Raw genomic sequence first — 288,358 nt, 5'->3', positions numbered from 1 at the left:
CACACCTATGCCTGGGGAATCCTAACTGGTTAATCCACAAAGGCAGCTACCCAACATGTGGTCTCAGCATCTAAAAGTAAATCCAGAGTAGGCACAAGTCAAATTCCCAGATGGTTAGGACTATCTGCTCTCCGTGTGCCTTCTAGAATCCAGTAGCACCTTGTAAACTCTTTAGGCTTAGAGATGCTGCTTTGTTTTTATTGTTTGTTCAGTTTCCCCTGATCAGCCACTTGCAAGCATTGCCATTTCTAACCAGAAAAATCTGATGGTCCTGCCAAGTGCACTCCAACCCTCTGTTTGAGTCCTGAGCTAAGTAATGATGAACTATACTTATTTCCAGTAGTGAATATTTTCTAAACTCTTAGTCTTGAATCCCATTGAAACTTATAACCCTTTAATAGATACTAACTGAAAGTAATATTTTGTCATATGATATATTTTAATTCTAAAAGTTAAGAACTACAGATTAAATATGAAGAAAAATAAAAACCACTCAAATGTTATTACCTAAAGTTAAATTTTGTTAACATACTGTAATAGGTCCTTTGGGATTTGTGTTTTCATGTGTAGATGTCCGCTTTTGTTCATCATTTTAATATTCAATAGGTATTTACTGTGCTCAGGCCATGACCTAACAACCAGGTATAGGGGAAAAAAAGTCCCTCTTTTCATGGGGTATCCGTTATAAAAAATGGAATCATGCCACATCTATAATCTTGAAACCTGCTTTTTAACAGTTTAAATATATATTGCATGTATTTTTGTGTTAAATATAGATCTACACAGTCATTTAAAATGACTAATAGTCTAGCATTTGAATGCTCCATATTTTTTATCCAAGTCCATAATTATAAACAGATAGTTTCCATTGTTTTTTGCTATTACTATATAAACAACTTTTTGGAAGAACTTTGTACATTGGCACATTTATTCAATTACATCCATAAGATATACTTCATACTTCAGTGTTTTGAGATTTAGATCATAGACCTCTTTCCAAGTGAATACGTAGATCTACTTTATCATTATCTTTCTATTTTCTTATAGGATAGTCCAGTATTTAAAAGCCTTTCCCTACTGATTGTTATTATAAACAGTGAAGCAATAACTTTCTTGTACATGGACTCAGGGAAAATTATAGAACTATTCATTCCTTTATTTAACTAGATTTTAAAATTGAAATACATCCTGGTATAAAAATGGTAAGTAGAGGAGTGTATTAAATGAAAATTGTAAGCTCCATCCTATTCTTTTTCCCCAGTTCGATGCCTTAGAAGGAAACCACAAACATTTTCTTCTCTTATGAATGTCCTCCACATACCCAGCATGAGCTACATGATGTTTTCGATCACACAGCATCGCTCTCTTTGCAAACACATCCCGATTTTTTGGAGTACCCACTCTTTTCCAACTAAATCTACCCCAGCTGCTCTGGCTTCCTCGTTCCTTACACAGGTCAAAATGAATGAAAAATATTCCAGCTTCAGGGCCTTTGCACTTGCCACTGCCATAGCATGCCTGCAAAGCTTATCCCCAGATTCTCATAGCTCCCTGCTTAATCCTTTAGGTCCTTGTTCAACTTTTATCTTGTCAGTGAGGTATTCCCTCATTGCTCCATTGAAAATGGCAGCCCTCAGCCCCACACCCTGAGACCCCTTCTTGGTTCTAACTCTGCTCCAGGGCACTCTCCATCACCTGACCGTCTGTATAGCTTATCCATCCATTTGAATCTCCCACGAGGATGTGAGCTCCATGAGGGCAGGAATTTTCACCTGTTCTGTCCACTGTTCTATCCTCAGTGCTAAAACAGTTATTAATGTATAATAAATAGGTACTTAATATTTATTTCCTAAATGAGTGACTACCAGTGAAGAGTACACATTAGTTTGGGGCTAATTAGTCATTAGTTTCAATCTCAGCTTGTAAAGGTCACAATAGCTGTGTGATCTTGGACAAATTTCTTAGTTTGTGTAAGCTTTGGTTTCTCTATCTATAAAACAGAGCAAGTAAAATTAATTACTTTCTAGGGTGTTATGATGACTCAGAGAAGTTCTGTTATGATAAGTGTTTAGACCAGTACCTGACACATAGCAAACATCAATCGTTTCCTTTTCTTCTCCTTCTTCTTCCTCTTCTTCTCCTTTTCTTCCTCCTCTTCTTGTTACTATTATGAAGTAAAAAGCATAATCTTGTTATTTTCCTCCCCTATAGTTCCAACTTGTTGCTTAACACACAAAGCATCTGGAAGCTTTCATCTGCAAAAAGCTGACTCATGTTACCCTTCAGTGCATCCTCGCATTACAACACAGGTAACACTGCCAATTCAAAAAGGGCTCTGCTGCCTTCTCCACCAGAGTGATCTGGCACTAGGACACTTGTTTGAATGCAGGGACGTTGCAGCCTCCATCTACACTGTATGGGACAGCCATAGGGGTTGGTCCAAGTTTAGAGTCACTCATGTTCACAAAAAAGCTTGAAATAGCTTCAGCATTTCCTGAGTGTTTTGGGGCCATACTCGTGGTTCGTATACTCAAAATAGCTATCTCATTCTTAGTTCATAGCAGCCAAGGATAAATTAGTGGAGGGAAGAATCCCATTTGGTTCCTTGGGATTCAAGATAAGAGGAAATGACCCGTTCATGTTTCTCACAGACTAATTCCCTGGGACTTCTTTCTGGCCAAGACTCCAGCTCCAACTTTGTTTCATTACCACATTTTTCATTCACTCAACATTATTTAGAAAGGAACACTACAGGGAAGTCACCATAAAATGTGCCATGAAGATTCTTTCTGCCTAAAACAATTATGACAACTGATCATAAAAGTCACAGAAGCTATTTATTGAGAATTTATTTTGTGTCAGCCAGTCTACGCAGGAACTCAAATCCAAAATAATAATAATGCGAGGGGATGATGAAATCTACATTACACATAAGAAAACAGAGATTCAGAGAAGTTACCAACCTCTCCCGGTCACAGACTAGATAATGACTGAGCCAGGACACTAACCCACACTGCAAACTCTGAAGCCCATGATTTTTTTCAATAGTTTTTTTGTTTTTGGATATTGTCATCTAGAGAGGAAAGTGTAAAGATTGTGAATAATCCAACTCATGTGGAAATTATTCAATGGCATCCATGAAGCATTGATTGAGGATGTAGAGCCCTATTAGATTTGCAAAGGAGGTATAACAACTTGAATAAGGTAAAGTCTATCTATACCTTCCCTCAGGAATTGCACATGAATATAGTTAAAAAAATACTATAATTAAGTTAATAGCAGAGAACCTTATGTCTAATTAGAGAAGGTCAGAGAAGGTATCACAGATGATGACAGGTATCGAACTCTGCTAGTGGAGAAGGGTAGGAAGAACACAGCTAAGGGACAGAGGCCTGACAGTATTGAGTCTGAAAGGACTAGAGCTGAAGCAGTAGGTAGTCCGACTGGACGAATATAAAGAGGTTCCTTGACCATAGGAGGAGAGTCACATCATTGCCAGGAAAGGGATCAGCCGGGGACTGATAGAACAGGAAGGTTGACCTGAATGAGGTCACAGCAAAAATGTCACAGGTTGGAGGGCTTTGGGTGCAGAATGACTGAATCACCAGACGAAGGAGCTGGGTGACAGCCAACTGGAGGGATGTGGCAATAATGGGGAGGAGACTGTGGAACTAGCCATCCCGAAGGTTCCAGACAGAACTGTGGAATGGTGAGGAGCTCATCTGTACAAGCTCAAAACGTCCTCTACCAGTGAACAAACCTATGGTTTTAAAGAGTAAAACCTTCAATCGAGTGGTAGGACTACTTGAAATGGTTTCACTGAAGTGAGGGCCTGGTCTTTGGTAAAAGAATGGTGGGGAGCAACGTTGACTTGGTAGAATGACTAGTGGCAAATACATCCCTAAATGTTGGAGTGTTTGTGAAAAGTTTCAAGTCTCCCCAGTATATCATTTTACCCCAACAGATCGATGAAGGCTCTCTTGCAAAACGTGGCCAAATCACATGCATTTGCTCTGCTAACTAATGGTTCCTGAAACTGATTTTTTTTTAATCGAGATTTAACCGACATATAGCATAGTCTCAGTTTTAGGTGTATAACATAATGATTTGATTGCTCCGTATTCACAGTGTTTTACTGAAGTCAGGGAGACCTAAGAAAAGACTGTGGAGATTTAACTCAGATGTCTTTCTTTCTCTCTCTCTTTTTTTGGTCACAGTATTTATTGTTAGTTTAAACATAGAAATAGAAGAAAAAGCATATTTTATTCTGGTAGAAATCAAATGTAAAATGGCTGTTTAGGCAAGACTGTATTGTTTTAGTATTCTGAATTATTTACATGTAGTATGATTACATGTATTATTTGACGCTGGAAGTGTATGGCTGTGGCTATGACATAGGTAATTGTATAGTATTTTATTAGGGTGCATTTTGGATATTTTAAGCATGTTAGCTTTAAAATGTGCTTGCTCTTGTAACTATTTTATTTCTCACTTAAATTGAGCCAGGTTTTTGTTTTGTTTTTGGCATATTATTGACATACAATATTCTATTTCTTATAGTTTTGAATATCACATGGAAAACCTAAATCATGTGCTTTCATTTTAAAAATCCCACTGGGAAAGAAAGGTCACCCAAATGATGAGGGTCAGTGCTACTGAGATTTGCCCTGTTCTCTAGTGGAAGAGGCTGTGAGGAGGCAGATTCAAGTGGGGAGAGCTGCTTGCTGTTTCAAAGTTCCATGCATGCCTCAAAGCACTGTCCCAGAGTCTTATGAAACGCTCAGGGGGTTCAGCTCTTAATACTAGAATCTGGCCTTATCAAAATTAGAGTTCTTCATCTTGCCAGCAACTATGCTATTCCCTTCTGCCTCGTGCCTGCAGGGCAGAGGGACAGAGGAACTGGAGGCAGAGTCAATACTCCTCCCCTTCCACCTCCTCCTACGACGCAGTTACTACTGCTAATACCAGCACTACTACTCCTTGACTACTAGCTAAAATCTGTTGAGCATTTCCTGTTTGCTAGACCTCATTCTATGGACTTAAATATATTAACTCATTTAATCTTTATAACAGCCTATCAAGTAGCTATTATTATTTCCATTATACAAATGAAGAACCTGAAACACAGCAAAAATACATAACTGACCTAAGTTCACACTGCTGGCATCTGGTAGAGCTGAGTGGTCTAAAATTTAATTCATTTTGTCAGGCGAAACATTAACAGTATATTCTTTTAACGATATTCCCTGGGCATACTCCAAAATATAACTCCATAATAAAATGTCCTCTAAGAAAAATTGAGTGGATAACTGAGTCATTTGGCTAACTTTGACCCTGTAATATTTCCCGATCTCCCAAATTAGTACATCATTTAAAAAAAAAGTAAGGAAGTTTATCATCAGGAGAAAAGTGGAGTCATTGTTCTGCTTCCATGACAATTTAGGATTGGTCTTTTTTGTATAGGTGTTGAAAGGTAGGTTGATAGATAAGAATGAGTCCATGTTTTATATCTGGGGAATTTTTCTTGCTTTCTTATACTGGCATTAAATTTTACATTAAAGTGATTTCACTTCTTTGACCCTGACTCCACTATGTAAAGAGGAGACAAACACCAAAGTCCAGAAGGGCATATTATTCATTGCCTACCTATCGTGACTTCTGCTTGAGACAAATGATATTTTGGGGCTTGGAGAAAGACTTTGAGATAGAGCTACGGCAGTGGGCAGTTAACACGAAAACTGATTGTCTGAAAAGTTGTTCTAATGTGACTCAAGGAGATATCAAACTCTTTGTGCAGGTAAGACATGAAAATACGGTTATTTTCAGAGTCAGAAGGTTGCTACCTATGCAGAGAAACCATTAATGTGAAAATTCTATGAAATAACTTCCTTCATTGAGTACTTTGTCAGGCCTGTATATTGAGAATATCTGCTCCTAGACTATGGATTGATTTTAATTTTATTCATCATTAAGAGCTTTGTTGTTTTTATAAGTTCCAGTTTATAATTTTTTCTTTTATGGACTGTGCTTTTTGTGTTCTAAGACATCTTCAGCTAAACCAGACACAAAGCTTTCTAGAAGGTTTATAATTTCGTTTTTATATTTGTTTGTTTATAATACATTTCAAGTTAATTTTGGTGAATTATGTGAAGTAAGCATCGAGATTTATAGTTATTTTTCATATACATATTTTGTTTCTGAATCATGTTGAGAAGTCTCTCTCTCTCTCTCTCTCTCTCTCTCTCTCTCTCTCAATTGCCATGGTAACTTTGTTTAAAGTAAATTGACCAAGCTCCAGTTTGGGGTAAGGTGGAATGAGCACACACCATTCTTTCTCTCCCACTGAATGTAACTATAAAGTTTGGAAAGAACATATGGATCAGGTTTTGGAGAACTCTGAAAAGTAACCAGTAGCAGCAATATAGAGGAAGACACCAGAATTTGAAGTCCTGATCTGTCAGTGAATTAAGCATTTTCCCCCCTCTGGTAATTTCAGCCTGATCTTACTGCCACTGGAAACGGAAGTAAACACAGAGAGCTCTAGGAGAAATCTGCTAGTTCAGGATCAAGTTACAGGAAAGGGAACTCCTAATTCTCAGAGAGTGTGCGGAAATCCTCCCTTTTCTTCTTTTTCTTCACTGACTTGCACCCCAGTTCCCAAGTGATCCTGTGGTGGTGGCATAAATGGCAGCTGCAACCATGGGAGCACTGCACTCACCCTCTTTCCCGGAAGCTGTGGTTTCAAGGCTTGGACCCTTCTATTGTTTCTCCTTCTTACTCTGTCCTCCTACCACTTGGCCCCAGATATAGCACAATCAGGAACGTATCTGGTTTCTGGCTGGCCGACTGAAAAGGGGTGCCCCCAGGAACAAGAAAGTAATGGGGAGATCACAGAGGCGGAGCTGTGTAGGGAAGTGACCCTATAAACTTGCTTAAGATCTCCTGGGCTTACCCCTGACCTGCACATACCTGGGTCTAGTTTTCACACCAAAGACTTTGAGACCTAAACTAGTGGGTTGACCTGAATTTAGGTTCCAGAGTGACCTCTGAGAGATGGACGTGGGACAGATCCAAGTGATACTGCAGAGGCTGTGAGAACTGAATTGACAGTGGAACGGCATCCCACAGAATGTGAGCTGGAGTTGCAGTTTGAATCTAAACAGGTCTATTGTCTGCTAACGTGAAAGTATCGACTTTCTCCATACGATTTAAATAAGACTCAGAGTCTCATAACATAGCATTCAAAATGTACGGGATACAATCCAAAAGTACTCAGCATACGAAGAACCACAAAAATCTGGTGATGAATCCTCTCAGGTTTTGTCTGAAAAAGTTTTTGTTTTGCCTTATTAAAAGGATATTTTCAATGATGACATAATTCTAGTCTGGCATTTGAAAAATGTTGTTCTATAATCTTCTGGTTTGCATTGCTTATAGTAGGAAACCTGCTGGTATGCTTATATTTGTTGCTCTTTACATACTGTGTCTTAGTTTCTTCTGGTTACATTTTAGATCACTGGTTTTTAGTAATGTGATTATGATGTATATGTTTTGTGTGTATGTGAGAATATGTGTTTGTATGTGTTTATCCTGCTTATGACTCATTGAATTTCTTATAATGGTAGTTTCATCAGTTTTCATCAAATTTGAAAAATTTCGGTCATTATTCTGCCTTCGTTCTTACCCTTTCTCCCAGTACACATACTTGGTATCTGATTTCCGCCCCCTCTGTGTACTTCAGTTTGGACCAAATCTACTGCTCTATCTTTAAGTTTATTAATCTTCTGCTGATAATCCCATCTAGTGAAATATTCTTTCTTGATATTGTATTTTTCATTTGTAGAATTTCCATTTGGTTACTTTTAAAAATATTCCATTACTCTCCTTATTATGGCAATGCTTTTTTATATCTTTGAGCATATTTATAATAGCCCTTTAAATTCCTTGCCTGTTCATTCCATTATTTTAATGGAATTGTTATTTATGGGTCTGTTTCTTTTGACTTATTTTTCTCCTGGTAATGTGTTACATTTTCTTGATTCTTTGTGTGTCTGTTAACTTTTTAAAATTGATAATGGACATTGTGAATTGTTTCAGAGTACTTGGTTTTATTATATTCCTTTAAATTCCTGGGACTTTCCCTGACAGGCAGTTAAGTAAGTTACTTGAACATTAATTCTTTCAAGATTTGTTTTAAGCTACTTTTAGGCTTAAAGCAGCCTTTTTTCTAGGGCTAATTTTGCTGCAATTCTCAGGCACAGCCTTTTCAGGTTTTCTACTAAACTTCATGAAGACGCATTGAGGCCTCTTTACTCTAGCTGAGTAAACTCAAACAGTTCCTAGCCTGTGTGAGCTGTAGGAATTGTTCAACTTACAGGCCACAGTAATTATTTTTTCCCAGTATATCGGTTAGCTGTTGCTGCATGACATTGTCACAAACACAGTAGCTGAAAACACATTTATTATCTCAGTTTCTGTAGCTCAGGAGTCAGACCACAGCTTAGCTGGGTCCTCTGCAAGACTGCAGTCAAGGTGTCAGACAATTCTGTAGTCTTATCGGAGGCTCAACTAAGGAAAAATCTGCTTGCAAACTTACGTGGCTTTTAGGAACATTCAGTTCCTTCAGTCTGTCAGACCAAGGACCCCAGCTGCACTCTGGCTAGGCAGATCACAGCATGGCAGCTTCCTCCTTCAAAGCCACGAGGCAGAGAGAGACTAGCAAGGTCAGCACTACAGTCTTCCATAATCTAATCACATACGTGGAATCATGTACATCCTGTCACCTTTGATATATTCTATGTCACTAGAAATAAGTCACAGGTCTCACCCATACTCAAAGAGAGGAAGTCATACTAGGGCCATGGGGGCAACTTAGAGAGTCTGTCTGCCACACTCAGGAAATCGTTTTTGACCAGCCTCATAAAGTTTCACCCTTTTCATGTTGGAACGTCACTCAGCCAAAGACTCAGAGACCTCTCTGCATATTTCTGTAATTCTTTCTCTGTGTAGCTTCTTGTTCTTTGGAACTCTGCCATACATTGCTGCCACCTCAGCTTCACTGAACTCCAATCTCTGTCTCTTCAACTCAGCAAAATCACCATGCTGTCTTTGGGGGTCCCCCACCCTATACCACAGTCTAGAAATTATCTCCAAACAGCCTGGGCAGTGGTAGTACCCACCTTATTTGTTTTCCTTCTCTCTGTGATTACAGTTCTGCATTTCCTCATGTCCAATGGTTAGAAATAGTTGTGTCCTATATTTTGTCTACTTTTCTATTACTTACTGTGGGGGGATAATTTTGGATTGTGTGATGCCATCATCACAGGAAGTAGCATCCTATCTCAAGGGGTATTTTACCCCTGATAATCATCACCCCTGCCCCATCTAACATGTCATCCAAGAGTGTTTATATTCAATCTCATTTTTCAAACTCCCATATTATATGACATGTGCTTAGTTTTTGTTTTGATTTCTCCACATTTTATTGATGTCTTCATTCATTCATTCTTCATCTCAGAGTTTCAGAGATAATGTTCCTTCCTATGAAATATAGCTGTAATACGTTTCTCTCATGAAAGTATGCTCGTGATGACACTCTTTTTTGTGATTGTTTTATTTTGGTCTGAAAATATATTCATCTCATCTTCTTTCTTGAAAGATATTTTAGCAGAATATGCAATACTAGGTTAACAATTGCTTTCTTTCAGAATGTGGAAGACATTATCCTACTATTTTGTGGCTTCTTTTAGCTGCTTTCAATAACTTTTCTGTCAATCTAACTGCCTATTGTTTATAGGTAATTTATCTTTTCTCTCTAGCATCAGAGACCTTTTCTGATTTTATGAATTTCTCTTGCTCTCTGTTATTTTACTGTTTAATTTAACAATCTAGATGTGACTTTCATTTTTAATTTGCTTGGGCTTTGCTTTATGAATCTTCATATTTGTTTCTTTTACCAATTCTGGGAAATGCTGAGCCATTAATTCTTTAAATATGACCAATATGGTTGATCTAGTATTGCTATCCTTTGTATATTCTAACGCTTCTTTTATATTCTCTACTGTTTTGTCTTTTTTGGTGTATTTTGGATATATCTTTCATTTACTTATTTTCTCTTTGGCTCCATCTTATCTGATGTTTGAATTTTTAATTTCAATAATTATTTTTTTATTTTCTAAAAGCTCTATTTTATCTTCTTCATTTGGATGGTCGTTCTTATTAATATTCTATTCTTACATATCTCTAATTCCTTTTGTTTATTAAACATTTTAAACATATTTTATGTTCTGTGTCCAATTACTCAATATTTAAAGTCTTTAGGATTTTAATTCTGCTATTAGATTTTCCTGTGACTCTCATAGTGGCATTTTAATCTTGATTTTGACTTTAATTAGAATACCTCTGATGACTATAAATTATGAAGCTATTGGGGTAACTATATCAAATTAAAACATTTTGTTTCTGTTTCCAACTTATAAATATTTCCCTAAAATTATTTCATTTTATCTATTTTTCTACTTATTGAAGTGATTAATATATGAGGTATGACAATTAAGTTCACGAACTCATCCTAGAAAAAGTGCTACATACCTTATTGATGAATATCACTATGGTCACCTTCGAAGTACACCCCTTGGGAAGCTAGGCAGTGACACCAGCACCTAGTCCACCCTTCAAAGCAATTTTGGAACTCTTTTTCTGAAATGGCAATCACAGCTGTCATCGTATTACCCTTGATGTCCTGAATGTCATCAAAATATGTTCCTTTCAATATTTCCTTTATCTTCAGGGAAAGAAAGAAGTCATTGGGGGCCAGATCAGGTGAGTGTGGAGGGTGTTCCAATACAGTTATTTGTTTACTGGCTAAAAACTCCCTCACAGATAGTGCCATGTGAGCTGATACATTGTCATCATGAAAGAGCCATGAATTGTTGGTGAAAAATTCAGGTTGTCTAACTTTTTCACACAGCCTTTTTAGCACTTCCAAATAGTAAACTTTGTTAACTGTTTGGCCAGTTGGTAAAAATTCACAATGAAAAATCTCTCTAATATAAAAAAAAATTAGCAACATTGTTATAACAAATTCGTGAACTTAATTGTCAGAACTTGTATGCTTCCATTCATTTGTATCTTCTTCAATTTCTTTCTTTAGTGTCTTATAGTTTTCCAAATACAGTTATTTTAATTCCTTGGTTAAATTTATTCCTAGGTATTTTTTTATGCAATTGTAAATGGAATTGTTTTCTTAATTTCTCTTTCTGACAGTTCATTATTGGTGTACAAAAATGCAACCAATTTCTGAATATTAATTTTGTATCTTGCTACTTTGCTGAATTCATTTACAGTTCTAATCGTTTTTTGGTGGAATCTTTAGGGTTCCCTCTATACAGTATCATGTCGTCTGCAACTAATGACAGTTTTGTTTCTTCCTTTACAATTTGGATGCCTTTTATTTCTTTTTCTTGTCTTATTACTGTGGCTAGTATTTCCAATACTATGTAGTGAAAGTGGGATTCCTGTGGTTAAAGTGGGATTCCTGTGGTGAAAGTAGGCATCCTTGTCTAATTCTTGATATTAAAAAGAATGGTTTTAGCTTTCCACCATTGAGTATGATGTTGGCTGTGGGTTTGTCGCCTTTATTATGTTGAGGTATATCCCGTCTATTCCCACTTTGCTGAGTGTTTTTTTTATCATAAATCCATGCTGGATTTTGTCAAACACTTTTTCTGCATCGATTGATAAGATTATATGATTTTTATTTTTCATTTTATTTATGTGGTGTCACATAAATTGATTTATAGACATTGATTGTAACCTTACATTCCTGGAATAAAACCCATTTGATCACAGTATGTGATCTTTTCAATGTATTGCTGTATTCAATTTGCTAATGTTTTGTTGAGGATTTTTGCATCTATGCTCATCAGGGATATCAGCCTATAATTTTCTTTTTTTCTGATGTTATTGTCTGGTTTTGGAATCAGGGTAAAATGAGCTTGGGAGCTTTCCCTCCTCTTGGATTTTTTGTAAGAGTTTGAGAAGGATCAATCTTAATGCTTTGAATGTTTAGTAAATTTCACCTGTGAAGCCATCCAGTCCAGGACTTTTGTTTGTGAGGACTTTTTTGATTACTGATTTGATTTCATTAGTAGTAATTGGTCAGTTCAGATTTTGTTTCTTCTTGACTCTTTCTTGGAAGATTGTATGTTTCTAGGAATTTATCCATTTCTTCCAGATTGTCCAATTTGTTGGCATATAATTGTTTATATTATTTTCTTATAATCCTTTGTATTTCTATAGTGTCAGTTGTCACTTCTCTTTCATTTCTGATTTTATTTATTTGGGTACTCTCTCTTTTCTTCTTGATGAGTCTGGTTAAATGTTTATCAATTTTATTTATCTTTTCAAAGAACCAACTCTTGGTTTTATTGATCTTTTGTATTGCTCTTTTAGACTCTATTTTTTTATTTCTGCTCTGATCTTTATTATTTCCTTTCTTCTACTCCCTTTTGGTTTTGTTCACTGTTATTTTTCCAGTTCCTTTAAATGTAAGGTTAGATTTATTTGAGATTTTTCTTGTTTCTTGAGGTAGGTCTGGATTGCTAAGAATTCCCTCTTAGGACTACTTTTGCTGTGTCCCAGAGATTTGGGGTCATTGTGTTTTCATTTTCATTTGTCTCAAGGAAACTTTTGATTTCTTCCTTGATCTTATTGTTGACCCATTCATTAGTTAGTAGCATGTAATTTAGTTTCCATGTGTTTGTGTGTTTTTCAGTTCTTTTTCTTGTAATTTCTAGTTTTGTACCATTGTGGTCAGAGAAGATGCTTGATATGATTTCAATCTTCTTAAGTTTATTGAGACTTGTTTTGTGGTCTAGCACATGGTCTATCTTTGAAAATGTTTCTTGTGCACTTGAAAATAATGTATATTCTGCTGCTTTAAGGTGAAATGCTCTAAAAATATCAATTAAACCCAACTGGTCTAGTGTGTCATTTAAGGCTGCTGTTTCCTTGTTGATTTTTTGTCTGGAAGATCTATCCATTGGTGTCAAAGGGGTGTTAATGTCCCCTACTATGATTACATTACTGTCAGTCTTTCCCTTTATTGGTCAATATTTGCTTTATGTATTTAAGCTCCTATGTTGGGTGCATAAATGTTTACAAGGGTTATATCCTCTTGTTGGATCAATTCTTTTATCATTATGTAATATTCTCCTTTGTTCCTATTATAACTTTTGTTTTAAAGTCTGTTTTATCTGATATAAGTATTGTGAGCAACATAAGAAATGTCCAAACATGTAAAGACGTTTAATGAGTTTATTTAAGCCAAACTGACAACAGTTGCCGGAAAGCAAAATCTCAATGGATTGAGAAAATGCTCCAGAAAATGGCAGTTTTGTGACTTATTTTATACATTAGAATCAAAGGAAGAGGGTTACATGAAATCCATTGGTGGTAGATTAAGGGGTTGGGAAAAAGCAAAGCAGGGAAATCTCTGGGACTGGATAAAAAATAAATTGGAGATGGCGAACACAATGTGATATATAGATGACGTATTACAGAATTTTACACTTGAAACCCACCTAATTTTACTAACTATTGTCACCCCAATAAATTTTAATTAAAAAAAAGTAAACTGGAGAGATAGATACTTCTTTTACATTGGTGGGTACAAGATAGTTAATAGTTAGCATTTTACAGCACACTGAGATAGTAATCAGGGGAGAATGATGATGACGGATTCTGTGGTTTAGTGCTCTGGTATGGTGGGATGTGCCCTGAGGGTTCCAAGAAAAGGGAGTATTCTGACATTCCAAGCGTATGTTATCTTAGATTCAAAAAGACAATAAACAGGCTCACTTAAGGTACAGATTGACCTTTGTCAAGGAAGGTACAGGCCAAGGATGTGACCTGCTTTTAGTTAGGTATTTTTATGTTCAGAACATCCTTTGTGGTTAATTTTACTCTCTGAGTTTGTAGGGCCTGCCATGCTGGCCTCTCCTGAGCTTGTCAGGTTTAGTGTGTGGCCCCTTTTCCTCCACAATTGCTACCCAGTTTTTTGTTTTGTTTCGTTTTCATTCGTGTGAAATATGTTTTTCTATCTCTTTACTTTCAGTCTCTGTGTGTCTTTCAACCTGGTCTCTTTTAGACAGCATATGTATTAGTCTTGTTTACTAATCCATTTAGCTATCCTATGTCCTTTGATTGTAGCTTTTAATCCATTTACATTTAAAGTGGTGATTGATAGGTACATAGTTATTGCCATTTTATTATTTGTATTTATGTTCTTTTTTTCCCTCTTCTTAAAGAAGTCCCTCTAACATTTCTTGTAACACTGGTTTGGTGGTGATGAACTCTTTCAGCTTTTTCTTGTCTTGAAAGCACTTCATCTCCTCTTCAATTTTAAATAATAGTCTGGCTGGGTAGAGTAGTCTTGGTTGGAGCTTCTCACTTTTGATCACTTTGAATATTTCGTGCCTATCCCTCTTGCCTGCAAAGTTGAGGCAAGATTTCTCTGTTGAGCAAAGCTGACATACAAAAGGCCACTGAAACAAAACTGATTGAGGAAACAGAAAGTGTTTTAATGATTTGACTTATGCTATAATTTGAAATTATAAAATGAGATCAGGTAAAAGAGAAGTTACTCAAAATATCAAAAATAAAAAGATTAGCAGTATTAAATAATAGAGATGATGAATACAAAAGTGGACACTGCTGGAAATGTAAATTGGAAGGGTATTCAGAAAAATGCACTCAGAATTCAGAGAAAAGGGGAAATATGGAATCAAAATGGCAATTACACATGACAAAGAAGATACATTAAAGAAGAAAAAAACTCTATAATCATTTTGAAAAATGACCTCCTACAAAATACTATCTGCTAAAACTCAGCATCTATTTCTGAGAAAACATTTTATAAGCTAGAAAGAGGTAAAAGAAAAAAATCCCTTTGCTTGATAGCAGGTATCGTTCAGAAATAACCAGAGATAGCCCCATGTAAGTCAGAAAATAAATTAAGTTGCTTTAATTACCACTTAAACATTATTCGGAAGGCATTTGATGTAATAAGATAAACAAGGAGTAATAAATTCTAGAAAGGATGTCAAATATTATTGTTTCCCTAGAATATCTAAGAAAACAACTAAGAAACTATATCAACCAACAACTAAAACATTCAGTCATGTAGGATTCAACCTAAATAGTGCCATGTTGGGATCAAAATAAATATTCAAAGTATAATAAATTCTTTTCATGCCAAAAATGATTTTAAAATATAATGGCAGACATAAAAAAATGTTCATCTGTCTTTTTTAATACTGAATTTAGGTAAACCAGACTGATGAAGAAAAGGAAGAAGGCCTCCAGCAGGCAAGAGATTTCAACAAATTTCTGGAAGAAAACTTCTATATAGTAAATAGGAGAAGATATAGGTGATGCTGAGTTTGGTCGTGCGTTTTTACGTACACAACACCAAAAGCACAATCCATGAAAGAAAATATTTGATAAGCTGGACTTTCATTACGATTAAAAACTTCTGCCCTGACAAAGACAGTGTTAAGAGAATGAAGAGCAAGCTACAGCCTGGGAGAAAATATTTGCAAAACACATATTCAATAAAGGACTTGTATGCAAAACATACAAAGAACTCTTAAAACTCAACGTTAAAAAATAGGCAAAAGATCTAAACACACACCTCATCAAAAAAGATATACAGATGGCAAATAAGTTTAGGAAAAGATGTTCAACATTAAATGTCATTAGGGAATTGCAAATTAAAGCAATAATTAGATAAAACTACACTCCTATTAAGATGGTTAATATTCAAAACACTGACATCATCAAATTCTGTTGAGAAGGTAGAGCAACAGGAACTCTCATTCAGTGATGGTGGGAATGCAGAGTGATACAATCACTTTGGAAGACGGCCTGGCACTGTTTTATAAAGGGAAACATAGTCTTACCAAAATTTGTACTCTCTGGTATTTACCCAAGTGAGTTGAAAATGTATGTCTGCACAAAAACCTGCATACAAATGATTATATCAGCTTTTTCATGATTTCCAAATTGGTGAATGGATAAAGAAACTACTATAGCCACATATGGAATGTTATTCAGCAATAAAATTAAATGAGCTATCAAGGTATGAAAAGATATAGGGGAATCTTAAATGCATATTGCTAAGTGAAAGGAGCCAGTCTGAAAATATTATATCCATATGGTATGATTCCAACTGTATGACATTCTGGAAAAGACAAAACTGTAGAAACAATAAAGATCAGTGGTTGTGAGGGGTTCCAGGGAAAGGAAGGAGGGATTTTTAGGTGGAACACAGGGGATTTTTAGAGCAGTGAAACTATTCTGGATGCATTATATTATGCATTGTACAAAGCCATAGAACTGTGAAACACAGAGTGAATCTTAATGTATAAACTATGAACTCTAGTTAATAATAATGTATCAATATTGGTTCATCAGTTGTACCAAATGTACTGTGCTAATACAAGACAATAATAGAGGAAGCTGTTTTGGGGAGGAGAGGAAGAGGAGATACATGGGAATTCTCTGCATTTTCTGCTCCATTTTTCTGTAAACCTAAAAGTGCTTTTTAAAAAAAGTCTTAATATAAAAACAAAACAAAACAGTGAATTGGTATTATGAGATAAGTATGGTATTTTAGAAAAACTAGGATTCTAAAGAAAATAGAAAATTATTTTGAGTGAAAACCGGTTGCAATATTTTTTGCCAGGGTCAGGAGAAGCCTCGCATTTTATCTCCCGTAAAAAATCACTGTGCTCCAGATATAGTCCATGCTGACATTTTTTCTGACTCTTCTTTTCACACTATTAGGAAATAAAAGATTTCTGTGAACTTCAATTATAATCTGCTCCCAAACAGCAATCATCAGCATAAAAGGATTATGGAGGCTCATTTGTTGTTTGTTTGTTTGTTTGGTTGGTTTTTCGAGTGGACTTTCTTTTAAAACAGATTCATCCTTAGTGTAGTAGACCTTTCCAGGCATCCTAGTAGACCTTACCAGAAGCATCCGTGGATCTCTATTTGAACATTAACCTTTAGAGACTCCACCTGAATGAAGTCTTCCTCCAAACCACCATAGTCTCTAACTTAGAGTAATACAGAAGCTTCCTAACTTATTTCTGCCCTTTCCACACATTGTCTGTTCTTGGCAGAGCTACCAAAGAGATTCTATTAAAACATTAAGTCAGATTATGTCACAATTCTACCAGAAATCCTCAGGAGTCCATCCCACCCTGTTCCAGCCATCCTAACCTTGTCCCTGAAGCCTTTGCTAGAGTCCTCTTCTTCCAGACATTCTGCTGGCTTGCTCCCTCACTCCCTGCAAGGTTTTGCTTACAAGTCACCTTTTCATATTAACCACTATATTTTCAATGTTTCCCTTCTCTCCTTCTTTCTTTCTTTTTTTTTTTATCTGTAGGAATTATTTCCTAATATTTTAATTTGTTGTTTATTTATTGTGCTTATTGTCTGTCTTTTTTTCCTAAACTGCAAAGCCCCGAGGGAGGGAATTTTGTTTGCTTTGTTCAAGGCTGTGTTCCCAACATCTAAAATTTTCTTGAAACATAGTAGGTGCTCAATAAATATTTGTTGAATGAATAAAATGGGTAACAGTGCCCTCTAAGAGCAAACTTCTTCTTGAGGTTTCTGTAGCAAAAGCCATAATGAATCTGAGCCACTTTATAGAATGATTTACTTTTACATGATTTCCATAGATGTAGAACAATTATTTTATCCAATTTACTTACCTTTCTAGTGGAAATGGCTCTAACTGTGTCCTGCACAGCTGCAGAATGTAGAAAATGTTAGATGTGGCTTCTGATTCTCTTGAATAATTTTTGAAGACCCATAGGCTATATATCACAATCATGTAAATAACCATTTTTTCTCAAGAGGAAGTGTTAAATATAGCCCTTCTTCCATATTTTTATTTGTGGTTAACGTTTTCCAACTTTTCTATAATGTTACTCCCAGATTCAGGCACTCGTTGCATATTTCTCATTACTGGTTTTATGGTGCGATGTTTGCTGAAGTCAAAGAAGTCCACCTATTTATTATCTTTCTAAAATCAAAGAGTGGTTATTGAGCATTTGCAATGCTATTTAATGCATAATGATAGAGGATCATTAACCATTCTACTGTTTAAGACCGTAACTGCCTCCATCAGTTGAGTTCATACTGACATCTGGAGGCTGAATTTGGTACTGCATAAGGGTTGTTACACATTTCATCAAAGCAATTCCTGCCTTCAACCCCCTTTCAAATAAGTAAATCATCTGAAACATTAAAAATATCAAAAAGTAGTAAAAGTTTTGTTTTGAATGTTTTCTTATATCTGAATACAACTCTGTTGCTTGTGAAATTTGAGTACTACTCTGGAAAAAGAATAACAGTAACTGTGGCTAACATTTCTTTTTTTAAAAAAGATTTTTATTAAAATATAGCTAACATGCAATATTATATTAGTTCAGGTGTACACAATAGTTACTCAACATTTATACACCTAAAGAAGTGATCACCATGGTAAGTCCAGTAACCATCTGACACTGTATCATGCTATCACAATATTATTGACTATATTCCCTACACTGTACATTACATCCTCAGGAATTATTTGTTTTTATACCTGGAAATTTGGACCATTTCTTGAATGCCTGCCAGACATCAGGCAACACACAAGAGCTTTGCTTGTAGCAACTCATTTTAACCCTCAGACCACCCTATGAGATAGGGCCTGTTGTCCCCATTTTACAGTTGAGATGCAGGCTGAGTGGTTGGTAATTTTCAAGGTCACTTAACTAGTCATGGTGGAGCAGAACTTGAACCCAAACTGGTGTGCCTCCAGAACCCAGCTGGCACTGTTGCAGAGGTTCTGCAGCAAGGATTGTGTTGTGGGATAAAAAAAAAAAAAAAAATTCCTGTGAAGAAAAAAGTGCTCTGGGTCATTCCCACAAGGAGCCAAGTTATACGGTACATGACTTTCTAAGTCATAAACACGCAAAATATGTCATCAAAAAATATGTTTTAGGAGAAGAATTGGTGGGAGGAGGCAGGAGTATCTCAGAAGTAAGATCATAGTTTGTCAACTAAGTCCAAGATCTATGTGTGAAATTGTTTCTTGAGTCAAGTGAGTTGGGCCCATTCCTCTCCTAATGGGGAAATAAGATACCATTCGTTGGAGGCCCACATTAGTGAAGGGCCTCACATGTGGATCTCCGAATGGGATATACTGAACACATTAGAAGATGAAGACTTTCATTTACAACTTTACGCTTGTGTCCGATTAAATGAAATTCTAACACCATCATGTATTGTGAGTATATAACTTGCAATTGTTGCAGTTATCTTCTAAATAACATAATTATATTGCACTATATTTCTACATTAAAAGTATTAATTTAACAGTAAACATGCTATACTTCAAGAATTGTAGCTCTATTTTGTCATTAAACTTTTTTTTTTAACCTAAGAGCTTCCAAAGATGGAAGGGGCCCACATCTCCACTGCCCTTTTAAATGCCCTAGGTGCACAGTCCTGTAATTCCCCAATTACATTTGGAGCACTGAGCCAAGAAAGTGCTCATCTTTGCTTTAAGGACCCTCTTCTGAAACTCAGTCTTCCCTTCTAGTAGTTTCTCTGAGGCATTGGCAAGCTTTTGCTGATAAGACAAACAACTCAAAAGCTAAAGGCATGGTTGAAGATAGTGCCTAAGGAATTAGAAGAAGATACTTTGCTTTTGGAAACTGGCTGATTAAGTAATGAACTCTACCTGGAGCATCTTGGCCAGAGTGGTTCTTGTACTTGGCTAACGGGACTTCACTTGACTTCAGTGTCTCTCAATGGTTTAATATTTCTAATAAGGAAAGTATGCTTTTTTTAAAGAAAGACAAAAAGGATTTTTTTTTATTATATCAAGGTGGTAACAATTAATGAACATCTCAAAAGAGAGAAAGTCCATGTATTTTTCAATCATAATTTATTGTAGGACTGGCAAATGTCAGTAGGCATAATGTTTTCTCTCCTCCTGTCCCCAGCCATATGCCCAGAGGTCATAAACGAGGGGTACTCTTAAGCTTCATCCCTCCGCATTTCCCTCTGTTACAAATTCATCAGCTCAATGTGTTGAGGATAGCAGTCTAGCAAGGGCCACTATCTGTCTACCAGCTTGGGATAGAAAAGAAGATTGGTTAGGACTAAGATTGCTGCTTCCCATTATTGCACTATATATGGCTTTTGTGAACCAATGAAAGACACTCATTTTAAAACCCTTTATGTCCCCTATCTGGGCTAAATGTAACCTGCTCTTATCATTATTAGTAATGTGAGAATCAAAATGTAATAATGTGGGTAATTAGAATAGAAGATATCCAAGCTGGAAACCTCAGTTACCCTTGACTGCTTGCATTCTTTCATACATATCTACCTGACCTCTCCCACCAAAATATATATACACGTGTGTGTGTGTGTGTGTGTGTGTGTGTGTGAATCTATCCCTAGTCCTTATTCTTCATAAAAGTACTAAAATCATTCCAAGATCTTCATCTACGCTGTCACAGGCTTGTAATTGTCTTTCTGCCTCCAGCACACAACCCCTCAAATATGCCTTCCACACTATAGTTAGAGTGATCTGGGTAAGGGTGGTGTCCCTTATGTTAAATAGACTAGAGTTTGAACCACAGCCCTGTCATTTACTAGCTGGGTAACCTTGGGCAAGCTATTTAACCTCAATTTCCACATGAGTAAAATGAGGATAATAATTATAGTTAGCTCATAAAGTGTATGAGTACATTCCCATAGATGACTGTTAGAGGCTTCTCTACAACTTTGAGATTCAATTATTTCCATTAAGGGTTTATAGAAATGAATTGACCTTTCAATAGGTCATTTTCTAAGGAAACTGTGGTGGTTAACTGTATGTGTGAACTTGACTAGGATGCAGGGTACTCAGATATTTAGTTAAACATTATTCTAGGTGTATCTGGGAGGGTGTTTCTGAATGCGATTAATATTTGAATTGGTGGACTGAGTAAAGTAGATTGTCCTCACCAATGTCAGCCTCATTCAGTCAGTTGAGGGCCTGCATAGAACAAAAGGAAGGGTAAGAGAGAATTCACTTTCTCTGACTGTTTTTGATCCGGAACATGGGCTTTCCAGGGTCTCAGACCTTTGGGCTCAGACTGGAACTACACCACTGACTTTCTCAGGTCTTCAGCTTACAGACAGCAGATCATGAGACGTCTTGGCTTCCATAATCATGTGAGCCAATTCCTTATAATAAATCTCATTAGATATGCTCTTTGACTTAGGATGGGGTTATGTCCTGATAAAGTCAAAAATGCATTTAATACACCTAACCTACTGAACATCAGCTTAACCTAGCCAGGACCTACTGAACATATCACTTCTGCACCATAGTAAAATCGGAAAACTGGGAAATCATAAAGTCAAAAAACTGTTGAGTCAAACCATTGTTAAGTCAGGGACCATCTGTATAGGACCATCTGTTTCTCTGCAGAAACCTGACTAATATAGAAACCAACCTGGAAACTACATTAATTTGTATAAAATATTCTCAAATGTTTATAATTAATGAGCTTTTCCAAATGAATTGTTTCTAAGCATTATAATTTATTACATCTTATGTCAGAAGAAAGACATACAGAACATTAGTTTTTGCCTGTTTATCGAAAGAGGTGAAAAAGTTATGAAACCAATTGAAAGGGTCTGCTTTTGTATACCAATTAAGGAATCTGCCTGGATAGAATGGTGATACTCACTAAAAACTACCAAAAAATTTTGTTTGCAAAATTATTCAGTTTGGTAGTCATAATTTTTCAAAGTCACCACTCTGGAATTTTATAACTTAGGTGTCCTAAACTGTTTTATATATATATTGGAAATGGTCTTTGGTGTTAGACTACAAAAATAATAAAGAAAAATATTTGGATATATAGAAATTTCAAATCCCTTAAAATCTAACACCTTGGTCTGAGATACCCTTACTGAGATTTCCAATGCTGTTGAACAACTCTGGTGTACTCGATCTCTTAGCAATCCACCTCTATGCACAGTGTCTATATATTTTTTATTAATAAGCTTTATTTTCAAAATATATTGTTCCGTTTACCAGAAGCACTGTTCATTGAGAGCCCTGGCTTTAGATATTCTCTCAAGAATGTTATTATGTTCACTTGTAGATACAGGATTAAACATTGCATTTCTGGCTTTGATTTTGGAGAGTTCCCATCAAAATATTTTGTTCTGTCAACGTTACCTCTGTTCATGACCTCCTAGCACTTGATGGCATATACTGCTGGTTTGCATTTTCATTCCTTCATAGTCTCTGCTTGCCTGTAAATATTACTGAAAGTAAGCCTCTTGAAAATATTTTAGTATGCTTTTTAAAACTTTCTGAATATTGTACCATTTCAGTATGTTCTGGTTAACAGATATCTACACTGTTGGCTTTGATACTAGTTTATAATTGAGTTTTGTTTTTTTTTCAAACACTTCAAACTCCTTTTTAATAGACTTTATCATTATTTGAATTTCAATGAATTAAGACTTTTACATTTAAATTGCTGGTGGAAATCTGAATGATGACATAACGCTAGATTTATTTCAAATACAGATGAAACAAATGTTCTGATTAATGACTTCTCCAGTGGTTCAAAAAACACAATATGTTAAATATATATATATATATATATATTCATAATGGAATTAAAAGTTCTATATAATTGTGATTAATTATAGAAAAAAATCAAGAACTTTTCAGGAAGTGAGAAACTTTCTATGCCTGGTCAATTTGGTGGGATTAATGTACTACAGTACTAAACACATGTGAAATATTTCACCAAGAACTATAATTTATACAGATGTATATTCAGAGAGCTGGGTGGCTTGAGTAAAAGTATCATGCAGTAAAAATTATCTATTTGATAAGGAATTGAATGTTCATTGTATGGATATATCACATTTAGTTCATTCATTAGTTGATGAGCATTTGGATTGTTTCCACTTTGGGGTTATTATAAATAATATTGCTGGGAACATTCATTTACAAGTTTTTGTGTGGTCAAGTGGTTTTATTTGTCTTGGGTATTTACCTAGGAGTGGAACTGCTAGATCATATGTTAACTCTACGTTTAGCATTTTGAGTAACTGCCAAACTGTTACTGCTGCAACAGCATGGTGCAGCAGCTGCTGCACCAGTTTACTGTCCCACCAGCAAGGTAAGAGGGTTCCAATTTCTTCACATCCTTGCCAAGACTTATTATTAGTAATATTATTGCCATCCTAATGTGTGTAATGTAAGATCTCATTGTGTTTTGTATTTAATTTTTCTTAATCAATAATGATGTTGAGCATCTTTTCATATGTTTATTGGCCATTTATGTATCTTCTTTGAAGAAATGTCTATTCAAATCCTTTGCTCATTTAAAAATTAGGCTATTTGACTTTTTAATGTAGAGTTGTAAACCTTTTTTGTATAGTCTGGATACTTGACCAATATCAGATATTCTACTTAATAATAATATCTCCCATTCTGTGAGTTGTCTTTTCACTTTCCTGATAGTGTATTTTGACTCATAAAAGGTTTTAATTTTGACAAAATTCTATTTATCTATTTTTCTTTGGTTACTTGTGCTTTGGGTGTCATATCTAAGCAATATTGCCTAATTAGGTCACAAAGACTCACTTGAATGTTTTCTTCCAAGAATTTTTTAATTTTAGCTCTTACATTTATATCTTTGATCCATGTTGAGTTCATTTTTGTATGTGTTGTGAGGCAGGGATCCAAATTCATTCTTTTGCATGTAGATATCCAGTTAACCCAGCATGATTTGTTGAAAAGACTATTCTTTCTCTATTGAATGGTCTTGCCATCCTTGTCAAAAATCAGTTGAGCATCATAGAATGTACAACACAAAGAGTGAATCCTAATGTAAGCCACTAACTTTAGTTAATAATAAATATCAATACTGGTTCATCAATTGTAACAATTGTGGCACAACAATGCAAGATGTTAATAAAATAGGGGAAACTGTGAAGTGAGATAAGAGGTATCTGGAAACTCTCTGTACTTTGTACTGTCTACCCAATTTTTCTGTAAACCTAAAGTACTCCAAAAAACAGACTATTACATTTTTTAAATTAATTTTAAAAAAATCAGTTGACCATAGATGTATGGGTTTATTTCTATTCCATTAATCTATATGTCTAGCCTATCTATCCTTTGGAGTACCACACTATTTTGTTTTGTTTGCTGTAGGATTGTAATTTTTTAATCCAGGAAATGTGAGTCCTTATAAAAATGTATGAATGAATACACAATATAAAAAGATGTAAGTTGTGACATCAATAACAAAGCGTGTTGGAGGAAGCAAAAGTGTAGAATTTTTGTGTATGATTGAAGTTAAGATATTATCAGTTTAAAATAGACTATGTTGAGCGACTTGGGCAAATTTTCATAGATCTATGAAATACCATTTTCATGTAAAATGGTATTATTTACCTACTTCCAATGTTATTGTTAGGATTGGATAAAATGATGAATGCAAAGTATTTAGCATTTAAGTGCTCAATATATTTTAGTTCTTCAAAACATTTACAACATTGACTGGCACACAACAGGCATTCATTATTCTGCATCTAATGTTAGTCAATGTTTAATTATCAGTAAGATGGTGACTATATATTCATTTCATATTCCTCACAGTGCTTAGGCAGTCACTTACCCACAGTAGGTCCTCAATTAATTTGGCTAAGTACATGAATTGGAAAATATTTTTCTCTCCTTGGGATATGGGAGGATTTCTAAAACAAGATAGAAAAAGTGGTGATTATAAAAGAAGAGATGAACTACTTTATACTTAAGAGCTTGTGGTTATCAAAAGATATCACAAAAAGTAAAAAGATGAGCCACAAACTGGATATGATATCTACAATAAATATAACTGGAAATGGATTAGTATTCAGAATTTATTAAAAAGAAAATAATTCCTACAAATTAATAAATGGAAGACAAATAATCCAGTAGAAAAAAATGGGCAAAAATCATGAAGAGGCAATTCACAAAAGAAAAAACAAGAATGGACAGAAATACAAGGTACTCAGCCTCATAGTAATCAAGAAGAAGCAAAGCAAAACTATAATAAAATAACATTTGTACCCATTTATTATATGGGAAAACTTTTAAATCTGACAATATCAAGTTAAAGTGAAAATATGGAATAACTGAAACTCAAATGCACTTCTGGTGTGAGCAGAAATTGAGTAACTACTTTAAAAAGTAACTTGGTAGCTATGCACTAACAACATGGATGGATATAGCTGTTGCCTCTGAAAAGCCAAGAGATGGGATTCGGGAGGTACACACAGATGCTTCAAGTGCATTGTCATTAGTTGTATTTTACAAGTTGTATGGTGGGTCCATGGAAGGTTATTACTCTTTTTAACTTATGTGATTGCATAAATTATTTTGAATTACATCAAATATTACACAATGAAAGGTTTTGAAAATGAAAGTTTTGTTGAGGACAGTTGAGGTTTTGCATTTTAATGTTATTTATTATAATTCACAATAAAATATGAATTACAAAACTTCACTATAGATGTGACCCACATGGCAGGTTAATGGAGAAAACACATTATTCTCTTTTGCATAATCTTATCTCACTATTCAAAAAAGATATTTGAGATACTCTTTTTGATTGTTCATTCAGAGAACAAGGCCAGAGATATAAAGAAATTTTTATAGGCAATATTCTTTTTGTTTGACATAGCATACTGCAAGTGAGCTTTGTTTTAGTTTTTTCAAAAATTTTTGAGAACAAATTAAACAGAAGAGCAATCCAAGTAAGACCAAAGGTACACCAAAATATGATTAATGCTGGGTAAATTGGTAAGTAATTCTGGGAAGGATTTATACCTAAAAACAAAAAGTAAATCACAGTTATATAATGATGTATTATAGAATTGTACACTTGAAACCTATGTAATTTTACTAACCATTGTCACCCCAATAAATTTAATTGAAAAATAAAGTAAATCACATTTAAGTCATTGGATGATGACTTTTGCCTCTGATTTTCTCTTGTCCCTCATAAACTATACCACATTAGTATAAACCCATAAAAATATCTACATTTAGAGTCTAATCACTGATTATTAAAGACCAACTGGAAATTAAAAAGTGTTACTTCTGAAATTTATATCATATTCAATGAGAATATGGGATAATAGTTACAAAATTTAGTTTACATTAAACTTTTCTGTAACATATCTATTATATGAAGAGTGAAAAGCTCTATTTCTATGTATGATTTGAAAAATATCTATGCAAATATAGAGCTGACTGAACATTTCACAGAATAGATTGGTATCCAGATGTGTCATAAACCTTTGGAACATACCTATGTTAATGTGATCCTTTTTTTTTTTTTTTTGGCTTTCATTGCTGTTAGGGATTTAAAAACATAAACAAACATAAGATATAAAAGCTTTTAAAAAGAAACTCAAATTTTATTTTAAAAAATGATATGGCCATCCATGAATATATATTCCCACTCTGCCACTGGTTTGTTCTTTATGGCTAGAATTTTTTCCAACTTTTTTTGTAAAAAGCAATTTGAGATAATAAGAAACACAAAGAAAAAAATACCCGTAACCCCAACAACCATCTCACATTATTTTAAGACTCTATAAACATTGGCTTCATTCCTCCAATCTTTATGCTATTTTTGCTTCAAATATCATCAAAACTAATACTGCATATCAAAATCTAAATAATCACATGAACTTTGGTCACATTCTGGGATTTGCTAATAAAGAAAACAAGTCTTTTAATGAAAACTTGCCAAGGAGTGAAGGATAAACGAATAGCTATTCAGCAAAAGAACACATTTTAACTGCATTTAACATTATCGTAGAACAAGGGGAAGGAGAATAAAGTGTAAATCAGTGATATAAATTAGCACACTCAACTTTATGAAAGATAGCCTATTTTTCTTGACTGAGATAAATGTTGAAAAGGCTTCATTTGTTTTCCAGTTTAAAATGGGCATATTACTTGGAGTTCTTTATCCAGCGTCCTCCAAATTTCTAATAAAACATCTAAGGAGTCCCAGTTTCAGTTAAAAATTTAGGGAGATAGGAAAGATTTTCTATTCCATAGTACATACAAAAGTGAATATGGACAAAACAAAATCGTATTTTTCAATGATTCTAGCAAAAAGCAACGGGTGCAAGAAAGCTTGATGATCTAAATTCTAGAGGAAAATGAGTTATTCACAAATGATCAGATAGTCATGGTAACTTCCATACCTGACCTGAGTATGTATGAACATAGCAGACTGAGCTATGAGGGGTCCGAGATGGTGAAAAATTGTAGAGACAAACCAAATTAGCCTATCCTTAAATGACAGGTTGGGCTTACAGGATGAATTGGGATCCAGATGTACCAACCCCCAAAAAAGATCATGCAGCCAACTAGTGCTCCCCACTGCACCACACACATTTTACCAAAATATTGGCATTGGAGAAGGGCTAGCACAAGGCATTCTTCAGTGTGATTGCCCTACCCCCTACCCAATACTGTATGTGCCACATATATCATATTCTCTTTTCGGTATAATTTTTCTCAATAGAAAGACTCAGATTATTCCATTTCTGTGACCTAGTGATTAAAAACAAAAACCCAGAGTTCATACATGTCCTTTCTGGGAGCTCAATCAGAAATTGGTGAACATTAGAGCTGAGAGGGGTTTCATAAGTAGTCTCCTTGGGCTGTCAGTCATTTCTCACTTTCTGATTGCTAAATTTATACCTCTCCTTGAAGACTTGCCTTCAGCCATGCCTGAAGCATCTGGTAAGACTTTGTACATCCTCACAATCAAGAACATTTTCTTTTTTCCTGTTGCCATTTAACTCACTTATGGCTTATTGCAGCTTTAATTGTAATTACCTAGTTATATGTCTATATCGTCCTCACTCCAACTTGTGGACCTTATAGACAGGAGCCAAGTTTTAGGCATGGTTGATTCTGAAGCACGTATCAGTTAAGATTTTCATATGGTAAGAGAGGCTCAAGAAAAACTGATTGATAGATTGGTTGCGTGACTAGTTTTTTGACAAAAAAAAAAAAAAATCAACGAGTTCAAAGTTTCTCTCACTCCACCTATTTAATATTGGATCAAATGTAATCCTATTAGTCAAGTAGCTTGTCCAATTGACCCAGACAGATTGTGGTAGAAGAGACATATTCTGCTCCTTGGCTCTATGCTAATTGTGGTAGAATACAGATTCTTCTCTCTAGGTGAGGCATGTGCATGTATGCATAATGAGGTGTTATATCTATGTCCTTTGGGCTAATAAAAAAAAACATGTTAACAGAATGATGCCTGATATGGTTATGCTAATTTGAGGCAGAGTTGAGTTGAGAGCAATGGAAAAGTTTCCCAAAATATATAGGCTGGAGATATGCTTTGTTTCTTTAAGAAATGTATAAATACAAAAAGGTCATATAAAAGTAATCCTTTATACAAAAAACTGTTGGATATTTTACTGTTCAATTTTAGGTATGTACATTACTTAATGTCTGGGTGTCTTTGTTTCCTCCTTATGCCGTGTATTTATTCCAAGGCTAAAGTGGACTTATCTACTGGAAAAGACACTAAGCTCACGTTGCCTGGGATTCACCCTTTGTACCTACTGTTTTCATTCCACATGGACTTTGAATGCCTAGATGAGCAAGTGGTGATGTGCTTTGAGAAATTTCTCTGTTCCATTTTCCTATAATTAGTGTACTCTGTGGCCTAAACAAAGGAGAAAGGTGGATGGAAAGGAATTATTCTGGATTTTTTATGGATTGTCAGGTGATTGGAGTTTTCTAAATAATTTGGCCTCTACCCTAACAACTCTGGTAGATAAACTTTATATTTCTGGTTATACTTTTGCTTCACTGTTGATTCTGTAACTGTGAATGCTAATATAATTCTAAGATTCATATCAGTTGATTTATCTAGTACGTAGTCACCAAACCTAATGGTACTTAAGGCGATGAATGCAAAATAATAATCCTTTATTATAAGGCCAGTGCTCTGTATGCATGAAAATTAATGGTGGTAGCAGGATGAAAATGAGAAGTCCAATTACCAAGAAAAAGAGGAATATGTAAAGTTTAATTTGTCTCTAAAAAAGAAGAAAAATAAGAAAGAAAAGAAGGAAGGGGAGAAGGAAGGAATGAGAGGAGAGGAGAGGACGGGGAGGAGAGGAGAGGAGAGAAGAAGAGAAGAGGGGAGGGGAGAAGGAAATAAGAAAGATGTTAATAACTCAACAGCAGTCAGGGACATATTATCAGCTAAACCACCATTTACCCTTTATATGTCCCTCCCTGACCAAGAGCTTGCTTGGCGTATCCACTCTGACCGGCAGCCTTCCTTTGCATCTGACAGTATTTCCCAGCTCTGTCAAATGAATCATCTCCCCTTATGAATCTCTGTTGCTTACCCTTTATTTCAGTTTTCTCTCTTCATACATTTTGTTGCACTTTACATTTTTTTAATGTAAAACAACCTCTTCCTTCCTGCCCTCCCTAGGTCTCAGACTATAGTGTTCTTTTGCTTTGTGACCGGCTCACTCCCACCACCAGCTCTGGGTCCCACTGACTGTGCAAAATGGTAGGATAGACATCACTATCTGGAAGGTCAGGACATTGAGCTTTTGAGACAAATAAACTAATCATACTTTGTTAAGAGACATTCCAACACCTGAAATTATAAGAGAAAATAAATGTATTTTCCCATCTAAAAACTGAATATTTCAGTTAAAAGTCTGTGCTTCCCAGAAAATAAGGCCTAACTGGACAATCAGCTCAAATGCGTCTTTTGGAGCAAAAATTAATGTAAGACCCGGTCTTATTTTACTGTAACATAAGACCAGGTATAACATAACATAACATAACATAACATAACATAACATAACATAACATAACATAACATAACATAACATAACACCGGGTCTTATACAATATAATATAATATAAAACCCAGTCTTATTTTACTATAAGACCAGGTATAATACAATATAATACTGGGTTTTATATTAATTTTTGCTCCAAAGAAGCATTAGAGCTGATTTTCCAGCAAGGTCTTCTTTTTGGGGAAACATGGTATATTATATTATTAATAACCAATTAAATGCTTTTTATCATATAATTCAAATTCATTCAACAAGCGTTTATTGGGTTTTACCTATTAGTACCATTAGATATACTCAAGATATAGAGTAAAAATGAGACAATTTGTCCACACAGAGATTATAGTTTTGTGGGGGGAGTGGAGGAGAGACAAATAAGTAAATCAATATTTAAAATAAAATGTTTTAAACTTTTGCTTATAGAGTACCTCATATGGAACAGACACTATGCTAAGGGCTATACATATTTTTTTGATTTATTATGGTAAAGGGATAGCTCATAAATATTTCATAAACTTTAGTGCTTATAGAATATGCTTATTGCAATGATTACGTTGGATTGTGGGATTTGCAGTGCTTTCTAAATTTGATGGGGTATGGAGCTACTGTTATAAAATTCTTATGCCTTGTTTCTCTAGAAATTTGGAAACAGAGACTCATTATGAATTTTGGAGATGCGCCAAGCTATATAACATAACCATAGCAGAATAGGGCAGAATTAGAGGAAAGTGGAAGAAATAGATAGCTGACTTTTCATGTATATTTTGGGACTGTTAAGGAGTTTTGGGAACAAAAGATTGATATTAAGGATTTCATTTTCTGTGAGAAGTACTAAGCCTTTTGTCTAACTTGGTATGGTGGTGGCAACATCAGAGCATTATGTATCACTCATGTAGTTTTATTTGGGTCATGCTATTATCTGGTGCACTTGAGTGACCCTGTGTGATGAGTTTGGTTAGACATATCTATAAGCATGAAATAAGGTACAACCTTGATCTCTTGTAGGCTTTGAAAGGCAACATCCAAGAGATCTTGAGTTTCTGAAATGGCCAATAATTATAAATCTTTGATACCAGACATAATTAGAAGGGTTGATAATATGCCCCAGGAAGAAAAAAGGGAGGGGGGCAAAATCTTTTCAGATGCTATCTGATCTCCTCTCTTAAAGGGGAAAGAAACTTTTCTGTTTGAATTATTTCATGGAGTATTTTTGGTGCCTCAGGCATGGTCACAGTTCTTGCCCCTCTTTCCACCCCTCCCAGAATCCACCCCCAAGAAAGAATTGCTGGTAGCAATGGGTCAAGTACAAGAGTATTCACAGACTACCACTATGGGGTGTGAATCGTCAAATAATCTCCCAGGAGTTTCTTTCTCTAGACTCCACTTTCTTGAGACTGGAGAAGTAACACCAGCCTGCTTTTACTCTGCTCTTTCCTGAGAAGGCCTGGGGCAGCTGCCTTAGATAGCCTTTTAATCGAGAGTTCAGAGAGGGAGGGAAAGGAAATTCTGCCTCAGTCGTCTGTTTAAAATGGATGAGTTGGATAGTATAAGGAATTATTGCTAATTGAAGCCTGGTTCACAGAAATACCTGATACAAACCTTCCTGGCAGTAAGAACAAACATTTGCCTGTCCTTTTCCTCTCTCCATATCTCTTTCTGTGACTCTGGAATATCAGGAATAAATTATCCATCCATGTCATCTCTCTTTATCTCACTTTTCCCCAACTCAACACAAATTTGCCTAACAGTTTTCCAAACTGTCTCTTCTAATTATATGTTTATAATCTATGGCCTTAAATAATTTCTTACCCTTAGCAGTGTTGAGAAACCAATTGTGAGGTAAAAGAGCTCAGAACCTAGGATCAGAAGAATTGAATTCAAGTTGATAACTTCCTCTAGAAAATCTAGATGTTAGATTTTGCATACTTACCTCATAGGGTGGTTCAGAGAACCAAATAAAGTCATGGGTGTGAAACTGCATTTATACTATAATATTCTACAAGTATTATTTGAAATAATGTTTCTGTTTTCTCAAGAAGAAAAATAAAGCACTGTAGCTATTTTGATTTGAATACCCTTTTCTTGATCTAGAAGTTCCATAGGACAAGCATATCAAATATATACTTTAAATATCTATGCCTATATCTATATATATGTATATATCTATATAATACATATATACAGAGATTCTTTTTAGCATGTACTTCACAAGAATTTATTAAGTGTTGGGTGATTATTCTATGTAAGCGTATGTAAAAAAAAAATCATTTAGTAACATTACCTCTTTCGTTCCCATATTCTGAAGATATTTCCCAAGTACTGAAAATGGTCATGATATTGCATTACCAACAAATTTCAAGAATATGATAGTTAGAGGAATCCCTAATAAAGCATAGAAGACACAGAATATCTGACCTATAGGAGTCCTGGGAGTAATTGTCCCATAACTTGATAGATGATAAGAGACAAATTTAATATCTGCTTAATATTACACAGATTTTAAGAGGAAACATATTATGCAGTCATTTTATGTCCAAGAATTACTCCTAAGGAGAAAAATGAGAAGCGTGTAAGAATATCATTAAAGCAGTATTTGAGTGAGAAATTGGACCTAACATAAATATTTAACATTAAAAGGGATATGCTGAGTAAAATGGCCCGATAAAATACTTTGCAATCTTTAAGAATTACATTGTGGAAGTATATTCAGTGATACGGAAAATTAATCATATATTGCTGAGTAAAGAAAAAGACTTTTTTTTGTGGACTTTACTATAACCATTATAACACCTATTTATGGGGTAAAAAAAGAAAAATGAAGAAATTTGCTACTTTGTGTGCAATCAAGCTTGAATAAGCCAATCCTTATTACTAAATCTAATTTTAATATATACATGTCAGTATTTGCTCTCTTATGTACTTGTATAGCACAAAATTTAACAAAATCTCATTTCTCTAAGTTGTGGATTTGAGGTTGCTTTTGTGACACATGTTGCGCGCGCGCGCACACACACACACACACACACACATTTGACTACCTAACACAGTTTTACCCCTTCCATACTCATGGCTCTTAGGTTTAATTTTTATTTTCAATGATATACGAAGAATAATGCTATATCACAAAAAAGAGAGAGAGAGAAGAAGAAGAATTCTATTCCAAAGTTTGATAGTTTTTCATGGAGTTTACACAAACGTTCCCTTGGCAGCCTGTGGTAATATTTTAAACAGCCTGACAATATCAAAGTCATTACAACAAATTAGGAGCTCATGCCCATTTAAAGGCTTGCCTGAACTCATGTAAATTCATAGTTTGCCTTAACTCATTTGTTTAAAAGAGTTTGTTTTAAGAATAAAGGCAAAGTAGGCTTATTGACTATTTTCAGGACTGCAAAATAAAGACAGCCCCGGGCAGGTGGATGGCTCAGTTGTTTACAGCGCAAGCTCTGAACAACAAGTTTGTTGGTTCGATTCCCACATGGGCCAGTGAGCTGTGCCCTCCACAACTAGACTGAAGACAACAAGCTGCTGCTGAGCTTCAGGAGGGGTGGCTGGATGGCTCAGTTGGTTAGAGCACAAGCTCTCAACAACAAGGTTGCTGATTCACCCACTGCAACTGAAGATTGAAAAATGGTGACTGGACTTGGACTTGGAGCTGAGCTGCGCCCTCCACAACTAGATTGAAGGGCAACTACTTGGAGCTGATGGGCCCTGGAGAAACACACTGTCCCCCAATATTCCCTAATAAAATTTTTAAAAATGGTGTTTTTTTTAAATAAACAAAGACAGCCTCCATTCTTCAGGCAAGCTAGTACTTTGATTCTATCTCAACAAGTTAAAAATATCAGAACATCAAAATGATAGATGATGACCAAATGTTTTCAACTCCCTTAATTCCATGTTAAACAGAGCCCTTGAATGCTGCAAAACTGCCTGGAGCTAAGATTCTTTATCTGCTGTGGCCCAGAGCTGGAGTGGCTCACTGGGCGTGGGGATCAGATGCCAAAATGCATGCCCACCATTCAACGGGGCCTCTGTGAACACCGCCAGGCCATGACTCAAGGTATGAGGAACTTTCAGGTCCTGAATGTTATTTCCCACAGGGCAGAACCCATGGGTCATGTGATTTCCAGTCCCAACATTCTGACCTCGTATGGGCCCCCGGAATTCAAGATTCTCCCAATTCTTTTATTAAAATATAATCAGCCAGTGAGAATGGTTTCTAAACAAAGACAATCATTTTGCTGAGACGTTACAAGTATCACATTCTCCGTTGCTTCAAATATGCATCCTATTTTTAAGGGAAATAGATTTGAGCATGCCATAGAGAATAATAGTTGTCACATATTAACCTTCTCTGTTCCCACAAGAAGAAAAATTCTCTGGCATTCGAAAGTAGTATTTCCCAGGATTCTCCTGAGGGTCTTTGGCAACAACTATTTTAAGCTATGCTTATTCTTTTCGTAAACCCTAATGGCTCTTAGTTGATAATAGAATTATCTAAATTTTAGCAGAAACCTATGGTAACTTTTTGTCTGTAAATCACACAGTTATCTAGCTAAATTCTAGCTGAACTCCAGAGAAACATGTAGATATCATAGTCTTATCAGGAGTCCTAGAAAATCTGGCTGGTTCTGGCTTTGCTACTTAGCTTACCAATATGTTGGAAGACTAGATGGAAGTTCTATTGCCAAGACCACCCACTAAAGAGAAAAGGCACATGGACTTGTTATCAAAGAGACAAATGATCTAAAAATACAAAATAAAGGGGAAGCTGTGTGTATTGATGAAACATCATCTTAAAAGCATGTTCCAAATTTCCAGGTTAAAGGGGTGTAGCTCATGTAGACAAAGTTCCATGATATGATAAAAATTGTAAGGATTGACATCCTAAATAAAAAATAAAACTAAATTAACTAAACCTAAAGCACCTTGCTCATCTGTTGTGCTTAATGTTGATGCCACAAATAAAAAAGGGTTTTTAAAAATTCCAACTAATATAAATAGTTCCATTTTTTATGGGGACTATTTTATTTTTTACAGAAAAGGTCAGCATGTACAAGTTAAAACAAAACAAAAAAAAGTAAGCATTAATTTGATGAAATGTATGGTCTTTCCTTTAAAACAATGTAGAAAAAACCTCACCTTTGTGGAATTTAGATTCTAGTATGGGGAAAGAAGCATAAGCATTATATAGTATGTTAGGAAGTGATAAGAGATAAGCAGAGAAAAGTAAGGTGAAACAGGAGTGTTGGGGAGAGGGATAATCAGAGAAAGTCTCACTGAGAAGAAAAGATTTGAGGAAGGACATGAAGGCAGTGAAAAAGTTAGCCAAGAAAGCATTTGAGAAGAGAACATTCTAAGCAGAAAAAAACAACTAGGTCAAAAGTATATTGTCTTTGGATACCCCTGTTTGCAGAATGTGAAAGAATTCACAAGACTCAGAAAAGTAAAGGAAATGTTTTATTAAAAGTCAGGCAATGAGGGAGCCAGTGGCAGTGTCTAGAGAAGATGGCTGCCTCAAATTTCAGGTTAGTTTTTTCTTATTATAGGAAAGGATAGGTAAATTTTCTTACAATAGAAGATGTGGTGTCCAAACTCAGGACATTTGACGTATAGACTGAGGTCATTTGATTGGCATGTGCTGGTTGTATAACTGGTTTCTTTCTGTGCATGCTCTTAACCATAATGCATATAGAAAAACTCAAGGGATGGAGGGGCAAGTCATAATGTTCATTTTATTCTAATTGTATGATAATGAAGCTGGAGTTCAAGCTAATGGCGGGCTTCCACAGTCTACACAAATGCCAAAACCTGGACAATTCTGGTCAGGATCTTATCTCCTTTTTCTAAGGGTGTTTCAACAGAAAAATTTATCTCTATGGGCTGAGCCTGAGAGGTCCTTGGGGAGGGGACACAGGCCTGGGCAGTCTCTGGGGAGTGTATGCAGCCAATGCAAAGTACTGATGGAATCACCTTCTGCTAACGCCCCCCTCCCCCAAACTCACTTTTTGTGAACTCTTTTTCTGCCTCATCAAAAAGTAAGAGCCTTAATGCGAGAGACTGGAATATTCTAAGAAGATCAAGCAATATGAGTAGAACAAAGTTGAGAGAAGAGTAATGGAAGAAGAAGTAAGAGAGGATATAGAGGAAGCGCATGTAAAATCCAGCTTTCAATCTGAATGAAATGGGGAGAGTCACTGGAAGGTTTTGACCAGAGAAGATCACTTACACACTAAAAAAATACCAAAAGGATCACTTTGGCTATGTATTTAGAAGAGAACATAGAGAGCAAAATCAAAGCCAGAAGATGAGTTAGGAGAATATTGCAGCACTCCAGGAGCTCCGGAAGAGACCAGATGGTGGCTCAGTGAAACCAGGTGGCAGCAGTGATGGTGATGAGAAACAGTGAGATTCTGATGTTTTGAAGGCCCAGCCAGCAGGATTTCCTGAAATTAAAACTGAGTCTTAGAGAAAGAGCATAGTCAAGAGTTTGACCGGAACAATTAAAAGAATGGAGTTGCCATTAACTGAGGTGAGGAAGGCTGTGGTTGTTGGGGGTAGGTGGCAAATGTTCCTTTTCAAAGGAAAAGAGCAAGTAGTCATTTTTGGAAATGATGAGTCTCTTATTAGACATCCAAGTGGAGATGTCAGATAGTCAAGTGAATGTATAATCTGGAATTTGTGAGAAAGGCCTCAGCTGGTGTCGTGAGTGAGATGTGACTATCAAAGTAGCAGTCTCACACACGTTTGTGTCTTTCTACAATGTCAGACTTTATTAGAGTAAAGCCAGAATCTAGTCCTACTGACTTGGTTTACCATGGGCATTAACCAAGACTCTGGTCAGAGGTAGCCTCCAATAGTTGAGGTAGAGCAATTCACACAAGAGGGGCACACAGCTTTGCAACCAATAGGATTAAATCAAGATAGACAGAGTCTTACTAAAGAAGGATGAGAGAGAGAGTCCGGTGTTCAGCGAGAGTCCCTAGGTGCTGGGGTGTGTGGTGTCAGGCATCAGGCCGGGCTGGGGAGACAGTCAATAGGCGAGGCTTCAAGTGCTCTGTCTGGGACGAGTGCAGGTGCCGCTGTCAGCTCGTCAGGTAAGGCCTGAGCGATAAGCCATCAGAGAGGTCTGATTTTGTGCTCAAAATTGGGTGTGGTGCCCCCATCTGCAGTCCGATAAAGCCGTCCAGATGGTCACACTCCACCCCACATTGGGAATTCTCTGGTTAGGGCGGTCACTGTGTACACCTTTCACGCAATGCTCTGGCAGGACTGTCACTTTGTGACTGGCATAGCGATCAGAATTATTAGAGTCCATTTGGTGTTCATAATTAATGCTCTATACAGTTGGAGATAAAACTTGGGTATGTACATAGTATGTAAGACTATGAGAGAGATGAACCACAAAGGAAATTAGTATAAATAAAAAAGAGAAAAGGTCTGGGGACTGAGCCCGGGAGCCCTTTAACATTAAGAGATTATCGAGAAGAATAGAATCAGCAAAGGTAACAATGAAGGAGGAACAACAGGTAAAATAGGAGGAAAATCAGAATTAGAGTGTGGTGTCTTAGAAGCCATGTGAAGAAAGTATATCAACTATGGCAAATGCTGCTGATAAGTTCTGTAAGGTGAGAACATATTGTGAACAAATTTTAATTGTGGCCATGTTCTTGTGTGAATCTATAGGAAGAAAGTGTGTAGATTGCTGATTGAAATGGTGGACACTCTAATCATTTGTAAACAGTATTCAAAGAGTGGCATAAAGATGACATTAGGATCCATCGGTGTTGTTGAAAATGGCACTATTTCATCTTTTCTTATGACAGATATATGTCTGTCGCATGTCTTTTATGTCTAGATATACCACATCTTTTTCTTTATCCAATCACCTATTAAAGGACACTTCAGTTGTTTCCATGTCTTGGCCACCGCAAATAAAGCTGCAGTGAACATTGGAGCACCTATATCTTTCTGGATAAATGTTTCCAGATTTTTTGGGTAGATACCCAGGAGAGGGATTGCTGGGTCATATGGTGATTCTATTCTTAATTTTTTGAGGAACTGCCACACTGCCTTCCATAACGGCTGCACCAGTCTGCATTCCCATCAACAGTGTATGAGGGTTCCTTTTTCTCTACAAGCACTCCAATTCTTATTATTTGTCTTGTTCATGATAGCCACCCCAATAAATGTAATTTTAAAAAGATGGCATTAGGGCTACCTTTGATTTAAAGTAGAGGAATGGGCTCCTTTTTTTTTTTTTTTTTTTTTTTTGCCTGCTCACCTAAAAGTCCATTAAAATAACACTAAAAGTATACAAAACAAAATAATGGGACACAGTACTGAAAAGCAAGAATTGTAGATAAATCTGAATTGTGAAGAATTTCTAAAAGAGATTGAAGAAATGAAATTGATTGCTAATAAAAGAGACAAAAAGCCCAAAACTCAAAAGAAAAATATGGGCGATCTGCCATGGGGATGAATACTGCTTTTCACATGAAAATCCCAAAGGTACTCTAAGCTCACCATCATTCATAGACATGGGCCAGGTAGATACACATAAGAGTTATTAAAGGAGGAAAGGGAGGAAGCCAGGCAGGAGGGCAGGCAGGGAAGAAGTGAGGGAAGTTTTATTTCCACTGCTCTCTCTAAGACTCACATAACTCTGAGAGCAAAACCAGAAAAACAAAAACAAACAAAAACACACCATAAAATGATGATTGTAAAACTCTGAATATACTAAAAACCATTGAATTGTAAACTTTAATTTGTATAGTATGTCAGTAATATCTCAGTAAAACTGTTGTTTTTAAAAGTAAATAATGGTTTATGTAGCCATTACCACAATCAAAATACAGAGCTATTGTATCAAGAAAACACAAAGATCCCCTCATGCTATGCTGCAGAGTCATATCTACCACCACCATCACCCCCGTCCCTAACTTTTGTAACCACTAATCTGTTTTCCATCTCTGTAATATTGGGTTGATGCTTTTTTTAGAATTCCAGATATTTACTCAAATTCCCTATCCTTTCCTAGATTTTCTTAAACTAGTAATCATATTTATTTTAAAGTCTTTAGATAACTCCATACCAAATTATGGACAAGTCCCTTTCTAACATCTATGGTTTCACTTCATTGTTTCTACTTTTAATCATACTTCCTAATTCTAAATTGTATGCCGGCCATCGTGCATGAAAATTTATAGAGACTCTGGATAATGTTATTTTCCTTAGAAAGTTTTGAGTTTTATTTGGCAGGCAGATGGAATACCAGCAGATCACCTTGATCCTGTTCAGAGTTAATTGTATCCTTTGTTCAGGCTTGCTCTATTTTCAATTTTTCTTCTAGGCTGTGGTGTTTCTGGGGTTGCAATAGAAAGCCTACGGTGTTTACTAAATCCCTCTGACTTGGGGAGCCTTGAACTCCAGTCTCTGTCTCCTCAGCAGCAGATGGCTGCTCAAGTTTCTATGTAAATCTGTAGAATCACAGATGTTCTTTTCATTTGTTTTTCTGAAGTCTTATCCTGCACAGTTTGGGAGTCGGACAACAGCTTGAGAAAAATTCAAAGCAGATTTGGAATTTGAGAGCTTTCTCACTCTGATCATTCCTCCTCTCTGGGATCTTCTCCTCCAATTCCAATCACTGTTAAAGCCCTCAACTTCTGACTTCTTGTCACTTCAGCCCAGTCGGCTACTGCTTTCTGCTAGGGTTCATTGCTCTGCAATGAGCTGAGTTAACTGAAAAGTGCCCACAGAGGAAAAGATAAATAAATGTGGAAGTCAGCTCATGTGTTTTCTTTAAATGGCCATCCCCTTTTGGGTCCTGCCTGCTTTGCTTATATTCCTGTTTTCAGACAGTTCTTTTTTTATAATATTTGTTTTGCTTTATAATTGTTGTCAGCGGGAGAATTAGTCCAATACTAGTTGTTCTCTCCTGCCCCTCAGGATATCTTTTAGTGTTCCTATGCCCTTGCAATGTCTGCTCCATAATTTTTCCTCTTACCTGGATCTGTCTTACCCCTTTGCGTTCTCCAGTTGTCGTCTTTGTCTCCTATCACAATCGGGGCTTATTTTTATTTTTTTCACCTCTCTTCAGATGACAGAAAACTAGTGCTATTATGAATATAAATTTAGGTAAAACACATAGGAAGGCATTCTATATAATCTTTTAGCTATAGCTCTCTTTCACACAATCGGCAAATTTATAACTCTCAAGACAAAACTCCTTTATCTCTTATCTGCAAAAAGATTTCAAGTTTTTCTGGAGTTATGTTGTCATAGTTATTCCTTAAAGATGCTCTGGCAACCAAAAAAGATTTTTTCAACTCTTTCTGAACATCTGTCTCCAACACTTGAAATATCTTTGCCCCCATCAAGCAGTAGCCCACAAAACCAAACAACAGTATGCACCTAGAGAGGTGAGAAGAAACCAACTCTATTAAAAACTAAAGACCAAATGCAAAAAGAAAGAAAAGAAAACAAATAAAACAAGAAAAACTAGAGACCAATGGAATGAGAGGCACAGGAAGTCAGATTGCTTTACTATAAAATGTCTCCTTTCCAAAAACAAACAACTCTTCCCCATAAAAATAGCAAACTTATATTTAAACAAATATATGAAAGTAAACAATCCCAAAATATTCACAGAAAAATGAAATTTGAACTTCAATTGCATTCAGAAATGAAATATTATGGACTATGAACATTCAGGGGGAAAAAAAGATTCTGTTTCTGGTGAATGTTAGTCAATTCAAGAGTAAAAGAGGGGATTTTGTCAGATACCACTGTTTAATGACTCATATACTGGCATTTAGAAGCGGACAAGTCCAATACAGCTTATTCTTGGGGAGATGATTACTATAGATTGAAAAAAATATTTGTTATTAGTTCATTTGCCCAATCCAGATGAATTTGGATGGATTTTCTACCCCGAGGTCTCTTTTTCTAATCCTCATTTCCCATTCGTCTGTGTGCTGCTCAGCAGGAAGAAATAAAATCAACTAAGTAGAAAGATAACAATTATCTTAATGAGGCCTGACTCTAATATTAAGACCAGGCAGCCAAGTAACTGTCTTGATTCTCAGAAATTCTTTGGAGATATCCTTGAGTTCTACAAAGCTGTTCCGTCAGACTGATCTACCTTCCCACCGATCTCTTCCATCAGAAACCGAGTTAGATCTCAACAGTGCAAGCTCCCAGCACTTTGGGATCACTTTGTTTTTGTGTGATTTACAAACTGAAAATATATTCTTATGTTTTGGAAGTGTTGTAATCATGACAATTAGAAATACTTTCTTAGGTACATATTAAAGTCAATATATCAATTTGAATAAATACTTTAAAATACCAAATGCACCAAGATGGAGACAGATGATAGATAGATAGATAGATAGATAGATAGATAGATAGATAGATAGATAAATAGATAATTGATAGATACAGATATATCCTTCAAAGGACAGTAAATTTAATCTATATGTAGATAGTTCAACTTCTGTTAAAACAATAAAAGTGGTAGCTTTAATTTTCTTCTAGATTTGTGATATGATTATCTTGTTTGCTAGACTGTGTTTAAACTAAAGAATGCAGTTGACCCTTGAATAACTTGGATTTGAACTGTGCGGGTCCACTTATATGCAGATATTTTTCAGTAAATACCTGTAGTGTTTTTGATCTGCTGTTGGGAGCCCATGGATCCCGAGGGCTGACTGTACGCATTGATCTGTGCCATTTTAGGTAGAGGACTTGAGCTTCCATGGATTTTGGTGTCTGCAAGGGTCCTGAACCAATCCTCGGCATATACTGAGGGACAACTTAAGTTTTGGGGAAGTGAAAAGTTTTATGTGGATTTTTCAACAGTGGCAAGGGGTGGTGGTGGGGTGATGATGGTGGGGGTGGCGCCAACACCCCTAACCCCCACACTGTTCAAGGGTCAACTGTAATATTAGATTTTAGAAAGAAAGGGACCTGAGTTAAATAGGATTTATCAAATTCATTTTTACTTTTATTTTACTCTATGAATAAGGAATAAATAAAACATTCTAAGATTCACCATAAGGGTATAGAGAAGGAAAATGGATCCAGTAATTCGTCAAGAAATATTTATTACATTATTTGGAGAAAACAACCCCCAGGGAAGTCTTTACCCAAGTCTAGGCCAGAGATTATCAGGCTAAGCTTCCACTCAAATAGAACAACTTAAAGCAGACCTACTGTTAAACGAAAATTTTTCTTTATCTTCCTCTTTCATGGCTGCTTAGGCAATACTCCTCCAGCATCTGAGTGGTGACATAGAACCTGTCGAAATGATCTCATATCGACACCACAATTCTTTCTGGAACCTTGGGAGGAGTTAGTTCTCTAGACAATCTGCCTCCCCTTAGTTACAATGGATTAGTTTCCCATGGCTGCTGTAACAAATGATTATAACACAAATTTTTTATTTCAATTCTGGAGATCATAAATTCAATATGGGTCTCACTGAGCTAAAGTCAAGGTGTCGGCAGGCCTGCATTCCTCCTGGAGGCTCTAGGGGAGTATCTGTTTTATTGCCTTTTCCAATTTATAGAGACCATCTGCATTCCTTGGCTTGTGCCTCTTCCTCCATCTTCAGAGTCGGCAGCGTAGCATCTTCAAATCTCTCTCTGATGCTGACCCTCCTACCTCTCTCTTTCACTTAAAGGATCCTTGTGAATACGTTGTGCCCACCCTGATAATCCAGAGTAATCTCCCTGTTTCAAGGTCAGCTGATTGGCACCTTTAATTCTTCCTTTGCCAAATAAAATGACATATATATTGAACAAAATAATTCAACTGAAAATCTTGGCTCAAGTTAAGACTCAGTAAATATAACTATTTTTAGTACCATGTAAATGACTGGCATAGGGATCAACTTATGGTACATTTTAGGGTAGATGGACCTTAAATTCAAAGTATAACTATTGATGAGTGGTAACTATTATTAATCGTTGTAATTAATATGGCTGATATGGGTACTGCATTTTATTCATCTTGGTATTTCTCACAATAATTTTATAGTGATATATAGTGGCTATGCATTACTATAGATATAATATGAGTCAAATGAAGAATGTGGAAGAGGAGCAAGTGGATATCTTCCCCCAGGAGCTGGGGGAGAAGTTATCTTTTTAGGAGCATGCAGAATTCTGTAGTTAGGGCCGTCCCATTCAGCCTGGAAGGTTGCATGTGACCCGACTCCAGAACCCAGTATCTATCTGCTATATGGATTAGTCAGGATTCAGTTGGCAAAAAGTGATATAACCCCAACTCAAATTTTCTTAGATAGTAATAGGACATTTATCACCTCACATACCTGAAAAACCTAGGCATGGATGACCCCTGAAACATACGTTAACAGTGTTTGCCCAAACACCTACCTTTCTGTAGTAAAAGTCTGAGGGCTTTTATTGCTTTGGGAGCAGGCCCAGCCACCACATAGGACAAGCCAGAAGTGTCAAAGAGTTAATGTCCCTGAAGGTAGCCACCAATTATACATGGGGAGCTGGTAAATAACTCCTCCAATTTCCTCACCCCTCAGAGAGGATGACTCTGAGATATGTCCTATACTGTCCTCCAAATTCCTCAGTGGGTTTAAGCCCCAATTGCCTACTATATTAATATGCTTGGAAGTGCATCCTTTATATTCTTCCTTCACTTCTCAACCTCTTTTTCCCCACCCCCTTACCAGTATTTCCTGGGTAAACCTCCCAAATAAATTACTTGCACTCAATTTCATAGCATTGCCCCAATATTTGGACAGCAACTGTAACCCCAATATTTGGACAGCAACTGTAACCCCACCGGGCATAGCATCTAGCTGGGGTCATAACTACGTCTTCATAAGGCATTCTACCAGGTAGGGTCAGAGTGAAGAGGAATTAAAGCAGGGGGATGAGCTTCTTGCAGAGTCAGAGTTCCAGGGGAACAGGGAATTAGGGAATCCATGAGGGATGAAATTCACCCTATTGGTTTCTTAGTCTTTTAATCTTAGTTTTAGGGGAGGTAGTTAATCAATTTACTTATAGTGTCCCTCTTGAGACTAGTCTGTTAGGAATCCTGGAAGAGTCAAATGAAGAATATTGAAGAGGAGCAAGTGGATATCTTCCCCCAGGAGCTGGGGGAGAGGTTGTCTTTTTAGGAGCATGCAGAATTCTGTAGGTAGGGCCGTCCCATTCAGCCTGGAAGGTTGTGTGTGACCCGACTCCAGAACCCACCATCTACAGAGACTCTAGTGTGAATGGCAACCCGGAAGCGGTGCTGTGCCTCTTCTGCATCTGTATATAGAATCACTATCTGTAGCTGTCTCTCAAATCCTGATATAAGAGGTAAAGCTCAGGAAGTGGTGGTCTTGCACCAGGAACATTATTAACAATAATGACAAATGAAAACAGCCTAATCAGTAAAGCATTGGTTAGCAAATGGAATGTTCAGCAGACAGTTTAAAATATGGTAAATCTGTATGACATGGAAAGAGAAATGGATATGTAAAATAGAAAGGGAATGGTATAAAAATTGTGTTGATTCAAATTGATTGTGTCTAACAGAATGACAGCAAGACAGAATTCTCATTACTACATCGCTGATGCTAATCTCTAAGGTAACAGGTCCTTTAAAACCTTTAGTGTACATTTTTTAGTGAAGAGCTGCCAGTTACCGGTCATAACTCAGGCCCGGGAGCATGTTTTTATAACCAGATCGCATAAACACAGTCTTAGAAAATAAAAGATAATTATGGTTGTTAAGGTTAAATATAAGTGCAAAATGTGAAATGAGATATAGCCACTTCTGCTTGGTGAGGTCAAGGAATTTGTGCAAATGTGATCCTAATTCCTAGGATCACATTTGCACAATAACTGATGGAGAATTTCTGAATTCTCTAGAGTGGTGTACCAGTCTGCCAGCCCTGGCTCACCTCTCAAGTGGACCTAGTGACTAGAAATGATACCTTAGGTAAGGATTTGGTCTATACACAGTGGAATCTTTGACAAGTTCTCATTTTGACTGTCTTCTTTCTATGTTTGAGGTGGTTACACATACCCCCATGGCACCCCGCCACTGGGCAAGCAAGTCTCAAGTTTAGTTTGAATTATTTGTCTGTGTTTTCTACTCCTTTGTGAATGGCAGGTACCCATCCATACTTCAGCATATTGATGTGCCTGTAAAGTTATGGATACTCAAAAATAAAAATTGGTGATCCAGTGATCATTTTGATTGTTCATTTTTAAGGGCAAATTTGAGATTCAAGAGAGCAAGTTATTGAAACTCAATGGCTTTCTTATTTTTACTGTATGAGAAAACAACAAAACCCTTGAAGAGAATCTCAGCTGAAAGTTTGTAGAGATTCTGAGTTGAATCTAAAAGACGTCAGGCAAAAAAGTGAAACTGACCCAACCTAATGCCAAACAGCTGCTTTATATGTACAATTAGAAGAATGTCAATTTGTTGAAGATATGACAGAAAAGGTTGATTTTTTAATTTCAAAATTAAGGGCAAAAATGCCATATCTTCATTAGTTATACGTATGTTAACAATTTATATTTAACATGTTATGTTAATGTTTGTTAGCTTTTAAAAATAAGTTCTTGAGCTTCCTAAAAGAATTCTAAATGTGGAACTCTGGATTTCTACGTTTAACATAAACCATCTGGGTTTTTAACTGGTGTTTGAAGGTCTTTATGCTTTAAAAAAAATGTTTCTGTTTGGAATAGATACCTTCTAAGGAACCAATTAAAGTACTTGAGAATATAAAGCTTCCATTTATAAAAGGGGTAAAAACAAACATTTTTTCAAAATGATGTTTGAAAGAATGTATATAACTTTTATTGCATGAAAAATGTTATATATATATATATAAAACATTTCTCAGTTTTGACAGAAATTCTTAAATCAGTCCATTTAAGATGTTATTATAAATTTAAGATGTTATTATAAATTTAACTAATACTTTTGTTTCTCAACAAAAATTTATGCATAAAATAATTTAACTCCTATGCATTTCAGAACTGTGGTATGACAAAATATAGGGGTATAATCTACATATATAAATTCAAATGTAGGGTCAAAATAACAGTGTCTTGAATAAGTTAGAAGTTTGCTTCTCTCTTATTCACCAGACTGGAGGTAAATGGTGCAATTCTGATTTAAGGGATCTGCTCCATGAAGTCATTCAAGGACCCAGACTCCTTCCATATTGTTGTACCATCTCTAGGATGCTCCACTTATTCTCGTGGTCCACGATGGCTCACCACCTCATCCACAGTTGAAACAAGGTAGAAAAAAAGGGCAGAGTAGGGCACACCTCCTGCACTTTAAAGGTGCAAGCCTGGATTTATACACAGCACTACCACTTATATATCTATCATTGGGCAGAACTTAGCCTCATGGCTACATCTAGCTACAAGGGAGGCAGGGAGTTGGAGAAAATTCAAGATCTCTGTTGTAGAGGAAGAAGAGACTGGGTACTGAGGACAACAAACGAGCAGTCTCTTTCTCATACTGCCCCTTTAGCTAGCCAAATATCCAAGCGCACATGACTTACCTTCCCTTTTCCCACAGGAGCTATTCCCAAAGTCCCATCCAGTTAAATCACCAAGTTCAAAGTCCAAGATCTCTTGATGATGGGCACTTCTCTCTATTGTGCGGCTTCATTTGGTCTGATCACCTACAGTCTTAAGAGAAAATCCTTTCCCCACCAACAATAATAGATTTGAACAGAAAAGGGAAAAGAAAGAAAACACACCACATTCATTGTTTTCACAATAATCAGGTCCTTCTGGTCAGGGGTTGTGAAGACCCCCTGTCCTCTAGCTCTCTCAGAGGAAGTCCCTACTGTCCATGACTCCCAGCTTTAGGAGGTAATTCCTTGCCCATCGACCTCTGCAACCACACCTGAAAGGCATTGGAGAGTAAACAGTTCTTGAATACTGCACAGCTTGTTTATACAGCCTGCTTTGGAGCATATTTTCAAATCCAGAAGTTGCTTAGAGAGACAAATGTAATATGAAATCATAAGTTCATACTAATAATTCCAATTCCAATCAAACACTACAAGATTCTTCATCTCCTTCTCCTACTCAAAGTACCAGCTCTCAGTAAGAGCCTATTTCCCCAAAATATCAATATCTATATTTATTTATCCTCATTTGTTCAATTCTAAAATATGCACAAGTCATTTCAAATTACATCAATATCTATACTAACAAAAAATCTACTTTAAACAAAAAATCTAATTTGTTAAAATCTACTTTAACAAAAAATCTAATTTAATTTTTTTACCTTTTTAAAGATTTTTATCAACATATAGCTAGCATACAATATTGTATTAGTTTCAGGTGTACACCATAGTTATTCAACATGTATAGACCTAAAGAAATGATCACCGTAAGTCCCGCAACCATCTGACACCATACCACACTATCACAGTATTATTGACTATATTCCCTATGCTGTACTCCCCATAACTTAATGCATATGTTTTATACCTGGAAGTTTGGACCTCTTATTCCCCTTCACCTTTTCCTCCCTGTTTTTAATTTTTCAATTACAGATGACATTCAACATTATATTAACTCCAAATGTACAGCATAGTGGTTAGACATTTATATAATTTAAGAAAATGATCTCCCTGACTCATCCACTATTCACCTGGCACTATACATAGTTTTTACCATATTATTTACTATATTCCCTGTGCTTTACTTTACATCCCCATGACTATTCTATAACTACCAGTTTGTTCTTCTTAATCCCTTCGCCTTTTTCACCCTACCCCCAGCCCCCTCCTATCTATCACCCCAACAAATCTAATACCCACTTGCCACCATACATAGTTATTACAATATTATTGACAATATTCCTTAGCTGTACCCTACATTTCCATTATTACTATGTAACAACCAATTTGTACTTCTGAAGCCCTTCCTGTTTTTCATTCATCCCCAACGCCCTCCCATTTGGCAACCATCAATATGTTCTCTGTATCTATGAGTTTGTTTCTGTTTTGTTTGTTTCATTTGTTCTTTAGATTCCACATATAAGCAAAATCACATTGCATCTGTCTTTCTCTGTCTGACATACTCCACTCAGCACAATGCCCTCCATGTCCATCTGGCCACCGTAGATAGCAAGAACCCATTCCCTTCCATGGCTGAGAAATATCCCATTGTATATATGTACCATTTCCTCTTTATCCATTTCCCATCAACAGACACCCAGGCTGCCTCCACATCTTGGCCATTGTAAACAATGATACAGTGAACATATGGATGCACATGTCCCCTTGAAGTAGTGTTTTGGTTTTTTCAGATAAATACTCTGATATGGGATTACTGGGTCCTTCCCTGTCTTTTGTTATAGACTTTGTTTTAAAGTTTATTTTGTCTGATATAAGTATTGCCACGTCTTGGCCATTGTAAACAATGCTGCAATGAACATATGAATGCACATGTCTCCTCGAAGTAGTGTTTGTGTTTTTTCAGATAAATACCCTGACATGGGATTACTGGGTCCTTCCCTGTCTTTAGTTATAGCCTTTGTTTTAAAGTTTATTTTGTCTGATGTAAGTATTACTACCCCAGATATTTTTTTTTCGTTTCCTTTTTCATGAATTATCTTTTTCCATTCCTTTACATTATGTTTGTGTGTATCTTTCAATCTGAAGTGAGTGTCCTGTAGGCAGCATATATAAGGGTTTTGTTTTCTTATCCATTCAGCCTTCCTATATCTTTTTAGTAGAGCATTTAATCCATTTACATTGAAAGTAATTGCTGATAGATATGTAGCTATTGCCATTTATTATTCATATTTTTTATCTTTTTCTTTCCATCTTAGAGAAGTCCCTCTAACATTCCTTGTAATATTGGTTTGGTGGTGATAAACTCCTTTAGCTTTTTCTTGTCTGCAAAACTCTTTATCTGTCCTTTCAGTGTAAATGATAGCTTTGCTGGGTAGAATAATGTTTGTTGTAGATCCTTCCTTTTCATCACATTGAATATTTTGTGCCAATCCCTCTTGCCTGAAAAGTTTCTCTTGAGAAGTTAGCTGACAATCTTATGGAAGTTCCCTTAGAAGTTACTAGGTGCCTTTCTCTTGCTGCTTTTAGGATGCTCTCTTTGTCTTTAACTTTTGCCATTTTAATTATAATGTGTGTTATTGTGGGCCTGTTTGGGTTCATCTTGCTTGGAACTTTCTGTGCTTTCTGGACTTGTATGTCTATTTCCTTTGCCACGTTAGGAAAGTTTTCAGTCATTATTTCTTCAAATAGATTATCAATCCTTTGTTTTTTCTCTTCTCCTTCTGGTACCCCCATGATGCAAATGGTATTACACTTGATGTTGTCCCCAAGGCCTCTTAAACGATCCTTATTTTTGTAGATTCTTTTTTCTTTTTGCTGTTCCAATTGTGTGTTTTTTGCTACCTTGGCTTCCAAATCGCTGATTCAGTCCTCTGCTTCATCTAGTCTGCTGGTGATTCCTTCTAGTGCATTCTTCATTTCAATTATTGTATTTTTCACTTCTGACTGGTTCTTTTTTAGGGTTTCTATGTCCTTTTTTATGTTTGCTATCTCTTTGTTGAAGTTCTTACTAAGTCCCTTATAACCATTGTTTTGAATTCTGTATTTGGTAGGTTGCTTGCCTCCATTTTGTTTAGTTCTTTTTCTGGAGTTTTCCTCTGTTCTTTCCTTTGGTATGCATTTCTTTGTTTCCTCATTTTGGCTGCTTCCCTGTGTTTATTGCTATGTATTAGGCAGATCTGCTATGTATCCCTGTCGTAGCTGAGTGGCCTTATGTAGTAGGTGCCCTGTGGGGCCATGGCACAGTCTCTCTGGTCACCAATTTCAGGTGCTCCAAAAGTGTCCCTTGTGTCAGTTATGTGTGCCCTCCTGTTATAGTTGAGCCTTGATTGCTATTAGCACATCAGTTGGTGGGATTGACCCTCATGCTGATTGGCTGTGGAGCTTGGCCATGTCCACAGCTTATAGGCTACTATGTAAGGGGCTTACCACACTGAGTGGGATTCTGGTGCCTGTTGAGACCACCCTTGTGTGTCCCACTTATGGGACTAAATGGGTGGTGCCCTGCTGTGGTCTGAAGTCAATTTCCAAGGATGCTGGTTCTGGTGGCTCCTGCGAGGGCCTCTGGTATGGGCTCAGGTCACCCACTGCCTGTGACCAGCCAGGGACTACCTGGTAGGAGCTAAAAAGTGATCTGCAGTTTTTCACTGACTTTGCTAACCTTGGGGGCATGTGGGAGAGTCCATGATGCTAAGTGAGGATGGCTGCCACCAGTTCCAGGCCTGGGGTAGCGCTGCAGAAAGCCAGGACACCACAGGCCTGACACCACTTGCTGGCTCCCTTAAGGTCCAGGCCCTGATAAAGCCTCATGTGGTACATGAGTTGGATGAGGCACAGTCTCAGGGAGTCACTAGAGTGGGAAGAGTTGTGGCCAATAGGCTAATGGTTTGGTGCCAGTGCTGAGCCTGGAGTAACCCAGCAAAAGTCTCAGAGGACACCGAGCACAGCTGCTGCTGCCTGGGTCCTGCAGACTCTGATAGTTTTTCAAAAGAATGCAATGTAGATGGAGCTATCTGCTCTCAGATAAATTTCCTCTGGTGTTGGGCGAGTTAGGTGGGGCAGTGTCTCAGGGAGTCAACAGGGATGAGCAGTGGAGCTCACCAGGCCAGTCAGGTTCAGATTTGGCCTGTGGAGGAGGGCTCAACATAGGAAAGGTGGTACCCTCCTGCCAGCTGCATGGGAAAAGGACCCCACACAAGGAAAAATGGCGACTGTCCTCCAGCCCTTGCTCTGATGCCCCCTAAGTTACTGTCTCTCCACAAGATCACAAGGTGAGTGTCTGCAAACGAAAGAGTCTGTGCATGGGGTGTTTAAGAGGATGTCTGGGTTTCCTGAAGCCTTCCCTCCCACCTAAATGGTCAGAGTCCCCACTGTTTTTCACAGCCAGATGTTGTGGGGGCCTCTCTTCCAGCACCAGTACTCTGGGCTGGAGGCCAGTGTGTGTCTAGGGTCTCTTGCTCCTCTGGAGCAAACCTCTGTGGTTGAGATATCCCTCCTTGTTCTCAACAGCCACACAGAGGTTTGGGGTTTCTTCCTTATATCATTACTTATAAAACTTCTATTAAGCTAGACTTCAGATGGTTCTCTAGGTTGATTGTTTTATATTTAGTTGTAATTTTAATGTGTTCATAGAAGGAAGCAGGCACACTGTTTCTCTACTCGATCATCTTGGATCTAAGTAATTTAATTTTTTTACAGTCCTTGGAATTTATCCCACTAAGAGTATACATTTAGTTACTATATTCAAAGCTTACTTGAATTAATTATTTTTGTTCTCTATGGTTATGTTAGCATTTTGATATATATTGAGGTTCATTTGTTTCTATTTGAATTCAATTTCAAGGTGTTTTTTTTAATACTTTCTGGTTTATCAATTACTTTTGACCAACAGAAATATTAATAAAGAATGTTCCCAAAAAAGGAGATTATAAGGAAAACGTTGATTTCCTTAATGTTCAAGGTGCACTTCTACACCAAGAAAAATAGGCAAAAGACATGAACAGAAATTCACCAAAAATATGTATAATTTTTGAATATTTGAATAAATTAATAAGACCTACTTCATGGCACTTTTCTGAGAAGAAAATAAGATGTGTGATTATTATAGTAGCTGGCCACACGATAAGTCCAAAATAAATACTATTGATAATGATGATTGATCATTTTTATCAGGAGTAATCTAAAAATAAAACGATGATGTGCCATTTTTTACATTTCAAATTAGACTATGTAAAAAAAATTAATATAATGATAATACATAGTGTTGGGGACCATATTAAGAAGACACTATTCTCATATACTTTTGTTGAAATATAAATTATTATATCTTTGGAAGACAGTTTAACAATACATATCAAAAACGTTAAGGTTTTATAAACTCTTACTCAACAATTGCTTTTTAAGGTAATTATTATGTGTATAATCAAATAAATGTGACAAGATATATATACAAGGATGCTTGTAGACCAAGAAGCAAAAAAGAACAAGAATTAAACTAAATGTCTGTCTATTAAGAATTGGCTAACTAAATTATGATTCATCTAGCCTGTTTCATTTTCTTTAAACCCTTCCCTGAACAGTTCAATTGTTTTAAGATCTTTTTGCCACCATATGTATATTTTTTAAACATTCACCGTACATATAGTAGCTTTTCTTAAAAAATTTTTATTGGGGAACAGTGTGTTTTTCCAGGACCCATCAGCTCCATGTCAAGTCATTGTTTTCAATCTGGTTGTGGGGGAGAGGGGCGCAGCTCATTGGCCCATGTGGGAATCGAACCGCCAACCTTGGTATTATGAGCACTGTGCTCTAACTAGTGAGCAAACTGGCCGCCCCATATTTTTAAAAAAGAAAAATAATTCTAATTATTGGATATAAGAACAAAATGAAAGCTATTGTCAGTGACATCCTCTACTCCCCAAAACCTTCCCTCCCTTGTCCTAGTGAAAGACTTTCATGGGTCCAGATGTGTCTCTCTTCAGAAGGATGTGTTTTACTCCTCTTGGGTTATAGGTCATCCACATAAGTCTACAGGCTCTCCAACTTAGAATGATCGAGAAGGAAAAGTTTGGGCAGGGTTTCATCTAGGTAGGATAGAGGTAATACTGACTGCAACTGCCCCAGTGTATTCAGAGATCACAGCATTTATACTGTCTTTCTAGATTTCTGTCCACCAGAATAGATAGCTTTTTAATCTCAGATCAAAGCTCTTTCATCAGAAGGAGCAGGGGCAATCTCTCTCTTCAGTGTATATTTCACTTTAAGACTCAGGAAGAGAGTAGGTCAAACTAACATTGGCTCAACTGTTTTATCTGCCATAAGGAGACAAGTCTAATAAATCAGAATATACTTCTGCCTGGGTCCTGCTGACCTTCACAAAATTTTATTTTAATTCATGAGAATTTATTATCTTAACTCTGAATATGAGTATGCCTCTCATTGGTGTATTTTTACAAGAAGAGGGAAAACATCTGTAAAGTTTCCACTTACAGACTTAATCCTGTTCACCATCATAATCCCAACCCCCAGTTAGATCACCACAATCAGAATGTTAAAAACTGTCACTACATTATAAAATGGCATCCTACGCAGCCATTAAAAGAGATAATGTAGATCTATATTTCTTGATGTACAAATATACACCTGGTAAATTTTTAAGTTACGCAAGTTGCAAACAGCTATGTATGGTGTTATGCCATTTTATATCCTGGAGACTCTCAACAGATATGTAATAAAATATTAATATTTATCTAGAATATTCCTTGGCTAATTATTTTTATCACTATTCATATAATCTTGATATTTTTAATCTCATTACTTTAATTTTATAATTATTGAGGGGTTTTTCTAATCTTAATCATTCTTGACTTTTATTATACCATTTCATCTCATTTTACAGCACTTTATCTCAACATCTTGCTTGTATGTGTTCTTAGCTAATTTTATCCTTTTTTTTTTGTTTTTTAAATGGCAACTGTTAAGTCCCATTTTACCAGCTTGGAGTTACAAAATCAGTTTACATCTCCTTTTGAGGTTTCAACTAAATGGTCTGAGTCTATATCTTCCCTTTTCATGATTCCTCTCCTTGGCAGATAGATACTCCTTTGGGGATAACACTGAATGTCCCCGGGATGCATTTTTTTTAGCTAAAGCATCAGACCAGAGCTGGAAGTTACCCTGTCGGCAGGACAGGTTCCTGTCTTCACCCCACCAGACCCAGGCATCAGTCCTCTTTGACAACCATTTTGTGATGTCTCTTTTTATTCTTCTGATGATTATGTGCTAAGGGTTTAGTCTCCTTTCTTGTCATTGGGTCATGCTGAGAGCTAACCAGCTCGTCCAACAGTTTCACTTACTTCAAATATCAGTAAGAAGGGACTGAGATCTGGATCTCTCTTTTTCCTGATGCTGTGGGAATTCTCAGGCAAATTACCCATCTCCTCCCTAGCGATTCCAAGTTCCTTTTACCCACATATTTTCTCACACACACCAAAAAATCCTTGCTACATAATTAGCTTTTTTTCTGATTCTAAAAATAATGCATTCTCTTAACAATGTATGTAACAAAGGAAGTTTCAGGGGAATAAAAGATTTAAATTATTATTAATTCCAACTCATAGAGACAAATGCTGTTAATATTTAGATGAATTTCCTTGTTGTCTTTTGATGCTTATATCTACACATTTTTAAACATACAGGGATTAAATTCAATTTATTTAACATTTTTACTAAGTTAACTTTATAACAATATTTAATGTATCCTCACTTAACATTATATCACAATTTTCTAAAATCATTTGTCTTCAAAAGTATGATGTTGAAGGCCTACATAACATTCCAATATGGGAAAGTGCTGTAATTTATTTAATAAATTCCTTTTGCTGGATATTTAAGTAGTTTTCTATTTTTCTTCATTATAAATAAAGCTGAAACATTCTTGCACATAAATCATTTTTCTGATCTCTAAATATTTCTTAGGATGTGCTCCCATAAAAGAATTTACTAGGTAAATCTATTTGTAAAACATTTAACATTCTCCTTTTAGGAACAGATCAAAGGGGGATGTACCTTTTTCTCTGTCAATGAACAAAGATGTTACTTTAGTTTTGACTTTAAAGAAAATTGTAGCCTAGCATTTTGCCCTGGGATAATCCATTAGTAGCTAGAAATCCACTTTTATAATGTCTTTTTCAATTCCAAAGTTATTCCTTTTAATTCTGAGAACAAAGCATACAAATTGATATTTTCTTTCATTAAGACAAAACCCTTCCAAAAAAATAACAATCCTTGGTTGTAATCTACAAGTCAAATAAATTGGATTCTGGTATAAACCTAATGGTGGACTTAACCGAAAAGAATGCTTCAGGATACATATTATGGTTTAACTGATTTCAAGTGAAGTACTGCCCAGAAGCAGTCACCTCTTCAGAGATGACATTCCAGCAGGATCACCATTGCCATTTTCAGTTTAGATGTGATCTGGGAGTTAACAAAGACTTCAGTGTAAACTTTCATTACATGAAGAGGGAAGGTTTCTCCACCTATGAGCTGCTTTCCCAAACACCGTTGCTGCCTTTGTCACTCAGGGCCACCTACTTTTATGCCCCTTGGTTTTTGCACATTGCTAACTTTGGCTCATCTCCATGGGCCGTAAGAAGTTCTAACTCCCATTTTGAGAGTATGTTTTATAATGGTTTACTTTAGCTACATAGGTGTTTTTTTTTTAGCACAATGTTCTTTATGAGCTGTTTTCAAGTGCATTTTTAAGCAGTGAAAATCTTTCCCCCCTCCACAGGTAAATCTTTCAACTCCAATATACAAAAAAGATCAAAGCCGCTCTCATTGAAAGCAGGCAGGGTTTCTCCCCTAAAACTTTACTCATCCTGACTTCCAAGCCACGTGGCCCCCATATCATTTCAGAAAACCTGTCAGTTTAAAGCCAAAGGCAACAAACAAACAAACCACAGGCTTATACCAAATGAAAATTTGGTTCTCTGAAAAAGGAATTGAGAACAACCATCGAAGTACCAAAACACTGAAGCTCTCTCAGGCAATTTAACTTTTTTAAAAAAAGAAAAGGTCTTAAAACTTCAATTTATTCCATTTAGATACCTGAAACTACTAATGGAGCCAGCAGTATATTTATGTTGCATATTCTTTCATCCAGCTCAGCAAAGAGTTCATTTCATTGAGTATATTTATGAGGTAATTAGAGGATGTTCACATGTTCAGTGTTTGATAAGAGTTCCGTCTTGTCCCATTGGCATGAGTAAGTCAGTCTATAGTAGCTTTATTTGAAACACAGAGGAATACTAAAATTAACATCTTTGTTTTACACTTGTGGGAGTCCAGAGTTTAGACTGCAATAGGTTATCCTGAAAGGAAAACAATATTTGCCTAGCTCCCAGCGACGTATGGGGTCACCTACCTTGATCCATACTTCTTCTGGAAAGAAATGGTAATGCAGCAAATTCCTCTAGGAGTTCCTGTTCTTAATTTATCGTCATCATGCAGAGACTTGGAGGTATCTATTGTGAGACTTTATGGTCTTACTTTTATCAAAATTTATAACAAAACATAGTGCCTGTAATTATTAACATGGTAAGTGCAGGTTAAATTCAGTTATACTTTAGAACTTAGGACCAAACCACAAGATATGAGAACGCAGTGCAATATACAAACTAAATAGATTATCTCACACAAACTGTAACGCTCTGGAATTTTACCTTGGGTACTAGGATAGAAAGTGGCACTCTTTAGTTTACATGGTCTTTTTGGTTTTCTCAGAGGATTTTAAAGTCTTTGCCACCTAATTCTCATAAATCCTTGATGTGTATATAAGGACTAAGGAACACAGAAGCTACTGAGTCCATGCAATTCAAACCTATGTCCTCTTCAGACAACAAACCTGTAGTTGTCACAACTGAATTTGATTGTTTACCCAGTTGGTTGTTTTATTAGCAAAGTCCTTTGCTGTGGGAACATGCATTGGCAGCATATAGAAATCATTGGTTTATAATATGGTTTAGAGACAGTAAGTTCTGCCCCTAACCAGATTTTCTTGGAATTCACCTTATTTATGGGATACTAGCAATCCCAAGATGGTTGAAATCTAGTTTCCTAGTAACAAAAAATTGTCGCAATGTAAAATTTTCTCTTTACTCCTCTTTTTCCTCAAGCAAATTAAGTGTGTTTGTTTTGTATTTTACATCTCTAAATACTATTCACAAAACTTAATTTATCTCCGTACTCTGTGACTCATACTGTTTTTGGTTAATATCATCTGTTCTTGTTCTAATTTTTACTGTCTAGTTCAATTTTTAGAAATTAGTTCTCAGTCACTAGCCAAGTAAACTTAAATGATGGTTTTTGGCTGACACAGGAGCAGCATCTGTGGGAAATCTACAAAGATTATAAAATTATTGTGCCATCCAGCAGACATAGAAGAGTGGCAAGATCTCCCAAGAAAACCTAGCGTTACTATGCCAGGACAGGAATGGCACATTCCAAAATAGCTGGCATTTCCTGTGCTCTGCTGTATCCACATTATCACTCATCCTACTTAACGTACAACCCTGAACACTCCTCCCCCGTCTTTGTCCCTATCAAGGGACAACATTTCTAAGCATATCTATAACTTTAGAAACAAAACTATGAAAAGTGTACTTCTTTAAGTCAAATGATCACTTCACAGAAAACTGAAAAACAGCTGACAGGATAACACACTGAAAAAATGGGGGGTCCCAGGAATTCGCTAGTGTGGCTTAATCTCCATATAGCCAAAGGAAGCTGAAGGACCCCAAAACGTGTCCATAAAACATCACTTATTAAATCAAGCTGTAATAAAATTGACATAAGGCAATTGTCCTTGTCATTTTTCTAGGGTTTCAATCTGGTGTGTGATTGTGATTGAAGGATGTAGTTTGTCCTGGGTCAGCTTTCCAAACAGGATAAAATACCTTTTTTTTTTTTTTTTTTTTTTTTTTTTTTGTATGAACCCTCAAACAATTGACCATTTTTTTGGAATGGGAAGTCAATCCTAGCTTTATTGCCTTAGTAGGAAACTTTCTGTAATATAAAATGCAGGCACAAAGGAAAAGAGAGTCTTTTTATACATTAGCCCCCTCTCCCTTTTTATAAACAAAATACTACATGCCAACTTGCAAGTGAAGCTTTGAAAGCCCTAATTTTCCTCTTTGAAACCTCAGTTGCCAAGGGTGGCATTGGCAAAGATAGATCTTATTTCACATACATACCCAGCCAAGTTTTTTCTCAATTGCTAGTAACATCTGGTATCCCTCTAGGTTCTGTTTGTGATCCATAATTATTTCTTTACCATGTTAACGATTACAAATATCTCTTTTCTACTATCCTGCTTCATTTAGGCTTTTCTTTCTTTACCATTGACACACCATTGTAAGAATAATAAATAAGACAATTATTAATTCTATGGTTGATATCTCTGCCTCACAAAATGGTAATCATCAACAGGAAAAATGGTTCATAAGTAATGATCTAACCAAGTGATTCTAATACCAAATGTAAGATAATTGCTTTTCTTAGAAACCATCAATCTCTTGTTCTGTTTTCGCTATTCCATGTGGATCCAAGACCCTTTTCTCCAGGATCATATTTGGCTTTCAGTATTGTGGGGGAATAATTTTTGACAATTTCAGTAATTTGGAAAGAGACCACCCACTCTTAAGTTGCCTTATTTCCATGTTTTATCTTTCTGTTGGCAGGGAAGCAAATTTTCAAACCAACATCTAACTTAGGCCTGGGAAGATATTTAGCTATAAATGGATCTGCCAAGTCCTGACTCCTGATTATAAAAAAGTTCCTTTAACCAGCTGGACATGTTCAAGCTGGAGCAGGAAAAACACTCCTTATACATGAAGTTCCTCAGGAATCAGCAGTAGCCTTTTTACGAAGCTGTTTGAGGATTCTAAATTCAACTCTAAGGTCAAAGGAAATACACCAAAAGTCAATATTTACATGCAGTTATCTTTAGCAATAATAATAATAAAATACAAATTTTAGAGTAGAAAAAAATCTGAGCTCTCAGTATGCCTGAGACTGGGGTTTGTGGGGTCCTACCAGACATTTGTGGATTATCCTTCCTTTATTACCTAGTGAGCCCAGATATTCTGATGTATTTTGGGGAGTTTGTGATATACCACTTTTCCTCCAAGAGTGGTCTGAGAGCTGTGCCCATGCAGGTATTCTGTGACTCTCCCCTTCTCATAACCTATAATTAGATTGAGACAAGAGCCTGATGCACATTAAAGAGCAGGAGCTATAATCGTCTCTCCTCCCCACTAGAATGTGAGTGCTTTGAGGGCAGGGTCCTCCTTTGAACATAGTACCCTCTGCAGTGCCTAGAACAGGGCCTGGCACACACAGCAGGAGTTGTCATTTTTGGAATGAATGAATGAGAGAAGACTTTAAGACAATCCATCATCAAATGTTTCTCTGTGTAGGGCAACCTGTAAGTGTGGGAGGAATTCTGACGACGAACAGAATAAGTGGACCAGAGTACATGGGACAGACATAGCAGAGAACACTTGAACTTGACCATTAAGGCAGAGTAAGATTTCAGTAAGTGGAAGGCTCTCCATAGAATGAAAGTGAGGTAGGGGAAAAGAGTCAGGGTCAGGAGTAAAAGGGGCCTTGCAGGGAAAGCCTTTTCTCTACATTCTCCACAACTGCCCTGACAGTGGAGGGTGTTTAAATCTTGGGGCGCCATCTGGAGCCTGCCTCCCTCAGTGCACCACGCAACCATCCCCCTTTATGGCAACTTCCATGGACCACTTCTTGGAAGCCAGATACCAACCCCCTGCAACTCCATCTCACAGAGAGGAAACTGCAGGACCCCCCAGCCTTTTAGCCCTTCCAAACCCCCAGTAATCTCTCCTGTATGTCTCCCCCTTGCTCTCTCCAGATCCTTCTCCCTCTCTGGATACCCAGTAGCATCTGATCAATGGGCTTGAAGTTTGGCGAAATATAAGGAAATCTAGTGCTTGTGCTTTCCTCACTACAGCGATTCCTGGGGTGGACTTCCAGTAGGTCCAGGCAATCTTAGTGTATTGGAGAAAAGGGAAAATCCAGGGAGAAAACATTAAGAAATATATTCCAATAAATTAAGCTGCCACAATTTCTGCCAGGGGCTATAGCAAAGAGTTCTGCTTTCCTAATGCACTTTAGGTATAAATAAATAAATGTAAAATCTGTCCAAATAAAAAGAGTTGGAAATCAATCCCAAATGCTGGGTTCAAACCCGATCTGTGTCCTCTGGGGAACTTAGAATCTAACAGCAAAGGCTGCAGCACAGCCGGGACCTTTCTTGTCCATGACCTTGTTAATTAAATACTACAACAGTCCTGGTCTTGGAGTAGGACTCCATATGACTAAGATAATTAAATTGAGGGAAATACAAACTGAACTGAAGCAAAGAGATTTGATTTCCTGCATGAGTCATCCAAAAAGAGTGATGATTTGCCTATTTGAGAGATGAGATTAAATAACTCAGAAAATTAAGTGACACATCGAAATTCAACACCACTCATTTTCTCTCTGCAGCCTGCTGTTTAGTCTCCTGAGACTTCCCAATGTCCTAGAAATGAGAAATTGTAAATTTGTTGCAACAGTGTCAGGCTGAATAAAAGAAATTGTGTGTTTACTTTGTACGATAAAAGCACAATTAGCTGAAGTGGTTGAAGAATATAATAGAATATTGTGGTTATCTCAGCGATAGTTAGGTAAATTATATATATATATACATATATATATTATATTATATTATATAAGACCTGGTCTTATATTACGGTAAAATAAGACCGAGTCTTATATTAACGTTTGCTCCAAAAGACGCGTTAGAGCTGATTGTCCGGCTAGGTCTTATTTTCAGGAAAACACGATCATATAGATAGATAGATAGATAGATAGATAGATAGATAGATAGATAGATAATAACTTTATATAAGAGGCTGGATAATGCTTTATAAAATCATTAGACTCAGTGAGTTCATTTTCCTGCCTTTTTAAAATTTCTTTTTAATTATAAGGAGTATTATATAATATGTATATATAATATGTATATAATAATATATAAAGGAATTTAATATAATTCAATCCCTTTTTTAAAGTAACAATAATTCTAAAACTAGCACTTCCTCTGGGTTGTGCAGTAAGGGGACTAGTCTGGCCCTGCTGCTTCTGCTGTCTCCCAGCAGAGCCCAGAATGTTCTATGAAAAGGAGTGTTAATAAAGTAGGGGATTCATGCCACTCAACTCCAGCACAGAAATTATGTGGCAAAGTCATTATTAATTCACACCAAGCAGTTTTTACTTACCCTGGAAATATTTTTTTTAATGCCCAAATCCATGTGTTAGTGGTTCTTTTGGTTCTTGTTTTCAAAAACTACAGAAAAATTGTCTATTTAAGTGGGAACTCCAATTACCTGAACTCCAGTTAACTGGGGTTTTCCAGCTCTCCAGTCTTCTCTCTTCTCTCCAGGTGGCAGTATTTTGTAGAACAAGATAGAAGGGGCAGCTTCCCCAAACTGTGGTCAGAAAGGAGTACCAGGAGGAGGGCATGCATCAATTTTAGTAAAGAAGAATTATTCACACTCTGGTTCTGAAATCAAGTAACCAACATCTGTGGCATATTTGTCATTTGGTATTCTAGGGAGCTTCTATTCTATGGTAAGGCTTATATTGGGATAATTGTTATTTCTATTTAACTTGTTCTCATGATTGTTGGTCTGTGTGTATGTGTACGTATATGTGTGTGTCTGCACATGTGTGCATATCTGTGTGTGTGTGTGTGTGTGTGTGTGTGTGTGTGTGTGTCCAATCTGAGCCTCTGAATAATACCGAGGTCAGCATTAGAGTAGGCATGGTGGCTGCTGCTGGAAGACAGGAAAGAGTTGCCAACTGTACATCCCTGACATGAGTGGGCATGGTGTCTTCTGGGTGTTTGTAGGAAGATGACCTTCAGCGGTGGTGGAGAAAAGTAGAGGTGATCACTGATGTCCTCCAGTCTCCTCAAGCAGCACCATTTTCCCAACTTCTGGTTTCCCCATGGTGCTTCCTCCCTCAGGACTGTCATTCCTGAACCTTGTTTTCCGTTCCCCTCAGCCACTCCCACATCCCAGCCATTCAAAATGCACGTTGTCCTGCCGCTTTCTTAGAGGAGCCTGCCCTCAGCTAGTTATCCTGCGGAGTGGGTTTGCAAAAGCTACTGTGTTTCCCCGAAAATAAGACCTAGCCAGACAATCAGCTCCAATGAGTCTTTCGGAGCAAAAATTAACACAAGACCAGGTATTATATCATATTACATTATATTATATTACATTACATTATATTATATTATATTAGACCTGGTTTTATATTATAGTAAAATAAGACCAGGTCTTACATTAATTTTTGCTCCAAAAGACACATTAGAGCTGATTGTCCGGCTAGGTCTTATATTTGGGGAAATATGGTGTTAGGTTGGTGGAAAAGTAATTGACATTTTTGCAATGTTTTTAACCTTTTAAACTGCAATTACTTTTGCACCAACCTAATAATCGCACTAAGGTTTTAGAGATTGTCAACAACCGAGTATGTAACTTCTCCCAGGTAACATTAAACTCAGCAGTGTCTTAACCTCCCTTCTACTCCTCCTATACAAACATCTGATAGTGGACTTTTAGAAATCCCAATAGAGAAGAAGTTTGAAGGGGAAATGTAACTTTCCTGACATCCCTCCGCTGTCACCATGAAAGTGCCTTCCTACTTCTGTGAGCAAGGCAGGGGCCTGTGCAATATCCTTAATTGCTGTGCAATATCCGTAGTTGCTGTTGTTCGTGGACCATTTAACTAGTTACTTTCCAGGGTCCCCCTACTAACGTCTCAGAACCAGGAGGAGCAAAGATGTCAGATTAACAGAATACCGTGTAAGAGAGGTGGTAGCCAAAAAGCTGTGCCTTAACACTCACGTTGCGTTTTTCTCACTGGTTTTACCATACTTTTTGCAGTTGGTAGCAGCACCAAAGTGGGTCACCTTAACTGAGATCAACGCCTCAACTGACCTGGGTAGAGCTAAGGTGACAGAGGATCTGTTTATTTTAGTTTATTTAAAAATGACGCAAGCCCTATTTGCTGTCTCTGGTTATGTTGCTTAGAAACCTCATAATACTGACCTGAATCCAAGTTACAAATGGAACATTTGGAAAACTATGGAAAAATGTTCTTGGAACTGTGTCATCACTCAGGAAACTTTTTTCCATCTTAGCCCTGCCTATCTCTGTATATGTATAACTTCATAGATATAACTAAAAACTGTTTATTTTTGGTTGTTACTCCATATATCATTTTCTTGTTTTCCCCAAGTTCCTGCCTCATATGATAGAAGAGACATTTCCATGGTGGTGTTGGAAAGAAAACGTTTACCTTCCTTTCCTCTATTTATTCTCCCTAGGGAGAAAGAGTGACCGAAACTAGTGAGCAAAACTGCCTACTGTCAGCAAGGGTCTATGTGTCAGCAACCACTGCCCACATGCGGCCTTTCTCTTTCTCTCTGGCCTCCTCTCTCTAGAGAGATGACCTCCCTGCAGCTGTCTCTGCCCACGTCTCCTCCCCACCATAAGCCTGCTGGGGAAGGGCCTGTCCCTGCTGGTAAACACCAATGCGCGTCCCGCTGCTTTACCAGGACAAAGTTGGTAAATACAACACAAGGCACAAGAACTGAAAAAGGTCTCTTGGACCTTAGGCCCAGCTACATCCTCCAATCCAGCTTTACCAGTAATCAAGCTGTTACCTGGGTTTCTTCTTCCTACATGTATTTCTCAGTCACCCAGAACTTGAGAAAAGAGTGTGATTCAGTCAAGCCCCAACAGCTTGGTATATAGTGAAATCACAGAATAGTAGCATCTTTACATCTGGAAGGAATCTTAGAGATCATGCTAAATAATTCCCTCATGTTCTGTGAGCAAACTAAGACCTGGAGGCATTAAGCTACTTGCCTGATGTTACTCATATAGTTAGTGGCCAAAATGGGCGGAGAACTTGGCTCTGTGGGCTTCGGGTTCAGTGACCCTTCCATTACTGTTATGTTATTCAGGGCCAGCCTTGGTCATGAGCACTTGAAATCTTTGTATCTGTCTCCTGCCATCCTCTTAGAGGACTTCACCATCCAAAGATGCCCCCTTAGCAATCAAGTCTCTCAGTTCTGACTTTCCTCACCTCCAAGGAACCTTGGCTCCCACCTCACTAGAGACAATCACTATAAGAGTCATGCATGTTACTAGACTTATCATGGTGATCACTTCATAAGGTATATAAATGTTGAATCACTATGTTGTACACCTGAGACTAAAATAACATTGTCAACTATAATTTAAAATATTTTTAAAAAAAGAGTCCTGCACAGAATATTGTCAATAGCTGAGACCACCAAAATCACTCATTTAAATACTTCTATTTTCTTTCTATCCCCCTGCTCATCCTTCCTGTTTGCTACCTCAGTCACTACCACTAAGACTATTTTTCAGCCACACTGAGACCTCCATCAATTGACTATTTTCTCTTCATCCTCTAACGCCAAACTTGTGTTCACTTTCTCAATATCAAGCTTAGATACCAGAGACCTTCCTTACAATCACTTCTCTTATTTATTCCCCTTGTCCTACTGACCCTCCGTCCTTTCAATAGACCCTCACAAAACCATCTTGGATGAATCTAAGTATCCAACTTCCCCATTCCTGAACACAGGCAGATGAATATTGCTGACGAAAATCCACACAGCCAGGAAAATCTGTACCTCCATAAATTTGAGGTCTTCAACTTCTCCTGTGAGGGCAATGTTGTCTAACAATCCTACTATGTTTCTGTCACCATCTCATTCTCCTATCCTCTGCAATGGCAATTCCAAAACTTGTCCATGCTCTTCAAACCTCTGAATCCCTTTCTCCCTCATCATTCAACAGCAGATGCCTCCTTGTTTAGATAATATAAATCACCAGATGATCATGTCTGCATGATCAAATTCATTCTCTTTTCTTCCCATCATAGTGGGGAAAACATGTCTTCTACCCAAAGTCAATTCCTTCCCCCATGTTCAGGAGCCCATCTCTCTCACCTCCTAGAGACCCTATGTGGGCGTTTGTCTCCTGGTGTGCCATAGTACACATGGGGTTCCTGAACTCTTCATACGCCTGCCAGACAAACTTAGCTTTCCTATGCCTGCGGACGCTTACTGTCATGATGGAATCTGTAGACTGCTGGTCCAGCAATGTGGCATATTCTAGTATTTTAGAGTGTGTCATCCCATTCACATAAAGCCTCTCCCTCTGTAATAGATCATCTCAATAAGCACTTAAGTATGCCAGAGTCTATCATCTTCAAAACAAACAAACATAATAAAGGAGAAAAATCATATAATCATATCAATAGATACAGGAAAATCATTTGACAAGATATAACATCCATTTACGATTAAAATGCTTAATAAAATGGGTACAGAAGGAAAGTACCTCAACATAATAAAGTCCATGTGTGACAAACCTTCAACTAATATCACACTTAATGATGAAAAACTGAAAGCTTTTCTTCTAAGATCAGAAACAAAACACTCACCACTGTTATTCAACACAGTATTGGAAGTCCTAGCCGGAGGAATCAGGCAAAAGAAATAAATAAAAGGCATCCAAACCAGGAATGAAGAAGTCAAATTGTCACTTCTTGCAGAAGACATGATTCTTTATATAAAAAATCCTAAAAATCCCACCAAAAATATATTAGAAACAATAAACAAATACAGTAAAATTGTAGGATATGAAATCAATGTACAAAAATCCATTGCATTCCTCTATACTAACAATGAAATTTTAGGGAAAAAGATCCTTTTGCAATTGCAATAAAAAGAATAAAACACCTAGGAATAAACCTAACAAAGGACGTGAAGGGCCTATACACTTCAAACTACAAGACATTAGTTTAAAAAAATTGAAGGTGACACAAAGAAATGAAAAGACATTCCATGTTCACGGATTAGAAGAATCAACATAGTTAAAAATGGCCATATTACTGAAAGTCATATACAGATTTAATGCAAACCCCATCAAAATCCCAATGGCACTTTTTAAAGAAATAGAACAAAACCTCATCAGATTTGTATGGAATCACAAAAGACCCCAAGTAGCTCCCTCCCTTCCAGATGCCGTCACCATGGGCCAGGAAATAACCCCTTTGCTGCTTGAGTACTTGTGATCACAAAGATACCACCATGAGGACACACAGGGCGAGAGGAGAGCTAAGGTCATTCACACGTTGAGTAATCGTGCTGTCATTATAGAAATTTTTGCCTTACAGTGGGGAAGCTGGGAACATGTACCAGGCAACACATCAACAAAACTTAAACCAGAATCCCTCATCAGCTTGTGTTTTAATATACTGAATATATTAGATATTACATGAAAATAATATATACTTGGTATATTTATACCTGTACAATATTTGAATAAACAAGCATCCTTGTAAATTAAAAAAAAAAAAAAAAGGACCCTGAATAGCCAAAGCAATCTTGTGTGTGTGTGTGTGGGGGGTAACAGGAGGGGGAGGCTGGAGGTTTCACACTCCCTAACTTTAAATCATCCTACAAAGTGACAATAAAACAACATGTTATTGGCAGAAAAACAGACACACAGACCAATGGGATACAATTGAGAACCCAGAAATAAACCCACACATATATGAGCAGATAATTTTCAAAAAAAGAGCCAAAAACATACAACAGAGAAAAGAAAGCCTATTCAATAAATGGTGCTAGGAGAATTGGAAAGCCACATGCAAAAGAATAAAACTAGACTGCTGTTTGTCACCATACACCAAAATTAACTCAAAATGGATCAATGACCTAAGTATAAGACCTGAAACAATAAATTGCACAGAAAAACACATAGGTACTAAACTAATGGAACTTGGTCTTAGAGGGGATTTTATGATTAGACCTCAAATACAAGGGAAGTAAAAGCAAAAATAAATGAATGGGACTATATCAAACTAAAAAGCTTCTGCACAGCAAAAGAAACCATCAACAAAATAAAGAGGCTGCCAACTGAGAGGGAGAAGATATTTGCAAACAAAACCCTGATAAGGGACTAATATCCAAAAGATATAAAGAACTCAAACAACTCAACAACAACAACAAAATCCAATTAAAAAATGGGCAGAAGACCTGAATAGACATTTCTTCCAAGAAGACATACAAATGGCCAACAGACATATGAAAAGATGCTTAATTTCACTAGCTATTAGGGAAATGCAAATCAAAACCACAAGGAGATACCACCTCACATCGATTAGGATGGCTGTTATTAACAAGACAAGCAGTAACAAGTGTTGGACAAGCTGTGGAGAAAAAGGAACCCTCATACACTGTTGGTGGGAATGTAAGTTGGTACAGTCACTATGAAAAACAGTATAGCGGTTCCTCAAAAAATTAAGAATATAATTGTCATATGACCCAGCAATCCCTCTTCTGGGTATCTACCAAAAAAACCTGACAATATTTATTTGTAAATATATATGTATCCCAATGTTCATTGCAGCATTATTTATGGTGGCCAAGACATGGAAACAACCGAAGTATCCTTTGATAGATGATCGGATAAAGAAGATGTGTTACATATATACAATGGAGAACTACTCAGCCATGAGAAAAGATGAAATACTGCCATTTGTGACAACATGGATGGATCTTGAGATTATCATGCTAAGCGAAATAAGTCAGACAAAAAAAGTCAAGAATCATACGACTTCACTCATATGTAGGATATAAAACTAAAAGCAACAAATGAATGAGACAAACAAAGCAACAAAAACTCATAGACATAGACAATAGTTTAGTGGTTACTAGACAATAAGGGGAGGACGGGGGAGGTAGAAGTGGGCAAAGGAGATCAAATATATGGTAATGGAAGGAGATCTGTCTTAGGGTTGTGAACACACAATGCAATATACAGATGATGTAAAACCTATATAATTTTATTAACCAATGTCACTCCAATAAATTTAATTAAAAATGAACTAAAACAAACATATAAACCAGCAGACAGAAATGCTCCCTTCATTTCATATTATGCCTCTATTACCCTGTCTTCTCAAAAAAAATATGTATGCACTCCATTTCTTCACCTCCCTTCACCCCTTAACTGCCATCTTTTTGTCTCTCCATCTGCTCCTGTAATTGCCCCCTACTAAGTTCACCAGTTAATATTCCCTTTCTCTTGTCATCCTACTTGGTCTTTCAGCAGTATCCATCCCAGCAGACCATCCCTTCCATCCGGAGACACAGAGATGACATTGTCCTCTCGTCGTTTCCCCCTTATCCCTAAGCCATCTCTCAGTGTTTCACTGCTTGGACGTAAGATACTGTGACTGCCTTCTCAGGAGCTAGCCTCCTTTACTGTGATAGCTAACCCAGAATTGCCCAGGTATTTGAGCCTCAGGCTCACAGCCAATGAGCAATTGAGGACTTGACTTCACTCTCAACATTCGTGCAGGTTGTATGTGGTTCAAGTTAATTCCACTGAGGCTTACCAAATTTTGGTTCAGAAATGGCCATATGAGCCAATTCTAGTCAATGAAAGGAGCACTTTTAATAGGAACGTCAGAGGGAAAAGCCTCCTCCTTTTCTGAGAAAATAATAGACCCATTCTCCTTTCTCAGGAAAGGAAGCATTTAGCTCTGGAAATTGTAGACAGCGATCTTGCAACTACATAAAGGAGTCAGCCTTAAAAGGAAGCTAACACCACATAAGGCAGTGCTCACAAATGGGAAGAAATTGAGAAATTGATGGCATGATGAGACTGCTGAATCTAATGAATCCTGAAGCCCATATTTCCATGGGGCTTTCTCATCTCATAACCTTTTTACTGTTCGAGCCGGTCTGGGTTGATCTAATTATTTGGAACCAAACTCATTGTTTCTGACTCACTGACTGGCCTTTAATCCTTAAGTTTCCTCTAGAGTCTGGTCATTTTTCTCTTCCCAATTTTCACTCACCCCCATGGCCCCAGTAACCATTAATATGTTGACAATCAAAATTATATCTCTAGACCAGACCTCTTCTCTCAAGGCTAAATATGTATATTCAACTGCTGACTGAGTATCTCCCCTGGATGGCTCAGAAATCCCAAAATAAAGTTGTCTACTCCTCCCACCACTCTCCCAGGCACTCACATACAATCTGTTTCTCCTACAGGGTTCCCTGGCTTAATAAATGCATCAAGCATGAAACTTTGAATTATCTATAGTTCTTCCCTCTACCTCCTTCCTCATATTCAATCAATTATCACATCCTGCCAATTCTACCTCCTAGGTAGCTCTAATCCATCTATTTCCCTCCATATTTATGGCATCTCTTTAGTCCAAACCTCCAACATCTTTGCCTGAAATATGCAGTAGCTTCTCCTATTTGATCTCCGCACCTCTGCCCTCATTCCACCCTGATGTATTATCCACTTTGTAACCTGAAGAAACTTTGTAAAATGGAACTTGATCATGATATTCTCTACTTAAACACTTAGAGTCCAAAGTTCTCATAATATCATCTCATATTAATTCTGGCCTCAAAACAATAATAACAATAGCAACTGTAATAGCTTTTTATTTTCATTTACTTGGCTCATTTATAAAACTCTTTGTAATACTTCATTAACTCTTCCCAAGAAAACCATAAAGAAGCTACTATGTTGTCCTTCATTTACAAGAGAAGAAACTGGGGTTTAGAGAAGAGATTAAGTAGCTTTCCCAGGATTACCCAGCTGGAAAATAGGAGAGTTGGGATTTGGGCCCAGGTTTGCTCGGTTCTAGAGACTAAGTGACTACAAACCTCTGCATGATTTGGTTCCTCCTCACCATTCTAGCTTCATCTCAGGAAACTCTTCTCTAGGTTAATAATCCAGCCACACCAGTCTTCTTCCTTTTTCTCAAACATGTGGCCCTTCTTCACTAGTCCCCACAGTCTGGAATATTCTTTCTCTCCCTGCTTCTCTGAGACAGGTCAGGCATCAGGACGTGCGGATGCAGTGCCTCATAGATGACATCAAAGACCCAGGCTCTTCATGTTCTCTGCCACCCGCAGCCTCTGTTTCATCCTTCTGGGCCATGACATCCCAAAGGCAGTACTTGGGCATGCTGCAGAAGAGGCGAGCTTGGTTCATGTATTGGATTTCCTAGGTCTGATTTTTCTCACAACAATTTGGGCCATTTGTCCTTGAGAGAGTTTGGCACTTTGGGACCAGTGGTATAGTCTAAACTGCAAAAGTATATGTTTGACAGACCATACATTGGAATATTTTATTACCTTTATTTGAAATTTGAAATTATATTCTATAATCTACAGTATTTTGCAAAAAAAAAAAAAAAAAAAAAAAAAGATGTGTTAAGAAATAATGTATTTTTAAGTAGTAGTGGAAGAATTCAGTGTGCCAACCGAATCTGATCATTTAAAGACTGGTGTTGTTTTGGAGAAAACTTGAGAAATTCTTCAAGGTTGACATTTTGGTTGCTCCTCATCTACCTGGCAACAAAATTCAGGAAGTACAAGATGAATCACACAGTTGGCAATAACTATGAGATAAATCAAATCCTTGGTGATGAAATTTAGATGTACCATCCATGGAAAATCTGAGAAAAGCAAGGCCTTCCAGAAGGAAAACTCAGCTCTTCAAAGCTCTATGTTATCCCTGGTATGGTCTCAGTTTCAAGTCCCCACCATTTTCAATTTAAACTGAGCATTGTACAGTTGCTTTCAGAATTGTCAGCAAACAGAGTCAAAAGTTATTAGGTTTATAATCCAAGAGGAAAAATGGACAAAGTCTATTTTATACAGTTAATATTACCAGATATTTCATGCATTAAAATACCCAGATGGTAATCCAGCAGGACAGGTCTAGATTTCATGTGCATGGAAGCTATCCAACTCAAGCCTTGGAAAAAACTCAGATTTAGGCCCTAACAACCTGGGATTCAACCCCAGCTCTGGAAATTTTCTGCTTTCAATCATAGAAATAAAGATAATGCCTCTTGCATGGGATTGATTTGAGGGTAATTTGAGATAATGTGAACATTTGGTAAAGCGTGGTACACTGCAATGTGTCCTACTCCATCCCCACATACCTGTTTCTGGATCATACCCTTTCCTCCACCACTAGGATTTTATTGTATAAAGAATTCCCAACATGCATGGAAGACATATAACATGCATGGAAAAGACACATGGGGTGAAGATGGAGGCAGAAATTGGAGTGATGCCCCTCTGAGCCAAGGAATGCCAAGGATTGCTGGCAAACACCAGAAGGTGGGGGAGAGGCATGGAGCAGATTTTTTTCCTCAGAGCTTCTAGAAGAAATCAATCCTGTTGACACCTTGATTTCAGACTTCTGGCCTCCAAAACTGTGAGAGAATAAATTCCTGTTGTTTTAAGCCAGTAAATTTGAAACTAATATAAGAAACTGAAAAAACTAATATAGCCTTTCATCTGAAAGCTGATCATTCAAATTCCTTACCATTCAGCAACCCCATTTCTAGGAATATGCCCAAAGAAACTTTTACTCATGAACACCTTATTCATAAAATGATGCACTTTGTTCACAAAATGCTGCAACTTGTTCCACCATTGATTGGATAATGTGACGTAGCCACAAAATAAAATATTTATATAGCAATGAAAATGAATGATCTACAGGTATATGCAATAACATGGAAAATTTTTGGGAATCTAATGTTGAGCAAAAAAGTTTAAATCCCAGAAGACTACATAGAGTACAATTTTATTTTTATAGAATACAAACACTAGCAAAATTAAGCAAAATATAAGTATACATATCTGTGATAAAGCAGTTTCTTAAAAAACTAAATATGTGCTTACCATATGGTTCAGCAATTTCACTTTTAGGCAGTTATCTGAGAGAAATTACAACTTAGGTTTACACCAAATCTGTGTACATGAATGTTCACAGCAGTTTTATTTGTAATAGCCAAAACCCAGACACAAGACAAATGCTTCCAATAGGTGAAAAACAATCATGGTATACATCTATACCATGGAATACTACTCAGCAGTTTTAAAAAGTAAACTACTGATAAGCATAACAACTTGGATGGACCTCAAGAGAATTATGCTGTGTGAAAAAAGCCAATCTCTCAAGTTTGCATACTGTATGATTCCATTATTATAGCATTTTTGAAATGACAAAATAGTAGAGATGGAGAACAGATTAATGGTGGTCAATGGTTCGAAAGGAATGAGGGAGGGAAATGACTGTGGCTATGAAAGAAAGGCGTGAAGAATCCTTGTGATGGAGCTGTTGTGTGTGTTGACTGGGGCAGTGGCCACACAGATTAGGTGATAAAGTTTCATAGAACTAAACATACACACACGAATAAGTGCATGTCAAATAGTGAAATCTGAATAAAGTTGATGGATTGTATTAATGTCAAAAAAAATACGAATTTTCTCTCTCTCTCTCCTGTAACTTCAGACTCTCCACTGATTCGCTGATTCATCTGTTCATTCAACAAATATTTTCTGAGTATATTGTATACCAGCCACCATGCCATCAAAGTAATTCGTCAAAATTGTGAGATAAGCTACAATGGAAAAATGTCCAATGTTTTGAGAATGTAAAACAGGGAGATGTCACCTTGTCATTTAAGTTAGGGAAGGCATTCCCAAGACAGCATTGCTTAAGCTAAAACTTCATGGATGAGTAAGCAGAAGGTAGGTAAATACCTAGGATCTTAGCCAAGTGTTTCAGGTGGAGAGAATGTATGTGTTCCCTCAAGTGTTGCCTTGAGCTGGGAAGCAACATGGCTTTGAAGAACTTGAAAAGTTCAACAGGACTGGAGCAATGAGAGTGAAGGGGGAGCTGCAAGATGCACATGAGGAGGTAGTCAGGAGCCAGGTCACCCAAAGAGAGTCTTGTAAGCAAGTGCATGACTGCGGGAGGGGATGGCTGACGAGGAGTCAATAAGAAGGTCACTGGAGCTAGAGGTCAAGGAACCAAAATATGAAAGTTATATGGTCCATCCTCATGAACAAGGGTGATTCCAGGAGTCAGGTCAGAGAGGAGACGGGGCCAAAGTCTTCAGCTGATGATAACAAATTTCAGTGACGGCACCAAGGAGTGACTGGGCAAGTTTTATCTCCCACCCCATTGTCTCTATTAACTCCCCAAAGTTATCCAAAGATTAGTAGTAGTAATAGTAAAATTACTGATATGGGCGAGAGGTCAATTGCCGTGTTGTGGGGTGGGAAGTTAGATGTCTTTTTCTATTTAATTGAATGGACTTTTCAATTTTATTTTTTAATTATAGTTGACATACAATATTATATTAGTTTTAGGTGTACAGCATAGTGATTTGACATTTATATAACTTACGAAGTAATCACCATGAGAGGTCCAGCGCCATACATAGTTATATTATTATATTATTGACTGTATTCCCTATGCTGTACATTACATCCCTGTGACTAGTTTTATAACTGTCAGTTTGTACTTCTTAATCCCTTTTACCATTTCCAACCACCCCCTCCCATCTGGCAATGATCAGTTTGTTCTCTGTATCCAAGAGTTTGTTTCTGTTTTGTTTTGTTTGTGCATTTATTTTGTTTTTTAAAATTCTACATGTAAGTGAAATCATGCAGTATTTGTCTTTCTCTGTCTGACTTAATTTCACTTAGCATAATACCCTCTAGGTCCATCCATGCTGTCATAAATGGCAAGATTTCATTGTTTTTTGTGGCTGAGGAATATTCCATTACATATATGTACCACATCTCCCTTATGCATTCGTCTACCGATGGACACCTAGGTTGCTTCAATATCTTGGTTATTATAAATAACACTACAGTGGACATCGGTGTCTTAGCGGCTTGATCAGACTGATGCCTGGGACAGAGACTCAATCAACCCTTTTGGTAGGACTCTCCTGTCTTAGCTTCTCCCTCTCTGTTAGAATCTTCCACTTTGCAGATAAATTCAAATCTTCCTCATTGTAATATTCTCCCTTAACCTTGCGTGGACTCTGCCAACTGCTCACTCTTCACTGCTAAACTTACTGAAAGGCTAATGGCAGTGGGACAATGATGGTATCAGAGTTGTTTCTGGGGACGGGAAAAGGACCTTGGCTGCTGAGGTCACAGCTATCACTATCTTTCAATTTCCACTCTCACCAGGCTGTGGGAGTCTACGGAAATGAAGGAAGATTCTTTATCTTTTAGCCTGACTTATGAAGAGAGAAAAAAAAGCAGGGAAGGACAAAATGCCACTTCTTGTCATAAAAAGGCAGAGCAGAAACTTTATGAAGGTGTTAGGTTGCCAGCTTTTGAATCCATCCTTCCCTCCCTGACTTCATAACTGATGCCTGCCTCCCTCTCTTGCCCCATTGCCCACTCTGTTCTCCTACCTTTGCACATTGCTCTTCAACGATGTCAAGTGCATTGCTCTCTTAAACCTCCTTATGTTTATGTGTATCCTGTGTCTTCTGCTTTGCATGCCTTTCCCACCTGTCCCCCTTTAGCGTTAAACTCCCATGGAAGCAAGTCAACCTCTAAACTCTAAATGGACAGACCCTCTTTTGGAAAGAATGATGAAGGAAGTTGAAGAGGAAAAAATGATAATAAGTTGTTAGGATAAAGTAAAAGAACTTTGAAGACATAAATGCCAAGTGTGTGAGTGAGCATTTTGCCCAGAGGATGCTCCTAAAAGCAAGGGGGGAAATTATTATGTAAATACTAAGTACTATCACAAAGAATCTAGTAGATGAAATTACAGTGACTAAAATGGTGAGAAAAGCTAGCAAGTACTAAGTTCCTATGCTACATGTTCCAAATTACTTGTCAACAAGATCAGAGGTACCCATGATGCCCTTGAGGTCCAAAAGATGCTGCAGCTTCCTCACTGACACCAAGTCTTCAGTGCCTAATCCGTTAAACTCAACTCACCTGGAAGTAAGTAAATGAACTGGTCCTCAGCATAGTTTTGACAAAATCAAGAAGCAAATTGTCCTGGTGAATAATTTCTAATTGCACAATCACTCAGTAATTCTGACACCATCAGCATTTCAAAGAGACAAACAGCTTACTATGGCCTTTCAATTATTTCCTCCATGAGGTGGAATAAAGAAGGAGACCACACTCATTTTTTTTAAGGACATGCTGTTAACTGGGAAAACCAGACCATTTTAGATCATATTAAAAGAATGAACCGGAGGGTCTACCAGTGACATAGATGTCACCTTCTCTGTGAACCTTTGCATTCCTCTCTACTACATTGCTATCATTACTTTTGTGACCCTCTTCTACATCTCATAAATATTTATATCATTGTACATTTTTCACTCTACTGTAGTTTATTTGTTTGTATATCTGTCTCCCCGACTGACTGTAAGCTATTGAAGGACAGAGGCAATTTACACCATTTGTGCTCTCAGTGTCTGCTCAGGCTTGAACCTGTAGCTGCCTGATGAGTAATTATATTAAATTTAACTTTAAAATACTCTCTGTGTCCTCCCAAGGAATGTTACTGGCACAGGAATACTCTACGCTAAAGTAAAGAATATGCATGTACTTTATAGACTGAAACTCTGACACCCAAGTAGGAGCAATGTCCAACACAAAGCCAAGTTTCCTGACAGGACTTTAAATCATATGTTCTTTGGTTTTGAGAATCTATCCCGAACTCTTCTGCCTTTGTCTGCTAACTCTTGGTGGTGGTTTAATGTTAGCCATCTGTGTTCACTTCTAAGATTTTAAGTTTTTCTTTCACTGACCAAAAGGCATTGAATAGCTTATAAAGAAACAGGTTTTTGAATGGAATTATAGCTTATATTTATCTCCCAATTTTGCACCCCCACTACTATGTACCCCAAACACAATCTAGCCTCTCCCACACAGTACATCAGTTACCTATGGGTGAATTTCATCATCTTAGAACCAATGTAACCCAGAATTCCTCACTTATGCACCAGCTCAGCACATCCATCCATCCCAAGGCTTGTCGGCAGTGAAGTTTCTATTCTGCTTTCCTTCATACATGCTGCACAGCATTGGGCAATCCGTGAATTGGAATTTTCTATGAAAATACCACTAAAGAAGCACAGTCTATCAATCTTTACATAGAAAAGCTGGCGAAGAAAATGGCCTAAGGATGACTTTATTCAAGTCCCAATGGCCCAATAGAAAGCATTCCTTTTCCATGATAGAATGTCTAACTATCCTGATAAAATCATGTGCTCTTTGCATATTCTTCGTCTGAGGTATTTAGCCAAATATCGATGCCTGAAGAAAAGAGCAGAGAGCTAAAGGTCATGAGTTCAGCATTCTAGACTCAGCTTGGAACTACTTCTGTGATCTTAATCAAGTCACCCACTTCTTTCAGTATCATTGTTGATTTCACCAGACAAGCACTTGGGTATCAAGAATTGTGTAGGGTCTAAGATTTTATCCCACTAAAATCGAACAAGTTAGCTTGCCATGATTTTATGGATGCGGGCAAAAACAAAAAACAGGCAATTCCTGAGAGCCCAATTTATTATCATGACATAACAAGCAGCATGAGCATCAGCATATTTGTATCAGTTCTTCTTGTGTCCAAATTGCATGGATATGACACAGATGGGACCAAAAAGAAGCCTGTGCACAATTGGCTGCACTTGAGGACAGCAATCCTGAGTTTAGGATTGCTTTTATAATGGACAGTCAGCATACCTGCCTTTGCCCCTAAAGGAAACACTCTATTTTCTAAGGCTGTTTGCTACACAAATATCTTTGAAAAGATAGTACAGAACAAAACACAATCAATGACTTGCTCGTAAGACATGCAGAAATGTGAGAGACCCTTGCAGAATTGTCTCCCAGAATTTGGCAACCTTTATAAAAAGGAAGTATGTTCTACTTACCTATCACTTTACTGGGAAAACTATTTCTAGGAAATGTACTTAATTATGGTTTTTCTTTAGAATTGAGATTTAATGCAAGTGATAAGTTCCTTTTCCTATTATCTTCTCGTTTTATAGGAGGCTTATTCTCTCAAATATGAAGTGTTAATATGATACCTATTGAATGGGATTTCAGACTAAGTAGTTTATCTACCATTATCAGGCTCTAATATGGACCAGATACTGTCTCCTAGGTCTGTGTTTGAATTATTTTATCTTCAAAAAATACTGCAAGGTGATATTATTTTACAGATGTTGGAAACTAAAGCTAAATAAATAATCAGGATCTAGGTACTTCTACTTTCAAAAGCCATGCTTTCCCACTAACTGGTGCAGTTGGCTTAGTAGCCAACAAACACTAAATAGAAGCAGAGATGGCCTAATCCCTGAGGCGTAGTCATGGACAATTAAAGTTTATTAAATGCTGCCTGAACATCAGTCATCGTCACTGTCTAAGCCAGTGTATCAGTAGTTAGTGTGTCTGAGAAATATCTGGGGAAGAGATGAGGCTGCAGATTCTTGAACCTCAACCCAAGAGACTCAAAGTATTTTAATGCAGGTGTACCTTGAACCTCACATGAGGAACCCCAAGCTATAAAGAGAATGATGTAAGACAATGGTGCTGCGCTAGGACACATTACAGTTTTACAAATGTGAGAGTTCTAGTTAATTTGAAGAGCTAGGAAGAAGCTAATCAAGAGGGGAAATGAAATGTAAAAGAAAAAATTCTGAGAGCACACATTATTATCAACCAGATGCGTGATCTGGCTATGAAAAATATAGAAAAAGATTTTGTAAATACAGAAGTGATCAGATTGGTCATTTCATGACTTAAACTAAGGATTCTCAATCCTGGTCTATTCACAAGGAAGATTGATTTCTTACTTCCCAAAGGTTTTATGAGAAATAGGGAAGGCTGCCAAACAGAGAAATGCTGTAAGATTTGCAGCCTCTCTGAACTTCAACAAAATGAAAATAATAAAGTCCGCTTCTCAGGGTTTTTATAAAGATCAAAATGATTTTCCAAGTGCCTAGGACAGTGTCTAACAGTGCCGGTCCTCATTAAACAGTAACGCTACTGTGTGCTCTTCTTGCGTTTCCCACCAACATCAGAGAAGAGTGAGAAAGCTGCTGTTTTCCCTCCATCCTCAGTCAGGTTTCGCACAAGGCTGTTGGGGAAGGTTCTCGTGCTGCTGGCAAAGCCTGGTTTTAGATCTGAAGCATGAGTAGGGTCCAGAGGATGGAATGTTCTAAGGACATTTCTGCCAGAAGGTGGCACTTTGCTTATTGTGGATGCTATGTTATCATGTACTAAGGTGTCATATATATTTCAGGTTTGTCTCTAATAGATCTGAATACAAATCACTGATATTTTATTTAATGATTTCATATCTGATTTATAAATGTAGTAGATCTAATTCTAGAGAAATGAGAGGTATTTTATTTTAAATAAAGGACATAGGTAGGAAATAAGACAAGGTACAGGTTGCAATATATTTCAGGTTGATGTTTAAAGGTTATTTGTTGTTCCCATGTGAAAGCTGCAATACATAATCCATTTGCTTTTTTTCAAATCCTGTCTTCAGTGGAGTGAGCCAAACAGTTCCTTTCACGCCCTCTACTGGATATTTGAAGTTAAGCATCAATAACATGGCAAAGTAACCAAAATAATAATACACATTGATCTTCAAAATCTTTTATTATAGCTTTTTAAACTAAAATTCAGCTACGTTGGTTCACTGATGTCAGAATTCCTTTTTCTTTGCCTCAAATGCAGATTTCAGTATCAACTCTTCCTATTGGGTAGAAATTATTGATTGAGAGGGAGGAAGGAAGTGAATGTATGTGGCTTGTATCTGTCATATTTGAGGTATCGCTAAAGAGTGGGTATGCCACTGTGATATTTAAGAAACCTCTATTTTATTGCTGTTCTGGTTCAATAGTAATATCCGCTGCAGGTGAAACTTGTATCAGAGGAGTGGAGTGGTAGAACCAGTTCGTTACTGAAGAACTTCTTCTTAGCTGCTCCATCGCACACAGAGAATCCATCAGGAGAGCAAAACAGTTCTTTACTTGACCATCTGTTTGCCTATGGCTATCCCTACAGAATATCTTAGAGTGCCTGCAAGATGTTCCCCAACACCACCTCAGCTTGTCCACCTTCTCCCAGGGCTGATTTTTACTCAGCAGGGCCAGACCAGTTATTATATATTGAAATATCTCTGTGGCAGTTGGTACCTGGCCACTTCCTTGACTACCACATGCTACCCATTACATCTTGACTTCTGGGCCCTACCCTGGGACTCCTTGGACCTCCCCACAATCAAGTAATTAAAATGTGAAGGCCTGGTCTGCTTGCCCTAGGAAATTGCCTGAACCGGTCCACCCAAGCCCCTGACCCTTCAGGCCCCATGCAGGCCCACGTGGCTGTGGTCCTGTCTGAGTCAACCGTGACCTTCGCATGTCACTCTCATAGAGGTACTACATAGTTACAACTCAGCAGGGCCAAGCTAGAAAGCAGGGCTTCCAGCTCTCAGCCTGTGATTTTCTCTCTATGTCACAGCAATTGGTAAGATTTATGGAGCACTTACGTGCCAGGCATGATATGCATTATGACATTCACTCTTTACAACAGTCTGACTTTACAGACGAGTAAACCAGAAACATCTAATAACTTCCGCAAGATCCCACAGCTAGTACATGAGAGAGCTAGAATTTGAAGTAGATCTGACCAATAGCAAAGCCAGGTATCTGGTGAAATTCACTCAGTGCTGCAAACCCAAGGACTGTGCAGCAGGCTGTGCAGGTGTTTCAGCAGAGGAGTTTCCAGAAGTGGTTTACACAGAGGCAGATCACTAGGCTGAGCATAGAGCCACTCAGGGAGGAGACCAATCTGCTACCTTTGTTATCATGTAGTCTCAGTTACTCTCAGTCACCTTCTACTTCGAGGCAGGCAAGGGAAATAAACTGTGGGTTACTTGTGGAGCAACTCCCATAGAAACCGAACAGGAAGAGGCCTCAGACTTCTCCTTCAACCTGGTTTTTAACATTGAGTGTTAAAGGAACTTTAAAAGAAAGTACAATCATAACTCTCATACAAATATAAAACAAACATGTGTCACATCTTTCATTTAACTCGTTCATTAAATAAGGAAACTGGTAAATGAGGGCCTCAAATAACAGGAAATTCCATTAAAAAGATAAGAGGACAATTGTTTGGTGATGGAGAGAGTAAGGTTCCATTAACGACCAGTTCAAAGGAGAAGCCAAAAAGCAGAGGCATTTATAAATTGGGAACACTGAAATAATTTGCAAATGGAAACAAAACTGGTGCTGTTTTGGAGAATGGGGGAGAAAGTCAATTAACCCTTCACTGGATAGAATTTATTTGTATGTCTATTGAAATATTTGTATAATTCTTAGTTTTCTACGAGTTAACTTTGCACTGTCCAGAATTATAAAATAGCCTAGTCAACAACTAAGCTGCGTATTAATATAGGCAGACAACCCCCAGTGGCTACAGCATTCCCTTGAAAAGATATTAATTTTGTTTGTTTGTTCTGTCCAATGTCTTCAATGTTTCATTCCATGAATCAAGTAGAAGAAAAATGAATATGATTGATCTATGAGCACTTTCCTTCCCTTAATAGCAGTTGCCATTGGGTTTGAACCAGGGAATCAATAAGAATGATTAGGAAAATTAACTGTTTATTCCTCAGCACTAGTCCCAAAAGAGCATTTCAGAGATGAGTTATAAAAGCAAAAATACTTTCACAGTCATTCATTCATTCATTCATGCAACTAATTCTTACTGACACCCACCTACTAGATGCCTATCTTTAGGAAAACCTTGAGTCTACGTGGGTTTCTAGGGAAATACTCAAATAACTGTCACTGTAAACATTTAATCCCCAATAATATGAGCTACAAAGTTTGAAAACACAATGTGAAAATCCTGTTTACTTCTTAGGCCAGCTGTCCGACCAGCTTGCTCATCCATTGTTTTTCATGATTGATACATCTTGTCTGTGACATTTTCACCACAATCCCCTTCCACCCACCACCATCATCCCCAGCCCTAATGCCAGAACATTCTTGGTCATGTTAAAGGTGTTTTAGAATACCCCAACAAAGCAGTGGGTCTTAAAGCTGAGGGACGTCACAGTGGGCCTGGGGTAAGATCTCCTTTTATATTAAAATTATATAATTTTATATATCTCCGAAAAAAGCACAAGTCAAGGGCCTTATTTGTAGGCCTTTGGTCTTCAGCCTCTTATCTAAGATATTATTTAACTTTGATTTAAAATTTGCAAAACTTCAAAGCAAATTAGATCTGTACTGATGGAAACACGAACTATACATGGGCAGAAGTGCCGTGGGCGGGCTGAAAGAAAGATGACACGTATCTACCAGAAGGTGGCATTGTTGCTTCTCCAAACATCTCACGAATCCGAAAGGATCTTGAATCTAAAGCTAGATACTGAGAGGCTATTTCTTGACTCATTCTACACTTAATTCACACATACTATTCTTTACAGAAAAGAATGACTTATTTCTACCTCAAAATTCACCATAATAATAATATTCAAAATATACACAGAAGCAACATACAATAAGAATATTTTTTTTAAGTGCGATATGAGTCCATAGAAACATATTAAACCATCACTATGTTGAAGGATCCCTGTTGAAAGTTCTATGTGGAAGACATAGATAAGTAAAGGACTTCGACCCTTAAGGAATTTGGAATATACTTGGGAAGAAGAACTATATTCATAAAATCATCAGAATTTCTCTTTTAAAGAAATTAAAATGTTTCTGGCCCCAATCTAACTAGGTGCTCCTAGATCTTTCCTCCTCAGAGACACTAAACAGGTTGCTTCCTGTCTAACCATAGGATCTTTAGTCATCCTTAGTGTATACAGGCCATGTTTTCTTTACCACTTCCACTTATTTGACTTAAAATATCTCAGTCCTTTACATTTTGGGGGCTGGAGGCAAAGAAAATAAGTCTTGAAGTAACCCCTTCTCCTTGGAAATAAAGGGGACATTTTTCAACCCTTCTTCCCAGAGAGCCAAATAGCTCCCAACACTGACATCCTGGACAATGCCTGACTTGTCAAGGCCAACGCATCATTTCCCACAGAAACCTCGACAGTCTACCCACACTTAACAAAACTATAGTAGCCAATAATTTCAAAAGAAAAAAAAAGGCTCATATTGCTTATATCTCCAACTTTAAACCATTTTTTAACCCTTTAACATTTCAGGATATTTACGAACATTTTTACAACAAAGAATAGTAATTAACCAGAAGCCCCTCAGTTTGCCAAACAATAACAACAATAGTAATAGTAATTACTAGCCTGTTCTAGGTTTTTATCTCTCTTATGCTAAGACTCTCACTTGGTCTTAATGAAATGAAAGTCACTGTATGAACACTGCTTCTATGTTACTGGGCTCTGACTCAGAAAGCTCATTAATCTCCGTGAGTGTCTCTGGCACAAGTTTGCGTAACTGTAGAATTCACATAGCTGGGATAGAAGGAGTGGTTATTTGTGTTAGTTTATTTTACCTTATTTACAGACAAAAGAAATAATACAGTCAACCTTCCTATGGTCTCTGGACATGTACTGCTCTTTCTTCTCTCCACCACCTCTCAGGCTTGAGATTGTGTAGCTAGTGAAAGCTCATTGCTGAGAACACAATGGCTAATGCTGCACAGGGAGAAAAGCCAGGTCAGCAACTGAATCACTAATGCCATATGCACCTGTTCCATAAATGCCCACTTTTCATCTTTAGTGGGCTTCAAAGTTAAATAGCTAAGACAGACAACGCGAAGAAAAATTTGACCGCAGCGAACACAGAAACAGCGCTATGGCTAAAATTAAGCCTTCATCCTAATCATGCATTTTTAATGCAAACGTTTATGAAAATCGCCTCTTAATGTTTAGACAGTGTTTTTCTTCATTGGTTATTTATGATGCTTTGAGCTGGAAATATGAGCTAACTGGGAAAGCCAGAGAATGGGATTTACTTGACAGCCCACAACTCCGTCCTTTCGTAAATAAAAAGAAGAAAGCCCATCATCTCTTCAAGCTGCATTATGATAAATAAACTTAAAAAGAAAAAGCTACCAGGATTTATCACATCTTTTCTCCTCCCAGCCTGAAATTCCCTAATGACATAATGTCTGATTGGTTTGTTTTCACTACTAGGAATTCTCTGCCATGTTGTTTAGTTTACTTGTGCCATTTTATTATTTGGAATGTGAATATAGGCCAAAAAAACCATTCTCAATTAAATTGAAGAACTAATAATTAAAGGCCTTCAGCCAAGTGAAAATAGATTGGGGGAAGGGGAGGAAGTGCTGGAAATTAACATAAAATTAGGTTTGAGAGTAGAAAAAAGACAGGGCTTGAGACCCCAATGGTGAAATTGACCCCCTAGTCTGTTCAATCCTTTGGTTTCTGTCAACCCTTCCTGGAATGGTCTTTATTTTGGGTGGGAGATTCTCTAGGAGAGTATTAAAGGTCAGCAGTGGACGTTGCCTTGGGATTAAGCTTCTGCAAACAAATCTGCCCCTGAAAAATGAGTAACTGAGCCCATATGCTAAGGCTCAAGCCTGGACCATCGTTTATTTGCTTGTACATCTCTCAAATGCAGACATGCATCCTAAACAGTCATGTAAGCAATTCCGCCATCTTCAGAGAAGCTGCTGAAGCTGGTGCTTGGCTCTGTGTCCTGAAAGAATGCATTAATCCTCACTTCACACTCAGAATAATCCCTAGAAATATTGTAAACAGATTTAGAATGCCCAATGCCCAGAATAAATAAGAGATCTGAGACCCACCAGAGGGAACTTGTGAGGCAGCTTATTTCTGTTTCAGGAGCGGATCCCATGACTCACTCGTGACATTCCCATGTCTTAAGGAGCCTTTCCAAGTTCTGTTTTTACAAAGCGAAGAGTTGCACCCCATGGCAAATAAGATGCAGCAAGTAAGACACAGTAGCTGCCTTAAGTGGTCTCATCAGCCAGTTACCCTCCATGAATGATGGCTTCCCTCCAACCAGACTAAGTCCTGATTCCGAAGCTTCACAGCCAATTTGCTGGTAAAGTTGAACTTCACTCAGCCCAGACCTAACAGACTGTGGGCCATGCTGCTCTGCTCTCTACCTTAAGCTCATTCTTAAAATAGTATCTTCCTGCCTGGGCACCTTCTGAGGTGATGCATAGAGCTAGAATAAGAGGGGGCAAAGTAGTTCATAGAACCTGCATGAGCTGTCAAGCCCTCTGAAACAGCTCCAAATTTGAGGATTAGCTGGGCGGGACCAATAGGCAGGGTAATTGCCAAGACTGAACTATTTGGATCACTGCAGATCTTCTTGCTGTGTAGACAGAGGGTAAGGACTTTTTGATAACAGTCAAAGCCATTTCTAGAAGTATTGTATGGCTGCCCCCACAGACATGGTGCTAACCATCTGTGGGTCAACTTATGTGATCCCAGTGTTTTTTAAAATAAAATAAAGTCACAGTTATTTCTTATTCTGAGTTGTATTACATGAGTGTGTTCACTTTGTGAAAAATCATCAAGGAGTCCACTTAAAATTGTGTATATGTTACTTCTAAAAAAAAGTAAAAGGCAGAGGATTGTTCTAGATATGGGGTCAGCAAATTATGGTTACTGGGCCAAATCCTGCCACCAACATTTTTTTATGATCTGTGATCTATGAATGGTTTATATATTTTAAATGGTTGAAAAAAAAACAAAAACAAAAAAAGAAGAAAAGTAATATGTTGCACATGTGAAAATTACATGCATTTCAAATTTCAGTGTCTGTAAAGGTTTTATTGACACACCCACATCCATTCCTTTACATAGAATCTATGGCTGTTTTTATACTACAACAACACAGTTGAGTATTCGCAAAAGAGGCAGTATGACCTGCAAAGCCTTAAATATTTATATTTACAATTGACCCTTGAACAACACAGGTTGGAACTGCATGGGTTTACTTGGATGTGGATTTTTTTCAATAAATACTGTAAATGTATTTTCTCTTCCTTATGATTTTTATTTTTTAATTTTTTTCTTTAATTTATTTTTCAATTATAGTTGATATACAATATTATATTAGTTTCAGGTGTACAACATAGTGGTTAGACATGTATATACCTTATGAAGTTATCACCCCAATAGGTCTAGTACCCATCTGAAACCATGCATATTTATTACAATAACTTAATAACATTTTCTTCTCTCTAGCTTTATCGTAAGAATACATATAGTACATATAACACATATAACATACCAAATACGTTAATGGACTGTTTATATTATCAGTAAGGCTTGCAGTCAACAGTAAGCTATTAGTAGTTAAGTTTTGGGGGAATCAAAAGTTGTACGTGGATTTTCAACTGCGTGGGGGGTTGGTACCCCTAGTCCCTGCCTTGTTCGAAGGTCAATTGTATATTATTATTATATTATACTGTATTATTTATATTAGACATAAATATTGTATTTACATCTGGCCTTTTACGGAATCTGTTTGCTGACCCTTGTTCTAGACTTAAAGAGACAAAAGACAACCAAACACAATGCATGATACTTGATAGGACCTAGGTCAGCCAAAAATAATGCTATAAAGGACATCTTGGAAACAATTTGGGAAATGTGAGTATGTTCTGTGTAATCCGATATTTTTATAACCATATTAAATTTCTTAGTATGATAATAGTACCATGTTTAGGCGGCAGAATATTCTTGCTCTTGGGAGGTACATACTGTTGTAAGTTACTTGCAAATGACTGGGGGAGATATATACAAAAAGCATACAAATTTATCACAAATGTGATAGAATGTTAACAATTAGTGAATTTAGGTGAAGGGTGTTTATCCTACTATTCTTTCAATATTTCTGTAGATTTGAAAGTTTTCAAAATAAAATGTTGGGGAAAATAATAAATACAAACCTAAAAACAATAATAATTCTAAAAGAAGTCATCAAGCAGGATATAAATGATCGATCCGTAGCACGTGCTAAGGGTTAATCGGTTAATACAAGTGGTTTGAGGTTTGCACATAAACCTCTTTAGCAGTTATAGTTTGGGGGTTGTCATCTATCAGCCCACAGCTCTCATCCTTGTGGCTTTTCTGAATTTTTCTGAATTCTCCTTTCTGTTTTTTCTGAGCCAATTCCAGACTGCAAGGGGTTTACCAAAGATTTACTTGTTATTCGATCTCCACATTCGAAGCAAAAATGATAGTCACTGTTTATCCTGCCTTTGGAGAAACTAAAAAAAAATTCCGTCCCACATAAATGTACTTTTTAGTTTTTCCTAGTGGAACACAGAAATCTATCGTTAACTGTCACTTTGCCTTTTAAGAATCATTTAATTCCTTGAAGATGTATTATCTCTTTAATCAGAGCAGACGTCACGCACCAGTAATGATCAGTAATGTACCAGTGATTATACACCACTTTCAACCTCCATTTTATCTGTGTGTTTTTATGAGAGTTTCTTTTCTAAATCATGCTTTTGTCTGTGGGCAGTAATTTTGAGGTTTAGGAACCAGCTGAGGTATTGATTATTTGGAAAGGTTGCATGTAGATCTGCAAGGGCTTGAAAGTTCTGTGCAGAAGCACTTGCGGCAGGGGCCACAAAGTGTTTGTGGCTCTGGAATGTAGTAAATGGAACTGTCACTCTTCAGGACCAGTCCCTTGGCTCTCGTGTCAGGTTGACTCATTGTAACATGAAATCTATTTTATCACAATTCGTTTTGTCTCAGATTGTTAAGCAGACACTGTGCAGATTGTGGCATCTCAAGGAAACAAAAACAGCATTTGTTTTATTAATAGAGTCAATGGTCTTTTCAAAGCAAAAATGTAGATCAGAAACAAATGATTCTTTCCCCACTGGCTGAGACTGAAAACAACTCCCCAACTGTCACAGAAAAGAACTAGGCTTAATTCAGTGTAAAATGCATGAAACAGTTTCTAAAAATAAAATTGGAAGTACTTTCATTGCTACAAACCTTCATTCCAGGAAAGTGAGTTATATGAGCATCTTACGTTGTTTTATGGAACTTGGAGATTAAAATGATTTTTGGTAGACATTGTGTCAGCTTCCTATTTGAATCAGTCCAGAACAAAGCTGAGTAGAATTTTAGGGGGAAAAAAAAATGAATGACCATACTGGTAGTGAAATAACCAGGTATTGCCAATAACTTTTTAAGCATGGATTTATACACTTTACACTCCCTTCAAATTTTTTTATTGGTCGTGTCCACACAGACTGAAGGGTCTACACCAGTGGTCCCTCTCAACGCTGATTGCTGATGACTCCAATAGCATGGTCCACTCCCAAGTTTGGAGGAAGGGGATAGTAATTAGTTTAGTTATCCCGTATTTCTAACGCTCATTGAAGGCCAGCAACAGGTAGTGTTATCCCCACCTCCACGAAAATGAAGCTCTGTTGGAAATGAATGTTGGATGAGCCCAGAAAAAGGCTTTTGCAAAGCAAAGTGCAAAAGTTAAATAATCAGACATGTATCATGGGAAGAATATTTTTTCTCTATCCTTCTTGGGAATTCCTTTTTCTTCTCCAGTCCTTCTATCATTTCTACTGAATCTTAAGACTGAGGCGTATTGCCCCAGAGAACAGAGGACACCAAATATCCCAAGAAAAACAAAAGAATCAAGTAGCAGCCTCAGAAGCCAATATTGAATTCCAAAATAGGTTCTTAAATTTATGGCAGAGTCATGTTCAAAAGGAAGAAAACAAGGTTTCTTGAGCCCCAGAAGGGAAAGAACATAGTTTTTATATGATGGAACCCAATGTCTAATTGCAAAAGTAGTTTCCCTGAAACACAGAAAATAAGAACACCTGAGGGAGGGAGCTGGAGCGATGTGGGAGAGTGAAAAGATAGAACATGACGGGGGTCTTTGTAAAAAGGCCCCGGATCCAAATCCTTAGGAGGGAAGGGGTGATGAAAACCCCCCAGAAAGATGTGAGAAGACAAGGTAGGAAGGGGAAACTCATGCCCTGGGTCCAGTCTGGAATGCTGGGAGAAAATGCCCTTCCAGGGTACCCCACGCCCACAAGGGGAAGCCGCAGTACCATGGGAAGGACAGGGCAGGTGCAGGAGAGAAAGGCAGTGATACAGGCTCACATGAAACACGTGCCACCTTGAGTCTCCTGTACCTGCAGTACCTGAAGGAGGCCGCAGAGTGATCAGGCACTTGCGTGAGCACAGAGAGAACCAAAGTGCCAGACTGCAGAGGAGGGAGAGCGATTCCCACAGCAGAGGCTACGGGGCGGGCAGCCAGAGTTGGAGATGAGATAGAAAAATGTTGCTGAGTTTCAGAAGCTCAGCAGTCATCAGCCAGAGCTAAGTCAGGAGCCACATCAACAGGGGAGAAGGCTGAACCCAGCAGAGCAGTTGCCCTGAGGCGAGCCTGTTGTGAGCTCTGGCTTTGAGTTACATTAACAGTGGATGCCAGCAGAATAGGGATTGCAGCCCAAAGGTTTCTCTCTCAGTGCCAAGATTTTACACACATCCCCCAGAGCCTCTGACTGCTGCTGGGAAATGGGAAGGAGAAGGGAGAAGAGGTGAAACAGGAAATGACTCGTACCCCCAAGGAGACTGGACTTCAGCTGAATGCAGTGGTGCTTAAACAGGGGCAATTTTGCCCCTCTGGGGACATTTGAAAATGTCTGGAGACGTATTAGGTTGGTGCAAAAGTAATTGTGGTTTTTGCATTTTTTTAACCTTTTAAATCGCAACTACTTTTGCACCAACCTAATATTTTGGTTGGTACAAGATGGGAGAGGAGGTGGCTACTGGCATCTAGTAGGTAAAGGCCAGGGGTGCTGCTAAACATCCTGCAATGTGCAGGACAGCCCTCCCAACAAAGAATTCCCCAGGCCACAATGTGAATAGTATTGAGGGTGAGAAACCCTGATTCAAAGTGATTGAGTGACCATCATTGGCAGAAATGAAAGCATGAGAAATGTTCCCCCAAAAGTTACATTTTTGCACACATGATTTCCTATATCTGAACACATACACACATGTGAGTGTGCACACATACACATAATATAATACAAAGATGGATATTTGGAGGAAATAGTGAGTGGAACATAAAACGGTAGGGCATAGTCCTGAGAAACTTCAACATTTAAAGGTTAGGTAGGAAAAACCAGTACAGAAGACTTGGGGGAGAGACAGTGAGGTACAAAAGAAACCAAGAGGGTGTGTAGTATATCACAGAAACTAAGGGAAAAGAGTGGCTCGAGAAGGGCAGAGTGGCCAATTGTGTAAAGCACTGTCAGAAGTGTCAATTGAATTCAACCTCCTGCCAATTAAGGCAGGTGGGAAGGGATAAAATTCAGAGGACACGTGAAAAGATTACCTTTAGGTAGGAAAGGAGATTCCTCCTCTTTTGCAACAGGAGAGGGAAGAAAGAGAATAGGCACAGATACAAGTAGGTTTGTAAATGTCATGGGAAATAAATTGTGAGTTTCCCACATCAGGGGCAAAATCGTCTGTTGAAACTGAGGTGGGAAGAGAAGAGAAGCCAAAGAGTGTGGAAGCTTTGAATGGCTAATTCTGGAGAGTAGGTGGGTCAGCCAATTCAAGAAAGTTCATAGGAGACATGGCAATGCTGAGCGCCCAGTTGAGGTTGGTGATCATGAAATTGTCATGATAATGATCAGCGTGTTATGTGATATTTCCCCAGCACTTCTCAGCTGCCTGATGCAATCATGGAGAAGATGCACAGCTAGATTAGCCAGCATAGGATTTTGTAGGAGTGGTTCTTAACCAGGGTTTGTGTCAGAATCACATTGAAATTTTTTGGAAGCACTTTCACGCACGTGCATAGATTTATATCCCAGATTTCTGGCTCCATAAACCTGAGGGTTGGTCTGTACACCCTTCCTGTTTAGAGGAAGTTCCACAGTGATGAGCAGCCTCCAGTTAGGAAACACTTGTCCATTTGGGCGCAACCAAAGATAGACTGGCAAGGGAGTTAGCAAGGGAGAGATTAAAATGATGGGCAGTAAAATCTAAACTAGGTTAGAGAAAGTAAAGTCACAGGATCTCACAGGTAGGAATAATATGGAGATCAATAGATAGAAGGTCCCAATAAACTCAAGTGTCCTATGTAGAAAGGATGCTGAGGGCAGGTTTTGGATTAAGCAAATTTAGGGTACATTTTCATTCTTAGCATAAATTTTTATAGAGGAGAAAAATTACCCTGTCATCTCTTGAAGCTGTGTTATTTTGTAAATGGTGGCCTAGAAATGCTTGTCATTTCTTCAATACTAATTAAACACTGGAGTTTCCAAAGACCAATTATGTCAGATGAGGCTACCCATGGGGATTATAAATCCTTCACCCATTATTCACAGATGTCTTCCCACAGTGGATGAAGAACAAAGAGACAAACACACTTTAAGTACCGAAGGGGAACCCCATGATGAGAAGGGATGTCCCTACACTGACAACTATGCTGTTGGGACCCTTAATTCATGTCATCGTGAACCACTGTTTTTTGTCATCCAAGCTAAGATAGCAGCACTAAATAAGAGGTGGAAATTGTGGCTTTCTTATACAATTTAGACTTTTCCATTTTCCTGCACATTTACCTTTATAAGTCTCCTTAGAGTAAAAAAGAAGCAATTGCTGATAAGAGAACATCGTTATAGAATGGAGGCAAAAGGAAGACTTAGAATAATGAGGGCTTTAGGAAATGAGTTTAGGAGAGTTTTTAATCTCTGGTCAATAACATATTTAACAGATCATCTCTTTAAGACCAGTGAATCTTGAAAGTGGCCTTCTTCTCATTTTTAGAATATTGGCTACTATCATGGATATTGTCATCCGCCAGCAACCCTTCTGCCCAACTCTATCAACAAGGGAGATTACTCAGGAGATGCACTCGGTGTCTAACTCAGCTCCCATAGGAGGACACTGAGTTGTGCACTGGCCTGGGGGACTGAGCGGTCTGTGAAGAACAGAGAATACCCTCTGAAAACTGGCCGTCTGTTGTTCTGCCATAATTGAGTAACTCCCCAATTGTTTGTTTTTGGTTTTGGTTTTTCCAGGGTTAGGTCCAAACTCATTGGAGTGGCAGAGAAGCCTCTTCATGGTCCAGCCACTGGTTCCACCTCCTATCACTTTCCTCCTTCTTTCTCTGAAACCCGCACTCCAGCCACACCAAGTGATGGCATCTTTTGGTGATAATATGCTCTCATCTAGAAACACTCACCCAAACCTCTAAGTTGGGAGATGGAGACCCCAATTCTGTTCCCAGCTTTTTCATCATACAGGTGGTCTCAGTTTCTTCCTCTACCAAATAAGGGGGTAGAGACTTAGCAGTTGCAAAGTGTGGTCCCTGGTTCAAATCTGGCCCCATCCATACTTTGAGAGGCCCAGTGTTTGTGTGTATGTGTGCATTCCACTCTCCAGTCCAGCCCCGTCCCCACTACTCTCTCTCACCTACACCCGGCAGCATTCACATTTTCATTACTACCTGACCCTGGAAAGCACATGAATTGGCCATCAAGAGGCCCGATGATCTCTAAGGTTTCATCCAAGTCTAACAACATATGAAATAAATTAACTCCAAAACACAGGCTCAAGCAGATGGTAAATGTGCAGGAAATGCATAAAAGACCTCAGCCTCAGGTACCAGAGACCCTATCAAATAGTCCTGGACTGACACCAAGACCTTTACAAAACAATCAGATTCCCTTGACTGATCCCATATGGCTAACGAATTTGCTCTCTTTTACCATGTGGCTTAGCAGGTATTATCGCCGTCGCTCCCAGGATGGTCTGTTTTTCCACACAAAACCAAATTGATTTCTCCACAGCACACCTGTTCCTTTTGAAGCTGTAACCTGATGATCAATAATCTTTATTTTCCTTCCTGAATAATCATTTACATGAGAGAAAATGCAGATCCTAATTTTTCTCATTTTAGCACTAACTAGCATCTGCAGGTTTCGGTTGCAGTGGAGGAAATCTGGAGTCCATTTCTCTCTAGCACTTGCTTTTGACAGGATCATGAACCACTGGAATTCCAGTCTACTCTGGGGAAACTTGTTGTTCAGACTCTGTGATATATGCTCACCTACTCCCAACATCCATTTCCTTTGACGTAAAGAGCATAGCCTTTTCTTTGACCAAAGCCCATCTCATCTTAAACTAGTTTAGACTTTTTTTATACTAAATTCATGCTGTTCAGGTGCGATAAAAACAAATAAATCAACCAATTTGCCCCAAAGGGGAAAGGCTATGACAACTGCTAAAGGGCAAAGGGCTAGATCAGATGATCTCTGAAGATCCCTCCTAGCTCTGCCATTTTATAAAATCTAATTTAAGTTCATTGAAAGATAATCCCAGAACTACAGATGCCTCACAATAGTTTATGAATAAAAATGACTGAAAAAAATGTAATTGGCCTACATTAAGAAATCTCTCTCCAAAAATGAAAACAAGGAGTCACTGAGGAAGGACATGTGAAGCCACCAATTTCTGGACATAAAAGAAAAGGCCAAAGTAATGCAGGGCTGGAAGATGCAGGGTGACACCCAGAGATTTTAGAATTATGTTCAGGTGATGATCTACCGCTCTAGAGAGTCCAGGCCTGGGATACTCTGAATGATTTATGACTGCAGAGCTATGTACAAGAAATGTATTTAGAAGTGGAGGAAAGAAAGATGAGCTAGTGTCTCAATAAGTGCTTGTAACCCTCTGAGAAATAGCTAAGCACTTTTAAAGGTTATAACCAAATATATAAACATATGTAATCTTGATCAACCTTTTGGAAGTGAGTGTATATTTTGACTGAAAAAAACAGCATGGGTATTCATGCAACCAGAATCATCACAGTTTTCAATTAATTTCATTCATTTGGAAATTATCTTTTACTTCTGAAATTCATTTGCTTAGGCAGTGTGTCAACTGAAAACTCTATAAGTTGGCTATCTAGTATAAACAGAGAACTGTCTTCTCATAACTGTTCATCCACACAGCTGACTAAAAGGGTTGTCTCTCAACTACATAAAGAGAAAGGAAGGAAGGAAGGAAGGAAGGAAGGAAGGAAGGAAGGAAGGAAGGAAGGAAGGAAGGAAGGAAGGAAGGAAGGAAGGAAGGAGAGAAAGAAGAGAAAGAAAAGAAAAAAGAAAAAAAGCAACAAAAGAAGGTGGAAGGGAGGGAAGAAAAGTGGGAGAGAGGGAAGGAGAGAGAAAAGAGATGATGAGGAGGAGAATACAGGAATAGAGAGAGAAATTTTCTGAAAAGGTGTTTGAAGAATGGCCTTGGGAAGGTAAGCATCAAAATCCTAAAGGTAGGCTAGGACAAGATAAAAATGCAGCTCAGAGAGGGAAGTAGTTTGCCCAAGATGACACAGATAAGGGATAGAGCAGGACTTGAACTCAGAATCTGTATCCTTTCCCACAATCCCATGCAGCCTCACTGGAGAACGCTCATCTGTGGGTGTGCTTAAACACCTCTGCAAGGCTAGGTCTACAAAGTTTCCCCCTACCATTCTCTGTCCCTCAAAGATTGGCAGCATTTGGTAAATTGATAAATTGGATGCATTTGCAACCAAAGAGAATTAACATAGAACTTATTTCTAAATAACAAGTCTGAAAAAAAGTCTACAAAATTGGTAAACACATGGAAAACAATTTTTCTTCTCTGTATAAATAGACAGCATTAAGCATCTATATGGTGAATCCAAGGCAAATCAAATATATGTGGTGCCAATGAACCTTGTTAAAATGCCTTTCTCTGCTTCATCTGACCTTTCTTGCATAATCAGCTCCTTGGGAAATTAAGGTACAGACTGGTATGGCATATTGAGCCATACTTTGGCCTCCCCCTTAATTTTGCCCTAACATGAAAGGGGAGCTATCAATTTTACCAGCTCTGAAATTTCCCTACCGTTTAGTTGCAGTAAGTTATACATTACAGTGAAAGAGGAGCTTTTGATAATATCTTGGCTGATTTAATGGATGTTGCTTTACAAATAAAACATATAGAGGATTTGAATCTGTTTGGTTACAAAAGAAACTGTTTTAAGATAACATGAAGAATACGTATTTAAAACATTTCTGCTAAAATGTTTAGAAATATTTACCTTATGTTTGCCTTAAAATATGGGTGTGTTGTTCCTTTACATGTATACAAGGCAATAAAGAAACCCTTTAAGTTTTAAAAATTCATTTTGTTTCAAAATTAGCCAAAGAAACAATTCAGAATCTGGTTTATTAGCTAAATAACAGTTTTTAAGCATTAGATACATGTCCACTTAAAAATCAGGGAAAAAGCACAACAGTAGTGAAATCTCTTTGTATGAAACAAACTGTATTTCACAAAAACTCTACCTGTGAATAATATCATGGAAAATGTTATAAACAGTCATTAGGGTCACAAAGCAGAGGAGAAATAATAGTAAATTTATACATTTTATTGTTTTATCTTAGTCATATTGGGATTCATGAAATGTACTAAGTAAGACAGCTTAGCTCCCTAGGTCTGAGAATGTAATAATTATTATATTAATAGCTGCCATTTACAAAGCATTTACTATAAACAAACCACTATGCTAAGTACCTTACATGCATTACCCCATTTCATCCTCACAGTGACTTATGAAGTGGGTGATATTTTTGTCCCATTTTTATAGATGCCTGACTAAAGCTTAGAGACATTGCCCAAGGTCATTCAAATAATAAACAAAAAACTCTTGAGTCAAACTATGCCTGACTCCTGAATCTGGACTCTTAGTCATTACGCAATATTGTTAGCTTGCTATTAAAGAAATCCATTGTTCATTCATTTGAACACTTCTATTGATCCAAGAGCCAATAGAAGTTTTAAAGCATGATCATACTCGTTTTTTAGGAAGGTCAGTCTGGCAGTAGAGTCGGGGATGACCTATGTGGAGGAAGAGACTGGCAGCAGTGACACAGTTTAGGATGTTATTGCAGTAGTCAGAGCAAGACATGCAAAAGACTTCCCCTTAGGTAGTAACAGTGGAGATGGAGAAGAGGAACCAAACTCAATATACAGTTTTATAGTAGAATTTGTAACCGTAGATGAGAGGATAGTGAGGAGTGAGAGAAAAGGAATTATTGAGGATGACTCTATCTTCTAGCTTGGAGCTGAGTGATGACATTAATGGAAGAGGGAATACAGGAAGATAAAAAGGACAAGAACAAGTTGATGAGGACAGTGGGGATAATGAATTCACTTGGGGTGCCTTAGGTTATTCAATTAGATGTGCAGGGCTAATCCTACAAATTCATAGGTAGGAGTCATGACCATGTGGATAGTGGTTAAAGTCTAGGGATTGGGGGAAATAACTCAAAGAAAGTTAATAGAGTTAGAAGAGAAAAAGACCAATAGTTGGAACCTTGTGAAACACCAACATTTAAGGCTTGGGCAGCAAAGAAGGAACAAGCAGAAGATTCCCAGAAGCAGAGTGCTGAGTGGTAGGAGAACTGTATTCCAAAAGCAAAGTAAAGGGTTTCAAGAAGGAAATGATACAGGGAAACCAAGTAAAAGAGTTCCAAATATAGATCTTTGGATTTGGCCATTTAAAAGCTATTAGCACAGGGTAAATTGAGCAGTGAAAGTCAATACTATTTTAGAGTCATCAGAGCCTGTTTGGGATCAGAAATAAACTTCTTTCCTGTTAGGAGTCTACTGTGGCTTTTCAAAATGTACAGGACTGACATTTGGTCTTCCTACAGATTCTGAACTACATGTTTAACTGGATTCAAAACACTGACATTGCTTGACTTAATTTTCTATTTAAATCCAAAGTCAAAGTGAGAGGCCTTCAAAATAATAAATGCTTGACATCCCAAATTATTTTTAAGTAAGGAACAGAAGCAAAGGATAGAAGCCCAGAGACTGTGATTGATTAGTGCTCACATTTATTTCAAGACTCATATTATTCCGTACTAGACCTGAGGAGAAAGAATATGTATTTTTGTTTACCTAAATGTCTAAAAGGAAGCTACCACACATGAGGCAACAGCATCAATGATCCACTGGGCTGGCTAGTTTTGAAATCATGTAATTTTGTGATAAACTTTTAATTTGTGGATTCTCATCTCAAATTTTACACATTAAAGAAAACTTTATTTTTATATTGTACTATTTTAATGCAGCTTATTCAAATTCACATAAAATATACCCACCCTGTTTGTATTAAATAATGTTACTTTATATAATAAATACCTAACTAGGCTTTTCAAATGTTAACATTTAACAAATTTAACTGAGAATAGGTTTTGATTTTACCATATTACTTCATAAACAAGCCCATAAACAAGCACTATATAAATGTAAGATATATTAGTATTATCTTTAATCACATACCAATGTAATTTAACATCTTATTATTTGATATACTTCTTTAAGAAGCTAATGGAACTTATAAGGTGCTTGTGTCACTTTGAACTAATCTCCACTTTAAGTGGGCCATCTACCAGTACCTTGTGTTTTATGTGAAGGGCATAAATTATTCTGTTTTACAGTTGAGACACTAGGTCTCTGAGAAAGTGAAAAGAACAACTTGAGTTATGGGCAAGTCAGAGATTAAATCAGACAAAGACTGGAGAGATTTGTGCACTTCCAGGCTTCTTTTCTCCTTTGTTATACCACAAATAGCCTGCCTCTATACCCATAACCAGCTCTGTCAGTTTGATGGAATTCATTGTGTTGTTTGGATTTTTTTTTTTTAAGTTTGTTTTGTCATTTGCATTGGTAGTAATTGGAAAGATAATCTTACAATATCTAGAACTAGAAGCATCTGTTACCTCAAAATTATAAATGCCAATTATAAATACTATATAATAGGTCAATATTAACATGTTAAGAAAGTCAACATTGATGTTGACTGGGAAAGAATGGCTATAGGAAATATGTCCAGCCTGCAAGTATCCCATAGTCACAGAAAATAGGAGGGGCTGTTTGAAGTTAGAAAGTCATTTAGTTTGGAAGCTGCAGAGGAGAAGACTTCAAACTGCTGCAGTCTGAGCAAGACATGAAAAAGATCTCCCCTTAGGTACCGTGTTTTCCCCAAAATAAGACCTAGCTGGACAATCAGCTTTAATGCGTCTTTTGAAGCAAAAATTAATATAAGATCCAGTCTTATTTTCCTATAAGACCAGATCTTTATAATGTAATATAATATAATATAATACCAGATCTTACATTAATTTTTGCTCCAAAAAACGCATTAGAGCTGATTGTCCCACTAGGTCTTATTTTCTGAGAAACATGGTAACAAAAGTGAAGATGGAGAAGAAGAACCAAACTCAATATGTAGTTTTATAGTAGAATTAGTAACAGTGGATGAGAGGATAGTAAGGAGTGAGGGAAAAGGGGTTATTGAGGATGACTTTATCTTCTAGCTTGGAGCTGAGTGATGACACTGATGGAAGAGGGGAAAAAGGAAGATAAAAAGACCAAGAACAAGTTGAGTTGAAACAAAAGAAAGAAGAAAAACCCTTTTCATTATTCAAAGAATGAATCCTAACTGAGTAGAGGGCATATGACAGCCAAACGGGCTTGAACAATGGAACAAAAAGTATCGTGGAGGAATTTAAGTTTGGGACTCGGAAACTGGAGTCTCGAATTTTCTTTGACTTTAAGATTTTGCCAATGACTTGCAGCCTGCCTTTACCCTAATTATTTATGCCCCCTCTTTCCCTTCAATGTTTTAATCTCTTTGTCTATAGAAATCAGCAGGAGGTAGGGGAGATTATTTGTAGCATGCTTTCTATAACACATGCTGAGGTAACAAACTGTGATAATGAATTCTGTTTCGTCCTAGCTGGAGACAAGTAGATAAGCCACACCCAGAGTAACTTACAGCATGAGTCAATTTTTAAGACGCAATTGTCTTCTTTCCTAGTTTTACATTTCAGTGTGGAAAATATTGAAAAGTACAGAAAAATGAAAATAATTGAAATTTATCCATAAATGCAGAAATCATCTCTGTTGACATTTGCTGTATTTCCTTTCAGTTACGTGTGTCTGTGTGCTTTGACACACTATTAATATGCACACAATTAAAGAAAAAAATGTTTTTAAATAAATTATAGTCATACTATATGTAGCGCTTTGTAGCCTGCACTTTTCACTGAATAGATAATATCAATATTTTTTAAATAACTGTTGAGGATTTTTGGTGGCTCTGATATTATTCTATTGGATGCACTTACCATTATTTATTTAATCAATCCCATCTTGTTATATATTTAGGTTATTTTTAACTTTTGGCATTAAAAAGCATGCTGCATTGAATATCTTAAACATGAATCCTTGTAGCTAACTGATAATATGATTAAAATAAATTGTGGATATTAAAATCACTGAGTAAAAGGATATGAGAATTCTGGGCTCTTGATATATATAGATAGATAGATAGATAGATAGATAGATAGATAGATAGATAGATAGATATAGATATATAGATATATATATAGATAGATATATAGATATTTCCTAATGACCTTCTAGAAAGAGTATACCAAATTACACTTTGTTCAGTATTGTATGAGAGGTACATTTCCCTAAATTTTCTTTTTTCTTTCATCTTTAATATTTAATAGGTTTTAAAAAGAGTATTTCACTTGTTTTAATTTCTTTGATTATTAACAAGAAATCTTATTGAAGTAGGATAAGTATCTGTGCATTTTTAATTGCATCTCTTATTTTTCAACCTAGAAGACACAACAATCTACCATCTCATCAAAAGAATATCTAGAAGAGCAAACTTTCAGCTTATAGTTAAGAAGGAAGAAAAAAACTGAAAGCCCCAGAAAATACTCAGCTATCTGCCAATGATCTAGAAGAGGGATGGAAAATTTATGCAAACATATGGTGCCTTTGTTCTCTCTCTTCTCCCTCTCCATTAACTGGCAGACATCACTAATTGATCATGGCACTGTTTTCTCAATGAGCTTTGATGTACTCTCAGAATTCTTCTCAAACCAACTACTATCATTCTGAGCTATTACCCCTCTAAGCTGGTACTTGAAATGAAACCAATTTGCCTCCTTGGCCCAGAATATAGCCTACAATAAAGATAAAGGCCAGGAACCTACAATGTTACATGGCCGTTGGACACTTCCTCTGCTCTAGTCCTCTCCCAAATATATATCACGTAAATACAATGTTAGCTGCATACAAATTTCCTTATTGCACATACCCCATTAATACATACAATGCAGTTGTGAAAGTTCTTGCCTCCTTTCCGTATATTCTTTAGCTCCTAGAGCAGCCCTCCTTGAAGATAATAAATAGCTATTGGCTGTCTAATATAATGTAATTGTCAGGATTCTTCTTAGGTCTCTTTAAGCTCAATATAAATTCTTCCTCCAAAGTTGGCCTTCACTGTCCAACATTCAGTTATGTTTCTTCGCCCTTCCTATCCCCTCCTATTTCAATGTCCCTCTTTACTGCAGCTGTTAGCATTTCCTAAAGGGACACCATTTCATGAGATCCTAGATGGACATGTCCACTCAATAAGCACATAAGAGGGTGGCTGCTGTGTGGCATCTTTAGAGATCAATAAAATTGTTTCTATGGAGACCATCAATGTTAAAGAAATGGTGCCCTTTTATTTTGCTGCGAAAGAAGGAAGCAGCTGGTGACAAGTCGATAATGAGAGCTGCCCTTTCGATAAGCGACAGGAAGGACCAGGCCAGAGGAACTGACGACGAATGATTAGTCAGCTTTTCCCAGAATGGAGTTTAGCCTGGCTCCCAGTCTCTGTATCTCTCCTCTTCCAACAGCATGGGCCACTGACAACCAATCCTGACCTTAGGCAGGAAGGATTTTAAGATACTCTAGTTCCTTTTGAGATGCAGTGCATCTGGCTCTGACCTTGGGTACAAGAACTGATCGTGGAACTTCACACATAGCCAATTACTCATTCACTTATGCAACATTTTTGAGCACCTATTATGTGCCAGACACAGTAGTGAACAAGATAGGCAAGGTGCCGGCCAAAGGCACTACATGGAATAGTTGGGGGAGGCTTTCGATTCCCCAAAATCTCCATTAGCCCCCCCACCCCACATAAATTCCCAGCCCTTCTTATAACCAGATTGCTATTCAAATCCTTTCCTGTGGAAATGCTGAGGCCACCACTTGTCTGATCTGCCCTCATGGAACTTACATGTAGTCGGTTAAGCACCAACAAGTAAGCAGTCAGTGACAACCCGGGACTACAAGTGCTCTGATGGGGGCATTCACTGGGATTGTGGACACTCAAGAAGGGCCCTGAAGCCAAGTGTCATGGAAACATCTAAGATGAGACCTACGGCATTATATGACTTAGGTAGCAAACAAGGCAGGGGAAAGAGTCCTAAGCAGAGGATTTATTATCTACAAAGGTGAGAAGGAAAATCTAAAATTGTAAGTTTTGGAGCATAGAATGCGAGTGGATGAAGGGGAAGGGAAGTGGCAACTCACAAGATCTGAGGATGGGGAAATGGGAAAGGCCAGATGAACGAGACCTATAAGCCGTGGGGTTTGGACTCTATCCTAAAAGCAATAGGAAGCCAATGCATTGGAAGCAAGCAAATCAGCTGATCAGTTTGTGTTTAGAAGGGCCACAGGGTGGAGGATGAAGGGGTGAGAAGCAAACCTGGAGAGGAGGGCTTCATCCAGGCTACAGACGGTCACGTGGCTGGAGCCAGGCTGGTAGCGATAGAGATCAGAAGAAGCATGAGAGTTGTGTGGGTTTTCTAGGGCTGCAGGAACAAAGTACCAAAAATTGGGTGGCTTACAACAGAAATTTAGTGTTTCACAGTTCTGGGTGCTAGAAGTTTGAAAGTAAGGTGTTGGGAGGGCCATACTTCTTCTGATGCCTCTAGCAGAGAATCCTTCCTTGACTCTTCTAGCTTCTGGCATTTGCCAGCAATCCCTGGCTTGTCAATTCCCTGCTCCAGTCACATGGGCATCTTCTCCCTGTGTGTCTTCATATCATCTTCCCTCTGTGCCTGTCTGTCTCTGCATCCAAATTTCCCCTTTTTATAAGAACACCAGTTATATTGGATTAAAGCCCACCCTAATGACCTCATTTTCACTTGATTACCTCTGTAAAGACCCTATTTCAAGAAAAAAAAAAGCACCTCATTTTGAAGTACTGGGGATTAAGACTTCAGCATACCTTTTGGGGGGGATACAATTTGACCCATAACAGGTTATTTCAAGTCCAAGTCTCCAGCTGACACCCCGGGACAGATGGGTGCCTTATTGCCTGGGCCTGAGCCCTTGTCCTCCAGGATACAGCACTGCCTATTCTTAATAGTCCTCCTTCAAAAGGATAGAGACTTGTCTCAGCCTGGGAAATGGAATCTTCGGGACTTTCCTGCTATCACTGCTTGCCAGTTCAGCTCTCAGAATATTTCCTGTATCTGAATTCCTCAGCCGAGATTCTGTCCTTCCATCTGCCACAGCATCTCATCCCCAGGATGCAACAAGCTGTCCTGGTGGCTTTCATGAACCACTGGGTCTGAGGATCACTACTGTAGCTTACGCACGCTGTCTCTGTGGATTTCCCGCCAGCCCCTGCTACAGGGTCTGCCTCTCAGTGCTGGCACTACCTCTGGAGGTGAATCTCATTCTAGGCCCTCCTATCTTTCCAGGCAGCCCTGTGCTATCATGGTTAAACCAGTTTAGATCTCACAACCAGAGAGGGAAGAACAATACCAAAATGAACTATTGTTATAAAGAAAGACTCAAATTTTGGGATTTCACTTAGCCTAGTAAAGACATGTAATTACATACGACTAATCAAAATGAGAATAAAACTATTTATTGAAGGGCTCTAAGAATATCCCCCCAAATTAAAAACCTGATAGATAAAGTATCTATAACACAATCATCTAAAGATTAAATATATTACATATATTTATATATGTAGAAAATGTATGTATGTATGTATTTTATGTATATGTATAAAATTGATAGTAGAGTCAGACTATCCAGAACCGTGATTGCTTCCCACCAGCGCAAACACTCATCCCCACTCTACACCAAAAATAGTAAAAATAAAAAACCATAGTCTAAAACTTCTCAATCATCTAATACTTAGTTTAAAAGAGCAAGTCTACCTTCTTCTTGGTGCTGTTAAGGATTTAGATTTTTGGGTTTTGGCTCCAATATAAGTGAGTTATACAATGATGTATGTATATAAAAATACTAATTTTTTAAAGTTCAGGTCACAAATGAATGCTTACAATTTTCTGTGAGGGACTGAAGTCTCAACTCTATTTAATCACCAGAAGAGATCAGGCATAGGGCCCAGTGTAGAAACAACACTCCTGCAAGTACTGAATAAATATTTGATGATGTCGATTATATTCTTGCCCAAGGCTGAGAGATTGTTACCAGCAGAGAGATAGATGATTATCCTTCAAATGGTTTGTTCTTATGTGTACATAAAACTCATATCAAACTTTTAGTTGTTAATAACATTATCTGTTGTAATGATGGAGAAGTTTTCTAAGCACAGATGCCTACCAGTTATTTGTAAGTAAATCCTTCAGTATATGGAATAAGGTAGAGAAACTCCAAAACAATGCATGGGTTGACAGAATGACTGATCTCATTCTGTCACTTAAAGTAAGGAAGAACTAAAGTGATTATTCAAATAGACTGAGTCTAAATGTGATTTGACTTCAATGATATTTCCTGGATATTTCAGTCAAATTGGGATGTTATCCACTGCATTTGCCCATTGTATAAAAATGAACCCACCATAATTACACTAAGTTTAAAGGAAAGATGCTTTTTCAATTTTTTAAAATTCAGCAAATTTGCATTTCTATTATCAACAATAACCAACCTGTATGTAACCAACATTTGCTATGTCTTGTTAATCTATTTTTAATCCTGCTTTCATAATTCAAAAATAAACACTTTCTAGATTTTTTTTCTGTGTTCTTACAGGTATGTTCTTTAGATAATGCTAGGATGAAAGTGTTTTATAGTAACAGGCAAAGCCAGGGGTTGTTGAACCTCTGACACTACTAGCAACCTAGCAAATTTTGCTTGAGTAAGAGGAAGCTTCTGTTTACTGCCTTCTTGTGTCATTTTTGATCTCAGGACTGCCATCTTCACAACACTCTCTATACTGAGTTTCCCCAAGTTGACCTGTGTTGTGCAAAGCCTCCTATTAAAGCCTCTATCTTTTCCAATAACCACTTAAGGTTCACACCCCATCACCACGTACCCTGTAAAACAAAAGATATACAATGCTGCCATTTTCATTTTCCTCACTCCACTCCAAAGTATTTTCCTTAGCTGGGAATTAAGACAATTTATTAATAGATGATTAAAGTAGCTCACATTAATGTTACATTTTAAAAGAAGAATATGTTAGATAAAATGTGGAAAGAAAAAGAGTGAAATAGAGTTCTCAGTGGCCCTCACATGTCTGTCTACTTCTCCATGGTAGAAAAACAAGAACAGTAGGGTACCCAATTTTTGAAAGGGTGCCTCCCCATTTTCCTGTCTTCCTGCATCCCTTCCCATCCACTTTTCTCTGACTGGTTAGGCTCATTCTTTCAAATATAAACATGACTATGCTAAGATTATCTTATATGTACACCTCAGGAAGAGTTACTCTTTCATCTACCTCCATAAAGAGTTTCTTCTGACACCCAAACAGAATGTAAGAAGAAAGCTTTGATTTTTTTTTTTCATTTTGTCTTCTCTTTACACAGAATACTCTTTCTGTTTTTAGATACTGCAGGTAATTTGGGAATCCCAAACTCTGTAAGTAACCACACCCCTCTCTAAGTTTCAGTTATATATAAACGAAATGACTTAAAAGATTTTTTTGGAAAGCAGAGGCCAGCTTTGAAAAATCTGTGTCAGTTTTTCATTGAACACAATTTAAAAATAGCCCCATAGCATGCTGTTAGTATTTGTTTTTAATCTACTGCTATAAAAGAACTCAACTGGGATGAACATAAAGTTGAATTTTAAAAGGCTAAAGTAGTGTTTTTTTTAAATAATTGCAGCTTGTATAAGTTTAAAAATTATGAACTAGTGTCCTTTATACTTCTTATTTCTTTTCCAATAAGACCCATTGGGTTAAGTACTATCTTTAAATGTATCTGGGCCTATAGAGAATAAATGTAAACAAAGGTCCAGGATACTGATTCCAGTGGAACTTTAACCTCCAAGACCAACCCCCCCCTCTCCCGCCCCCAAACTGGCTCAGTGCAAGCTCAGTTTCAGGACAGAGCAATAACTGCACAAGTCACAATTTGCAAAGCAGCCTTTTGAGTACAAGTCTGAGTTACTGTCGGAGGGAAAGTTTATGGCATTTTTTCCCTTCATTTTGAGATTCGTCAACAGTGCTTCACAATAAGGGGAAAAGTACGACTGTCATATAATAGCAGAATGCATTTGTACAGAAGGAACAGTGGGTTTCAGGATGCAGACAACCAACTCAATACAAGCTGATAAAAAGATGGTAGCTCAAGGGGAATCCACAACTGAGCACTAGAGAGCCTACAAGTAGGAATAAGCCTGATGCTGAATAAGGAGGAACATTTGAAGGCAAGCTGCCTAGTGACTCTCTTCCCTTTACTATGCAATATTGTAAGTCTGCAGGAAAACCTTTATACTAGCAGTTGTGATGATTTGAATACAGGTCAAGGCTCTACATGAAAGAGACCCAACAAGGTGCTGTAGCACCTTAAGTAAGACAGGAGTTTATTTCTTTCGTACATTATTACCCAGAGGGTGTTGAGCGTTCTGGGGTGAGTAGATAGCTGTTTTGAGGCCAGATAGGGAGACAGGTTGCTTTGATTTTGTTGTCCAGCCTCCTCTGAAGGTGTTGCTCTTATGACCACGGTCAGCCCTAAGAAGCAGGAAATAAGAAAGTAGACGGATACCAAACTCTTTTTCAAGAACATGCTTCAGAAATTGTATATGTCCACAGCTAGATGCAAAGGAATCTGGGAAAATCTAAAACTCAGGGGCTTCTTCTTCTCAAAGGGGAATGGACATTGGGTTTCAATTAGAATTTTCCAATAGTAGTTAAATGACTAGCTTCAGAATGTGTGTGTGTGTGTGTGTGTTTATATATATTCTCATATACAAGCATTCTTTTGAGTAATTAGGGGCTTACGTGAAATGCAATACTACTTTATTTTTAAGATAGATCAATGGCAGACTGAGACCAGAGAGACCTGAGTTTGAATCCTGGCTCTATCATTGACTAGATTATGTAGCTCTTCTAAACATTAATTTTCTCACCTATAAGTTGGAGATAATTCTTACCTCACAGAAACGTGTTGAGGGGCAAATTAAATACGTATATTGTTAGATAATAAAGAATTCTTCTGTTCTTTATCTTGGGACCCTGGCAGGGAGCTTCTAAACCCTTGGAATTTCCCGAGTGTCTTTGTTATTCATGAGCTCCTTGCGTCACCCCTGAGTTTGTGCTAACAAGATAGAGATGGCTCAGGATAGGAGCTGGTTACCGGAAAGACCAACCATGTGACTAGTGAGTTGGGGCTTTGGGCCATGTGCTATCAGCCCAATCTCCTGATTTTGGGAGGGGGGTGTTGGTGGCTGGAGATGGAGTTCAATCTTGTGGCCAATGATTCAGTATGTAATGAAATCCCAATAAAACTCTGAACACCAGTGCTCAATGGAGCTTCCTGGTTGGTGAACACATTGACATCAGGAGGGTAATGCACTCTGATTCCATAAGGAGAAGGCACAGAAGCTGTGTGTTTGGGACCCTCCCAGACCTTACCCTCTGTGTCTCTTCATTTGACTGGTCCTGATTTGTGTCCTTTGTAATAAAATGTTAATAATAAGCATAGTGTTTTCCTGAATTCTGTGAGTTGTCCTAGTGAATTATCAAACATGCAGGGGTTGTGGGGACCCCCAAATTTGTAGTCAATCAGTCAGAGATGCAGGTGGCCTGGGGACCCCTGAAGTGTAGCTGGCATCTGAAGTGAGAGCAGTCTTGTGGAGGACTGAGCCCTTCACTTGTGGCTTCTGTGCTAACTTTGGGTGGTTAATGCCAGAATTAAATTATACAACACCAGTTGGTGTCAGAATATGGATAAAATGCTTAGACAGTACCTGGAAATGTGAGAGCTTGATAAAGGCTAAGTGCTATTGTTGCTTTTAACTATTATTGTTACTAGGGTTATCTTTACTTGATTGAGTTACTGGAATCCCAGTGATGTTGAACTAATATTGACCTATTATTCTAAAGTCCTTCTTATGAGAGTTTAGTAAGTGTTTTCCTCAACATGGACTATCTCCATGTTTCTTCCTACAAATGGACAGTTGAAATGATGGCCTCATGTCCCTACCAAGTTAGTGAAGAAAACCCAGTACACTACCAGGTCTCGCCTCAGATGAGCAACAAGACTTCCTTCAATAGCACCCAGTTTAAAGGCCACATGAGTACACAAGCTTATGGGCTCCTCAGAACTTGGAGTCATCTAAAGGAGGTGACATTTTCTTCAAGCTAGAGGCTATTTCATGTCTATATTCTGAGGGCTACCCCCATGTGGAAGGGGCATCCCAACTCATAAAGTTACCTTGCCTAGCTCTCCAATGCATGTGCTTTATGGCAAAGAGGAATTACCAAGATTTGGGCAAGACATGGGGAAGACTTTTTAAATATATAAGTGTGGTAGAAAAAGTGTGATTTGCTGTTTGGCGGAACTGTGTTCAAATGCAGTGTTCGCCATTAGCCAACTATACTCATATGAGTTGGGGTAAACTTTTAAATCTCTCTGAATCTCAGTTTGCCTCCTATATAAAATGGAGTAATAATGAGTCACTCATGAGGTTGTTGGAAGGAAGAACTGAGACAGATGATGCAAATAGAGTATTTACCACAGCACCTGGCTCATAGAAGCAACTGAATGCATGTTGATTTCCATCTCCTTTCCCTTCATGGGGCATGATGGGAGGGAAATCCTTCCACTCGCTTACTGTTTAAAAAGCCTAGTGCAGAAAGCTATCTAGGATCGGATTACCAGTTATTCTTTTCCTGAAAGCCAAGTCTTAAGTTACAGTTCTACTGTAAACATCTCCAAAACAGTACAGGCAGAAAGATCAAGGAGATTTGCAGTTCTTAGAAGGATTCATGATATCCCATGAAAGTTCATGTTTCAAAGCTGATTTGCTGGTTTGATGGGATTCTGTCATCAGTTTTTCTTTCTCCATGTGGCTTCTTAGAAGATAATCTGACCTTCACAGTTTATTCCCCACAATTTGTCTCTTTGCAATAGTAGTATTTTCTGTCACTTTGGCATTTAGAGAACATTTCTATTCAGAATTTGCTGTATGGGATGGAACTAGACTCTTTCACTAATGAAGAATTTTTTTATTTAGTCAGAGCTTTCAACTCTTCGTCTCTCCTCTCTCCCCAGTGCTAAAATCCCACCTGCCTATACTCCCAAAGTAGAAATGACTGCAAAGTTCAAGGTCATTTTCAAGGGTAACTATATGTTTGGTGCCACAGGGAAGGCAGTATATAAATCCTTCAGAAGGAATATGCCTTTAGCTGCACATGATCTATAAGTTGCTGGGCTTAAAAACATCATTAGACTAATATTAATCAATCAATAATTGAATATTTGTAATTAAGGGTGTGTGCAAACATTAATTATAAAAATGTTCACCCGAGTATTGCTCAGTGTTTCTCCTTCATAAAATAGTAATTCATAAAAATGTAGAAACAAACTAAATGCCCAACCAATAATTAGATAACAATTATGGAATTCTATATAATAGAGCACTATTTGGCCATTAAAATGAAGTTGTAGAAGTATACTTAATAACATATTTAGATATTAGCAATCTACATGTGCAAAAATAAAATTATAAAATTATGTATTGTACAATCCCATTTTGTTAAAAAAATCAAATTACATATCTATATGTTATTTGTATATTACTACTATGCCAAGGAAAATGTCTAAAAGGATATGCACTAAAATGCAAGTGATAGAATTACAGTTGATTTTTAGTTTCTCCTTTTTTCTTGAATATATTATAGTTTCTGTTTTTCTATAATGAACACACATCACTGGCATACATTTTTAAAGTTGTTATTAAAATAATTATTTTCTGATCATCACACTAGGCTCAGTGGGAGACAAAGAAAGCATAATATGGTTTCACCATGAAAAGAGTGTATGTGCTAGAAGGGGCAGTAAATGACATGACCGAGCCTCAGCTGAACACTAGGACGCTTGCGGCTATGATACACTCGCCTCTGTGACAGATAACCTTGGGCAAGCCCTATCCCTTTTCTGTACATCACTTTTTCCACATGGAAAAGCACGGTGACATTCCACACCTTGATATGATATCACCGAGGCTGGGTGCGTACCTCTTACATGCTCTGGGTTACAGGAAAAACCCTCACACTGTCATCACTCTGGATTTCCATTAGTGATATGAGCAACGGGTTTGTTGGATTATTTATTTAGTATTTCTACTTATTTTGCTATTATTAGATTATATGCTGGAAACTTTTCCATGCATCATGGAGAGAGGCTTCTCTGTGGGTAATCTTGAATTGGTAATCGTTTCCATCAGGAGCAGAGAAGCTGTGTTGTGTTTTTGCATCTCTGTTAAGTTTGAGGAGATCTTTTATACGTCTCAGTGTTGTTTGCTTTTGCAGTGCAGGCTTTACTAAAGCGAAACTTCACCTCTGAGTATAGAGGTGGATAATTCACTGAAAGGGAAATTAAGAGTTTATAATAGATGTTTGGACCATATGCAACCCACTGAAGAGAAAATACCCGGGGTGCCAAAAAATGTATACACATGACTTGTACTCATCTTTTATTATCGATATATACTGAGTATTACAATATTAATAGTTTTCTTCCTTTCGTAAAATGTGTATGCATTTTCTTTTTTTGGCACCCTCTGTAGATTATAAACCAGAGAAATACCATAAAGTTGAGCAGGTTGGTTTTCAGCTTTTATAGAGTCTTTATTTCTGAGTCTTTGCAATGTCTAAATGATATGGGGACATGCTCATCTAATCATTTAAAAAGAGCAGCGGGAAGGGGGACTGCTGTCAATTGTTTCTTCAAATTAAACTTAACAGGATAACCTGACATTGGGCATTTAAATCAGAATAAATAACAATACTAATAAGCCTTGCATGGGTTTTTGAGACTTTCTTCCTGATTAACTCTAGAGCATGTACACTTCTACATCTGGCAGAAAACTAGAGGACTGAAAATCTTACACTGAGGTTACAGATGACCAAGTCAGGTGGCTAAGCAGGACTCATTTTTGATTCCAATGTAGCCATTAATTAAAGTAGGTATTCTTGACTTAGCAGTCAGTGCAAGAAAAGCTCAAAAGGAACATGTAATACACAAGGTCGGGGGAGCCACTGCCTGGTTCCATTATCACCTTTATATCTCTTGAGCGTGGTAGCCATGGTAACTAGCTTTTAAGACTCAAAAACACACAAAATCAAGGTCCTGGGCTAATGCTACAGCTCTCAAATGGCTTTGTTCCAAGTCTAGGATTTCCCTGACTGCTTTTGCATCATATTTCACCTCTAAAGCCTCAAGTGACTAACTTACTGCTTGGGGATGGGCAGGCTAAGGGGAAAAGGGGGGTCTGGAGACAGGCTGCATTAGGGCCACCTGCCCTTTCAGAGAAAGAAAAAAACATGTAAATGTCCAGGGCAGAGACTCAGTCCCCTGTGTGTTCTGCTGGGAAAGAAAAAAGGCTGCTCTGTGACAGCTGTTGAATTGTTGGGAGCTGTGCTTGTCCAGCCCCCTCCAGGAGCATAGATGGGGTCAGGCCCTGGTTGCCCAGCCACAAACTCACCATAAACTTGCTGGGGCAGGGGGTGGGGTGGGGTGGGAGCATGGCTTCCAATTTTAGACTGAAAAAGGACAGATGATTCTTTAAGTGTCGGATTCAAAGTAAAGAAAGAGGAAGGAAGCAGAGGGGGAGAGGGAAGCTCAGTTAGAATTAATACTCTGAGCATTGATAAAAAACAAATTGGGTTAGTGATTTTTATTTGGATTTAAATATATTTTGGTTTATTTCATCTTTTTTTAAGCAGATATGGGTAAAGTATTTAAACATGTAGTGAAAAATAAAAGTGGTAAATAGAAACCATTCCATGTGGAGATTTATATTTTCAACATAAAGGGTCACTGATAGTTGTATACAAGACTGGCCGAGTATGCTAAAATCACACTTTTCTGGCATTCCACTACTTAAGAAAAATTAGGCCATCTCCCAAACAGGGGAAATTTCAGACCCTGAAATATCCCTTTTGGAAGACTACATGTGACATTACACTGCAGGGCGCATTAACCTTGGTTGGGATATTTTTACACATATAAACCCTTAACAGAATGACAAACTAATAATTCCCAAGCATTTCTTTAAAGGAAGCTTAATATTTAGGTTGGCAAATGTGCCCAGGGGAAGTATTCCATTAATAATACTTGCTTTTTACACAGTTACTTTTTTTTTTATATAGTCAGAATGCTTTATGGTGGATCAGATCCACAAATTGAAAAGAGAATGAATACACGTTAGCTTTTATGACTTGCTCTGTCAGAAGAATTCTCTTAAGAAACACAAAAATAAAGCCCTGTCTTGTGCCTGAGGGAAAGGTTAAATGATTAATGGTTTGAGATACATGAAGAAAGTTACTATATATATTCCATTAATCAGATGTGAGAAAAATATACAATATTGCTTTGCTACTGAAGATTGTAAGTGTGTAATCAGGCCCTGGACGTACCCAAATCAGGTTGAACAGAAATGATCCAGGCATAAAAAATATAAAAAATTATGACACAGAGCACAAATGCTGTATTTCTTCAAGCCCTTGGGTTTAGTCGCATCTTTGACACTGCTAAGAGGAGAAATGGCTTGTGGAAAAGAGTTCTAGAACTTTCCTGTATGTCTGAAGTGCTGCATATGACATTTAGGCCTGCAAAGCTCATTCATTAAGTTAGTTCCCTGGTCAGTGACCGTGTAAGAGGAGGAAGGGCAAGGGGAGGGAAAGAGGAGTCCTATTCTGTTTATCTTATAGGCCTTTTTAATGCTAAGACCAAAAGAAAAGCAGTGACAGTTAAAGACGTACAACTGTTGGAAGTGCTTTTGTATTTTGGTCAATTGGCAGACAAGTACAATATGATCTCTTAATGCAAAGGGACAGATGCCGCGTAATGCAGCCATTAGCAAAAGAACGGTACGTCTTATTGATTGCTATTGCTAAGCATTGTGCTGATAATTGCAAACTTGATATTTATAAGGCATTGTGCCCTGAGAAGTTGACATTCAAGAGAGATATAGAGGGGAGCTGGGTGGGCTGGGGAAGGGCTCATCCCGTCAGTGTTCCAAAAGTCCCATCCAAGCCAGCACCCTACCTGTCTTCATCCCCCAGAGACACCCAGAGTATAGGCTTAGGGGGACCAGAGAGACCTGATTTCAAATATAGATGTGTGATCTTGGGCAAAGTATTTCATCTCTCTGAGCCTCAACTTGTCATCTATAAATCAATGGATTGCTTTGAGAAGTAACTCAGTCTACAAAGTGCTTACTTAGCACAGTGCCAGGTACACGTTAGGCCTTCTGTCTCCCTTGTCAATCTCACTCCCCTGCCATTTACTTCTCGACTTTAAGCCTAAGCAGCAATAGAAAAGCTATTCTTCTGCTTCAAGATACCTTCATTTGCTCAACATTTTATCAGATGTTGGTCTTCCAATTTTTCCACAATTAAAAAACGACTATATAAAAAGCAGAATGACATGGAATTATTATGAGGGTAAAAAAAAAGTAACTCGTGTAAAGTACATGTTGGAGGTGGGCATTCATACATTGATTCTTTCCACAAATACTTTCTATATGTGCCAGGGGTGGGAGCCAGACTTGTCCCCAATCTATGTGGGGTGGTATAGGGCTATGGGAAAGTACTGCAGCAGGATGGGAGAGCATCCCCTTCCAAAAAAGAGGTAATACTTGAGCTGAATGTCGAAAGAAAAGAAGGAGGCCGCCAGATTGGGAGTAGGGGAGAGTGGGGAGGGTGCATTAGAAAGAAGGGAGTGGGGAGGGAGGGAGTGCCAAGTAAATACAACACACCTAGAGCTTCTGCACAGCACTTTTTAGTTTCCTACTCTTAAGCATGAGCAGTCTGGGATTGCCACTCACTGAGGAAATCTCCTAACATGAAAATGAAAGCTTAAACATCAAACTAAAATAAAATGAGACAACACTTTGAAGAAATAAAAATAATGCACGGAGAACCTTTTTTAAAAAAACATTATTAATATCATCATTGAGATAAGAGAAAAATATCATACTCATGAAATAAAAACAGAATGATATCAAAAAATTACAGAACCAAAAAAAAAAAAACCCAACTCTTGGAAATGAAAATCTTGAAGGCAAAATCTTGAAAGCAAGATCAATTGAGACACAGAGAGAAACAAAGGAGATAAAAGATAAAATATTCTAACTTTTAAGATGGACAAAGCTGAAACTTATCAATATGTTAAAGATTTTCATTTCCTCCATGAAAATTCTACACATTCGAATTATTTCCAACACCCAAAACAGCGGACTGGGAGATAACTGGCAATACTCTAAGGATGAGGGGGTGCTGAGAATAATTAAAAGATTGAATTACTGTTCCTCGGTCTAAAGAGAAAAATTGCTGTCTCCCATCCTGTGAATGCTGTTGAAAAGCTAGGAATTGTGACCTACATGGTATTTGGGAAATGTGTGGCCAGTGCATGCCTAGAAGGAGGTGAATGGGAAATGAGGCTGGAAAATAAAATGAAGGTCTGAATCAGCCAGTCTCAGCAGGAACGAGGAGTGATCAATAGAGGGTAAAGAGAATGTGATGGAGAGATTGTTCATAGAGGCATGAGCGTGTTAAAGGTACCCAAAAGGAATGGTGACGCTCTCCTGGGACCAACAACACCAGGAAGGCATTATGATCTCTAGGCCTAAGGGTCTGATGGAGGGAAAAATGACCAGAACTCAGTGAGAGCTATAGGTATAGGATAGAACCCAATCGATTTGGAGTTTAGGTAGAGAAATGCAGCCACTGCCAAACCATGGAGAAAAGAAGGCCAGGGTGAGGGGGTGGGAATACTGCGACCTCTCTCTCTTCCCACCCTCCTACTTCTATCAGCTGATCCAAAAGGCACAGAGCACAGAACCTGTTGACAGTCCATACAGGTCAGCGTCCTGGTGCAGAGAGCTGGGCTTACTGGAGGGGAAGCCATTCAAGGCCGGATCATAAAAGACTTGTACGCCATGCCAAGCAGCCTGGACTTTGTCCTGTAGACAGGAGGAAATCATAAAAGGGGCTTAAGGAGGGAAGTGACTGCAATGTGATGGTTTGGAGGGAGAACGCCTGAAACCGGTTCTCAAAGTGTGGTCCCCAGACCACCAGCATCCACATCACCTGGCAACTTGTCAGAAATGCCAATTCTCAGGTCCCCTCACAGACCCACTGAATCAGGAATTATGGGAGTGGGACCCAGCAATCTGTATTTTAACAAGTGTCTTCAGTTGATTCTGCTGTGTGCTGCAGTTGGAGATCCATTGGCCTAGAACATGACCCCTGAGTCACATGCTCAGCAGGATGACTGGATAGTTGCAGAGCACACCTGTTTTAAATAAGAGTGTGGCTTGGCGTAAGCAGGGCCACCACTTAAGACTGTACAGGTTGGCAGTGCACGTGTCTAGAGGGTACCATTCAGATATGACCCTGCCAGCTGAAGACTTGGAGAGGGTGGAGGAAATACTATGGGTCCACACATTTACCTTCTTGATTAGAATTTCCAGGAGCAAGCCTGAGGTACAGGGAAGGAAGTGTAATAATCCTACATATCAGGATGATGTAACTCTTCAGTCCCAGAATTAACTGACATTTCTTGAAAGAGCACACTTTTTCCCCTGTGGAAAAGAACTTTGTGTGCACGATTGCTTGTCACATGAAAGAATCAGACAGATTCTCTTTCGAAAGTAATATTTGGAAACAATCTAAATACTATATTCCAAAATCGGAGATTGGCTAAATAAATGATGGTACATCCTCAAATGTAATACTATATAGCATTATAATTGATGATTCCCAAGAACTTTCATGTCATTTACATTTTTTAAATTATAATGGGATATTCTATAAGATTCTCTTTTTAAAAATTACGTAAACATTATGTTACATTGAAATAATCTGGAGGTTTATACTTCAAAATATTAACAATTCTTATTGTTAGGTGGTAAAATTACGTGGGTTTTATTTTCTTCTTTTAATTTATTTGTGTTTTAACAATTTTTCATAATGAACATGTATTTTGAGATAAGAAATACAAGTTAATATTTAAAAGAAAAGGTAGAAAATATAATAGAAATATGTTAATATTTAAATACTTGATATTTTAAAAATATGTGCAACAGCTAAATTACAATAAACAAAGTTAAAAGAGATGTCAAATAGGGAAGATATTTGTAAATGATATGACAATGGATTAATAAGAAAAAGAATACCCCAATATGAAAGTTGGCTAAAGTTATAAACTGTAATCTATAAAAGAAAAAATATGAATGTATTTAAATATGTATGTATATTTAACCTTGCTAGTAATCAAAGAAATTAAAAATGAAAACAAAGTACACTTTTTGCTTTTCTGATTGACAAATATTAAAATGAATAATCCAAATTTTTATAAGTGTGGAAAGTGGATATGTTATCATGGTTTTGACAAGAATATAATTACAAAATTTTTAGATGGAAATTTCAAAATATGTTCTAAAAGACCTAAAATATAGCCTTTGACCAGATTGGATTTGTTTTGCTGAGAATATATATAATTAGGTATTTGTACATAAGTGTATATTTAGCTAATAAACATTTAAAATATATTTAACCTCATTGCTAATCTGAGAAACTCAAATTAAAATAATATGTTCTCGTTCATCCATGAGACTTCCAAAATTAAACATTTTTTCTAATGTCAAGTATTGTCAAGGTTCTGGAAATATGTATTGCTGGTAGAAATTAACTTGGTATATCCACTTTGGAAGACAATTTGATACTGTCTATTAAAAAAAATACTATGCTTTCTTTGTGACCCAATGACTCTACTTTTTAGTGTCTAACCTAGAGAAAAAGATACACATCCACAAAGGGAGGTACATAAGCACATGCATGTTCACATACTATTCGTTAATAGACAAAAAAAAAAAAAAAAAATGGAGAGGGGAACAGCCTAAATTTCCTCATGTAAGGAGCAGATAAATAAGAGATAGTAATATGGAGGAATAAATTAGATTTATGTATAACTACATGGGAACAGATGTCAAAAACTTTGCTGAATGAGAAAAGAAAACTGCAGAATGATATGTACAGAATAATATTATTTATGTAAAAAACACAAGATGTTACTAAATATTTTTTGATACATATATTAGGTATGTTATGCACAAAAATGGATTCCATATGCACCAAAGTCATCATAGTTATTTCTTCTGCAGAGGAAGGAGGGGACTAGACTGGAAGGTAGTAGCCAAAGAAAATTTTCATCTTTTTGTTTCAAAGAAGATGGAACAGTCTCACCTTTTTTTAAAAAGAAGAATACTTATATACCTTTAAAATATTTATATACATGGAAAGGCTGGGAAATAATCTGTTGAAACATTGGTCATAGTTAATTCTGAGTAGTGGCAAATGAGTGTTAGTATTTGCTTTCAACATTTTTATTTATTAAAAATTCAAGATCTTCCCCAAAAGACATGTATACAAAGAATTTTTACCATAGCTTTGTTAAAATAAAGAAGGAGGAGGAGAAGGATGATGGGCAGGGGATGGGGGGAGGGTAGGAGAGGGAGGAGGAAGAAGAAAACATCTCAAAGGCTACATATTATATGATTCCAATTACATGACATTCTGGAAAAATTAGAATGATGGAGATGGTAAAAAGATCAGTAGTTGCTAGGGGATGAGGGAGGGAGAGATAAATAAGAGGAGCATAGAGGATTTTTAGGGCAGTGAAACTACTCTGTATGAACTGTAATAGTGGATACGTGTCATTATATATTTATTTAAACGCATAGAATGTACAGTGCCAAGTGTAAATCCTAATGTAAACTGTGGACTTTAGTTGATTACTATGTGTCAGTGTAGGTTCATCAATGGTAACATATAAACCACTCCAGTGAGGGATGTTGACAATGGGGGAGGCTGTGCATGTGTGGGGGGAGGGAGAATATGGGAAATATGTGTACCTTCCTCTCAGTTTTTCTGTGAACCTAAAACTACTCTAATAAAAAAGCAAAGTCTATCAAAAAAAAAAACAAACAAACTTAAAAGTTCTACCATAGAGGCTTGATGAAATTACGGTGTACCACAGAAGAAACTATCATTAAAAACAGTAATGTGGACGGAGACATTTTTAAACTTACAACAAAGCATAGATTAAAGTAAAAAAAAAAAAAAAAAAGGCAGGTGCCAATAGAACATATGTTAGGAATCCACTTTGTTAAAAAGAAGCTACTTTTTCCAAATCATGGATCTGTAGGTAACTTTCTTTTTGTTTATTCGTATTTTTTCACTTATCTAAAGAGAGCCGCCTAACTGATTAAGTCATAAAATTGATAAAAGAAAAAAAAAGTCTAGCAAGGGTAAGGAAGAAAGAAGTTAATGGCAAACCTAGTATCACCCTATTCAAGTTTTATTTAACTTACATACATCTCTTTTATTATCTTATCCCCAAATGACACTCAGGCTATCAGGCTGCCAAGGGAAACTTTATGGTGGACCAAAAGGATTTGAAATATAATTTCATATGAAAATGCAAGTGATGTATTGTGTTACCTTCTAATGTGGGACAGCTAAGGATACAGCAATGAGCTTTATGTACAGGAACCTTGGGTTCTAGTAGCCACTAGTGTTTCTAAACTCTAGAGAGCCGAGCCACCTGACTCAGAATTACCTGGAGTGCTTGTTAAACATGAAGCTCCATACAAGGCTTGACCCTCGGGGCCAGAAGCCCCAGCATCAGCGTAACAAACACCCTCAGAAAGCTAGAGCCAGTCCCTGTGATATTCCAGAAACCTGGATTCTTCATCAAAGTGCCAGTCCTAACAGACTGCAGTAAGGATAACACACAAACGCGCCCTTGAGCTTGCTTTGAAAAGTTCAGACACCAGAGGGGTGGAAGCTATTGTTATCAGTTAAACTCCCTCCCAGGCAGAAGCTTGGCATTTCAGAATGGACGAGAGACAGAAGGACATGTTTCCAGAGTGAGTTATTTTTAGGTAGTTTCAGATAGGCATGAGTATGAGTCAGGGAATTCCTGTCAATCCAAACCACAGAGGAGACTGTGCAAAACCCCAGGCCAGGCCTGTCATATAGGTGATGAGCTTGCACAGAGATAAATCAAACTCCCTAGGATGCAGGGAATGTGCCTGACACATCACAAAGGAAGTCTGCATTTGACAAAGGACCTTCTTCCATTCCTATGTACCTCAGGATGATAACAAGCATTGCTAAACTGCTCCTTAGAAAACATTATAAATGATTTGCCCTATCCCTTCCCCGCCGCCAACCAATTTCTCACTATGGGAGGTGGAGATAGAACAAGAAAGCTGTGTCACCTCCTCAGTAAATGTGATCTTCAGTACACATGGATCACCCTCTGGAGGGGAATATTCTAGACCTGCACTGTCCCCTGTGTGACCACTAGCCATGTGGATATTGAGCATTTGAAATGTGGCTAGTCTGAATTGGGATGTGCTATAAGTGTAAAATACACACTGATTCTGAAGACAGTGTGAAAACAAGAACGTAAACTATCGAGTTAGTAATTTTTATTTGATTACATGTTGAAAAGATACTTTGAATACAGTTGGTTAAGTAAAATATATCATTAAAATTGATTTCACCTGTACTTTTTTCTAGAACATCTTAAAGTACATATGGGCTTGTAATATATTTCTATCAGACAACAGCACTCTAGAACAAAGAGGTCAGCAGGTGCTACATAGCCAAAAAATGTGACAAGTCGTTAATCTATTGTCTGTCAACCTAGACCAGGCAGAAGCAGTTTCCATTTCAAAAATGCCTCTCTCTGACCTGCACTCAAATCAGAGATTTCTGTCCCTTTCTCTGGTGAAGTTCCTTGTGATGAAATGAAAGAGGCACTTTGTTTTAATTTTTTTTATTTTTATTGGGGAACAGTGTGTTTCTCCAGGGCCCATCAGGTCCAAGTCAAATCGTTGTCCTTCAATCTAGTTGTGGAGGGTGCAGCTCACTGGGAAGCAAACCGGCAACCCGGTTGTTAAGAGCTCATGCTCTAAACAACTGGGCCATTCCGCCGCCCCTGTTTTTATTTTTTGATCTCTCAGTTCCTCAAGGTCAGGGACCATGCTGTGTTCTGTGTATTGCATGGCTTCTCACCCACTATGAATGCAAGATGAAGGTTAGACCCATAATGATCACCACTCCTGTAAGCTCCCTCTCACTGTTTATACCTAATCGTTGTTCATTAGTGTTGGGTGTACAGATGAACAATTATAGCTAATTAATAAGCATTTATGGCTAATGAGTGAAAGGGTGATTGAGAGATGATAATTGAGAGTTCTTGTTCCCTCTGAACGATAGATCAAAAGGCAATTCAAGTACCAGAAGACACCTGTTTTGTGCAAAGCATGGGGCATAACTAGGAGGGGAAAAAAAAAAGGAGCAGTGAGATTAGAATTGGAAATAGAATATACATTTAGTAATCATGGCAGGAAGACCTCGGTCTGAGAAGGGAATAGCTGGACAATTTTAGACGTGAGTTTAGATTTTAGAGCTAAGGCATATCTTCTAAACTGGGCAAAGCTAGAATAGTTGTGGCCCTTTGAGTGTTTAATTACACATTGAGTTCTTACAAAATGATAAGTAGTTGTTCATGCATGCATACATCTGCAATGTACTCCAGCACGCATGCACACACACGTACACACACTTGCTCACACATTTCACCTCACACCATCCCCTTTCCATGGCTGGAAGCTCCACAGTTCCCATAAAACCCTTCGTGGGAAATGTGGACCTTTTCAAGTATGAATCTGAAAAAAATTTGAGGAGAATTATAATGTTTAATTTTCAAACATTTGTTATTCTGGGTTGCTTGTACCAGTGAGCAATGACCAAAACAAGGATTAACTAAAATCCAACTTTGGCCAGATCAGGAAAATCTGTCAGAGGGAGGAGTTTGTGAAAATCACAGACGCATTTTAAAGGATTAAGCAACTGGCTCTCAGTGTGCTTCTGTGGGACCTGCCCCATTCCTTCTTATTCTAATACTCTTTCCCCAACTCCTACTCCATCTTGGTTTTTTGGTATCATTTGTTTGTTTGTTTGCTTGAATGTCACAATATACTGCCAATTAGAGATAACTTGTATTTGCAAGATTCCTTCCTAAAAATTCAAATGATTCTAGAAAACTAGGAACTATCAATTATTCACCTATTTGTGTGTACTTGTTTAATGACAGCTAGACCAGCTGTATTGGAACAATGAACAGAGGGGCTGTGACTGAGGGAAGGAAGGAGCAAGTAATTTTTGGAACTAGAGCCTTGAGGAATTCAGAAAGATCTCTGAAGGTACCTGGTGGGGAATACGCAGTGCCACGAGGGAATGGGAGTCTGAGGAAGGGATACCAGATACTGAGAGTGTGAGGCATGAGGGGACGTAAGGGATGGATGATGACACACTTCACCAGGTTAGAGTTTTCTAAGGCACCATCCATTGCTCAGGAGAAGGAAAAGCTATGCTCTTGTCTCTCTTCTGCCCTTTTTTATTCCTGCAGAGGCTGCCACCTTCTCCCACCTCTCAAACTTCAGTCTAATAAGATTAATGCGATGACTAACTCTATTCTGGGATATGTTTGCTTTTTTGGTCTAGCTTGGGAAACTGATCATCATTTATAACATTAATCTTTTTTTTTTTCTTTTTAAGAAAAAACAAGTACTCTCTAATGCAAGCAGGTGAAATGGGCATAAAATGGGCTTTTGGAACAAAGTCATTAAGCTATAAACTACCCATAAATATAGTTTGAAGGATAGCTTCGTGCTTCTAATAGTTGTCTTTGTCCTCTTGAGATGATTAACCTATGATCCCGGAATAAAGAACCATCCTTTTTATGAAAACATGTCGTTTCATAAACTCTCCACATTGTCTTTTTAAGATTATTTTTATCATTATTTTGCAGACTCGTAGAAATGTTTCTAAGCACAGCATATGGGGCCCTGTTCTAAGCTGCTGTGTAGTCATGTAGCCTCAGTGCCAGTGCCGTTATTCTAGAATTCTCTCTGCATTCCATCTGATACCACCAGCAGCCCCAAACGGACTTCCTTCTCTTCCTTGTTCAAAACCACGACCCCCTGCTAACCTTATCACCAAGTTCTTCTTTCCTGTTTGAGGGAAAACGCTCAGCTCCCTGAACTGAATAAGCAATGAGGCTCTTCTCTACTCAGGATCTGCTGCCACACTTCTGCCCAAATTGAGTAAAATGACACATGTTCTTTGTTTCCAGAACCCAACAGCAGAATGAAGTCAAGAGAGAAAAATACAGAGCCTTGCAGAGCGGTTAGAGGAAGGTGGTTCTCTTCTATTACAAATGCAGGAGATGGAGGGGGCCAGTAAATGCTTACCAACTGGATCTGTGCAGGAAGCCCTAACGTGCAACATTTGCAGATTTCAGTGATGTAACTATGCCCACCATGATTGATTTTGAGCTGCCAATGTGATGTCACTGAATGTGGAGTTGAGAAGAGATGTGTAGCCATACACCATGACGTAGGTGGCATCCATTCCACCATTCGGACTCAGGTGGAATCTCAAGAGCTTAGATAATAGTAAAATGTAGTAACAATGAACAAGTGATGAATTTTAAGGACTTATCACTTTTGCTTTTAATATAACTTGTTTAACTGTAAGTTTATATAATTTAACTTTTAATATTAACTGTGTTTCATAACTGGCTCACAAAAGTTCTAAAATGTAACAATGGGTTTTTGTGAGGCAGTGCCATGGGGCGCCAGCACGCCGTGATGTAGAGCTGCCTTGAGCAGGAGACACTTAACCGCAGTTTTTAAGTAGGGATGTGCAGAGTGAAAAGTCTTCCTGAAATGATGGCTGTGGGGATCTGCCACCAGCATATTAGGGATACAGTTACACTTATTTAAAATCATATATTCACCTTAGAGACATCTGAGTTTTCTTTGGAGGTTTCCATCCTAGCACTGATCTTACTCAAAGCTACTCAACTTGCAAATTCTAATGGTCTTGTAGCCAGAGGCGATATAGCCTCCAGCATAGTTAACATACATGCATAAGTCAGGAGGGGGATGACCCAATTATTCAGAATCACAATTACACATGAGTGAAAACTAACGGGTTTATATTTTACTTGCTTTAACTATGTGTAGATTTAAGTGAGTATAATTTCCTAAAACAATAACATCAATCCCAGAGAAGAAAACCTGTCACTTGCCAGAATAAAGCATTCCAATATCTCCTTTTCCACTTTCACTGGGTGGCTAGTCTCCTGACAACCCAAAATATTATTTTAGGAGCTGGAGACACAGGGAGAGGGCACAGACAACCCGAGAGAAAAGGTTACAATCACAGTTTGGTGAAGAGAAAATACTCTCACAAAGATAATATGCCATGACATATTGTATTGAAGTGTGGCTTTCCATGAGAAATTCCACATCACAAAGTTCTCATGTAATGCGGGACTGAAGTTGTCCCTAATCTCCAAATCCAGTCTCTAAGTGCTAACACAACCTGCTGTGAAATAAGGCTCTTACATAAATCCTACATGCTGTAATATTTCAGCTACAAAGGAGAATATATCTGTCAGGATAATTCCCAGTGAGGAAAGTTACAGAAAATGTAAACAGAATTCTTTCTCTCCACAGAATGCCCAGCCCATTTTTTTTCACTTTTAGACAAGGTTTTGCCACACGTGGACTTCCCATTTTAGGGTTAAAATCAGAGATTTGACGTTTAAGAAGAAAAAGTAAATGAAAATTGTATGACACACTCAGTAGGGGATATTTTGAAAGATAACTTGGGATGGTTTGTCTAAAATGCACGGCCAGGGAATTTTTACCAGTGGAAGGTCGGAGGGTTCTTCATCTGAGAATTCCTGAGGGAGAGTGACAGCACTGTGCACCTACGGGCAAGATTTTAGGCTTTCGACCCAGAAATAGTCAGCATCAAGGCTGCCACCAAATGCAGGAAGCACTCCGCATTTTCTGCTTCTGTTATTCTTGAGAAGTTTCAGGTTGTTACCTTCAATTTTTAGATCCTATTTTTATTTCCTAATCGGCTCTTCTATTGCTTTAGAATTTATGTGCCTAAATTGATTCGTTAGTTCAGAATGCTACAGAGTCCTCTGCCTCAGGAAGAACTAGATTTTACTGTTAAGACCCTGATAGATTGACCTGCTTTACCAGACACCTCTTGGGGTGGCTGCCAAATTCACAACACTTTTTCCTCTCTGGGAAGACTCCCACACAGGGAGAGATCCTGAGTGATCATATCTGAGCCATACGATCTTGTAATCTTTGCTGCAGATGAGTGGTTTGAAAATTTTTATGTGTCAGAATCAGCTGGAGAACTTGTTAAAACACAGACTGTGGAACCCAGCCCTAAAGTTTCTTTTCCTGTAGGTCTATGGGTGGGGCTTAAGCATTTGCATTTCTAACAAGTTCTCAGGTGGTACTGAGGCTACTGGGGTCCCCCGTTTAAGAACCACGACATACAAAGATGATTAAGTTAGGGAAAGTCACTCTAAGACAGGGCAATCAGCTTCTCTTAAAAATTTGTTTAAATTTAGTTTTCAATCACAGTTGACATACAATATTATGTTAGTGTCAGGTGTACAACATAGTGATTAGACATTTATATACTTCACGAAGTGATCACCCTGATAAGTCTAGTACCCACCTTACACCATACACAGAGACAGAGACACCGAGATGGAGGGCTATTAGAGTAATGATCTAGCAAAAAGGTTCAAAAACCACCACTGTTTAGGTTCTGAGAGCTGGTCTGGTTCCTGTTCTTAGATGGAGCCTTGGTTGCTCAATCCTTTGAATAAATCCTACTACTTTCTTTTTCTTTTTCTTTTTTGCATAAACTGGCCGTAGAAAGTTTGTGTTGCCTGCCCACAAAATAACTTGAACTAAGACATAAGTGTATCAGTTATATGTTCCACCACGAAAACAAAAACCATTCTAATTATTTAAAACAGATATAATATAGTGTAGGGAATTGGTCTCATGCGTGATAGAAGGTCAGAGAAGACAAACATGCAGTGAGAGATTGGCAATAGCAGGAAGCTACCTCCACCATTAGGCTGGAGGGAAAAAGGGAGAAGGTGGTGTTAATAAAGGTCTGAAAGATGCTGGAATCACGACAGACCAGTCCAACAGAGGAAATACTGCTGATGCTGCCAGAAACATCACCCAATGCAACTCTGAGGAGGTGGAGGAGGTGGAGAAATAACCTGGCTTCTCCCTCCTTCCAGCCTTCAATCTCCCAGCAGAACTCTCCATGCTGAGAAGCTTGGAGAAGACAGCGTGTGATGCTGAGGACAGCTTCACTGCAGAAGGACAAGGTATAAATCTGAACACAAGCCAAGAACCAGCACTGTTCAATTTGGATGTCTCAGTTGTTTCTTCAAAGTACATTTTGCCTACTTACAAATTAATGAGATAATATGTGCATGCCGTATAATCTCTCATAGTTTCTTGTTAAGAATAAGATTTTTTAAATTCAAATAGGTCTTTATTAACTTGTTCCATAATTAGGGGTGGCATTTCTGAGATAATCTTTAGGGAAAAATTGCAAATGATAACAAGAATTAGCATTTGTATACTACTTTTCAATTTGAAGTGTGTTTTTACAAGTATAATTTAATCCTCAAAATCCTCATGAAATAGGTTTTATTATTAACCCCATTTTTAAAATAAGGAAACTGAGGCTCAGAGAGAATGAGCAGTCACATTGCTCAAAATTGGTAAAATGGCATGACCCCAAACCTGGTCTCAATCATATAAATAACCTCAATTGTTGCAAAACACCAAGTTATTGTGTGAAAACACATGCCAGGCTACAAACTTAAAATTCTTTCTTTGTTGATGTCTCATTTCTTCCCTTATCTAAAACCCAAAAGCTAGAGTAAAACCTTGTAATCAGAACTGAGAGATTATTTTGAAAGATCAGCAAAATACCCCATGGTGCCTTTCCCCTTCTCAACCTGCAGGTCAACTAAATCTGTTCTCAATGGTCCCACAGGTTCCTAATTAATAGGCAGTGATTATGGGACAAGACGAGGCCTTTTGTATAAGCTCATTTGAGGATAGCGGCAGTCATTTAAAAAGAAAGGAAGAAAAAAACCTAAAGAAATCCTTTGACTGAGAATATTATAAATTAAGCTAGACAGAATCGGTATTTTTGATAGCTTATGAGACTACTTAGTCACCTAGAAAGAACTAAATACAAACACACAACATGAGTGAGTGTGTGTGTGTGTGTGTGTGTGAGAGAGAGAGAGAGAGAGAGAGAGAGAGAGAGAGAGAGAGAGAGAGAATGAGAGAGAGAAAGAGAGAGATCCCTTCTGTCTCCACAGAAATTAAGCTTCTTCTGGATCCAGACTGCATTTCTGACGCTGAAGAGCCATCTTTGTTTCCCCTGGTTACCAGTGAAACAGTGTGCAGGGATCCGTTCAAATCCATCACACTTATAGCAAAATGCTCCCAAACATAATGCCTTGCCTTCAATATCTATTATCTACATTTATATAACTATTTAATAGGAAGCTCACACATGCACATCCATACATTCCTGTGCTTCTACTCTATTGTGTATGATGTCCTTTATACATGGAAATGAGCTATGTAACATGACATATCCCTATAATATTAATTGCTACAGAGATTAGATTTTTATTTTATTTTATGGCAGATGCCATCCTCTCCTTTGTTGCTGAAGACCCAAGAGAACTTGCTGTAAGGTGATTTTTCCTATAAAGTTAGTCCCCAGGGTGTGCCTCAATAATATGCTTTTATCTATAAGGAAGAGCCCTGCTTTATGGAGAATCTCCACACCCAATTTGACTCGATAAATTTCAGGCTCACTGATTATATTCCCATCTAAAGCTTTACACAGTTATAAAACTAGGAGAGCTTTTAGAATCATCCCAGGTCAAGTTACTTTCGGAATATTTTTCCACAATGAACTGCAATACATTAAGCTTACCCATTAGCTAGAATATCACTGATTGTACTCTTGATCTGATGGCCAATGAAACATTTGTATTGTCTGGGTTCTGTTTAAGATAATATTTGGAATGGATGGGATAGCTCAGAACAGGAGAGCAACATTCAAAGTTATCTTCTTTCAGTGGGGAAAAATGTGTCTGGTATATGAGGAATGGACTTGTTAAATGAAAATCAGAATTCAACACTAAAACACCTCTCTCAGCAGAACAAAGCATTTTCCTCTCCCCTGAGATCCTCAACTAGTTCCATGAATATTTTCCTCTTGAACCTAAGATATTGTTCCACAATGAGATGAGAAAATAAGAGTGATAAGAAAAACTTCCACCCACAAGTAGGTGGAGAGTTCTTTAAAAATCTTAATTGTGAACTTTCTTTTCACAAGATGTAGTCTTCTAGCGATTTGCTAATGGAAATAGAGGTGTGAGCTGATCCTTCTTTGTGATTGCAACGTCAAATGCCATTATAATGTACTCTATCTTTACCACTGGAATAATTAAGTAGATGCATTGATTTTTTTTCATTAAAAAACACAGCTTAAGATTTGCTCTGAATGATCATTTTTTCATAATATTTGGTATTCATTGAACAATGAAAAATGCCACGGAAACATTTTATTATTATATTATTATTATTCAATATTATTGTATTAAAAATGAAATCTTCCTGAAGGTTCAGAATTCTGACACACACTTTTTGCTTACCTTTAAACATTTAGGTGTATTAAGATCATGGCAATTCTTGAATAGCACGGTGTTGTTTGGTTTAGGTCATTTAAAAAATATTCGAAGAGAAAGGTATGGAAAATGAGGGGAGAGTGTTAGGGATTTAGCAGTACATGTGTACGTATATATGTCATTAAAACTTTAGAAAAAGATGTCTTCCTGGGAGTTGAGAGCCATCAGAGCGGGAAGTCCACTGCAGGAAAGAACAAAAGCATGGCTGCGCTACAGTATTATCTCTGCAGCGGCAGAAGCAGCAGCAGCAGCAGCAGGCTCCCTGAGGGAGGGCTGCGGCGATTGTCTTGTCTATTCTGCATTTTTATTAGTGACAGCCTCCGTTATTCTGTCAGCTCAGCCAACTAAGCTGTTCTCCGCGAACTCCGTTAAATGGCAGAAGGTGAAGAGAAGACAGAAAGGTGAATTGTACCAAGTGGGACACGCGGGGATTTCTCTCCTGCGGGGTCGGCTTCGCCTCATCCTCTGGGGCTTGGGGGAATTCCAGGACCGCATTTAACCCAGAAACCCGTGCGTCCTATTAATTAGTTTACGCGTAGGGAAGACAGTGAGAGACTTAATCGTCTCTTTTCAGCTGAGGCCAACAGAGCAGGGTTGGTCAGAGCTGCCTGGCCGGTGCGCACTAGCCCAGAACCCTTCGGGGCCCTGAGAGCCCTCACAGGGACGAGTGGAGGTCAAGTCAAAGAGCACCACGGCAGGGTTCCCCCAGTCTCTAGCCCGCGCAGCCCGCAGCTTAGCTTCTGCACCGCCACCGCTAACACTGCAAGGCTGCAACGAGGGGAGGGCCGGGGTGTCCCGGCGGAGGCGGGACTAGGGGCGGGGAGGAAGATGCCGAGGAATGCGTCGGGAATTGTAGTTGTGCTAACCTCGGTAGCGTGGCTACCCAGGCTCTGCTTGCGGTATTGGGACTACAACTACCAGGAGTCGATGGGCCAGGCCGGGGAGTCCATGCGCACTGGGCGCTACATTGTATCCTATCAGCGGAGGAGAGGGTGATGTCACCTGCGAGTTGGTAACCTACGAGCGGCTGTGAAGGAAACTGTTTAACCGGGTCCCATTGTACCCGGAGCGCAGAGCCGCCTTTCCAGCATGCAGGGGTTGCTCAGGTAAGGGGGATGCGCCGCCTCGCCCGCCGCACTCATTCATTAAGTGGCACCAAGCGGTGGAGCGGAGGTGGGCGCGCTTCTTCGGGCCGGGCTCTGGGTTTGCGGCGCGCCCTCCCGCTGCTTCCCTGGAGCTCCCGGGCCAGTAGGTAAATATTAAACCCGTCCTTCAGGTTAGGTCTGGGTGCGAACAGGACCTAGACAGCTCCGGGCTGCCAAGCTGGATTTGGAAAAATGGCTGCAAGCACGGCGCAAAGCGCTGCGAGCCCGGAGGAAGGCGCCCCAGAGGATGAGGGTCCCTCCCTCCTTTCTTTCAGAGGCGCTCGGATGCCAAGAGAGCAGGCAGGGTACCAGGTACAGCCGTCTTGCTGCAGGCACCCGGGGGATGGGGCGCTGGGGGTCGTGGCCTCGGCTGCGGGTTGCGCGCACTGCTGCTGTCGGGAGCTGCTGGCGGAGGGGGAATCCTGAGGCAGCCTTGGTGGATTCGGAGGTGGCGACCAGGAAGGAGGGACTCTGAGCAGAACGTCCACCATCCCTGACACCCTCACTTCACGCTTCATTCGAAAGGGATGGGGTGACTGTAATTCAGGCAAAGTTGTAAGCTGGAGGTTTCAAAAGAGGCAGGAGGGGAAACCCGCGTTGCAGAAGGAGCAAGGGGTGTTGGCGCACAGCGGCGAGGGGAGGCTGCGCCGCCTGCGGACCGGGTTCGAGGAGCCTCAGAGCTCTTTTGCCCCCAGTCCCTCCGGGGAGGGCGCATCTTCGTCCCCCCTGCACTGATTGCTCCCTCGACAAAGAGCACCTGAGCTGGGGCGAAGCGTCTGCCCGGAGCCCTGGGTTGGGAGGTGGTAAAGCGGTGGGGTGTCAAATAATCTAATGATAAGGCTCGCTTGTGGGGCAGGCAGGCTGGGTAATCGGGTTTTCCCAGCTGATGCGGAAAATCCAGCGTCTTGTGATCCACTTGCCCTCCGATTGGAGACGTGCACGAGGCCCGAGAACTCTATAAAGCCCTCTGGATTTCCTTCCCCTGCCCCTCTTGTTCGCTCGCCTACTCATTCATCAAACCCTGCTAATGGCTCTGCTCTCGAGTTGCTGACAGCCTGGGTTTGGGGTGTTCTGCCTCTTGCCCTCATAAAATATTTTAGTGGGCCCAGGAATAGCTACCTACATTCCCTTTCTCCCAACCCCGCCCCCTTGATTCCCATCTCCACCCCCAGGTGAGCATCAACAGTAAATGCCACCCGTGACAGTTTTGCTCCCATTAAGCTGGTAGTTTCTTGAGGCTCGAGAAGGACTTAGTGAATTGAAGCGGAGTTTGCCTGCAAGATGAATCCCGTTGCCATGGCGACTCCTGCCGTCGGAATCTTAACTGCTCTCACTGCTGTTTCAATTCGATGTGGCTCTGCTGGCAGCTGGGAGGGCGTGGCCTGTGGGTGTGGTCAAGTACTTGCTTTGGGCCCAGCTGCTTTCTCCTCCTCGTCCCTTTCACAGCCCGGGGGCTCTGTCCATTCTCTTGTAAATATCTTGGACACAATTCTTAGCCCCTTTCTCTCTGGAGTTCCCATACCTGGCTGGTCTCTCCACCTCCTTTCCCAGACATAATTGTTTGGAGCCTTTTTCCTGAGGCAAACTCTGAAAATTACAATTGAAAGGTATCTTTCCCCTTTCAGGCTAGCTGCATCATTTTCCTAGTAACATGTATTATAGTGTTGGAAGCAGCTTTCTCAGGGAGGGGGCTCTCTCTTCTGCTTGAAGACAAATCTCTGGCCACCAGTAAAGATCCTCAGTTTGCCATAGGTGCAACTCATTGAAGTCTTTAGGGACAGTAACTGAAATTGAATTCTGGAAGTCACTGCCATCCCTTGTAGTTCTGATAAAATCTAAAAGCCTGGCTGGCCCTACACTGGCTCTGTCATCACTGGCTATCCCACTGTTAGGTGAACGCTTTACCTCTGGGGACCTCGTTGGTAATGTGGGGAGAGTGTACAGAGAGTTTCCTAAAGTTGATTCAAGGTATAAAATCTTGTGACGCTAAGAAGGATTTGGTCATTGTCTTTTATTTTTCTCAAAGAAATCTGAACACTAGAGTTTAAACCCAGCTACGGACACCGAGCCTTATTGTATGGAAAAATAATGTGGCTCTTCATGGCAGTGCTGCAAAGTGGGCAAGGTAGCCATGTTACTATTTGTAATATTATCTCTAATACTACTGCTATTAACCCAGGATCTGGACTGTTATTTATCCTTTTATCTTAGCATTGTTTAGGTTTTGCCTTTTTACAGATTCTTGACAAATGCAGTTATTTGTGATGTAATTGCATTAAGTATAATTAAATTTCACAAATATTTTGTTTTCCTTCTGCTCTCATTTCATACCAAGGTTGATTATGACAGATAGTGCCATTAAGGTGTGTGTGTGTATCTGTGAGCATCTCTCTATGTGTGCAGGTAAATGAATGCTGCAGATGCTGTGTGCCACGTGGTTGACAGTCCTCATCTCTAAGAAGCAGGTGGTTACATCCCCATGAGGACGTGGGATTAGAAGTTGTCACTCACTCTTTTTTTTGGAGGGGGGGTGGGTTCTGAGAAGTCTGCATTTATTACAGGTCTGGATCTAGAATCACTCACTCTTTATTTTTGTCCTAGAGCTTATCATTAACTGAAAAAACAGTCTCATTTAATTACCTGTTTACTTACTGTCTCCCTATAATTCTGACGCCAATTCCAACGTATGGGTTTTTTCCTCACTCCCCTAAGATCTTTGAGAGCAGTGTCTTTGTCTTGTCTATCTCTATCTCTCCAGCATTTAAAGCAGTTTTTGGTCATGTAGGTATTTAATAAATATTTGTTGAATCAATATAAAGTAGTGGAGCCAGGATTGGAGATCCAAGAGCTGTATTATTTCCACTGGTAGTTCTGTCATCAATTGTAATATTCCTCTTAGCTTTCTGTCAAGCAGTTGCCTCTCAGCATAAACCAAAATTCCTGTGTAGCATGTGATTTGAAGTATAAAAGGCCTTCCATGTGTTTGAAATAGAAACATGTTTCATAATTATTTGCTCTTGAAACACATTCACCCACATAGACTTTTTTCCTCCTATAATTCTTATAACCCTAAACCAGACATTTCTAGATTTCTTTCCATTGTACTATCCTTGGCCCAGGTAACTTGCCCAGGAGGTATATGATGGGAGAATAGGGAGAGAGACTAAGACAAAGATACCTAGAAGCTTTTGCCAGGCCACCAATGACTCCCAGGGTACCATCTGGGTAGAGAGCTGAACAGTAACCTCTCCTGTGGGATGGAGTTGTTCTATAGACAGGATCAGTTGTCCTGGGCTGGCTGATGTGAGAGAGGAACAGGGTGGGAGACGTTAGTCCAATATTTGTACCATTCTGTTACCATCCAGTAAGTCGGGTTCTGTGTGTTTTCAGAAGTATGAATTAGTGAGGAGGTGTGATAGTAAAGGGTGTGGTGGGTCATGTCCTTGGGTGGTGCTCCTAGGAGCTCAATGAATAGGTGCCAAGGAATTTGAATACTGGCTTTCTTGCTTTGTGGACACGCTGTAGGTGTTAAGAACGTGCGTGTGGTTTTATTTGAGCTACTGTGTTTAGAAGGCTGCATTTGGTATTGGTAGTATGATCATTAGAACAAATAAGGTGTTTACAAACAAAATACAGTTAAGATTGAGTGTTTCACTTTGTAAATATTTTGGGGATGGTATAAAGAGTGGCTTTGGCTTGAAAATCTTGAGTTCTGTGAAATCACTTACAGCTGTTGGATCAGGGGGAAACAAGTTTTTCCAACAAAGCTTGGTACCACTGAGAGCCTGTTAGGTGTTTGGTTCAGGAAATAATCACAGAGCTTGTAACTTCTGTGGGGCCCCTTCTGGCTTCGTGTCATGCTCCTGGTATTTCCAAGTGTTAAGCCTACCCTTACATTGCAGGAAACAAAGCAACCTTGCCAATTGAGGTTAACAACCTTGTTTAATCTCTAGAAGGGACACCAGGCAAAATGAAAATTCTATTTCGTTTTTAATTTTTCTCCTCTGAATAAGGAATGTAGACTGCTGTCACTTATTTTGACATTACAATTTCTAACTTGGTAATGAGGGAAATCTAAACGAATGTATAACTTAAAACACAGCGTCAGTTATTCGTGGTTTCCCTGAGAACTCAGTGTAGGGGCAACTGATAGCACAGGTAACATTTAAGCAATAGGGAAGGAGGGCAGTTTCTGTATGTTGGTAGGGCAGGGTGGGCAAGCCAGGGCTGACAATACCTCTGTTGAAGTTACACTCACTTAGCAAGTGTACTGTCTTTTTATACAGATTGTGCTTAGGGTAACTGAGAACTGCTGATAGAATGAAATTGAAGGACGGAGCTGAAGTGCCCCCCCCCCAACCTTCCCCCATGCCACTACTTAGCACCCCCACTGAAGGAAGGACAGGTGAAGAGATACAAGTTGATTTTGGTGACCTACACCCCACTCTAGCAGACTATTTCAGCAGCAAGAAAACGTGGTTACCTTTTCTTTTTCTGGCATCTTTTCTACTGTTCTAGGAACAGAGAACTGAGCATTTCAGAGTGCGTGTGCATTCATAGTACAGGAGGCTAAAAATGAGTTAAATGGGAAATCCCAGCAGCCCAGCAACAAGCATACAGAGCCCCCCTCCCCCCGTTATAATGACGTTACCAAATACACACCCCTCATCTCTGGGGAGCTTATTTTCCTTGTTGATGTTTAAACTCACCTGATTTTTACCTCTGTCTGTGAACTTCTGCAGTGATGGTTCTCCTAAACTGGACTGTGCACTTATTTGAGTGTCTTCATTCTCCTTGTGCTTTCAGATTCAGCTTGAGTGCCACCGCTTCCAGGAAGTCTTCCCATCCTATCCTTCAGCTTTCACTACCCACTCTGCTCCTTCCCCCTTAGAGCCCTTCCCCTGACCACACAACTTAACACTTACCGTTAATGTGATACCAATAGTCAAACTCTAAACCATCGCCACCTCACAACAACTGTATGAAGTAGGTACTATTGTCACCATTGTACAGGTGAGGAAACTGAGGCATGGAGTAAAGGAACTTGCCTTCTCCAGTTACACAGCTGGTAAGTGGCAGACCAGGTTAGGGACCCAGGCAGTCTAGTTCTTTATACCCCCACCCCTCACACACTCTCGCCTTGCCTCTAGTTTTCCTATATATTATATTCTTTTCTCTCCATCAAGATGAGGGAGCCACAGCTTCCTTTGCATCTCTTAATTCTGAAACAGTGCTGGGTCAGTAAGTGCTAGGTTGATTGAGAATGAAACTGCTTCTACACTTAATGATTTCTTACAGTCTGATTTACTGGAGCAGAAAATACAGCATGAAATTAAAAAAACGTTGTATTTGCTTATTTGCACGATAAAACCTTTGAACTCCCTTCGTTTTGCTATGTGAACGATCGGTAAACTATTTGAAAAAGGAAATGCTCTTATGTCCCGAATCTTTTTGGAGCCTGTCCAGCATTAGGCCCTATTTGTTAGTGGAGATAACTTTTCAGTAGGTTGAATCCCTTATCTGAAGAAAGAAAGCCCTTCTTATCTAGAACAGGGCCAGAAGCCTGCCTTCAGAGGTAAGACTCCCAGAACCTCTTGGCTTCTTCCCTCCTCCCTGTTGTCTTTTAACATAAATTGTAAAAGCTCTTTTGAAAAGAAAATAATGAACACTTGAGCAGTAGTCAAACATGTAATCTAATATTGAGTATCCTTAGATATTAAAATAAGCTTTTTCCCCCCATCTCAGAAGAGAGAGTTTTATTTATTTTTACAGTGTACCAAATTTGGTATCAAATATACAATTGCAATTCTTTTAAACCATAGCCCCTATTGTGAATTAAATGTGGAAAACTAGGGAAGCAAGTTCAATTTCCAATGTAGTTGGTGTGATTTCCTGACTTACAATAGATCTTTTCCTTTTGGCTTAAAGCTGGATATTGTGCCTCTTTGACAATATTTGATGAAGACAATTGAGTAAAACACAAACTGTATCATGTAGGGAAATAATAGGAAAGTTATGCCCTAAAAGTATATTATTGCCAGGGAAGGAAAATAAAAACAAAAAGCTTGTTAGTCATTAGGCTATTCAAACATAATATTCATTCAACAGACATTGATTTCAGAAGCTTTTTATTTTTTCATTCATCTGTTATACTTCCTAAGTATGTCATTCACCTTTAGTAACAACCTGAGCTCATTCTGTTCTATAAATTGCACCAGGATTGGAATTGAAGGTTACTTGTATTTCTGCCAGGTACACAATTAGGGTCACCTATTAAACTGGTCTTTGTCCTTTTCATTTCTGGAAAAAAAAAAAAATCCGTCAGATTGGCAAATGTTGCCCATCAGATGGACTTTCTGAATTTAGACTTCCAAGAGTAGATAGCCCAGATCCGAGCCCTGGGCATTGTCTGGGGAATACAGATGCCCATCTTTTGTTTTTGAGATGGGTTTTTATATTCTGGCTTGTTGGCTAAGCTCAGTTTGTTAGTGACGTACAAACCAGGTCAAGGGCATGGCTCAGCTTTGCCTTGGTTTGGAGCCACAAACTGCACCTGTAATCCTAGTCAACTTTTTTTTTCTTTCTTTCTTTTTTTTTTTTTTTTTGTAACTCATCGTGCTCTTGGCCCCAAAAGAGGCTGGATAGTACACTGTGGAGATACCAGTACATCGTCATTCCTGCTGCGGGCAAAAGATGGTGTCATAATATAAAATGAACTGGTGGGGGTCTTAGTTTTTCCAGACCCCCTGAGTTGGAGGCAAGACTTTGCCAACAGCTGGCAAAGGAACTATATGTGCTTCTGACAGGTGTCCACTTGTGAAGAGTGGGTGAAGACTAGGGGAAACTTCCTGAAACTTTGCCAAAGCCCCATAGCCTCGGTCTTTTCCCTTTCTTGGGGGTGTGACCAAAGTCATTAGTGTGTTTTTTGCTACTTCTGCCTTCGCTGTTCTTTTACAAAGCTTCTGCAGATTTGTACCCTAGAAGAAGAGTGAAGGGTGGTGGTCAACATCATTGACCGGGTGAGTCAGATTGTTCAGGTGTGTCTAGGTGTACGTGTGTGTCTGCATTTGTTTCACAGAGATCTGGTAAAACCGCGCAGTGTAATGTCTAGACACAAGTTAAGTTAGAAACTGCAGTTCTGTAACAAGGTTAGACTAGGAGCCCTTCTAAATCCTGAGAATTTAGTATAAAACTTATTGTAAAAAGTTAAAGAAAATGAAATGGACAGATTAAGCCATATGAAGGACCTTGTTGCATTCTCTGTTTTATTTTTGAAAGTTGGTGCATTTGTGGATACAGACAGTCTCCTATGGTTCTGTCCAAGGTAAATGATTTAGGATTTTTTTTTTAAATGCATTTACAGTTATCCCATATTAATGGTTGTTTTTTGATTTAGGATGATGGTGGCAAAAGAAACAACAATGATAATTTGTTTCCTATTCTGCTTGTGTGCCACAGTGGGATTGCATTAGAGGTACTTCTCTCCCCTCCCCAGCGCTCAATGGTAATTTGAACTAATAATCAGAGAGGTTGTGGAATCAATTGTGCTGAGTTGAAGCTGATGGCTGAGATTGCGTCATGTTTTTGGAAGGTTCAGTGAATGGCCTGTTATTATATTTTGATAGTTTTAAAATCAAGGATAGAGGTTGGATTGGCCTAGAAACCTCTATGACCTGTTTAAGGCTTCACATTCTGTGAGTAGGTAGCACTTCCAACTACAGATATTCTAGGAGCTGCAGCAAGACACTGCCTTGCCTATAACATTTTCTGCTAAGAGGTTGATTTGAAACATAAAAAAATGTTATTTTTAGTTTGACCCAATTTCTTTTCAGGCTGCAACTGAAGCTTCCTTTCTTCCATACTTTACCTTCTACACTCCTTGGGTTGTAATTTGAGTCTGGAGGACCAGAGAATGGCTTCCTTGCAAGTTCTGCTCTCAGGGCCTCCCTTTGGGCACAGGGAGACTGCTGTCCTCAGGCCGCCAGTTTCCATAGAAGGGGAGCCACAATCACCGGCCTCACCAAGAAGCACAGCTCCCCCTTTAATCTCCTACCTTAGGAGAGGGAGCTGTGTGGCAGTAGAGACGGGATGGCTTACATTTTAATTCTCCAGATTGTTTTTCTGATGGAACAAGTTGGAGGAAGTAGGTGGAAGGGAGGACAGAGGGAGTTACTGGGTTTCACTTATCTTATCATTTGTTTCCCTCTGGATCGCCTTTGTTTATACTGTCTCTTCTGGCCAGGAATTCCACCAGAAAGCATGCGTACACGTGGGGATATTCAGATGGCGTGTCCTTCTGCTCCTGCTGACTAGGCTTTCGAATTGCTACAGCCTGCTCTGACAGGAGGGCTGGAGGTGTTTAACCCGCTTTGAGCTCTTCTGTTCTGTGGAAGAGATCTTAAAGCAGTGACTTGGGGCCAATGTGTTAATGAGGTTTCTGATGAGGAGTGAGGAAGATGCTGAGGAGGTTTCAATTTAACATCTACATGTAACTTCTTTATGTTGGTGGAGAGTTTAGTCACGAATGTTTGATACCTTGAATGAAATCCCTTTGCCTTTTGGTTGCTGCTTTGCTATCGCACAGAGGAAAAAAAGAAACACCAGTGGATTTTAAGTTCGGATTGGGGCAATCTTGGCAGTTCCTTGAAATATCCTGAGCCTCTGGTTTCCTCATCTGTCAAACAATGTGAAAATTCTAAATTGTATGAGCGAGGTGTCATCTTAAAGTAATGACCTCCCTATGTGGTGTTGTGTAATATTGGTGTAATAGCCACTGGATTTCCCTAGGGTCAGCTGGCCCCTGCCCTTAGCACAAAGTACCTGAGACCCTGTTCTTGGCTGGAGCTACACTCTCAAGACCTGAACCTTAGTCTGTTATCCTTAACTGAACAGCTTCTACGTACTCACGTCCTCTAGTCCCAGGGATCCGTAAGTTCTGTAGGATATAAGGGCCGAGGCTCGACAGTGTCATCTGGTTGTTTAAATTGAAGATCTCTTTACCCCACAGTTTGACCACCAGTGGTACACAGGATGCAGCTGTCGTGTTTTGTTTGGCCGGCACAGTGTTATTGTAAAAATTGGAATGATTTTAGTGAGCACTTACATTCTGCGTTGTCGCAGACCTCACACCACACTCTAGTGGCCCATCCACAGCCACTTTGTTTCCAGGCTATTTCTTCAGCACCGTGGCCCTTAAAGGACTTTTGAGTATGTGATCCTTATTAAACTAAATTGAACTGCGATGAGAGTCTCTTCAAACATTTATCCAGCAGTAAGCTGGCAAATGACCCAATCCAGGGTCTCTCAACCGGAGCACTCTTGGCGTTCAGACTGGGTCTGTCTTTGTTGTGGGAGCTGTGCTGTGCGCTGTAAGATGTTTAGCAGCGTCCTTAGCCTCTACCCACTAGATGCCAGGAGCAACTTTTCCCCCAGTTGTAACAACCAAAAATGTCTCCAGACATTGCCAAATGTCCCCTGAGGGGCAAAATCAGCCCCAGCTGAGAGCCTTTTGACAGATTTTGGATGGCCTGAGAACTTTAAACACTGTATCAAGCTTGGATATTTAAGGATAAATTGGAATTCATCTGGGAAACTGAGCTATCCTGCTGTTTTTATTTATTTGGGCAGTTGGTTAGAGCAAAGTAAAGGTCAGTGGATTAGGCCCTTTGGGGTCACTCCTCCATTCTTCCATGACCACTGCCCGGGAGGCCAGCCACGTTTGAAGGATATGTCCTTGGTCACGACAGGGGACTCCGTGAGATGCTGATGCTGGGTCAGGGCAAGCCCACCAGGGCTAGTGGGTAAACAGCTTTGAAGCCCATGGCCTGTGTTGGTAGATCAGTAATGTTATCTGTGAGTGAGGAAGATGAGGCTTTGGGAAAAGAAAAGGTCATCTCTGTCATTACTGCCAAAGGCCAAAATGCTTTAAAAAAGGGGTGTGTGGGGGAGGGAAGCTTCAGCCTTTAAACATGACAACTTATCTCAAATCAGCAGTGTGGGAAGAGCTCTGAAAAGGATTAACAGTGACATTCCATTTTCACCCCTCACCCTTAAACAGAATGTCTTTAAGATGTGACTACAAATTTGGGCTTTGGCAACACTCAGACTTGCCTCAGAAAAGACATTGATAAGATTTTCAGTGTACAAAGGGGGAACATTGTGAAGTTTTAATTAACCAACCCAAGCTCAGGTCTTGAGAAATGAATGCAAAGATAATGCTTGGAGAAACACACAGTTTCAGTTAAAAGGTAAACCAGAGCCCCTTCTCAGAGGCATAGGTGGGACTTCTGAAGGGATCCATGCCTCTTCCTGAAGGCTGGGTGTTGGTTCTGGATCCTGGATGGGCATCAGAATTCTCCATGGTGGACTTTGGAAAAGAGATGCCTAGGGAGTTTGATTCAGTAGATCTGGGCTTTGGACCCAATCTCCAGGATTCTGAAAGCCCCCCAGGTAATTCTGATATTTAGCCAGGACTGAAAACTAGTGGGAAGAGCAAATGATCTTGCATTTGGGAAGTGTGGTTCTAGTTCCAGATGTGTGCTGGGCCCAGATGGCTGGCTGGTTAAATGCCCAGCTTTGTTTTTAAAAATTTTGCATCCATTTTGGTGTGAATGTTTTTTTCGTTTGTTTGTTTGTTTGTTTGTTTTAACTTTTCTAGAATTTTGAATTTGTGAAAAGGATTGATCTTTACAGGAAGTATAGTGTGCATTATCTAATACGTGGAACCTAATGCTTCTAATAATCTTTAAGTTTTGTCACATTTTGGCAGGCTTTACTGAAAAACCTGTGGAAGTTACAAGATGCTTCCCTGGGAGGATTCAATATGCATGTTAACCTACTGTTTAAAAGATAAGGAAACAGAAATTAGCCAATCACAAATGGCCGACACCACAGTGCCTTTGAGATAAAGTGAGTGGGAGAGGGGTAGTAAATGCTCTCACTAGCTTCTACTCTAGAAAAATCTAAGTCCTACGCAGGATCTAGACATTTCACAGCTGAGTTTAACTCAGGGAGTTTCCCATCAGACTTTTCTCTCTGACTTCATAAACATGGGATAGATTTCTTGGTTGCAAGTTTCCTTCTTTAGTCTATGCCATGTGCCACCATGGAGGACTAAAGAACCCAATTTGTAACTACCAAAGACAGGAAATAGAATAAAAAGGCTCCTTTCACTTGGATTTTGCTTAGAATCTCAGATCCAGGTTTCTATCAAGCATAGCAGAGGCAAGGAAATAACTAAGTTTTAGGAGGAAATATTATGCTGGGCATTTTATGGACTATCTCATAAGCCATAGAAGCAACACCTTAAACATCATTCATTCATTTTGGCATGTAAAAAATGTTTAAATGTTGGGTGTGAACATTTTGGAATGCTGTTTTAAATTCCAGATGTTTTCCTTTGGAATACAGAACTCTTGTTTTACTTAAATAAAGCCCAGTTCATCCTCTGTCTTCAGGTTCTGAACTAAACAAATTACATTGTGCAATAGGTGAAGAGTCTCCCCCATGGAAGACTTTCACTGGCAAGTAGTTTCATGTTTTGCTTATTTGGATCATGTTCGTGTTTTCAAAGGAATGTTCACAGCAGTAGTTACAGGAAGCAATACTCTACAAAACTCAGTTTTCCCAGTATTTGTTATGCCTGTAGATCAAATCTTCTACCTTCAGTTCTTTTCTTCCCTAAATGCTGATTTTGAGTCTCAGATGGCCAATGTTTTCTAGTACTAGAGAAAAATTTGTTAGTATGACGTGGTATTAAAGAGAGAATGACAGTTAAAAAAAAAGACAGAACACAGGGTTTCTTTTTAGGGGTGGTGAAAGTGTTCTAAAATTAGTAGTAATGGTTTGTAGATATACAATTGTCCCCCGTTGTCTGCGGGGGATATGTCTCAAATCCCCCAGAGGGGGACCATGGATGCCTGAAACTATGGATAGTACCATACCCTATATATGAGGTGTGACAATTAAGTTCGAGAACTTGTTGCAGTGATATTGCTAGCCTTTTTTGATATCAGAGGGATTATTCATTATGAATCTGTACCAACTGGACAAACAGTTAACCAAGTTTACTATTTGGAAGTGCTGAAAAGGCTGTGTGAAAAAGTTAGACGACCTGAACTTTACACCAACAATTCATGGCTCTTGCATCATGACAATGCACCAGCTCACACAACACCGTCTGTGAGGGAGTTTTTAGCTAGTAAGCGAATCACTGTATTGGAACACCCTCCCTACTCACTTGATCTGGCCCCCAATGACTTCTTTCTTTACCCAAAGATAAAGGAAATATTGAAAGGAAGACATTTTGATGACATTCAGGACATCAGGCGTACTACAACGACAGCTCTGATGGCCATTCCAGAAAGACTCCCAAAATTGCTTTGAAGGGTAAACTAGGCGCTGGTGTTAGTGCATAGCTTCCCAAGGGGAGTACTTCGAAGGTGACTGTAGTGATATTCAGCAATGAGGTACATAGCACTTTTTCTAGGATGAGTTCCCGAACTACATTGTCTGACTTCGTATGCTATGTTTTTTTCCTATACTTGCATACCTATGGTACAGTTTAATTTGTAAATTGTGTACAGTAAGAGATTAACAACAGTAACTCCCAATAAAATAGAACAATTATAAAAATACACTGTAATAAAAGTTCTGTGAATGTGGTCTCCCCCTCTCTCAGATATCTTATTATACTGTGCTCACCCTTGCTGTGATGGTTGGAGAGGACCAAATGCCTAGAAGATGAAGTGAGGCACGTGACTAGGCATTGTGATGCAGCCTTAGGCCACCATTGGCCTTCTATGTGAAAAGGAGGATAGTCTGCTTTGGCTGATCTTGAATCATCTGAGTTATGTTGATGGTTGAATGTCAGGAGCAGATGATGTTGATGGTTGGGGAAGTTTAATATTTTCAGATGATGGTTGATTGCTGGTGACTGAAACCACAGAAAGCAAAACCGTGACTAAGGGGGGACTATTGTACTAAGACCCACTAAACTGTATGTGTTAAATGGGTCAATTGTATGGTATATGAATTATGTCTCAATAAAGATGTTATTTCAAAAAAAAAAAAAAGATAGGCTAAAAAGAATCAGACTAAGTTCAACTTGAGAAATAATTTTAGACCTTAACGATAATATCTATGACTTACTTTTCCATTTGTTTTCTTCATGTGTATCTCAATTTTCCCTCTAAATAAATATGCATACATCATGGACAAGGAATCACTGTGATGATTCCTTAATATTTATGGACCACATGAGACAGGGGAAACTCTGTTATAAAGAAATTTTTATTGTAATGGATTCTGGCACACATTTTTCTTATACTGTGAGCTAGGATATTAAAGGATAGAAAACTTTGAACTATTTTATACCTGCTGTGATGATAAGCTAAGGTTTTAGAGATACATTTGGCTTAGTCAAACTTTGTTTCAAAACTTGTTCCATTTGATTCTTTTGCAGGACTTTTCTGCTGTATAAGCCTTTACACTGTAAAAAGCACTCAAGTGTGTAATCTTGCCTTTAAAGCTAACTGTGTGTTCGAAAAGAAATATTTCATTTATAAGGGATTATGTGGCTAAAGGTTTCTCAAATTTGGATTCATGGTCCTTTGAGAAACACTGCCTAAAAAGTTAACTTGCTGAATGTTTAGGTACTCACTTGGTGCCGGTGGAATCATAAACCCATGTGCAGAGGTAGCCTTTGAGGTACTGCAGTCTTATTCAGGTATAAGATGCTTAGCCAGGTATATTGGCTTTATTGCTGCATAACGAATTACCACAAATTTAGCAGCTTTAAACTCCACCAGGCCAGCAGTCTGGGCATGCTGTGGCTAGGTGCTCGCTCAGGGCCTCACCAGGGTAAAACTAACATGTCAGCCAAGGCTACAGTTCTCATCTGGGGCTCAGGAGATTCCTCCAAGCTCAATGGATGTTGGCAGAATTTATTTTCTTGTCACCATAGGACTAAGGACTGCTAGCTGTTGGCCAGGGACTGCTTTTAGCTCCTAGAGGCCACCCACATGGCCCACATTGGCCGTTCACATGTGAATGTTTGCTTTCTTCAGGCTAGCTGGAGCACATTTCTCTGATTTTCTTCTCTGCAATCAGCCAGAGAAAAGGCTAACTTTATGGTCTCACTGATTAGGTCGGTCCCACCCAGGGTAATCTTCCTTTGACCATATAATGTAACATAATAATGAGAGTGATATCTCATTATATCCATAGGGTCCACTCAGTCAAAAGACAATAGAAGGGGTGATTTAAAGTTCTGCCCATGATACCAGATAACAGAAATTATGCCAATAATTTCTGTTGATGATTATTAAGATGAAAATCCAAAATCCAAAAATAAATGACACTTCATAATTGTTTTTCAGGACCCCCCCACCCCATTCAAATTCCTAAAATGTCTCTCCCTGAGACTTATTGCTTTCCATGCCTACTTTTCTTGCTTCAAGTAGAGTGAAAATGAAAATTATAAGTTTTATTGAAAATTTCCTGCATATATACACACACATGTGCAATTACTAATATAGCTAGTATCAGAATCCTTCATTTACCCACAACTTCACCAATTATCAATTCATGACTATTCTTTCATTTATACCCCTAACTACTTTCCATCATCTCTGGGATTATTTTAAAGCATATTCCAGACATCTTATAATTTCCTCTGTAAATATTTTAGCATTTATGTCCAAAAAAATCAAGACTCTCTTTAAAAACATAACTAAAATACCAGTATCATACCTATAATAATTTATATTACTTTAAAATTACCAAACATTTCATCAGTTTTCAAATTTACCTTTCACTTTTAAAAACATTTGTTCATATGTCGCAGTTTTTGATATATCCTTTAAGCTTCTCTAAATCCAATGTGCAGCATTTTTCCTTGCAAATTACTTGTGAAGAGAACTGGGTTATTTGTCTTAAAGAATTTCCCACAGTCTGGACCTCACCATACAACATCTCTCTCTGTTTCCTGTCAATTAGTTAAGATGAAAATAATTAATGCCATAGACCTATCTCATCACTAGACATAGAAAAGCTTATTTGGTAAATAGACTATAGATATAATTTACTACACAGATATAATTTACATGTGTGTATAGATATTTATTATAGAAAAACATTTGGGAGTAGAGCAAGTATGTTAAGTTTTTCAGAGTCCTATTATTGAGAGAAGTCTAAAGGTGATATACTTTACAGTGTGTGAATTAGTACAGTTTAAATTCTTATAGAAAATATACAAGATATAGATTCATTAAGTGATACTTGGATTTGTTTAGTTCTTTGGTCTACGTGTTTTTGTTAAATCAGGTTTTAGCCTCCATAAAAGGAAAAATTTCTTAAGGAGGAAGGTGTTTCAGTTTTGAGTCTTGGAAAATCGCCAGATTTTTAAAATTGTGAAGATCATAAAATAATTGCTTTTTTATAATAAAGTTTTGCTAGTTATTTCATATCTGTAGGATCTCCAGAGACATATCCTTTTTCCTCAAAGAACATGATGTATATTTTAAATCTTCACTGTTGGAATATTCTATTTAAAAAATGCAACACTTAATATTGTCTTAAAAGAATAATTTTATGTAACTGCCATTGAAAGAAAGTAGAAGAGGTTATGTATTTTAAATTTTGTTTTGGAGGAAAAAATAGCGTTGGGTTTAGATAAGTAAAAGCTTAATGAAAAACATAATAACTTAAAATAGGGGATACAGAACTTTTTCTGTAAAAGGCCAGCTAGTAAATATTTTAGGCTTTATGGGCCCTGCTGTCTCTGCCAATTATTCAATTCTGCCATTGTAGGAAAAGCAGCCATATGGGTGTGGTAATTTGGGAAGAACTGACATCTTGACAGTAGTGTGTCTTCTTATCCATGAACATGGAATATCTCTCCATTTATTTAGTTCTTTGATTTCATTTGTCAGAGTTTTGTAATTTTCCTCATATAAATATTTATATATTTTGTTAGATTTATACCTAAGCATTTAATTTTTTTGGGGGGTACTACTATAAATGGTATTGTGTTTTTAATTTTAAATTCCACTTATTTATTGTTGGTATATAGGAAAGCAATTGACTTTTATTATTAACCTTGTATCCTGCACCTGATTTTCTGGTAGATAGTTTTTATCAAGTTAAGAAAGTTCAGCTCTAGTTCTAGTTTACTGAGATTTATTTATTTATTTATGTATTTATGTATTTATTTATTTATTTATTTATTTAATCATGAATGGTTGTTGGATTTTGTCATATACTTTTTCTGCCTCTATTATGTTCATGTGATTTGCTTACCTCGGATAAATACCACTGATTGTGGTATATAATTCTTTTTACACATTGTTGAATTCAATTTGATAGTATTTTGTTGAGGATTTTTGCACCTAAAGTTTGTGAGAGATATTGGTTCTGTAGTTTTTTTTATCTTTGTCTGATTTTGCTATTAGCATAATGGTGGCCTCATAGAATGAGGTAGGAAGTATTCCCTTTGCTTCCATCCTTTGAAAGAGATTGTAGAGAATTGGTATAAGTTTTTCCTTAAATGTTTTGTAGAATTCACCAATGAACCCATCTGGGCCTGGTGCTTTCTGTTTCAGAAGATTATTAATTATTTAGCTCTCTGTTTTTATTAATCTTATGACTTGTATACAGAAATTGATCTGTTTGTAGACAGTTGATGCTAAGGAATAATTTTCAAAGAGTTTTAAAATAAGATTCTCAAAATTATAAAATAAACACATCAACAATTAATTTAACTTATTAAGTAGTGAAGGAACCAATAAGGTGGTAAGACCAGTTCAAAGGAGATATTGAAAAACAGATATATATGTCCATCTGTCCATCCATCCATCCACTCATTCATCCATTCATAATCACAAATGCTGAAATAAATTTGCTGGTAGATACAAAACTGGTTAATATCCTAAAGGACTATAAAATGTAGTGTTTTCTTTTCTGCATGTATGTAAATTGTATCTCCAGAGAAAATCCATTTGCTTTGCTGTTGGTAAGAGCCATTATATTGCTGTGTGTTTTTTAACAAGTTAATTCCTACTCCTACAGAGCTGTGGAATAGTCTGGCCCAGCAGGTTCTCAATTGTTTTTTTTTTTTTGTTTGTTTGTTTCAGGATACTTTGATCCTGTTACATATTGAAGATCCCAAAGAAATTTGTTTGTGTAATGTATTAATCATGTTAGAAATCAGAACTGAGAAACTTTAATTCTATTCTTTCATTAAAACAATAATGAAACCTATTTCATGTTATCATCGGAGTGATGACTTCATCATGGGTATTGAAATTTTTGGAAAATTCCACTGTATACTTGTTGAGAATGAGAGAATACGGCAAATAGCATCTTAATGTTATTATGAAAATTGTTTTGAACTCATAAACACCCTGACAAAGTATGAGGCCCTTTAGGGCTCCCCAAACCACACTTTGAGAACCATTGGCTTAACTGAAAGAAAGAGAAAGTCAAAGGTAATCCTTGGAGGACCTACTGGGCCACAAATAGCGTTCCACTGAAAAGATACCAAGTAATATCTTTTAGAATTACTCATTTCTAAATCTTCGGTTTTTCCCTAAAAGCAGCCCCTTCTCTGACAAATGTTGTACTGCCCAGCCTGGGGAATTTTTAAGGCTATTCTGAAACTATTAAGTCAGAAACTTATTTGTTGATTATAAAATTAATACAGGTCACTATATAAAAAAATAAGTAAAATAGGAAGGCATAAGAAAATAGAGAAAAATCTTACAAAGTAGGCAATTGTTAGTATCATGGGAAAATATCTTCATGAAGTTTAAAAAATATTTTTAATTATGTATTATCTGCATTCTTTTGCATCCTTCCCTCAACTAAATGTTGTCATAAGTATATTTCAAGTTATTAAAACTTTTTTATTATAAAAAACATATAATATTTACCATCTTAACCATTTTAAACTATACAGTTCAATAGTAGTAAAACGTATCTCCAGAGTCTTTTCATCTTGCAGAACAGAAACTCTATACCAATTAAAAATTCCCCTTTGCCCTCGTTCCCTACCCCCTGGTAACTACCATTTTAATCTTTTATCTATGAATTTGACTACTTTAGAAACCTCATATAAGTGGAATCATATAGTATTTGTCCTTTTGTGACTGGCTTAATTCACTTAGATAAGGTCCTCAAGGTTCATCCATTTTGTAGCATGTGACGGGATTTCCTTCCTTTTTTAAAGCTACATAATATTTCATTGTATGTACAAGATGTGATCAAACAATACAGTGAATGTTTAAATAAAAAAAAATTTATTACGGTAAAAGACACATTGCCATTAATTCCCCTCAAAATACTCCCCCTCACTTTGAACACACTTATCCCATCATTCTTGCCACTTTCTGAAGCAGTTCTGGAAGTCCTCTTTTGTGAGTGTCTTTAGTTGCACTGTTGTGGCTGCCTTGATGTACTGAATCGATTCAAAACATTTACCTTTCATGGTCGTTTTGACTTTAGGGCAGAGCCAGAAGTCGCACAGTTCCAGATCTGGTGAATAAGGTAGATGAAGACACACCGTAATGTTTTTATTTGACAGAAATTGTTGTATACCAGAAGCGATCTGTGACACGTAGTGTTGTCATGATGGAGGATGATTTACGGCACACTTTAAAATATACCTTCTCTCAACCGTAGCTCACACCCGACCACTCCGAACAAGTTGAAACTTGTCACACACTGTTACTAAGGTTCGATGTGCCACTTGCAGTAATGAAGATCCCTGCCTTTCTGTTGGATGGCACTTGGCAGCAGCATTCACCATATTTTGTGATCACAACGAAAGACTCCGTGTCACACATCGCTTCTGGTCTGGCAATTTCTGTCCAATAAAAACATTACAGTGTGTCTTCATCTGCCTTATTCACCAGATCTGGCACCATGTGACTCCTGGCTCTTCTCTAAAGTCAAAATGACCATGAAAGGTAAACACTTTGAATTGATTCAGGACACCAAGGCAGCCATAACAGCACAACTACAGACACTCACGAAAGAGGACTTCCAGAACTGCTTCAGAAAGTGGCAAGAACGATGGGATAAGTGCGTTCGAAGCGACGGGGAGTATTTTGAGGAAGATTAATTGCAGCGTGTCTTTTACTGTAATAATTTTTTTTAAAATTTAAACATTTACCATAGTTTTTGATCACACCTCATATATACCACATTTTGTTTATCCACTCACCCATTGATGGACATTTAGGTTGTTTCCATCTCTTGGCTATGGTGACTAATCCTACTATGAACATGGGTGTGCAAATATCTCTTTGAGACCATGCTTTCAATTTTTTTGGATATATGCTTAGAGGTGGGACTATACCTAGAGCCTGGATTATATGGTAGTTCTATTTTTAATATTTTGAGAAACTGCAGTACTATTTTACAGAGCAGCTGTACCGTTTTACATTCCCAGCAGCAGAAGTGCACATCCTCACCAAATTTGTTATCTTTTTTGATAGTAGCCATCCTAATGGATGTGATGTTATTAAAAGTCTTAAACTTCTTAGATGGCGGCATTTATTTCCATTTCGTGTGCTGTATAGGGTAATCATTTTCTTAATGTTTTTTCCATTAAAAACTATTATGAACCTGTTTTTTCATGTTTCAGATTATTTTCTTAGAAATAAATGGGTCAAAAGGTGTATAATTTTAAAGGTTTTTGTTAAGTGCTGCCAAAATGTCCTCAAGAAAGGTTTTGCCAGTTGACACTGAATTAGGGTCCTAAAGCATCTTTCATTTGTCCCATCTCTGTCCTGTGACTGAGCAACTGAGAAATGCTATCACATTGTATTTTAATTTGCATTTAAAAAATCTGTTAAACAGATCTTGTTCTCTCTAGACTATTTGTATTTTTCCTTTCTCAAGTGGACTGTTTGCCCATTTATCAACGTTTTGAATATAGAAGAGATTGATTAGCAATGCAAATATGAAGCTACCAGAACTTTTCATAAATACAGTAAACAATCATGGAACCCATTAAAAGGAAACTTATGAGACCTCCAGGCACATTTAAAATGACCAAAAATATTTCACTGTGATTAAGGGTCTCTGGCTGCAGATTTGCAAAATCAATTATCTTAACAAGCCCTTTCCTCATTATCTGGAGGGAAAGCTTAGGTCAGCTCCTGTCCTTTTACGGCCAATTTGCATTTCCTAGAGTTTGCCTCAGTCGTCTTCTTACTGTATGTAGTTGTTCTGCTGATAGTGAGATTGCTACAGAGACAGATCAGGGATGTGATATGTAGTTTTTCCACTGGACTGAACATGTTTGGAAGAATAGGAGGTAGAACAATGAAATAATCCAAATATTATGAGGAGGGAGGCAGAAGTTTATATTAGAATGGTTTATGTGATAAAAGAAATGTTATACCCAGTACTTTTTGTTTATAAATGGTGTTGTAAAACATACTCAAACGCTTAGCTAAAATATTTAAAGCATTGCTCTACAGCACCTAACATTAGAAAAGTTCTGTACTCACAGTCCGATTGTCGTCATGCCATCAATATGTCATAACTCAATATCGTGGAGAAAATGTTTTTTCTCCTTCCTTCAGTGCTTTAGGCTTGTTCTAGTTTAAATAGAGAAAGTACTCCTCTTCTAAGCATATAGAAGGGTTCATGTTTTGAAACTAATGTTTAGGTGGTTATGGTAATCTAGTAATAGAATATAATGCAGTGTTTCCCAGCACATTTTAGAGAAGACCACTTATGAGTATTCCGTATTATCATGGTTCTGTTCACTGACTTTTTTCTGGGGCTTTGTTTTGAGGCACTGAGGCTATCTGTTTTCATTCAAGAAGTAACCAACAAAACGCACAACATATCCTGTGGAGCTTTCTAGTAAGGCAAGTGTTGGCAGATAGTCCCTATACATTTGCTTGGTTTGACCCAGTGGTGTAGTTTGTTAGGAGAGAATTCTCTGGAGTAAGGACCCAGATCCTGAGGAGAGGGTCATCCTGTGGACAAATGACATCGCCAGTGTAAAATGGACCATGAGGTGTTTTGCCTTAATTTTCTATGTATTCTTGACTTGCAATGGCAAAATCTTGTGAAATATCTTTATGTGAAATAGAAGAGAGATTATTCTTATTCTGTGGCTGGTAAAGTTCTAGACTGAAAGTATTCAAACATACTTGTTATTGGTAAGGAGGTCCATATTATTTAATGAATTTACCAAAAAAAAAATTGATTTAAGGAATGTAAAGCACTGCTCTGTGATTTTCTGAATCTGCCACCCCTTGTTAATTCTCATTATAAAAGTTTTAGATAGACTATAGGATGAATGAATTCACATTTTAAAATTTATGTAGGTTTCATTTTTTAAAAGGGCTGGTCCTAAGTGGGTCAAACTTGAACAGTTTGTAGGATATCATTAATTTTCTATCAAGATTGGCAACTATTATTTGGTTTGTGTTTACTGAAAGTCTCAAATGTGTAATTTATCTTTTTTTTGTTTTAGTAAAGGAACATTTTTCATACCTAAGCTTAAAAGTGACAAAATAATAAGTTTATTTTATAGCTATGATTTATTTAGTATAATCAGTCATCTAGTTGAGAGGCATGAACTTTCTTGAAGTGAGAATTTTTTTATAGCATCAAACCAAAAGCCCTTATATTATGAGTTTGTTCTCCCAATACAAGTAATTAAGTCAAAGTTTCAAACCACGTATTATGGCTCATGTTTTAGAAACCTTTCCAGTGGGGGAATGCAGATTCTTTAACTTGCTATCTACTTGTGTAACTTTGCCCAACAATCAGTCTCTTGGGCTTCCATTTCCCTCACGTAATACGGAGAGGTTTGGATTAGCTCACCAGTTCCGTTACTGTTTTGTTGTCTCCCCTGGCTTCTAAGGGAGTGTATCTGTCACTGTCTGAATTGACTCTCACTGTTCTGCATCAGAAGTCAGGATCCCTCCTTTTGAGACCTGGCAAAATTGAAACCTGAAATGAGTGATTTGCTTAGTAATAAATTTATTGTAATGACAGAATCAAAGTTAGAACTCAGGTTTCCACTAACCATTACATCTTAGATGATTATCTGACACGGCCCTGGATGTCAGATACACGTGTCCCTTCCCCCACTTCCTATTTCCTCCACAGCAGTGGCAGACAGTGTTTATCTAATGCTTATCTAACGTGACATTTCTTTCCTACCCAGCCTGGGCTCGGCCTCAGAATCCTCTAAGCAACATTCTAATAGCCGCAGCTAGTAGACAAGGGCATCTAACTAGTTTGACAGTGTTGGTAGTAGAATCTTTAAAATAAAAAAAGGCCACTGTAATTTCTGTTAAGGAGATTTACTTATGTTGTTTAATTCACATGGAATATTGCGTCCTCTTTACCAGTGGTTCCCAACGTGATGATTCCTTTTTAATTTAAAAAGAAACTGTAGATTCCCACATGACCATGAATTCAGTAACACGTAAATGGATTTCAGTTTTATTAATCACAGCACATAAATTCATTTGGAAAAATGGGCATACATATCTGTATGAGACATTTTACATGCTTATGAAAAGCCCCTTGTAATACCTTCCCACCCCCACTCCTTTCCTACCCACCAAGAGTTCGGTATTAGAAACCATTACTCTATACACTTTCTTTTTTTCTTGATTTCAGTTTAAGTTTTTCAAGTAGGGTGGAGTTTTTGTTTCAAGAGATCTCAGTGGTTTTCATACTATGTGCTGTAGAGTCCCAACTCCAGAGGGTGCCTGAGGGGAGACTCCCCCTCATCCCCCCCTTTCTCAGCTTTAACCTGCCTGTCTGCTTCCAACTCTTCTATATATTGGGGTTCTCCATGAGGTTTTATTTGGATAAAGAGTTTCACAGTTTTAAAAGTATTGAAAACCACTGCTAATCCCACCTTCCCATTTTACACCGAGTGTTTCAGTGTTGCCCTGTTAGTTAACAGTGGAGCCAGGATGAAGACCCCACGACTTACAGGCCACTCCTCATCCCCCTACCTGAGCTGCTGCTCTTCACTAGCCTGGTGGAAGGTGTAAGCTGACACCACCGCCCGCTGAGAGTGCAGCACATACTTATATGGAAAGAAAAATTGTTTAAGTTGTAATACCAGGGGACTCAAATCTATTCCCACCCTTGAGTAAAAGGTTATGTGGTGTACATATTTGTAAACTTAAGTCTTGTTTGGGTGTGGGCTTCTTTCACTAGTTGGGGTGCGTGGAGGGAGGTAATGGGGAAACTTCTTTTTAAACTTAAGTTTTTAAAAAAACCATAGTGATGCCATGGGCAGAAGACAGTTTCTTTTTCTTTTCACCCAGTGCTATGACCCTTCCTCTGTTGTGTTTCTGGCGTGCTTTACCTTGCCCTGATTTTAACCATTGTCCAAGCAGAGTCTTTGGTCTCTTTCCTGGATTTTGCCATCTTCCAAAGGGCAACCTCAGAGTTCATTTATCTGCAGTGGTGGTCACCTATTGCCATTATTACATCAACATGCCATCAAGATAGAAGCCACATTGTTATTAACAAGCTTAGTCTGGGCGCCTGTTTCTGCCTGAGGTGGTAGCATGAAGTCGAATGTCCCTCCGAAGCTCGCTGTGATTTCTAGGACTTCCTTCCCTTGGTTTTCCTTGGGCATTTGGAGCTGTGGGTGATCCAGGATAACTAGAACAAGTGTCTGGTGACAGTTTGCAAAGGGTGCCATGTCCATCTCAGCTCCACACCTGGGGGTGGGGTGTTGAGTATTTCCTGTTCAGATTCTTCCTGGTTGGCAGGACCAAGGCAGTGCCGACCGCTGCTGCAGGCCCCTGGCAGGCTGCTTGCTTCCCCACGCTCCTCAGGGAGCTAGGTCATCTCCTTGTGTAGAAACGCTTTCTTGTTAACTGCGGGAAAGCCAACTGCTTCACGTCGGTCAACAGTTTCACCCTCTAAGCTAACAGTTTTATAGATGAGCCAACCACTTTGGCTTGTGTTCTACATGTAGCAGGTGACAAGGAAGGGAACAGGGATTGGTCCCTCACCCTTATCCAGGTATATCACCATTCAGTCCCCCACACACTAACTGGGTACACATTGTTTGCCAGCGTTATGTAAGTAACGGTACTTGAAAGCCACAGTACTTGCTCTTGAGGAGTTTCAATTAAAATAATAATAATAATAATAATAATAATTTCACCCTCTTCCTTTCCTCCTTTCCCGTTTATTGTTTCTCATCAGATGATGAGAAACTGAAATGACTTTCTCTGGCCCACCTCACTTTTTACTAAAGCAGAAGAGCCAAAAGTTAAGAAATAAAAGGAAGAGAGCAAAAAGGAACATAAGGGAGTCTTACGTGAGAAATCTGATTATTAAACAATTGAGCAACAATTGTTGCTTCTAAGTTATAAAGCTGAGAAGATGTAAGAGGGTTTCGGGAACTTCGTGGAAGACTTCACTTGAGCAGGAATTTCTTGTCATTGCCCACACGGAAATTAAAAAGCTATCTACTCTCTTTAACAGGAGCTATTTTCCTTTTATCCGTCAACCCTCCAACAGTCTATTTTCATGCAGAATGAACTAGGAGGGCTAATTGCAAGTTCTGCGTCCACCTAAGGAAAGATTCTGTGTGAGAGCTGTAGTTAGTTGTCATAGCACATCATCAACACTGCTCTAGAGAAAGACTCACCGTGTTCCCTTCTAGGGAAAAAGCTTGGTGAGTAACACAATGAGTTTGAAGGGCCCTTAAAGTATACATGAACTTCGTGTGCTTTGGTGGATATTTCACTAATGGTAACTCAGTGTCTTCCCAAAGCAAATTTGGAACTGGGAAGTGTTAAAATGTCTACCGCTCATATCTGTGTCACTAGAATTATTCATTAACTTCCTGTAATAACCAGAGTGACTGCTGTTTCAGGTAAAAAGAGTAGGAGTATAACCTCAAAAATGACAATCCAGAAGCTGTTTTCAAAAGGCATCCCTAGAAATCGGAGTAAGATCTGTAGTCTGTTGTCTCGTTAACTATAATGTATCAGTACCAATTTCCTAGTTTTAATAAATATACCATAGTTATGTAAGCTATCATCAATGGGGAATGCTGGGGACTTTTCTGTAATTTTTTTCCCAACTACTTATGAGTCTGTGGTCATGGCAAGATAAAAAGTTTTTAAAAAATACCCCAAGAAGCATAATTACTATTCCAGGTGAGACATTTTAGGTCTGTATTCCCTCACTCCCTCCCTCCTTCCCTCCCTTCTTCCTTTCCTTCCTCAGCTTTTTGAGATCTATTTCACGTACATAAATCACCTATTTTAGAGTACAGTTAATTGGTTTTTTGACAGTTCATTGGTTTATTCACAAAGTTGTACAGCCATCACCACCATCTAACCCTAGAACATTTTCAGCTCTTCCTGAAGGAGCCCCATAGGCATTAGCAGCCATCTGTGTACCCCCACCCCATCCCCATCCCAGGCAACCGTTACTCTGCTTTCTGTCTGTATAGATTGGCCTATTCTGGACATTTCATATAAATGGAGTCATACAATATGTAGTCTTTTGTGACTGGCTTTCATTTAGTGCATTTTCAAAAGTTCATCCATGTCATAGCATGTATCAGTGCTTAATTCTTTTTTTGCTGCCAGGTAATATTCCATTTTATGGATATACCACATTTTGTTTCTTAATGGACATTTTGGTTGTTTCCATTCTCTGGCTATTATGAATAATGCTGCTGTCAGCATTTGTGTATAAGTTTTTGTGTGAACATGTGTTTTCGGTTCTCTTGGGTAATACCTAGGTATGGAATTGCTGGGTCATATGGTGACTATGTTTAATATTTGAGGAACTGCTAGGCTGTTTTCCTGAGTGGCTGCACTGTTGTATATTCCCACCAGCAATGAGTCTTTCAATTTCTCCACATCTCAGGTGTTTCTTTAACAGTATGTTTTTATTGTGTTTACGAAAATATTTCCTCTTGTCTTGGTGGGTGTGGGAGCAGGGAGCTGAATGATAATTTGGAGGAAATGAAACCAATGAAAGTCAAATAAATGATTTTCAGATTGGCTCAGTGTAGCTCTGGAAACCTTTCAGCCCTGAGCCTACAAACCTTCCTGTTTGACTGGATATGACATTACCAGGAATTTTACTTTCCTGCTTTTATTCTCCCTGAGGAGAAAAAAAGAAATATGCCTTTTTTTTCAGCTAGACATGGAGGGTTCAAACAAACATAAAGGACCCCTGAGTTATTAATAATTCCACAGGAACATGTACTTGGGTTATGCCCAGATTAGTTTCTCTAAAATCATTCTCTTGGTGTTTCCTCTGAGCTGTTCTCCACCCGAGCGTAACTTAAGAGCTGAATCAAGGTTTGTTCAGTCGGTGTTTGGAAAAGAAGCGGTGACTGGAAGCTGGTCAGCTGGCTCGTGGCCGTTGGCAGGCCTGCCACAGACCATGCTTTCTGCAGGCCACAGCCTCTCAGGCTTGTTAAAGGCCTGCACCAGGCGATGGTGTTTGGATTTGTCCTGTCTGGGCTCAGAATAACAAGGCCTTTTATTACCCACCATAGCAGTGAACAGGCAAGTCTGGAGATCCTGGAAATGGCCCAATACACGAGCCAACCACAAGATCCCAGCCCCTTTACCCTGGGTGGCCGACCTGGGGAACAGGCAGGGAAGGGAACACCCAGAAATGTCATTTCTTAGCTCTGGTACATAAATGCGACAACTCCTACTGTGTTCTGGCCACTGTTGGGTACTTTTGGTTATATGTTGGCAGTAAGCAATCAGATTATTTTGCCTGCTGAAGCCACACTGTAACAGAGAAGGCAGGCCTCTCATGATTGCCTTTCTCACATTCCCCCCATTTTCATTCTTGCAGAGCAGAACTTTATGAATGATGTCTGCAAGGGTAGATTCCCTCCAGATTTTCATTCACGCACCCAGTGTGAGCCTCTATCACTTTCCTTGTGGGTGGGGTTCGCCATGTGCTCGTGGGGTGTAGAAGGTGAGTGTTGGTTCCTCTCCAGCACTGTGTTAGCTGATCTCTTCCTGGAGCAGAGCAGTGTCTAGTCAGACCTCCTTTGACTGCCCTGAAATGTCTTACTCAGATCAGGAGAGGACTCCATGTTCTATCCCCTCCCATTAAAAGCTGCCCATACCAGGCACATTCTTTCAATGTCCTGCATTATCTTCGTCAAATCAATATCTCGCTTCCCTTAAAATGAATTTGGGGGATGTATGTTATGTATATGTGGGTGTGTGGTTTTGGACAGCTGCCTTTTTATTACACCCATGCAAATTGTCTACCCATTTTATTAAGCCTATACTTCATAAATTAGGCAAAAAAAAAATAAAATTAAGTACACCAATTTAAAGGGTTAATTTCATATCACCATGAAGAATTGGAATCCTTGAAGATTAGAGTAATAGCTGATGTTTTTTCTGTTGGCTAACCCACTGTGTAATTTCTGTAGTAATTAGTGTATTTGGCTTACTGACATCAATTGGAACTATAAAGAGTTGAATTCTGAATATGTACGATACATACTCGTATATATTTCTTTGGACTTGTCTGTGGCCCAGCCATGCTTTGACTGATTGACAGTAGTTCATAATACCTTTCCAAACTCTCCAAAATAGGAGTTCCCAGTAATTTCTAATTTTTAAAAATAGATCTTCAATACACATTTGTTCGACTGGCATTGTGTTTGACCTGGTCTTGGGAGAAAGAGAACTGTCTGGAAAAGGCTGATTCTTAGGTGGGTGGGGAGTGGCAAACGGGCTCTTCCTACTCCGTATAAGCTCCTTTTTGTTGACCACAGTAACTCAGGCAGCCCGTCTGACCTTCCAGGCCTCGGGACTCGCTCCTGGTGTCTGTGACTGATTCTGAGGCAGTGAGGATTTATCCAGCACAACACTGCACACAGCTCCCTTCAGCTGGAGTACTGTGAGTGGGTTTATCCACATTGCGACTTAGCCTCAGGAAAGCATCCTTTTATCTCCGTGACATTTTCACCTTTGATGGGCTTCTGATTCTGTCAGTGTGGGTTTGTAACTGGAGTTCTGAGTAGAAGTCTGAGATTTGATTCTTCTAAATAAAACATGCCCTGTGCTGCCCAATATGGTGGTCATTAGCTGTCTATGGCCGTTTAAATTGTAATTAATTAAAATTAAATTAAACATTCAGTTCCTCAGTCACACTGGACGCATTTCAGACCCTGATTAGCCACAAGTGGCTCGTGGCAGCTCCACCGGACAGCATAGAGATAGACAGAACATGGCCAGCATAACAGAAAGCTGGCCGGCTGTAGACTTTCCTCTACTCCAGAAGATCCAAGGAAGACATTAATCCCAGCAAAGGAAAAGCTTTGCTTAGGTGAATTCAGGGGCTGGAAAATTGCTGCTGCCTGCCCCTAGCCTAGAATGAGAAAAGTAAGTGGACGTGCCTTTTGTGCTCTGTTTTTTACCGGGTATTGTTTTCTTGCTGTGGTTTTGTTTTCAAAGGTCTGTGAATGTCCAGTAATCAGATTCAAATGCAAGTTATTATTCTGAAGCAGCATATAAATAAGTTATGATCTACCATCTCCTTCCATTAGAACCTATACTTCTAAATCTATGTCCAAGAGTGAGAGGAAGGTAAGTTAACATTTTAGCAAGATTGGATTATCACCATTGGCCTGTTTTCTAATGGCACACATATGTTTGAGTTTCATCTTGTGCAGGCTTTGTCCTTTGGGAGTTAGATTTTATTTTGGCTTAATTATATGTCTATTGGTTTCTAGTTCTGAGATATTTTAAAGACTAGATATTTGCTATCTTTATTCACCTTGAAATTTGAATTCACAAATTATAAATTTGTAAACAGAAGAATTGAACACTAATTCCCCCTCAGCCCTCCACATATGACTATTAAGTTATTAATGCTGTTGTGTGACTGATATCGAAGGGTTGAGGCTGCATACAAGCCATATAGCATAGACACACAACGTGTTAGCTGTCTAAGAATGTTCTGGTAAATGGACAGAGGAGTGGCAATTAACTGAAAGACCTTTCCTAGTCAATATTCCTTCCTTCTTTAATTTCCATTAAGTTGAATAATTCCCAGTGACTTGAGAATATATGACTGTGTTTTTTCTAACGTTGGCATTTGGTGGTGGTAGTGTCTACGTCCAAATTATATCTAAATTCCCCTCCAATTTTGGCCAAGTGTGAAATCGGAAAAGGATTTTAATTCCCTCCACTACCCACACTCCATCACCAGTCTATCTTCAGAAACCTTTTAAGTGAGGTTGTGTGAGTTGTTTTATTTCTTTTTTAAAAAATAATATTTTCCTGAGGGCTGGGAAAAAAAGCTTACTTCATAGCACCTAGCTAGTCCTTGCCATAACCTTGGTGGGGGGGTGGGGGGGTGGGGGGGTGGAGGGGGGGCCACTGGCATGCTGTGGTGAATATCCTGTTTCTTAATCTCTGCTGTCTTCTGGGACAAGAGCACTTTTTATTCTTGTTGCAGCACTTCAAGAAGGGCTTTTATATTCTTTCCGTCATGAAGGAGCATTGATATTCTTTATTCTGTTCTTATGTTTCACATCTGCTTATAACTGGTTGCACTTTTTTGTTCCAGTCCATGCTCAATTTGTATGTAGACTATGATACAATTCTCTTTCTTCCAAAAGTAAAACCCAGGTTAAAGTCTAGAAAATTGGAATTTTTGCTCTTTAGAGCTGGATCTTAGATCTAGTCAAGACTCAGTGCCAATGTCTTTTATATGTCCATGGACATATAAACATGTAATGTTTGGTTTGAACATGAACTTGGCTATGATGTGTTCTGATTCATTCAGCCCCTACTTACTCTGAGAGCTTCTTGCTCTCAGGATCCTGTTTTTCTAGTGTGCGTTTGGTGCCCACTCCTTTGCCTCAGGGACTGGGACAGCATCAAGCCTTGCCTGTATTCATTCTTGATTCTTAATTGTGGTCCAACATCTTGCTCCAGATGCATATGTTTACCTTGTCTGGGTGCTAGCCATAGCTTTTGTTTGGACCCAAGAGTGGTTTCTGCTAGGGATGTAGCTGTTTATTTTGAAAACACAGATTTCCCAGAATGGTATCCATTGCCCATCACTGAACCACAAAGAAAAGTATTGTCTTGGCTTCAGTTCTTGATTTTAAGCACTTGGTCCAAGTTTCAAGGCCTCTCCTCTTGGGATTTTGTTTTACCAAAAGCTTCTGGTCAGAGAAGAATTGATCTGAGGAAGAGATTCATAGAAGTCAGAGAACTGGTGGCTCTATTCTCTAGATGTCATGGAACTTATCTAACCTTTAAGCTCCTAAAAGGCCACTATATTTTACTTCAGTACCTATATTTAACCTATAAATAGTTAACCTATAGTACTTAACCTACAGTTGGCTGATTAACTCTAGAGCACACACGCGCAGGGTGGTTTAAAAAAAATTGTTAACATTTAAAGGTGCTAAAATTGAATATTCTATATTAAAAATAAGCTTGCCTAGTTTTGAATAATGAACTGGCTTATTACATGGTTTCCTCATTAACTACATTCATTTTTGCTTCCAACAATACTTACTATGATTCTGTGAGTCATAATTAATAGCTCAGATGATGAAGCCAAAAAGTGCATGTGGTTAGTGAAGCAACACCGATGAAACAGTGTTTTCCCCGCTAATACAAGGTAGAACTTGGGCCGCCTCTTTCTTTGCCTTGATTCCCCTCCCACCTTACTCCACAGGTTTGTTTAGCCCCATTTCTCCCATTAGGCGGTGAGGACCCCTGGGACTAAACACAGTGTGGTTCTAGGATTCTGGATGTGCTGGGCTGGTGCAGTAGCAGGTGGGGGTTGGCAGGCAGAGCTCTGACTTGAGCCTGTCCTTGGGCCAGCTTTGCCCCTACGAGCTCTGTGATTCTGGCCAGGCTTTGATCTAGTTTCCCCTTTTATAAAATGAGCATTATGATGCCTGGCCACCCTGCCTTAGAGGGGGCTTGTGAAGGTCAAAGGAGAAATAGTACATGGAATCATTTTGCACAGTGCTATAAAATATATGATCTTGCTGCTAAAAAGTAATGAGTTGCGTGTGTATATCTGTGGATGGATGTTTATACTGATTGAACCATATTCATGGGTCAAGAGACCCAAGCCTTATGGCATTGGGGCAACTAAGAACAACTTCAAGGAATCTGAGGAAACATATGCTGAAAATATATTTTAGTTGCTCGTTGATTGTTTGTTTACTTATTTATTTTGCATTTGAGTGGTCAACTGGGGACCTCTTACTATTTTCAGGTAGTTTGAGACTAGAGCTGGGGACGTGTTTCACTGGAGTCCATTTGGTAGACTGTCCACTGAGACATTCAGTTTGGTGGCGGGGTATTGAACTGATGCCTGCTTCTTGGTGAGCTGTTGTCTGAGCTGACCTGGTTTGTACCTCTGTAAGATCATAGAGAAGACACCGAGTAGCACCGGAGTGGCTGTTTCTTTACTCTTTTCCATTTAGTTGATGCATCGGAATTATTTTGATCGCCAGCAAGAGAAACTAATCTTAAGCAACAACACCAACAAAAGATTTTGCCAGAAGAATATGGGGTAGCCCTTTTACCGGTAAGGAAAGCTGGAAAACACAGGTGGCTCTGCAGATTTAGAATTTCAGGAGAAAGTCTACTTGGCCTGTCCTTGGTCTTTGCTCAGCATTGGCACATTTTTGGCAGAATTGGAGAAGTGGTGGGGAGGTGCGTATGACTCCAAAGTGCAAGGAATAGGGGTGAGTTATTCCCCGTAAAATCAGTATGCTAGACAGACAAAAACAACAATAGATCAGCAAGATTCTCAGTTCTCTGACTTAACGTGCTTCTGTACATGTATCTGCCAGCATGGGTTACGCTTCCCTTTCCCTTTTATTAGCAAAAGAAACAGAAGTTGAGACAGATCGTAGAGGCAAGGTTCTTCATCAGATTGAGAGACATTTGTCCTGAAAATACAATACAAGGGCCTTTTCCCTAGAATCTAGGAATGCGCCGTGGTACTCTATAACATCCTCTGTCATTTTAAAGGGCAGCCTGAGTCTACACAGGCTGGCACTGCCTATAACTCCAGTCACAGAAAGTATAGTGTGAATGGTGCCCCCCAGAGTTATGCAAAGTTATGGTTTCTACTTTTCCATATCTCTGGCTATGTTTCTATCAGATTATTTTCCCACTTCTGTACTTTAATAAAAGTGTCCAGCCTAGATCTGTAGAATTTCCAGTACAACAACTCTAACCACTGTTTTGAGTCAAAATATTCATTTTTTTCTCTGTAGTCAATGAATATATGGGATTCCTTCAAAGTAACTCTCTTTTGTTCTAATTTTAGCTTCTGATTCTTTATACAGAATTCCTTGCAAATACTGTTGGTGCTTTCAGAAAGTGACCCACTGTACAGAAGTGGGTTTACATGTGAGCAGGAAAGGTGTGGTATACCTTTCACTTCCTTCCCTCTGTCCCTCACTCCTGAAAATGTGCTTTCAGTGAGGCGCAGGGAGAGTCTCTGGCTGTCCATTACAGACCACCTCTGTTGGTCACCTTCTTGTCTTCTTAGATGGTTGAACCGAGACGACTGGCCATGAGATGGTGAGATTGTGTTTGTATGGAGGTCCCAAGGACGTGTTTGGGATGGCCAGGTGTCAGAAGTGTGATTTGCAAGTTTCATTTGTTCCCACACAGAACATGATTGTAGTGTTCAGCCGATGCAGCCTAAAGTAGGCAGAAAAACGGGGGGTTCACACGTGGGCCTGGATTCTCTGGGGCGCTTATTTGTAACCTCACAGTGGTGCCACTTTCCCCAGTGTTCCAGACAGATCTGGTGCTCGCTGTTCACACTGTAAGTTCTTCCACTAAACTTGACTATTTTGGAGGGCCGGATGGGGTCTTATGAACTGCTGGGGTCTTACAGTATCACTGCTGGGCACCCACGTGTACACCCAGGACTTTTGAATGGGTGGTACCTGCTGCTCCAAAGGCAGGCTGTCACAGTGGGACCTACTTCTTATGCCAGTCGTTACCTCCAAGCTGTATCTGCCTCATACTGGAACAGTCAAGGTAGTGCTGCTGTTTCTGCACGACCAAAAGGACATCCCCATGTGATTCCTCTCTGCACTTATATAGGGAAGTGGGGTCCTTTGGTACTCCTTGTTCTTTCTTTTTTTTTTTTTTTGCACTGCCATTGTATATAATTTTAAATAGTGTGGAAAAATGAAGTAAAGTTGTCCTTTTTTTGCCTGCCATTGGGAAAAAGGTTTAGCTTTGTTGGGGGCAGCATGGAGCATGGAACCCAGCTACTAGTAGTTACCTCTTAAGTATTTTTTGAAGAAGTGCTGGAATTACAACCTATTTCAACCCACAAGTTGGTTTTCCTTACCACTTTATTATTTTGTTTAGTCTTGGGGGTAGGGGGGAACGACCCTAGGTGGTGATACTGAAATCTTTTAAATGTGTGACATGATAGGAAAATATAATTACAGTGTCAACATTGTCATTTTCTGTTCATCTTTCTTTATGGAAAAAAAATTATAGTGGTTCTCACTGACACAGTTCCAGGGGTCTAATGGTTTCCCGTGACATAAGTTAGATATTAAGATGTTTTACCTAGAGATCATATCAGCTTCTCATAGAATTTAGGAATTACATTCTTGCCCAGTATTGTCCTTTGTTCCCCCACCCCATATCTTTATTTATAAGAGAAAACTAAAGGAAGAGGAAATTGCATTTTTACTATTGGTTGAAAATGGTTTAGAGCATCTTGACTTGATGATATCTGGAAATTCACTTAACTCAAACTGTTCTGTCTTCCCACACATTTCAAATGAATGCTAAAAGGAAAATACCTCTGCAGAAGCAGAAGGGTTATTTTTAGATTGAACTCCTATATTTGGGCTTCATTACTCAGATTTTTTCCCCCAGGGCCAGGGTCATATTTATGTGTATTGTGCTTGATGGCTTTTCCTTATTCTTCTCTTTACCCAGAACCACCTGCACACTCAGTACACATGTCAGTTTGTAATCTGAATAAATCATGTCTTCTTTGCCTGCCTTTTTCCTTTGCCCTCCTCCCAAGTGTTGTAGATGAAACAGTTACTTTGTTTTAGATTTACCTCTGGTTCCATGTAATTTATTTCTCCTGGTTACCAGTGGCAGTCCATAGGTAGAATGAATACTCTCCATTTTTTCCCCTTGAGTTCTAAAACACCTTTATTTTCCAGTTTTTTAAAAAAATATTACGTTTAAAAATGTTAAAGAAGTAGTCTAATAAATTCCTTTTTATGAGGATTTATCATAAATTTCTGTACCTCTGATTAGCCAGCATGTACTGAAACTAAGAAGCGTTTAGTGGGCTGATTTGGGAGATTCCTCTCATGGTATTTCCTCAGTGCACGCATTTTGCCCAACTTCATGTGTCAGCAGTGGAGGTTATTGATTTAGGATATTTACCAAAGACACTCTTGGTTTTCATTGAATGGCGGGTGCTTTGTTTTCCACTACATTTGGAGGACAACTTCCGGACACCAGTGTACCATTTAGCTTTTGATTTTTGTGAGTTTATTTTACAAACTTCACGTGACTCTGAAAGGGAGGTAAAACCAAGAATAAAAAAACATACAGATAAGATTAAAAGGAAGACCTACATTTACTTGTAATCCGCCCTGGCCCTTTATGTATTCATTCTGCTCTCAGTTTTGAAGTAAATACAGTAGAAAGATTGCTCCATCTGTTTACTTGTAACAGGTGGTCAACAGTGTATTCCTACATTCTAGAAACTTGGTAAAAGTAAATAAAGTTGTATAAAACCTGTTTGATTAAACTTTTTGGTTGAAATTCAAGGAAGGAGGCTTCACCTCGCCATGTGGGTCAGCTTCTGTTCTAAGCAGGCCTTCAGGGACCCTTCAGTGAAGCCATGTCTCTGAATGGTGATTTCCATCTTATGGGTGGCCATGGCTGTTTTCCTGCCTATAAATAGTTCACTATGTTGAAATGAATGCCAAGTTTCTTCCCTCACCACCCATTTTAATTGCAGAATGTTTGAGATAATGGAACAGTGTGATGGGGATAAATTTAGCTCTATCAATGTACTAGTGTAAACCTTACTTGATTTTATGTTGAAAGGCCATCATCGTTAACTCTCTTCCCCTTGCAAATGGAATTTCAGCTGTGGTGTAGATGGGGCAAACCCCATGACCGATCCATTATTCCTCTGTGGCACAGCAGGTATGCGGCTAGGCCTCTTATCACTTCCTTACAAATAGGTCCCCACAGGTGGCCATAGTGGAACTAGACTCATGTAGCCTTTGTCAACTGGAAGTCTGACTGGAATAGCACAGAGACTAGTGTCACTGGAAGCAAACATTGCAGCCGAACAAGTAGGGGTGTGGTAGTGGTGGGGTTCCTCACATAGGGACTTAGAGGCCTCTTTTACAAATGGGGGTTCCCTTACCCAGGGAGGCAGTTGTGTTCCACAGGCTGACATGGTGCCTCTTCCTGGGCCTTGGTTTCTTTCTATTCAAAAAAATTAAACACTTAAACAAAACAGATATTAATTAAATTGACTAGAGACTTCCAAGTCATGTGACTTTAAGAAGCATTATTCTGTGGCATGTGGAACTCCGTTGCATCATCCTGGTGTCAGAATCAGAAGTTTTCTCTGTTGAACAACTGTATGCTTGCTGTCAACATGTCTTTTGCTGCTTACTGTGATGTAGAGGTTAAGACAGATCAAATTTAAATGTTTCGAGCAGCTAGGGAATATAACGGAGCATGGGAAGGAAACCAGTCATTCGCTTTGCACATTTCAACTCACAAGAATAGTAATTTCCACTTGTCTCCCATTTTTCTTTGGATACGTGGCACATCGTCTTCTATTTTCCCGCTTTTGATAGAAAGGCAAGCCCAAGAATTGTTTTAACATCCTCCTACTTCTATGAGGTAGAAGAAAAAAAAAAGTGCAAGTAATGATGATGAAAAATGGTTAACTGACTCCGAGCCTTGGTGTTGCAGAGTAGGCAGCGCTGGGACCTTGACAAACTGTACACCACGTTGGTGCTGCTTGGGAATGAAAGTCCTGTGTTAGTAGAATGTCCAATTATTTGGCAATTAATAAAACTTCATTTTTAAACATTATTATTTCTTGAGGAAACTGTTTGGTCTAGTGGTTATGAGTTTGGCTCTGGAGCCAGACAGCCAGGGTTCAAATCTCAGTTGAACCATTTATTAGCTGTGTGCCCTTGGGCAGTATACTTAATCTTTGAGCCTCAGATCCTCCTATAAATGCCAATAAAAAACAAACAAAACAAACCACATCATAGGCGTCTAAGTAGAACTTGATGAGATAGTCCATTAGGAAAACTCACTGTCTGGCATATAGTAAGTGCTCAACAAACATTAGCTGCTCCTGTATTAGTCAACACTGAGTAGGTCTAAAAGTGTGTCGGTGAACCACCGATAGCTCATAACTTTTTTCCTTCTAAATTTAGATTGTTCACTGAGAGTCATGGTTTTATCAGAGCACCACTGTCTTGGTCTTTCTTCTGAATGCCCTTGATTCTTTTATTCTTGGATCTAAAAAATGGAAAGTTGTCCTTTCAGATTCATAAATCCTCTAAAAACCTGGAGGGGAAAGGGCATTAACAAAGGAGATTGATGTGATGGCTCTTCACCAACATATTGAAATTCAGCCCTCCACTTAGTTTGGTGATGGTAAACAAAGCCACATGGAACATCTCTACAGGCTTTCAAGGAATACTGCATTTTTCCAAACCAGTCAACTACTTTGAAAGATTTCTGGTGGGACATGCACATAGCTGGTACCCAGAAGTAGTGAGGAAACAGACCTCGCTTCCTCCAGTAAATAGCTTATAGATATAAGAAAATAGACATAATTGTGCTTAATAATGGGAAATTCCCTTTCTTTAAAAAAAAAAACCACAAAAAAACAAACCCCATTTGAAATAGTCACTTTATGTCTTTACAATGAGAAGAGCAGTCAGTCTTATCTTGGGGGTGCAGGGAGTGGGTAATTACTTCCTTAGCAGAAACTGTCTCTAACAAAGTGTTCTTTCTTGAGCTGGAAGGCACTTGAGGCTTCAGATAATTTTTAGCAGACCAAAAGGAAGAGGTTGTGGCAAAACAAAGTTGCCGGAGCAGTCCTTACAGTATGATTAGTTTCCTATCTAGTAGTATTTTTTAATAGCTAAGGATCTGAAAATGGAAATTTATTAGGCTCGTGATTCTGCTTATTACTCATCACACATGGTCTTGGGCCTTGCTGACCCTATGGACCTTGCCTCTGGCCTCTTTCTCTTGTCCACTGTGCTTCAGGTACATTAGTCACCTTTTTTGTTATTCGAGCAGGCCTAGCATTTCCTCCCTTGAAAGCCTTTGCTATTCTCCTTGTCTGGGACAATCTTTCTTCAGATTTTTGCATGTCTGGCTTCTCATCATTTAAATATCAGTTCAAATGGCATCTTCCCAGCTGCCATCTTCTTGACTTTGCATTTTCTAAAGACTCAGTACCTCTTCAGAATCCTTGGCCACTCTCTAAATATGCTGTTTCATCTATCTGAAATTAGAGTAGTTTTGTTTGTCTGTCTCCTCTCCCTAGACTACGACTTCGATGAAGATGGAGGCCTCATCTTTCTGGTTCACTGATGGGTCTCTGATGCCTGGAACAGTCCCCAAAGGTGGTCAGGATATGCTTGTTAAATGAATTTTTTTTAAAGTAATAATGTATTATTATTAAACAATAATAGTGTATTATTATTAAAACATCCCCAAACTTCTCTTGTTTCATATACTTAATGTAGACCAGGGTCAACAAACTTTTTCTATAAGGTATTAGTGGATTGAAAATGTTTTAGGTTTAGATATTTTGGGAACCAAAATATCTCTGTGGCAATGACTCAGAAAGTAGCCATGAATAGTCTGTTAACATGGGTGTGTCTGTGACCCAATAAAACTTTATTCACAAACACTGTTGGTGAGAGGAGGGATGGCACATTTGGCCTACGGGCCAACCGCTTGTGTAGAGTCCATCATTTTAACCTACACATTCTGCAATATATGTGCAGGAGTATTGGATTTGAAGTGAGCTGTCTTAGAGGCTCAGTTCACTTGATTTACAACTAGGAGAATATGAACATCTATTCTTGTTCTGCTAGAAGAGATTGTGTAGTGAAAATTATTTGTTGCATGATAGTAGAAACATTCCAAAAAAGAGACATCCCCCAGGTGGTGGAATACATATTAGAGACTATTGTAACAGAAAAATTAAGTACTGATCTAGCATTGCAGTGGAAATATCAGGAGAAATATTTATAAGACTTGAAAGTTGAAAAAGTTTATTTTGACTACCCCTGGCCAAACTAAACCAACATAAGATTTAGTTTAGGCTAATGTAGCAAATTTAGGAAATGGAAGGAGATGAAATTATGGAGCACTTTATGTACTTTTCTTCTGAAGGAAATATAAACTCAAGGATACCTATATGTCACTGAGCCAACTTTTGAAAACTTGAATTTACAAAACATTTTGTGCCAGGATTAACTACACGCCCTGTTGTCTCCAGTACCACATGTCTGAACTTCCCAGTAGCCAAGGAAACTGCTACTCCCTGGACCTTCTCCCTTCTTCCCACACTGCTCCCCAAAGCATGAACCAGCTGGCCAGTGGGAAGTCTCTCTGAACTAGCTTTTTCAGTTATTTGAAGGATCACTGAGTCACAGATGATGAGCCACATAGTTTGCCTCTGGAGTTGGGCTTCTGCTTTTCTTCTTGGACTGAAAGAGTTAAAGAAAATGTAATCAAAGTTGACTTGTTCTACTAAGCAGTTAGAATTAGATTGTTAAAATCTTGATAAAATTCCAATGTTCCAAAAAGAGCCTCATTATAACCCTAAAATATTCACAAAGGTGTTTTGTTTGTTTATTTACCTACCACTCAAATTTTTTTTTTTTTTTTTTTTTTTTAGGTTTTATTGGGGAAGGGGAACAGGACTTTATTGGGGAACAGTGTGTACTTCCAGGCCTTTTTTTTTTTTTTCCCAAGTCAAGTTGTTGTCCTTTCAATCTTAGTTGTGGAGGGTGCCGTTCAGCTTCAAGTTGTTGTCCTTTCAGTCTTAGTTGTGGAGGGCGCAGCTCAGCTCCAGGTCCTGTTGCCGTTGCTAGTTGCCCGGGTCGCAGCCCACCATCCCTTGCGGGACTCAAACCGGCAACCTTGTGGTTGAGAGGACGCGCTCCAACCAACTGAGCCATCTGGGAGCTCAGTGGCAGCTCAGCTCAAGGTGCCGTGTTCAATTTTAGTTGCAGGGGGCGCTGCCCACCATCCCTTGCGGGACTCCAGAAATTGAACTGGCAACCTTATGGTTGAAAGGATGCGTTCCAACCAACTGAGCCATCCAGGAGCTCAGCAGCAGCTCAGCTCAGGTGCCATGTTCAATTTTAGTTGCAGGGGGCACTGCCCACCATCCCTTGCGGGACTCGAGGAGTTGAACCAGCAACCTTGTGGTTGAGAAACCACTGGCCCATGTGGGAATCGAACCGGCAGCCTTCGGAGTTAGGAGCATGGAGCTCTAACCGCCTGAGCCACCGGGCTTTTTTTTAATTGTAAAAAACACCTTCATGTAGGATTTTGAAATTCATTTGCTAGGTTGGGCTCCCTAGTTGTCAAGAATCTATTCAGAATCACTCCTTGAGTCTTTAATGCAGGGTCTCAGCTTCTGCTCCCCACATAAGAACGCAGTACATGATGAGGCCAAAAAGGAACACCCACGGAGCCATAGGTAGAGGAGTCATACCACTATATTCTCGCTGGCAGCTGGGTTGGAGACACAGGAAGCAGGAGCCACACAATACGCAATCTGCCATCTCTTTCTCTGCCAACCAACCAACGTAGCCACAGCAGCTATATCAGTGGCTAATGGCTAACTGGTCACTGCTGGTCACAGCTGATGGCCATCTACTACCCGAGCCAGCACCTTTCCACATGAGGTCGAGAGCCTGGAAACTGCTCTCTGGGACTCTTTCCCCACACTCGACCCCTACAGGGTCTCGCATCACAATCTACGTGACAAGCATCTTCCATGAGAGGCCCTGTGTCAGGAGCTTAGCTCACGAGAAAATGTTCCAGTCCAGTTCAAGTAGTGTCCCAGGGGGTGTCTCTCGATGTCCACCTACTTTCTGTGCAGAGCCAGGGTTTCTCAGGGCACCACCAGTCTTTCTGGGCACAGCCAGACTTCCTGGGCACAGCCAGGTTCTCAGGACACTGCTAGAACAATAGTGGCTCACAGCCAAGGTGCTTACATATTCTCGATGGTGGCCGGTTGAGACACAGGAAGCAAACATTCACCAGTTCCACTACACGGTAGTACGTTCCCAAGCAAACAGTCAAGTGGTCCATCAAATCAGGGATGGGAGGCAATTCCCCGTAGTCCACAGTCATTTGCCAGGGCTGTGCGTTGGCCTCACAATGTGTGCCCTCTCCACAGGGCGAGGGCTCCAAGTCCTCCCCAACCCGGGAGGGATGACCTTAACTTCACCTGCATCTTCCACTGAGGACTCAGCAAGCATTTCCTCCTGGGACTACAAGTCCCACATCCGGGCTGCCTCAGCAAGCACTTCCCAGCCCACACGGCCGCAAAACCCTTCTCTTTCTCTGGCCTATGCTGGTTGGAGAATCATCCACGTCTTCCCACCCCTCCTCGGGAGTCCAGTTCCTGAGAACAGTGGCCAACAGGCATCACACAGTGTGGGGGCCACATGTCCTCCCGCTCAGAGTAGGACATCATTCTTACCCAGCCGGAATCTTGCTTGCCGTGCCAGGTATCCAAGTGGGTGGTGGCCCTGGTGTAAGATGTCCACACCTCTAGGAGCCACAGTAGCAGCGGACCACCAAAAAGCAGGCGACACCTGCTATGGCCAATAGGGTGGTGTGCCATCCGGAGGCTCAAGAGGACCACCTATTCACTGAGGGGGTCACGTTTCTCCCAGGCAGGTCGTGTTTCCTGCTCCCGGTGCCGCTCCTCACGGGCTTCCTGAGACTGAGTGTTCATACGCACAAACTGCTCCACTGCCCTTCGGAGAGCTTTGGCCGGCACCGTACCCTGCTCACTGCATCATGTGTCATGCAGGGTCTCTGGTCCTGCTCTCACTCTCGGCGGGTGAACACAGAACACAGCGAGGCCACAAAGGAACACCAACAGAGCCATAAATGGGAGGTTCATACCACCATATTCTCGCTGGCGGCTGGTTGGAGACACAGGAAGCAGGAGCCACACGATGCACAATCCGCCGTCTGCTTCTCCGCTACCCAGCGCAGTCACGGCAGTTATATCAGTGGCTAATGGCTAATTTGTTACAGCTGATGGCCAACTAGTCACAGCTGATGGCCATCTACTACCTGAGTCATCACCTTTCCACATGAGGCCGAGAGCCTGGAAACTGCTCTCTGGGACTCTCTCCCCACAGTCTTATTTAATTGTTGTGTCTCCAAATTAGTGTGTAACCTTGAGGAAGTCATTTAATCTCTCATAGCCTCAGTATCTATAAAATGAAGGTCATCTCTCACGTTTCTTTTATGATTTGTGATAAGTACATGTGCCAGTTCCAGTTTTGCTAGAAATGGGAAAATCAGTGAAGCCCACATATCCCTTTAAGCTAGTATCATGCTTTTAGATGATACATTCATAAATTGCTTTTCCTTCAAAACTAAATGGTCTGTTTAGAATGACTTGTGAAGATGTAATTGCTAACTTTGAAGAGTAGGATATGTGTTCTTTACATTGTGATCCTCCAGCAGTGGGTATGAAGGCTATTTAGAGAGAAATATTGGAGGCACAAATGATGCCTGTTCTTAACCTAATGGCTCAGGTCCTAGTAAGATGAGTGTCTTGGATGTCTTTCATCTGTTTGTTTGTTTTATGAGACGTGTTTATGACCTTGTGAATGAGAGACAGTAGCACCCTGTCCTCAGCTAGATGGCTGTCACAATCCCAAATGGAACTCAGCATTTCTCAGGATGTCTCTTCAGGGAGCAGGCAACTGGCTTTTGTAGCCCCTTCTTTCGGCTCCACTAAGATATAACCGTTCTCTAAAGGCCCATTCATATTTCATCTTCTTCAAAAACTTTCTGAGGTCATCCTAATTGGAAGTCCCTTTATGTCCTCTGAACCCTTATGGTACTTAATACCTCTTTTGTGGCATCTGTCCCTGTGTAATTTGCTGTGTTCATGAGTCTCTCTGTTAAACTGCAAGCTCCTAAAATGTCTGGAACCAAATGTGATTCCCCTTATTGTTTCCCACCCTCTGGAGACCGTCTTGGATATAGTCAGTTTCTCCTTCCTCTGTGTTCTCAGTGTACATCTGCGGTCAGCCTCTTCCTTTTATCTGCTTGGTTTCTGAAAAGCACAGAGTATGGCTTGTTCCATTTTAAATTCCTAATGCTTCATATATAACCCCTGACGGATAGCTGCTTAATTGACGTTTAGATGAATGTAAGAGTGAGAAAAGCTGTAGTTGACCCAAGAGAACGCTGGAATGTCTACATTTGTATGATTTTTGCTGCTGTAGACACCTCCTGAAAGTATAATGTATTGTCCTCTAACACTTCAAATGTGTCCATGACACCCAGTTATCCTCTATTTCCAACATAATTTAAATGAAGTTTCTTCTTCCATCAGAGTCTTCAGAGAACAAGCCTCAGGCTACTTGTTGTTAGATGATTCTAGGATGGGCCCTCTGGCAATGAGGAATATTGTAAAACGGACGGCCTGAATTGAAGCCCCTACTCTGCTACTTCGGAGTGGTGTGACCTTGTGGAGGTCACTTTAGTGCTCAAAGATTGTTTCTCATTTAGAAAGTTCAACTGAAATCAATATCTGATTGCCGGAGTCTCTCTCTTCCTGTCTCAGGGTTGTTGGGAAAATCAAATGATATGGTACATACACAAGTACTTAGAAAACCATAAATTACCTTGCAGAGGGAATATACTATTACATGTCATGAAATAGGGTGACACCCTATGGTTTTAGCACTTATATTTTTTGTGGTTATATAAAATAAGTAATCCAACCTATAATTAGGACAGTTGGCCCACATAAGGGCCTCACGTTCCACCTGTTATACCCAAATCCTGAAAAAAAAGGATAGTAATGCCCAGTTAGTTAAACATAGTTTCCTTATTGCCATGCTAGTTCTTTTTCTAGATGGAAAAAGAGAGAGAGATGTAGCTAATGAATTTTATGCCCAGAGGAAAACACTACGTTTTATTCACCACACCCTTGCATACTATTTCAATTTCTCCTCCCCCTTTTTTTCTCACCTCCCCCAACTAGTTTGATACCTTTTCCTGTGACACTTTCTTTTACAGGCTGGTCCCTGGTTGGATTTTTCAGATTCTTGATATTTTCCTTAAGTTTTACTTTGTATGCTTTTCCCCCTCCTGCCCTGGCTGTCTTCCTCCCCTTGCCACACAGTCTCTCTCTCTCTCTCTCTCTCTCTCTCTCTCTCTCTCTCTCTCTCTCTCTCTCTCTCTCTCTCTCTCTCTCTCTCAAAATCTACTGCTAGGGACAGAGTTAGAAATAAGTGGCTGAAAGTTTGGATTGTGGCCTGTCTTTGAGAAAGGGGTGGTGGTGGTGGTGGTGGTCGTGATTTTTGAATGCTCTCTGCTTAACAATGATGATGACTTTTATGTTCTACTATCTCTTTTCAGCACTGTACATACTAAAACTTGTGCTATTTCCAAGCTTCAAGGAATGAGTCCCCCATAGGCTTACTTAAGTTTCCTGGAAAGTCAATCTGGCAAAATTTGTTTTCAAAAATAGGAACCCTTTGAGAAAAGAGGTGTTACATTATTCATAGTGATTTGCGAGCAGCAAATTCTTTAGAGCCTTCTCTAAAATGAGACATTTGTGTTTGGATTTATGGCTTGACTGTTAGGTTGACTACCAGGTTGATTTTTAGAAAGTAATAATGCAGTAGCTTAAAAGATGTGAGTTTGTGCTTCAAAGGGATATGGTGAGTAGAAAGAGAATGGACTTTGGGATGAGAAAGGTGGGGTTTAAATCCTTGTTGACACCTCCTAGTTCTATGGATTTTCTTGTTACCTTATTGTACAACTGTGATATCTGCTTCCCAGCATGACTCTAACAATTAGCCAAAACAATGCATGTTGATGCCCCACATCATCTCTGACACTTGGGAGGTACTCAGTAAGTGGTCGTCTCCATTCCATTTAGTCAAGTGGAGCATGACTCAGGGTCTTTTGCCTTGTTTAGGGACAGAAGTCCCCCTTAAATGTGCCTAAAAGGGAAGAAAGTTCATTGAATCATGCATTGGGAAGTTTAAGGGACATTTGACGTGACGCTCAGCTGGTTGTAGTAGTAAATGAAGTCACTGAAACCCCCTCGTCTTCCCATCCCCCTCATCCCATCTCTCAGTTCTGTTTTTGTCTATGCTGGTTTCATTCTTGGGCAGCTTCCAAGACATGATGGAAAAGGCTGCCATTGTAGATTCTAGGTGGATGTGGTCCTTTTTTCTAGTGATTCCAAGAAAAGGAGAGCAACCCTCTCGTGTGCAGCGTCTACATAAAGCCCTCTAGTCTTCTTGTGTTGTGTGCCCTTCCCTTGATCAGTTGCTCCGTCCAGAGGATGGAGTGCCTTGATTGACCAGTCCAATGCCACGTGTCCACCTCTATGGATGGAGAGGCAGGACCACTTGGTTGACTCCCCCGTTAGAATTTCATGGAGAGGGAGATGAAGTGGTTCCCAAAGACATGGCCATTAGAGGTAGTGATCAGTCTGGTGTGTGTGTGTGTGTGTGTGTGTGTGTGTGTGTGTGTGTGTGTGTATGTGTGTAGGTTGATTATCTGTAGACATCTCTGTCCTGGTTGCTTTTCCAGTATGAGCAAGTACAGTTGTTAACCAGCATGTTTTTCTGCCAAGGAACTGGCTTTTACCTTTTATGTGCCACCACCCAGTGAGGTGGGCGCTATTTATAAGACGAGTAACAATGAGGGAGCCGGTAGCCAGGTTAGCAAGAACATTTGTCACAGCTGTTCATTGCTGATGAATAGGAGAGAGACATAACAAAAGCAGACTGTCCCAGTTGACCAGTTTCGTGGCATGTAAAGTGGTACCTATAAGGTAAATGATGATTTTAGGAGTTGAGAGAGAGAGAGAACAGGGGAAAGGTTATGGTAATATGTAGAAATCATAAATAAGAATTAATCATTTTTTGATCATGTCTTCAAATAGTAGATTGAATGCTCCCATCAAATGCAAAGCGTAACTCCCTTGATTTTGTTATTTTGACATCTTTTTTACTGTTATTTTGGCATTGATTTTCTTGTCCTTTAAGATAGCTACCAATGTGTGCCTTCATCTTTTGTGATCAGCTGTTGTACTTCCATTTGGTGCCCTTTTGTAATTTATACTTTCCATTACTGTATTTGCTTGCTTATTTAAGGTTGGGTCAGAAGTCATGAGTGTAACAGGATACACTGTACTACCATTTCAATAGCTTCAGAATCTGGCTTTAGGAAGCAGGACTTGGAGATTACTAAGATATAACAACAACAACAAATACCTTAATTAGACACTTCTAGTCTTTTATATAGTGTTCCTTGGGCTGCCGCCAGGAAAGTGGATGTTCTGAAGATAAAGATAGCAATATTTACTTCTGCAGCAAAAAATATAGTGGATTTAAGGGGATTCTGAATTACACTACTGGGAGGAAAGTTAGCAGCTGCGCATTCTGTTGCTATGGTGATGAGATGGCATTGCATTGATATATAGTATTGTCTTTAGTAAATGATTCGGTATCCTCCTCTCCTTCTCTCTCTCCCCCGCCCACCTCCCCCCATTCTAAATTATAAGTTTAAAGTTAAAAGTCATTGCTCATATTGGTGTTTTACAGTTGAACAGATTGTTTTCATTTTGAGATCTAGCAATTGTAGGGTTGGGTGTGGTGACATGGAAAAGTGCAGAAAGAAAGCATTCTGTGAAGCACGGTCAAATTATAGATGTTCATTGACAGTGGATTGTGTTTCCAAGATGACAAAATAAGACACTTATAGATCATTGATTATCTCTGGTTAATTGAGACAACAAATAGATGTAAAGCACATTGAAAGTACCTGGCATATTGAAGAGGGGTAGATAAATGAGTTATTTAATTTTTAAAAAGACTAGTTTACAAATATTGCTAAAGTTTTCTGAATTTTCAGGAACAGCTTAATAATCAAGGTGAGAAAAATGTAGTCCAAGCTCATGTTAAAAAATCATTAGTAGAAGGGACTGAAATACAAACAAGTCCCTTCTTTCTCAATTTCCATTTTATTTTCTAGAAGAAGCCAAGCTTCATGGGTTTTTCTGTCTATTATCACATGCTAGACAATTTCTTTGCATGTTTAAATAAGTATATCCTTTTTTACATTTATGATATACCATGCTTATTATGCAACTTGGATTTTTTATTTAATATACTTTAGACCTTTTAACATCAGAAAACAGTCCCATTCTTTTTAATGGCTGTATGGTATTTTATTATCCAGAGGTACCCTAAGTCATTTAACCAGTCCCATATTTAACCACTTGATGACTTTTGGCTGTTTAACAATAATCCTGAGAATACAAATTCCAAATATTAACCTCCGTCCAACTACTCTAGGTTTGGTAACAATTTAAAACAGCTTTTCTTACTATCACATTTAGAATAAATTTTGCAAGAGAAGCAGTCTCTTCAGAGTCTAGTCTTCTTGAATTATCCAATAAAGCAATTACTGCTCTCACCTAATTATATAGAAAATTACAGAGTTGGGTGGAGTGGGCACGCTGGACAGTGTCAGTTTCCTTCAAACTTCCCTTTTGATAATTGTGGAATGACTTTTTTTGTGTGGCCCACCTTTAAAACAAGAGTGTGGTAATCCATGTATAGTAATTAAAATTCAGTAAATATCTTTCTTCACTATTTGTTTGGCTCCTGCCATTTCAGAATTGTTTGTTAAGCTATGCGAGTAAGTTCACGAGGATATTTATCAAATAGAGAGAAATCACCAGTGAAAACACATCCTCTTTATTGTAGCTGTTGGTCATTTTAATTTTGGTTGATTACTAGCTTTGTTTAATGAAAAGAGATGATATGTGTTCACCAATTCACCTGCTAAACACACGTGCTCTCCTGTCTGTAGCGGCGCCCACTAGCTCTTACAACTTTCCCCTATCCCTGTCTCTTCATCTCTGCATTGCTTTTATTGTGGACAGATTAGGCAGTTTTGAAGTGCATATTAAAACAAAAACACTGTTTGCCTGAGAGCACATGCCTGAGCTTTGTACTTTCTCAAGATTCTACTTTTGTATGGCTTCTTAACTCCCAGAAGTGACATCATTATCCAGTTTATTCTAGGTCATCTGGGATTTCTGGAAGTGACTTGGAACTCAATTGCCAAAGGACCCTAGTAATTCTGACAGGTATCAGAACAAGTTCCTCTGTCTTCGATATTTTCCCAAAGCTTCCTAGTAGGCACGGCCTACTGATGCTGGACCATTTGTTCAGACCTGGTCATCCCTGTCCTATGAGCTGTGTGTACTTATGTTCTCGTATCTTACAACAGTCTCAGAAAATCCATTTTCCTTTTCCTTTTCCAGTGAGCATTTTCTTCCAAACTAATGGTAACTTTATTTTACTGGGATTCATATCAGTATATTGGTGATCCTTTGCAGTGTTCAGAATTGATTTCCTTTCCAGCTGTTTGCAATGAATATTTAGTGATATTTGAAGGAATCGAGTTTCAAATACATAAACTTCTGGAAGGTGTGGCTAGGAAACAATTAGACTCTTATCTCATAGGACCGCTATCAGCATTCAGACCTCAATATCATAAAATTCCATGATAAAATCTTAACTTGGCAAGACCACCTCTTGCCTCTTATAAATTCATATGATCACCATGTTTTCATTTGGTTCTGTAAGCAGTATGATGGCTTTTTTATTGATAGATAAGGAGGACCCCAAACATTTCACTTTTTAAAGGTAGAACCTCAGGAGCATGCACTTGAGAGAAAACTGCTGGAAACCAACTTTAAAGTTTTTGTGGTCAAACAATCAGTGCCTAAGTAAATATGGCTTATGCATACTTTTTTTTTAAGTACTTATAAGTAGAGAAGAATTTTGAACATTGTACTGCATTCACTTTTATAAAAATGCAATTTTTAAATATATCTGATTGCATCTTAAAGACATACAAAGTGCTAAGTTTCATTCATGTATGAGCCCCCTTAAGTCTCCTGTTCTGGGCTATAGCTATGATCTCAGAATTTCTGATCCGCACAATAGAAGTGTAATTGAAATAGAGCCACATAAAAGGAAAACGTAATAGAACTTCCCAACTTCTCTTCTAATTGGCCCTGTGACCATTTGAAGAACTTCCAACATAATGGCTTTCGTGAACTGGAAATTCTCCAATAATTGCCTCTTGGGACATGCAGAATTTAAAGCAAAACAAAACATTTTGTAAAAGTTGGTCATGTTGTTATCCCTATCGCTGGTGCCTGCAGCCTTGGGAATATTTTCTTCTCTGTGTTCGTCAGGATTACATCTAGCATTGCATCCAAGTGTGTAGATTTGTTGGCTAACATAGTACAACTTTTAAATAGGCCATTTGGGTGGATCTACAGATCCATACAATGTTGACAATGAAGCCATCTGCATTTTTGTGCATGGGTTTCAAGTATGCACGAAGCAAGCTGTACTTTTAAATAAAAGAATCAATAAAATGATTAATGAGTTTTCAGGTGTATACTTAGAGTTTTAATGGGGTTATTGAGAAGGTTTGTGAACTTGCGCCTTTCAACAGAACACTGACATCTGCATAAGTCACGAATGAGAGTTCATTTTCCACATGGAACTATTCCTATAGGCTCCCAAAACTTAGCTGCACAGGGAAATAACAGCCACCATTTATTGAGCATCTTCCATGTGCCAAGCTTTTGGCTAAAAACTTGAGCGACTTTACAGTTACTACTGCTAATTCTGGATGGAGTGCTATGCATTCACATGTATAGAGTGGTGTGTGTGTGGGTGCGTGTAGCTACAAGTACAGTTTTGTTTTAATTTTAACATAAATGGTGATACATACGTATTGTTATGCAACTTGATTTCTTTCTTTTTTTTCCTTATGAATATGTTAGCTCTTCCCATGTCCGTATCTGTGGACCTAGCACATTATTTACATGAGTATAGGATTCTGTTCTCATATTTGCCTGCCCATTGGAATCACCTGTGGAGTCTGGAAAAATTCCCATGTCTGGGCCCCCAATACCAGAGATTCTGATATAATTGGTGTGGAGTAAAGCCTGGGCATTGGGCTATGAAAACCAGTGTTTTATCCGATTGGCGTAGCTGCATTTAGTAAAACGTCCCCCTGTTGAAGGACACTTAGCTGATTCTCTATTACAAATAATGAATCTGGTTTTCTTTCTGTTACAGCGTTGCAGTGAGCCTCCTTGTTAATATGTCTCTGCCCCTGTGTGATTGTGTCTGTAGGTTGAATCCCTACTGGAATCTAGAAGTTCTTAGATGTGGCTCAAAGGGCTAATACGTTAAAAACAATGGATACTGCCAGATCGCCCCCACTGAGGCAATACAATTGATTTTTCCACCCACCTATTGTTAGATTGCCCATTGTGGGGCTGAGGGCTATCCCGCCTTGATCCCCCCCAGTTAAAAAAAGTTTATTCTAATTTTGGAGGGTTGTATAGCTGAGTGCTTATGAAGGTTCCTAACATGAAGAGAGACTGGGGAAATCTTATGTCAAAACTTTGTTTCTCTAGGTCTTTTTAGTGCTGTGTCTCCGGGAATTAGTTTTATAGGCTGACATGGCAAAGTAATGCCTTCACTTCTAATCATGAGAGGGTGTGTGCGTCTCTCACAAAGGGGTGGGGCAGTTCTGATTGAAGAACAACACCCACTGGAGCGACACAACACCTGAAACAGGTGGAGGCCAAAGTGCCTCTTTACTGCCTTGTTTCTATACCTGAACTCTCATTCAAATGAAGCGTTTACTATCATCTTTCCATAAACCGCTCTTGAAGATTTATTATGTAAAATTTGTAGGTAGACTGTTTATGAAGGGCAGGGTGCTCCCTTTGAAGGGAGTTTCAGTTTTCATAACGTGCCGGCTCATCATCTGTCCTGACTGTTTCTGGGTGGCTTCTCCCTGCCTCATCAGGAGCAGGACGCAATAGGGAACAGCCCGAGCGTAGGTGTGGTGCTGGCCTTGCCCAAAATGAGCCCCTCTGAGCAGCTGGCGTTGTGGAGAGATTCAGCATCTTATAAACAACTCACCACACTGTAATTTTAAACCCAGGAATCACCATGCATTTAGCTTTCTATAAACATTTTTTACATTTGTAATGGTGCGTGGTGGCTGTGTCCACGTGTGATCAGAATGATCTTTCTGAGGCTAAAGTGTGAAAGCCTGTGGCCCTGGGTGCTTGCAGTCGGTTTTCTGTCTTGGTGACCAATTTGCAGTGACTTTCCTAGGCAGACAAGATGCCTTCAGGTGTAGAAAGTAGACTTATCAGTAGATGAGATCAGTGACTGAGGACAGTCTGAGGGGAATCAGGTCAGGGTTGCAAATACCAGCGTCCTTGCAGTGACTAAGCTGGGGATGCGATGTGGTAGTTTTGTGTAAGTGGTTGCGTTGAAATAGTAAACCTGTTGAATGCTTCAAAATATACAAGAAAGCTAAATTTTTATTAATGCATTTTGCCACACTACCCCCCAAACCCTCAGAGCATTTCCCACGGTGTGCAGATACGCTGACGAAGCTGCAGAACCTTTGATTTAGTGATGACAACTGCCCGGTAGAGATTAAACCAGCCTCATTCCAGGAATTTGTTCTGCTGATACAGAGAGGAATGTCAGAGAAAGGAATCTGGTTAACATATTTCCACCAAACAGTAGTTATCAAATATAAATCCTCCCTCTAACTTTTTAATGTCGTTCTCACTTCCCTTTGTGATGTCCGCTTAAAAGCCATCACACAGTTACAAGGGCTTCCGGATGCTGAAGTTTTCCTGAAGTCACTCCACAGTCCCCGTCAGAAGTGGTTGAGCTGGTGTTGGAACCCGGTCGTGGCTCCATGGTTGCCTGCGTCGTATTGTGTTTGTTCATCAGTTTGTTCCTCACTGAGGAGCGCAGACATTGGCTCCGAGAAAGACGGGGGATCCTTAATAGTTACCAGAGAGTGAGGCTAATTTTAACCAAGAACTTTTGTTCTACATGGTGTTTCATTTTCTGCTGTTGCAATTGTATTAAAGTAATCTTGGCATAAAAGTAGTCAGAAGAACATGAAAAGAGGAAGGTAATTAGTGAGTTTTAAAATTTGCTTTCAGTAAACATGGATATATAAAGCCCTCCAGGCCCACTTTTATGTCTTTATTTTCAGTCCAGAGAACTGGAGTTTCCATGGGATGCCAATAGACATTATTCTTAGCGGCCTGTGTAGAAATAAAGATTATACCTATTTGGCAATAAAATGCCTTGCTGATAAAATGTAGTTATAATATTTGAGAAGGAATAAGATTGAACAGCATCTGGTTTGGGGGCTGTGGGGGTCAGTGGCTGTAATCGTTTTTCCAGGGGACCATGTCTCAGGCCCTCCCTGTGGAGGGGGTCTTCATGTCCCTGTGGGATGGCGACGTGAGTCTTTGGCCCAGAGCAGTTTATCCAGTTTATCGTCTCTAACTCCTACTGAACTTTGCCTGAAGATCTGGAAAACATACGTAGTTGTTGAAACTAAGTAAATAACTGTTCAACTTCTCGTCTCTCAGGATTTGCCAAAGTTATTTCAGTTGTGAGAAGGTTCCAAAAAATATCTAATGATACATTTCTTTTCAGGCAATGTCTTTTGATATCATTTTCGTTTTCTGTATGGATGGCACCAAAAGGTTGGCTGCTTGTTTGGGAAGGTCTGAAGCCGAAAGTGCCTACAGGGTGGTGATTGCAGTGGGAGACATTTGCCTGGAGTGGTGAAGACTCTGACTTTAGGGGTTATTTTAGTGGGATCAGCAGAGGACCGGAGCGTAGAGAGCACAGGCGATTGCTGGTGTCTTGCCATAGACACGTCTTCTGCTGACTATGATGTCTGTCGGACTCTCATATCCTTTCTGAAAGACCTTCTAGGTGATTCAGAAAGTTGTATTCCTTCTTCTTTTTTTTTTTTTAACGAGCTTGTTAAAGAACAAAACTTGGCCTCTTGGAAGAGTGAGTAGCTTTGATGTGACCAAGCTAGTCACTGAGTTGTAGCTTCTTTTGTTTGTGTAAATCCCTATTTAAATGTGTCTTTGTACAATCCCAGTGCATCCCTTAGAGGCAGTGAAGATAGAAACCCATCCCTTTTTGGGTTTCTGTGATTTGCATTTCTTTGGGCTTCAGCTTAAATTTGTTTATTGACTTAACTGACAGACTAGCAACAGGTCAGCAGGCCCAAGGGCACAGGCTCGCTGGCAAGGCTGTGCTTTCTTTGGTGGGGAGGGAGCTCCAATGACACTTTCAGTTTGGCTCTTCTCCCAGATGATCGAGACGAGATGTCCTGGCGTCCAGACTGGTTTCTGTCACATGAGCAGGACAGACTTCCTAGCTCGAGAACTGTGGTATGTTGGCTTTAGGGATTTATGCCCTAAACCTGAGGTTAAAGTATTGAGTCTTAACAGCATCGTCGTTGCTATGATAGCTTTTTAGAGTGAAACCTGTTGGAGGTTCCCTCCTTTGCTTGTCACGTGAGGGAGAGGGTGTTTCCTGACAGGACTCTGTGACTTGGGCTTGGAAATACTGTTAATTATGTGCTGGTTGAGGCTTGGTCTGGCTAGAGGGGGTGCGTGCCCTTCACTTGGGTTCCTTCCTCCTTTATCTAGGGAGGAAATGGGAAAGGAAGGGGACTGGTTCTGGCTTTCACTTTGCACACCCCTGCCTGCGCTGATGCAGGGCGGGCACAGAAGAGAGAGTGTACTTTGATTTCGCTGCTCTGCTCTCTAGGCAGTGGAGCAAAGTGTTTGCAGGGTGCCAGTGGCTTTTCTGAAAGCTTGGGTTTTGGTTTCCCTAGGGATGGTGGGGTGCCTACATTATTTTCCTCTTGCATTGGGAAAGTCATTGGACTGAGAGGAGTGACTGCTGGGTCAGTTTCCAGGAGCCACTCCAAGAAGTTCCCTATTAGAACGTCCTTTGGGGACCAAGTGCGTGGGAAGGGCTGTCCCTCCACTGGACACACTTACTGAGAAACGCCCTTTCCGTTTCCTGATGGCGAGGATGTTGAAACTTGCAGGGAAAACACATCCTTTTTCAAATGTTTCTCCTACAACCTTTAGACTATCCCATGATTTTTTTTTTTTCAGCTCCAAATAGTATTTGGCATCTGGTGTACTTGGGAAATGAAACCAGACGTGAGGAATGTGAGAGGAGAGAAAGATGGCCAAGGAAAGAAGCAAAGTAATTTTTCCCTTTCACATTCTTCTTGATAAGAGAATTTGGGTTAACATTATCGTGTTGTTGAAACCCAAATTTTATGTCAGGGCCCTTGGAAAAATGCAAAATGTGGAATAAACTGCAGCTCTGAAGACAGTGGGTATGGCAATTAAAATTGAGGGTTCCCCCAACCATTCTAGTTGCTTTAATGGTGTAAATTTTCTTTCTTGTCCTTTTTATGTCTGTAACACTGTTTCGGTAACTCCAGAGACCATTTATAATAAAGAAACAATGACAATATTTTAGTGTTGAAATTATACTTGGAGAATGACATGTGAAATACTGTGTCTTGACTGAAATAATAGAAGCTGAGCATGACCTGTGTGGTTCCCCCTGCACTGCGTGAGGACGTGCAGAAACTCTCAGCTGTTGAACCAAGTTGGTGGCCGGTTCTCCTTCTCTCTCCTTCTCTCTGTCTCTCCTTCTCTCTCCCTTTCTCCAGCATCTAAGCTGTTGTTTCCCCTATAACCACTTTGGTTAGAGGAAAACCTTAGGGACATAGCCCGTGAGCGTATCCCTCCGCCTGGACAGCCATGTTACATATGTGTGACCGAAGTCCCTAATGAAACAATTTAAAGGATGTATGTATCAGTGCAAATCGATTTTATCAACATGACAGTCAGGTTTCCCTATATATTTGGTGCTGATCGTGTGTTGCTTCTTGAAAAACAAACTACGTATCACATATGTGTTGTGACTTGGCATTATCAAAGGAAAATGTTATGGAGGGTTTCCTTGTGGACTCTAAGTTCTTCTTCAGTGTTTTTCATCACCCCAATCATCGTCATCTGCAGTCCTTAAAGTTGGCCCTCATTTTTTGACTGTTACCACATGAGAGTCTTGTTTGTCTTGTTCGACAGTACAAATGACTGACTTTGAGCTAGGCCACAGATGGATTAAATTTCTTATTCTTTGCTAAGCACAATGCACCTGCTCCAGAATCTTAAGTAGCTTTTTAATTGCTTCCTTGTGCAGGGCATAGCAGTAGTCATCTGTAATGTTATAGATGGATTGCATTTTGGATGTCCCAGAAGTGACTTTTTCTCCTCTGCAACAATGCCAGAAGCTGAGATTAGAAGATGTGTTCTGGTGGAGGGCCCAGCTGTCGTGGTGGAATTAGTCTTTTCCTCAGGCTGATCTGATTAAAAAGAGGCCAAGATGTGGAAACATAGGGCCCTGGTTTTGATAACTGTGCATTCCCTCTTTACTGGACAGAAGGACCAACTTCACTGCTCCCAAAATGTCCCCACAAGGCTGCGCTCCCCCTCATCAGCGGGTCTTCATCTGTTTTTCTAGCACCAAACACGGCATCTGGCCTAGTAATTGACGAGGCTCAGCTATGATAGCTGAGGAAGTGAGCACGTCTTGGGCAAAATGTTTACTGAATGTGAGGAATGGGGAAATGTCTCAGAGATTCTATCAGTGGGTCTATTTTGGAAGGAGCTTACTTGAGGATGGGTGGAAAAACCAAGCACCAGTTAGTTCGGCCAGAAAGAAATTCCTCATTCGAAGAAATTGCAAATACCCCGAGGTTGCAGTCTCTGTGTAAAGCTATTGTCAGGAGATCTGATTGGCTTCAAATGCTTTGGCAGTTGTGAAAAACATCTACTGGCAACTGTGGGAAGGATACCCAGTCACACAGCCCCGAAGTTCCCAGATGAGAGGCTGTGTTCACTTAGGCATTTATGCTTTTTCATTCAGCAAACATTTATTGAGAATATACTGTGTGCCGGCGACCGAACCAAACTTGGTCCCCGTCTTCGGGATCTCATAGTGGGGAAAACAGGCATGAATTTAAACAAACAAAAAGCACTCACCTATGTATGTGATGCTAGGGGTATGGAAAGAAATGTGTGCCCATCTCTGGGAACCTGAAGGCTTAGAAAAGCAGCAGTATTTGTGTGGGTCTGGAATGGTGAGTGGAAGAAGGTCAAGTAAAGAAGGACGAGAGCACCCTAGGCAGCCGGGACTGCAGAGGTGTGGGTTCAGCAGTGTGGGTCCTGTCAAGATCTGATGACTGCGTGCGCACGTGTTTGTGAGGAGCATGGGAACACACAGCGCTCAGGGTGCTGGGAGACGAGGTGGGAACTACAGTAGGTAAGGGCCAGGCCGTGGAAGGTCTTGTGGTCCAGGCTGCAAAGTTGGACTGCATCCAGGAGACACTGCAGAGCAGTGACACAGTCAGATTTATGATGTGCTGAGAATAAATCCCAGACTCCTCACCCTGGTGGATGAGGCCCTGGGGTCTGGCCTCTGCCCTCTGCAGCCTCTTCTCTCTTAACACCCTGGTTCCTCGCTAAGCTGCAGCCTCCCTGGTCTTCCTTCCCTGACTCAAACATGCCAAGTTCCCCACCTGCCTCGGGCTTCTGTACACACTCCTTCTGCCTGGACTCCTCTCCCCTGACACTTGGCAGGGCGGAGCCCTTCACCCATCAGCTCTCGGTTTAAATGCCCATCTCTGGAGAGGCCTTCCCTGATCGCGCTGTCTAAAGTAGCTGTCCACTCCCACCACCACCAGGACCTCCGTTTTCTTTCGTTTTCTTCTTGCATCCCCTGTAACACTCACCAACATCAATATTTGTTTTAGTTGACTTGATTTTTTTTGCTGCCTTCTCCAACGCAAGTAAGCTCTGTGAGGTTACATTATTTCATTTTCATCCCGCTTTCCTAAGGGCCTAGCACAGAGTTTGACACATAATCGGTATTTGATAAAACACATTTGTGTCAATGAATTAAATGGGTGAATATGATGGACTAGGGCAGCTTTGGCAGCTTTCGAGCCATGGGCCGGCTTGGGCACACCACCTGTTTTTGTATGTTCCATGAGCTAAGAATGATTTTCATATTTTTAAATGGTACAACAACAGAAAGAATAATATTCTGTGATATGACATCATAGGAAATTCAGATTTCAGTGTCCACAAATAAAGTTTTATTGGCATGCAGGCATGCCCCTGTTTACAGATGTCTGTGGCTGCTTTCGTGATAAAATGGTAGGGTTGAGTAATTGTGATAGAGGCTTGATGGCCCACAAAGTCTAAAATATCTGTCATCTGGCCCTTTGCAGAAAAGTTTTGCCAGTCCTTAGGCTGTGAAATCAAGGGTCAGGGAGAAGAGTTGAAAAGCTGTCGTAGTCATTCAGATGGGAGAAGAGGGTCGGCTGAACTAAGGTCTTGGCTCTGAGGGTGGAGCAGGTGCGAACTGGATTCCAGTCAGATTAAGCAAGCAGGCTTTCTGACCTCTGCCAAGCTTCCCTGCCCCACTCCCAAATGATTAGGCTTCTCCGAATAATCATCGCTTTGCCTTCACCAGGAAATCAAGTCTCTCAAATTTCTCCCTTCCTAATTGCCCTGCTGTCTCCCAAATGTCCACTTAATTCTCATCTGTGAAATGGGGATGATGGAATGAAGTGATGGGTGTGAATGTGCTCACTAAAGTCATACACAGGCAGTGGCCAGGGTCCCTCATTAGTGCTAGAGCCATTAAGAGAGCTGGCCAGAAGTGTCTGTGCCACTGAGGGGTCAAGTGGGGAGATTAATCTTGCTTCCTGTTTTGGTCTATATCTAGGAGACTAGGCTCTGAACAGTGGAATTCTAAGTATGTGTATTAAAAATGGCTGCTTGTTAGAAATCTCAAAGCTTTGCCATCACCTACAGTTTAAGCGTTGGTTTAATAGAGGACTTTGTATTTGGGGTTCCACAGAGGAAGCAGCATTGAAGTCGGTCTTTGGGCTTTACTGAGTGAAGCCTTTAGGCATAAATCACCTGTCAGAGGCAATATTTTAATGATATCAATTTGTTTCTTACATGCAACAGACTCTGTATCTTATTACTCCATCGTAGAAACTAGCCAAGACCCTCATATTCTTTGGTTTGTGGAACTATTGGCGTTTTTTGTTTTTTTTTAAGACTTGAAAAATGCTTTGGATTGTTGATTTTTCAGATCTTAGCATTTCCTCTGCACTCCTCCATACAGCCAGAATGTAATAGAACTTGGGTTTAAGTGAAACAACTTGTAAAATGCAAAAATAAAGCAACCACCCTCTCTATTCATTTTTCAAATACTTTGGTTATACTCCTATGTGTGCGAGGCAGTAAGCAACACACGCCGTGGGCACTTTTCCTCATGGAGTTGACTCTTCAATGGGAGAAGACCCAGGCCACAAATTACTGTAACTGTTGGCTGTGCACCGTGGGGTCACAAAATGCTAAGCTGTCACAGACCCCATTCAGTTGAATAGGTTAGTACATGTATCCCATGTACTGTCACGTGCTGGGGACACAGCAGTGAGCAATCTATCCAAGTCCCATGCACCCCTGAAATAATCAAATAGGATAATTTCAGTAGTGGTAACTGCCGTGAAGAAAACGTCATGCAGGATAAAGAGCTAGAGAGTGACTGGTGTGTGGAAAAGGGACTACTGCAGGTAGATCGCTGGGGATGGCCTCCCTGAGAGAGTGAAATTCACGTTGCGGTCATAATGATGAGGAAGAGTCAGCCGTGCACAGATGGCGCCAGGGCGCAGCTGGTGCAACGGCCCTGAGGTAGGAGCCAGCGTGGTCAGAGTCGTTGAAGTGCAGTGACTCATACGGAGAGCGCTGCGTGGTGAGGTGGAAAGGTGGGCAGGGGCCAGACTGTGGACCCTTGGAGGCTGTTGGATGGCCTTTGCATATTGTTATAATTGCAGTGAGAAGCCACAGGAGGTTTTTATAAAACAAGATTGATACCTAAAACTTCAATATCCAAAATAGATAAAAGCAGAGCTGTTGGAATTGAAACTGGAGTGAGAAGCTCAAATCAGCACCTACTGAAAATCTCCAATCTCTCCCCCATCTCCCATCTTATAGTTGTGGGACCTTACATGTTAGGCGGTTCCAACGGGTAAGTCTGGTCTAAAGACGGCAGAGCCAGGGACTCCTCATTCCATCATATCCTAGTTACAGGCATGAGAAAGTTCCTCCTTCGGCCTCCTTATAGCTTCTACCCATTGGTTTTAAATTGAACATTGGGGCTGATACAGCTCTGTTCCTGTTTCTGTGTTCAAGGTTAGTTGTGGGCCTCTGCCTGCCCCTCGGGCCTTCTGTTCCCTTTCAAGCAGTGGCGGCAGTAGTGTTAGCCCTGTCGCTCAGGACATGCTGGGATTGTCAGGGATTGTCAGGATAGCGACATTTGCTGGCATTGCCTGGTGATCTGCAGTCTGCCCTCTGCGAGGGTGCTCAGCCGTCCTCGTATCTTCTCCAGCAAGGTCACCTAAAAATGAGAGCCATCAAGACCCACCTCTGCTCTCTCTCTCTCTCTCTCTCTCTCTCTCTCTCTCTCTCTCTCTCCTCCCCCCCGCCCCCCTAGTTGCTTGTGGGATAAATCCAGACTCCTCAGCCTGGGCTACAGCTTCTCCATACTAGTGCTCTGCTCTAGGCTGACTCCCCATGGTTTCTCTCTGAAATTCACGCCTTCATTTCTACCATCTTCCCTTCACAGGTGCATTTTTCCTCCTCTGCCCTTACAACTCATGAAGGGCCAATTCACATCCCACCGTTTTTTTCCCCCCAAACCTGTCTCTTCTTAAAAATTGAAAATCTACAAAAGTTATACATGAGCATGCTCTCGTTTTTTTATCGGGGGTGCCCAAAAATGTATACAAGGGGACACTTTGGTCAACATTGCTCAAGCAAGTAGTTCACTGTAATCAGAAGTGTCTGGACGCTGATGGTAACCACTTTGAGCACCTCTTGTAATTGCAGACGTCAAATGTGACTTGTGTTCTTTTGTTATTGGTATATATTGAGTATTACAATTTTAATATTTTTTTTCCTTTCTTAAAATGTGTATGCATTTTTTTTGGCACTCTGTATATGAATGATATATATGAATTGTTTTGTTTGTTTGTTTGTTTGTTTGCCTTTTCCCCGTCCGCTTTCTGTCTCAGAGTTAGGAATTTGCTTTGTATTTTTCCGGGCCTTTTGCTATGTATTTATCTGTAAACAGTTTAGTTTTTGTGTGAGATTGTTTTTAAAAGACATTATGGCATCATGTTGTACACATTATTCTTTGACTTGTTTTTTTCCACTTGTCATTATAACTTGGAAATTTTTCCCAAGCCAATACATATAGTTTTAACTTTGAAAAAAGTTATTGTCATTGAAAATTCAAACTCAAAAGTGTATAAAGTGAAAAGGAATAGGTCTCTAATTCCCTATATTTATTTTGGAGATTATTGCTGTTAACATTTTCTTACACATATTCAAAGATGCTTTTAAATGTAATCCTCTACTATATAGTATATATATCATACAACACCTTGAACATTTTTCCTTATCTATGTACACAGATGCCTGTTCTTTTTAATGAGCGCATAGTATTCTATTATATGAACATACTATAATTTATTTAACCATTTTCTTATTAGTAAACTTGTTTGATCTTTTCTGTTTAAAGATCTCTGACCTTCTAGCTCACATGAAGTCACTCTTCCTTTGTTATAAATTTAAGTTTTTCAACACAATAAGCATTAACTGAGTGCCCCCTGTCTTCCTGGCATTGTGCAGGGTGCTCGGCTCCCCGAGGTGCTTAATCCATAGCCCCTTCCTCCACATTGAGTTATCCCAGTCTCACAGGAAGACAACTCCTAAAGACCTTAGAATGTGACATGAGCTGGGATGGATAGAGATGCTTTAGCACATAGATTATTCTACTCAAGGAAGGTAAAGAAGGGGAAATTAGAATTGAACTGAAAAGCATGAGTGAGAAATTTCCTGGGGGGCAAGGAAGAGAAGGTCATTCTTGCAAAGGAAGTAACAAGAACAAAATGGGTCAGCAGGAAAGAGCATGTGATGTCCAAAGAATGGCCAGTAGCCCAGTGTGATAGCAGCATGTGTGCGGGGCATGGACTGACTCGTCCTACTGTTTGCTCGGCAATTGATCATAGGAAACATTCAACAAGTGAACAGAAGGACCTGTGCTCTCTGCCTGGCTGGACTCCAGACACTCTGGGGGTTGTTCCCGCTGTGCCCTGCAAGGCACTGTCGTTGCCTCCGGGGCAAGGGGCTCTCTCTTGAATTGGTCTGACTTAAAAAAGAAATCTTTTATTCATGTTGCACTCTTAACCATGTCATGTCCTCTCTTTGCAGAGTTTAATCACTCAAGAAATAGAACAGGATTCAGCCATGGCCCCAAGGAAGAGAGGTGGACGGGGGATTTCATTCATCTTCTGCTGTTTCCGAAATAATGATCACCCAGAAATCACATATCGGCTGCGGAATGATAGCAACTTTGCCCTTCAGACCATGGAGCCATCGTTACCCATGCCCCCTGGGGAGGAGCTGGACGTCATGTTTAGTGAACTTGTGGTAAGTCCCAGACTTCCCTCCAGGCGGTGGCTGGGAGGCAGGAGGGAGAAGAAAGGAAGCGGGCGGTTTGGTGAGCCATGGGCTTGCCCTGCTTCTGTGAAATGCCCCCTAGGCCCCTATGTCTGCAGCCCCACTGTCAGCCCTGAGCCTGTGGAGAAACACGGCAAGGAAGAGGTAGCGCTGCTACATCAAAGGGCTTTGCTGGTGTTGAACACTGGTGTAATACCCTGTTCTAGGTATTCCAGGTCTTCAAGTACGAGGCAGTGCTGCATCCGAAGTCACCCTTACTGGTTCCTCCCCCGCAACCTGAGTCCGCACTGTGTGCATCAATAGCTCCCGCATCTGCCTCGTACCTCCTGGGAGACCCCGTGCTCCTGCCACCCCCACTCCGTGGATGGCATTAATGTCTTTTTGAAAATTAGTCACTCTACCCGTCCTGTCCTTGATCCTGCCTGTCCTTGATCCTTTGATGAGAGACATTATTGCTTAAATACCGTATAATTATTTAGCCTAATGACAGGATTGCAATAATAACTGTTGTGGGAAACTTTTTATAGATACTATCACATTTTAGAATCCACTATACTGACGTGAGAGATGTGTCTGGTATAGATAGAACCCATTGATCAAGAGACGTAAGGGCTCGCTTCAGCGTAGCTTTCAAGCATCTCTGAAGTGGTGTTTCTTTCCATTCTGTGTTTCAGAGGATATTATAGTTTAAAGGGCCTGGCATGGAGATTAGGAAGACCTTGGTTCAAATTACCTCTCTGACTTGGTTATCTGGATAAGTATAGGAAAAGCATGACTTTTTTGAGCCCGTGTTCTGGAATGTGGAGAAAAAAAAAATACTTCCTCCTAATTTCATGTAATGATGAAAGGAGAACGATACATAGTATAAAGGCGCACTGCCTGGCCCTCATTAGGTGCTCAATAAATGTTACATGAGGACTCTATCCCCCGTGATCACCACTGGCATTTTGTAATAGAGTTAGTTCCAGTCAGACCATTTATGTTGTTCAACAGATCCTAGAGAGTGCTAGTGTTTTTCATGACTCTTAGCTCCAGAAAATAATGTAAGCTGTGTCACTGCCCTTCGCTGTAATAATGGAACCGATTGTGTCACCCCAGCTCTTCTAATTCTAGACCAGAATTCACCTATAAGCCTTTCTCACATGAGGAGCCAATATGAGAGAGTACTGTGAAGCTGATGTTTAAGTTCTGGGCTCCTCAGTGGAATAATGGGCCTATTATCAACCAGAACTAGTTGGGGAAATGAAGAGATGGTAGCATGTTTATGGTGTTGAATATTTTCAGTGTTTTGGGAATCTACCCTCTCCCATCTTCACTGCATACAGAAAGAACCCTGTTCTAGGTGTTAATGAGGAGGTTTGAAATAGAAAACTTGAACCCGCTCCTAAAGAGCTGACAGTTTCAGTAGCAAATGGGGACCAATAAAGGCATAATGCCACTAGGAGAAGAAGCACAACCCCCCTCTGTGTGGATTGTGTGTAAATGTATTGTGGGCTGTAGGATGTGATGATGAGGAAGGTGGTCAGGGAAGACTTCCTGGAGGAGATGAGTTGTGAGGAGTGATTGAAGGGGAGAAGGGAAGTGGAGGGGATCAATGTTAATGACTGTCATAGTCATCTTAAGCTAGTTTTTCTTGTGATAGCAAAACTTCAGTGGTTACAACAGCAGATGTAACCAATGTGGGTCAGCTCCTCCCCATCTTCTATCCAAGACCCAACCCTGGTGGATGAGGAAAGAGAGACACGGTGAATTCCTAGCAGGCTCTAGTTTAGGCTTGGAAATGACACATGTCACTTCTGCCCGCATTTCTTTGGCCAAGGCAAATCACATGGCCACTCCTGAGTTCACAGGGCAGGGAGGTATCATTGTTCTGTAGAGAGTGGCACCATAAGTCACACAGCTAAGCCTAAGGTCATTGGAGTGGGTGGAGGACGCCTAATTTGCTCACAGGGAGGGGCAGTGAATCATCTGCCATGATGGCTTCCAAGAAGGGCAATAATGATGTATCAACAGGCTTGGTTTTATTTCCCTCTTAAAGCATTTTAAAACCAAAAGTCTCCCGAAGGAGACAGATGTTGCTGGTAGATGAAGACCTCTTTGGTGGTTGTGGAGCTAGCGTGCAGAGCCAGAACCCTCAAAGCATACACATCCACTGTCCTTTCAGTCATATTCTATCATCCTCCCCAATTGAGACCTAAGCCAGAGCCTGTGTGGTGGCAGCTCCATGTACATCTTGAAGACAGCTCATTGTTCTATATTCGTAAGGGAGAAAATTCTACTTTCTGCCTTCTTGATGTCTTTATTTTGTGTGAAAATTGCCTACAGCTGTTACTTAACAAGCCAATGCCAAACCAGAACTTTAAGCTGAAACCATTGGAAAACAAATTATCTTGAGGTTTGCATCTGTCCTGGTGAGTGACGATGGATTTTTGTCTGCTTCTGACTTCAGGGCTTAGACCACAAATCTATCCAACTGCCAACAGTGTCCTGGGGCAAGGGAAGTGGACTTGGAGCCACTGGAAACCTCTGCCCTGGTTTCTCCTGACTAGTCACAAGCAGTTCCACCTATGCCAATGCACGGGAGAGGGAGGCCACGTGGGAGGCAGAGTGCATGGCCTCTGGAGTGAGACCACTCTGCCACCTAGGGTAACTTCCTCTGTTTCCTTGTCTATAAAATAGGGATAATACCTTCTCTATCATAGGGTTGGTATGAAGATTAAAGCAGATCACTTCTTTTAAAAGGTGAGCACTTAGTAGGTGCTTTACACCCCACATCCTACTGCAGCGAGAGGGATAGGAGATAATACAAATATTTTCTGGGCACAGCACCCTAAGCAAATATCCCAGGCTTTTGCTTTCCTTGAAAGCTAATCTGCCTGCTGTGAATGAGCCAGTGTACGTCCCAACTTGCAGGCCATGTTAGCTCTGTATCTGTTGGAAAGCATCTCATCAGAGCCGGTTGTGGTAAGCTAGTTTCCTTGACCTTGTCTGATGAGTCACTCATTTGATGTGTTTAAAAGTGACACCAAATAGGTAGCTTTCAGAAGCGCTTCCTGCAACCTTATCGTCTCATACATAAAGCAGGCCGCGACGGGACGTCAGCTGTGTGAAGCTTTAAAGAGGTGGGCAGTGAGGAGTACCATGTTCTCTAGCAGGTTCCCTGCCACAGGCAGTGGAATGAGAATCTTTCTAATTTCAGGAAGCAGTGGTTTCTGGAGGTCCCAGCCCCCCACCCTGCCGATTTTATTTTGTTATAACAACTTTATTGAGATACAATTCACATAACCATTTAATTCATCTAAAGTGTACAATTCAATGGCTTTTAGTATATTCACAGAACTGTGCAGCCATCAGTACAATAGGTTTAACAGCATTTTCATCATCCCCAAAAGCAACTCCTTTACCCTTTCACCGTCACTTCCCATTTCTTCCCAAAGTTACCACCCTCTGGTAACAACTAGTCTACTCTCTGTTTCTGTGAATTTGCCTCTTCTGAGCATTTCATAGAAGTGAAATCATGTAACATGTGGTCCTATGTGGTCCTTTGTGACTGGCTTCTTTCACTTAGCATACATGTTTTCTAGGTTCATCCATGTTGTAGCATGTGTCAGTACTTCATTCCTCTGTATTGTCAAATAATAGTCCATTATATGAACATATTACATTTTGTTTATTCATTTATTGTCGATGGATGTTTGGGTTGTTGCCAGTCTTTATTATGAATAATGCTGCTCTAAACATTCATATACAAGCTTTTACACGGAAACATTTTCACTTCTCATGGATGTATACCTAAAAGTGGAATGTCTGGGTCATAATGGTAACACTGTGTTTAACTTTTGAGAGAGTGCCAGACTGTTTGCCAAAGTGGAAAACAATGTATGAGGGTTCCAGTTTTTCCACATATTTGCCAACTCTTGCGAGTTTGTGTAATCTCTGCTAACCATATATTTTATGCCTTTGAGCATCAATCCATTTTTCCTGTATTGCCATCCCCACCTCACCTCTTCACTTCTGCTTTATCCTGTCTTAGCCACAAATCAAGAACATGACCAGTTTGAGACCCAGAACTGTTCCCATAAAATAAGATTCAGCTAAAATCTTGTCTTTTCTACAGGCTTTTAAAGGTCTTAGATGATCCCCACCAACCTATTTGGAGTTCTAGGCATGACAGCTCTAAACACTGTCTTTGCTCAAGTAACTTTTTCATCTTAGTGTTAACAATAGAAGATTTCCTTGGGGATGAACAGACGAGTGTGTCATTAATTGACAGACCAATTCTTTTGATGTATGTTAAGTGCCTGCTCTGTGCCAGTCCCTGAGTTAACCGGTGAGCAAAACAGATGTGTCCCTTAACGACCGCGAGGGAAACAGGTAACTAAATCCAATGTGACCAGTTGTACGAAAGGGGCTGCTCAAGCAGCACATTTTGTTGGAGAAGAGCCTTTATTCTTCTTTCTTCATGAGGAGGGAGTTCCAGTCACAGTCACAGGTGCTGTTTCTGTCACAGGTGCTGTTTCTGTCATCCTTAGCTTTCTTGCTGGGGAGGGGTAATAGTCCCAGCTTCTCTTCCATCTCCTCTTTGGAACACACATAGCTCAGTCTCTCTCCCTGTCTCTATTTCGCTGCAAATCAACCTTTCAGAAAACACATACGTATTCTGTGACCCTTCATCCTATAAATTTCATAGGATTGAGCCCCTGTGTGGAGTTTGGCAATGGTTCAGCTGTCCCTGTGACTGGTGGGTAAGTGTCTAATCCGGCATTGAAATCTCAGCAAGCCCACTTGTCTAAAGTTGAAAGTTGAGCGCTCCAACTCGGCTTTCATGAGTAAAAAGAAAGATATTTTGATTTCCACTTGCTGATTCCTTAGCTTAGCTCTCAGATAATGCTAAACCTGCTGGGGAAGGATGGTGCTATTTACTGACACCTACCCGCAAGCCCCACAGGTATCTAACCTAGTACGGAAGGATCTTGGACGGCTTCCTGGAGGAAGTGACATTTACTGTAAGACATGAAAAACAGCAAGGAGTTATCCAGGCAAAGAGGAGAGGAAAGAGTGTTACAGACAGTGAGAATAGCATGTACGTACGTGTAAGGGCTGGGTGGTAAGAGAGAAAATGTGGAAGGCTCAAGGAACTGAAAGTTCAGTATAGATGGAGCATGAAATAGGATGTTGGGAGCATTGGAGGTTCTGAGAGGCCTGGAAAGCGGGATGGGGATGGTTGTATTGTTAGTTAAATTTACATATCTCGGATTCTTATTTAAACCAGAAGAAAGTACCTCTGATTTTTTGCAGGTTTTCTCAGTGAATTAAGTATACCAAAGTATATTAAAATATTTTGCTGCCTGGTTATACTTACAAAAATAATGATTGTTCTTTGTAGTTTCTGTGACGTTTCAGTAAGTTTAGCTAAAGGTGTTATGTCTCCCTGAGTAGATTCTGAGTATGTTTTCCTTTGAGTCCAACTGTTGAGGTGAAATGCCTCCTTGGTACAATGCATCCCTCGTCTGGCTACTTTAATTTGAAATAAAATTACTAGGAGCCCCTTCCGCTTTTCTACCCCATGTATAAACTCCTGCATACAGCAAGAGTTGATGGGCTAAGGGTTTCCTACAGAACATTTTACAGAATATTGGAATTGGTATCTCTCCTCAGGTTTCCTGAGCTCTCTTGCCTTGGGAAACATGCAAAATGTCCAACTGCTTTACCTGGGTGAGATTTTAGGTGAGAAACTAGGTTTTAAGATAAGTCTGGTTATTATTTTTAAAGTGTATTGTAGTATATTTCACTTCTTATAGCACGCACATTGTTTGAGTACCTGGAATCAGTTTTGCAGAGTTATTAGAGGAAAGCTTTCATTTCTAATACAGTACATCACTGTGAATTTATAACCAATTGGATATAATATGCAGTGTGCACCCAAGTTTTCCTAAGCAGAAATGTTACCAATTCCATTTTAGGCTGTTTTCTGGTTAGTTTGCCTTTTTTCAAACCCAATGCTAAGCCTTGCATGTATTTGGCCAATGGGTCTAATGCTGTGCCTTCCAGGAAATGTAAAATATTTTAAAGAAACTTACTTAGATCATTACTGATCATGAAATCACCTTTTATACTATTGAGGATTGTCAACGAAAAGTTAAAATCTCAGTGAGGAAGGTAGTGATGATGGATGCCGTAGAATGATGGGGAGATTTGTATCTTCATAAGTACAATTACTCACTGTAGGTCAGTTTTATTAAGTACTGAGGACATTCTTAACATTGGTCACCAGCCTAGAATTTGAGAAATGGCGATAACAGGAATGAGTGAATTTGGTTAATGTATCAGTTAGATGAATTCACAGGCAAGGTAAGCTGTGCCAAATGAATTCCCTTGGGAACCTACATCTGTAATCTCCTCATTTTTCAATATATTCTGAAGTCACTTTGGTATGAAAGGAGCTACAGGAATCCAAGTTAGTCTTACGGATTTATCAGTGTACAAATTTTGTTCTTTTCCTAACTAGCCAGTGTGAATTGTTTACCCATCTTTTCAGGCTATGAACATAACTTTTTTTTTTTTATTATTATTACTAAAGTTAATTTAAGTTCTCTTTAATAGTAACATTTTTCCATTATCACCAGAATTATTGGAAAGTTTCAACACTGTTTATCTCTTTATTTTTAAAACTTGCCTTTTACACTAAGACCATGACTAAGAATAGAAAGTTCCTTACAGAGCTGTTGAGTTCCCTGTCATTAAGAAAGATGAAAAGATTGGGTAGCAGGTACTTTCATTTTAACCCAATTAAAGAAAAAACAAACTGGTTGTAAGGAGTCATAGTTTTAATCTATTGTTTCTTAATTAGAGTGTTAAGGATTGCTCAGTAATTAAGTAAAGGAAGTCAGACTGCATAAAGACTTCAAAGATATACCTAGGACAGTCTCGAAGCATTCCGTCATTTGGAAGCCAAAAATCAGAGTCCACTGAAGGAATTAATGTTAAAATTATTCTATTTCCATGAGGTTAAAAATTCTTTTCATTTGACAAACCTATAAAAGTCAAAAGAGAAAATTATGTTTAGTTAAAGGACAGGAATAGTTGACAGAGAAGAAAAACAAATATTGAGTAGATCTTCCCTTGACACTGTCGCGTTTTGGGATAAATCAATCTGATGAGTTAAAAGAAAAATGTTTAGAACAGTATGAAAATACGCGGTACATCACAGGGAACAGGGAGTGTAGATATGAGCCTAAATGTGTTCAGTGCTCAAATCCCTGTCTAGTGTGCAGTCAACTTAAAGATGATCCCAAATGCAGAACTTTATCAAATGAATTATCGACTGTGGTACAGGGCGATGTTGATATAGGTGGCTTTGCTTGCTTGTATCTGTTGTACTTTTCCATAGAACATGGCGTTACTTGTAAGACTCAAAGTAGGGTCGGCAGTAGATCTTCATCCCAGCGGCCAGTAGACATTTCTTTGTGCAGGTTGAGGTCCTGTCTGCTTACCGACAGTAAGATGGTCACCATGGCTTCTTAAATTTCCTTCTTGTCCTCTAATTCACCAAACAAATCCAGTAAAGCTTAAGGTAAAATCACAAAACCATTTTATTCCTTCTATTCCTAAATTATATTTTATCTCACCAAGATAATTCCAAATGTCCTTTTGTACAGGCTGTTAAATTTAGGTTTGACCTCATGTTAGGTATTTTGTTACCAATCAATGCATTTATTTCTGGGTGCTTCTAAATTTCAATTATGGGGATTGAAATGGGGGTATGTGGAGAGATGGAGGAAAGAAACATGAAAACTTTTTTTAAATACAAATACTGTAAAACCATCTCTGAACTTAATAGTGTTATTAAGAAAACGAGTCCCTTTGGCCTTGATGATTTTCATTACTATGAATCCTGAGGAGACTCTGAATGGTATGTACCTACTTAGCTTTTGGCTACAGTTTAAAATCTGATTATTTAACTTAATCCTCCGGCTACCATGTACAAATTACACAAAGTCAACATATGGTATGGGCTTTCCAAGTCTCTCCATGTCCCCATATAAACCTGTATAGTTGTTTAAAAACTGGGAGAATAATTTCATCTCCAAGTAGTGTGGTTTAGATAAGCTTTCAAGTATAATTTTGAAAATATATTTCAGTAATAAGTGGAAAAATCTGGTAGTTTCTACAAATAACTGCACAGGAGAATATATATTAATGCACTGGGCATCATCTAAATGCCATTTGCTTTTATAAAACATATGTCACATGGCCTGTGGGAGGTAAATGCCCAGTATGTGGATGGTACATTTTAGTCTGTCCAAAGATTTTTATTTCCTTTGCTTAGAATCCTGTCCACCTTCAATTCCCAGAATTCCTCTGGAATTTAAAACTGTTTCTTAATGTGTGTTATAGGAACTCAGTACCAGCTACATCTTTTAGTTAGGATTTTTCTGGCTCATGGATGAAGAACCATATATATGAGTATATTTGAAAACCAGGTCTCTAAAAACGTTGCATTTTCCCTCTCTTGTCCAATTTTAAATGAATCCACTAGAAACATCCTATAGTTGCCAGCTTTTTATTTCATCATACAGTGTAATACGTAAGAACTAAACTAAACCAGGTGACCTGTCAAGATGGGCATTTCTTGGATGTAGAAGAAAAAGTCAGCAAGTCCTTTGCCATCTTCTAAACAACCAGACAGTTTGAGTTTATTCGCGTTATTCTCATTATGTTAAATCCACTATGAATATGCATCCTTGTACCTTCAGAGAGTAGATTGGCACGCACGCGTGGATCTGGCTTTTTAACCTTCAGGATTCTCAGGGCCTGGAGCCCTGCCTGGCCCAGAGGTAGGTGCTCAGTAAATGCTATGGCATGGCACTTAATGACTAAGTACTGAAGGATAACGTATGCCATGCTCAGGAAGTATAATATTTGAGTGAAGGCATGTATACGTGAGTGCATACATAAATGAATGCTGAGTCCTTCAGCAGCGGGGTTTGTATTTTGAATTAGTCTCAAAGCAGTAGTGGTAGATTTGAGCTGATGTCTGCACCCCACCCATCACCTATTGTCGTTTTCTTTGCTCATCTTTATTTGGAGGTCAGTTACTATGGGACCATCAAAGTGGCTGCCATGAAGGGTAGCAGATTAAAAGGATAAAGGTGATAATGTTTAACAAATACTTTCTGTCCTTAACAGTCTCTCTACCATTAATACTTGGTAATAATTAAGCTAGAGTCAAACAAACTCAGCAGCAGAGTGAAAATTCACCTTCTCCAGAGTAAACCTCAAAAGATACAGAAATGTGAGATTGGGAAAATACTGTATACTTTTTAGTGAAAAAAGACAAAATACAAAATTGTACGTATAGTTTTGTCCCAACCCTGAAAAAAAACAAAAAACAAACAAAAAAAACACAACAATTTATATAGATAACTGAATGAGAGACTGAAAGAAATTGTTGTTTATATATCAAAAGATTAGAACCTAGAATATTGTTAAACACCTACAAATTAATAAGAAAATCACAAACAATGCAATAAAAATGAATGTACATATAGGTAGGGAATTCCCATTAAGAGAAATATAAGTAGATACAATGTGGGAAGAAACTCATTGTGGTAGATATCTTTTGACCCAGTTAAAACTTAGAAGTGTATTAAAATGAAACTTAAAGTGTCACCTGAGCTGCCAAACAGGTCTCGGAAGGGAATGCTGACCAGCTGTGGGAAGGGCTGGCAAGAACAGTGCTGGTGTCATTGAGGGAGGGGGACATGTGTAGAACTTAGCTTCACAGTTGCCCATGTGTGCCTTTCTCATCTGTCACGGTATAACTGGTTCTGTGTCCCAGGAGACAAAGTCCCTCCATTCAATTAGGAAAACACTGCTTAGAAATTCTCTCAATTAAGCCTTGTCAACAGAAGCTGTAGTAGATTGTAGGTGCAAAAACTGGAAATTTGGGTGGTTGGATGGATATTGGGAGATGATTTTAACATACTTAGAACAGAGTTATTTGTTTTAGGTTACTGGAAAACTGCTGGTGATGGCAGACTAATTAAAAGTCACTCTAATGGACAACCAAGATGGCACAGTAGGGAAACACTGTTTACCTTCTCTCACAACCACATCAAAATTACCACTAATCTGCAAAACAACCATTATTGAGAATCACCTAAAATCAAGCTGAACTAAAGCCTTTCAACTAAGGACCTGCAGAAGAAGCCACCTCCAGACTGGTAGGAAGGTCAGAGACGCAGAACGGGCTGGTCCCACGCCTGCGTGTGACCTAAAGATCGGGAGGGCTATTTCAGCCCACCCCCAGAAGGGTGAGAGATCCCAGCCCCACTCCAGCCCAGTGTTCCAGTGCCAGGGAGAGAAGTCCCCATAATTTCTAGCTGTGAAAACCAGCGGAGATTGTGATTCAGTGAGACAGAGCGGCTGCACTCACAGGCAATCTTCTTAAAGGGACTGCGCACAGACTTACCCACCAGTGGAATCACTCACTCTGAGCTCCAGCGCTGGGACAGTGGCTGGGAAGGAGGCAGGGACAAATGGTAGGGAATTGAGTTACCTGGCTTGGGACGGGGACTGGAGAGGCGGCTTTCTCCTGGATGGGGGAGCTGGTGGAGGCCATTGGGTCTTTGTTGAACCCTCCCACTTCCCGGCCAGGAACACAGGCAGCCCCCATATCTGAGTCTCCACTGTTAGTTCGCCACACCCTGGCAAGTTGAGACCTGGCCCCGCCCAACTTTCAGGCATACCAAGGCTGCTTTCAGTGGCTTTTTCATGCAGACCACTTGCCTTGGCTTAAGCTGCAGACTTTCCTAGGGTCTCTCAAAGGTTCGCAGAACCCAGACAAGCAGCCTCTGGCCTGAGCATGTCCTGTGCCTCTGGCTGAGCAGCCCTAAGCCGGCACTAGCGGCAGCCAGCGGTTCTCAACTTGGCCTCTCAAGGCTCTTCCAAGCATAGCACAGGTGGTAGCCATCTGTGGATTTCTTTCTGGCTCCTTCTGGGTGGCCCCAGGTGGGGAATGGGCTGTGGCTAAACTTGACCTACAGTGGATCCCCTCCAAGGTGGTCCTGGGAATGGCACCCCCAGTGACCAGCTTCAAAACGAGCTGGGGCTGTAGGGTCAGTCCCTGCACAACAACTCTTCCACTGTAGTCAAGGCCAGTCCTCACAACCAGTGAGCCCAAGGGTCAGTCCCTCACATTGATGTGCAGTTATCAAACAAGTCTCAACTACAAGAGGAGGGCACACACAACCCACACAAGGGACACACCTGGAGCACGTGTCTCAGGTGACAAGAAAGATTGTGTCACTGAATCCCACAGCACATCTACTACATAAGGTCATTCTACTAAGACCGGAAGACATAGCAGCTCTACCTAAGACATAGAAGCAAACAAAATGGGGAGACAAAGAAACAAGTCCAAAACAAAAGAACACAACAAAGCTCCAGAAAAAGAACTAAGTGAAATGAAGATAAGCAATCTATCAGACGCAGTTCCAAACACTGGTTATAAGAATGCTCATTGATCTCAGAGAAAACTTCAGTGGAGAGATAGGAAGCATAAAAATGGAGACGGAAACCATGAAGAAGAACCAGTCAGAAATAAAGGTACAATAACGGAAATGAAAAATATATTACAGGGAATCAGCAGTAGATTAGATGAAGCAGAGGATCCAACCAGCAATGAAGACGATAAGGTAGTGGAAAACACCCAACCAGAACAGCAAAAAGAAAAACAATCCAAAAAACTGAGGAGAGTTTAAGGGGCCTCTGGGACAATATCAAGCACACCAACATTCACATTTTAGGGGTACCAAAAAGAGAAGGGAGAAAGCAAGGAATTGAAAACCTGTTTGAAGAAATGATGACAGAAAACTTCCCTAGCCTGGTGAAGGAAATGTCTATTCAAGCCCAGGAAGCACAGAGTCCCAAACAAGACAAACCCAAAGGGGCCAGCTCCCAGACGCATCATAATTAAAATGCCAAAGGTTAAATACAAAGAGAGAATCTTAAAAGCAGCAAGAGAAAAGCAGTTACCTACAAGGGAGCCCCCATAAGACTCAGCTGATTTCTCAACAGAAACTTTGCAGGCAAGAAGGGAGTGGCAGGAAATATCCCAAGTGATGAAAAGCAACGATATACAACCAAGATTGCTCTACACAGCAAGTCTGTCATTTAGAATTGACGGACAGATAAGAAGCTTCCCAGACAAGAACAAGCTGAAGTTCATCACCACCAAACCAGTATTACAAGGAATCTTAGAGGGACTTCTTTAAGATGGGAGGGGGGTTAAGGATGGATGAAAGGGAAAGGGATTAAGAAGAACAAATTGGGTATTACACAGTAGTCATGGGGATGTAGGTTATAGCATAAGGAATATAGTCAACAATATTGTAATAACTAGGTATGGTGTCAGGTACGTACTAGATCTATCAGGGTGATAGATGGGAATGGGGTTGGGGTCAGGGTGAAAAAGGGTGAAGGCATTAAGAAATATAATTAAGAAATATTAATAACAGTATGGGGAATAAAATCAACAATGTTGTAAGATCATGTAAGGTGCCAGATGGGCACTGGACTTATCAGGGGGATTATGTCATAGGCTGTGTAGATGCCTGACCAATGCGCTATACACCTGAAGAGCTGAAGTAGAATAATATTGAATGTCAACTATAACTAAATACATAGGTATATATAGTCATGGGATATGGAGTACAACACAGGAAGATAGTCGATGGTATTGTAACAGCTATATAAGATGTCAGAGGGGTAGTAGCTTGGGGGGTGGGTTATCACTTTATGAGGGTTTTAAGTGTCTAACTATTACGTTGCTTTGTACACATGAAACTAATAAAAATGGGGAAAAACCCATTATGTGTAAAAAAAAAGAGTTAGTCACTCTAATGAGTTTCTAGTTGAACTAACACAAAGAAGCTAAATAAGAAGGCTACAGGGTTAGCAGCAGACTTTGTCTGGCAAACAGGATATAGTTTGCATTGCCTACTATTAAAGGGAGGAAGGAATATAGTATAAAACACTCACCCATTGGTAGTACGAAACTAAAAATTATTTCCATTAGTCAGCCTTCACTTGTGGGATTTCTCACTTCTCATTTTTATGAAGGAAGACACGTCTGTCAGACTCAGAACATTATTGTGTAGGTGCTGGTGAGTCATGTTGTGGTTTGTGTGTCATGACTAAGAACGTTGGCGGAAACCTTCAAGGTTCGTTGTCTGTGTGTACACATCCCTGTAGAAATTTAAAACTCTGTTCTTTTCCATTTATGTCTTTCCTGACTGGTTAGGAGCAGGTAATAATTCACTGAATGCCCTTCTATTTAAACTGACAAACATCATACCGAACTTTCAGATTGCAAACGACGACTATGAAAATAACATACTGTTCTCTGGGCCATGGCGGTTAAATTTTCAGGACTGTGTTGTCAATTCATGACTCCTGAGTGTGACGGTCATTTGCTGTGGTAGGGATGGATGTGCATAAATGTAATGAATTGATGCCTAATAGTACATTGTCTCCTTACATTTCCCATGATGGTGTTCTTATCGCCATCTAACTTAAGGTCTGGTCTCTTGCCCTTCCAAAGGTTTAACATATTTCTGGTAGTGTCGAGCTGTGGGATGGGAGGAGAGGGGTAAATCCAAAGGCCCTTCTAATGTTGGGTGTATGTGGGGTGACATACACAGTTGCTACCACTGAGCAGGTGGGAAACCTTTGGTGGGTGGGGTTAGGATAGATGAATTGAGCCTGTTTGCTGTGGATAAATACCTAGTGTATTTAATTTAAAGGAGAAAAGTTAACGTTGCCTGAGTAGAAATTCTTTGAGCTCTGTACATTGAGTCAGATGGACAGTTACTTTGTCAAGGACTATTGAAAAGTAAAAACAAAAACAGACAAAACCTTGAAAACCAAAAACAACCCACAAAAAACAAAACACCAAACAACTAAAAGCACAAACGTCACAGTGCAATACATTGATTGTCAGAGTGACCCCAAGAGCTTGTCTTAGCTTCTCCCTCTCCTTATTTTTCTTATTCTCCATTCCCCCAGCATTAATCACATGTGCTCCCACCTCCCTGTAAATATACATCGGTATGTATGTAAAGACCTTAACTCATTAAAAATCCTGAATTCCTTTGTTAGAGATTTCTCTTGTTAGCTGGAAACTTACTTGTTGACTCACTGAAATCTATTGATTTGGCAGATTTTCAAAGAATGAATGCTTTCAGTATTGCTTTGAAGTTTTTATAAATAATCCTATATTTCCATTTAGCTCACATCTTTGTAAAGAACTTTTTCAAATCATTCAAGACCATTATTGTATATTATTTCTAAATTCCTTCCCTTGCTTTATCTAGCAAATCCATCCATTTCCTTAGATTTATTTGTATGTGCCAATTGTTTTCTGATTTATATAGATTTCTCTATAGAGCGGTCTGCTTACTCTAGACCATAGGCCTGGTGAGATTTCTTTGTACAGAATCTTTAGAAATGGGGCTCAATAATATGCTTTGTTAGGGATGAAGCCTAGAATTTTAGTTCCTAAAGCTGGGCTTCCCTCACCTGTCCTTTCATGTAATATAATATAAGACCAGGTCTTATATTAATTTTTGCTCTAAAAGATGCAATAGATCTGATTGTCCGGCTAGGTCTTATTTTTAGTGTGTGTGTGTGTGTGTGTGTGTGTGTGTGTGTGTGTGTATTTTCAAGATATTTTAAGTAATTTTATAAAGATATAAAAATGTAATTAATATCTTCTTCAAGAAGAAAAACCTATAGTGTTTTGTTTGTTGGTGGGTTTTTAAGAAACTTCAGCTTTCTGTGGAGAGGAATGATGCTGGGTGCAAATGTCTCTCCTTTCATCACTCGCTAAGTCATTTCCCTTTAATTCACTTTTCAAATTCTGTCCAATAAAGAATAATATGAAAAAGAAATTCTATGGCCAATGAATGGAGCTAGGCCATCCAAGACGAAGGTTAGTGTAGTGGCAGGAGCTAAATTTGTTCTGTTTAACTTTACATTAATTGCCTCAAAACAATATCTGACATAGCCTGACTGGAGGAGAAAAAAAAAAGGAGCTCTAGAAGCAACCAGATGCTTCCTGGGTTCCTAGGCTTGGGCTAATTAGTTTGTTAATTAGTGGAAAACTGGTCTATTAACTCAGAGGAGCCAGCACACTTTTGTAGTACCACCAGTAGCAGAAAAAACACCGAAAGGGTTCTTAAGGACTTATTGTTAATGTTAACATATCACCTAATTTTTTTTTAATTTATTGGGGTGACAATTGTTAGTAGATATCACCTAATTGAATATTAAGAATCTATGTAATTTTCAAGGACAGGATAGAATATTTCATGGCCGTGATCTTTGGTTTCAAACAACAGTTGTGTCTTAAAGGAGTCCACAATTTACCTTTCCCTCCTTGCCTTCATTGGTTTCCAATCAGTTTCTTTTCTAAATCGACTCCTTGGTTTATCTAATGTTCAACCAGAATTTTATTATTTTCTTACTATGTGCACAAGGCTATATTTTCCCTACTCTGACCCCAGGGCTCCAACAACTAGGCTTGATTTTTTTTATAGCAACTTTATTGAGATATAATTTACATGCCCTAGAATTTACCTATTGTATGTGTACAATTCATTGTGTTTTAGTGAACTTATATAGCTGTGCAGCCATTGCCACAGTCCAGTTTCCTGCCCCAGGCAACCATCTGCTTTCTGCCTCTATAGATTTACTTTTTCTAAAAACTTCATGTAAAGAGATACTATCTGAGATACAGTGATCTCAATTGCTTTGTTTCCCACAACTACCTTTTTCCGTATTTGAATTCAGTATCCAAGTGAAAAGTCTCCTGTAGTACTACTTTGAAGTAATTTCAGAACTAAAGAAACTGTGTCTAGATGATTTTCAAATCAGTTTGTATTCCATTCTTTTTCCTCCTTCCGTCAACTGTGCTTTTATTCCCCTCCTTGTTCAGCAGTGTATCTAATGAGGGCAGGTAGCTGGGAAAGAGAGAAGGGAAAAGCAGCCCAGCTACTTTGTAACTAAAGACTCCAGGAGTGGAGTCTATGAGGAGTATAGATTAAAACATAGAAGATAAAACTAAAAGTAGACAGGTTTTGTAAGAAACCATACAATACTTTTTTGACCTGCAAGTTGGAAAGATTTCCAAGAGTAGGCAAAAAGCATTGGCTCTAAATGAAAAATATATTAATAAATTATAGACTTGATCAAAAAAAAAAAAATTTAGTGATCAAAATAGATTGTTAATGGAATGAAAAGGCAAGCCACAGGCTAGACGAAATAGTCTCAATATATACCTGTGACAAAAGATATGTTTCCAGCATATGTAAAGAACTTCTTTAACTCAATAGTAAAAGCAGCAATTCAATAAAAAATGGACAAAAGATTTGATAAGATACTTCATGAAAGAACAAGTATGAATAGCCAATTAATACATCAAAAGGTATATTTAGCATCAGTTGTCATCAGGAAAATGTAAAATAAAGGAAGTGTAAAATACATTGAGCTACCACTTCACATAAACTAGAACAGCTAAAATTAAAAAGACAGCATCAAATGTTGGTGAACATGTGGAGTGACTGGAACTGCTTTATGAGCTGGTGGGAGAGCGAAATAGTACAAGTGGTTTCTAAGGGGTATAGTGCTACAAACACGTCAGTGTATACCTTTGCCAAACCCCAAATTGTATAGTTAAGATCTGTACATGTCGTTGTATGCACATTTTACCACAAAAAAAGAAAAGCAGAATGGGTTTTAATCTTTGAAATGCATTGATCACCACTACATCCTACAATAGTCCTCTCCTTCTCTCCCTCCCAGCTTGCCCACCTTCCCTTACCTTACTTTCTTTTTTTTTTTTTTTCTTTTTGGCAATCCAGCTGTGTTAGATATTATTGGGGGGACTGGCAATTAATGCAAAGACAGATAGACCAAATTTAGTTCTTGCCCTCTGGGAACAAGACTAGAATGGGAGTCATATGCCAATGACAACCGCAGTGATGTGATAAATGCCGTAAGGATAGGAGAGCACAAACAGGCTGCCCACCCGGAAAGCCAGGCTACCTGAAGGGAATAACCGATGCCTTGTAAGAGATTGATCCTTAGACAGGGTGGGAAGGGCTCTCTGAGAAAAGGGAACAGCATGTGCAAGAGTTTCAGAAATGCTAAGATGTGGCTGCTGTCGGAGGAGGCAAAGGAGAGGTGGGGCAAGGCTGCAAAGGCCATATCATGAGGGGCCGCTACTGACCAGCTGAGGAATTTGGACTTTATCCTGAAAAGAAAGGGAACCTTAGAAGCCGCTATCATCTCGTCTTCCTGATTCTAAATTCTGTGAAACCAGGGTCTGTTATTCATCTTTGTATTTGTCATCTCTGGCCCTGGCCCTGGAGTGATAGGACAGTGAGTAAGTGTTGATTGATCTCTAAGGCTGTGATAATCTCTCAGAGTCTTGCATGCCTGATTCAGCCACATTATTACGACAGAATGAGTCAGAGCAGAGACAGTTTTGGAATGTTGGTGTGGGGGATCTTATTACACTCTGGGCATCGTGCCTAGGCACACCCAGTTATTATCTAATTTAATCTATGTCACTCTCCTTGCTCAGAATCTTCCAGTGACCTCTGATTGCTCTTAGGATAAAGACCAAAGCTCCTAGTGGCCTTCAAGCCACTGTCCACAGTGTTTATTTTACCTATTTAATTCCTGTTCCTCTCTCAGACCTCACTTCACTTCCCTGGGACAACCTTCACTGCCCCACCTTTCCGTACAACAAGTGAGCTCTCAAAACTCAGCTTGCTGTGTGATCATGTGATTATTGATTTCCCTTGTGCCGGACTCAAGAATGTGAGTTCCGTGATACCTTTCTGTCCTCTATGCCTAGCACAATGCCTGGCACTTAGTAGTCACGCAAAAAACTTTATTGGTTGCATGAATGAATCCTTGAGAAAACTATCAGATATATATCATCCCTCAGATTTTTCAGGTGAAAAAATTGAAGTTCAGAGGTTCCGTCACTTGTTCATGTTTGCATAACCCGTAAGAGCCAGACCTGAAACTCAGGGGTGTCTGACAACAAAATCCCCGTCCTTCTGCTAACAGACACTCAGTCGGCTGTGAGTGCAGCATGGGGATGTGTTTTCATGTTTGCATCAGTGTCACGATTCTACCTCCCTATTGAATGATCAATGGAATGAACAGTCCAGTGGTTAAGAATGCGGATTCTGTAACCCGACGGTCTAGATTCAAGTTTCTTCTCTGCCTTTCTTACCTTGAGCAAGCTATGTAATCTCTCTGAATTCTGTTTCCTGGAAAACAGGTTAATATTACCGACTTTATAGGATTGTTGTGAGAATAAACTAAATTAATTCACATAAAACAGTAATGGGAAGCACACAGGATGTGCTCAGTAATTGCTAGCTGTTACTATTATCAGCATCCGTTAATTCCTTTGTGGTTTCTTTTTGTTTTGTTATTTGTTGTTGTTTTTTCTTTTTACTGTAATCTATATCCAGAGATGCTACAGCAATTTCTTATTCTTTTATTTTATGGAAATTCTCTTCTTGCATGAAACCATCTGGCCCTAAGTCCTAGTCCAGCTGTGTTTTCTCAATTCAAAATTGGACATTTCGGTGTCTCAGCAGAAGTTTTCTACTTCTAACAGCAAAATATGGTAGTATTAATTTTCTTCGCTGTGAATTTCTAGGCTTTAGGATTCACAAGTTTCTTCACACCTCAGCTATTAGCAAAAAAAAAAAAAGTATAATAAAGGGTGCAACACTAATAACTGTTCTGTCATACAAATCCTAAATCTTTATCTAAGCACCATATTATCCAGCTGTTTGAATAACTGACCTGGCACCACACCTTTACCCCAACAACAACAGCAAAACCCTAATTGTTGGGAAGTGATTTATGTCACCATTATTTTCCCCATTCATCAATAGGTAAAAACAGGTGTGCCTTGCAGGAAATTAAAAAAGGAAGAAAGAAAGAAAAACAATTACTCCACATACATAATGTTTGCATGCCAGAACTTTAACATTTTTAACATATTCCCTCTTAATGGATTTTTTGGTAACTATCTTTCGTTCCTTTCCTGGTTGTTCATTGTTGAAATTCTTAACCAGTTTTTTGTGGTTAGGATGTAATAGTGTGTGGGTATGTGTTTTAGTGACTAACCCTTTACCTTGTTCTTCAAAGAAGATTTGTGTTTAAATGTTGAGGCGAGAAATAGCAGCAATGCAGTTGCCCTTCCCCCACCCCGCCCCCTGTGCCGGGCATGTCTACCTGCTCAGTGGATACTGGTAATCCTCACAACAGCCCTGGGGAGAGACAGGGCCCCTCCTAGAGGTGAGGAAGTAGTTTAATGAGACTAAGAACTTCTCCAGGAAGCCAGTCAGTATCAGGCCTTCCTGGCTCACCCTGGAAGACTTGGTGTTACCAAGACAGAGGGGCAGGGGATAACCGGAAGTGAGCCTGGCAGCGTAAGCTGGGGTATCCATGGAAGACCTCCAAGGCAGGCTGAGGAGTGTATAATTCACTTTGTAGGCAGTATTGAACTAATGAAGTTTTTTGAACTGGGAGCTCAAAACAGCACAGGTGCTCTATTTTCCAGGTAGTGGTTTTAAAGTGTGATCCCTGTACCAGCAGCAGCAGCCACACTTGGAAACTTCTTAGAAATGCAAATTCTGGCACTTCTTCCCACCTGGTCCATCCTAAACACTGGACAGTCCGAGACTTAAGGAGTCCTCTAGGGGACTGTGATGCTGGCTCACGTTTGGTAACTCACGGCCTTCCTGCATTCTGGCCACGCTGTAGGAAGGAGTAGGAGGGTAGGGAGGGACCACGGGAGGCTATTGTCAGAAGCCAGGGGAGAGGTTATTAGGGCATGAGTTTGGGTGGTTTCATTGGGAATGAAACAAAGCGAAAATCATGAGACTTTTCAAGGAAGAAATGATAGGACGGGATGACCAAATGGAGGTAGGGGTACGAAGCGTGAAGTCAGTGCCCACAAGTGGCAGAATTGCAGATACACAGCAAAGGCATTCTGAGAGGGCACGTGTTTATACTCCCCAGGGATCTAACCCTTATTGTGCATTAATTTATAGCGTCTTTTTACGTGTCTCACGCACACCTAACAATCGGCCACTCTCAACTAGATAACTTCCCCTAGAGGAAAAAAAATGGACCAGCTGCTCAATACCAGTCATACCACTGACCATGGACTGAGTTATTAAATACCAAGGACTTTCCTCTAAGCACTTTATATTCATTATCCCATTGTTGTTATTCATTAGTTATGGATGTTTGTAAATTGCCTTCCCTTGCTGTCCAATCTAAGCGGCACACCACTGTAAAATTAATGTTTCCAGACACTGATCTGAGAGCCCGAGAGTCTGGGCTCTGGAGTCAGACAGCTCTGGGCTGAAAACCCAGCCCATCATTTACCAGGTGTGTGGTCTTGAGCAAGTTACTTACCCAGTCTTCCGGCTCAATTCACCTCAGCTCTGTTAAACAGGGATTAGTATTACAACGAGATGTCATGACGAGTGGAACTCTTAGGGTTGTTGTGAGAACTAAATGAGAAAATGCCTACACGATGCTTGGCACATAAAGTACTGAATAAATATGAGCAGAGTTTATGGTGATGAAGATGACATTCCCTTTCCCAGAACCTTCATTGGCTCCTCTTGCTCAAGAGAATTAACTCCTTAGGCTGGCATTTAGGATTTTCCACAAACTGGTCACTGCCCACCTCTCAAGCCTTTTATGTGACGATTCTTTGCGTGACCCCAGTGCTTCCGCCAAGCTGGTCCATGTTCGCCAAACGCACCAAGTCTGTTACCACATCGCGTCCTCTGGTTCTGTCCCTCCCTTCCTCTCATCATGTTCAAGTCCTTCAGGGCCCAGGCTGACATCAATGTGTGTGGAGCCATCCCCAGCAATCCCTGATCTGTCCAGTCGGGAGCTCTGGTGGCCTTCGCTGCTCATTGGACCCTCCGCCGCCATTCCTGGTAGCTCAGGGTCACGCTGTCCATGCTCGATCCGTGTCCTCACACCCGTCCATGAGGCAGGGCCTCGTCCCTCCTGCCGAGCCCCGTACCAGGGATGTGCTTTCCTAATGGTGATAACATACACTCTAGCTTAGCTTCTTGGTCTTTTCCAAGTTCATTTCAATAGGTGCTGGTAGTGTTTCTCTCCCGGATGCTGCTGATAACTTCCCCTGTAGGAATAACAAGTCATCTATGAAATACTAATTATTGTTTTTGTTCTCAGGATGAGCTCGACCTCACAGACAAACACAGGGAAGCTATGTTTGCACTTCCAGCTGAGAAAAAATGGCAAATATACTGCAGCAAGAAAAAGGTAAGATATCCATTATATATATAGTTAACCAGAAAAATGATCCTTTTGTGATTCCCTTTGCTCTCCCAGCTCACCACCAGAATTCAGACAGTTCTTTATAACATACAGATTGAACACAATCTGTTGTGGTTTTGGTGCTACATGTGGCAAAGTGTCAACTCCTTGGATGTTCTTTTTATCAACATTTCACTGGACGCTCCTCCACGCTCTACCTGTAACCATTTTTCATAATCCTGTACAACTGAGCCCCCAAATATCATTGGTTTATACAATGATCAAAGTTTTACCCCTGCTCTTTACATAAAAGCTTATATATGGGTAGGTTAGGACTCGTGCTATGGGGTCACAGTCCTCGGTGACCACCTTCTAATAACGTTTCATCTCACCATGTCCAAGGCCCGTCCTCCTGGTCTAAGGTCGCTCTCCAGCCATTTCCCATTCCACACTAAGGATGGAAGAAAGGGAAAGAAGGCAGAACTTCCCCTCCTCCACTCTGAGGGACGTGTCCCTGGAGTTACACACTTGACCGTCCCGTCACATCCCACTGTTCGTAAATGGCCACACCTCATTGCAAGGAACGCAGGCTTTATTCTGGGTGGTCACCCCCACTTCAAAGCTGGAGGTTCTATTACCGCCATAGAAGGGGATAATGGATATCAGGACAGGGAAAACACTAAAGCGCTGATTCCCTAGGGGACATGGCATCAGGCACCACCCAGGGGCTGTATTTCCTGCAATCAAGTTTGGTCTGTCATCTTTTGAACACTGTGGCCAATCGTTACACTGTTCCCATCCCATTTTTGGAACCAATCCTGTTCATGCCATTTTTAGCCCCTTTCCCTTCTGTTCCAATAGAGACTTGACTCAAGGTGGGGGAAGGGCAGGGATAGCATCTAGGACAAATGTTACCTCTCTCCGACAGGCAGTAGACACTCCGATTACTCACTCTTGCTTCAGGGAAGTAAGAACACATTCTAGCAATCCAATTATTTTTCAAGACACAGTGTCAGTCACAGAAGCCTTTTCTTAGGTGACTTGTATGCATTTGGGGGGTCTCCGTTTGCCCACATGGCTGTCTCTCAGCACCGCCGTGCCCTCTGTGCTGCCTTGGGAGGAGGCACGCCACCTCCCAGGAACATCAGTCCTGCACGAGCCCCCATGTGCCTCTCTCCCGGCAGACTCTATGCCTCTGGCGGTGAGGCACCGAGTCTTACTCACCTGTTTAACGCCAGCTGCTGATACTTTGAAATGAGTATCTGATGAGTGAACCGCTAGGTTATCATTGCTGTTATACTGAACTGTCAGAAATGTAAAGCCCATTTAATTTTCCACCTGAGCAGCCACACTTGATAAAACTATGTGTGGGGTTCGGTTCCAGGGCCTTTGCTGAGAGACATGTCCAGCTGCCCCCTCTCAGTATGCTCTTCAAGCCAGTATCAGATCAGATCAAGTGGGAGTCTTACGGGTTCCTAATCCAATAAGATGTGTTGATGAATGAAAATTTCCTCTTCTCTTTTCTTTGTACATATTTTACCAACTAGAAAACCTCTTTTTGTTGTTGTTGTTGAACTGATTGTCATGGTTCAGGAAGCAAACAGAATACACTGGGAAAGAATTTTTAAAAAGGAAACAAAGTGTGCTCCGTTCTGAAAGTGACGGCACTGTAAGGTTTTTGGAAACCAGGGAACTTTGCACGGAGCCTTCTGAAAGTCCTGGCGCCTAGAACTGAGAAGGAAAAACCTTCCAGGCCTGTGTACACAGAGGACCTTATCTGTTTTGGCTCATCCGAATGCAGATTTTTTCCTCAAAATTAGGAAACAATAGGAAGTGGGGATTGAGACTATGCACTGGAGAAAGGGAAAAGGCAGGAAAATGGGAGCAGTTTACTGAGGGGAAAGTTTTCTTCTTTCCCAGATTTTATTACACCCTTGACAGCAATTGAAAGTTAATCATGGAAACTACTGCCCCTTAGATTAGAAAAGGCAAACCCTAGAGAATAGTAATGACCTCGAGCTCACAGCTGCTGCTCATTTTTCAATTTCCAGGCCTATCACTTCCCCCTTGCAAACCTTGCCTCATGTGCGCATGGCGGGGTTGGCTCTTTGGAGGAGGATGGATATGGATGTAGCCACTGGCTCAGAATCCCATTTCTTGATGGATGGGCCCTTCCTGCGAGTACCTGGCCAGAGTGCATAGATCTTTGAGTTCCTTGAGAGAATACGGTTCTCCTGCTAGCTTCATTCCAGCAGGTTGGGTTCCTTATGTGACTTAGCAGGGGCACAGCTGAGCCATTTGAACTCTTTGGGGAGTCCCACAGGCTTATAGATGCCTCACTTTAAAGTGGATGGTAGCGATGCTTCCCACAGGGTTTTCTTGATTAGCGCTTCTCAGACGGTTAAAACTATACGATGCCTTTGGTCTGAAACTGACCATGTTGAGCACTGAGCAAATTGGGAAATAACACGATGACTAAGAGAACGCGTAACCCTAAGCATGGAAGGGGCATGATGTTTTCCTCTCTTTCAAGGATGTGCTCTCCTAGGGACAGGTTGCCCATCTCAGAATGGAGCCTGTAGTGGCCACCCTTAATATGACAGCAGCTTATTTTCCTTGTACCATCTTTTGTGTGGCCTTTTCACGTCAGGTTTGTCACCAGCAAGTTGTACCAAAGGCTGAGGGAAACCTACCCATGGCTTCTTCACATTTTCCATCTTTCAAGATTAGGACCCAGGGCATGACAGACATTCTCACCCATAGTTCAGCCACAGAGTAAGGGCCCATGAAGGCCAGGGGAAATGGGCACATACGTTGGTGAAAAGCAGGTTTCTGTTTAAAAGTGCACAAGGCTGTTAACTGAGGATGGGGCCAAGACTTTCTCAGCCAAGCGGCTCTTTTCCATCCAGTACTGACTGGAGTCCCAGCAGTGGCTATCTGCTTATCAACCTCTGTGTTCATTTCTCAAACTTCTCTGTCAAAGTCTCTGGTTGAAATCTATTTCCAGAGCCAAAATGAAAGCAGCAAAAGTATTTCTGGGGCTAAAAGAATGGGAAAGAAACTAATTGGAATTTTGCCTAATTGAGTAATCCGGGGGAGAGCATGAGATGGATGTTGTGGCCTTGTTGAAAATCCAAACAAATCTGTAAAAATGACTGGGCTGGTTGGTCAGCCATGGTTTGTCACATGCAGCAATCCACCGTCAGATTTTTAAACTTTCATGGAAGGTCCAAAAACAGGTCCTGTTGGTGGGGCTAGGGGTATTTTCAAATAGAAAATGTTTGTGGTTCTTATCTTTAAAGGTAATTCCCTTTTCAGTTCCAATCACAACATACTCTTTTGTTTAAGGGAGGTTTTTCCCAGTCTCCAGCCAGAAACTGCATCTGTTAACAATCTTTTAGATTTTAAACTGAAGCTTTTTAAACAATGAACCATCTGACCACGAAAGGCATCTGGCTCTGCTGTATTTGCTTATTGTTAACATGATTTTTAAACCCTGGGAAAAGTAAGGAGTCTGTCCTCAGAGAGGAGAAAATAAAATGGTGTGTATACTGCATTATGGTAATAGCAGTCTTGTCAGCACAGACGGAATCTCCTTTAATTACAGTTCATTGCAGGAGCAATTGTACTGGTTGTCACTTAACCAGTCCTTAGAAGTATCCAGAAAATACTTTTTCTCCTTTTTCTCCATCCTTGAACTTCAGAGTATGCGAAGTAAGTGAATGGAGCTAGACACTGTTAGCTATAGTGACATCAGATATTTGAGACAAAGATCAGGATTTGACAACTACGCCTACTTTTTCCTCCTTCCATTTCGGATCCCTGCAGCCAAGGCTTAAGTACATGACTTTGTAGTCTTCACATTATGTTTCTGTATCTTTTTTATTTCATTGCAGTATTTTTATTATCTTTAAATTATACTTAATTATACAAATAATGCATAAACACATACTTCTTTAAAAAAGTGAAACCATCCCCACTGCCCGCTCCAATTCTAGAGTCAGCCCCATAGATAAGTACTGTTACTAAGGTTGGGTGTGTGCTTTCAGACCTCTTACTCTTTTTGGTCCTCTAAACATATTTGTGTAAAAGACATAGCAACTCCCCCGTGTGTGTGTTTTGAAAAAGGGTATCAAACTATACATCTACACTTTCGTATTTTTGTTCAGTGACGTATCTTGGAGCTACTATGTCCAAACACACAGCTCTATCTCATACTACCTGTTGCACAGTATCTCACAATATGGAAATACCTTTCTTTAGTAATCGCCATGTCAACTGGAATTTATACTGTTCCACCCCCTTCCTTTATTACCATTAGAAATAATGATCTACTGAAAACTCTCACACATACCTTTATGCACATGTGTGAGTATTTTTCGAAGGTAGATATTGGGGAGTAGAGCTGATGGGTTAGAAGGTATTTACATTTAAATTTTTAACAGATATGCCAAGTTGGTAGGACATCCCAAGGGTCTGACCATTTTATATTCCTGACCACTACATGTGAAAATAACTCTCTTTCTACTTTATTAACATCCGATATTACCAAACCTTTTATTTTTTCCCAAACTGATGAGTCAAAAATGGCACGTCTTTGTTTTAATTCTTATTTCCCTGATTATTAAGGAGATTGAGCATCTTTTCAAGTGTTTTTCATTGGCCATTTGTATTTCTCTTAATGGGAATTCCCTTTCTATATGTACATTCATTTTTATTGTGTTGTTTGTGATTTTCTGATTGATTTGTAGGTGTTTAACAATGTTCTAGGTTCTAATCCTTTGCTATATAAACAATAATTTGTTTCAGTCTCAGTTATCTATATAAATTGTATTTTTTTTACAGGCATGGGATAAAACTGTAGGTACAATTTTGTATTTTGTCTTTTTTCACTAAAAATTATACTATATTTTCCCAATGTCACATTTCTGTATCTTTTGAGGTTTACTCTGCAGAAGGTGAATTTTTACTGTGCTGCTGAGTTTGACTCTAGCTTAATTGAATCATTCAAGAATCTTGCCTGACCTGGCTGCAGTTCAGCTGTTGTGATTTGTGAACAGTGCTGATTTTGAAGACTTCTAGGAAGTGTGGCTGAAAAGTCAGCGGATGCTTTTCATTCAATCCCTTTATTTGGTTTGCATATACTAATTGGATCACTTCCCCGCCCCTGTCCCCAGAAAGGAATTCTCCCTTCACCTTCACCGCACACCCAAAAACAGGAACGTTGTGTCCTATATGGACATCGGATGCAGTTCGTTTAGTTCCCTGAGAGTGAGGCCCTCCTGCATTTGGAGTGCAGGGAGGGAGTGGTTTGATCAAAACACAGATTTAAAGGAACATATGCTAAAGCACTGGAATTAAAGACAAAAGGAACCATCAGTTTTCCACACAACTATCAAACAAACCAGCTGGAAAATGAGAGATGGTCTGTTAATCCTCTCATTGTTCCCAGTGTCCTAATGAGAAGCTGCTGTGGGGGGCGTGGGGCCAGAAGCAATGGTTGGGGGCATTGGACCTGGAAGATTTGAGAAGGAAGAGGAGTTAGAGATCCTCTGCTTTCTTTACTGTCGTTTGAATATACATTAGAGTGAGCTTTGGGTTTTCAGTGCTGGCTTTGCTGTGTGTCAGGATTTGGGAGAGGGAACCAGTAAAAGAGAGAAAACTAGATTTCAGTAACATTATTTCTAGACTCCTTTAGAAATACCTGGTTTGGTTTCCTGACATTGAGTTATCACCCCAACAATGGATTCAGTTGGCATTTGTGCTCCTAAGTGCTAAGGGTTAAGGAAAGTGGCACAAGTAGTAATGATTAGAAATAAGATTGGGCACTCTTTCCCCTCCACTTCTTGAAAGACTAGATAAGAAACGTACAGCAGCTGGAGGACAGCAGGCATCTCCAGTCTGGCTCTGAAACTCCCCGCCTTATCTACATGTGTCGTACCGTGTTTCCCCGAAAATAAGACAGTGTCTTATATTAATTTTTGCTCCAAAAAACACATTAGGGCTTACGTTCAGGGGATGTCATCCTGAAAAATCATGCTAGGGCTTATTTTCCGGTTAGGTCTTATTTTCGGGGAAATACGGTACTTCCTGTCTATGACTTGAGGATTGGTGCACAATCCCAGATCAAAACAGTAAGAAACGACAAGCTTTGAGTGTCTGGTGCTTCGCTTAATGAAGCGGCGCAGGTGGTGAAGGGCAAGTTGTGTGTGAGTCACCTGACGCATACAGAGTACATTCTCTGGGGCAGACTCTTGGCTACTAGATTCTGAGGATGATTAAACCAGTAAGTCAGTTTTCCTGGAGTGGATGGTCCAGGTCGGAGAAGCAGATAAAATCAAATAATTGCCAGGTCTTGTCGTAAGGTCTGTTATAGGCTAAGCGGACAGGCTCTGGGGCACAGAGGAAGGAGCCACCAAGCTCCGGGGACATATGTGTGTGACTGCGGTGACAGTTTCTTCACTACTATCACCCATCCAGTGAGAAAGCCAATGTTGTCATGCTTTCATAGCATCATCTAGAAACCGGCTCCGTTTCCAAAAGTTGAGCTATGTTTGCAAGCACTGTACACTGTCCCTCTCGATTTGTACTTCGTTCTTTGTCGCTTTTGCCTGTGCTTAAAAGGTCAAGTTTAGACAGTTGACCTAATCTTGTAGGGTTAGCCCTACACTTTGTAGGGTTTGTTAGGAAATCTGTGAAGAGGCTTAAACTTTGGAAAAATGAAGACACTAAGGGTAAGATGAAATAACTGAGGTTGTTCAGCTTGGAGAAGAGTAAGTCACATGGAAACTCCAGTACAGGCTGATGTTCACTGGTTATACCCCAGCGAAACTATAGTATTTGTCAAAATACTGTCAACTTCCAGTTGGTAAAGAGCAGCTGCCTCAAGCCCTCCCGATAAAAACCGCCCTGACAGTCTCACCCTTCCCCCACGGGCCTACCAGTCTCCCCCATGATTCAGGGACTCAAGGGTTAACTCCTGGCATGACACAGCAGGGGACTCGAGGACCCTGACCCATATTGCATCCTTGGTCCCAATTCACGGATATCCATGCTATACTGGATGATAAATCTTTTGAACATTGGCCTAAGTTTGTGATGCTGATTGACCTGAAGATGGTGACCAAAACCATTTGATAATATGTATCCAGAGCTTGAAGCATCCCTCTTCTAGGAGTTGATGCCATGGAAGTGATGAGAGATACAGGCAAATATGTGGGGTGTTCTTTGCAACATTGTATCTGAAAGCCAACGATTGTGTACAACTTAAAGGAGGAGAGTTATACTATGTAGTACACAACCAGAACAGTGTATCTGCAGCCATTGAAAAGTCATATTTTCAAAAAAATTTTAATGACATGGGAAACTAATAGTAAGGTTAGAGAGAAGACATAAAACTATAATCAGCATGATCAAAAGTTTGCAAAAGAGTATATATACAGGTAGGCAAACAGACAAATAGTTATTTGGTGGGATCGTGGATGATTTATTCTGATTTATATTTCTTTCTACAAACATTTCCCAAAATTTCCACAGTGCTTTGTTCTCCATCCTACCTTAGAATATTTTTTCCCCTGCTTGTAAAACTAAAATTGCTCTTTTTAAAAAATGCATACTATGTATTTTGTATCTGTCAGGTTTCAGTCAGAGAAGCAGGACACCTACAGGGCAGGGAGATTTGTCCTTAAATAGCCATGGAAACCGGCTGAGTACTCTCTGTAAAGCTGTCTTTATAGCTGATGCTGGAGCTTCATGGCCGTGGTACGGTGGGAAGGAAGGTGGGGGTAAATTGGGTGAACACAGGATAGGCTGGAGCCCACAAGAAAGGACTAAAGCCTGTGTCAGTTCTCTCTGCCTCTGCCTTTGATGGGGGTGTCCTGCAGAAGCCTGAGAGTAATGCGCGCGCGCGCACACACACACACACACACCACACACACACACACACACACACACACACACACACACACATCACCCCCGTCCAGGCCCAGGAAAAGCCAACCTACCTGCTGTTCCACACCAGTGAAGTGAGCCAGCAGATAGGGGACAGCGTGTATGAACTACAAAATGGCCGCTGGTTCACGTTTACCCTCCACGTCTCCCAGGAGGGTCTTCCTTGTGGCTCACTTATCTGGAAACCTACAAGAAAAGATGTCATTCAGCCTAGCTAACTGGAACATTGAAAAGCCACCACATATTTCCATTGAACTTAGGAGGAACAATAAAGATTATTTAAAAGGCAACTAGTGCTTATCAAGACAACCCTGGTACATTTTTTCTTTGTCTAGCTCAGGGGACACCCCCCACCCCCACCCCAGCTTTTTTTTGTTGTTCTCTCTCTCTTTTTACTCTTCCCTGGGGGGATTAAAACAAAGGTGAATCTGTAAACCACCAAGAGTTTTTCTATGTTGTTTATCTGTTTAGGCAGTAACTGAAAACATGGTGATCTTGGCCCTGATGAGATTTCCTCAGTTTTCTGCCCAGAAACCTACTGGAGGCGTGTTTCGCATTGCTCTTTCCCCACTAAGTAGCATAATTTCAAAGTTAGTGACTCATTTTCTTCATTTTCTTTTATTACAAAAGCCAGTGCTATCAAAATGAGCACCAAATTTTAGATTTGAAGTATAAAATTCAAAGATTCTCTGCCTCTGGCAGTCCTTAAACCAAAGTTGTATTCCAGTAAGGGCAATTGGTTCATGGGTATTTATTTGCCTCCTCTTCCTGTAATTCCTTTGTTCAATAACATCAGTTCTGGGGCATTCTTTTTCTTTCCCATGTTACCAGTTCTGTCATTCCAGCTATGCCTACTACACCCTGCTTTGTAGTGTCTAGTGTCTAGAACGCTGGGTCCTGAGCTCACAGTTTGTGTTTTCATAAATGTTGACTCTCAGGAGGTGCCCAGCATCAGTGATGCAGAAGCGTAAACAAACTTGCCCATGGAACAAACCAAAACATATCTTTCTTTCTTCTTTGGTGCTTAGAGAAGTCAACAAATCTAAAATATTGTAGACAACTTCAGGAGGCTTCTGTTGGGGCATTACATTCCAGTTCTACAGAATCCTCTGTTTTTCAGGCTTGAGATAACTGCTGTTAAAAGGACACGACATTATGAGGTTCCATTAAACAAACCAATTTCCACAAATAAGTAGTTTATTAGGTTGAAGTGAGCCAGGTGTACAAGTGCCCTGTTCAGCAACAAAATTTGTTCAGAGTTGCAGCATTATAATTCAATAGCTTGTAGCTGTGTGATTTCCCAAGTTAAGCTAACAAAACAAAACTGTGTTGAGATAAAAGAATGTTTCAGCACAGTTGCAGAACCTAACTATTGAAAGAAGTTGTAAAATTGGAAATTACCTAATTACCAGAGCAGACATTCTGGGTTCCAATAAATTGGTACTCTGTAAAATTTCTAAAAAAGAAAACTAATAAACCTCTTAGAACTTCCCCTCAAGTCATGGGATTTATCCTGGTTGATTATTTTATTTTTGTTGTGAAATTTTTAAATATACAAAAAAGTACAGAATTTAATAAACACCTGTATGTAACAAAGGCCAACATTTTATCATATGCACCTTGGATGTTTAAAAAAGAAATAGAACATTATAAATAGAGTTGAATCCCAATGGTGACCTCTATCCTAAAGGTGGTATGTGTTGTTGTTGTTTTTCTCACACATATATTTATAACCTTACCCTGCATATTTAGATTCATAAACAATATATGTATTTTTTCATTTTAATTGTGCTATAATGTTCCATTATATGAATCAATATGCCTTGGTTTAATTATTTTTATCCCCCTTTGGATAATGCTTATTTCCAATTTTTCATCATATATATATATGTATATGTATATATATACCGTGTTTCCCAAAATAAGACCTAGCTGGACCATCAGCTCTAATGCATCTTTTGGAGCAAAAATTAATATAAGACCCACTATTATATTATTATATTATATTATATCATATTATATTATATTATATTATATTATATTATATTATATTATATTATATTATATTATATTATATATTATATATGACCCGGTCTTATATTATAGTAAAATAAGACCGGGTCTTATATTAAGTTTTGCTCCAAAAGATGCATTAGAGCTGATGGTCCATCTAGGTCTTATTTTCGGGGAAATACGGTGTGTGTCTATATATATATATATATATATATATATATATACACATATATAGACACACACACACACACACACACACACATACACACATTGCAATGAGCATCCTTATGCATCTGTTCAAGAATTTCTCTAGGATAGACATCTAGACATGTAATTACTGGGTTGTTAGTTATGAACATTTTCACCTTCAATTGCTCTCCAAAGTGGTTGTAACAATTTATACAACCAGACATCTGATGGTAGGAACTAGTTTCTCATTGCCCTGATCAATCACTTTACTTAAGTTTGAATGTTTCAAATACAAGAAACTGTCATTAAACTTCTTCCATTTTTCTCCCGTATGTGTTAGCGAATCGAATTGAAGTAAAAATTACTGGAATAGAAAGTGTTCATTTAAAAAAGGAAAACACAAGGCTTAGAACATGAAAAGCGTTCTGTTCAAATACCCACCAAGCCATACAAGAGTACAACATGTTAGAAGTAACATAAAAATGGACAATTCACTCAGCGTTATGTTTATATGGTTTGACTGCAAAGGAAACTGCTCTGTGTATGGTTCAGTCTTCCTCTTCTCCAGACCTCTTTACACCCTCAGTTTTAGACCCAGGCAAACTGTGTTTCCGTCTCTTGCAAACCCTTCACTGATAACATGTCATCACCAAATGCAGGAAGTTCCTCTGAGGCATTCGCCACTTCCCCGAGGGTGACTCAAGTGCAGGTTCAGAATCAGCACAGCTGCACAAGCAAGCAGGTGGGCTGTGGCTGCAAATCACACAATCGGTCTCTTTCTCTTCCTCTAATCAGAGCATCTTTATCTCGATCATCTCCTCATAAAAATTGTGAAAGTCTCTCTTCTTTCTTGCACTCCTTGATTCCTTCAGATGTTAAGAAATTGAGAGGTGTAACTTGCTGACTGTCTATCTCTCGTGCCTAAATTCTGAACTAGTTTCTATGTACAAGTCCACCTATGGATTTGGGGATTGTTCATTCTTCAGTCTATAAATATTGACTCTGCTTTGTTCTTTACAGCATTTGTAAAAACAGTGACCATGTAGCTGCTTTGTGGATACCATCTCTCTTTTGTGCTTCCTCATTCTTGCATTTCTTCAGCAAGTAACCCCTTTATTTGGGGCCTTGCTTTCTTTGTAATTAGGGGACACCAGGCTGGAAGAGGGTGGGAGAGAATGACCCTGTGTTTGCCTTCCTTTATAATCACCCAAACAACAAGAAAAATAAGTGACCAATATACAGCTGAGAGAAAGTAAGATATCTTAGTTGGACAAACCAATTAGTGTGGAGTCATGGGGAACGTGGAGATTGTGTCCTGTGGAGCTCTATTTTCCCCTTGGGAATGGGGGTAGAGAAGCAACTCCCATAGCTTTCTCTCTTTCCTTGTCACTCATGCCACATTGGTGCTGCACCGTGGGGAGAACTCTCCTGCTTTGGCTACAGTCTCTGGAAGAGACTTGGAGCTCTGGGTTTGAATGGGTGTCCTGGGAGATTCTCAGCTGCCACAGAGCGGCTATCTTTGGCTTCCCAATCTTTATTCTTAAGCAAGTTCCTTTTAACAGCTCTCTTTTGACAGCTCGGGTGCAGGACAAATTCCATCATGTGTCAGTTGCAGAGTTAGGACTACAGGACTATCTTGGAGCTCTCAACCTTTGCCATAGAGTACTTGTCAACTGTGTTATTGTGGAACTAAGGTTCTAAATGCAACTATGTGAGGCCCTTTGAGCCCCCTGCCTCTGTGTGTTGCAACACATAGGCATAGCTCTATTTCACTTCCAAAATTCCTCAATCTGCAGGTGTAGAATTAATTGCACATTGAGTGAGTGTTCTCAGTGATGGCTGTATCTCTGATGGGAAGGGATATCGCTATGTCCCATATCTAAGAATCCAGAGCCAGCTTCCCGTTCTGGTTATCACCAGCCCAGTGCACCCTTGAGGGGCACACAGCACAATGCACACATCCTTTGTTTCAGTATTCCTTAAGACTGTGGCTTCCTTCCCTGAGTACACTATGAATAACCCCAAGCAGAGTAGGCAAAAAGGTTTATCTTGATTACTAACTCTGAACAATTGGAAGTTGAAACCTGGTGTACTTTGAGAAACATTCAGAAGTTATGAATGGATTCAATAAGAATAGTGTGGTAACTCATTAGCAATGTCTGCCATGACACGTGATGGGAAAATGTGTCACTTGTAGCAGATATTTACCATCTTTGCCCTTGAGGGCTCCTTTTGCTCCTGAATAATTGGACGTTAAGTATCACATTTCATGCTTCTTTTCTCTCGGGTCTCTTCCCTGGTTCTCTGCAGACTCTCTAAGTACTATGGCACCTACTTTCATAGAAAGGATGCCCCATGCCTGCCTGACTTCACCATCTCCAGGAGATAGGTTTATGAAAGATATCAGTGGAAGGAAGTATCCACTTTGGAAGAGCAATCAAAGAACAAAACCACTTTTCTTACACATATGTTTATTTTATTCTTTTCACTAATAGTTCTAGCACGTCTAATACTATTGAATCCATGTTATACTTGGTGCATTTCAGAGCTTCACCCTCCTTGCGAAATAGAAAGAAGTTTTGAGCTCCCAGTGTAAGTTAAAATGTGTTGCTAGTACTTCTAATTTGGGCTTCTCCAAATTCCTTATGCTCCAGGAACCTAGTAATTTATGGAACGAGAAGCGGTTTACAGTGCAAAGTCTACCGAAGAATACCCACTTTAAATTACAGTGCCCTAACTTCTCTTGTTCTTCAATGCAGTATAGCTCAACATTTGACTTAACCAGTCTTCAGATGGTATCCTTTTGTCTGTTCCCATGCAGAAGAAAAAGCATGTTATGTTTCCTCGTTTTCTAAGATGTACTTCCCCCTGTCCTCACATGGAGACATTTCTAAGACAGTGACTTCTTCCAACTGATGCTTTTCATTTGCCAAAAAGAAAAATAAATATATTTCTTTTGCCAAAGATGCTGCCCTTAATTCAGTAGTACGCCATAGAGTCGATGATGGCTTAAAATCAGCAATACAGTTACAACTTTTCTTCTAGGGGGCGATTGGCTCTGTTGTAGCATTTTCCACAGTCATCCTGCAAATGCGTCCATGAAAGGAATATGCCCTTGTGGGCTTACTGTTTCCCGATTCTCTTCTTAGTTTAATTACTGTTTTCCAAAGTCCTCTCTTTATAGCCTCGTGTTAAGCATTATATTGCAAATCATAAACACACTTTGATTGTTTTCCCAAGAGCAGGTTACAGAACATCAAAACCTGCTTTATGACATTCTGCATGGCTGGCGTGGTAGCAGCAAATCTGGTAGCAAGATGTGAGGCAACAAAGGCCATTGACACCACTGATTGGATTTCCACGCTGCCTAGGGTTTAGTGATGTGTGTCCAAACATGGTAATTTACCAAGCAGCTGGACTAAATTGTACCTGGTTCTATCGCTCTCCGTAGTGACGTGTGGGTCAAAGACTTGACTCTGCATGAGCTGCATAGAAATAATTTGTTTTATGTCACTGTTTATAACTTTGTGTCATAGGCAACAGGGTATTGTGGGGTTGTGTCATCTCTGAAAATGACAATAAGAGAGTGTTTTCTTTTTTGCCATGAAAATGAGGGGGAATTGTCATCTAAAATTGGCTTCAGATGTTGAAGTTACACCAATTGAGATTTTTAGGCTCCAGTCATATTCTATGCTGTAAAATGCTTTGCCAAAGAAATGACTTGTTAAAATAAATAAAATAAATGTCTCATAGTTTGGTACATGGATTGTAAAGTCTCAGTTTTTAGTTCTAGGTAAGGATTGTGGCTCTTTTCTTAGATACATCAGCACATGAAAAGTGTTTTCCCTTAGGATCCTGTAGCATGTGACTTTGAAGATTTCAATTCTGTCAAGTCAGCTGAGGCTTTTTCAGGAAAGAAGCGGGTGTTGGAACAGACTGGGCCCCTGAGCGGTTTCAGAAATGCAGTTGGTTTCTTTACTCTTGAAGTCATATTGTCACTCTTCTCTTTGTTTCATTGTTGCTGTTCCCCATTGAGAGACTAGATCTCTTTAAGGTGTTACTCTTTTCTTGCTTTTCTGCAGTATGTGATTTGGGGAAAAACAAAAATAATAGCTGATTGGAAAAGAACACAAGGCTGCTATGTTTCATTTCAGGTCATTCAGAAATTTTTGGTGATTTTTTTTGTTTTACCAGTGTAAATAAAGTTTGTGACAATAAGAAACTAATGTAACATTTTGTGGTATCAAGGAAATGTTTCAAGGCATTTTTCCCAGTAGACTTGAGGAATGCTTACACTTGATTTTTATTTTGAAGCTAGAAGATAATATTGAGAGAGACTGGAGTTTAGTAAAAACGCAGAAGAGTTCATAATACTTGACTGTTTCTTTTTATCATGATGAGTAGAGGGAGTGAAGTCTATAAATGGGTACAGTTCTTTGTAACTATACTCACAGAGACTGAGAACCTGTTGTCGTTGTCAGAGTAAGTTTGTGATCTGGTAAGAAACTCAATGCTAAAGTTTGGAAACATATTCTCATATGTCTCATATGTCTTGTATTCATGGATCACTAAGAAGGAAAGCAGGGAGCTTTGTTCTTTTATTCATGTATTCTAACACCTAGAACAGTGTGTGGGCCATTATAAAACTTAGTACATATTTATTGGATGAGTACGTGAATGAAAAGGAAAGCAAACGACTTTTTAGAATCAGTTCAGCACCTTGAATTTTAAGCCTGGTGAGCAGAGGGTTTCTGTTCCTATCCTGCCCTTGAGAAGCGCTGTGTTCAGCAGTATAGGTTAATACTGCTCCCAAATTCGGCTAATTGTCACTCTTAAATGGCATTGGTCTGCAGACCAAACTATTAGGCAACAGTGGTCAAGTTTAGTTTACTTTCTGGTTGGATGTGGGAGAGGGTGGGGAGTGAGTCTGAACTCACTGAGCTCACAGCTTTTTAAAAATTTTTCATTTTGTTTTCTTTTTATGAGCAGTGCAAGAAATCTTCGGTTTGTCCAACAAATTTTTGGGGAGGATAGAGGACCAGGTGCAGTTGTGCAAATAAGGGGGGATGATAGAGTGAAATGGTCTCCGTGGTTTCAAGTTGGAGATTTAGTGATGCAGAAATAGAAACCATGCCACACAGCCTAGACACGGTAACAGAAAGTGGTGGAATTGAGGTAAAGTGGTCAGGATGGAGTACGTGCTCTTAAGAAAGAGCTTTGGGCAAGCCTGAGCATTTGGGTAACGTAGGTGTGAGGAGCCTGGAGCAGAGTATTAGTTGTACAGCTTGGCTTCCACTTCATACCTTTATAGATTGTATCCGCCTCAACCAGGAAGTACTAGTCAAACACCTTTTATTCTGTACTCTGTAGTTACGTTGAAATGGGAAAAGAAAATTTACCGCATGTTCTGTCTGGAGCACTCTGCAGAGTGGTTTCCACTTTTCACTATCTTTGAGCTATGTAACAAATCTGATAATTGTTTTAAAAAACTGATAGCAATGCAAATAATTCACATCCATTGAAATGCAAATTGTCTGATGCAATTGATTGTTGTTCTATTGACCAGTTTCGTACCTATTTGTAAATAAATGCTTAGATATGTCTTTGCCCCTCGGATTCTCTTTTGAACCCACTGCAACATCTCACCAGTTCCCTCATTCATTGAGTTCAGTAAAATCTTTGACATCAGTTTATGCCATGATTTTACCTTTAAAAAAATTGTCCTCCATTAGTATAGCATTTTTAACTTAGCGAATTGATAAAGAAGGGGCTAACATTCTAAATGCTCTGATCTTTAACAGCATTTTAGGCTGGAGTACGTAATATGGAGTAGGAGGCTCTCTGTGGGGAAACGCGCATAGTATATTGGTTCTCCTGAGCGTTACACCTGCACAGACCAAAGAAAGGGAAGGAGCAGGCTCAGGGGGTCAGAAAAGCTGTCAGGCGTCACATGCATTCCTGGAAGAATGTTTGAAGGGATGAGTGTGTAGGAGAGGAGCAGGGGCTCAGAAGTGTAACCCAGAGACCCGAAAAATCGTGCTCTAAAGAGGCTTAAACTTCCTACGAAGATTCTTGGCAGCTCGTGAGCCCAATCCCTAAGTGTATGCATTTTCAGTTCTGTTCACTTATATTTATGTTCCAGAGACAACACGTCTTCAATCTTATAATAAGAAAACCAATTTTCCTATTTACTTTATATAAATGGTAAAATAGATAATAGTACAGATGTAATAGCCAACTTTGCTAAGATATGTACACTTAATAAGACCAAGACTGTGCATGTGTAGGTCTGCTTCATATGACATGTATCTTTTATTCTAAATCATAAGTGTTATTTGCTGTGGAGCAAGACTTTGTTCTGTTTTTTCTTGGGGAGACATTTTGGTCAGAAATCTTCCAGATGCCCTCTCAGTAGAGACTGTCTAGGGTTGTACATCACTGACAAGCATGTGAGAAGAGCCCTTTCATAGGAATTGAGATATATTTGCTGGAGTTATTTTTGTGAAGAGTGGACATGAGGGTGTGGTGAATTTATGGAAAGCTGGAGATTTATTTGTGAATTGAGGAAGATAAACTTCTGCTATTCAGCCAGTGGAGAATTCTTGGCTTGGTAAAGAGAAGACTTTGGGAAGATGTACTAGCTTTATTCAAATTGTTTAAATATTTGCTGGGTTATTGTTCATAGGAGAAATTAGACTTATTTCATGCACTGCCCAAGACCAAAGCTAAGGCCAACAAGTGCTTGAAGTTACAAAGAGACATCTGTCAATTCAGTGTGAGGTGCATTTTCTAACTGTAAGTGAGAGTACTGGTTGCAAACGATTGTCGACCCCTTGGAGCCTTCTCTCAGAGACAAAATAATCAATCGATCACCTGCTGGTGACCTTATATAAAGAACCCCTGGGAAGAGAAACTTGGACTGGGGTGTCTCTAGGGTCAAAGACCAGCTATATAATTATGCGATGGTTTTCCTTAAAAACATACAGATGTTTTGTAGCATTAGGAAAACAATAGGGACGAGGTTTGCTTTTCTTCGATGATTCTAAATGCTAAATATGAAAGCCATTGTTATTGCAAGTCACCCTCCAGTCTTTCCAGAAAATGACTGACATTCTGAAGCTTAGGAGGAGGTGTTGAGTTTCCTGTCAGATGAAGAAGCTGCTGTTCTGTGTGGGCCCAGCCGGATTTGGGCAACAGATACACTTCATGTGTAACTATGGCAGTGGCCAAAAACTGTAACAGATTTGCAGTCCCAGGAACCACATGACTATCTGGAAATGTGACAACATAGGCATTATATTTGGAAACCAACTGCCGCCCTTTGGCAAGCTTTTTGGATGTAGGATATAGTTTTAGCCCACTACGAGGGTTTAGGGGAAAGCATTGGAAAGACTGAGTAAAGCAGCAGTCTTGGGAATCCAGGATTGTTCACCTGCTGGTTCTTCTCTTCCCAATGAGAGATAAACAAGATAGAAACGGTTGGGGGCAAATGTCAGGATTTAAAGGACCAAACGCTGCTATGCTATTTTAAGTACTTTCAGGGAATTGTGAGCTTCATAAGAAGGTAGAGTTTTCAGGCATGGTATAGGTCCTGCTTCTTCTCTAGAAAAAGTCCAGGTTACTGGGGAAATTCCAAACACTTTATGAGCTGATCCTAACATATAGTCGGGGTTTACTGGAGATAGAGTGGCGTCAAGAAGAGGAGAAAGCATGGAAAATAGGTGGTGATCAAGTTAGAATTTTGATGTCCTCCTACCCTCTTGAGAGTCAAGCTTAGATTCTAGCACAGAGGTTGACAAACGGAGGCCCTTGGGCCAGATCTGACCAGTCACCTGTTTTTATAAATAAAGCGCTACTGAGACGTGGCAGTGGTCATGACACGTTCAAGTGTTATCTGTAGCTGCTTTTGCAATATACAGTAGCAGAGTTGTGTAGTTGCACCAGACTGTATGGTCCGCAAAGCCTAAAATACTTACTATCTGCACCTTTACAGCAAAAGTTTGCCTACTCTGATCTCCAGGCTGTTCCACTTCATCATGACCGTCTTTTGAGAAGGTGCTGATTACACTTTTATTGAGGCAGAGGGGAAAGTTAGCAGAAGTGATTAGCAAGGCCTTCCACAAAATACTTTTCCATTTTCCATCTCACTTACTCTTCCTTCCCTATCCCTTGGATCTCGTTTCACCCACAGCGACTCCTGTTTTCTATCATTCACTTGGCGTGTATTAGATGCCAGACACATCATGGAGACATACCCAGGAGAATACAGTACGTTGACCTTTCTGCTCCTTTCTGCCCGTAGTTCCATAATAATCCTAGGTACAAAATGAATTTGTTTATTAGTATGTGGGGGTGGACCCATGAAATCCACAATAGTAATTAGCAGGTTTGTTAATTACTGTAACAAGTGACTATTTTGGTCATTCACAAGGGATAGAATTTCTTGGTTGTGTACACAATCTCAGTTAACATCTTTTCTCATAGCATTTTCTTTACAAATGGAACAGGTTTTTATTAGTTGCCTTTGTCCTGTAATGCAAATTATCAGAATGAAATTTACTTCATTACCATCATGCTGAAATAATACCTTCCAGGTGTTGAAATTTTTTTGGTTAAACCTTAATATGTCTCTCCTATTGGGGGGTTGATAGTGCTATTACACATTGCTAGAGGATTGTTAGCCAGTCCAGATAGGGCAAGAGTGTGTCTGTTCTCACAAGGATTGTCTAAGAACCGCATGGGTGTGTAAAAGTACACATGGAGACTTATGACTTTAGTTGGCCAAGAGTTTGTTGCTTCAGTCTGTAATTTGTGGTCTTGTGAACAACCACAGAGCATGTCCTTTACAACTGATTGACCTTTGCACAGCCTATTTTGGGCCTTACTAAGAGCATCTTAAACTGAAGAAAAACTACCAGTTCTTACATATCATTCATGAAATAATCCTATTAAAATTCTATCCTGTGGTAATTTCAAAAGAAGTTATTAGGGACTTAGTTTTTACATTGTACTTTGACTCCCTGAAAACCTTCTGCTACTACCAAGAAATTGTTTGCCACACAAATAGGTAAGTATGGAAATGGCAGAAAATTTTCACATGCGTCGGGTGCATAAATCTTATTCCAAATCATACAGTTCCTTTCTTTGAACAGACAGTTGATATTAGGGTTAGAGTGAGTTTTAAAAATAGAAAATCCAGTGAGAGAAGACAATTAGAGAAATGTTTCTAAATATGTGCTGTGGGGAGCCTGTGGAGGGGTGCCCCAGGGGTAGAGAACTGAGACACCCTACATGTTACAGGGTCTTGACATGATGCATTTCATGTTATACACAAATGATCAGAAAAAGCAAAGCTCTTGTTCTCACAGAACCTGCAATGCTTTAGAACATACTTCTATTTTAATTGGGAAAATAGTGCATGTCTTAGTAAAATAGAAGTTTGACTTTTTGAAAATAAAAGTGTTTAAGTAAAAGACCTTTCCTACTGCCCCCCAGACAGAGGTAGCCATTGTTAAATTTTATTGTATATATTTCCAGAAATGTTTGTGTATAAAGTGTACTTTTTTTTTCCCCTCCAGATGAAAAATACTGTTCTGAAGCATTTTTCCCTCAATAATATATTTGGTCATTTTTTTTAACTTGAACAATTACTGCCACAATTTACCTCCAAACTGGTTGCTCCAATTTTTACGGTCTTAGTAATAATGACATATGCATAGAATGGCCATAGCTGGAGATTCTGGAACAATATTATCATCATCCTAGCTAACATTTATCAAGCATGTGTATACTGTTCTCAGTGCTTTCTGTGCTTTTATTAACTTATTAAATCCTCACAATGTTCCTATGAGGTAGGCACCCATTTTATAGATAAGGAAATGAAACTGAGGCACACAGAGAGGTTACTTATCTGTCTATAAGTCCTTTCAGGTTGTACGTAGCTGAGGATCCAAATGCATATCTGTTGATGATAGAAAAAGTGGGACACAGTGAGCTTGGATTGGTAGAAAGAAATGATACTGAAGTGAGAGAAGTCTGGGACATGTTTACTTCAGAAATAGTGCAAATAAAAAAGTAGTGCAAAATTTATTCTTATAGGCAAAGTGATACTGAGGAAAATAAATATACTGCTGTGCATTTAGGAGAATAGGGGAGAATCTCTTGGACAATGTTTACTAGCCACTGACCAGCGATTCAGAATGAAGAATGTGCCAGTTGGAAATGAAGCGCAGTGAGGACGATAATGTAGTTACTTCTTTACCTTCTAAGAGAGTTGGTTGGTTAAAGCCTGATTTAAAAAAAAGGGGGGGGGCAGTGTTCTTGAAGGTCCCTTGAACTATGCAAGTTCCCTAGAAAAGGGGTTTTTGTTTTGTTTTGTTTTATCAGAATTTGAAATAATGGAAGCGAAGTAGACGACCAAGAAAACAGGTTAAAACTGTAGTCAGTGCAGCCTGGAAGCAACAGCCAAGTGTCTAGGCGTCTGTCCAGGAGGCAGTTTGTCCATGAGTATTCTCTTATTGATGGCTATCAACTTACTAAGGAAACAAGATGAGTTGGAATAGAGAAATAATAAAATAATTAATGTTGAGATTTTATCCCCCTTTTGTTATCTTGTAAAGGAAGTAGCTGTTGAAAGTCAACGGTTTTGTAACTGAGTCACTGAACAACATAAATTTTAAAAAGAAGTTTCTGATTTTAGAAATTGGGCCCTCAAAGTAAGCACGGTACACACTATATTTCCATGGCATCTCACTGTTAGAGTTATGCAGAGTCTTAGAGCTTGTAGGGACGTTAGAAACAGTCTCGCCCTCTTATTTTGTAAAGAAGAAAAATGAGGCCTAGATATATTTAAACTTACCAAGAAATGCTGATTGAGTAAACTAGAAAGTAAGTTCTGGAATCTCATCTTCAGCTTGACTATCTGGTCATCTTTCTACTATACCGTCTCTCTGAAAATAGTTGGTGTTTGCAAATGTTCTCAAAAACCAGTAGTCAGTAGAAAATTTAATAACACAAAATATTGATATCAGTTCAGTTCTGATTATCTAACAGACCTTCTGAATATAGTCATACAAGCTTAAGCAATACTTATAACATTTTCAAGAGGAAACAAAACTTGGTTTTAATGTGAATTATCCATCCTGTAGGTTGAATAAAAAAAAAACGTTTAATGTGATTGCTAGAGTTTTATTCCTACAGGCAACCTTCTCTAAGTATCAGTATTGCACCATCTGTTTTAATAGAGGGGGAATAGCAACGTTTTAAAAGAACAGAGTGAAAGCAATATTCATGCCTACCAGAGAAAGATTCTAATGGAATTGGCGAAAGAGGTAGCCAAAAATAGGGTTAGACTTTCATGGTCTAGGGAGGGATTTGCTTGCAGTTCCACTGTCCAGAGCTGCTCACTGCTATCAGCTCATCTTCAGGTGCTCTTGAGAAATCCCCATGAAGATGACCTTTACCTGGAGGTATATAATAGACAGGAGAACAGGTTAGGAAAAAGTTCCTCTAGGGTATAAAGATAGATAGGGCATTGATACAGGGCCAGTAGAGTTCCCACAGAAAGAGTCTACCGTGTTTCCCCGAAAATAAGACCTAGCCGGACAATCAGCTATAATGCATCTTTTGGAGCAAAAATTAATATAAGACTCAGTCTTATTTTACTATAATATAAGACTGTGTCTTATATAATATAATATAATATAATATAATATAATATAATATAATATAATATAATATAATATAATATAATATATACCAGGTCTTATTTTACTATAAGACCGGGTCTTATATTAATTTTTGCTCCAAAAGACGCATTTAGAGCTGATTGTCCAGTTAGGTCTTATTTTTGGCGAAACAGGGTAGAGAGGAGGATCCGAGGTAACGCAGGTAAGACATCAGGCCTTAGAATAATTCAGAAGTGTTCAATATGACAAAAATAGCAATATATACGGAAAGGCAAACTCATTTTTGGCCACTAGCCACATTTGAGTTTCTTACAGTGAAGTGGTTAAGAGTGAAAGTCCAGCGTTGCACTTAATATGTACTGCTTGTGTTTCTGAGATCCAATCTTAGAAGGAGTTGCTGATTTCTCTCCCATGGACTCTGAATTTTGGCAACTCAACTATCTTCTCTTTGCGTCTTTTTTCCTGTTTTGTAAAAATGAGTATACATGTAATAACAGCACCTGCCTCATAGGGTAGATGAAATGAGCACAGTGCTTAGAACAATGTTTGACACATAATAAGCTATATATGTGTTGGGTATTGTTGTTGCTTCCATTATAACTAACACAATTTATACAATCTTGTATATTTTCCCAATTGTTTCTGCAGAACAAATAAATAAAATTGAGACATATGGCTCAAAGAATAATACCTGTGAGAGGCTGGTAATGCATAGAACGCAGTTGCCTTCCAGAAACATTATACATGTTGCACATCAGCAGTTTCTTTCATGGGCTTCTTAGGACAGTACCTTCCCTTTGGCGTGTCTCCTTAGGGGACTCCCAGGGAACAACTGCGTTCCTCTCCTTCTGTCCTATCCCTCTCTCTGTAGCACTACAGATTCTGGCAGCCACACCAAGTAGGGCAGAGTTGATTCACAGATGTGAGTTTCACTTGGCTACTGTAACTCACCTTTGTATAGAAGAACCAGGATGGCACAGGGGACACTGGAGAGGCATTGCGAAAATGAAGAACTCTTAAGAACCACCCCACCCCAGAAATATAGTGACAACACTTCGTACATTTATAAGTAGCGTACACAACATACGTGAGCTCATTTCTCAGTACTGAAGCATGTGAACTAAAAATGAATCTTCCCCTTATTTTGACTGCAGTATGTAGGTTTACTATTAATCTGTTTACGTTATTAAAGCATTTCTAAAGTGTAAAGATTCTTCTGTATATACCCATCTTGAGTTTCTAAAATGATCTCTGTTCCATAACCGTGACTATTAAGCTTACAACAGATAGACTCTCATGGGACCCTGGACATAGGTGTGATTTTGTTGCAGTTTTGGAAATTTGTCCTCATTTTGGGAAATAAAAAGATCTGGCACCTTCTATTTCATTTTGTAGGTTCAAATACCATTGAATACCATTATGGATTTTGGCTTGCTGAATACATTGGTAACAATGGGCTTTTGCTAATAACTTTAATGCTCCATTTTAAGAGGAGAAAAGCGTTCAGCATTTACACTACCACTGTTTATTAACATGTTAAAACTCATCAGGTTTCCTAAGCTTTTTAAAACTATGGAAATGTAATCCAGCCCAACTTCAAAGCTGCTGCAGTAGCCTCTGTCCTCATCATCTGGCTTGTTCGGTCTCCAAATGAAATTCATGCAACTACCTAAGTTCAGATATCAGTTGCTGCCAGCTTTTGAGGTACTGTAAGCAGTAGCTACTTTTCCCCCTTTTTTGTGACTACTTAAAGAATAGTTTTGAAATTACATTTCTTTTATCTTACCCAAGTAGACCTGCTTAGAAAGATTTGCTTAGAGAAAGTGGTTTTTTTGAGGTGAAGTATAGGACTGAAATTAAAAGCCCCGCATTGAAACCGCTATCCCAAGGACTGGGATTCTGACACCGGTAAATAGGTAGTAACTACTTCATTGTTAGGTAGCAGTTACGTGTACCTGGTCTGGCATCTTCTCTAAGGGGACAGGCGATATCCACCCATTGTACTAAGGTGCTCTCTGAATATGAAGCTAGGGGATAGCTGAAATTTTCCTCTTTGAGTTTGTTTGATCACACAAATGACTTGCAGCCACATAGGTTTGTGAACATGCATGGAAAACCACAATGCCATCTTCTGATGGACTCTGATGGAGCTACGTGGTTTGTTTGATGGTTTGTTTTTGTTTGTTTGTTTGTTTGTTTTTTCGAGGTGTGGGTTCAGTCTGGCACAGACCTCCCATCCACGGAAGGCCTGGGTGCTCTAATATGGGCTATAAGTCACCTTGGTTTGCAAGATGCAAGACTGGCTGGAGCGGCTTAGGAGCAAGTTCCCGATTTCCTTGTGTTTCCGTTCTCCAGCTCAGACAATTACATTTTTTCATCCAGACTCAGAATCTGTCACAGCCTGAGGGCGAGGCCTGAGACTAATGTGTGTTCATTTTACTACCTTTCATTTGTTGTTAGGCTTTATTCTCCCTCTTCATCTGAAGCAGTACCTAGTTTGAGTCACATCAAATGAAACCCTTCTTCAAAATTTTTAGCACATATCAGTGAAATCATATGGTTCTCTGCTTTTTCTGTCTGACTTATTGCACTTAGCGTAATAATCTCAAGATCCATTCATGTTGTTGCAAATGGCATTATTTCATCTTTTCTTGTGGCAGAATAGTATTCCACTGTTTATATATACCACTACTTTATCCATTCATCTAACGATGGACACCTTGGTTGTTTCCATGTCTTGGCCACCGTGGATAATGCTGCAATGAACATAGGAGCCCATATATCTTTACAGATAAATGTTTTCAGATTTTTTGGGTAGATACCCAGGAGAGGGATTGCTGGGTCATATGGTAATTTCTATTCTTAATTTTTTGAGGAACCTCCACACTGCCTTCCATAGTGGCTGCACCAGTCTGCATTCCCACTAACAGTGTATGAGGTTTCACTGATATGTGGGATATAAAACTGAAAACAACAAAGGAACAAGACAAACAAATGAAGAAACAAAAACTTATAGACACAGACGATAATTTAGTGGTTACCAGAAAGTAAGGGGGGAAGGGATGTAGTAAATGAGGGGAAACAGGATCAAATATAAGGTGATGGAAGGAGAACTGATTCTGGGTGATGAACACACAATGTGACACATATAGATGATGTATTACAGAACTGTGCATCTGAAACCTATGTAACTTTACTAACAATTGTCGCCCCAATAAACTTTAATTTAAAAAAAAGAATTTTTTTTTCTCTCTCTGCTGGAGTCTGAATAAAATAACTGAAAAAAAGAGTCCGGTTAACAACTGGCTGAATCCAATGGTCGTTTTTGTTTATTTGTTTTTGGTTTTATTTATTTATTTATTTTAAGGATTTTTATTGGGGAAGGGGAGCAGGATTTTATTGGGGAACAGTGTGTACTTCCAGGCATTTTTTCCAAGTCAAGTTGTTGTCCTTTCAGTCTTAGTTGTGGAGGGCGCAGCTCAGCTCCAGGTCCAGTTGCCGTTTTCTAGTTGCAGGGGGCACAGCCCACCATCCCTTGCGGGAGTCGAACCGGCAACCTTGTGGTTGAGAGGACGCGCTCCAACCACTGAGCCATCCGGGAGGCAGCTCAGCTCAAGGTGCTGTGTTCAATCTTAGTTGCAGGGGGCGGAGCCCATCATCCCTTGCGGAACTTGAGGAGTTGAACCGGCAACCTTGTGGTTGAGAGCCCACTGGCCCATGTGGGAATCGAACTGGCAGCCTTTGGAGTTAGGAGCATGGAGCTCTAACCGCTTGAGCCACCGGGCCCGCCCCTATGGTCGTTTTTTAAGACAACTTTCCATCCCTTGTGGGTTTCATCCCGACACACAGTCCAGCAGCACTGCCCTCAGTGTGACCCAGGACCTAGAGACCTTTGTCCTTGCATCAAACCCAGTGCCCTGCCCAGTGTTTTTGTGCCCCTGAAGGAAAACAGCTTCACACCATGATGTGGCGAGGTGCCCATTTAAATGACTGCAGCACTCTCTGTGGAAATTGGATCGGGGAGACCACCCTAGTCAAGTGTACAGTCTGATGATAAAGCCAACATTTACAAACAAGTATTTTCTATCTTGGTGTCGTCTAACAATCTGTGTGGGCCATTGTCTAGATGCTCTGGAAGTCAGATGTGCTTGTGACCGTTGCGTGTATACATCTGGTAGTATATCACCTTTTTTTCCTCCCCTTCTCTTTAGGAGCAGGAAGAAAACAAGGGAGCAACAAGTTGGCCTGAATTCTACATCGATCAGCTCAATTCCATGGCTGCTGTAGGTATACTTACTGTTCTATGACACACGGTTTAAAATGAAGTCTAGTACAAAGCATGCCGTTGCATAATAAATTCACCTGAGTAAGAACTACCAAATGTCATTCTCTTTCCAAACGCCATTCCAAATGCTCCATGTTGGGAAAGGGGGGATGGGGGGCTGGAGTGTACTTGGCAAAGTGATTTCTTTTCCAGTGTGTTTTAAATAAAATCAGCACACACTGAAGTATAAATGAGTGTAATGTTATAAAAGGAAATGTAATCTTAAATCTGGCTTATGTTCAACTATAATTTGCAATTGCTTTTACCAATCATGTGGAGTTTAGTTATGGCAGCACTATTCTAAAAGTTAATACCAGTTAAAAATAGTGTGATGAAACTATTTCTTCATTGTTTTCCTTCCATTCTCTTTCTTACTGAGGACTTGCTTAGCTCCTGGGTTCTTGATTTTACCAGGCACCCCAAGGTACTCAATTTACTTACATAAATAACAAAAGAAGTTTATGGTATATGAGATTTAATGAGAAGGCATAATAATGACACCGAGATGTCCTTGCGGAATCTTTGGTACATGTATTTTTGGTTCAGTGGTTGCTTAAAATGCATTCTCAATGTCTAAAATATGCATTCTGGTCACGTGATGTCTCTGTGATGTCAGCGTTCTGAGCAGCTTGAGGGGCACGTATTGATCCCAGCTAAACTATGCAGCAGAAAACAAGTCATGAACCTTTGAGCCTTCGTAGCTTAAATCCTGTTCCTGTTGATAAGGACTGGAGGTTGCCCACAGGAGAACAGCCTTTGCATCCGTGGGCACACTCTGGATTTTGAGAGTCTGTTAAATTCAACTTCGAGTTTACACTATCCAAGCAGATGATAGTTTCCAGAATACTTTTCTTTGCTTCTTTCTTTCTTGCCTTCCCCCGAGTCCTTATGGAGAATTAGTTTCTTATCACTTAAAGCAGACATTTTGCTGCTGCTGCAAAAGTTAGAAACCAACTAGAATATGTGCATCATTCACACTTTTGCTAAACTTTCAGAGGCCTTGACTTTTAGTAACTTCCCCTTTTCTAGCTTTTTCTTTGAAGATGCTTATTCTGCTGTCACACAGTGAATAATAAACAGCCTGGCAAATGTGAACGGGACTGTATAAATTATAGAGGCTTATGGCCCCGAAGGCTTCTTGTCTAAAAGCACAGCAGAAAAGAATAGAAGATACCACCAAATCCTCCTTATACGAGGCATCCTACACAGTGGCAGAGATGTGAAAGGGCGATCTCAGCATCCGAATGAGTGTGTTAGCAGGATGTGAGGCTTGTGATGACCTTCAGGGATTTTCTATGCATCCGCCTCAGCAATAATCATTCAGAGCCATTTTCATGTCCTGCATATAAAAGTTATTTTCTGAATTCTTGTTCTTGGCTGTTAGGACTAACGGGAGCAGTTGAGCAGGCTCTCTCTTTCTAATTAAGGCAGCATTCTTTGATGTCTAACAAGGGCCGTTGCTTCTTTGTTCATGAATTCCCTTCTATAAATGGAGAAGTGCTAAACACTGTGGATTTTTCCTTTCTTCAAATTTTGGGGCAGTTAGGTTAATTTGTCCTTTAGTGACTTAATCCACGCCTTGTCCAGAGTCGACCTAGATCTTTTGTTGCTCTGGAGGGTCCATGATGTGCCAGCTTGTGGCACTCCTAGAGCCTCCTTTCTCCTTCGTCTAGCCCCTTGGACAGCCCTTCACTGCATTCATGAGTCATCTACATTGTAACTATATTTGCTTCCTAATCCAAAGTCCTTTCAAAGAGTGTCCTTCGCAAGGCTATGAATTTATCAATCACTTTGCTATTCTTTATGTGTTAAATGTGCCCAACGAAGCTTTCTGATGCTTCTTTCAGGACCGAGCCGGCATCTTTCCAGGGTTAAGGTAAAAGGCATTGACAGTTCATAAATTAATGAGACCTGACACCTACTGCATACACGAAAGAACAAGGAGGCCTGATGAAACTGCTGAATTTTCTGTTTCTCTCACCACATTTGTTGCCATCACCTCCTCCAATGGTTCTGTCTAATCTCTGATGACTATATTTGAGAATTCCTGACAACACACAGCAGAAAATCCTGAGACATTGCTCCTGGGGACTGGACAGTTTCTTTAAATCCTTTTATGTCCTGGCAGCCAGACTCTGGCCCTTGTTGAAGGGGCATTATCCTTACTGTCATCATCCATTGTCTTCAGCATGGTAGCAGCTACTGCTATTGAGTGTGCGTCATGTCATGTGACAAGCAATGCTTTCACATGTTGTTTTCAATCTTTACAAGCACCCTGTGCTATAAACGGTTATTTGTAGATAAGGAGCCCAGACTCAGAGAAAGGATACCTTGCCCAAGGTCATCTAATTAGGAAGTGGTAGATCTGGAATTTAAACCTGTCAGTCTGAGCTCAAAGACTCCTTTCCAATTTGGCTCTCACTGACTTGGGTTTAAAAACCTAGAAAAGAGACCTGCTAATCCCACCTCCTGCCCCACCTCCCAGCTTTTCTGAGGTGAGGCAGGCATCTGTTTTCTTTAATGCCTTGAGAGTCTGATAAACAGTCCAGGTGGAGGACTGGAACACTTAGTGGTCTGTGAAGGCGTTTGTGGAACAAGTTCAGTTCCTTTACGTAAGCCTCATAACAAGAGTGCTTTGTTCTTTAAAGGACCCCTGAATGGTCTGGTGGCTTTTAAAGAGTGCAAAACAGTATAATAAAAGCGTGCAGCCCAACAGTTTCGAGAAGGACCTGGGCTTTCGTTGTATGTGGCTTCTCCGTGCCACACTCTCACGGATGTGAGCCGAAGTTCAGTGTGCTTAGGCGCCTGGCTTACTGATTTCACACCAATGAAACGTTTCACACAGACGTTTGATTCCCCACTCCCAGCCAGGCGTCATTTCAGTGCCCCCTTTGTGCCTTTCCCTTGGACCTGCATGTTCCAATGTGGACCTTAGCAGCTTGGACCGGAAGATCCTCTGCCAGGATGTGCTTTGTCCTTCCCACGTTGCATGTGAGAGGCCGTCACAGGCCTGTCCTGCACGTGCCAAGGTGCACACGGGATGTTTGGGCCAGCAGCGATCTTCAGAAATGCAGGCGTATCCCGCTTTTCTACAAAAAGTTGCAAATTAAGCCTTCTTCCTAAATGTGCAGCTTGAAAACTTGAGACTTTCTACAGGTTATTTTATTTTGAAAAGTCACATTAGAATATTAGGTTCATCTACATAGCCTCAGTTTTCTCAATTCAATAAACACAATCTTAGATTCAAATATCACTGTATCATAAACAAAAAAGGGTGTATTGTCTTCTGTTTTGAGGGGAAAATAATGGTTCTTATATTGGAAAGGGAAATTCCAATTTAATTTTCTTGACTTTTCATAAATTTCCCAGCTCCACAAGGGAGAGACTTCATGTTGTCTGCCTTTATGTAGATACTCCACCCTCTCCAAGACTGTTAGGAGGGAAAATATGTGCATCTTTACTTGTATTAGTGAACAACAACAGTAAGACATATGTGTAATCTTTAATGTGGGGATATTTTCCTGTGATTAAGGTTGGGAACAGAGTGATATTCATAAAAAGCTTGATTCTGAGCTGCAGATTCAAAGTGATTGTTTAAGAGTCTAGAGTTCAGCTGTGCCGTAGGAGATTATGCGTACTTGGCTGGACTTGCGCTGAATTTTCCGGGGGATGGGTCTCACAGAGCTGTGAAGGAATTCATTGGCTATTTCTGCACATAGCTTCTTCCCCTCCCATCCTCTGGTGACAGCTGTCCAGGCTCATCACCAGCAAGAGGGCAGCTTTAGCAGAAACAGTAACAAGTTTAAAAAAACAAGGCTTTACTGATTTTTTATCTCAATTGCCATAAATGGTACTGATATACATATTTGTTTCCTTTGCAGTTTACCTGCCTAATTGTGAAGTCAAATTTAGGCTTTAGTTAATATCTAGTTACTTAATGCTGATACTATTAACTTGAAAAAATTAAGTAAAGTACCCCCTTGATGATTTGTGGTCAGAAAGAAAGGGAGTGACTGGGTCACTTCAACACATGGATAGGAGCCAGACTTTTAAATTTTTTTCCCCCAGTACTGCAGGCTGTTCCCCAACCAAGTATTTTGTCAAAATTCGTAACAGGTAAAAAAGACTGAGATGAGATCATGTGTGTTCAGAGTAGGATGAAGGTAAGTAGTTCCCTGAGTAGAGGCACCTGGGACCATAAGACTTAGAATAGTTTTAGTACAGTGAGGTGATCAGGGTTGAAAGGAATGGAAAAGACTTTGTAATAAGTCTATAAACCTTACTAGCATTCATGACTTTATAACATCAGCTGAGATCTGCTTCCTGAGCCTTGTTCTTCACAGTGAGGTCCACAGACCTGCAGTGTCAGCACTGCATTCGAAACTAGTCAGAAATACAGCATCTTCACCCTAGACGTACAAACTAGAATGTGCATTTTAACAAGATGCCCAGGTGATCCATATCCATAATAAAGTTTGAGAAGCACTGCTCTAGTAGGTCCCTGGGTAGGTAGATTCTCTCTCTCTCCCTTTCTCCTTCCCTCCCTCCCTCCCTCCCCCCCTCCTGATTTCCCAGATTTCCAAATGATGTTGAGTCCTTTCTAAAACTTAATCATTTACTCTGAAGGAATTGTCCATCTTAGTATCAGATCCAATTGAATTGTTCCTCTTAAAAAGTAATTTGATGTAACAAAAAGTGTAAAAGATTACGCTTTTTGGCTGAAGAGTGGGAGAGATAGGATGGGGGGGTTTCTTGCCCGCCTCTGTTAATTGCCAAAAATGTTATAGTTAACTACAGATTCAATCTTTCTATTAAATATAAAAGAGTACTATCTTCCTCAGAGTGCATGTATAGAAGTTATACAAACATTTGGACAACTGGATCTCTACTAAGATTTCTATAAGCGTTTCCTTAGAGTTGCATTTAAAATTTGAAAGAACTTTTAGTAGAGATAACACATTTGTAAAATTCTTGGTGCTTTTGCTCTGCATTTTGGCTTGTAGTAAATCTTAGTTATAGATTTATTGATTATTTGTATTAAAAGTGACAGTGGTGTGTAATCTATGGGTTGTCTTGCTTGTACTATAATTAAAATGTAGAATTGGAAGGAGTAACTTCAGTTTTCTTTGCATAGAGAAAATCTCTGCTGGCTTTAGAGAAGGAAGAAGAAGAAGAGAGAAGTAAAACCATAGAGAGTCTGAAGACGGCCCTAAGGACAAAACCAATGAGGTAATGTTTTCCTGAGTAGTGTGGGCTACTTGTCCCTTTTCTTTTTCTTCCTTTTACTTCTTTTCTGTCCTTCTTCCCAGACTTTTCAGGAACTCTTAAAAGTGTGCAATTGAACCATGGATGAAATACTTTAATCACTGAACTTACAATAAATTGATTTTCTTCGATTAAAAAATGTGCTGGCAGCCATTAAGATGGCTAAATAAAAAAAGACAGAAAGTAGCAAGTGGTGTGGAGACACTGCCACCTTCATTCATTGCTGGTGGGAATGTAAAATGGTGCAGCCATTTTGGAAAAACAGATGGGCAGTTCCTCAGAATGTTAAACATAGTGTTGCCATAGGACCCAACAGTCCAACTCCTTGGTGCATAGCCAAGGGGCATGAAAACTTGTCCTCCAAAAAACTAGTATGCAAATGTTCATGTCAGCATTATTCATAATAGCCCAAAAGTGGAATCAACCCAAATTCTATCAAATGATGAATGGGTAAATAAATGCAGTATACCCATACAGTGGAACATCATTCTGCCGTAAAAAAGGATGGAGTATTGACACTTACTACAACAGGATGAGCCTTGAAAATGTTTATGCAAAGTGAAAAGAAGCCAGACACAAAGGACCACATGTTGTATGATTCCATTTATATGAAATATGCAGAGAAGGCCATTCTATAGAGACAGAGAGATGAATAGTTGCCCGGGTTTGGGGAGAGGGGAAAATAGTCTTTTGGGAGTGATCAAATTGAGAAAGTGTTCTAAAATTCACATAGTGGCAGTGGTCATATAACTCTGAATAGATTAAAAATCACTAACTTGTACATGTGAAAGTGTGAATTTTATGGCATGTGACTTACATCTCAATAAAACATATTAAAAGGAGGATGAACAGTCAGCTTCCACTGCTTCCCACATCTTCATTCTCCAGTCATGCCTCTAAGGTTTGGGGGGATGTTGGGCTTCCAGGGACATTTCATTAGCGTAGGTGCCGTGAATGAAACTAACTGGTTTAACCAGCTTGGCTATATCTTGGTCATGTGGTTGGGTGAAACGCTGGAAAACAAAGATTCCCTTCCTCTATTTGACTATAGCATGCTAACAAAGAAAAACCTACTGATTCACCAAAAGTCATATGCAATTGTATGATAGGTTTTCTAGCCCATCCTCACTAGATGAGAATTTCCCTCTGTGTGTATTTTCTGCATCCTCAGATGTTAATGGGTATCCAAGGCTAAATAAGTTTGGAAATGTCTGGAGTAGTCAGATAAACAGGTTAAGTTACTTCTGAACTTTTCAGAGGCTTAACATGCAGAAGGGCATTGTGAATTATTCTTCTTGATTGATTTTATAGTAAAAAAAAGTGCTATAAATATTAATAAAATTAATGTATGGTGATAAAGTATTTTATTTGTTTTATATATTGGAATTCCATGTAGCATGTCATAAAAAAAGAAGGCTTTTGCTACAAAACTTTAGAGATACAGATTATCATTTGTTTGATAAGCAGATATCCTGGAGTTAAGGCTGCTCCTTGACTTTCATTGAGATGGGACCTGGGTCAGTAGTTGACACGTACAGGTGCATGGGGGCTGGATGCTACAATAACACAGAATCAGCAGATGACTTAACCTAAGACAAATATTCTCAGTGCCTTTTTGTTCCTGGTATTCTGTGGTTATATGATTTGTTAATTGGTTCTTTGTATGGGTTGAGATTTGTTTACCTCAAATGGAGATTTTTTTCACACTTCTGGTTAGATCTGACTATTGGGTCTGTGCGGGGAAGAGGCCAGGAATTAAAGAGACGTCATCAATGTCAGCCTTTTGGTACTTTAGGAACTACATAGTCTTCCTTTCTCCTACACCTCCAAGCTTTTGCATTAAGGGCTGTTACAAAATTCCAAAGAGACTTAATTCTGATACATTTTAACCTCCTCCGCACAGGTTTGTAACCAGATTCATCGACTTGGATGGCCTGTCATGTATTCTCAACTTTCTAAAGACCATGGACTACGAGACCTCGGAGTCTCGAATACATACCTCTCTCATTGGATGTATAAAAGCACTAATGAACAACTCTCAAGGTCGGGCTCACGTCCTGGCTCATTCTGAGAGTATTAATGTAATTGCTCAGAGTCTGAGCACAGAGAATATTAAAACAAAAGTGGCTGTGCTGGAAATCTTGGGCGCCGTGTGCCTGGTTCCCGGGGGCCACAAGAAGGTTCTGCAGGCCATGCTGCACTACCAGAAGTATGCCAGCGAGAGAACCCGCTTTCAGGTGGGTGCGCCCCCTTCCCCCCCCCCCACAGGCGCCCTTCCTGGCCCCAAGGGGGCAACAGAACGTGGCATTTCCCCCGGGTGACAACTCACACTGTGACGCCAAACATTTCCATCCTCTTAGGTTTTATTTAGTACCACAGAGTATACTTTCTGTAGCTGATCAATCTGGGGTTTTGGATTTACTGACCTTGAAAATGTGGCACTGCTTCTTACACATTATATAACACATCTTTTGAATCCACTAAGGTGGATGGGGTGTTTCCTGAAAATTTTGCAGGTTGCCATTCTTGAGTTAGGGTCAGTATAAATAGTGAGATTATGTCACCATATTTATACTCAAATATAAAAAGCATGCAAAGTTAACAAAGCACAATCTTTTATACTTTGTATACATACATATATGAATATACATGATATTAAGAATTTTGAAAGTAGAGTTTTTAGGCCTACGCTTAAGCAGGGGAAAAAGGGGCTTTCTGTGGATCAATGCAACTCTAACTAAACACAAGATTTTAAAAATCAACTCCTGAGTATAAAAAAGTAATAAAATGAGTGTTTTTACATCTGTATCCTTGGCAGACGTTAATTAATGACTTGGATAAAAGCACGGGACGGTATCGCGATGAAGTGAGTCTGAAGACAGCCATCATGTCTTTCATCAACGCAGTGCTGAGCCAAGGGGCAGGCGTGGTAAGGACCTTCTGTACCACAAGTTAAAACACACATCATTGAAAAAGAACTTTTAAAAATATTACTGACTATGTAGTCTCTCAACAGCATAAATTTGTATTTTTATTACCCTTTTACTTTCAGGAAAGTTTGGACTTTAGACTTCATCTGCGCTATGAATTTCTGATGTTAGGAATTCAACCTGTAATAGATAAATTAAGGGAACATGAAAATTCAACATTAGATAGGTAAGTCAGACCATGATGATCGGAGATGTAGTTCATACTTCTTCCATGAGGGTAGTGCCAGTGTGTGAACCACTTGTGACCTGTCCGTAATATAAGGAGCTTGCTCCAGAGTGTTAGTTCGGCTAATGATGTTTTTGTATATTAAAACTTTCTTGATGAAAGAGGCAGCACATTGTGTAGAGAACTCAGTGTGGGTTTTGGCGTTAGCTTGGAATCCATGTCCTAGGCTTAGTATTACTGTCCTGCTTCTTATGTGCCTGTGTTTATAGGATGTTCTACTTTTAATAGCTTCTCTTCACTTGTCTTTCAGGCATTTAGATTTTTTTGAAATGCTCCGAAATGAAGATGAACTAGAATTTGCCAAAAGATTTGAACTGGTACGTATGCGTACAATTATTCTGATTTGACTCATCCGCTCATGGAATTTCCCTGTTGTAATGGTGTTGGAGAGTTGACATGGACCAGTGTACCCTAAGAGTAACATCAAGTTCTGTTTTGCTAGCTAAGTGGCAGGATGAGCCTCTGTGTGCCTTAGGTTTGCCTACCTTGCATTGTGGGAACTGAGGAATGTGGGTGTTGCACTTAGGTTTCTTTTTCATGTGAAATAGGTTCACATAGACACAAAAAGTGCAACTCAGATGTTCGAGCTGACAAGGAAGAGGCTGACCCACAGCGAAGCTTACCCTCACTTCATGTCCATCCTGCACCACTGCCTTCAGATGCCTTGTGAGTGTGTCTGTGACACTTATTTTGGAATGTTTGGACATTGTCCCCAGGGTTGTGTCCTCCAAACCGTGCTGACTAGGTTGGGTGTACCCCAGGTTGGTTTTGTGACAGCCCAGTGTGTCTCCCTCCCTTCAACCTAAGGGGTATTGTGAAGTTCTCATAACGAAATGAATTGTAACTTACTTTGATTTTAAAAATACATAGACGCCTTACAACACATTTATAAAGGGGTAGAAAGTGCCTCTCAATGAAATAAATGATCATCGCATGTTAGAATCCCAGAAACTTGGGACAACATTGGTGCAGACATATAAACATCTCTCTGGTTCAGATAACCACTGTTGAAAACTATTCATCCTGTTTAGAAAACTATTCATCCTGTTTCTCCACCATTCTTTTTCTTTTTTAGACAAGAGAAGCGGCAACACTGTTCAGTACTGGCTACTGCTAGATAGAATTATACAGCAAATAGTTATCCAAAATGACAAAGGACAGGACCCTGACTCCACACCTTTGGAAAACTTTAATATTAAGAATGTCGTACGAATGTAAGTTTCTTATTTTGCTGCCTGTAAGATAGTAGTGACAGTGTAAGACATTTATTTTATCCTACTTCAAAATAGCAGCTGGGAGAACTGAAATGTTCTAGAGGTGAGATGTGAGGTCCTAAGTAACATCACCTAAGTAACATCTGGGGTTAAGTGGGTTTCAAGCATGCCAGGGGTTTTCTCTGCAGTAGACTGTTTTTGTACCCAGAGAGCATGCGTTTAGCAGTGGGCCTTTTATGTTTTTTGTAATGCACGCTCCTTTAACTGTTATGCAGGTTGGTTAATGAAAATGAAGTTAAGCAGTGGAAAGAACAAGCAGAAAAAATGAGAAAAGGTAAGTGATGCGGCCCTGACAAGAGAAGAGACCAGGTTATTCATTATTGGGCAACTAACTCTGCTTTCTGTCTATTTTAGAAATTTTCATTGATGCATCTTATTGACTTTAGTGTGTCAAACAGTCTTTCTTTTTCCACGTCTTAAGGGCATCTAGCACTGGTTTTTCTTGACTCAAGCTGTTTTAGTTGTCGTGCTACTTCCCTACTATTTTATCTTTTTATTACAGTCATGTAAATTTTTTGGAAAAGCTTGTCGTTGTTTCTGTTCAATATTCGTTAATTCAAATTTTCTTAACTACCAATCATCCCAACTCACCATCCACTTTGTAACTGCTCTTTAAAGCACACTGCGTTTTAAGAAACGTATAAAGGAACACCAGGCATTATCCAGAATTTTAAAAGAGAAACACAGAAGCCCAATTCTTCACATGACCTTATTTTGGCACCCATTATAAAAAGAGAGATCATGCAGAGACTCACTAACGATTGTAGATATATGTGTTATGGAACGTTAACAGGCCAGCTATTGGCGAGTATTCGGATATGTCTTTGATATTAATACTCAGCATCGAATGACCAGGAGAGTCATTTGTGCCCATCACTGTGCCAGCTACTCACAGAATGGATAGAATTTTCTCCCCGCCTACAAAATCCTAGCAAATTAAAGTTGGCCCCTTTGAGAAAACAGTCATACCCCCAGCCACTACTCTTTCGCTCTGCTGGTTAACTGATTTCCTGTTCCTTGTCCAAGTTATTCAGTCACAGCCAGTGAAATACAAGAGCGCTCACCCCGATATTTATTGTGGTGAAAGAAGGTCCAAGAGATGCTGAAGCATTTCCTTTCCTCTTGTCACATTTGTCGTTTTCCATTGAGTAGAAAAGCAGGGCCACCACTGATACCAGAAAATACTATAATAGATGTGAAGTACTGTAATATTAGAAGTTCTTCATGTGAATTCAGATTCCTCTCAAAAAAGTAAGGTCATACATACCTTTTTGTAAATAATTTCCAGAAACTGCTCTAGAAAGAATAGAAACCCTGACTAAAAGTTAGGGTAAAGAGAGATTATACCAAAGAGAAAATGGTCAATGAGTACCATTGAGGGACACCCCACCCTTAGAGGATGGAGGCTTAGGTATGTAAATTGAGAAGAGAACTTAGGACATGAGCTTTGGAGCCACTCGGTCGTTCATTCAGTGCCTGTGTGTATCAGGCACTGAGCTGGGCTCTGGGTCTGAGCCTCAGCTCTGCCCCTGGCTGACCGTGTGGACAGGCTAAGGTGTGCTCTCCCCTCCTCTCCTGTCTCCTCCTCTGTAAAATGCAGATGAAACCAAATCACAGGTTGTGGTGAAGAGTCAATGACAAAGCAAATATAAGGACTTCAGCGTAGTTTCTGGCACATGCTAGTTGCACAATAAATGATAGGGATTGCTGCACGATTTAGGCGGCTGAGGTGAAACAAGAGAAAATGGCCAAGCTTAGTAGGAGGAACAGGATGTTTTAAAGGGAGGTCAAGGGTTAATGCAAAAGGAAGAGATAGAGTAGATAAAACGAATTCTCTTCTGCAAGCTTGAGGTAGCAAGGTTGTATTAAAGAGAGCACGTGTTTATGAATTAGTCAGAGAGTGGAGGCTGTGAGGAGACAGGAAATTCTCTGGACCTGATCGGTGGACAACATCTGGGGAGAATTCTCTGTAGTGCAGCACACCCAGAAAGTGCTGAATAAAAGCTTAGCAAATGGATGATACGTGGATGCCATTTGTGGAGAGAATCCTTTAGGCTGGAGCATCCCGAACCTGGTAGTACATCAGAATCATCTAAGGAGCATTTGAAAACCACAGATCCCTAAGCCTTGTCACCAACTTACAGAAGAAGCTTCCTAGAATGGGGTCTGGGCGTCCTGAAATGTTAAATCTCTCAGGTGGTCTGAGGCAAGGCCAGGTTTGTGAGAGGCTAATGACTGGTGATAGGAAGTCAAGTCTTACAGCTGTCAAAGAGGAATGAAGTGGAGCTAGAAGAAGGAAAATGGGATACAGTGAGGGAATTTTAAGATGTGTTTCTGACTGAAGAGAATGGTAGAAGTGGTAAAAGTGGGTTAATGGTTATCTTAACTCCAAGGCTGATAAAATCCAAGGATTTTAGTGTCTTGAAACCTTCTCTGCAAACTCTAAATTTGGAGGACTCAGAAGAGAGAAAATAAGAGACAGAGAAGGCAAATTTTTAAATGTGTTATTAAATTCAGACATAGAGACCAACTCTGTATAGCTATGTCCCAGTGGGTTTTATCTCCAGTGGGCTTGTTGATATAAAAAGAATAGGAATTGGGGCCAAGTATTTGAAATAAAGATCTACAGCCTAAACTTCATTAGTCCTCTTTTCCAAAGCTCATCCCTCCCGTCAGTACTAGAATCAGCAGGCATATTGGCCGTGTAAATAAACATTATGCTAAATTGGATGCCTTGTTCTATATAGCAGGGTTGAGGAGCTAATATTTTTCTCCTCATGGTGATTCTCATGCTCGGCCAGTACTAGTGCCCTAAAGATATTTGACGATGAGATGGTAACATTTGCTTTCACGAGTTTTAAGAATGTTTGCCAGAAGTATAAAAAGCTTCAAGTCCAAGTAGCCTTCTTGGGGTCTTGGGGGGAGCAGGAGGAATGACCCTGTGTTGGGACAAACACTGGGTCTGGCTGCAGATTTCCTCACAGCACAAAGCCCTCCCTTTCAGCCCCTCTGCGAGTCAGACACGAGCCAGCAAACCAAGCTAACAAACCCCGGACTCCTCTCCTTCTCATTCCTAATTTGTGAAAAGAGGTCTTTTTAATGTTCATGTCTCCTCGTGTAGCCACAGGGCTATTTCTGTGACAGGATTCTGAGTTAAGTACCAAACAGGCACCATTTTGCTTCATAAGCAGTTGTTCACACTTGTGCTCCATCTTTAGAACTGTGACTCTAGGGTCTCTTCTTCCGACTTTCAGAAAATGTTATGGTTCATAAACTTGTTCATCCGAAGCCTCCTCCAGGCACGGACACCGTTGAGCCCGTGAGCTGCTCCCCTTGGTGGAGAAGAGGACTAATATTTGCCTAATAACAAAGAGCCTCACAGTCCTCAGCCAGTTTGCTTTTTAGAGGCAAGGCTTCCGCTTTGAAGAGTCCCGTTTTCATGTCTGATTGTTTTCATGCGCAGAGCACAATGAGCTACAACAGAAACTGGAAAAGAAAGAGAGAGAATGTGACGCCAAGACCCAAGAGAAGGAGGAGATGATGCAGACCTTAAATAAAATGAAAGAGAAACTTGAAAAGGAGACCACTGAGCATAAGCAAGTCAAGCAACAGGTGGCAGACCTCACTGCCCAGCTCCATGAGCTCAGCAGGGTGAGCATCGGGAGCGGCCGTCTTCCGTCCGCCGCCTCCACTTATCCCTAAGCCCCTCATCCTTCAGTCGACAGCTTCTGACTGGGGGAATAAAACCTGAAAGGCCTCGTGACTTACCACAGTGGTTTTGGGACTTGCTCCCTCTGCGACTGTATAGGTTAGGCAGCTGAGGCAGTTTGGGGTGTGCGGTTTTTAAATACAGATCCTCTAATAAGAGCAAGGAAAGTCATGTTAGCTTCTTACAGTGAAAACTGATTTCATGAAAACCAAACTGGATGATGGTACAAGAAATGAGAGACATGTGAACGCTTTGCAAATAAGCCAAATACAAAGGGTTGACCCAACAGAGTCCCCAAAGGCCTAGAAGGTCTGCTTGACTTACTGCCCCTTTAAACTCCCATTCTCAGAAGTGTGACTTTCTCTCTAATGTATGTTTTAGGCAAAGTTTAAGACTCGAGAAATCGCCCCATGAATTTACATCTTCCATTGATCTTCTCTTTTCCTGTTTTTATTTTTTCAGAGGGCTGTCTGTGCTTCCATCCCAGGGGGACCCTCGCCGGGAGCCCCAGGGGGGCCCTTTCCTTCCTCTTCACCAGGGTCTCTCCCTCCCCCACCACCCCCCCCTCTGCCAGGTGGAATGCTTCCTCCTCCGCCTCCTCCTCTCCCTCCAGGTGGCCCCCCTCCTCCCCCAGGGCCTCCTCCCTTAGGGGGCATCATGCCACCTCCCGGTGCTCCTCTGGGTCTCGCACTCAAGAAGAAAAACATCCCTCAGCCCACCAACGCCCTGAAATCCTTCAACTGGTCCAAGCTGCCCGAGGTAAGCCATTTGTTCCAATTTCCCCTCCAGTGGGTGGTATCCACAGCTCACTGTGCTGTCACAGGAGGGGAAGCCGCTCTGGCTGTTCAGTGATTTCATTTGCTAGTATGGACTTGGGCTTCTCACCAGCTCAGATATTTAACTGACAAAGCTTCCGAAATAAGTGACACGTTGTTTGAATGAAGCCAGCTCACTTTGACTATCTGGTGGAATGAAAAATTGGGGATAGCAGCATTTAAAAAAAAAAAAAATACGTCTGCTTTTTTTGTGTATAACTGTAAACCCTAGCACTTATTAACAACACTTATTAACTTGATGTTTGCAGAACAAACTGGAAGGAACAGTATGGACCGAAATTGATGATACGAAAGTCTTCAAAATTCTAGATCTTGAAGACCTAGAACGAACTTTCTCTGCCTACCAAAGACAGCAGGTAACAGCATGTGCTCTCTAGATGCTAAAAAAGGAAAAGCACGTCCTTGTACCTGATCCCTGGGCCATCTGCCATAACCATGATATGATAGGCATCTTAGCTCTGGGCTGTTTGGTCTCCCCTGGCCTGTTCCTGCACTGCAGCCTGGTGTCTGTATCCACACGTGTGTCCGAGTGCCTGTGCGTATGCGTGTGTGTGTGCGTGTGTGTGTGAATATGTTGAAGACATACAGTCTCCTTGTTAGGGAATTTCATATTCTGGTGTGTGTCCAAGACCTTGTTTCTATTAGTGGAGCTTCTGTCTATTATTATCACTGCTTAGTCAAAATGGGTCACCAGGAGAAAATGTTAGTAGGAGAGTTACCTAACTTGTATTGTAACCACATAGTGTTTATCTCTGAAGCCACGTTGGTTTATCTGACTTTAAATATGTTATTGTCAGAAGTGGACTGCTTTGTTTCAATAGATGGAACCTTTAGAAGTACAGTGGGCTGGGGTGGTAAATTACTATAACTTGGCAGCTAGCTGGAACATGGAGAGGAGTTTTTACTGTGTATCCTGAACATGATCAACTCCACAGTGGGGCTGGGAAGGCTAAGCAAGTGCGCAGAGGTCGATGATGCAAAGAGGACCAGAGAAGCTTCTGAACGTGAGCAAAGCTTTCACGATAGTAATGAGAACACACAATTTGGTGCTTGCTGACATGGCCACGCAGTCAGTGTCACATCATGAATCCTGGTTACATCTGTATGGCACCTCTCACTCCTCGAGAGCCCATCTTAGTAGAGCCTCTTAAGGGTGGACCAGAAGAGGTTGCAGCAAAGTGGCTAGGATCAGAGAATTTGCGAAGAACAAGGGAAAACTGTCTATCAGAGACCTGGGAAGGGGAAACTGAGTCCCTGGGCATGTGCACAGGGCCTTTCCTTGGGCTTTGCTGGGAGGCCCTGAGCTCCGGCATGAATCATGCCCAGGGTGGGGCATCCTCAGACAGGCAGCAGACTTCCTAGTCTGCTTTGGCTTGGCCTGGTCCTAAGAAAGAGAGTCTCAGAACAGAACTACCAAGCACCGAGGAAGAAGATGGACTGAGCCAAAGGGAGAGACAAAAGACTGGGGGTTTTATTTTCAAAATGGCCTTGTGATATATCTAAGATTGAAAGGGAAAAGTAATACTCCTTTCGCCCAAATATTTTCACTTAGAGGGAAAGCTTCTCTACAGTGCATTTTATTCGATTTTAGAGAAGTACAAAAATGCAAGCGGTTGCCTGCCATGGCAGCATGACCCTAAAACAGGAGCCGTCAGCTGGGATCACACATCAGTATGGAGGCAGACTTGTGCAATGTTGTACACACCATCACAGGAAAATGAAGAACAAGAAGATAATACATTGTCCAGTAGGAAGCAAGACACTTGGTCTTTCAAAGGACAAACAAAGGGTGTGTTTAGAGCCCTCACACAGCAGGCGCTCATTCCTGATTGGCTGCAATGGATCGCCTCTCTCTCTCTGTCCCAGGAAGATGTCCTCTGGGCCTTGACATGAAGTCTTAGGATATTTCAGCAAATTTTCTGATAGACTCAAATAATCTTCTGACCTCGTTACACATCTCATTGATTTCCTGCTTCAGTTTCAGACACTAACACTAGTCCATTTCAGTTGCTGAAGGGGAAGGTTTGGGAACATAGAGAAGTAAATTAAAGGAAGGAAAAACAGCAGTTATTCCAAATGATACTGTTCAAGTCTGAGCATGTGGGTTGCATTTATTATGAAGGCAGGTGGTTGGAAGACCCAAGTTTACAAGACTCATAATTAACTGACTTTCAGCAGAAGGTGCAAAAGGATGCTGCCAAAATGCTCTGGGACAAATCTGTGGACAATTCTCAAGAGCTCTGGGAGACAGGGTTGCAGAAAGCTTGGCAATTCGGTAATTGTCTCCTAGCAACCAATTACTGTTTAAGTAATCAGTAGTCATTCTAGTCAGGATAGACTGGAATATTTCAGTTGTACTTAACACTAAGTAGACTGGTAAGTAGAATCATTTGTGACCTTCTCAACAGCACTTCCTGGAGAAAAATTTCAACACACCTGCTCAGCTTGATTCAAGTATGTTTCCCCTCTTGGTGCAAGAATTTGAGACAAGAAATTTTAAACCATAAGTGTATTTTCCAAATGGAGGACATTTGAGCCATTTGATTGAATTTACTAAATGTTGAGAGGCAGAAAATCAAAAAATACGGACATTCTCGTAGGAATATGTAGGACAAAACGAAGGACACAGGGTGCTTGTCACTGAACGTCCCCTCGTCTCATAGCTGATGACCTTGCACTTCCATTTAGTCTTGGCAATCACCATATAATCATCATCACACCTAAACTGCTCTCTTTTCCACTCCCAAATGGATACTGGGAACCTATTTTTTTCTATGTTATCTCCTCTTTCTTCTCTCCAGAGTTATAAAATCCTGGTCAAAATCTCTGGGCTTTAGTCAGTTGTTTGGCTAAGTGAATTTCTCAGAGAGGCAAAGGAACACACGCATGCTGTTATCTGCACACATGCAACAGGAACACTACACAGAGGAAGATTCTTTTTTACTACGTGTCAGATTAGTATAATTTAGGTGAACACTGATTCATGACATGTAGGAGAGATTTTTATATAATATATGTATACACACACGCATACAAAAAGATATGCCCCATTGATTTGAGAAATATTGTATCATAAAAACAAATATTTATACTGCCTGCTTTGTATATGCAGTACTTCAAACGATGCAAGTGTATTAAAGTATTACATAAACCTACAATGCAAATTATAGTATAAAAGCAGAGATGAGGAAAACCTGTAAATAACCATCAGATAGACTAAAAGATGATGATCTAAATTGATAATCAATTTCGGTACTGAGTACGATATGTACAGTTTCCATGCTTATCAACCCTAAAGTTTCGTTCTCAAGCTCTTATACTTATTTTTTTATTTAATCCTCACACGAGTTCTACGAAGTGAGTATTATTCCCATTTGACAGGTAATAAAAATATGGCTTAGTGTGTATTCAGTGTCCAAACAGGTGGCACAGTCAGGTATACAAGTGGCATAATTCTCAGTTTTGCTTTGTTCTTACACCATGGTTCTATTCATTACGAAAATCAGGTTTTGTAAAGGATTTTCTTTTACTCCAGCTTTAAGAACAAGATCATTCCTATTCGTGGTTTTTTCAGTGTGGATATCAAAGGTGTGGAGAGCTGATTATGGAAACTTATGTGCCACATGAAACGGAATTTAATAGCGTCCAGTTATTCCCTTGCTCACTTTCCAAAAGTTCATTTGAAAGTCAATTTGTTGAGTATCGAAACTTCTTTTTCTCGTTAAAACTATATTATACATGATTTCCAGGCCAACCACAAAAGATTTAACTACATAACGTAGCACATTGTATAATAATACTATTTCAGGCACAATTAAACAATATTCATCTTGGTTTCATGGGAAATTTTTATCTTGAAATATTATAAATTCGTTCTCCCTACCTATGCAGTTGGACAGAGGGAAATGAACTTGACAGATATGGGCGTCATATCTTTGTAGCAATAAATTAACCACGCATTATCTCCATTCTTCCTCGCTGCTCTTTGCCTGAGGACACCCCCTTCTTATGGGTCCTATTATTAGAACATATACTAACATTTCAAAGCCTCTCTGCCCTGATTTAGAAAACGAAGGATAACTGCTATCCCAGACTCCATAACGTGATCTCTCCTGCTAATATGTAATATACAAGTCATCCTTGGGGTCCCTTTTGGAACATTCAGTGGTACCTTCCGATTTTTATAAATCAGAGAATTTTCCTTTATAATTTCTTTACATTTTTCGGTATTCTGTATATCTAGTTTTCACATTGAAAAACGATGTGATTTAGGATATTTATTTTAATAATCTCGGTCGTTAGCTATGGTACGTGAAGGCAAAGAGAAAATCGTGAATGATGGTTTTTCTCAGGACTGAAGTATAAAGAAGAGGGTCTATAACTGGGCTCCATGGTATGAGTTAATCAAATGCAGGGTTTTACATAAATATTAGTGTATGCATTTTTCTGGAGAGGGATCCCCAGCTTTTACCAGATTTACAAAGGAATCTCAACCTCAAAAAAAGATTAAGGACCATTCCTGTGAGGGTTATTATTATCCGTGAAGAGTTGAGTCATCATTCCATTTCATGGAACCCTGTCTATAGGAATCTATCAGCACTAGTTCCTGAAAATACAAGTCCAGCTTCCTATTTATAGTCCACACCCCAAGACCTACACCAAAAATCATGTGGAAAAAAGTCAGCCATCCTGTTTAGGTAGAGTCAAATATGGATGATTCTACCATGTTTTGTCCAAGCCAATTAGTAAAGAATTTAGGTTTCAAAAAGAATGTTAACGTATTTGAAATGGGCCTGGAAGCATTGTTATTTTTATCGTGCCCCATCTAATAAGCTTTGTGATTTTATTTTAAATGTGATGATTAAAGGTCCCTTAAAGAAGGGGAATTGAAAAGCTGACAACTAACCAAATTCTCCCATGACATTTCTCATTCTCACCTTAACCAAACTTTCCTGGCATTCCTCATCCTCACCTCTGGAAAGAGAAGATACATTCCTCAGCTGTTAACTGTTACACTTACTGTTGCCGCTGATATAACAAATGGGAGATCTCAACCACCTGTTCTTCAGCTCAGCTGAAAGCAGGACAATAGGCGGAAAAGACTTTATCATTAGACTGAAAGATAATTGTATGATAGCTTCCAAGAATTTTGCTCACAGCCATGTGTCAGGTACTGTACAAAATTCTTCACATGCATTATCACATTTAATCGTCAACAATAATGCAGTTGTCGACCCCATTTTACAGATAGACTGAGTGTCAAACCACACTCCTAGGTATTGACAGTTGCCTGATTCCATAGCCCACTACAGCAGAGGTCAGAAATCTCAATTTCTTGATGGTGGGAACTTAGGGAAAATGAGATACCAGAGACCTTCATGGAAGTTTCTTTTTTGAAGGTCAGACAGTGAGAGCCAGGTCTAATTCAACAAGCAACTTGTCTCTTTAAGAGAGAAAGTAGGGTAAGACCTGATGGAGTTCACTTCATCGTAGTTTTTTCTGCCCTTGCAAGGAGAAACGGCTTTTACAGGGAAAGAGCCCTGTGGAGTTTCAGAGTAGAAACATTGACAGTTACAACAAGGACAAAAGAAAACTGTGACATCAGAGAAGAAAGTTTTCTTGTGGTTATCAATTTACTTTTTAAATGCCATTCTAGAAAAGGCATTCATTCTTGCAATCCCTCCTTGTATGGGCAGAGGAAGGGGAGGACACATTTTGTTTTCTACTACAAGAGTGATATGAAACAGCTCGTCTGTGTAAAATTGGCCTTGGCAGCGCTGCCAGGACCAATAAGGCCTTAAGGAATTTACTGAGCAAATACTGGTGTAAGCCGTTGGCCCGAAAGCTGGGTGTGCTTTGCACCCTCAAGTTGTATTCATTCCATCATGGCAAAAATATGCAAAGAAAGCTGTAGCTTTCTCATAACCTGTCAATTACTTCTTCCTCTTTTTCTTCTTTACTCCAAATCTTTTCTATAGACTATTTCAAGAAGAGGCTTTTGACTTTTGTGTGCTTGATACAGCCCTGAGGCAGTTGGGACAGGGCCACCAATGACTGCACACCACACGAATCGCTTGTTGCCTCTTAATTGCATGTTCTGTCATTTTCCTTACACCTACATATAGCACCCACAGGCATTATTTGGATTCTGGTGGGGTGCTGAGGGTTAACATACTGACCTATGTTGCTGAACTAGTCTTTTGTCTTTGTATAACCCTTCTTCATGACATATATATATATAGCTGGTAGTACGTGACAATGGGAGTAATCTCAAGTTGATGGAATTGACTGATATTTTTCTGCTTCAAGTGAAAATCCTGTTGAAGAAATGGAGCTCAGTGGTCCTTTCAAAGAAGATTTGTTCCTTTTCCAACTTGAGTCTTTCTAGGGTGTTTGAAGTCCTTTTCTAAATTTGATTTGCCCACAGTGAAAACTGAGTTCAGCACATGCCGTCTTCTCTCTACCCTGAATGCTCAGTATCACACTCTTATTTGCATTTTTCAGCCAGCCCTCTCATCCTCATTAACTCTCATCGCCACTCCTACAGGCATAAATCATCTCTTACTTACCCTGTGTCCCTAATTTCCTTGACTTTCCCCCCGTTTGTTGCTGTGGTTTCTGAACTGCATGTATCTGATTTGCCTTTTCCATGCCTCTGCCTTGGCTGTAGGATTTCTTTGTGCACAGCAATTCCAAGCAGGTAAGTGAGCTACTACCTAAACCTTGCTTTAAACTCCTGGGCTGTCTATAAGCTCGAAATGTCTTGATTGTCCTGTTTGTTTTTTTAGATAGAGTAATATAATGCCTAGGTAATTCCATGTTGGGTTTCAACACTTAACTGAATATTTCAAGGTATGCCTGAAACCTCAGCATGACAAGAGACAGTTAAAGTTTGGTCGTGTGTGCTTCTTATTATAAGCTGTACCTTGTCTTTATTTCCTAAACTGTTATACAGTTCCAGAGCTCTTTGGTTTCCTTACATTTTTAAAATACCATGATCCATTTTTAAAATTGATCCTGCCCTCTAATGAAATCAAACTTGCTGTTTATCAAGTTAGTCTGTTTTCACCTTGATGCCCAGTTTACTCAAACATTATTACATATATATATATATATATATATATATATATATATATATATATATATATATATAATTGTTTAATGTCTCTCCCACCATAAGTCATGACTGGCCATCATTGCTTGCAGCTTTCTGTACAGCAGCAAAGTATGCAAGTAGTGTTTCATCATTAACTCAAGTAATTGAACTAATGCCTTGAACTGCCCCCTCCCAGTTGTCTGTCAGGCTCCAGGGTAATGAAAGGTACCATCTGGGCCTGGGAGCTTCCTGCTGCACGTGAAGACATTTGGGAGTCTTTATTGTTTGCTTTTTAGGTGCTCAGGCTGCAAATGGCCCTGGGGTGAATGTGCCCTGCAAATGGCTGGACCGGCATTGGCAGGTCTCAGCTGAGCTTCATTCATAGTAACAGTTCTTCTGTCTGCTATCCATAGGGATTTGGGGGACAAAAGGAGGGCACTCACTGTTACTTTATGCACGCTTAGCATCTTCAACTGAGAAGCACTTTGTTCTTCCAAATAATGGTTTTTCAAATGCGGGTGGTCAGCTTTTCTTATTATTTCCCTTTTGTCAACTAGATTTTAGTCTTTGTTTCAATTCCGCCACCTCCCTACACTGCCCGCCTCACCATCTCTGCTGTGGGTGCTTGCGTGCGTGCGTGTGCGTGTGTGTGTATGTATGTATGTAAACAGAAATATAAAGGAAAAGTATGTGTCTGAAGCCAGAATGTCCCTGCTTGACGTTGATGGATTTCTTTCATACTCTTTGTAGAAAGAAGCAGATGCCATCGATGACACACTGAGTTCCAAACTTAAAGTCAAAGAGCTTTCGGTGATTGATGGTCGGAGAGCTCAGAATTGCAACATCCTTCTATCGAGGTATTGTTGATGTTGAATAAACATTTCTGGTGGGACCAGCTTCTCTATCATGTGGCTCCAAACCACATGTTTGTACTTGTTCCTTTAACTGGATTCTGCTGAGGTACAGTTCTTCAGACTCTTTTCTGTCTGATGTGAGGATAACTGTCGGTACTTACGTTCCCTAGTGGCACGTATCAGAACCGGTTGCCTACTTTCTTAGAGTTTCATTTCCACACACTTCTCAATTTAAAAGGCAGAACATCCTAAATCAATTGTGTGTGTGTTTCCCAGAGAGCCTGTAAATGGACTTTACTCTTACTTATACTTCTTGGCTCCAGAGATATTTTGGCTGTTGAGTAACCCTGTCACAGAATCAGAACCAACAAGGAAGCCTCTTTTCTTTCTTTCTTTCTTTCTATACTCAGATCTTTATATTTCAAGGTTATATGATTTCATGCTTTTTCTGAACATTTTTATGACTAAAAGGATATGTAAATCTCAAACCTCAATGAAATGCTCATTTATCCAGTTTAGCCCTGTTCAGAAATCTTTCTTATAATTAATGAACCATCACAGCTTTGGAATTTGAAATGAAGAAAGGAAATTTGGGAGTTTGGAATCTGATCGTAGGTTCAGGCGGTGTGTCAGGTTGTCTTGGGCATTTTTAAGTAACTTTTCTGGATCTAGTTTCTTCTTTCCTTAAAAGGGACTTTCACGTTAGGCAAAGATACCTGATGCTTCTGAGGTGAATGAGGATGTAAAGAACCTTGAACTTTGAGGCTTTAAGTGTAAGTCACGTTGGCTGCCTTCTGGAAAGAAGGTTATATGTTCGTTGAAGCTGGTGTAAGGTGACTTCTCTTTCAGGGAGAGTAAAGAGGGAAAGTAGTAGTCCTTAGTTTTTAGATGATCTTAGAGTAAGTTTCTTTTAACACAAAGAGCTGCTGTTTGTTTTTCAGCATGGAAGCTTGATTATTAGCCAGATATATATTACTTTAGGGAGCAAATGTTTCCTTTAGTGAAAGAGAAATTGAAGCTTAGTGAGATCCCTGAATTTTAATACAACTACTAAGGTAACATGAACCATCTTGTTAGCATTTCATTTCTGCCTCTGGAAGAATGGAAGCTATGTCAGTGGCCTGTATTTATCCCCATTTTTGCTCCCAGAACACAGGCTGAGGAAGACACCAGTAAAAGGAATTTGAAGGTCTAGTTATTTTTCTTTTATAGTGTATACAATCTGTTTTGTTATACTTTCTTTTTACAAATAACATTCTTTAATAGCAAGATTAAATGAAAATTTGGGATTTTTTTTTTTAATTCTAGAATTTCCCCCTATATTTTGCTCTTTTGCAGTCTAAAGGGACACTTTAAAACAACTTGACAAGGAAGCCATCATTCTAAATTTCTATAGTATTTAAGCATTCATAGGATAAAAACCATGACCCAGTTCCTCACAGACAGATTAGTCTCAGTGCTAGGTGCCCCCAGGGTAATTACACTAGTTATAGATAAGGTTATATCTCTTTCTGGCAAATTTCCCGTCCCTTAATTGAAGGAAGTATTTCATATTTGTGGTATGTAATTCCCTTCTTACCTCAAAAGTGTCAGAGCCTAAGGTGACTTAGAACTTGAATGTGTCTAAACTCTCTGGAAGACAGTTCTAGAACTTGCCTCGTAGCTGTTAGATTATTAAAATCCAATTTAATGTATAAGTGTTATTATACTGTGCATCAATAAAAAGTGTATTGTGCATAACAAAGTAATTTTGAGTCTCAGTTGACCTTATGGTAATTGGGCATTATTGATCCAGTTCTAAAACCTTCTCTCCCACAGAGGATTCATTAGCACACGCTTTTCCGCTCAGTGGTCAATTGTTTTAACTCTCTTGGTCAGGAAAGAACAGGGCTGACATGTTACGTATGCTGTGGTAAAGGTAAAAGAAATTGAGCCGGTTTAAATTTGTTTTTTTGTATAGTTTTTTGAACCAGTCAGCAGTTTACCACGCTCTCGTTCTCCCCTTTTTGTTGGCAATGCATTACTACCCACTAAAGGAGCTGGGGGCTTAAAGGAGGGAAGAGACTTGTGAGAGTGTGTTTGATACTTTTTTCTTAGAGAGATAGCACTTTGGAGCCTGTATTTCCCTGGCAGTATGCTGGGTGCCACAGGACTTACCCAGACTTCAGATAGCCCTGCTGCCTTTGGAAGCTTGCGGCTGATTAGAGAAGAAAGACGACACAGGCGAGATGACTTGTGAACAATTCAGGGCTTAGACTGGTCTGACTGGAAGGAGACGGGAGCTCGGCCAAAGGAGAGTGACAGCGGCAGCGTTTACCAGGAAAGTGGGCCTTGAAGGGTGATACCAGTTATGTGGGCAGGGGGACGGGCGGTTCCAAGGAGGTGTGCAGCCAGCGGAAAGGCGCTGGAAGGGTAGAAGCATAGCTAGTAAAGAGCCCTGTAATTGCAGCAGGCAGTTATCACCTGGGTTGAACGAGAGCAGGCCGGAGAGAGAGCCTGCGAGCCATGCCTGATGTCTTGGTAAGGGCATGAGTCAGCCCAGGATCCAGCCATACCTCCCTCATCTATAAAATGGAGATGATGAAAGTGGTAGCCTGGCAGGGGGCTTGTGAGAATTATGCCTGGCAGGAGGCCTGCATGTGGTAGCTGCTCACGTCGTGGCCTGTTTATGTGCCCATGGGATCAGATATTGGTGCAGTTTATTCAAGAGGAGAACACTTTGTTTTCATAAGGTTCCAAGTTTGGTCTCTCAAGGATTTACAGGATAGGTTGGAAGGGGTCAAGAATTGGAAGCCGAGGCAGCCATCAGGTAGGAGGCTGTTTCTGTTGTCCAGGTGAGACTCAGTGAGGGGCAGAGCTGAGAGAGACGAAGAAACCCTGAATATGACTTGGAGACTGATTTCGTGCATGGGGATGATGAATAGGAACATTTCCAAGTGGATGTCAAGATTTCTTGCTTTTCCACACTATCTTCTTTTATGCTTATTTCATTCCTAAAGGATGGCAACCCTCACTGCTTCTTATCTTGCTGACTAGGAATTTAATTCCCAGCAATGCAGTCATTCCACCACAGTGCAAGCTTGTGGCATATTCCATAGGCGGTATTTTAAGGAGTGCCTATGTCTGCAGTGTTTGGTTACCCTTCAGAGCTGTTCCTTAGCCACACACTGCAAACATTGGTCAGGAGCATCCTCGGTCAGGAGCACCTGCCACAGCCACTCCTGGAGCTGAACAGGCCTTTGGAAAAAAGCCCTTCCTGCCCCATCGTCCAAGCAGGGGAGGAGGCGCATGTCCTTTTTATGTGCTCACAGCATGAGTGGCCAGGGTCTCTTGCAGCTCCTAGAAAGAGAGTGGCTGGAAAGTACGCGCTTGAATCAGAAGCTTCAGGCCACCAAGGAGCCTGCCTCTCCTAGACTTGAGAATAGAATGGCAGAGGCCCTAAGCACATTGAGCAAAAACATGTCTACTGCACGTCTGTAGGCAACATGTGGCTATTTGAAATTCACTCTGCTTTATTCCCTAAAACAGACTTCTCCCTTCCCTCCCCCCCCAAAAAAAAAAGGGCAGAAAGAAACTTGGAAGTCAGTTTATATTGCAAAATGAACCCACCTAAAATACACTTTTATGAAGTGTTCTGCCATTCTTTTTTTCCAGATGCTCACTTAACATGGCAGCCAGAGTGTAGTAAACCACAAAAAGCTACTTTAAAATAGGAGGATTTGGCTTAAATCCACTGAAGCAGTGCTAAGGCTGATCTAGCCATCCATCCCTAACTTATTGTAATTACTCCTGGATGTTCCGATTCTCTTGGCAAATTTTTGAAATATTTGAGTAGAGCAAGGTAGCGTTAAATACTGTTTTTAAATGGCCGGTTTGTTTCCTGCCTTGTAAAGAAAGTTGAAGTGGATGTCTCAAAAGTTGCCACCCTCCAGCACACCAGAACACTGCCAAGCTTTAAAAGCAATTAAAAGGTTAGAACTGGTTGGGTCCTTAAATTACAGAGATTAGCAACTCATTCTGTGGATGACAGATGATACTAAGAACTCGGCAACGTATGGAACCATCCCGGAGGGCAGCGTACCCTTCTCCTCTTTCCCCAAAGGTAGTTTCTTTGTCTGCTCCAGCAGGCCACGTGCAAGGCGGTATGTTGACAGGTAGATTTTCCTAAGTACTATCCATTAAAGTCTCAAGTCTCTTTGTGGGCCACATTAAGAGAAACCAAAATTGTTATGAATTAGAGCTAGTGTTTAGTCCAGACAGCCTCTGGGGGATTGAAGAGCATAAATATATACAATTTCAAAAGCAAGAAGTTCTGCACTCCATATGGGGAGCTAATGAAATGCAAATCCGATACTTCAAGTATTGTTCTCACTCTGATTTTCAACTTCTTTTCTTTTAAATGCAAAACAGAAGGACTCAGCAGAACTACACCATAAAGTGGTTTCTTCAACTCAGTGTGTAAAGGACACAGAGCTAATTTATTTTTTTCTTATAAGTGGAACTTTTCTCATGGAGACTATAGGTGTTTCCACAGCCAGTTCATTTTCATTCGTGGCAGTTTCAGCCTTGCTAATGTTCCCATTCCTTGGCCTGTGTGGCCATTGCTCGGTGTTTGTCCTTAACTGACTCAAGAGCCTTGGGTGTCCTGGAAGCTAGGGCCACACAGGGCCTGTACGGTGGAGATCTTGATGCTGGGATACAGTTTTCCCAGCATATGATTTACCCATGCCAACTTGGCTTAATTGTTCCATTTATGTTTGGGCTTTGCCACCAGAACGTTCTGGTGAACATGTTCTTGAGACAGTGATTGTCACCAGAATGACTGCAACAATCTGGATACGTCTGCTGAGGTCCAGGGCTGCTGTCCAGCCCAGGAGTGATGATGGTTCCGCAACTAGGACTAGGCGGTCAAATGGGCCTTAGTTTAGAACGTGGACAATAGGGCGTGTTACTTAGATGCTGCAGTTGGGTATGAAGACATAAAATAGAAGAAAGTGGTACTGATACAATTGGATTCCCAAATGTGTTCCTTCCCTGTCCTACTTGTTGGCACATGAAACAACATGCAGTGTAAATGGCAGGATGGATGGTTTTAACAAGGTCATGTCAAAATCCAAAGAAAAGGACAAGCCAGAGGTGTCCAGAGTAGACTGTTTTGTCCAGCTCCACCCTCGGCAGTCTTTCCCCCCTCCATGGTCTTTGTGTCCACCCCAGCCCTCATCCAGCCCTCTCATTTATCTGTGAGAGCATGAGTAAGCATGCATGCTTTACATACCCTTGTGTCTTGAGTGTTTTCGCTTATCATTTGATTCTCCCAAACATTATAACCACCTTTAAAATAAATACCATGTCTTCTAATTTTTTTTAAATGTTCCCAGACCTATTGGGTACTGTGTGCAAAGAGGACACTCTGGTGAAATAATGGATATGAAAGTGCTTTGGGAAGTGTCCATAGTAACCCTACTAAGCACTGTTTAATGATCAGATAACTTCCCGTGAATATTAAGGTTACATAAGTACTACTGCTTTTTTTTAGTCTGGTGTAGAAAAGTCTGCCTTGTAGAGTATTAATGCAGTTTATTAAGCCTTTTCAATGGCCAGGCACTATTACATGCATTATTATTTCACTTTTTACACACACATAAACATATATGCACACACACGCGAACACACACACACAAAAAACCCTTTTTTAATGTAGTTATTATTATCCCTATTTTATAGATGAGGAAACTGAGGCTTAAGAAAAACTTTTTCTGAGGTCATACTGACCAGAAAGTGTTAGAACTCGGACTGGGACCCAGCCTTCAGCTATCTCCTCTCGTGTGGAGGTTGTTTGTCTTGCTCTGCACTTGTGTGTTTACGTCTTTATCTTCAGTCCTAAGTGTGATTCTTCTTGGAGATCATAGACTAGAAGAACAGCTCAAATGATGTGAATATGCCACGTTAGCGGTAGCTCGTAAGGAAGTAACATTTTTAAAGTAAGTCTGGGTCTAATGCTTACAAATAGGACAAAAGAATGACTCTATTGTTACAACTAATCATCTGATTAAGACTTTTTGCCCTGATTAAGACTATTTATTGGTTGTGGCTACTAAAAGCACATCTTTACAAGTATGTTTTAATGTCCTGACACTTGATAGTCAACATTTTGCTGTCCTGACATAATCAAGCCATAAATCCTTAATTAAATTAGTAAATCATAAATTTATGGTAGAAAACAGATTTGTATTTTGCATAAATCCTTCCCTATGAGATACTAATTAGATAAGCAATATTTTGGGATTAGCAGTCAAGAATCTTGGGCTTGTCTTAGATTCTGCCACTTTCTACATGTTTGGCCTTGGGCAAATCACTTAGCCATTCCAAGCCTTGGTTTCTTTCTCTATTAAAATAAAAAATAACGGTCACAGTATTTTGAAGTTCAGATAAAATAACATGTGGAAAGTCCTCAACTATGAAGTGCTTGTAAATTTTATTTTGTATATTAACTATTGCTCAATTTTTTAACAGTCACTTAGATTCTAACCTTAAAATCCATTTTTAATACAACAGCAAACTTTTAAACACTTCTGATATATAATAAAATTAAGAATTTAGCTCTTTCACCTGCAATTCATGGATAGATTTGTACGGGTGTTGTCCCCATTGCTCATCTTCCAATCCCTTGCTTAAGGAGACCAAACGATAAAACATGACAGCTTTGTTCTCTGTGTCAGCAGAGCATTACAAAGCCCTGAAAGAATGTTAAAGCAGTTTCAAAATACTACTTTTCGATGCAGTACTGTCAGGCAATAAGCTTTTACTGGGAGATTTTGAGCAAAACGGTACTTGAAAATCAGCAGCTGGAGTAGCAAAATGAATTCTCTTACATTAAATTTTGATACTCAAGCCTGTACTGTTAACAACAAAACGAACTATTCTTTCTCCAGGTTGAAATTATCCAACGATGAAATCAAACGGGCAATTCTAACAATGGACGAGCAAGAAGATCTGCCCAAGGACATGTTGGAACAGGTGAGCTGTCAGACGGATCTCAGTACACAAGTGACCACTGACTTTCAGCGGGGAGGGAGACAGTGAGCAAATCCGGTTGTTGCTGGTAGATGATTTCCTCATTTCTGAAATGCGGAGGTTGCGCCAAGGTTCCGAGCGACTCTGTTAGGAGACGTTATGACTTTATTCTCTGATTGTCCCTCAACATGCTGGGTGAGAAGGAAGGTGACGAGTTTGTCAAATGCCTGCGATCCACAATGCCAGCTCTGTCCCTCATACAGCAATTAAGTTATTCTGCCTCAGTAGGTCATATGTATCTACTGGCTTTACCGGCAAATGTGTTTCATAGGAATATCAAGACTCACTTAGCACGATGAGTTCACACCCCATACCCGTAAACTGATTCATTGCTAAATCCTTAATACAATTCGTGTCTTGGTCTCGGTTCACCACTCCCACAACAGAAGCCACTGTTGAACCCCTAGCATTGTCATCGACATCAAAATACTTGTATGTGTCATAAGGTGGGGTGCAAATTTCTCGGGGCGAAGTCTTGTCTCTAACTTGTGTGGCACTCCTCTTGTGTTGTAAATGGCAGTACAGTCACATGCTGGGCCAGCAGGTTTGGATGGATTTACACGTAGTCGGCACACATCCTTGTCCATGGTGTTCGGAGGTCATTTGTATTATCCGTGGTGGGCAGCAAGTCGAATGTGGTGACATCGCCTCTCCCTCTCCGTACAGTATTTCTACACCGTGCTCTGTGTAACCACCCAGCTGTGTTATGTGATGTTCAGCAGCTTTGCTCAGTTGTCCCCCAAACGACAGTGTTGTTGACTAGCCTCTAGGGATTATCACCTGCCCCGTTGTCTGGACCTAAATTCTCCTTTGTTTTGTGGCGATAGTCTCGGAATGCCCTAAGTCTGCTTGTCACATCATCCTTGGGACAGTCATTTTTTGAGTGATTTTGGACATGTGGGCCATGTTAATTATAGCCAGGTCCACTTAAGGTTGACAGTGGACACGAGCAATCATGATTCCAGGTTGAACTTGAGGTCTCTGTCGGTGCGCTCAGCTTCCGAGAGCATAGGAAAGGACATGTTGCATGGCTGACAGTGACCCTGGGCAGCAAGGCTGTTCCAGGTGCAGTGCCTGTTTGTCTGCATGTACATTTTCCATGGTTCTTACTGGTGTCCTAACAGGTCACAGACACAGAGCAGGGAGGAGTGATGTGTGTGGTGTCACCACACCTAAACAGACCTGCCCTCCCTGAAGCCATTGCAGCTGTCATCGTCCTAGGTGAAAACCCTCACGCTAGCTGTGGGAAAACTTTCTGTGCTGTCCTTTGAAGGTTTGATTTAGTTGTCAAAATAGTTAATGACTGCGTTTCCAAGTCTGTTAGGATGTTCTGTGTATGAATAGTTTAAAAGGAATTCCTAAACCTAAAATTCATTTTTAGAGCATTTTACGGCTCCCTCTCTTGCTGTACACCAGTCAGAACAGTCTCTGCCCCGAGCCAGTGCAGCCCAGCTGCCCTCTGCCTCTCCCCGGCCCCCAGGTGGCCCTGCGCTGTGGTTGTCGACATCAGAAGTTGCTCACCCAGAGTGAAGAGCTGAGCAGAAAGCTGCTTTCGTTCTGAGGCTTTCAGTCCCTATCGGCAAGGTCATGTGTTTAAAATTCCACAAGATCTGTTTACTGTGAAATTGCATCCAACAAAATGCCTCCTTGAGGGAAAGGATTTCAAAATCTTGCCAAAAGGACTTACAGTGCAAATAGAATGTACTTCAAATAAATAAAGTAAGCAAACGAGTCTACTGAAGCAGAATCTGGCCAGTTAGGATACTTTTGACCTGGTCTCTCCTGATAATTCTGTGTATCTCATCAGTCATGCTCTTTCTTTTCCTCCTGATTCTACCACCCCTCCTCTTGTTTCCTTTGCCTTCATACAACACTCTTCCCAGACAAGCACTCAAGCCAGCATCTCTGCTCCTATTTAAGGTTCTCATGAGCCCCATTCATTCCCTCCTCTCCTGCTGCTTTTAGCTGCTGGGCTCAGAACTCAGGTGAGATCAATATACTTGTTCTTGGAATGTATACCTTTCTCCTGTTCCCAGGTGTCTGTGTAACTCTTCTTTCCTCTTCACACACAGTTGTTACCCAGCTCTGCTCTGAGAACTGAGCCTTAGCGGGCTCCTCTCACTATGCCCTTGCACGTAATGAAAGAGAGCGTAGTGATTGTGTTATCGTGGAAAGGGGCCTGTGGGCTCTGCACGGCTAGTTGGGGGCGATACCTGAGACTAGAACTGAATTTCCTTGCCCAGAAGGTAAAAATCCAAACTAAGGGGAACGAACAAGCCTCTCTCTCTCTCTCTCTTCCTCCTTCCTTCCCCTTGCCTACTACCTTCCCTTCTTGCACTGAGGAAGAATGAGAAGATTCTCATCCTGTACAGTGGCACTATTTGAATGTAGGAACATAAGTGACAACTAGAAGCTAAAAGGCCACCAGACCTATGAACTCCTCCCTGACACCTACTGTCATCTGTCCCCGGCTTCTACTCCATCAGGAAAGAGGAGTGTCCTTGGCCCATCCTGTCCTTCTGCTCAGAGACCCAGCATGGTGGGAGGACTCTGCCCCCCTCTTCTAGACCTTTCACTTCTTCCTCTTGACACGTAACTTATTTAAGTCTCAGCGTTTCACACAGGCACACGCATGCACGTGCACACAGACGCACGCACACGCACCCATCTAGCCGCTGTCCTCTCTCTTTTTTGACGCAGCCAAAGTTCTTGAAAGCTTGTCCCCACTTGCCTCCTGTTCTCTCTTTTTCAACTCATACAAGTCTGTCTTCCTCACCTTCCTAAAGCTGTTCTCACCAAGGACACAAACATTCCTTATTGCTGAAGCCAGGGGGCACTTTGCAGTCCTTACCTTCCTTGATTTCTTGGTGGTATGCGACACTAATGGCCTGATAAAATGCCTTCTGTTAGCCCTGTGATTTCACAGAGGCCCCTCCATTGCCTCCTTCGAAGGTTCCTCTTCTTCTTGTCTTCATCCTTTAAGTGCTGACTATTCTCAAGCCCTGCTTTTTTTTCTCTTGATGGCTCCAGGCACCTCACTCCCATCCGTGCATGTTACAACCAGCACCAATGCTTTGTCTTCCAAACAGATCTGTTTGGGATTTCAGACCCATTTGTCCACCAGCCTACTACAATTTCCTACTTGGTTCTCTTGCCAGTATTTTAAACACTAAACTCACGTTCTCCCCACCTACCCTCAGCCAACCTTTTCTTCCTGGGTTCCATGTTATATTCTGTGTACATTTTTCGCCTAAGCAAGAAGCCTGGGCCTCATCCTTTTGACCCTCATCTCCTATAATTCATCCACCAACAAGCCAGTCCAGTTCCATTCAAATCCCCTAAATAGCTCTAGAATCTTTCCACTACCCAATCCAGGCCACCATCATTTTTCACCTGGATTACTGCATCAACCGTCTAATCACACCCCCCTAATACTTTCCATCCCTCCTAGTTCTTTCTCCGCTCTGCAAACACAGCAATCTTTTTAGAATGCAAATGCCTTCTTCTACTTAAGATTTTAAGTTATATCCCAGTGCCCTCAAAATAAAGACTGCACTTCTTATAAGGCCTTTGCCTTCACCTTGACCACAGCTGCCCTCTCCCACTGCCATTACAGCTGCTCTTCCACTCGCATAAATGCTGTGCTACCCATTCCAGACCTCGGCACATAACATGCATGCTGCGTGGAATACACTTCCAATCTCACACCACTAGCCTCCTTCCCTGGAGTCCCTATTCTTTCACTGCCAGTGGCACCCAGACTCACTGCCTTTTCTGAGGTCCCTTAGTTAAATCCAACAAACATTTGAAAACCTGCTCCATGGACCACCCAATGCCAGCACAATGCCAGCATCAAGTTATGAGGAGGATCTTGGAGTCTGGAGGGTCAGTGTAACTTTTTTTTTTAAATGTCCACAGGCATTTGATCTACAAGATAGCACATAGGCCTGTGCATACACAGACGCATATTTGTACCTTTAAAGGAAATCAGACGCATACAGAAGTACTTTCTCAACTTTAAATATTGTTGCTATTTCTTCCACATTCCATGCTCATTTCTTCCTCCAAAATAAAATATGGACTTAAAAACTTTAAATCCCACTGCGTTCCTCTCATCCAACTTTACATGGAGCAAAAACATGAGATGGGATTAGATAAGCCAGAGAAATAAGCAAACTGAATGGAAAATACACATAGAATAACTCATTCCAGCCAGCATGATGTAATAGAAAAAAAGCATAGTGCTGGTAGCCAGGAGACATAGATTCTATTTCTGACGATGACACGCACTTGCTCTGTAATCCTGAGTGAGTTGTTTAATCTCTCTAATCCTCAGTTGTGTTATCTTCTAACGAGAGGGTTGAATCTCCAAGGTCCCTGCAAAGTGGGTCCTGGTGAAGAACCATCACAATTCTGATTTGAGAAGCAGTATAGAACAAACAGGTGCCAGGAATGACTCTTATACCCATTAACTACTTTTCAAGTAAAAATGGAAAGATTTAATCATTTTCTATTTTATCTTAACAATCACCCGTAAGCAGAGCTTATATAACTTAAACAAGAGTTAAAATTTCACCTTGGGATTAACTGCCAGGGTGAGAAATTACTGCAGAAATTTAAGTTACAAACAGCAGTTTTAATAATTATGTGTCCTTTGTAGCTCTTGAAATTTGTTCCTGAGAAAGGTGACATTGACCTGTTGGAGGAACATAAACATGAACTGGATCGGATGGCCAAGGCTGATAGATTCCTTTTTGAGATGAGCCGGTGAGTTTAAAAATGCTTAAAAAGTAAAGATGCCTCTTACCTTTCTTAGGAAGTTAAACTTTTGATTCATGTTAAATGGTTTGGGTCAATTAACCCGGTTTAACTTGAAGCCTGTTTGAATTCCAAAATCTCCTCGAGTCTGAATCGTGTGGAAGTTATTTTGTTTAATTGAGTTCTTTGCCCATGGGTAAGCCAGAGTCAGGGTTGCCTCACAATTACCTCTATTTCTGGGCCTTTGGGACTCAAATGCTTTGACCTAATCAAGTCATAACTTTGCCTGGTTCCAGTGTCATTCTCACCACTTTGATTTCTTGGGATGGTCTCTCACTCCTCCTAGGACCTCAGCATCCCAAGGTTGTTGTTAAACAGAAAAAAGAAAAAAAATGGACAGACCGCATGTCAACCTAGAGCCCACGTAACTGAACAGCCCGGGTCTGGATGTCAAATCATGACACATGCAGACATCATTAATCGATCGTGGCATTCTTCCCACCGAGCCTGGGCAAGCTTTCTCCACCCTTCTCCAGAAATCCCTGAGGCAGCCACTGGCCCTTAATTGAGTTTGGCATGTGAGCTGAGTCTATTTGCCATCCCAGGCCTAGCAAATTGGTTCTGCATTAGAGAAGGACCAGTGGTCCTGAAAGTCTTAGTCAACGCAGAGCACTTCCCAAGTTCCAAAGGCCAACAAATGTAGCCAGGGTGAGCACGTCTCTCACTACATGTCTGCCCAATCCAGACTTATTTTTGTGGTTGTTCTATCTCAACTTGCCCACTGCAATAGGACAAAGGAGGGTTTGGAAATTTTGACAGGTGTGCCCTGCGACTTAAGTGTAGACAAACTGGAGGGCCACCTGCAATAGATTCCACTTAGCAACTGTCCAGATCTTTGCCTCATCTCACTGAATCCTCCTATCAGCCCTGCCAGGAAAGCTGTGAGGTAGGGAGACATTCTTTTCCATCTAATGAAGGAGTTAAGGTATCTGTTCAAGGTCATCTGATAGTAAGAGGAGACCCTGGGCTGCAAACCCAGGTCTGTCTGATTACATGGTATAGTTTGGGAGGAGGGGCTGATCCCAAGTCCTACTGGACTGAAATTTCCACCTGAGAGCAGGTTAGGCAGTGATCTCAGGCCAGGGCAGGAATACCCACCCCCACCCCGACCCCCTCAGCAACACAAAGCAGTTCATCTTGGTGGCGACCACAGAGGCCAGTTTGGCTCTCTGTTCATCTCTAGTAGCTTGTTGCTATCTTGGAAGGCAGAGCTTGCCAGCCCTGAGGGAGCAGATAGAGAGATAACTGTGGAAGAAAGAGGAAGGTTTGGGAATGTGAGTGAGAAGAGGGTGATATGAAGAGAGAATGCTAGAGATAGTAGTTTCCTCTATAGTTTTGCCAAAGACAAACTTTGTGGAAAGTTAAGAAGCATGGGAGAAGTATAGGAAACAGCCCTTTATTTGTAGCAGAAGGGAAGAGGGCTTTAGTCAATAGCAGCCAGCTCTCACTTTCAGCAGTTGACTAATCTGATGAGAGCTAAGGACCCTGTTGCAATTTCACAAATACCCCCGTAGGTCAGAGGAAAATGAGCCCTCCAGGCAAAGTTGGCCTCATGCCCTGTGCTCCTGTCCAGGAGAGGAAGTGTGTGCGTGTGTGTGCGTGTGCGTGTGTGTACGTATATGTGTGTGTGTGTGTGTGTATGGGGTAGCACTCTGAGGTACCTCTGCCGTCACATCCATTGAGTGAACATAGCCATGTTAAGTGAATGTTCATTAGTCTGTGTTTGCTCTTACAGAATTAATCATTATCAGCAAAGACTGCAGTCACTGTACTTCAAAAAGAAGTTTGCAGAGCGCGTGGCAGAAGTTAAACCTAAAGTCGAAGGTAAAGTCAAGCTGCCCAGATGGGAAATAATATTCATGTTGCCCATATACAAATGTAATCCAAGTGCATATAGTAAACAGGATTCCTTCGGTGATTTTTTTTTTTTTTTTGGAAATCTTTTGGATTCTGATGGATAATTACTAAAGGTGGGCGCTTGACTCCCCGGCCTGGCCTGGCCTGGGTCCTGGAGATCACAGCATACCTCCTGGGCTCCTCTGCAGGTTGGGCTTTTGACCACGTGGGTGTTGGGGAGGAATTTATTTGACTGCTACTAGCATTAAACCTGTAATTCGCTTTCTTGCAACAGGGCCTTACTAGATGTTTCTAAGTGAAGGTTTGAGGCTCTTGCATGGCTTGATTTTGAGGCCAGTACATTTGTAAGTGTTTGCAGTGTGGTCAAGGCAACTGAAGAGCCCAGCCCCCGAGTGCAGGCTGGAGTCAGGACCCTGCCCGAGCCCCAGTCCTTGATGACACCTGCAAGCTGTAACATGTAACACATTTTACCAGTTTTTCTATTACTGCAATTGATCAGTAATCCTATTGATCTGACTCGTCCAGGCAAGAAAGTGTTTGCAAAGGACTGTGGGAAATGCACTTGCTGGTCTGTGTATTCCTACGTGCGTACAATTGATGAGTCAGCCAAGACAAGGGCGGTGAGCAGATAGGACTGTGCAGCTGCCTGTGGGTCTCTTGAACAACCTTAGCTGGCTCTCCCCATCCTCTTCCTCTTTGCTTCTAGTTCAGGTGTTTTGAAAGTGCTCCTGGGCATCGAACCCAATCTTGTAGACTTATCACTGAAAAGACTTGGTGTTAATACCTGTGTTTTCTACGCTTTGTTTTGAAGCAATTCGTTCTGGCTCAGAGGAGGTGTTTAGGAGCGGTGCCCTGAAGCAGTTGCTAGAAGTGGTTTTGGCATTTGGAAATTACATGAATAAAGGCCAAAGAGGCAATGCTTATGGATTCAAGATATCCAGCCTAAACAAGATTGCTGACACAAAATCCAGCATTGACAAGTAAGTACGGGTTCTTCTGATGCCTGGAGGATCCAGGTGCTTAGGTCAGGGCTTAAATGTGCACCCCTCTGGTCCTCCTGGGCCTCCACCATTCTCACGCCTCTCTTAGCTCTTTCACAACCATGAGAGTCCTCAAGTTCCCATTGGGCCCGTTATCCTTCATCCGTTTTCAGTCCAGGGGATATCCTCTAGTCCAAGTTTTTTTGTTTTGGGGGTTTTCTTGGATAAACTTTATATTTTTGTACGATACACTAAAGACAAGTTCACTAATTATAAATGTACATCTTGATGCATTTTCACAAACTAAACACATCTGTAGAACTGGTGCCCAGATGAAGAAACAGAACCCTGCCAACACTCCAGTAGTCCGCTCATGACCTCTCCCAGTCCCTGGCCCCCACAGGGAACCGTGTTCCAGGGAAAAGGAAAAATCTGACAGCTGATGATAGAATCCGAAGCTGGTTGGGTTTTTAGGTTATGTTTTCCTATATGCATTGAAGCTAGCCGCTGTATGGAAAAATTACGATGTGTAAATGTGTTTTGTCTGTTTGTATTCAGCTGCTCATCCCAAGACTCGTTAAAATGTTTCCCAGAGAATGCATGTTAGGTGAAGAGATTCTCGTTAGAGACACTGAGGTGGGAAAATGCTCTGATGTCATTAGCAGGCAGGGTCACTGGGTATATTAACTCCAGTTTCCCTGAGAGCCTGTTTCTCTAAGGCTCTCACTGACTTCAAAGGAACACGCACAAGTGTTTCTAAGATAAACTTCTCTGTACCCGAATTCTTTTTGTTGAAATCTGGGCTGTTCACTCTAATTATTCCTAACCAGTGAGGCTTTTACTCTATATTTTCTATAGGGTTAGTGAGCCATAGCACTGTGGCCACCTGAACTAATCCTGTAAGAAATAAGCAGTGTATTAAATTATAGGACTAAACTTTATTTTTGTATCATGTATAAATAGGTGCACAAAGTGCAGCTGTTACGTTCTATCACTGCCACGTTATTTTTAATGTGAGCACTTGGTCCTTTTTCAGGAACTTTCACATTTGATTGTCACACAACAGCCTGTGGAGTACACAGGCCAGGTGCTGTGTATCACCTGCTGTCAGATGAAGAAACTGAGGCAGGCTCGAGTGGCTCATTTAGCTTGCCTAAGGTCACAACAAGCAGGGTATTTGGCCTTACAGGTATTTGACACCTACCAAAAAATGGATCTTATTGGAGGTTGTAATAGAAAATTAAAACATCTTATTGCATTTCAAGAGCAGCCACCCTTTTACGGAAAAATGTTTCTCTCTCTCTCTCTTTCTCTCTCTCACACACACACACACACACATACACACACACACAACCCTTTCATACCCTTTGCCCTCTCAATTTACTGATAACCTTACACTTACTATGTAATTATCTGCTTATTGAAGTTACTATAGAGGTTAATGCACAAGATTTTTCAAAACAAATAAATTAACATTTCTGAACGCTTTCTGAAGCTGTGAAGACACTGGTGCCTCCAAAGTAGCACCAGTGTCTTCACACCTACAGTAGCTGGCACAGTACCTTGCCTATAAGCAGTCACTCATTAAATGTTCAGTGGAATCAAATCAAACTGTGTAAGGCGGGGACAGTCCACAGGAAGGGTGTATTCACTCTGTTAAAGGCTTGTTTCTGGTCATGACAAGAGGATAATCAAATGTGCTTGTTTTTCATTCTTCAAGAACTTACATTCAGTCAAATGAGATGTTATTTGGATAGCAAACACGTGGGAGCTCTGATCTGCTTTTAAGTCTTTCTTCATTAAGAAAGGTAGATGTGGTTAACTAAATTTAATTTCCCTAAATAACAAAGCATTTCTCTGAAATAAGGAAGGAAAACAGCATTGCTCTATCTTTGATGGTAGTTGGGATTTTGCTCCCTCATGCTTCCCTCACTCAGCAGGTATATGGGCAGGCACTTAGATTCTGTGAAGGGCAAAACTGAAGTACAATGATACAGCTGAACATCTGCAAAATAAGTGACCAGAATGTTTAGCCACTGTTTTACTTTGCCGAGCAATTGTTTTCTAATGACTGAGAGCAAGAAAAATAAGGGACTCTTTTTTTTTTTTTTTTTTAAACATGGGGGCCAGTTGATTCAGAGGAATAGGATTGCATTGACCCTGAAGCTACATGGATAACCAGAAATGGTTTTCACTGTTATGGGGGGAAAAATTGTTTGACAACTCTGCTTCACTTTAGCTGGAGGTGGGTGGGACTGTTGTGACTTAGCATTGTGACTTAGCAAACAGCCTGAAAATTATGGAAATGTTTTTAAAGAATTATATTGTGTTCTCCTGATTATGGTAACTTTCAATAGATTAGTGGTTTTGGATCCTGGCTGTTAGAACCACTGGGGAGTTTTTAAAAATACCCATACCTGGCCCCACCTCCTTCCAATTAAATGAATCCAATTCGGCTGAGGCATCTGGGATCCACGTGATTATAATGTGCAGTGGAGTCGGGGACCATGGGACCAGACTGCCACAGCTTTGCATAATAGATAGTGTTTATCAGACACCGGCCTTTTCAGTCCAGGTCAGTCAGGGTTCAGCCCTGTCACCACTGAAGAGGGAGATGCATTATGCAGTTAGGAGCTGAATAGTTGCTAAAATTAGCAAGTGGATTCTTGGCCGCAAGAATAACATTCATGATGGCACAGTCCTGGCCCACTTGCAGGCCCAGCCCTGAAACGGGGGGCTTTCTTACTTTCTGAGTACCCTTTGTTGCAACAGCAAAACAAATGAGTCAGAGGGGGAAAAAGTTACAGAGTTGAAAGAAACCTTAAATGAGAATTATTAATAATTGTCATCAGTGAGTGGCTGCTCTGTACTTTTGACTTGAAAGTAGCTGTCCTGATTAGTGTATTAAGCATCACTCGCTCCCCACCCTACCCCACCCTGCTGGTTATGCTCTCTCAGGGTGCACCTCTTCATGGGGTGGACACACTGTGAAGCTGTGTCCCCATTGGCGATGGTTCAGGTTCATTTCCATCACCCATTGCATTACCCAGATTTTGAAGGATGCTCATTATGGGCCAAAGAAGTCATTGTTATGCCCCGCCCTTCCCTTTTGAAAGATGAATGCTTCCTTTTGACATACATGTATGTAAATCCCGTGTAGGCTCTCCCCTTCTCTCGAGAATCTTTACCTCACAGGAATGTCCAGATTTTGAAATTCAGGCAGCAATACAGCGTTCTTGTGGGTTCCACCACTTGAATGTACAAATCATACGCAGATACTAACAATGGTTAACACTCTGCCTTCTTTAATTGTAGGAACATTACACTTTTACACTATCTTATAACTATTGTGGAAAATAAATACCCCAAGGTTCTCAATCTAAATGAAGAACTGCGGGATATTCCTCAAGCAGCAAAAGTAAAGTAAGTATTACAGTTTTTAAATCACTTGACCTGTCCTTTAGCCATCGCGATAGATAGCTTTGCATGAAAAAGGTCCTTCTGTTTGCTTTCCCCTGAATACTGGTATATGAAATAAAGTTTGAATCTTATCCCAGTCTCTCAAATGTACTACGTGGTGTTAAATATATACTCATATATATTTGTTCTAGCTCCTTTGGAATACTCCTGCATGTAATGTCCAGCTTCCACAAAATCTTATTATGAGTTTATACAGAGTACGTATTACAAGTTAAGGAATGTGGTTGTTTTCACTAGTACTTTTCAAAGGCAGGTCTATGAAAATACAGGTAGGAGTACCCTAAGTTAAATGAGGGTAGATGGTTAAGCAAATAGAAGACCTAATGTCAGGGCGTAGCTGGTAATTTTCACATGTGCACACATACCCAGAAACCAAGGCAACCTTTTAATGGAAAGCAGTCTTTATGCAAATAAAGAAACTAAAAATAAAAAATGGAAAGCTGCCAAACTTTGACTAGAAACTTCACACCACTTTTCAGAGGCTGAGAAGCAGGCGATTTTTCTTGCTGTTCTCTCTTCCTCCTTTAAGCCTTAAAAAAAAATAAAAAATAAATAAATTAAACTGCATCTTTTTGCGGTGAAGTTGGAAAGTATGATAAGTAGGCTAATGTTTTCCCTCTGTTCATAGAGTTTGGTAGAAATGTACCACATAAGACATAAAATTAAAATGTTAAAGTAAATGAAGTATTGTTGAATTTGTTTACATATGAATTATCTGCGAGAATGAAGTTGTAATCGCTGATGTTAAAAGTCATCAGGCATTATGGGAGAAGCCCAGGAAACTTTCTCTATTTACCAAATTTTTTAAAAAGGCAATGAAAATGAAAGCTAGTTAGCATGACTTTAAGAAAAATCATTGTTGATTGAAACTTAAGCCATCACCTTGTAATTTTCATATTACCAGAGCTTTAGTGAAAAGCAATATAATAATTATAAAAAACAAAATCTGACTATGATTATGGATAAGCCCATTTCTTTTATTTGTTCAAATTTATTTCCACATATAATAATTTATTTAAGTGAGACTTTTGTGAGACTGAAACATGAAATATTTTGTACAGATGGAAAGATATTTTCATTCTAATTTTAATCTATAAAATATATCTGCTGACTGTGGAATATAAAAAACATAATTCCACACCTAAATTCCGTAATATTAAAATGTTGTCTTTCTGTGAGATCTGAACATTGAGGGGAATTTTAAACATTTAAAATAAACCAAGATGGACTTCCAAGCATGAAATATTAAACCCATCATACATGTAATACCTGTAAGTCTCATGTTGATTACTAAAATGTTGCTGTTTACAACAGCATGACTGAGCTGGACAAAGAAATAAATACCTTGAGAAGTGGCCTGAAAGCAGTAGAGATGGTAAGTATTTGTTTCTTGTTCTAATTCCCGGTCTGATCACTGTCTCTAGTGCTGGTGACGTCCAGCTGATGAGTGGCTGGTTGCCTTGGCACGTGGTATGCTTGGGGTAAACATTGATTTCAAAAAAAAAACAAACCAAAGAAAACCAGCAACAACAAAGAAGCAAAGGCAGGTTGTGTTTAGCCAGGCAACTCGATTGCAGGCAGCAGGATGTCACGGGGGTGTCACTGGAGCAGGAGCTGGGAAACTGGACCTAGAGTTCCACCGATGTCCTGCCTGTGAAGCAGGACTCATTAAAGCGGACTGGGCTAGAGAAGCCTCCGGGACGCTGTGGGGTGTTCATGTTCTATTCATAAACGATGTCTGCTCTCAGTAGAGCACTGGAACTTCTCGGTTGTCTTTGAGTTGGTCCTTCGGAGAGTATTCACTGAGCAAGGGGTCAGTGAATACTCCCCGAAGGACCAGCTCAAGGCGAGGAGTCATGATCACTCAGAATCCGTGCCCTGCAGGTGTCACAATGGCCAAGAGCAGTCAGGCCAGCACTCAGCCTGGCCACACCCAGGTAAGCACAGTGATTACAAAGGTGCCTCTGGAAGAAGGTGGTTTTAGGTTAGTCTGAGGCTTGTGGAATGACTGGCATGTATTGGAGGAGATGAACTTGGAGCTGTGGCTGAGGAGGGTGGGGTGAACTTAGGTGCCTGGGAGGGAGGCTGTCCCAGGTATACAGACCAGCTGGGCCCAGGCCTCCGCTGAAGGGAAGCCGGTCAGACTGCTGGAGGAGAGCAGTCAGTGGAATTCAACATGACCATGATGGTACAGTGCCCCGTCGGCCCTGCACACATGCTGCCACTTGGGAGGAGGCAGGTCTGAGGATGAGAAGCCTCGCTCAGGAGAGTGGACGTAGCTCTAGTCGGGCATTTGGTGAAGGAGACTGGTTTGCAGGCAGCTTAGAAAGCTGTGCTTCTCTTAAGGATTTTTCAAATCATTTATTAATACTGCCATGAGGACCTTCCTTCTTTTCAAGTTATGTCTAATCTTCACTGTTTGTTTTTAATATATGAAGGAACATGTAAGTTTTCTTTTTTCCCTTGGCAGCATTGGAGGGGGAGGGACGGCGGGGGGTGCTGTTTAAAAATAAAAGATGAACTAATTGAGAGAGCTCTTTCTCCCAGCCCCAGTGGGCCCAGAGACTGTGAGTGAGCACATAAGATAATCCTCAGCCTTCAGAGGCCAAACTGGATAAAGGCCATTTGGGATGAAGACTGTTTTATTTCTTTCCAGTAGACGGCCTTCTTGAGGCTCGCATGGCAGTTAGGACAGCCCTAAAGCCTAATAATGGATGCTGGGACCCTTGCATCTAAGCTAGTTCACAGCAAGACATGAGAGGGGGGCCCAAGGAAGTTTTATGGTTTGACTTTATTAAAGGTGGTTTTGCTGAAATCTCTCCAGCCCCTGCGTCATGTATACTGTAACACACTCTTCCTAAGAAAAGGGGCTACAGAAGGCTTTCCCTCCCCCGGCAGCTTAAATGTCAATTATAGGAGGGAAAGGAAATACTAAGAGACAGACCTTGGCTTGTCTAAATATTCATGTATCCTGATTGTGATTTGCACAAATTGATTAGATTGTTTGAAGATGGAACTCGCATGAAATTGTACATTAATGAAACACTTCAATATTGCTTTCACATCTCTGTACCTCACACACGCACAATGCTCACTTTCCAGGCCAAAGTACTAGAATCTTGGTAATTTCTTGCAATCGGAGCAAGCTCCATAATTTATAAGTTTCCTCTTCTATTATTTCATTTGATTCTCATAGTCATGTGGATTGTGCCCTCCTTTTACGAGTGAAGAAACTGAGGCACACACTATTTGTCATGGATAAGAACTAAATCAGAGGTAGAGCTGAATCAGCACCCATAACCTGTGGCCTCTACATTTCTGCGTGTTAGTGCTTCTGCCAAAGCAGGTGCAGAAGAAAATAGAGATCCAGGTTAAGTCAGTTGGTACTCAGCATAGTTGTTACCAGGACTCTGGAGTCAGGCAGGCCTGAGTTCAAATTCGAGTTGTATCATGTATCAGTTACTTGACTTTGAGCGAAGAATTTAAATCCTGTTAACCTCAATTTATGTGCCTGTGCAATGGGGATAATGCCTCACTTAGAGGTGTTTTGGGATTAAATAAAGTGCATCTGACAATGGTTGAAATAAATTATTAAAATTAGATTTGAATAATCGGTATGTAATGGAGAATGTTGATAATTAACAAGACACTAATACTTCTACCTGCCTGTTCCCAAAAACCAAATGGTATAGAAATAAGAAAGCTGATTATGGTGCCAGATGCTACAGTTGAAATTCTACTGACCGGGATAATCATGGTTTAGGAAGTAAATAGACTTGGCAAAGAGAGAAATATCAAAGAACCAGAATTCTGAGCACAGAATATCGGCAATGAAATTCTCTTTCTTTCAGTCACGTAAACTTTGAATCCAGTTTGCTCTCCATTGTTTGTTTAACTTCTATTAATTTTATCCGAATACTAATCTGCATAAGTTGAAGCCAGTTAAAAAAAATGACACTGATGAAGTACTCACGTGGCTGGTTAAATTGCTATTTGCAAATAGGTGCGTGCACGTGGGCATGGCTCTAGCATGAGGGGTAGAAGGGCAGGAGGGGGGTGGAGCATCACAGAATGTTGCAGGGCAGGTTTCGATGTGTTTGCCATTCTGATTTATTAAATTGGAGGCATATGGAAAATGAGACAAGGTGTGTCCGCATTTGAAGGCTCCGTTGACATTATCCATTTCCTGTGTTTAAGGAGCTGGAATACCAGAAGTCTCAGCCCACGCAGCCTGGAGATAAGTTTGTGTCCGTTGTCAGCCAGTTCATCACAGTGGCCAGCTTCAGCTTCTCTGATGTTGAAGACCTTCTAGCAGAAGCTAAAGACCTGGTAAATGTCCCCCTGCACACTGAGTATTGTCTGACAGGGCTGGTACTTCCAGATGTTATACTATGTGTATATTTTCATTTCTAGGACTGTGATCAATTGAAACACATCCTTTTTGTCTAACTGGCCTATGTTGCCTTTAGGTTAGTAAGGCCATGAAGTATCTGAATGTTGTAAAACCAATAAATGCATTGACAGTTTTTCTCCTGCTTGATAGTGGATCAAAGTACTTATCTCTGGAAACCAGAAAAGAATAGATTATGAAAACCAGGATGAAATGTGAGATCAGGTGTGACCAAGGCCATGTGCCTCCGTACCTGTAATATGCTGTCCTGAGATAGAAAGTCAGGAGGACAGGTTACTCCCTCTTGAAATCTCCAGCAGAGCTTATTAAATGAGATGCATTAATTTACAGCCTCATTGCAGTAGAAATATTTTTTAATAAGACATTTCTTTTTATGATCTTTGCTATTACAAAATTTTGTTTTCCTATATGAAGGAAAAGTTTTTGTTGGCTAATAACCAAGACCCTTAAATCCTCCCAACCCTTCTCTCTCTCTCTCTCTCTTTCTCTCTCTCTCTGGTTATTTCCTCTTACAAAATGCATATATATATATATATATATGCATTTATATATATATATATGTATATATATGTATATGTATATGTATTATGTATATGTATATGTATATGTATATACATATACACATATATATATATACACACACAAAAAAAATTCTTTCATTTATAAATGATATTAAGCCCCTATCCTGCCCTACTGAGTACTTTAATACTACCCATCTCTTAGTTGCCACAACTTTTGCTTTAACTTGAATCTTTCCTCTGAAACTTGATTAATGATGTCATTTTTCTGTGGTCACATGTTCAGTTATAGGTATGAATGATGGTTTATATAAGTGTATACACATACTGGTTAAAGTTCAGAAGAAGACTATGTTAAGATACTTTAGCTAGTCTTATATTAAACCCCACTTCCAACATTATTAAATAAATGGAAAGACAACAAATATTCAAATGACTGCTGTTGGAAGTTCAATCTCTGATATCCCATGATGCAATCGGTCAACTATGTCAGCAACCTCCGCTGGGATAGCCTCCGTTCATGTCTGTGTATGCCTCACTACTTTGGGGAATGTGCTTTATAAAGGAAGGGACCCCCACCCCAAATCACATGTATAGTACCTACGCCATCAAGGGCACTAATATTTTTATAAGAATCAACACACACACACACACACACACAGCCTATTTTTTCCCCTTTATTTTAGCGTGGGAACTGTAGTCTGGAACTAGTTTTCTTCAGATTTCTAAGACTAAAATATACATGACTTCATCACTAGAATTCCTAGATAAAAAGATCATTCAGGATGGCTAGAAGTGCATGAACTTGAATATTTTAGAAACTCAATTGTAGGCTGTCTATTGCTGTTTTGTTCATACCAGAACTTTTAGAAATTAGCTTATAAAGCCATGGAACAAGCTAGAGTGCTATATGTGGTGTGCGAAGAATGTTGTGTTTTTTTGCTAAAGAGCTCTGGTTTCTGATAGAATATTTCCAAATAAGTAAAACATTGAGAACAACGCCTCAGTGAAGGAAAAAAATGGTAAAAGAACATTTTTAACATTATTTAAAGACATGAAATAATATTTATAAATTGTGATGTGTGTGTATACCAGGGGTGCCAAAAAAATGTATGCAAGTGGACACTGGTCAACATTGCTCAAGCAGTAGTTTGCCATAATCAGAAGTGTCTGGACGCTGATGGTAACCACTTTGAGCACCTCTTGTAATTGCAGAAGTCAAATGTGACTTGTATTCGTCTTTTGTTATTGATATATATTGTGTATTACAATTTTAATACAGTTTTCCTTTCTTAAAATGTGTATACATTTTTTTAGCACCCTCTGTATGTATACACACACACACATATATAACATAATAAAAATTGTTTATTTAAGAATAAATATTGGGAGGGAATTGAAAGAAAATAATCAAAAATACAAAACTACAAATATTTATAAGATAAATGAGTACTGGGATGTAATATACAATATGCTGACTACAGTTAACACTGCTGTATGCTGTACTTGAAAGGTATTAATAGCATAGTCCTCAGAGTTCTCATTGCAAGGGGCAAATTTTTTTTTTTTTCTTTTGTATGTATATGACATGATGGATGTTAATTTACTGTGGTAATCATTTCATGATTTGTAGCAGTCAGGTCATTATGCTGTGTACATCTCAAACTTATACAGTGCTGTATGCAATTATACCTCAATAAAATGGGGGAAACACAAAAAATAAAAGAGAATAAATATTGAAAACATTTCCTTTAGGTAGATAGTATCACTGAAATATCAGAAAAACTTATGCAAGTAAAATGAAAGCAGTTAGAAACTCTTAGGTTGGGAGGACTGCATAGACACTTCACAGTCTAAATATGCAGAAAACTGAAGATCTGGAAAATTTTGAGTGGGCATCAGGATTGAGAATTCATTTGACTTTCAAGCTGGAAATACAATCCTTAGTAGCTTAGGAGTAACAGTGTTAGATCCCACAAAAGGAAGAAAATTTCTAACAAACAATTTGACAAGCATTGAACATTATTTAGTCATAATAATGCTAAGACTCCTGAAAGCATGTGATCTCAAGTTATGAAGATAACTACGAGAAGAACTTAAATTAGAAACAGTTGAAACTAAAAAGACTGAAAATACTCTTTTGTTACATAAACGTAGTTGTATATTATTTTTAAAATTTCCCCTTAATATTTTGCATTTTAGCCATTTTTAACAGATTTGCATTGAAAAGGGTTCTAAAACAAAGAATCTGAAAGAAAATTATATTCTCAGCCATAAATTGTGGGTTGCATTAATGATTCCATAATCAATTATCATTTTCTAATTGAGGCCCAGGAAATATAGTAATATAATAATACCAGCATTGTTTGAGATTTAAAGGAGCATCTAAGAAGCACTGGGTCCCAGTTTGCTTTTGATATTAACCATATGGCACCAATAAATGATATGAAACTACTTCAAAGAAAAGTTAAAAGTAAAGTTTCCCTACCCCTGCTGAGTTTGCTATTAGTTTTATGTCTTGAGTGTTCTACTTTACGATATTTTGCTTTCTTGTTTTTACTACTGTTTAGTTAATAAAATGTCATAGGAGGTAATCATAGATGTTAAGCTGAAATGAGGCAGACAAGAATAAATGGTTTCAAAAGTCAAAGAGTGTTAAATGTTTTACTTTAGAAGGGACGGATAGACATGTCTGGCAGCCAAAGATAAATAGAGGCTCACTAAAATCCAGCAAGTTATAGTGCACTGAATTTGAGCTTGAGTCCTTCTAGAGAGATTTATGTTTGATCATGGAACGCTCTCAGAACACTGAACTTCTTAAAACCTCCTTTTCTCCAGTTTACCAAAGCAGTGAAACACTTTGGGGAAGAGGCTGGCAAAATACAGCCGGATGAGTTCTTTGGCATTTTTGATCAATTTCTTCAAGCTGTGTCAGAAGCCAAACAAGAGAATGAAAACATGAGGAAGAAGAAAGAGGAGGAAGAGCGCAGAGCTCGCATGGAAACCCAGGTAAAAGAATGATTAATTGGCGATTCCGCCTCCGGAAGTTCGGCTGCTGTCACTCCTTGGTTGGTAAACAGCACTCTCGTGTGCTGGCGAGAGGGAGGGCATCAAAGTATTCTTTCGAATGCTGCTGGGAGTTTAAGTGGGTGTAAAGTTTCTCTTGGGCAAGTTGGCAGTCTATATTCAAAGCCCGAATAACGATATCCACATCCTTTGATCTGGAATTCCATTTCTTAGAAATTATTCTAAAGAAATAATCATAGATTTGCACAAGAGAGCAGCAATCTTCATAATAGCCCCAATCTGGAAACAACCTAAATGTTTACCAACCATACATTAGTTCTAAATGATGTAATACTAGCTACATAATGGAATATTGATGCAGTCCTTGAAAGTCATGTCTTCAAAGATTATTTAATAATGCAAGGAAGCTTATAAAATGATTTCTACATGAAATTTTTTTTTTTTTGGCAAAATAAGTGTTAATATAGAAAAAAATAGTGGTGGGATATTCCCCCAAAAAAGTTCACAATGGTTACCTCTTGATAGTAGAATTAAGAATGATTTTTTTTTTCCAGTTTTAGTTATCTGAATTATGTACATTTTCTATAGTATTTGTGTATTATTTGGCTTTTAATACTAGTAACTTGGCATGGCACGTTCCAGGCATCTACAGTAGGTACAGGCTAAGCCTTTGATGTAAGGAGAGTGGCATGACGAGTGTTTGCTTTAGTCTTTCTATACCATCAAAGAAACCAGTATTTGGAGTCTGTTTATTAGTGATAACTTTCTTGTTCCATTATAGAAATACAGATTGCCTCAACCGCTCTTTTCCTAGCTAGACTATCGTGAGGTTTACCTAGATTCTAATCACAAAGTAGTGGTGACTTTTCTTCATTGTTCATTGCGTCTACAATGAACTCTTTTGTCCCAGTTACCGTTCTCATGCCATCGAGGAGGGTAAGCAGTTAGAGATGAACATGCAGTGTGACTGAAGCCTCGCATATTTCACAGAATTCGTCGCCACTGAAAACAAAATACAGCATTTTGGCACATCTCTAAGAGGTTGCTTTCTTTTTGCAGCTCAAAGAACAACGTGAAAGGGAACGTAAAATGAGGAAAGCAAAGGAGAATAGTGAGGAAAGCGGAGAGTTTGATGACCTGGTTTCAGCTTTACGCTCAGGAGAAGTGTTTGACAAAGACCTTTCTAAACTGAAACGGAATCGCAAACGTATCACCAACCAGATGACGGACAGCAGCCGAGAGAGACCAGTCACAAAACTTAATTTCTAATTTTCCTTGAGTACTTTTTTAGAAAGCTCATTAGCACTCCTTTGAAGTGACTAGAACTTTTCATTACACTGCCTTGCAACCCGAACAGTGGCAATTTCTTCTTTCATCTGTGAGTGAATGTGTGAATGTGTGTATGTAAATGTATGTGTATATGTATATTAAAAAATGTATATAGAAGTCTGAGTGTTGTCTGGAGACCTATCTGTATGGTAAAAACAAAAAACAAACAAAAAAAAAACCTATGTTAATGTATGTGCTCAGAAACCGTTTGTGTATGCATTCATATTGAGTGTGGCTCATTTTCTTCCCCTGAACACCATAACTGTTCAGAAGCACAATACTATCTCCTGAAAGAGATAACAGAGACATTCCCTAGAGTAAAAACAAAAACAAAAGAAGAAGAAAACAAGCTTGAGAAATATTTTATATGGTTTCCAAGCTTGGTATACTTTGAGGTTATTTTCATTGGTGAAACTGGTGTTGGAAAAATATAGATTTAAAATGCTTTTTGATAGTTGACAATGTGACGCTGGTGCATTGCATCAGTAATTGATAGGACCAGCTTAGAATTTCTGACATTGGTGTGGGGATACAGTCTGTAAATGTTTATTGAGGACATCTTGCACACAATCTGAATTATGTAGAATGTCTGTCAGAATTGTTTTGTGTATTTAAAACTTGAACATCAATTTTTTTCCCCCAACTTCATTGAGTTCTCTGCCAAGCGCTCTTGATGATTTCTTTACATTGCTTTTGGAAGGAACACTATTTATCCAAATGCAATCGATGGTCTTGTTACAGAACAAGATGCCAGAATGTGCATGTTGTTCTAACAATATAGATATATAAACTTTAAAAATAAAATTCCCACCCAAGACCTAAAAGGAGAAATTCTCTGAAAGGATAAAAATTATTTTTAAAAATTTTATGGGGTGCCTTTGTTTTTTGGTTTTTGTTTTTGTTTTTGTATTTTCTGTTTTGTAGGACAAGCTGCGTCTTCTGTAAATAAAGGTCTGGAGTAAAGGACACTTAGTAAATGCACAAAATGTCAACAACACCCACAGAGATGCCAAGATCTATTTATCTCCAAGTATGGTTGAAATGGTTTCCTGTTTATATGTTGTCATTTTAAATTGTGTGTCAGTAAAGCTACCTGTAAAATTTCAGTCCAAAAGATAAAGCTCTCAGGGAGAAATGAATAAAAACAGTGGACATTAGAAAATAAAATATAGATGCTTACCATTAACCTACCAACTCTTAATATCCTTAAATTATATGATATATAAAGAGGACTGTTACTTTTTTTTCCTTTGCTTCACTTTATTTATTTGTAATCGGGGAGAGGGGCTAAGGCTCTCTTTTTTCTTTCCATTGATCCTGTTGTGATTTGGGTTTCCTGTGGAGAGAGTAGTTTGTCCTGTTGCACTAGAACATTATTTACTCACTAAATTGAGTTTTTCAGTCAATTAACAAATATTTATTAAACATCTACTGTGTGCCAGGCATAATAGGGCTACAGTGGTAAGCAAGACAGAACCCCTGACCCCAAGGAGCTCACGTTCTCATGGGGATACTGAGGGGTGACTAGAATACCAATGTGCGCTGTACAGGAATCGTGCTATTTAAAAATAATTTGTATAAACTATAACGCTTAGCACAGACGACATGGTTTCTGTGCTGTGTGAAAGCTGTGAAATAGTGCTCTAAGAGTTGTCAAGAGCTGTGGTTTTACGTTTTCCCCCTCACTGCAAAATTTAGTGACTTTTTACACATTATATGAAAGTAAACGAGTCTAGCAAATAAAAGTCATAAATACACAGCAGAGGTTGTGCTCCCCCAACCCCAGTTACCCAGGTCTGCAAATACACCGTGTTAAAGGTACAGGCGGAGATGTTGTTCAAAAAAGGCTTAGAGATGAGGGGTGGGATATGCGGCCGGATTTGTCCATTCCTTAACTAAAGTGCCTCTATGTACATTCTTTTCTATTTATAGCAGGAGAAATTTGGTCTGGCTCAGTTGGGGAACTGTATTCTGAAAATGGCTTTGTTTTACAGTTTCAGGAATGGACAAGTAGATGGAGAGTTACATAAAGGAGCAGATTTGTGTATCATGTCCCTCTTGCCCCTTTGTAATCATCCTCATTTTGATATGGCCATCCTGGTAGGCCTTTGCCATTTCCATTTTTTCATTTCTTTCCCCAAAAGCTGTGTGCAGGTAATTCCATGTGCCATTGTTGAAAAAAAAAAAAAAAACAACCTACTTTTTAGATTGGTGCTGGTGTAAGTAGCCACTTTTCTCTCTTGGGTGTGTATTTTCAAGTTTTTTGTTTTTTTTAATTAATGCCAAAAAGAAAAAGCATTATAATTTGTAAACTTAATTATATGTCTTGTATCTTATTAGCTTAGTAGTTGGAACCAGTTAGTCTTTAGGTGCAAGACTGTTGTTACAGTACCAAGAAAAAAATGTTGTATGTGTTATGAGATTGTACATTTTTTTTAAATAGCAATATGCAATAAAGAGATGAATTCATTGGGTGTATATATGTATATGCTTTCTATGAGTTATTAAAATAGCATTATCAAATTTCTTTGCACTTTCCACCATTAAATTTAAATATTGCCAGTTGTTTACTAAATCAGAAATATATATATATACATATATGAATATGTATATTCTAAATTCTAAAGGGAGAATTTTTCATGAGATTTTTTCTTTAATATCAGCTGTTTCCTATATCAAGTGGTGAACCTAAATTAACAACTCCCAAGGTTTAACCGTTACTTGATACCATTCAGTTCCATGAACACTAGCTTTGAGATCCATTGGACTATGTGTAGAGAAAGTTAAAGTCAAGCTTCTAGGGCTTCTTGCAGTGGGGTCATTTTCAGACCATCACTGCTGAGTTAGGTGCCCATTTTCTCTACGTGGCCTATACTGGTTTTAAGTCTCCATATCCCTCTTTCCCCTATTAATGTGAACTCTACTGAAATCTGAAAAACCTGCTGAGTCCATTATTAAGAGATGGCTTAATATCTATAAATTCTGTTACCTTAGAGAACGTTTGAAACCCTCGAGGAATGAGTTTCTTGTTTATAAGGATTTTTACGTTTTCCATAACAAAGACCAATCAAAATTATTTTTCATCAGTCTTGTGGGGAAAACATGAGATCTCACCTTTGGTCTCTTCCCTGACACGCTTTTGTCTACAGCAATCAACTGTTTCCATGGTATCAAACAAACAACATGAACAAAGGATTGCATACTATGGGTTTTTGACAAAGGCGATCCTTATTTTTATCAACGCTTAATATGTTTTTCATGGGAGAGAG

The 288,358-nt window shown here is 39.6% G+C and overlaps 1 protein-coding gene across 6 annotated transcripts; it reads left to right on the top strand.

Annotated features, from left to right (window-relative positions):
* Nucleotides 1-126,722: 126,722 nt before the first annotated feature.
* DAAM1 (dishevelled associated activator of morphogenesis 1) lies at nt 126,723-287,567 on the top strand. Of its 6 annotated transcripts, none has more exons than XM_074327416.1 (26): nt 126,723-126,841; nt 187,529-187,747; nt 209,099-209,188; nt 235,233-235,304; nt 240,480-240,574; nt 242,514-242,847; nt 243,429-243,539; nt 243,663-243,766; nt 244,077-244,143; nt 244,375-244,492; nt 244,902-245,040; nt 245,316-245,374; nt 248,564-248,751; nt 249,272-249,568; nt 249,894-250,001; nt 256,316-256,345; nt 257,492-257,598; nt 264,528-264,612; nt 269,330-269,436; nt 271,223-271,311; nt 272,156-272,324; nt 275,640-275,747; nt 277,119-277,179; nt 280,002-280,133; nt 283,572-283,742; nt 284,820-285,435. In XM_074327416.1, exons 2-26 carry the CDS (start codon nt 187,565-187,567, stop codon nt 285,027-285,029), a joined length of 3,234 nt encoding a protein of 1,077 aa, XP_074183517.1. In that variant the 5' UTR covers nt 126,723-126,841; nt 187,529-187,564; the 3' UTR covers nt 285,030-285,435. The 6 variants fall into 6 exon arrangements, with proteins under 6 accessions (XP_074183517.1, XP_074183518.1, XP_074183513.1 ...); XM_074327412.1 differs by lacking the exon at nt 126,723-126,841 and adding an exon at nt 126,994-127,192 and having other exon boundaries at nt 284,820-285,171; XM_074327414.1 differs by lacking the exon at nt 126,723-126,841 and adding an exon at nt 155,141-155,280 and having other exon boundaries at nt 284,820-285,171.
* Nucleotides 287,568-288,358: the final 791 nt, after the last annotated feature.

Source organism: Rhinolophus sinicus, linkage group LG03, assembly GCF_036562045.2.
Source record: "Rhinolophus sinicus isolate RSC01 linkage group LG03, ASM3656204v1, whole genome shotgun sequence".
Taxonomy (NCBI): Eukaryota; Metazoa; Chordata; class Mammalia; order Chiroptera; family Rhinolophidae; genus Rhinolophus; species Rhinolophus sinicus.
The sequence above is the reverse complement of the archived record's forward strand: the minus strand, read 5'-3'. Positions and strand labels throughout refer to the sequence as shown.

Bases quoted from the DNA above. Each gene is read 5' to 3' on its own strand.
- DAAM1 (XM_074327412.1), top strand. From the start codon at position 127,073: ATGGCTGCAAGCACGGCGCAAAGCGCTGCGAGCCCGGAGGAAGGCGCC. The intron at 127,193-187,528 runs GTACAGCCGTCT...CTCTCTTTGCAG, and splicing joins GAGAGCAGGCAGGGTACCAG to AGTTTAATCACTCAAGAAAT. The intron at 235,305-240,479 runs GTAGGTATACTT...TTCTTTGCATAG, and splicing joins AGCTCAATTCCATGGCTGCT to AGAAAATCTCTGCTGGCTTT.